Source organism: Sturnus vulgaris, chromosome 5 (genome assembly GCF_052056855.1).
Source record: "Sturnus vulgaris isolate bStuVul1 chromosome 5, bStuVul1.hap1, whole genome shotgun sequence".
NCBI classification, from domain to species: Eukaryota; Metazoa; Chordata; class Aves; order Passeriformes; family Sturnidae; genus Sturnus; species Sturnus vulgaris.
In genome coordinates, this window is record NC_142247.1 from 7,914,003 (window position 1) to 8,150,677 (window position 236,675).

At 42.2% G+C, this 236,675-nt stretch overlaps 11 protein-coding genes across 21 annotated transcripts; 5 read left to right on the plus strand and 6 right to left on the minus strand.

The window, feature by feature from the left end:
* Window positions 1-4,235: 4,235 nt before the first annotated feature.
* On the plus strand, window positions 4,236-13,265 carry GABARAPL1 (GABA type A receptor associated protein like 1). Its single transcript, XM_014881525.2, has 4 exons — window positions 4,236-4,472; window positions 8,108-8,186; window positions 9,172-9,290; window positions 10,601-13,265. Exons 1-4 carry the CDS (start codon window positions 4,383-4,385, stop codon window positions 10,664-10,666), a joined length of 354 nt encoding a protein of 117 aa, XP_014737011.1. The 5' UTR covers window positions 4,236-4,382; the 3' UTR covers window positions 10,667-13,265.
* Window positions 13,266-27,570: 14,305 nt separating this feature from the next.
* On the minus strand, window positions 27,571-38,536 carry STYK1 (STY kinase 1). The gene is made up of 10 exons (XM_088164784.1): window positions 38,446-38,536; window positions 34,754-34,858; window positions 33,778-33,921; window positions 32,661-32,909; window positions 32,231-32,412; window positions 30,389-30,472; window positions 29,932-30,140; window positions 29,668-29,708; window positions 29,288-29,384; window positions 27,571-28,890 (listed from the first exon to the last, which is right to left on the minus strand). Exons 2-10 carry the CDS (start codon window positions 34,818-34,820, stop codon window positions 28,686-28,688), a joined length of 1,278 nt encoding a protein of 425 aa, XP_088020910.1. The 5' UTR covers window positions 34,821-34,858; window positions 38,446-38,536; the 3' UTR covers window positions 27,571-28,685.
* Window positions 38,537-46,704: 8,168 nt separating this feature from the next.
* SYCE3 (synaptonemal complex central element protein 3) lies at window positions 46,705-49,018 on the plus strand. Its single transcript, XM_014881580.2, has 3 exons — window positions 46,705-46,811; window positions 47,648-47,756; window positions 48,713-49,018. Exons 2-3 carry the CDS (start codon window positions 47,648-47,650, stop codon window positions 48,880-48,882), a joined length of 279 nt encoding a protein of 92 aa, XP_014737066.1. The 5' UTR covers window positions 46,705-46,811; the 3' UTR covers window positions 48,883-49,018.
* Window positions 49,019-53,556: 4,538 nt separating this feature from the next.
* On the minus strand, window positions 53,557-70,303 carry YBX3 (Y-box binding protein 3). The gene is made up of 9 exons (XM_014879030.2): window positions 70,013-70,303; window positions 66,364-66,427; window positions 64,630-64,663; window positions 59,792-59,881; window positions 59,044-59,166; window positions 57,751-57,842; window positions 55,583-55,754; window positions 54,483-54,583; window positions 53,557-54,080 (listed from the first exon to the last, which is right to left on the minus strand). Exons 1-8 carry the CDS (start codon window positions 70,227-70,229, stop codon window positions 54,518-54,520), a joined length of 858 nt encoding a protein of 285 aa, XP_014734516.2. The 5' UTR covers window positions 70,230-70,303; the 3' UTR covers window positions 53,557-54,080; window positions 54,483-54,517.
* A 1,033-nt stretch (window positions 70,304-71,336) lies between these two features.
* Window positions 71,337-82,719, plus strand: LOC148223538 (DNA repair protein RAD51 homolog 1-like). The gene is made up of 7 exons (XM_088164786.1): window positions 71,337-72,553; window positions 72,889-72,988; window positions 74,210-74,309; window positions 76,572-76,876; window positions 76,971-79,518; window positions 80,081-80,172; window positions 80,833-82,719. Exons 5-7 carry the CDS (start codon window positions 79,245-79,247, stop codon window positions 80,950-80,952), a joined length of 486 nt encoding a protein of 161 aa, XP_088020912.1. The 5' UTR covers window positions 71,337-72,553; window positions 72,889-72,988; window positions 74,210-74,309; window positions 76,572-76,876; window positions 76,971-79,244; the 3' UTR covers window positions 80,953-82,719.
* Window positions 82,720-101,185: 18,466 nt separating this feature from the next.
* Window positions 101,186-154,327, minus strand: PACSIN2 (protein kinase C and casein kinase substrate in neurons 2). Of its 8 annotated transcripts, none has more exons than XM_014881203.2 (11): window positions 154,203-154,327; window positions 126,793-126,903; window positions 115,776-115,932; window positions 114,814-115,049; window positions 113,974-114,129; window positions 112,763-112,938; window positions 110,115-110,235; window positions 107,928-108,052; window positions 107,132-107,245; window positions 105,997-106,193; window positions 101,186-103,012 (listed from the first exon to the last, which is right to left on the minus strand). In XM_014881203.2, exons 2-11 carry the CDS (start codon window positions 126,850-126,852, stop codon window positions 102,900-102,902), a joined length of 1,455 nt encoding a protein of 484 aa, XP_014736689.2. In that variant the 5' UTR covers window positions 126,853-126,903; window positions 154,203-154,327; the 3' UTR covers window positions 101,186-102,899. The 8 variants fall into 8 exon arrangements, with proteins under 8 accessions (XP_014736689.2, XP_014736679.2, XP_088020913.1 ...); XM_014881193.2 differs by having other exon boundaries at window positions 107,132-107,248; XM_088164787.1 differs by lacking the exon at window positions 154,203-154,327 and adding an exon at window positions 153,691-153,856 and having other exon boundaries at window positions 107,132-107,248.
* Window positions 154,328-163,040: 8,713 nt separating this feature from the next.
* Window positions 163,041-179,607, minus strand: TTLL1 (TTL family tubulin polyglutamylase complex subunit L1). 2 transcript variants are annotated; one of them, XM_014881167.2, is made up of 10 exons: window positions 179,537-179,607; window positions 176,191-176,323; window positions 174,778-174,986; window positions 173,427-173,607; window positions 172,252-172,386; window positions 171,975-172,083; window positions 168,880-169,023; window positions 167,054-167,140; window positions 165,770-165,933; window positions 163,041-164,233 (listed from the first exon to the last, which is right to left on the minus strand). In XM_014881167.2, the coding sequence occupies exons 2-10, from the start codon at window positions 176,301-176,303 to the stop codon at window positions 164,104-164,106; spliced, it is 1,272 nt and encodes a 423-aa protein (XP_014736653.1). In that variant the 5' UTR covers window positions 176,304-176,323; window positions 179,537-179,607; the 3' UTR covers window positions 163,041-164,103. The 2 variants fall into 2 exon arrangements, with proteins under 2 accessions (XP_014736653.1, XP_088020918.1); XM_088164792.1 differs by lacking the exon at window positions 179,537-179,607 and adding an exon at window positions 177,452-177,825.
* A 1,229-nt stretch (window positions 179,608-180,836) lies between these two features.
* LOC148223539 (uncharacterized) lies at window positions 180,837-195,347 on the plus strand. 2 transcript variants are annotated; one of them, XM_088164794.1, is made up of 5 exons: window positions 180,837-180,955; window positions 191,772-191,908; window positions 193,118-193,219; window positions 194,212-194,323; window positions 194,828-195,347. In XM_088164794.1, exons 1-5 carry the CDS (start codon window positions 180,914-180,916, stop codon window positions 194,921-194,923), a joined length of 489 nt encoding a protein of 162 aa, XP_088020920.1. In that variant the 5' UTR covers window positions 180,837-180,913; the 3' UTR covers window positions 194,924-195,347. The 2 variants fall into 2 exon arrangements, with proteins under 2 accessions (XP_088020920.1, XP_088020921.1); XM_088164795.1 differs by lacking the exon at window positions 180,837-180,955 and adding an exon at window positions 183,661-183,782.
* A 3,269-nt stretch (window positions 195,348-198,616) lies between these two features.
* Window positions 198,617-201,172, minus strand: MCAT (malonyl-CoA-acyl carrier protein transacylase). Its single transcript, XM_014878957.2, has 4 exons — window positions 200,642-201,172; window positions 200,438-200,525; window positions 199,968-200,185; window positions 198,617-199,701 (listed from the first exon to the last, which is right to left on the minus strand). The coding sequence occupies exons 1-4, from the start codon at window positions 201,083-201,085 to the stop codon at window positions 199,279-199,281; spliced, it is 1,173 nt and encodes a 390-aa protein (XP_014734443.2). The 5' UTR covers window positions 201,086-201,172; the 3' UTR covers window positions 198,617-199,278.
* Window positions 201,173-201,280: 108 nt separating this feature from the next.
* Window positions 201,281-210,822, plus strand: TSPO (translocator protein). Of its 2 annotated transcripts, XM_088164793.1 has the most exons (5): window positions 201,350-201,389; window positions 206,878-206,927; window positions 207,208-207,408; window positions 209,096-209,234; window positions 210,095-210,822. In XM_088164793.1, the coding sequence occupies exons 3-5, from the start codon at window positions 207,221-207,223 to the stop codon at window positions 210,269-210,271; spliced, it is 504 nt and encodes a 167-aa protein (XP_088020919.1). In that variant the 5' UTR covers window positions 201,350-201,389; window positions 206,878-206,927; window positions 207,208-207,220; the 3' UTR covers window positions 210,272-210,822. The 2 variants fall into 2 exon arrangements, with proteins under 2 accessions (XP_014736623.2, XP_088020919.1); XM_014881137.2 differs by lacking the exon at window positions 206,878-206,927 and having other exon boundaries at window positions 201,281-201,389.
* A 1,035-nt stretch (window positions 210,823-211,857) lies between these two features.
* On the minus strand, window positions 211,858-236,458 carry TTLL12 (tubulin tyrosine ligase like 12). Its single transcript, XM_014881111.2, has 14 exons — window positions 236,197-236,458; window positions 229,890-230,065; window positions 227,734-227,932; window positions 226,429-226,588; window positions 225,735-225,868; window positions 224,175-224,251; window positions 220,030-220,146; window positions 219,710-219,904; window positions 218,048-218,159; window positions 216,548-216,699; window positions 216,390-216,471; window positions 215,871-215,939; window positions 214,247-214,385; window positions 211,858-212,373 (listed from the first exon to the last, which is right to left on the minus strand). Exons 1-14 carry the CDS (start codon window positions 236,314-236,316, stop codon window positions 212,222-212,224), a joined length of 1,884 nt encoding a protein of 627 aa, XP_014736597.2. The 5' UTR covers window positions 236,317-236,458; the 3' UTR covers window positions 211,858-212,221.
* Window positions 236,459-236,675: the final 217 nt, after the last annotated feature.

The following is a 236,675-nucleotide window of genomic DNA, read 5'->3' on the forward strand; positions in this document are numbered from 1 at the left end:
TTCCTTAGGACACAAGCCAAAGGGGAACCCTTTGGGATCCCTTCTCTTGGGAGCTATGAAGATAGCCCCACTCCCATCTTTACCATCTTAGGAAAAAAACCTTTAAACACCTTTAAAACCTTTTACAAGCTTTCTATAGCTCTTACAATCTTTAACAACCCTTCCCAAAACCCAAGCTGGTGAACATTTGAAAAACCTCTGAGCCTCACATTGCAAACTTTCTATTAGTACAACTTATGGGCAGGAAAAATACCTTCAAATAAAGTACCTTTAGTAATATTGTATTCTTTTTCCCAGAAAGGGCAGAGTGGTCTATGCACCAGACCAGGAAATGGGAAGATCTCCCCGAAAATATTCAGGTGTGCACTGGAGTGCTGACAATTCCTCTGGTCCACTGAGTTGGCACCTCTTTGTGCCATCTGGGGTACCATAAACTGCCACCAAAAGATGAGAAATAAATTCTTTAACCAGTTTGTTAGGGTAGAAGGTCAACATTACTTTATTCATTGTTAGGGTACGTGGGGATAGCTCCACAGAACATGCCAGTTATCAAATAATTTAACTATTTATACATTTGAGCAAACAAAGAAATTAGTGTTCATTGGTTTACAAGCTACAAAGTTCTCTTCATAAATCAGTATTCTATCACCTATTGTTATTTATTTATTTATTCTAATGATAATTAATCCACATTCTTAGCGTTTTTATTCTTTATTTCTTTTTCCCAGATAGAGAGAATCTCAGTAATTGTCTTTATTGGTTTTTCCTTCATCACCAGTTTCTGTGTCTTTGTGGTTTATAAATTCTGCATTCTTTGTGTCCAGGTCTCAACAACAAATTTCTCTCTCTGGTGTAAGAGCACTGAAGTACGTCCCTAAATTTGTCATTTGTTTTTCTAACACATGGGCATCATCCATAGCTTGCCTGTCTTCTGTTATCCATTTCATGGATTAAAATCTCCTTAGAGCAATTTCTCTCCCCACACCGCTGCACAGGCTCCTTTTAAAAGAATTATTAACTTGTTTGGTAACAGTGCCGCCTTTAGGTTCCTCTAAAACACGGAGTACTTGAGAAAAACCGGTTTTCAGAAACATCCCACTGTTGTTGTTACCCCTTTGTTTTCACAGGAACAGTGATGCCCCTCCCCAACACTGGCTGGAACAAAGGGATCTCAAATTCTGCTTTGCAAGTCTGGGGTGTTGTCCTTTACTGCTGCTTTCGATCACGCAGCAATTGTGATTGTGTTCCTTAATCTCCTCATGACATCATTTGTGTGCCTTTAAGCAACTTTAGCTGAACCTGGGCCATACAAGAAATAGGGTAAGAAAGAGCAGCTTTTTTTTTTGTAAAAAAAATTAAGAAATTGTAGAAAATAGAGCAGCGAGACAGCAGCCGCAGCATGGACAATACAGAGTGCTTTCCTAGAGGAAAGGAAAACATTTAGACAATTAGGCATTGTTTACTGGGAGTGACTAACCCTGTGCCCTCATCCAAGACCAATGTGCCCATACTGGCTCTGAAGGAACTGCAGATCCAGTGCCAAGAGAAACTGGTGACCAGTCACGAGGGATAGAGGAGGGACACCAGGCAAGGACTGTGCCATGGATGGCAGCGAGCAGATCAGAATCACAAGTGCCTTCAGGTATGCCATCTGTGGTTTAACCACCATTCAGAGCACAAAATTTCTGACAAAAGAGACTTTGATATGCAGAGTCCACACTAAAGATTTTTTTTTTTATTTATAAGTCTGTACAGGCATAAATTACCTAAGGGGAGGCAATAATGAAAGAAATATCCAAGGGAGTCCAGAGTTATAAGAAGGAAGACTGTATAGTATGGCACAGGCTGCAAATTCTGCCCCCAGATTCTGTGTAAATATTTTTGTCTCCTGCTCCTATGGCCGCAGCATTGGCAACGCTTGGGAAATCCCCTGCAGAATGTACCCACATGACCTGTAGACACAGCAGTACAGTACGTGCTCAGAGCTGTTCTGACACTCTAGATTAAGAAAAAAATATACTGTTTTGACAGTCTGTGAAGGACCACTTTGTGCTGGCAGTCCAGGGTAGGAAAATTAGCCAACACCATTTTCAGTTCCTCCCTCTGGCAAACAAATCCAGAACGTGGGGTTTGTCACATGCCCATGGGCTGACATTTTAACATCCCTAAGTCAGATGTTTAGGTGTTTGTCACTGCTTCTGCATGTATCATCTTCCTGCCTGCTTTGCCAGTGACGTTATTGTTATTATTGAAGCTGAAGGAGAGAGCTGGGAATTCAGTGCCTGACAAAGTTGGGGAAGCAGGAGTGAGTTTTGGGGCCGTACATCCAGGGCTGCACCATCAGGGCAGGGAGAGAGTTCAGTCGGGGGATTTGCTGAGCAGAAGTCACCTAGCAATCCGCTCACAGGGCCATGTCTTTGCACCAGAAGAGGAAAAATCCTGGCACTTCTCTCGTTTGTCATGAGAAATTAAAACCAGGTGTTACCTTAGCTGCCTTGGGAGCAGTCCTGGGGATAAAAACAGCAATTTACAGGGCAAGAGGAGTTTGAGATCAGTCTGTTTAAATTGCCAAAATATGTTGATGGCTTAGGTGAAACAGGCTAGAAAACTTCCTCTCTTTTATCCTTGAGGAAGAGGCATCACCACAGACCTTCAGTATACCTCAGCAACTGCTGTGCTGCTGGCAGTTAGGAAGCAAGGAGACCAAACACAGGCTTTATATAAAGGTTTAATGCCATGAAACCAGAATTCTCCTTGGAAAAATCCCTGGGGTTCTTTCAATCCAAGCTATTTGCTATGGGACTGCAAAAGATAATGCCTGCCTTCTGACTCACCCCTCTGAGCTCCTCTGACAGTACCTGGCAACTATGGGAGAATGTTTACATGTCCTGGGACAGACAGAAACGTGTTGATGGTGCTTCCTGTGCAAACATTACACACACGAACTGGTGAAGGCTGGGATATGCTGGCTGGTGGTGACATTCCCACTGTGGGCTGCTTTATCCTTAGGAGATTTGGGCATGTACCTGCTGGAACAGACCATTAGCAGGAGGTCACACTACCCCATATTATATAAAAGTCTTCAGTACAAAAAAAGTACCAGTAATAAAAGCTCAGAAAGTAAAGGACCTGCCAGGCTTTTGCAGACACACTTCAGGTAACCAAAAGTAGGTGTCGTGATTCAGGTGAGAAAAATCACACCCCAACACACCTTTTCCTGCCCCTGTTCATCCTCAGTCAAGACACGGGGTTGAATTAGGAAATCTGGGTCTTTTCACCTCTGCCTTTGGTGTGGCCATGGAGAATCACATTATGCATCTGGCCCTTCCACTCATATTCTACTACAACTGAAACACCTGTACAGATAAAAGATCAGCCTTGACAAAATTCTGCTTCCTCTGGGCCAAGCATGCAAAGAAAAAATAATTTAAAACAATCCAATTAATTGTCTCTAGGGTAGCAGCAATTGATTTTTGTCCTGATTTGAGCATGCTGAGCCATTCATTAATATCTGCTCTTCTGCTGATCAGTGAATAATTGTAAGTCGATCTATTCCTAGGGGGAAAGAAACTCGGATACTGTATGTGCCAGTTGAGTAACTGGGCCAAAACTGGCTTGCTGTTTTGGCTTGTTTGCACTCTGTTACCTTTAGCTGTCTGCTCTTTGCAGCGTGCATCTGCTGTGACACATCACATGGCACTGAGATGCTACAAACAAGGCAACAATCCAACAGCCACGGGGACGGCCCGAGAACAAACAATATTTTATTTTTATTTTGGTGTTCCATCTCGCAGCAGCGGAGAGCACAGCTCCCGTTCATTTGGACAAGTGGGGCTGTCAGAGACTCAGGTGTCACCCGGGGAGCCCCGGGCCGTGTCCCCACAGGGCGGTGGGCACGGTGTTTAGAACCCCTGAGTCATGCTGCAGAGGCCGGGCGGCCTTTAAAATTTAAAAAAAAAATTAAAAAATAAAATAAAAAATAATAATTTTAAAAATGTTTTAAAATATTTGTTGTTTACGTATTGCCGGGCAATAAATCAATGCACGAACAGAACGCCCCTCCTTGTACTCCCACCTCTCCCCGTGACGTCAAAGCGTGGCTCGACTCGGGGGGGCGCCTCCGCGTGACGTCACGCCACGGCTCGGCGGCGGAGGGCGCCTGTCCGTGACGTCACACCGGGCGGCGCCTGTCCGTGACGTCAGAGCGGCGCTGTGTGGGGGCGGCTCCCCGTGAGGCGGGAGCGGCCGGAGCTCGGCGGGCGGAGCTCTGTGGGCAGGGCCGGCCGGGGAGGGCGGAGCTCTGTGGGCAGGGCCGGCCGGGGCGGAGGCAGCCGCAGTAGCCGCAGCAGCAGCCGCCGCGAGCGGAGGGATAGCTCGGCGCTATGAAGTTCCAGTACAAGGAAGACCACCCGTTCGAGTACAGGAAAAAAGAAGGGGAGAAGATCCGGAAGAAATATCCCGACAGAGTCCCCGTGAGTGCGCGCTGCCAGGGCGGCCATGGCTGCGGGCCCGGGCTCGGCCGCCTTTGTTTTCCGTGCTGGCCGTCGGCTGCTGCTCGCCTTGTTTTGAAGGCGAAAGGAATGAGTTTAGTACAGACGATCGTGATCTCGCTGATCTGATTTAAATCCCCGGCTGCTTTTCTCCTTAGTGCAAAGCTGGGGCTGTTTATGATGCGGGAAGGGCTGCAGTGTGGGTGGGTGGCTGCGGGGTGGAATTCACCTTTTTCCCTGGGATCCGCAGTAACTCCACAGTGGGAACGCTGCTGATCTTTTCCTGGCATGCGTGGGGGTGAGTGAGGAAGGAGCTCACCCTTGTTTCTGTGAAAATGGAGATCGGTGAGCGGGTTAACCGGGTATTCTTCATACTAAACATAGTCTGCATCCGGGTCATCTCATAGGGCCCTGCTATTTTTATTTTACTTCAGCTTGGCTTGTCTTTTCGATATAGCCTTGCTCTTTTCCTTTGCATGAGCAGAAAAATTATACTTCTCGATCCTTTTGCCCTCCTGTTTAATCATCCTGTGGAGAAAATGTCACTTGGAATGCAAGGTCATCTAGCTAAATTTTGCTTCCTCATTCTTAGGCCCCTTTGGAGTGCCTGTGGGAAACTTCTGGCTTCATAATTCCGAATAATTATTGAGACCAAAAAAAAAAAAAGAAGTGACAAATCTAATTAAGTGTAGAGTGTTTTTTCCTTTTTAATAAACATTTTGCAAGTTGTTTTTTTTTTTCCATCCCCACTGGAGAGGTGTGCCCTAGATTTACTGCACAAATGTACTGCATTTGAAAAAACTGGTACTCCCTCTGTAAAACTAATGACAAAGGGGAACAGTTATACCCCATGTTTTCCCTGCAGGCTAGCTGCATTTTTTATCTGAGGAATGACCCTCAAATGGACTTGAAAAAGTTTTTGCAAGTCAGTATTCGGATGCTTTTGTTCTCTCTTTTTGGTAGGCCTGGCATAGCATAGGTTGAGCATTCAGCAGGTCAGCTTGAAGTGTATGAGGTTGGGTATTCGTGATGAGGGCTCTGTAGGCCTGGCGTGAGACAAGGTGTAAATTGAGGATTAACATGGCAGATTGCACAGTGGGTCATGACAAATGTGTCAGGAAGAACCCTGTGGGGAGCCCAGGACGAGGCCCAGTCTGGCAGGAGGTAAAGGAGGTCAAGACAGGGAGGGCATCAGCAGAACTTTGTAAAGAAAACCAGGACCAGAATAACAAGGTGTGCTGGAGTTAAGGATAATTGGAAATGATTCATGGCAAGGCCCAGATATGAATTATTAGGGATAGCCTCTTGTCAGAGCTGCATACAAAGAAATGAATGCAGCACTCTGTTCTTCACTTCTGTGTCTGCCCTTCCTGACAGCAGGATCCTTGAAGATGTCATCCTTTTGGCTGCCTACGCTGCAGTGCCGTGATACATCTCAGCATTCTGATGAGACTTTATTGCCCTGCATTATCACAACAACAACACAAACATAGATAGTCTGTATTCTGCCCTTTGGATTTTCCTGGTAGGTTTTTTAATGTATGTGAATGGTTTAGTGCTTCAGAAGAGATAACCTGCATTATCCAGCAAACTGACTGCAGTTGCCAGTCAGATCAGTAGAGCACTTCCATTCCTTCCCTGCATCTTTGCAGGAGGGAGATGTCTCTTAAGATCTCTTAAATCAGTGGTGATCTGATTTAAATCTTTCCTAGGGACTTAGAAACCCCAACACTCACCTCATTCTTACAGGTATGGCTTCTTTTCCTTATTATCTAATGACCAATCTGCAATCCCCCCCTGCCTCCCCCAGGTCTGGGTAGTCACAGCAAGCAGCTTGGTTTGTCAGTAGTTTTTTTAATTGGGGGCAAGAACTAAAGGTTTTTTCCCCCTGCAATTTATTGTGTTTAATACTGCCTTGTTTGGCCGTGCTGGTAAAAAACGTGAAAAGTGCTGTTGCTCTTCAGCCTGCACCTGTTCAGTGAGATTGTGGTACTGTCCTTCCCTCACAGCATTTACCAACTGTATCTTGTACAGAAATGCATGTCCTACCTCCAACAGCCTGAAGGAGCTTGAGTGCCTAGTACTTCTAACTTAGGGACTTGAAAATCTTGAAGTAGCTCAGGCAACCATGTTTCTATTTTAAAATCAAACCTGGAAATTACGGGGAGTTTGGCTGTGTTGGCCACATTGCAATGGAGCATGGGGAAAAGATGTCGTAGTTGGTACCTCTCTGGTGTGAGATATTTTGCAGACACTCACTTGGCTCTAGAAAGATTCAGGTTAGCATAGCACCATGTCCAGGCTAAATACACCAAGCTCATGATAACATTTTGTTCTTGCATGGTGTCTCGCTGGTGAGGCAACATCATTTTGCTTCCAAACAAAGCTTAGTCCACAGCAGTTCAACTTGCTCTCTTACACAACAGCTGTATTTGCTGATTTGGGTTACCAAAGAGTTATGGGAGCATGGAACCCTTAGAAATTAGTCCCACAGTGTCTCAGGTGGAGTATTTACAATTATGGGGTCTAAGGAAATTTAAAAGTTTAGGAAGTTCAGAAAATCCAGCTTTAGATTTAGTTTCAGTGGTCAGAATGTCTTCTACAGAACAGCAAACCACATAGATTGAAATGTGATGTATCTTTTACCAGTTCAAAAATACATATCACAAAAAAGCCTGCATTTTTTTTCTGCACAAACACAGTAGTTCCAAAGGTTTCAATGGAAAAGGAGATCAGGTCACTTTGGAATACTTCCTGCCTCTGAGGTAAATATTTTGCCTAACTCTGCTAACAAAAGTTACATTTTAGCAGAAGACCTCTTGGTCTGTTTGATCTAAAAGCTGCTGAGCTTTGTATTTTTCTGTGTTAAAATATAAGGAAATTAGTATTGTGTGTCAGAGGTCTCTGTGGGTCCAGTTGCCCAGACAGTAGGCTGGTATTAATTCTTTGTTGTATGTTTATGTGATTAAGGAAATGTCCATAGCTATGTGAAATATGGATAATAAATTTAAAGGATATTAATTTCAGAGTAGACCATAACTCCTGAAGAACTGGAGATTTAAAAAAAATATCCCTAGTGAGCTGTAGTTTCTCTGTAATTCTTTTCTTCATTTTAGAGCACTTGGTATTGGTGAAAGTAGAAATTAGGATGTGGGACTACTGGGAGTAGGGCCGATTTTGTGCAAGGCAGTTTGGAACTGTAACCTGGAAAGAGTTTAACTTACTTGTGTTCATGTATTAGCCTCCTGACAGCTTCTTCACACAAAATTAACCTGAATTGAGAACATCAAGGTGTCCTATTTTTTTTTTTTTCTCAGCCATTATGGTTTATTTTTATGTCTGGACTCTTTTTTTTCACTCACCACGCTTACTGCTACAGCCCTGGGCTCCCATCACAGCTATTGGGAGCGATTTTAAGTTGTCTTCTGTTCTTCTGCTTAAAGTCATCTCACCTGTGAGTTCTTTAATGTTGTGTATTTGTTACAGATTAAATACCTAAAGGCCTGGTAGCACAATCAAAGGATAATATCCTTATTCGCTGATGCTTTTTGAACCATTCTGGTTTATGATACTCATCATCTGTTTCTTGCTTTCTCTCTCTCTCTCTCCCTTTCCAGGTAATAGTGGAAAAAGCACCCAAAGCCAGAGTACCTGACTTAGACAAAAGAAAGTATCTCGTGCCTTCTGACCTCACAGGTAACAATGTCTACCTCCTTTCTTCCTGATTTTCAGTGAGAAGGTCTCAGGAGTGCTTTTTACTTTGTGATCAGCACAAAGAAAATATCCAGACAGGCTCAACATCTCGTTTATCTTCTGTCCTTGTTATATTTATACTTTATAGCCTGGATTACAACATGCAGAATTCCCTGAGATTTTTTTGAGGTATCTCAATAGCTCAGCTAGCATGTCACAGCTGAGTTCTAACCACGATGACAGTGACTAAATTGTGTATCATGGGCAGTGTCATCATCACCAGTCAATGATGACCTAGCTGCAGAGTTGCCAGAGGCTGTACTCTTGTTGCAGGAAGAGACAGGTTCTTGCAATAGTTCCACCCTTTTCCACCCCTGTGGCTGTAGTCATAGCTGCAAAGTTCTTTTTCTGAATGGTCATGGTAATCTTGAGTGTGATTGCATCTGTTTTTATTTAAGAACGTGAATGACTTAAAGGAGCAGCATTTCTTCTTCATGCAGTATTTACTGGACTGTGAAAAACTTTCTTGTGCAATGTAGTTCAAGTAAATAATAAGAATTTCTTTTTCAGGAATGGTATAACCATTTACACCAAGGCTAAATTCTCTAAGGTGTCTTTGATCTGTAGGATTTAAAGGTTAAGCTAGTTAAAAGTCTTCCCACCAATCCCCTCAGTAAAGCATTTCATACCATAATATGTAGAGTGTGGATTTGGACAGGACGTGGCATGAGGTGTGTACTTGAGAAACTGCCAGCTCTGAGTGGATTGGCTGCTCATGTGGTTACAGTCATGAAATTACTGCTTTCTTCTATTGCTTTTTTCCCCTGCATTGTTCATTTTCCCCTACTTTTTATATACAGCATGTGACTTCCACCACTAAAAGAAAGCAGCCATGGTTAGGGATAAAATACAAAAATAAACACCAACAACACAAAAAACTCACTCCAACATTCCTTCTGCATCTAAGGCATTCTTTGTTCCTCCTCAGTTGGCCAGTTCTACTTCTTAATCCGAAAGCGGATCCACCTGAGGCCAGAAGATGCTTTGTTTTTCTTTGTCAATAACACCATCCCTCCCACCAGTGCAACCATGGGCCAGCTGTATGAGGTAAGCCTGGCCCTTTTCTCTTGCCTTTTGTTGGCAAGAACAATGTCCAGAAGTGTCAGTGGTTTCAACTTGGTCACAGATGCCTCAACATGGGGACCACCTTTCCCTGAGCTGTATTCCATTACCTGATCTGGGGAGTTCCATCCCCCAGTTAGGAGCCTGGGGAGCCTTATCAATTCAACTAGTTGTTTGCTAGCTGAAAGGACTGTGGCAAATAGTTGCCCCAGCAGTGATAAATTGGTCCTACTACTTTAACAAAGTATTGAAATAAACCACTTCGTTTTCACAGGCTGGGGAGGGTGGAGAACGTAGGTTTTGGTGTGTATACAAGAGATTTCCTTTTAGCCATTAAAAGTAAGTAAAAAAAAAAACAGTGAAAAGGCCAGTATCACTGGGCATCCATCTGTCTAAAAGTATTTTCTTAAGGAGCACTAATTCTTTGTCTAGAATTACTTTTTTGTCACATGTACCATGTAAGTGAGGATTATGTAGGATGCTGTGAGCATTGCTGCCCGCTATTTCTATTCAGCAGTGTTATTTGATCAACCTTAAAGGCGTATTGGATGGCCATATTTCTCAGTTCTGTAGTCATTATATCATGGGTGGTTTACAGCCTGGATTGATTTCTCCTTGATTTCTCCTTCTGCTGGGTGTTTTAATGAAAGAGCTCTGGCGTGGTGCTGTGAGCCTTGTTTGGCCTGTCATTTTTTGACAATAACTGGACACTTCATCAGTCTGTGTACTGATGAAGATAATAAAAGACAACATAGGCAGGGTGCTTTCCAATGTAGAAGGAAAGTGTCTGACCATCCAGAGCTGAGGTCAGATCTCTGTTGCTGGCACTTGGCAGAAATTCTGTCAGTGTAATCATCTCAGCTCTACTGCCCTTACGTAAAACAGGACTTAGAAATACAGCCACTTATCAAAGTGTTCTGAATAAAAATACCATCTAGAGGTGATTTTTCACTTGTTAAATCCTTCCAAGTCTCTCTCTTGATCTTGGGACCATACCACTGCTGAGATACTGGTGAACAGTCAGAGATGTTTCTGTTGCATGCTTGCAATACAGCCTGGCTGTGGATTTTCAAGTAAATTCCCTGTGTACAGAAATGTGTCCTGCCTGTATGTAGAAGCAGAGCTGTGGCCAGAGTTCTCTTTGGTCTTGGGAAGCAAAGCCTTTGATGTAAACGGAGAGGAGCAGTGAAAGAGAAGTTACCTGTTCATGTTACAATGGACTCTGGGCTGGGCTTTCTCACATGCAGTGAGTTTCCAGCTTTGGCTCCTCACTCTGTCCCTTTGTCCCCTGGCAGGATAACCACGAGGAGGACTATTTTCTCTATGTGGCCTACAGCGATGAGAGCGTCTATGGCAAGTGAGCAGCAGCCCCCCAGGCATGCAGGCTGGATGGACTGATGGAATGGATTGGTGGGGAGGGGATTGCTGGAGAGGCAGGAGGAGGATGCATGAGAAGAGAAAAAGAGAACTGGAAGTGAACCACATGCACAATGTCATCAGCTTCCACCCATTAATTGTAACCATTATTTTTTAAAGTGAGGGGAGTCGGGGTAGGGGGACAGGGTGAACTTGAAGACTAATGAGAAGTTCCACACTGGGGGGTGGGGAAACTCCACTGTTCACAATTCTTCTCTTGCCACAGCTGGAAGTAGTTAGTGCTGGAGGCTGCTAGACAAGCCAGCATAGTGAAGCTCCAGGAGAGTGACTGGGCAGGATGGCCATTTTCATGTAACCCTTTCATTGGATGAAGAAGGCATGCCATGTATTGTACACTGACCTTGTCCTGTCTTGTCCATGGCTCCCATTCCATGAGCTGTGAAACACTTCACTCTGCCCACACAAGGCTGTCCCGTGCTGACAGTCCTCACTCCAGCTGCTACCTGTGAATTGTTCCAAGATGATTGTGTTTCCCATCATTTCCATCAGTATTAGAAGGGCTGGTAGCTCTGTCCATCAGTATTAGAAGGGCTAATTCTAAGGCTGGGAACTCCTCAGCTGTGACACATGAAGGTTGGGGAAAGGAAGGAAAGATTCTTCAATATTTTTTTCCCTTTGTTGCTTTAATTTAAACTGCTGGACAGAAAAAATGACCCTTTTGTTCTTGTCAGTGTAGTCAACTGATAAACTCGTAAGCACAGGGTTAGAAAGGACCTCAAGAGCCCACGCCAGGTCTGAGACAGGACTGAGTATCCCAAACATGTCCACCATGGCTGCTCATCAAACTTGGTCTTACTGAACTTCACTGAGGAAGATCCTGGAGGCTGCTGAGATTGTCTTTCAGTTCCTAGCTAGCCTACAAGTGAGACTGCTTTTCCTGATACCTAACTTTAGTCACCCTTGCTGTGCATTAAGGCAACTAACTACTAGTGGTCTTGTTTTTGGTGAACACAGAAAATTATCTATCAGTGTTGTCCTTGTACCAGTCTTCTGCAAATTTGAAGATGGCAGAATTCCTATAGGTTTAGCCTTCCCTTCCATGTCTCATCCCTGTATAGCCCTTGCACCACGTGCACAAACGTAGGAAATCAGTCACTGCCACGTGTGCTTTGCTGGCTTTTTGTGATTGGGTAACAGTGCCTCTCTATGCCACAGGAGAGGTTCTTTTAGACTTGAAGGGAAAAGGGAATAGATTATCTGTAGTTTTTTTTTCTTACTTTGTTTTAAGCCAGTGTTGTTCTTAGAAGGGTGTCAGATGGGTGCAGTCCTGTGCAAGCCTTATGCTGTCGTGCCAAAGCAGTTTCTTCCCAGTGGCATGAACAGCAGATTTTCCCATTACTGCCGTAACTATGATGAAGGAATAGGTCTTGGAGTGTGAGCTGACTTTCAGGAAAATTCTGGGGTCTTATCTAAAAATCAGAGAACTAGGCCTGAAGTACTGTAAACATTCCTACATTTAAGAGAGGGACCAAGAGGAAGGACAAGAAAAGAAGGATGGAGAATACAGGTGAATTCCAAATTAAGTTAAAGGCATTTGCTCAGTTTACTTATCTGTAAAGTTAGATCACCATTCCCTGTGTTCCTCAGGAATGAGAAATCAAGATGAGTGTTTCTCTGAGTGTGGGGAGCAGGAAATCAGGTTTCAGCCTTCTCTGACTGTTGTTATGTGGAGGTGCATGAGGCAGGAGAGCTGATGGGAGTGTCAGGTGGGAGTTACTGGCAGAACTGTGTGAAGGTCAGGGAGGGCAGCGTGGCAGGGCAGGAGGGTTACTGCCTGTGTGGGGTGGGAAGTACCATAAAAATGGGAGAGAAGGGAGGAACCACAAAGGATGCAGACAGAAAATGAGGGAGCAAATGATGAAGTTGTTGGCGTAATATCCCCAGTATTATATCCTGAACTTCAGGTTTGCTGTTCCATCCTGTGTTCATCTGGAATAAATGTGTTTGGATGAGTTGTACCTACTGCCAACTTAAATCTAACTTCAGTTTCTGCCTGCACTGCTCAGTCCTCTCTTTTAGACTCACTCTCCTTCAACTACCAGGCTTTCATCACATCCTTTGGGTGCAAATCTGCATCAGTCTCTTGTTTTAGGAAGCTCTGGATGTTCTGAAGCAGAGAACAGACCCAGGAGGCTTTCTAGGATAAAAGAGAAGACACAGGCAGATGGTGTGCATCACTGCTGCTGTCCCACTTGTTCATGCCAAGCACGTGGTTAAGCACACTCAGGGGAGAAAGAATTGGCATCTGGGGTGCTTGGTTTTGTGTTCAGTCCTCCCCTCCCGCTGCTGGGTTTATAAATGACACGTGGGACTAATCACAACTGTTTGTTACATGTAGAGTTTAAGATTTGATTTAGTTCTTTTACAGTTCTTTCAACTGAATTGTGGCATTTTTGTTTTTGTGCTAGTATTGTACAAGGTAATGATGGTAATTTTTTTGTGTTGGTTAGCTGCTGGTTCTTGTAAAATAAAGTTCAGACTAGAGCTTAATCAACTTACCAATAAAGATGCATTTGAAAATCACAGATTGGTCCAAAATGAGTGGCTAGCATTTCTTCACAATGTTGTCTTGTAAATAAAGGGACAACTTTGTCAGGACTTCTGCTAGTGCTTTTTCCCACAACTCCAGATTTACTCTGTCCTGTTGACCAGGACAAGTCCCATCTCTCCTATTTTTAGTGATACTGTCATATACACATCTAGCTGTGTCTTGCCATGTCACCAATGGGAATTTAATTAGACCTGGATGATGTAAGAAAGTCTTAAGATGCATAATGAACACACTGATGCATTTTCTGCCATTTTAAGGCCCTGAACAATGATGGGTCCTGGGGGCGTCACCAGCCCTGCCTGTCCCTGCCAGGCACCTTGGGCCACCTGTCTCGATGGGCCAGAACTATAGGCACCTGTGCTGGCACTTCGTCAGCCCCTCAGGACTGTGGCCATCTATGCTGGCACTGCTGCAGCAGGGCTGGCCTGCAGCTGCCTTCAGCCTTGTGCTGCCATGAGCCTGCTGTGGCCTTGCCCTCAGCCCTGCTCAGCCATGAGCCCTCTGAGGCCCTGCCCTCAGCCCTGCTCAGCCATGAGCCCTCTGAGGCCCTGCCCTCAGCCCTGCTCAGCCATGAGCCCTCTGAGGCCCTGCCCTCAGCCCTGCCTTTGCTGGGCCCTGGCCTGCCGGTGAGACTCCTGCCTCATCACCTATAGATGGGGCTTGTCACCACCTCTGGCTGTGCCAGCCACGTCCCTCACAGAGCCACTTGTCCTTCATGTGTCACCACAGGCCAGGCTAAGGTGGAACTTGCCATGGGAAGAAGTGGGAGAGGCCCAAGGGGTCCGCCATGCCACAAAGCCTCTAAAGGTAGGAGAGCAAAGATAAGGAAATCTGGGATTCCTTGAAAAGGAAGCCTGCAGTAGTGACAAAGGAGGCTGCTTTTCCATGTGGATATTTCCATGTGTGCTGAGGGGGAAGGAGTCCTGCTGGGAGCTGGCTAAACCAGCAGGTGCCATTTGTTGAGCACCATGACTCCAAGCCAGGCTCTGGCAGGGTGTGAAGAGGAAAGGGATGCATGCTGTCATCTGGAGAAGCAGTGACAGGCATGCCACTTCCTGCCTCTCCCTCCCTCCTTCCATGTCACCTGTGGTTTGTGTGGGTCCCTCTGGCTGAGGGGGCAGGAAGGGGCCATGGTGATGCTCCAGAGAGACTGGACTGTTGGCTCCTGAGCACTGAGCAGGGGAGTTGCTTGGAGTGATAAAGTCAAGAATTACACCACTGAAATTCACAGGAATAAAACTTGCTGTGCTTAATAGGACCCTTTCTTCTTGCTGCACAGAGGGGAAGCACTGTGAGAGCTTCTGTTGCTGCTACCGAGAGAGAAGCAGTAATTCATGCTGCATTGGAGCCTGCCCATAGCAGCAATTTCTTTGCTCATATCCACCACTGTGACTGAAACAAGCTGTCCCTGTATGGCACAAGGGTGCTGTGACTACAGCCAGATGGGCATACATGGGCAGCTAAAAGCATACACTATTAGTTGAAATAATTTGAATTTCAGTTGCAAATACACTGAAGATTTTTCTGTGTGGTTTTGGTATTGTCTGTTGGCTCAAGTAGAAAAGTGGTGTAAAGTATATATGAGTAGTCATCTCCCACTCCCCCTCTCACCCCTTTCCTAGGATAATGGTGCCACAGGGATTTTTGTACCTGCCATGCTGCTTTGCATGTTTGTATCAGGGCCATTGCTGAGAGGCACTAACACAAAATATGAATGTAATTTACCTGGTCCAGATGTGGAATATTAGCTTGTGCTCCAAGGCTGTTTTATTTATAACCTTTGTTCTGTGGGTTATAGAAATGGTATTAAAGCAAGGCCTAGGGGAAATGATGAGCTCAGCTGTTTTAGAGAGGTTAAATAATTAATTCTCTGCCTTGGTCACTGTCACTGCACCTGGGATCCTTTCTCCAGTCATCACGATGCTTTCCTTTGAAGAAAACATTTTCCTGGAGCAGAGACTACCCAAGTTAAGAGATCACTTAACTTGGGGCCTTACAACATCACTATGAAGGACATATATGGACTAATATAAAAAGTCCCAAATCATGCTAAACATTGATGTTTTCTCTTCTATAAAACAGTCATGTCTGAGATGAAAGGAACACTGATTAAAACAGAAATGAGACTACCAGAGGGAGAAAGCCCAGCTCATTGTTGTCACTCAGTCTCAGATGAATGCCTCCCCAGGGTGAAGCACAGAGTGACTGGAGAGCTCATTGCTGGCATGGCACTTGCAGGACTGACCCAAGCAGAGAACAGCTGACCATGAACAAGCCAATCTTAGGATCTGTTTGTGTTTCTAGAAGCTTGCAGGCATCCCAAAGCACAGCTCAGGCCTGGATATAGATGTGTTACAGGAATTGGTTAATCTACTGAAAAAGCTGGATCTTGCAGCACCTTTCTGTAAAGGAAGGATCTGATTCTCCCTGATTTTGCTCTCTGGCCAATGCCATCTGTGTGCTGTATTTTTCTTTGGGAATTAAAAGATTGTTAATAAATGCCAAAAAATAGTGATACATGGTAGCAGGGGAAGAACAAGTCCTAACTTTCAAGTGAGGACATTACTAGAACTGCATTAAGATTTAATGTACTGAATTATAAGAACGAAAAACTGATCTGATTCATTTGCTCGTTTTGGCTTTTTGTCACAGCCCTCTCTTTGTCACTTGAGCTGCCTCCTGCAGTGTCCACATGGCACTCAGGAGCCTAGAGAGCTTTCAGGAGGTATCAGTGCTTGTGCCTCACCATCCTTGAGCCAATGGATAGAACCTTTTCAGGCTAATAAAACCTTGGGTTTGCTAGCTTGCTACTTGATCCCTTAACAATTTTCCATGTAGCAGCAAACCTTCAGGTCAGTGAATGTAAATCCCTACATTAATAAATCCCTACTGTTTGCAGAGGATATAACTCTCTGCTGTTTACTAGGGCAAAAGCATTTCCATTCAGTGTTCCCAGCACATGTGGAAAGTGTCACAGCTGCCACCAAATCTGCAGACTGTTTCTTGCTGCTGAAAATCTGGCTTTGCTCTCCCAGATATGATCCCTCTGCTAGTGCTCAGCATTATGGATGCTGTTCCCAAGGGACTGATGGAGCACAGGGGGTGAAAAGAGGGTGGCAACTGCCTGCAGAACTTGAGAGTGTTTCCTAATATGTCAGGGAGATCAGGAGTTCATGGTGTATACACTGCACAAAGGGAGTTCTCCTTGGAGTAAACCCTTGATCTTTTCTTTGCCTCTTGTATCCTGCAGCATCCTATTCCTCCAGTAGCACCTGCCCTTTTCCTAGCAAGATTAGCAGGAACAGAAAGCTTTCCTTACCCTTTGATGTCCAGCCACCTTCTCTCTCAGAGATGACAGAAGGCTGAGATGTTCCCTCATGCAGCAGCCATCCCCTATCTCCATCACCTGGGGTTCAAAGACATTTTGCAGCCAGTGAGCAGGGCTGAAAATGCCTCATCCCATATCATTCCCACAGTGAATACACACCTGTGAACACACCACCTTGCCCACACACCCAGAAGTGTGGCTATTTACTGTACATCACACCATGCTCATCCCAAAGATGAACACAAACACATCCACCTTTTCTGCCACACCTCCCACCACAGAGTGGAAATGAATAGTGAAACACAGGGTGGAAAAAATGCATGGAGTAATACACAGTCCTGGGCTTCAGGTGATTACAGAAAAACTTGCAAGTGTAAAAGGAGAGAAAAAAGAACCTGTAGCACTCAGAAAAGTCTACACCCACTGAAGTGCCTCTCATCTGTGGAGTGCAAAGGATGCCAAGAAAGCATTGTGTCATAGGAGACCCTGAAAGAAGGAAGCCCACTACACACAGCCATATTTCACAGGTGAAGAACCTTGAAATCCCCCTCTTTCTCTACACTTTGCAACTGAAGGTGAAAATTAGAGTCTGAAAAAGCAGGACCCCTCTGACTAGGACTGGATTGTGTTGAAATGAAAAGAGGGAGGCAAAGCTGGTGTATTTTCAGTTTGTGAAGTGCAGATGGAGGTAGTAGCATGGTGGAACAAGATGTGGGAGGGGAGTGAGGACAGATGAGTGAAGAGACTGCAGGATATAGATGAACCTGGCAGAATTGTGTGGGAGGCCCAGCACTAAAGTGACATATTGATTTCCAAGGCAGGAGTGAAAAGGACTTAAACGAGTGCCAGAGGTATTGCAGAAAAAACTCCTCCAGATAAGGTGTGTGGTTGCTCCAACAGGAATTCAGGCTGCAGGTACAGGACATCCTAAATGCTTTTGCCTGGCATCACACAGAAAACTCATGGCAAGGCAAGGGAGGGAACAGCTCACACAGGGATGACCCTTCTTTTTCTTTAGAGATGTTCTGGGCCCAAGAGCAAAATGAGCATATAATTGAAGGAGTGGTATCATTATGCAGATATGCTGGCAATCGAATAAAGTATTTAGGAAAGAAAAAGTAGAAAACAATGGGTAAAACAAGCCTTTTGGAATGAGAGCCAAGAAAAGGCAGGAGTGAAGCTGCAATTCACTGTGTAAAAATGTATATAATGATGATGGAGAAGGTGGTAATAAAGTTTAGAATCTGAAATAAGTATTGCTTCACTTTCCAGTGGTTGTTCAGATGTAACATTGGAATATTTCAGATCTCACTCAGTGCATGCTTTCCAAGGAGCATATAGCAGAAAATGAGCAGTGACAGTTCTGATCATATTTCATTAGTTTGCATGCTATTACTTCACACTTACATACTAAGTTCTATATGCCAGTCTCAGTTCTTTCAGAAATGATCAATCTGGACTCTCAGTGGCCCCATGGGGTAGCTCTTACTGTCTCCAGCCTGCTGCTGGGAAATGGAGGTGCAGGCATGTGGACTGGCTTGCCTCAAGGCCATACAAAGAAACAGAGTCAGAAAAAAAAAAGCCTTGTCTCCCTGATCTCTACAACTTCTGATAACAAACTTCTGCTCTTTACACAGCACAATTTGAAATGTGGATTCTGTACATTCATAGATCTTTCCTTAATGAAAGAACCCCCTCATTAGCTCTAGGAACACAGCGTTGTAGCATTTTGATGTTCTGCCATTTGTGGACTGGAAAAGCTCTGATTTCTTTGCCAGAACCAGCAACAATGAGGTAGTTCCTCCTCTTGACATACTGCCAAGGAAACACTGCTGAATTGTCTTTCAGCAACAGCTCTCTGCAAAGCTCATTGATACATTTATCTGTGCCTTCTTTCTCTGGAACAAAATTGAAATGCAGGCCTGGAAAAAAAAAAAAAGGCGCATTTTCTTCTTGTCATTTGAATTTTGATGGATTTTTGGCAACTTAAAAGTATTTAGTATCTGGTCTCCTATTTTACTATGAACATGTTTCATAAACTTTGCAAATTTTGACAGTTCCAGAAGGCAGAATGAAGTGGGTATTTGGGCCAATTTCTGAGCTCTTCAAAAATCACAAAGCTGCTAAGGCAGATTCATATTTCAGCATCTTCTTTTATTATAATATTCTTATATTTTTCCAGAAAGCAGAAAACACACACAAGTAGGGCATCCCATGTAGAAGGAACTGTAATTTGACACGGTGCACTCACACTTCTCTTGACTCAGGTTTTTTAGGCCAGTTGCTACCACAGCGTGGATATTTTCTCTGCTTTCTGCAGTTGGTGTTGGGTTGTCCAAACCTCAGAATTACAAAAATCTCCTCTGTAAAGAATTCTTGGTCAGATCCTGCTCCCCAGGGAGGATCTGAATCTGCCACCTGGTCTAGCAGAATATGCTTGAATAAAATAATAAAGAAACAATTCTAAAAGGAAAGTAAGCCGTGCTGGGCAATTCAGAGTGAGGTAGCAACAAGAAAACACCACCACTCAGTGACTTAAAATCTAAGCTTTGCTTGTTGAGGGAGATGATTTAGTGGGTGGCTGGCAATTTCTAGCTGTGAAACACACACAAATAATCCAACTGAAACTCCATTTGTGTCTGTGAGTGATACCAGGGGCAACAAGTCTGTGTGGAGCAGGGTTTCTGTAGCAAGCTGCCAGGCTGCCATGTGCAGGAGCTGCCTCACAGCTATTTCCAGGTAACTTTGATATGGATGTGAAGAGCCCAGGACCTCAGCCTGTCAAAGCCAGTCAGAAGATCCCCAACAGAGAATGTGACACCCCTGCTCAAACAGATTTAAGAAAGAGCAACACCCAGAGCAGGGACACACCTGAGGGACTGTGGTTTGTAGAAAACCCATATCCAGAGCAGAGGAAAATGAGCCAAATGCATGGGCTGGCAGAGAGAAACCACTGCATTGCAACCTCAGCCTCCTGAACTGCCCATCACATCCTTGAAGGGACTGGGACAGATTGAGTGTAATGCATGCCAAAAACAGGGTAAGTTGGGACCAAGAGGGTGGTAGTGGTGTTAGACTGAAATTGAGTTGGGAGGAAGAGGGGAAAAAAAGGTGTTTACCTAAATACTTGTTTAATTGCTTAGTTTTTCTTTTTTTTTTTTTTTTTTCTCAAAGGAGTCAGTAATCAAAAATTTGCTCTAGTTGGTGATAAATTAAATTAAATTTTCCAAGTCAAGACTGCTTTGGCCATGACAGGTGCCCTTACTCCACCTGGTAAAACTGTCCAAGAGCAACCTGATGGCACAGCTTGTACATGTACCCATTCCAACTCAAGTTTAGCCTTCTGTGTGATGGGGTTCCTGCCCTCATCAGCAATTGTTTTACTGCCTAATGAAGGTGGCCAGAAAGTCACCAATTTCTTCATTTTCAGGTCAGGCTGCTTTAGATTTCTCCACATGTTAATTAATGGCCATTTCTGGTGTCACTAATACGTTACAGTGATGTAAGGTTGTTATGAGTTCCTCTGTGTTTCTTTCTGGTCTGTACCTGAATTATTTGGAACAGCAAGGATATAGTTCAGAGCCTTGGCTGAGCTTTCCCCCAACAGCTGTTTGTGCTTTCCTTGTTTTCCCTAGGACCTACTAGATTCAGGTCTCATTTTGTCTGAGTGATAGTTCTGGGCAAGTTGCATCACATGTCAAGCTTAACTTCCATTTCCAAAGGATCTCAAAGAAATCTACAGAGTTTGATACCAAAATGATCATCCTGCTTATAGAAAGGCAGATGTTTCTTTGAGCTGCAGAAAACAATCACAGATCAGCTACCTACAGGGTAGAAAAAGCATTAAAACATCAGGGCTCTGAAGCAGGAGGGTGGGGATACTGTCTGCTGGAACTGGATCAGTATTTGCAGAAATCCTGAAGATAACTCACTCATAAGCATAGTTTGAAAATTACATTGTTTCCAAATGGCACAGTTTTGATTGGAAAAATGAAAAATGTAAGCCATGTGTAATGTGGGAGTTTTGAAAGCAGTAAAAATAAAAGACTAACTTACATAAGGAAAGAGCAGAGAAAATTTATATAGGGTGGCTACAATTTGGGGATAGTGTGTTTTCTGTGGAGTTTTGTACTCATCTTAAAAAGTATAGAAAAAGAGATGGGTTGAACTAGTCTGAGTGTGAGACAGAAAACCTCCAGTTACTCTGGTTTTCCACTTTCAACAACTATCATTAGCTTTTTCTATTAAGAACTCGTGTCTTAGTGAAAGGACTCAAATAACCACTGCTTACATAAGATATTCATTTGTCTGCCTGGTGGGGTGTAGGAGCTGTGAATCTCCCAAGTGTGGAACAGAGATTAAAATGTCATCAGAAGGGACAGATTCAATAATGTTAGTGCAGGACTCAAGACCACAATATTTAGTAGGATTCACTGCTAGGAAATATAGACAAAAACTTCTCAATCCTGTCAATAATGTGAAAGTAATTACAGTGTAAAGGAGAATAACCATATCCTTCCAGCTGGATAACAATGACAAAATAACTAATACACTTCTCTGGAGCAAGAAATACCAAGAGCCTTTAAAGGTTAGGAAAGAGCATGAAAAGAGCCTTAAGAATTTACACTAGAAGAAAAATAATAGCTGCTTGTTTCTGCTTTCACTGGCATTGCAGAAAAGCTTCAGTTTGGGTTCGATCAGAGCATGCTCTGCATCTAAAATCTGAGACAAGATTCTCCTCTAGGCTGCATTCCTGGCACTGAGGTTGGTGGAGCTGCACTGTAACATCTTGCCCAGTCTGTAAGCACCATCTTAAAATCTCTCTCCTTCTCTGGCATCAAAACAAGTAATTGGATAAAATCAGGTTTCCTTTAAGCAATTTTTTTTTCCCCTGGAGAATGTAACACTAATCAAATGCATTTCATCAAAATACTTGGGAATTTGAAAGAAAAAACAAACAACAAACAGAACAACAAAATTAATTAGCAGGTTTGACTCACCTACATGCTTTATTTGATGTCAACTGTCAACTGACATCAAGATTCCCGTCCAGAAGTAATGAAAGAAAAATTAAAAAGGAATTTAAATTACTTGAAAATATCAACATGCACGTCTGCAGGAACATTACATTTAATTGGAAGTTTATTTCAAACACATTACTTGCTGCTAGATAATTACTGTTGCAAAGCACATTTTAAAGGTTCAAAGTGCTAAGAACTGCCAGATTTGGCAGCATCTGCTCCTGTAGGAAGTTGATAAGACAGGTTTTTTTTACACACATGATATTTTCTTCTGCTTTCCAAACTAGCTGCATAAAATAGTGCCTATTCTTAGAAGGTCTCAGCTGAAAATCAGCTAAAGTTACACCCAAAACCACAATAGTGGAATTAAGGGATATTTCACCCCTCTAACACCCAAAATGCTGGCAATACAGGAGAAGTCAGATCACAGTGAAAAATTCCCTTCTTCCTCCGTGATTAATATTACTAAACAAAATAGACTAGAGATACAAATTCTTTTAACAGTGCTGATTATATAAACTTGTTTTTTCTCCATTTTTTTTCCCTGACACTGTGTATACAGCAGAACTGCTTTCAAATTTTATAAAATACCATAAGAAAAAGCTTAGTCATTTAACACCCTGAAGGCAGCATAGAACAGAAAGCTAACAGGGTTTTCACCAAGACAAAAAGCAAGGCAGATATATTTATCCTTTTTTTTTTTTTTATGAGCAGCTCTGCAGTGTACAGTGCCTTTAAAAGAAAGATGTGTTATAATATTAATTTTTTCTTAAAATGTGTACACACTGGTTTTATTCCATAGTCCAAATAATTTCCCACATCTCCAGTGCTGTCAGTATAGTTTATAAATCAAACAGTTGATTATGGAAAAGTCACAAACTTGCAGAAGTAACACAATCTTATTTCTTTCATGCCTCAGACTCTATAGGTAGAATGGGACAAAAATTCCATGTGCAGAGAAAAGAACTTGTATATTCATGAGGAGTAATCATACATATTAAACAGGAGAGTGCTCCTCAGAGGCTGAAACAACACCCCAGGTGAGAGGAATTTAAAAGCCAAGGATCCTGCCTGGTTTGCTTTCCATTCTGCTAGGAAGAAATACAGAAAACAACTGAATTTACTGAAGTATTTGGAGTACCTCTCCTGTTTTTCTCACATGCTCTGTTGGGTTTTGTAATTCAAAGTGAATAGCTCTTATAGAAAACTAATGAACACAAACAAGTAACTTTTCAAATTGCTTCTGAACAGGTAACAATTTTAAAATAACTAAGGTATGATGAGAATTAAACATTCTTTAAGATACCTATGAAGAATATAGGAAAATAATAAGCTACTATTGCATAACTTTAATTAGCCTTGCATTTTTTTAATACCAAAGGGGTGCTAAAGACGAGATTTTCAGAAATATTCTTTAGGCAACAACTGTTTTGTCATCTCAAGCCTCCTGGGTGTTACACTAGCATCTCAATTTTATTGGTAAAAAACAGCTTTATTTCTGTAACAAACATTCTTCCTCCAGCTAATTGTAATAACTTATTTTGTGACTGCTTAGGGCAATGAACCTAACAACATAATCATCAGTATTTCAAGAAATACTGTCATCAAATACCACCAGATTGTCCCTAAAAAGTCACAGTTGTCCTGTCATGTAGTCAAGGTGTTGTTGCACAGCACAGGACATTGTGTGATTGTGGCCTACTTGTCACAAAAATTGGAACTATATTTATCTGTCTGCTGAATCCCATGGGAAGAAGTGCTGGATGAGGGGTCTGGCAGGACTTCTTTAGGGAGAGAGCTGTTCTGGAGGAAACTTTGAGCAGGGGGCAAACAGATCACTCAGGGCTGGTGCAGGGTACCTGAGCCATGGCCAAGGTGGGCCTTAGGACAACGGGACTGGAAGATTAAAGGCTGCACTCATTTGGCTACAGAAAAAAGTAAATTTGTCAGTCCTTAATCCCTTGGGGTAGGAAACTGTTCCCTGGCTGTGGCTGCACTGCTTCTGCTGCAGTGTTATTGCAAAGTATTTCACCCCCTGCTCTCCTGACTCTGGTCCTGCCACTAGCTTCCTTTTGTCTTTTTATAAATCAATGAATGCACTAAGCAATAATACTGGGGAGGCAAACAAAAAAAGTGCCTACTGAAGAAATTGTTAGAAGCAATTCACGTTTTATTTTCAGCTCAGCAAGGTAGCAGGTTCACTCCTTCGCTGCTATTTACACAGCAATGTAACACTAGAAGCTGTGCTCCAGTTTTCTCCAGGTACAAACATAAACCCCAGAAGATTTTAGGTTATAAAGGTCCTGTGGACATCATCTGATCACTTGCAAAAACAGGTCAACTTCAAACTCCGGGCTAGATTTCAGCTTTGGTGCATGTTACCAGTGTCACAAAAGAGGGAAATGAACTTAGAGCTTGTGTGAGCTCACAGATTGCAAGCTCACCTCTCCCTAGGATTTCAAAACAGCAGTGACAATGCTCAAGTACCTCTGAAAATGACTGAGAGACTCAGAGAAATCTCTCCTCCCCCTTCTCTACCACTTTGAAGACTGTCTGTCACAAGGTGAATGTGAACATCACCAGCGTGATCCTGAATGGAGCCAGGAGCAGACTCAGACCTCCTGTGGCAGCTGCATTCATTCCTTGCAGTGTGGCAGGTGACACAGGAGCAAGGAGCACAGTTCCTCCTAGAGAAACTTCACAGGAATCAGGCCTTAGCACAGCTCTCCAAGGAATACTTCCTAAGACAAGGCCCACAGAGGTCACTGAGCAGATTTCTCACAGACCCATGGGGCAGGGACTTGACAGCTGGAAGCGTGGATGGCCCCATTCAGCAGAACAGCACAGTTCTGTACAGGGCTGGTGGACTCGACCCTGTGGGAGACAGAGCACATAAACAAGGCAACATTAGAGAAGGATCCCTTTGGCAGGGAGAAGAACATCTCACAGCCTGGGGAGGAAGAGACCTGCTGCAGTTAGACTTTGTGAGCTGATGTCAGGGAGGATCCATCACAGAACACAAGAGGTCTGGCAGGGGGACTTGTGATACCTGGAGTTCAATGTGAGACTTGCAGTTCGCCAGTCTCACACTGGGCTCTCCATTTCCCATCACTAAAGAGCAAAATGTTCTGTTCCACAAGGGAATTTTTGCTGTTCTACTAAAGACATTTGGGACAGAAAGTATAAAGTATCCCAGTTAAAGTATCCAGTTAAAATCATCTGTATGGGTATGTGAAAGGTGGAAGCCTCTGCTTCCTTAAGATTTTCCAATCAAGGACTCATTCAGTGCAAAAAAGCATAATGAGAACAAAATGATGGGACAGAAATCCACAGACACAAACATTCAAGAAATAGCAGACAAAACTGCAAAGACCAAAAGTCTTCAGCTACTAATTGATGGGCTATCAAAAACCTCCAGAAACAGCTTTGGACAGAGGCACCCTGGGCTTTGTAATGGATAAGAAAGGTGGGGTGAAAGGAGCAGGAGGATTTGAGTACATTCAAGCCCTCATCAAAAATGCAGTTCTGTGAACACAGAAAAGCAAGAGTACTGCAGCACTTCTCTTCTGTGTGGCTGAATGGGAATCCTTTGCAACATGCCCACTGTAGCACTAAGATTTTGGAGTTCAAAGACTCTTAAAAAGCTCATATTGCTCATATGTGGTTTCAGAAAATTCCAGGCATGGTGAAGCCAAATCACACCAGGAGTATTTAGTATCTCTGCCTCCTGTCTGTTGTCACTTTTTGGACCACTTTTTTCACTCTCTGCCTACTCTGGACAGAATTTCCTCATCCTTAGGAGATCTAATTCAGTCTTTCACTGAAAAGGTGATCAGATGCCTGAAGAAGACAGATAGAACAGATAAACCTTTATGTACAATGAAAGATAAGCTAAATTTGGGAAGAATAGAGAAACAATCCACCAGAAACAAATTATGCAGATGGCCCTGTCATCTTTGAGAAAATTAAATATAATAATTAAAAGTCAACATTTTTGATGGGAACAAAATATTCTAATTAAACAATTAAAACAAAGTCTATCACAAAAACCTGAAAAGCCATAATTCTCCACAAAACAATTGTGAAAAATTTCCACCAAGCCTTCAGTGGGTTCACTAAGGAGAAATCCATGCATGAGTCTACATTGATCCTAAAATGGAGACTGCTATGTAGAAAAGATTTAGATTCAACCACTTCCAAACCAACATAAGTTAACCAGAGGAAAACAAATCAGTGAAAGAATGTTTACATTCTTAGAATGAATAAGGCAAATTTATTGAAGGAAAATTAAATTATGTCTTATCATACAGCAGGAAATTGCCTTTCTGTGGGCAAATTCATAAGCAGGGCATAGATTTGCTTGCAGGGGAAACTGAAGTAGATCTTTTGTTAGAGGCTGTGAGGTGCTCAATGTCTGAAATACCATGGGTTTCCTTGATCAGAGCTTTCACAATGGAAATAAAATATGAGCATTTGTGTAGAGCAGAGCATTGCTTTCTGTGCTCTGAGCACAGTGCTGCATTTGATACCTTTAGCTCTCTGTTTAACAAGGCTCCCTGTGCATTATTGTCAGGTCTGCAGCAGCACTGGGGATGCTTTCACAGCTTTGGGATTGTATTACCTGCCACACACCCACCTTTCACAGGCAGGACCTTTTTGAATACCCGACTCTTGAGTGGGAGGTTTGAACCAATCAAATGCTTTTTAAAATGAATAGTTTATTCACCATGTGAATTTGACCTAATTTACCAGGTAGTTTTGAACCTGTTTTCAAGTAAGGGAGAGAGAAAAGGATGTTATTATTTTACCATTTGGAAAAGAAGGTATCTCAGATTTACACCAACTGGTTTGTGAAAATCCAGGTGGCAATTAGCCAACACCATAGGAAAAGTCAGAGAACTGACTGCTCCCTCTTGAATGGACTTTGCAATGTCCCAGTGTATAGTGGTGACACATGTGCTGTATGAACTCATATGACATTTATTTATGGAAGGGAACATCATTTCCTACCAAGCCTAAGTGACACAGAAAAAACAACTATTTCATTTGTGTCTTTTTGCATTAAAAATAGAAAACTTCTTACCCTTGTCTTTGGAAGAAGACCAAGTTTTGATGGAAACCAGAATGAAAAGAGCCATGCTAAGTGGGGGCATGCTGAGTGAACACTGAATCCACTCTTCACACAGAATGGTAAAATTATTCCTTTAATGTGCAATTCCTTTAATGCTCAAAGTGCCAAAATAGTAAGAGGAAAAAAACCCTAAGATACTGTCAGCTTTAGAAACCATGAACAGAAATGAGGAAATTTGTTTCACAGTTTGATTCTGCTTCTTTTTAAATGAAAGCAAGACAGCAACAACTTCCACTGCCTCTAATTTTTTACAAAGTCTGCATGTCCATTAAAATTAAAATCAATGATCAAATAAACTTTGGAATACTCACCTGACTTGCACAGAAAGCACACTCTCCACAAAGATGTATGACATTTGTGTAACAGCTTCTACATCCACAGACATGAAGGGTTTTGCTTGGTTTTGTTGTTGTTGGGCAAGGAGGTGTGGGGATTGATTGTTTGTGGGTTTGTGTGTTTGAATACAGTGCCCATGCTCCCGTGGGAAGCCAGAATATAAAGCACTGGAGAAATCCCATATGTTTATTGAATACCACCCCAGCATGACCCCCACAACATCTCCTCTTTCAAATACCCAACGGATGCATTTTCCTGGGACAGAAGAGATGGGAAAAAATTTCCAGAAACCTCATGGTAGGTTGACTCCAGCTGAATGGGAGGTGCCCATCCAGCCACTCTTGTAATTTCCTCTTCTTAACTGGACAGGGGAGAGTAAATATAACAAAAAGCCCCCAAGTCAAGATAAGGACAGCGAGAGATCATTCACCAGTTACTGTTATGGGCAAAACAGACTCAACTTGGGAAAAATTAGTTTATTGCTAATAAAATTAAGAAGTATAATGAGAAAAAAACCCAAATCTTGAAACAACTTCCTCCACCCCTCCCTTCTTCCCAGGCTCAGCTTCACTCCCAATTTCTCTACCTCTTTTCATCCAGCAGGGAGAATGGGGGTTGTGGTCAGTTCATCTCACATTGCCTCTGCTGCTCCTTCCTCCTCAGGGGGAGGACTCCTCACACTCTTCCCCTGCTCCAGCGTGGGGTCCCTCCAAAGGAGACTAGGTGCTTCAGGAATTTCTCCAACATGAGTTCTTCCCGAGGGTTGTTTCTCATTAAGTGCTCAAGCATGAGTCCCTTTCCATGAGGTGCAGTCCTTCTCCAATGAGGGCTCCTCAGATTCTGCCAGGACCCTGCTCCAGCACAGGCCTCCCTTGGAGTCACAGCCTCCTTCAGACATCCCCCTGCTCTGGCATGGGCCCCTCCAGGGGCTGCAGGTGGATCTCTGCACCCCCTTGCCCTTCAGGGGCTGCAGGGGCTCAGCTGCCTCTCTGTGGGCTGCACCACAGGATCTCAGGGCAATCCCAGCTCTGGAGCCTGGAGCAGCTCCTGCCCCTCCTTCTGCCCTGCCCAGGGTGTCTGCAGAGCTGTTCCTCTCACATTCACACTCCTCTTTTTCACCTGCTGTTGTGCAGTGTCTTTTACACTTTCTTAAATATGTAATCACAGAGGTGCTACCAGTGCTGAAGGGCTCAGCCTTGACCAGCAACAGCTCCATTGTGGAGCTGGGGGAAGCTTCTGGCATCTTCTCAGAAAAGTCACTTCTGCAGTCCACCCCATCACCAAAACCTTGCCACACAAACCTAACACTCCTTTAACTCAAGTTTCTCATTACGTTTTCTACAGCTTCCTAAACACACTTTACTCCCAAATGACCACTGGCAGAATGCTACCAACAGGTTGATTTAACAATAATGATAACAGTTTCTTGTGTCTGGCATGGAGGAGAGATTTTATAGATGTTTGAAGAACAAAGGAATCCCTTCCAACATAGGCATCTCATTCCGAGTTTGCAAAATATTTAGAAAGGGAGAACTCTGAGACTTCTTTCTCCTTTACCAAAATATGAAAGGACCCTTCAGAGGATCGTGTATTCCCTCACCAAGCTGTGCACATCAATACCAGCAACATCAGCATAGAGTTCAGGCACCACTGGCTCAGGCACCTGCAGCACTGTGTACCCATTGCTGGTCTTCATAGCTGTTTTCAGGGAGCACAGGAGGTGTGCTGGAGAAGGCCGGTGAGCTGCACTCCACTGCCAGCAGGACTTCATGATGCAGTACCTGGAAATGATGAAATTATGTCTTCATACAAAGAAATGTACCTTCCCTGTGGATACTTTGTTCATTTCAGAGAATATCCTACAACTTAGAGGAGAAAAAAAAAAACATTGCCAGCAGTGCTGCACCTTGCAAGGAAGCAGTGGAACAGCAAAATGCAAGGGCACTTGAGGAGACAGAAACAAGTGTCATTTTCAAGAGAAGGAGAGAAAGGTTTTGGCCACAGAGGTTTTATGCAGCAGAACCCAGTAAGGAGATGTGGCAGACACATCTCAGCTATCAGGGTACTCTCAGTATAGTCTAGACTTAGAAATCTTGTGTAAAATCTAATTTTCTATGTCTCATTTCCATTTAGCTCTGCCAACATCATGTTCAATTGTCCATAAAGCAAGTGGCTTACATGGCTTGCTGGCAGCTTGAGGGCTGCTTCATAATGTTCTGTTTCTGCAGGTATGATAAGATGTCAGAAGGTGGCACCTCAGGATATGGTGGAGCACCTGGAAGGGCAAAAGGAGCAATGGTAGAAAATTCGATGGCAATGGTTGCAGAGAGCAGCTTCTGTGCAAGACCGCCTTCCTTCCCTGCCAAGATCTCTTTTTTTTCCTACCACAATTCACAATAACAGAAGATCTAAAAGGAATTGATGAGACTTTTGCCAATTGGAAAAAAACAGAGTGCTTATTTAAATGGCACAACTTTACAGTCTAAAATTCAAGATTTTGGGTCTTGTTAATTTGCTGCTTCCTTATGTATTTTTTAATTAGCATTACATTTTCTTACCTAATGTAATCATTTCATACAGTAGAATTCCAAAAGACCATCTGCAAGAAAAGAAAACAAAGTGATGTTGTTTTCTGGCTTAAACACATAAAAACAACCAGGCATGGCCTGTAGACAGGAGAAAGTATAAGCTGTAAAAGCAGAGCATTATGCTGAAACTAGATCTGCCTTCCTGTGAACTTCAGGACATGAAATGATACATAAAGGAGTGAAAGAGTCTGACAGATAGACAGGTGAACTTCTAGCCCCATCATGAAGCCATACATGTCTGCCTTGATGGTGGGGGGCTTGCTCAGGAGCCTCTCTGGTGCCTGCCACTTGACGGGCACTTTCCCTGTGACTGAGCTGGCACCGTGGGTGTGAGCTTCATAGGCCAGCCCCAAACCACAGAGCTTAGCAGTGAAGTTGTGATGAAGAAGGACATTCCTGGCAGCAATGTCACCATGGAACAAGTTCTTTTCTTCCAGATAAGCCTGGGAAATTGGAAAAGAAAGAAAACAGGGTGATTTCAAAAGGAAATTTAATTGATACAAATTTTCACTGAGTTTATGCTTGTCTTTAACACTCTGGAGTAGCAACACGTGCTCACCAACATAATGGAAGTATATTTTAACAAAGCCTTTATTCTCAGTGCTTAGGCCAAGAAGACTTAAGCCACCATGCAAACTTGTGTTGCAATCAAGCAAGAAGGAAAAAACGCAGCCAACATGAGCAGACTTACCAGAGCTGCTGCAACCTGCTGTCCAACCTCATATACCTGCCTCTCAGTGAGGTCATAGGGGACACCATCCATTGCCATCACATCCTAGAGACAAAATAAGAGACCTTGGTTCAAACAAATGCCACAGCAGTAGGATAGTGGGGAATGTTTCCTTCTAATCTATTTAATCTTATGCTTCTCCTTCTCACAATCGCCCATAAATTGACTGAAATGTCAGAGGATGTGGATGGGTGATGTTGATGGTGTGTTGAGTAAGACAAGTACACCAGAGACAACTGGTGGGCAAACTGACATGTGGGGAAAAAATTCATAGGTTAGACAGAAATTGTCAGCATGACAGTGAAGAATGACAATCCACACAGGTGAATGAAAGGTATATTACAAATTAGAATGATGAATAGAAAAGCACATTTCTAACATATGAATTAGGTACCTGATATGAGAATAACAGTCCATCTCTCCTACCACCCTGCCTGTATCAGTAAGAGAGAGATGAGAGAGAGAATAAGGTAAGCACACAATATTCTTCCTGTGCCATTTTACAGCCCAAAGATACATTCTATTTAAAAACTTCCTGAGCTGGTTATGGTTTCAACATGTTCAGTAACCTCTGAAAGGTGACCTTCCATAATTGACCTCATATGAACTGTCAGTATCCACAGCAGTCAGTGGCAAGACATTGCATTAGTCAACTCCTCACTTCATGAAGAACCAGCTCCATTTGTTTTGAACATGACACACACTAGCTTTATTTGCTGCCACCTGGACCTTCTGCTGAACAGGACAGGAAGCAATCCTTCTGTATTTAGAGTTTCAGATGTAGATTGATGGATTTACATGGTAACAGCAGAGTTTTGTTTCCATGCCTTTTATAACAACAAGTCACAGAATCACAGAATATGCTGAGTTGGAAGGGACCCATAAGGACCATTGAGTCCAACTCCTGGCCCTGCATAGGACATCCCAACAATCCCATTCTGTCCCTGACAGTGTTGTCCAAGCACTCCTGGAGCTCAGACAGCCTTGGAGCTGTGACTCTTCCCTGGGGAGCCTGTTCAGTGCCCCACCACCCTCTGAGGAAAGAATATTTTCCTGCTATCCAATCTAAACCTCCTCTGATATTTGGCTCTTTTTTATCTTGAGTTAACATTTTCAATGCACTGCATATATTCATACAATCAGACCTCATCCCATCAGATTTTACCCCTCATCAGCAATGGGCAGATATGATGTCATCATTCATATATGTGAAACTTCTTCCTGTGCATTATTTCATTTTTAACTATGTTGAATTTCATTTGTTCTTTTTATTAACAAGTCTCTCAATCTGGCAAGATCCTTCTGCAATTCTTTTGGGTCAGCCCTTGCCTTTATTGGCTGGAATCATCAGCAAATATCATCACGTCACTGTCATCCCATTTTTAAGTTATTAATACATGCAATGAACTGCACCATGTCCTAGATAGCTGACCTCCCTTCAGTGCAAGTACCAGCCTTTCATTCTTATATTCTATTTCCTGTCTTTTACCAATTAGTTATCATCCCGTGACCTTCCCCCTGTGTTGTAACTGCTCTGCTTTCTTAAAAGCATTTGGAATGAGATGTGATTTAAAACTTTAGAAATTCAGGTAGCTGTATGAATTCATTCTAATTCCAGTGTTTGAAATGCCCTTCAATGATCTGCAAAGTAGGACCTGTACAGAACTTCTTTGGGGCATGGAAATATTTTTGATTGATATAGAGGGATGCATGGAGAGATTAAAAAATCACTTATGATTTATGGATAGATATTGTTCCTACAGAATTTAAGAAGCTATTCTGTCATCACTTCTTGTGACTCACTTTCCGACATGTCCACAGAAATGTCAGCAGGTCACCAAGAGACACATCTTCCATGATCATATAAAGTGGGAGCTGGTCTACACAACATCCAACCAGTTTAACCAGGTTCTCATGATGGCCAAGATTTTCATGGAATTTAATCCTTCCCAAGAAGTCCTTTATTTTCTGGGGACTAGCCGGGTCTGAAAGAATAAAAGAAAACAAATCAAAAACAAAACAACAACAAATGAAGCAGCAAAGAATAGGTTGACAGCTAAAATCAACATGGTCAGCAATCTTTAATCCTACCAAGACATTCCTACAAGAACATCTCAGACTTACTATACTGAACATAGCTTGTTCTTGCCCAATACTGATGGCAACACTCTGTCCAGCACCATACCTGGGATACAGAGACTGTACCAAACTGGATCCTGACCACGGGCCTTACCTTGCAAGGCTTTCAACACCACAGTCTTAGTCTTCTCAGAGCTCCCAGCTTCCAACTGTGCTCTGTAGATACTCCCATAGGCACCAAGTTTGATCAGCTCCAAGGTGTCTGGTAAGAGTTTCTCTCGTGGTATCTCTAATTCTTTCAGAGTCAAGGATGCAGAATTTAGCAGGCTCTCCACAGACCTCTCACTCAGCTGGATGAAGTGGTTCTCTGTTGAGCAGGGTTCCTGCTGATTGTTCGTCATCACTTACAAAAGCAAATAGATATGATGCATAAAACCAGACAGATGAACTCTTGTAATAGGTAGCAATGCTCATCCTTCCATGCTTTTTTATTTTTGCTCCACAGTGTTTTGGAAATCAGGGCAAGTAAGGAACTGCTATTGTATCCTACTTATCCTGGCCCTTAAAGAGGAGAAAGAATCTCCCACTCTATCTGATGAAAAGACAGAACATCTAAAAATTTCTCCCATATTTAACTACATAACCTTTACAGGTAAGACACATTTGGACTTCATTCCCATGTGCTCAAGCAATGAACATTTTCATTTATTACAAGTTCTCAACTATTTCTCCTAATATAGGCTCAAGAGGCTGTTTCCCTCTACCCAAAATTAGTTCAGAACTGTATTTTCCTTTCCACACAGCCACACGTGTACCAACAAACTTTTCCCTACCCCCTCACCAGTCCCTGTTCTTCTTCACATTGTCTCCATAAGAAGAGGGAGACAGCAGCTTGAAATTAAATTTCTTAAATGACAGTATAGAAAAGGGATTGACTAGGTGTAATCTACATCAAAATTACTATAATTCATAACATAAATACACTTTGCAGCCCTTGTGATGTTACAAAATTTATGGGCACGTTAAACAGCCTACATGGAATGATGCTTTAAATTTTATCAAATCCATCTACACTACAGCTTCCACTACTGCTGCTGCAAAATGGAGTAAATCAGGGTTCCAAATTTTCCTAATGTTTACTGGATTGCTGATTAACACTCAGGATCCTCATATATGGTTATGCCTGACAGCTCAAGCGATGGGGAAATGGAATTGGCTTCTGGCCACTGAAACCAATACTCTTTCCTCTGGTTGAAAAGCATTTTTTTTACCTTGGGTTCCAGCTGGTGCTGATTGCTCCTGCTTTGCTCGCAGCCCGCGGCAGTGGAGCCAAAGGATCACAGTGAGCACAATGACAAAAATTCCCACCAGGAGAGCTGGGACAACGATCACTTCCGTTTGATATTCACGCACAACTGTCAGCAGAGAAAGAAAACAGAAAACAAATAAGCAGAACACTGGTTCTGTATAAACATGTAGCAACAATCCATTTCAGTAACTTTCAACCCCAAAAGAGTGTTCCATCCCCTGGAATAGCTGAACACTGTTAGTGCTGCCATCTTATTTTTCAAAGGTGCTGAGTACCTAAACTGCATGAAATCACTAAGACTGCCACACTTATTTAGATGGATTAATATGAAGGCCAGGAACTATAGCCATTTGAAGTACCATCCACCAGTGAAAAAGAAACAGCACTGGCAGCAGGACAGCAGGGAGATGGGATGGGCTGGATATTGCTATGTCATCACATGCAATTACAGCTCCAGCTCCTTCCAGTAAAATTACACAGAGCATTTTAAAGGAAACTGGGTGTGGTCATCTTTGGAATCTGACTGGAAGACATTAGCAAGGCTTGTGAAGGTAACTATCTTTCTCATGTCCCCAGATCTGGAGGTGGTCCAGACCATTTTCTCAGTTCCCAAAGATGGCAAAAAGTCATGAAATCAAAATCCCACAAAACTGGTCCTTTGGGAAGCTGCAGGGAATCTTTCATGACTACTGTACACGTCATTCAAAGTAGGAATTCTCTAAAATGGCTGAAATTATGTGAGATTAATCCTGCCACAGAGGCTTCATCCCCATAAACATTTCTCCCCTGAAACAAAATGCAAAGAAAACTCCATCAAATCTTTCTGCATGGGCTGGGATGCAGGTGAAGTAGGAGAAAGGGCTTGGCACACTTTTTAGTGAAGCTGGCCTTCCTGCCCAGCATGTGAAACTTTTAATAAAGGAATGTGTGAATCTTACCACATAGCTTGTCATTGCTATTGCACTCCAGCAGCATCCGTGAGAATCTTTTCACATCCCCTGCCATGTTCAGTTACAAGCAAGCAGGTCTCCAAGCCCCACTTCCTGCACAGACATAAAGAATAATAACAAAATTTATTAGGAGAAAGGATGATGACAAAGCAACGAGTGAAGTGAATAGGGAGCTTTCTACCCCTTACAATCAGTGGCTGCATGAAGCAGCACTGGGATTTGAAGGCTTAGAGAATGACACAGGCCATCCACTATCACATCCTATGGATCTGGTCACATCACATCTGTGGATGATGCACTGCATGACCAGACAGAATTTAGGGTTAAGCTTGTTCTACAGTCACAAGCAAATGAGGACCCCTGGGCCTAAAGGCTGGAATATGTACAAAAATCCATAGATATGAACTTAATTATATTTAAAGAATATCTAATACACTCCTAGCTAACACATTTTTTAGATGCTAGAATGGCTCAGCATTTTATCTTCTGGTCCATTACAAGTGAACAGATCAGTAGCATGCATAGAAAATGTCATTCTTGACTACAGTCCTTGCCACAACTCCTACTGCAGCTGTACAAAGACAAGGAGAAACAAGAGTTGTCATTAGGGCTCTCTGGTACCAACTTCTGAGCACTGCCAAGTCTGTAGGTATTCTGAAGCACAATATCTGCAACTCTTCTGCATTTGTAGCTGAAAATCCAGAGCCTGTACAAGCATGCACCTTGTTTAGTCACTGCTTCTTATAAACTTTGCTAAAATTTAAGACTTAACAGCTTTGCAAACAGTATCATCTAGAACATTTTATAGGAATTGTGACTTTTATCTTGTAAGCACCTACTTTTCAGCTATGAGTTTTAGGCAATTAACCTCAGTGGCAAATATAGGGCATTGATTTTATGGAATTTGGTGACAAAACATTTAAAAGTTTGTTCTCATGCTTAAAATTAATGAGTGAAATTATTCTTTACCAGTTGCACAATAGAGGCAGCAAAGAGAGGAAAATGGAATATATCTGTGCTTTAAGGTATCCCAAAAAGTCTGTTTCCTTTTTTTATTTAATTTCATTCTTAATGTGCTAGCAGATTTACCTGGTTCCAAGGTGTGGCTACACCAGGAATCCACTCAAAGGAGTAATAACACAGCAATAATATCAAACTTTTCGGGTACACTCTGAAAGCAAGCACACTAAAACAACTCACCTCAGCTCTAACACACACACACACCCACACACACACACACCCACCCACACACACACACCCACACATATACACAGGACCAGTCCTGGCTTCTGCCCTTCTGAAGTACACACAGATTTCAGGACCATTAGCCAGCAATTATATTGTATAATCTAAGTCATGAACAGTCCAAGCTCCATCTTAAAACTTGCTTATGGCTTTGTACAGGTGCTTACTAGAAACACACACTGACATTTAGATACCACGCATGCACAGGCACACAAAAGCACACACACCTCAGTTTGTGCTTACAGAGAGAGCAGCAAAGATCCATGGAAAAAGCTCTGACACAGCAGCCACGTCTACACTGGTCCCTGTCTGTAAAAACAATTCCTTTCTACTCTTTATGCACCTCCCAGCAGCGGTGCCAGTGACTGGCAGTCATGTTTTCCAACCACACTCAGGGCAGAACCATGGGATCCAGGAATGAAAACACTGGCAGTCATTGGCACTTTATTTGCCCTGGCATTCCCATGTGCTGTGGTTGCTTATGGAGGTGTTATGACTGGAAAAGCTTGATTACAGAAGCCCACTCCCACTCTATGTTTCTATCCTCTCGCAATACTCAGCAATCAGAAAAAGAAGTTTCGCTCAGTAAGGTAATTTTGAAGTGCCTTTCAGAGCTACTTTTCAGGCCAAGACCAAATAAATTCCCATACTAGGCTGTTTCTGCAACTTACTTGTCTAACAGTAACATCATTGCAGTTCTTACATTCCTGTCCTCACAGGAATGGTAACTTAGAAATCCACAGAACTCACGTTACACATTTAATATTTTTTGCAATGGGAGACACATGAAAGTGCTGTGGAACAGGTTCATGTGCATACTCAATACAGAGCAAGACTACTGACAGTGCTCAACTACGTATTTTATTAGATGAAGACATTTTTCCAGTACCAAGACAGGATAAAAGAAACAAAAATATCCTAAAAGGTTCAAAATCTGTACCTCACTGGCATCCTCATTTTCTTTGCCTGTGTGTTAACACTGTACCAAGATCAGTGCTATCTAGATCATGTGCACACATACACTGTGTTACTTCAATTTAGAATTTGCATTAGAGAATTTGTGCAATTTCAACTAAATGTCAGCTTATTTATTCCACTAGATTTTTAAATATACTTTTACACAGACTGAATTCCATTCACTGGAATTCACAGAACCATAAAGGTTGGAAAAGACCCTTAAATCATCAAGTTCAATGGTCAGCCCAGCATTATCACCATGTTCTCCACTAAACTATGTCCTTATGTACAACATCCACAGGTTTTTTGTACATTTCCGGGGATGGTGACTCCATTAACTTCACTGGGCAGCCTATCCCAATGCTTAATGACTCTTGGCAAAGAAATTTTCCCTCATCTAATATAAACATCCCCTGGCCCAGCTTGAGGCTGTTTCCTCTCATCCTGTCCCTGTTCCCTGAGAGCAGAACCTGACCCCCCCAGCTGTCCCCTCCTGTCAGGGAGTTGTGCAGAGCCAGAAGGTTCCCCCTGAGCCTCCTTTTCTCCAGGCTGAGCCCCTTTCCCAGCTCCCTCAGCCCCTCCTGCTGCTCCAGCCCCTTCCCCAGCTCCATTCCCTTCCCTGGACACGCTCCAGCCCCTCGGTGTCTTTCTTGTGCTGAGGTTCCCAGCAGTGCCCCAGGATCTGAGGGGTGGCCCCAGCAGTGCCAGCACAGGGGACAGTCCCTGCCCTGGCCCTGCTGCCACCCCATGGCTGGCACAGCCCAGGTGCCATTGGCCTCTTGTCCCCCTGGGCACACCTGGGCTCATGTCCAGCCGCTGTCCCCAGCACCCCCAGGGCCTTTCCCAGCTTTCCAGCCCCTGTGCCCCAGCCTGGAGCTGCAGGGCTCGCTGTGACCCAAGAGCAGGACCCAGGACCTGGCCTTGTTGAACCCCACACAACTGGCTTAAGCCCATGGATCCAGCCTGTCCAGATCCCTCTGCACAGCCTTCTGACCCTCAACCTGAGCCCAAATCCTGATGTCAAAGCTAAATATACAATGAAGATCATGGTACCTAAAAATAGCAGAAGCAGCTGCTCTTAGACAATGGGAAATACAAGGCAAAACCTAAGCAGAAGTTAAACTACAGTCACCAGCACCTGCAAACTGCTCCTGGCAGACTACTTGGTGCACTGCACATGGCACAGCAGTTCCACAGCCTGGCAGCAGTGACAGGTTATTAGCCCCCATCCTAAACCAACACCGCTCCTCTGTGCACATCTACCAACAGGATGAACACCTGGGGAAAGGTGGCATTTTGTTTCCAGCCCTGTTTGCTTGCCAAGCTGTTTTGCTGCCCTGGCAATTTAGACAAAGCACAGAGGGCAACAGAGGGACAGGAAAAAGCAGCTAGAAGGTGACAGCTGTGGGAGCTGCTTAAACCAGTTCAAGAAGCCAAATACTGAACGTGAATGTAGCTGAGCTGAATTAAGTACTCACCAATGCCAAAAGAAAGGATTATCTCCTCTCTCTGCTGCCTTCTCATTGCTTGTTTTGCTCTCAGTTGTGCAACTGATCACATGGTAAACTGATTCAAACCACTAACCTAGCAGGAAAAATCTACTGCTCTTTTGCCATGGTGATTTCCTGCCATTTTAGTGGTCGGTATTAGTCAGGGGTGAATGGCTAATCCGTCTAAAGCTGCACTGTGAAACCACTCCCTGTGTCAGCACAGATCCACAAGCACTGTCTGCCAGCAGTAGCCTTATTGTGATTTTTCCAGTACCCTGTCATTCATTCTCACGTGGATACTGTCCCCTTAGCAATAGCAGAAGCATTCACGTGGCAATGTGGTAAACTGAACCAAGAAGGTGATTTGCCCTAAAATAATCAATCCTCTCTGACATTTTATGGCCTTAAAGTTCTCATCAAGCTCATATTATGTTATTTAAAGTGCCAGGACTAAGACTTAAGAAGCCTGAGAGACAAACGCTGTGGTGAAGACTGAAAAGAAAGAGAAATAACATGCCCATGAAATATATGGGAACAGACAGCTTGAATACTGCCCACACAGAAGCTGCCTGCTGCTTGCTCCTTCCATGTTAAGGAGAGTAAGTCCATTTTCACAGAAAATACACAGTTTTGCCTCTGAATATGTCTAATTTGTGAGCTACCAACAGTTTGCATCATCAGTGTAAATCCTTGTGTAATGATTAACTAAATGTCTAAAGAAACAGCTGACTAATTAAATACGACAAAAATAAAGGCTAAGATTCATCAGGATCTTCATTAGACCCTTTAAAAAGTGCTATGAGCTGATGTGGACTTCATGCAGTTATTTCTCCAGACATCCTGGCCCACATTAACTGCACACCACTTTATTATAAAAATATTCTTACACTTGTTTTTCATGCACCAATTGTGAGGACCAGCTGTAATATGACTACAGGCACACAAAGAACAGCTGAGTAATTCAGTAACTTCAGTCCAGCACACTGCCTGACTGATAAAAGACAAATCCTTAAGCATTTTTTTATGTCTTCCACTTAATTTCTTGCAGTGGCAGAACCTTGCCCTCCAGCTTTTCCAGTTACCATTTCACTGCTGCTTTTATTATTTCCCTCCTCTTTTATGTGACCTTTGAACATGGTCAACAGTCAAGGCTTTGGCAATTGCTCTGCACAAGCGCACTGTGCCGGCTGTGCAGCAGGAAGGGAGAGGAGCTACAGGGAATTGCAGGAACCAAAACAGCAGCAAACCACCAGGTGTGGGCAGTTGTGGACATTGAATATGAGAGAAGATGGAGAAATAAAGCACCATTGTAAAGCAAACCGTGAAAAAGAGATTTTTTTTTCCCCCTGCCATATCCACCGTTTACTAAAAGCAGCGTCCAAAACAAATAAAAAACGAGCCTGACAGGTTTCAGCCATGCATTTGTTAGACTACATATTCTGTCTCTTCTGCCTGCAGAAGTGCAGCGACCATTTCCAAAAGCCTGGCAGACCATGACATCTTTGCAAGGTTTCCCTGACCTGTGGAGTCATTTCATTTCTTTCTCCAAGGCACCTGTGGGTTACCAAGCAGCATCTTCAACTATGCAGAACGGGAAATTCTGACCAGCCACTCCAGAGTCACTTCTGTCCTTGTGAACAAGGATTTAAAATAATATCCTGTGGCTTGCTGTAGCACTGTCTCAGCAATAAAGATTTAGTAGTATAACTCACTTTTGAAACAGCTGGGAGCTACAACACCCTGTAAGAAAACAAAGTGTTTCAAAAATCACATACAGAGACACAAGATTTTCTCTTGGTCCACAATTAGAAGCAATACTTGAATATCAAACCTAGGCTAGCTGCTACAGAAGCATATGAAGGCAGTGGAAGAAAATAAGGCTGACCACTTTTGAAGAGTTAGACCGTAGAGAAAACAGCAAATAATGAGATCCATGCTGCTATTTGAGCAGGTGGTAACATAGAGGAAACTTGGCTCCTTTTCAATATAGCAGAAAAACCAGGCAAAGTTAACAGACACTACTGCACTGAGAAATGAGCCAGGAGTGCTGCTGTGCTTTTATGCTAAAAATGTTAGTTCTAACTGGCACCATTTCAATGGAGATACGCAACTTCTCACAGTGCTAGGTTTTGCTTACACTCAGATCATCTACAAAAATTAATTTATTTGTGCTGCATAAGGAAATTTAGGTACAGAAGTGTGAAATAGTACAGAAGCTGAAAACAGATTAAGACAAAAATATCTTTTCCAATGCAGACATGGCCTACTGCAGCTCCTGGAAAATCAACATATATCTTGAACACTCTGACTGAATTAAGGCCACCAAAAGTAGTTCCTCACAGGTAATCTGTAAAATAAGTTAAAATTATAAAAAAAACTCTGAGGAATACATTAAGCTGAAGCCCTTAATGAACAGGCTATTAAAAGTCTAGAGGCCAGACTTTCAACAGCACACTCTCACCTATGCCTTCCTTTTATGAAATCAAAATCATATCCTACTTTTGAAAACATTCCCTGCTAACTGAGCTCTGATTTTGCTGGTAGTTGCCTGTATTAAGCCTGTATCAAACCCCAGCACAAATACAGAAATTCTGAAAAACTGACAGCAAAAGCTATGACAGCACATGAGAAGAATGAAGGATTTTTGTTTCAAAGGACCACATGTACCATATAGCTCTTGTTGTGAAAAACCTACTGTGTGATAAAAATACTGCATGACATCACATTGTTGCTTAATGGTTTAAGAAATCCAACACAAACTTGCTTTCATAAATTCACAGCCACCTGAAGCTGTGTAGACAACTTTAGTTTCAGTTTCCCACGTTCTGGATGTTTCTTGGATTTAATACAGATTTTGTTTGTAATTTAATCAGTAGCCCATGCACACACAGGTAAACAGGAAAATCTGCACCACTTTGGTGCCTCACAATCAAGCAACAGTGATGGAAGTAAAATGGTAATTAGTTCTGAATTCAGCCCTAGGCATGTATTACTTACCTAAAGACTGGACGTATTAATACACAAATGCCTAGCATCACCCTTTTTCAGTGAACTGAGACTAATTTTATACGAAACTTAATTACTTTGTTAATTTATTCCTCTTTAAAAAATGCCTGTGAGGTATTTCATTCAAGTAAGCCAGAATGTAGACGATATCCCTCTTTTATTTTTTCCTCAAACTCCGATACCATTATGATCACAGAAATGTCTGTAAGTACCTTCACTACAAGCAGTAAGAACATACATGCACTCATACACAGACGTATAGTACAGCTACCTTCTAATTCAGGTCACATTAATGTTAATAAAAGTCTTTTAAGAGATAAATATTCATGGGCTGATCTTTCAGAAGTGCTTTCTCTCACTTACCTGAATGACACCACTTGCCTTGCCCTGTGGCTGTCTTTTCCTGAAGCTCTCCTGCTGCCGGTTCCCAGTTTGTGAGGCCACTCCCAGTAACGCTGATGATTACCTTGATTGTAATTTTTTATGACTAAGTTCCTTCTCACTGATTTTTCTACTCCAGTCCCGCCCAGCTTCGGTTCTTTGCTTCTCTAGGTCTCCTCAGCTGTCTCCCTAGGGATGTCCAACACACAGGTGACAGGAAGGCACACACTTGCAGAACGGGTCTGCCTGGCTTGCACACAGCAGCTGCTCATGGGCTGACTACAGAGACAGGCACAGCGAAGAGCCCTCGGGCAGCCACCTGAGTGGGGTTTGAAGGGCAGAACAATACAGATCAAGAGGAACAGGTTATGTAATAAACAGAATTCATGCACTTCTGGTTACAGGTTCATGCTTAGAAAGAATAGGCTCTTAGAGCAGAAAATCTGTACAAAACCCCCAGGACTCCAGAGGCTGAAAAAGCGTTCCACTGGGAACGCGGTCTGCAAATGAAGAAAGAGATTAAAGATTAATAATATCAAAACATGCAACAGCAGGCAGCAGAAACACTGGGCTTTTCACACTCTGCTTTGCCCCTTGGTGTCCCTCCTGCTTGGGCTGTCCTGCATTCTGACAGAACTTTGGAAAGTTTGGCTTCCCCTTCTCCTTTCCTCACACCACTCTTAGCTCCCCAGTCACACTAGACAATATTCCTGAACTCCCCTGTGATGTTTTCCTGCCATGATGCCCTTGGGATCTCCACTGTGCTCTGCTGGTGTCCTCAGCAGCCATGGGGTGTAATCTTCATTGCACCTCAGCATTTTACTTCTGGGGACTTTGTCCCCAACCAATCCATGTGCACAAGTCTCATCTGTTGGCCTGTCCTCCCCTATCACTAATAAATCTTATGTTGAGGGTTTTAGATTCTTCAATCCTGGTTATATGAGTCTACACAAAATTACTTGCTTACCTACTTCATAGGATTGAGAGACAGTTGCATTTCAAGAGTAAATAACATGAGACCTACTTCTTGTTGAAAGACAACTTCATTTCACAGTCAGCAACTCGATGCAGGTGGCTTGGGGAAGATGCCACATATGACATGATCTCTGCCAACTGTTTTAGCCAAACTCACTCCTGTTAACAGTTTGTCACGGCATATAACTGTGTTGTTGTGGGGAAAATTTTAGTTGTGGCACAATCAATACTTATAGGTATCAAAAGACAATAGATAATTTAAGAGAAACTTCTCCTTAGCATTATTCTTCCAGCTGGCATTTACCCATGTGTGCAAAATGGTGAAAACCAGGAATGATTTTTTCATTGCTTGATCTCTCTACAGACACTGGCAGGAGTGGGGAAAATAGTATCAGCGAAATAGTCCTGTGATATGGATTTTTATCCCCTGAGAAACCAGGAAAGGCATCTTCTAGACTGAAAATGTCCTAAATTAGAAAGATCACTACGGCTGCAGAATGTTGGCTTAGACTCCGGTTTCAGCTTTCCTCTCTCTCATTCTGGTATTAACTTGCATTTACTCTCTGCAGTGTTTTCTCCATGAAGGAGCAGGGGATCTGTCTTATACCTCGTTCTCCATTAAACAGTAGGTAAAATGCAAATAACAGTTCCTTATTTAAATGAGTTCATTACCGAAATGAGTTACATTCCAGAGGTACCTTCCTCAAGGGCACCTGGAGGAAAACCAATTCAGATTCCTGTTTAAAAATATGACAACTGAAAATCTTCCTCCTCCTTTCAGTTTCTACACCTCCCTGCTGTGGAAGAGAGTGTGAAAGGCAAAGGGTTAAATATTCAGGGTAAGCACATGCAAAAGCAGCAATGGCTGCAGCTTTTAATTTCCCCCACCAGCGTCTCTGTTGTGCTCCCAGTCTGACTGGTTGGATAAGATATTTTAATGGTTCAGAGTTCAGCATATATAATCCTTCTCATTCATCAACAAGCCTTTCCTGCTGTTTAGTGGAGTGACAGAAGTCATCTATTGTCCTGTGAAAAACAGACTTTTCCTGCTATGTCTTGTATTGTATGTGCATCCACAAAGAAAACATTGCCTGTTTAACATCCTCTATACTTCTCTGCTTTTTCCTTATGATTAAGCACACTGAGAGGCAGCAGAGTGGCAGTTTTATTAACATAACCATCCTCTATATCCAAGACAGATGTAGCCCACCTAGAAACCATCCTAACCACACACAGCTGCTGCACCATAGGCTCAGGATGGGTTCTGGGACTAAGCACTAAACTTCTTGACTTATTTTCACATTCTAATATAAGACTTAAAAGTGTGGCTTATAGCTGATAGACTGCAACTGTTCTTTTGGTCAGCTTAAGCCCACAGAGGTGGGCTTAAAAACTCAGTAAAAACTCAGAAGATAAGGGGCTAATGTGTAAGTCTCAAACAACAACAGCCAGATGGCTGCAGAGCCAACCAAGGATTGTTGGTAACAACACTGTGAGAAAGAACAAGATGTGGCTGGGGAAGGGGCCATGCGGAGGAAGGGCAGCACTTTGTTGGCACAAACACCCTTGATGTACTTTCTGCAGATAAGCACAACAGGGCACAGTACAGGGATGATCTAAAAGTGAAGAAAAACCTCCCATCAGTGAAATGAGTGGTGATCACAAGAGATGAGCAAGTCTGCTGCATAATGAGAATATTAATATACCAAATAATTTAAAAACAGGGCTAAGTCTGTGTTTGTGTGGATGAAAAAGGAAAACAAGAGACAGCCCAAACCATTCAAGGTTTGGATATTGATCTGGAATGGGACATGACTTGGAGCACAGATAATTCAGAAACAGGATTTGATTCTCACCCTGCTATAAACCAGGTAATTCCTATCTATTAACTCTTGACAAACTTTGAGTCTTGTTGCTCTTTCTCCAGAAAAATTCTAACCTGATTCTGCCTAGTCCTGCAAACACCTTCTCCAGGTTTTTTTTTTTCCAACGATGCAAAGATCATAGAATCACACAACACTTAGGGAAAGGGACATTCAAAGACTATACAGTTCCAACCCCCCTGTGGTGGGCAGAGACACTTTCCACTAGTCCATACAGCCTGACCCTGAACACTTCCAGGGACGGGCATCCACAACTTTCTCAAGGCAACCTGTTCCAACTTCCCACCACCCTCGTTGGCAAGTATCTTTTCCTTATATCCAATATAAACCTATTCTGTTTAGCTGTGAACCTGCTGCTCGTTGCGCTGTCACTGTCGGCCCCGGTCTGACGTTTCCCTGCACCCCGCAGGGAGGGAAAAGCAGCAAAATCACCTCCCAGCTTTCAGACTTAGGGGCTAAGAATTGTACCTTGTGCGTTACTTTCAGGAAAGCTCCTTAAACCACCACGGGCCATCAGCTGCGGCCGCTCCCGCCACCACTCCGCTTCCTGCGGCTCGCCGTGCCCGGGGGCGGTGCGGGGCAGGGCTGGCGGAGGAGGGCGGGCCGTGGACAGGTGAGGGCGGTCCGTGGGCAGGTGGGGCCGTGGGCAGGTGGGGCCGTGGGCAGGGAAGGTGTGACCGCCTCTGCTCCCGCCCCCGGGCACGGGCACCGCGCCGGGCAGGGGCCGAAGGGATGCGGCTCGGTCCTGTTTAACATCTATCCTTCTCTGTTTTCTCCTTATGATTAAGCACACTGAAAGGCAGCAGATTGGCAGTTTTATTAACGTAACCATTCCTTTTATCTGCAGGACAGCTGTAGCACAAGTAGAAACCACTCAAACCGCACACACGCTTCGGCTGGATGGACGGGCAGAGTCCAGTAAGATGAAGTTCAATAAGTCCAAGTGCTGAGTCCTGCGTTTGGCCACAATAACCCCCTGTAACTTTATAGACTGGGGACAGTGTGGTTGGACAGTGCCAGCAGTGTGCCCTGGTGGCCAAGAAGGCCAATGGTCCCTGGCCTGTATCAGGAATAGTGTGGCCAGCAGGAGCAGGGAGGTCATTCTTCCCCTGTACTCACTAATCGTGAGGTCACACCTTGAGTGCTGTGTCCAGTTCTGTCCCCTCAGTTTAGGAAGGACATTGAGGACCTGGAGCGTGTCCAGAGGAGGCAACGAGGCTGGTGAAGGGCTTGGAACACAAACCCTGTGAGGAATGGCTGAGGGAGCTGGGGTTGTTCAGCCTGGAGAAAAGGAGACTCGGGGGTGACCTTGTCACTGTCTTCAACTCCCTGAAAGGTGGCTGTGCTCAGGTGGGGTTGGTCTCTTTCTCCAGGCAGCACTGACAGAACGAGAGGACACAGTCTTAAGCTGCACCAATGGAAATTTAGGTTGGATATTACGAAAAAGTTTTTTATGGCAAGAGTGATCAGGAATGATCTGCCCGGGGAGGTGGTGGAGTCACCATCCCCGGATGTGTTTAAAGAAAGATTGGTTGTGGCATTCGGTGCCATGGTTTAGCTGAGGTGTTAGGGCACGGGTTGGACTCCATGACCTTGAAAGTCTCTTCCAACAGGGTTATTCCGTGATTCTGTCTGTGATGCCGCACAGAGCCGGCCGCAGCGGCGCTGGAAGCGACAGGCAGGCGGGACACGGAGCCGGGACACGGAGCGGGGACACGGAGCCGGGACACGGAGCGGGGACACGGAGCCGGGACACGGTGCAGGACACAGCCACGAGCCGCTCTCAAGGCCGGCGAATTCCCCCAAGCGCTTGTTTTCGTGAAACACAGAATTAACCGAGGACGCGAGCGCGGGGAAGGAGCGGGCGCGAGGGGCGGGCGCTGTTTGGTGTCCCGTCACCGCCCGCTCGGCCCGTGAGGGCGGCGGCGGCGGCCGCGGGGACGCGGCCCTGGCGGCGGCCGGAGGGTGCCCGTGCCGCCCGTGCCGCCCGTGCCGTGGGACGGCCCCGGGACTGGGGCTCCGCAAGGGCTCCGGGGCGAGGGGCCTGCCCGGTTAACCTCAGTTTTACCTCGGTGTATGAAGAGACACTTGGAACGCCCAGCGTCTTAGGTTTGGCACCGGTTTAAAATGCTGTAGTCATTACAAAGCACTCGTAGCGTTCCTTCCCCACATAGCGGCAATAAAACCCGGAACACAGATACCCACTGAGAAATGATAGAATAAAAACTATACAGTGTGATACATAAAGTCACTACTCTGAGGCTCTTGCGTCTCTTGCTTCACAGTTCCCTCCCATCCATTGATGTTTTTCAGAAAAAGAAATTAAAGGTGTCACATTTTCCGCGAACACTGAGGTTCTGAAAGTCTATTTTTGCCCCAAGCATTTTTACATCCTAGAATTTCACTCCCTACAACTAAGCAGATTTAGGGAATCATAATCACTCATCTGCCTCTGTGGTAGCAGAACTTCGTGTTTGTATTTAACATTGCTGGAGCTGTAATTGTGAAATAAATACTGGTTACAAATGGGGATTTTACAACTACCTTTGAAAATAAGGAATTGCCCTGGGTCAGAGTATTTGGGAGAGAAATTGAAAGACAACTGTAGCAGGGTAATAGAGTTTGCTAGTGAAGGGTTTGACACAATGATCTTTGATTACTGATACCAAAAATCTTTATTTTGCACAAACACAGCATATTTGAGCTAATTCGTTCTACATAATTCCAAAATGGATCACAAATAATATGCAGCATACAGGCGATGACCAGTAACTTTAAGGTCAGATTCTTGCTGAATTCACGTGTAAATCTAAAAAGTATCTGCTTTTTTTTTCTTTCTTTTTTTTTTTTTCTTTTTTTCTCATTGCAATGTGACTTTGTCTCAACTGTGAAAATCAACTCACTTTAGAGTAAAATAAAGTAGGAAATTCCTGGTTTCCTTATAGATGGCTGAATCAGAATCTCAGGAAGGAAACTATGATAACAGAAGAAAGAATGAGGAGAACTTGAGAAAGGACATGAAACGATTTCTGGAGCAAATGGAAAGACTAACAGGTACGGGCCTTATTAAGAATTATATGGATTTTTGTACTAAAGATACTGAAGATTTTTTATATTTATTCTTGTAATTTCTGTGTGATAGAAATGTAATTAAAACGATTACCATCAACTAATGCCCTCGTGTTCTTAATTGTGAAAAAGCATGCAAATAATTTAGGTGGTTCAGATGGCTCAGAATTAAAAATCAATAGATAATAGATGCTTAGTTCAGAGTGTTGGTTAAAAACAGAAATACTACTAAGGTGTTTAATGTACAATCATTAAAATACAATATATAAAATGAGACTTAATTCTGAAAAATGGATACCTATCACCTCTCAGGTCAGTGTACTATTGTGAATTCTTGGTAAAATAAAAGGAAAAGTATGTAAGTGTACATAAGTACATAAATTTAGTGCATAAGTGCCAAAACTATTTGCTCAGCTTTATCAGATACTCATTATTTCAAAATCCATTTCATTATTTAAGTTACTCATTATTTCAAGATCAATTTCATTACTTAAGTTGTCTAATAAATAATATTTCATCTAATTTCGTCTAATAAAAATATTTCATCTCTTTGTTGCAGTCTCCTTGATCTTACTCTTCATTACCTAACACAAACTGTAACTGGTCTGGAGGGAGGATTCCTTATATAATATTCATATATTTTAAAACAGTCCCTTGACCCTTTCCATTTGGTTACCTGTTTTGTTGTCATGTTTAGGTGAAATGTCCATCCCTGTTTTGTAATTTACATCAGTGTACTTTAAACTGTTTTGAGACATTTATAAAGAAGTAATCCCGAACAGTCTATTTAATCTTGAGTATTACTGTAGGCAGTTTCCATTTTATTTTCCAGCCTTCTCTGAGATCTGAACCGATAATTCATTATATTAATTTAATTTATTTATTAAATCAGCCATTGCTTTTTCCTGACCAGAAAGTAATAATTCCTGTTGTGTTTGCAGTGCGTGCAGCCTGCACAGTCTACAACTGTGCAACCATCAAGGCCAACCCAGACCTGCTCAGCACCAGGAAGCACTTAGAAGAAGCTTTCCTAATGTGCAGAGAGCAGATAGAGAAGAAATGGCAAGAGGTGCTAATGGAATCCAGAGGTGAAGGGCAAAAAAAGGAATAAATTGAACTTGTTCATGCTGGCAGAATAACAGCCCTTGGAAAATCACTTAGGTCCTTTCTTCTCCTAGCTGTGGAGGTTTCACAGGAATGTGGGAAATGGATTGGCTTTTCTCTTGCTAGAACTACTTATTTGTGAATGTTCGTGGAAGTATTTTAATGAGATTACACATATAGCTTTTATAGATGAGGGTAAAAGGCAACAATGCATGTATTTGCATAATGCCTATCAGTAATCCCTGTAGTGTTTGCACACACAATGGACACACCCTCTCTCCTTTTCCTGGAAGATCATACTCACTGTATGGTCAATATAACTGGAATTCTTTGAGATCTGAAGAAATTGGAGGGATGGGGAACAGGGCTGCTGTAGAAAACCATCACTGTGGCATTGCACTAGCCCATAGCTTTCAAAGAAAACTGAAGAATTGCTTATTTACCCAAATGAAACACAGGTGAAATTCTAGATTTGCAGATAGACTGAGTTGGTTTTATTTAGGATTATCATCTAGATGTTCAGTTACATAGTTTTATTATTTAGACAGATCATCTATAGTGGTTTCATCTTCTTCCATTAGATTTTTAACCATTGCTTTGAACTGGTTTCCCCAGAAAGATTGTTCCTCTCAAACTCTCTGAAAGGAGCATGAAATAAATTTTTTTACCATTATAGACTGCAGTGTGTGTGGTGGCATTGCTGCAGAAACTAAACTAACCACGTTACAAAACATGCTTCTCTCCATCTGTTCTTACTGTGCAATATTAGAAAAGGACAGAAAAATTGCTTTTTTAGTCAGGATATGGATTAAGAGCAGCACCTCATGACTTGTGGTTATACATAAATGAGTAGTTTACCAGAGATAGAAGTCAGTGCAATAAGTTTTAAGGATCTTCCCTTTTATTAAAATCAGTCTCTTAACTAGAAATTAAGTACCATGTAGCAAGTGAGAGCACCTCCATCTCCTCTGAAGAGGTATTTAATAATTTAAATCACATCTAAATGACCACTGCAAGTTTGCCAATTTTTAGGCTATGTATTTCTTTGAGAGTGGTTGATCTAAATTCAGACAGAGTGTTTATCCACTGAAGTAAAGAATATGTAGGCAATGGCACCAAGTAGTTCTAGAGGTACAAATAGTTAAGAACAAACTTGGAACTCTATACTTGACTTTCCCGTGGGAGATCTTCACTTCTCCCCAAGATTTTCTTGCCAGGTATGTGATGATTATGAGAGGAAAGTTAGGGATAGGCAGCAGTGCTTGTTCCTAGAAAAACTACACAGCAAGATATTTATACTTTTATTTTGCTATTTTCCCCCCTTTATTATTATTCACCATCTACCCTATTTCAGCTCCCCTAGAGCCTGCAGCAGAGCCCAGATAGCCCACATTGCAACACCTTTATTTCTTGTCACAGGGGTGTCCATGAATTTCCAGAAAAATTAAGTGGAGTAACAGCCCCATCTAGTGCTCACATAACTGTACCAGTAAACGGGATTGTGGACATCTCTTTAACTCCCCAGCACCCATTTTCTGTGATGAGAAGTGGCAGCAGTTGTGTGGGGTGTAACACTGCAATGCTTTTACCATCCATGGTACAGCAAAATTTACTGCTCTTAGTTATGCACTGCACCTGTTGGCAAGTCAAGAGGTTGATGTTCGAGAGTAACCTACCCAAGAGCCATCAAGTGGAGCCATAAATATTCTCAATACTCTGTTTTAAAGTTGCCATTGACGATTTCTTACCAAGAAACAGATGAGACTTACACAGAGTCTCCTGTATAATTCTGGTGGCTAAAACTCTGCCCTTCTCTCCAGTGTGAAACAATTGAAAAGGGACTGAAATGGGAACATTTCACACTCAGGTATCTTGACCTCGTCAGAATACATCCTAGAGCTCTGTTTAGAATATTTGTTTCATTTACTACTGCTGCCCTCCAGTTCTTTATTAGAGCCCCAATTCAGGTTATCTCAGAAAGGCTCAAGAATCTATATAAGCTGTTTTACCTTTTAGCATATTTTCAAAATTTCAGTCCAGATTCTTGCAGCGGTTTTTCCTGAAACTCAATCTGTAACACCTCTATTTATACCTACTTTTGAAATAATGTCTTTTCTGAACAAGAACTGTATCACATAGGCACTACTGGCATGAAAGTGGCAGTGTATAATTGATTAATTCTAAGGACCTTTGTGGTCCTACTCAAGTCACCATTTACAAGTCAAAACTTACAGCCAAACATTGCAGAATAATGTATTTTGACATAAGTCAGGAAATACAATGAAGCTGAGTCTTTTCTGTCATATTTTAAAATACTGTAAGATATTAATTAGTAATCTCATGAGCTGGTGGTATTGAGTCATCAAGATCCATTTTCTGCTCAGTGCATCATTGTCCTGCTCTAGGACTCAAATTTCAATTATAGCTGCCTTGCTCCACTATTGCAAACAGCACAAAATAGAAAGTTCAAGCTAACACTTATTTGACAGGGCCTCCAAAATGTTCTCATCCCCTTTACACCTGAGAAAGGATCTCACTGCCACTTGGCTCATGCAGATACTTTTCCCTACAACTCTGAGCTTTCAGAGCATGGACTTTCTACAGAATTACAGTAGTGCTGAAGGCTCATTGGTTCTCCAGAAAGCCAAACCAGCAGAACACAGAATGATGTCTAAGGCCATGGCTTTGAACTCAGGATCTGCAGAGACTCTAAAAAAGCCACAACAAATAACAGTCAGACATTGACAGCTGATTCCACAGCCCTTACAACAAACTGTGTAGCCCAAAGTTTTTTTTCCAACAGAAAATGCTTCACTTCCAAGGCAGTTGTTTCACCTGTGTAGTTCTCCCATGGCAACAACGCTGTCCAAGACAGAAGACTGCAGCAGACCTATCTCTCCAGACTGTGAATCCCTTGTATTGTGATTATGTTCAAATGAAACAATGTATAAAGACCTACAAAAACTGTCTTCTTCCTTTCTTTATCTTCCTCAAAAGTTCACAAGACACAGGGAATGTTTTTGCAGGACATTAGCTACTCTGCAAATCCAAAATCCATGGAGCTTAACATCTTTTTAAGAAACCAAACCAACATAACACAAACTAAGCTCTCATCTGAAATTCTGCTTGAGGCAAATAACCCATATTCTTATTTACAGTTACACAAGCACGAGCTGCCAGGAGAAACTACCCTTATTATTGAGCACCAAGTTCATATTTTCTACTGGCAAATTCAGCTAACAAGAACTGAATTTGTGGCTGAGTAAGTGGTCTAGTAAAGGAACAATTATGCACAGCCCAAGACATCTAAAATGTAATTTTAGTAAGTTCTTTAAACTCTGCTAGAGTTAAGCTTGTATTTTCATAACCAGGGAACTGAGGGATGAAGTAGGTTATGTCAGTTACTGGCTTCTGTTTTATGCAAACATTCTTACTAGAAGAAGGACAGAAATAACAAATTGAAGTCAGCGCTAGGACATTACTTGCATCTCTACCTCATTTTCTCTGTTCATAAAAAAATAGATGGCTAGGTAGGTACTTTTGTTAACCTGATTCAATCTGACCTATATTTTTGCAGAGATTAAGAAAACTCTCTTTAGCCTGTCCAATCTCTCAAGGAAAAAATACCTACTGAATGCAGTTCAAGTAGTTTTTATGACAAATTCTGCAGTAACATTTCAGTATTTATGAATATCTTGCACCTGCTTGTTATAATGACATTATCAACCTCTCCCCAGCTTGCCTGCACATTTAGTTAGGAACAAAACTTAAGCCTAAAAATATTTATCCTGCTTAAGAATTCTTAAAGGTACCATTATTTACATTTTCCTCACCTTATTGCACTTTGTTAAAAGAGACATTTCTTCATCTTCCAAGTAAAGATTTCTTCCTCAACCAAGCCTATGGCTTTCACTTCACAACTCATTAAGACGTTCCTAATCCCTCACAATTCAATCAGCTGTAAGCAGTGTAACTCAGGCACCACTAAGCCTTTTCCTACCCTCCTTCTCCCCAAGGCAAAGGCAACAGGGTGCAAGGGCCCTTCCTCCCCTTCCCAGAAGGTGGAAGCAAAGGGCTTTTGAGTGCAATTATGCCCTGCACTCTCTCCTTAATTCCTGAAGAGTAACAGGAATATTTGTTTGAGAAACAAATACACTTATCTAAGGTTTGGTTAACAGCAACTGCAAGAGAGGAATGTGAGAAACTCTGTACTAGACAATGAAGGACACAAGATATGCACCCATATTCAACAGCTGGAAGCAGACTGATAACACCCGGGAGACAGCCAAGTTTTAGGGAGAAACATTAAAAAAAACCTCTGATATTATAAGAGAGCTCAGTACTTTGCTCATTAACACGAGATGGCATAGATACAGAGATTTTACTGGTTTGAAATAAGAAAGAGTCCCCCAAACTACCTACCACAAGACAGCACAGGAAAACCCAACCATTAAACATCATTAGAGCCAGAGGAACAGAGCAACACTCTAAGTTATGGCTCCGTTTTGTGACTTCTTTGCAGAAGTTGTTTTGTATTAAAGTATATTCACCTAATCATGCTCAGTTATCATCCAGCAATATGCACCCAAGAGGCAGCTCTTTCACATATAAATGCTGAAGCAAAAAGATTAAAATAATGAATTATTTTAACAACAAACATGAAAAAACACACTAAAGCAGATTTTTTGGTAGTTGAAATCACTTTTATTTGTGAGGAACGTCACCCATGCTGCACAGTTTCAAATAGATCTTAACAAGGAAAGCGGAAGTTTGTCCTCCCCACGTCCTGCAGTGAACAGGACTGGCACAGAAAAAAAACTCACACTTGGGAGGTTTAGCACCAGCATCCAATAAAAAAAAGCATTTTATTTCAATTTTAGTTCTTTGGTTGGTTTTTTTTCCCTTTTCAGTTTGATACCAAAAGAAAATTTGAAAAAAAATCAATACTAGCAAAACAGTGAAATTCTAGGGAAAAAAACCCCAAAAACCAAAAAGCCCCACAGTTGCTCTTGAAACTAGGGAGGTTGTTCTTTCTGAATCTCGCTCTCTTCATGCATCTATCTTGTAGGCGTTCCCTGGATCTCAGCTGCTGGTAAATTTTCTTTTACATTTTGGTATTTCAAATCTTTGCTTTCGTCATCACTGTTGACAATTTATTGCTTGTGTGTTTCTTTGGTGTTACTTTTGAGCTGTACTTTAGGACACCTGTTGAGGAGCCAAATGTTACAAAAAATGCAGTTTAAATTTCACTTTCTCAATTAATAGATGAGATTTCAAATGAAAAGAGTTATAAGCACAACTGGCTTATCCTATCCATAATCAGGATCTTCCTAAGATATAACAACTCATCAGCAGATGCTATTACTGTACAGACCAGAGAGCTTCCTGGAAAAAAAAGAAATCAATTATAAAGCAAAACTTACTTTATTTGTGACAAATACAGAAGCAGAGGGGAGAAAGAAGAGAAAAGAAGCACCTTGGTTTTGCATCTACAGCACTCTCAGAACTTAGGACAAATGTCAAGCCATACATAAGGGGATGTGGCCAGAATCCTAGAAGCACACACTCTACCTCCACATGAAAACAGGAACTGTCCATATTCCTTACCTGAGCGATGGTAGAAGTGCCTGGGGAGCCGGACATTACTCAGCACCACTCTGCTCTGTCACTGGAGCAGGATTTTCAGCAGGTGTTTCAGTTGCCTTTGTCTGAGACACAACAAACTCTTATTATAGGCAAAGGCTGACCTTTACACCCTTCCTCTCAAGCATAATGCCAGTTTTAAAACGATCAAGAAAAATTAATCTCCAAAAAATTAAACTTGAGTGTATTTCCTGTTATTGAGTATTACACAGCAGATTTTGTCAAGGGAACACCTGAAGTAGACACTGAATGAGAAAATCTTCCCTCATTAAAGTAGAACCTGTGTTTGCAAACAGTTTGCTGAAATTATCTGGGTCAAACAGTTTAAGAAATGGATCTAGCGCTTTCAAATCCATCTCTCATGGTATTTACAGAACTGAAGTTTGTGGAAGGAGGAAAACACAACTGTTTCCACTTCAAAAATAGTTGTTACAGTCTGACCTCAATTAAGAACTATCCAGAAGCAACCCCTATCCACTGCTGGTTCCTTTAAGATAAGGTGCTTATTCTCTAAGAGGGTCAGAAGAAGCAGGCAAAGAAATCAGCACATCAGATTTGGCCCTCAGACTTACCTAGCACATTAATACATTTATTGAAAACTCACACAGGGCAGAGGGTCTTGGGCATGCACCCCTTTAAAACCTCTGCTACATACAGTCATAAAATGGTTTAGGTTGGAAGGGGACCTTGAAGATCCTCATTCCATCTCTCCTGCCATAAGCAGGGACACTTTCCACTAACCCAGGTTGCTCAGAGCACCATCCAGCCTGGTCTTTGTCACTTCCAGGGATGGGGCAGCCACAGCTTCTGTGGGTAACCTGTGCCAGTGCCTCACCATCCTCACAGGGGAAAATTTTTTCCTCATATCCAATCTAAACCTCCTCTCTTTCAATTTTAACTCGTTCTCCCTTGTCCTGTCACTCCAGGCCCTTGCAACAGTCTTGCTTCATCTTTCCCTTCAGGTACTGGAAGGCCACAATGAGGTCACTCCCCAAAGCCTTCTCTTCTCCAGGCTGAATCATCCCAATTCCTGCAGCCTTTCCTCCCAGCAGAGGTGTCCGTACCTCTTTGCCCTCCTGTGCCGGGGCGCTGGCTGGGCGTGGCCGGCGCCGGTAGTTGTAGGGGCGCCGGTAGCCGCGGCGCAGCGGCTGCTGGCCCATGGCACTGGCCTCGTGATGGTTCTCTTTGTTTTCAGCTTCTCCAGTCGCCGGGGCAGGGCGTGGACGAGGGGGTCCTCTGAGAGGGGCAGAAAGAGGTGTTAAATACTAAAGAAGCCCAAGAAAGCTTAAACCACAGAAATTTTCACCCAGCAAAACTTCCCATAACCAAGTATGATCCTCAACAGTTTTGAGTGTTAGCAAACCATCCCTTTGGGGTTTGGCTGGCACATGGTTGGAAAGGAAAGACAAGGAAAGTGGTGTCTCTTCACTGCTGAAACTACATCACCATATTCTGCTGTCTGTCCCGCAATGGAGATGCAGTTAACCCCTTTGAATTGCTGGCTAGCAGAAGAAACAAGGCAGCAGTGGCTACACACACTGATCGTGCTGAGTCACTTTTGGCATGGCTACATCCCAGCCCAGTCCTATTACTAATTAATGGTGCAGTCCTTGTAATCCTCCTCACTTCTACCTGCAAACCATTCCTGAATCTTTGTTCTCTCTGCCTCATGTTGCCCCTCTTAACCAATTAGGAAAAGCACCTATCACAGGTGAGCTGTGATATATAGCTAAGCTATCAAGTCCATGTTCTTGATGTTTATACTAGAAATAAGGTGTATACAATGTTTATAAACTGTCAAAACACAGCCAAAATCCAGTTTCGCTAACCCACAGCTACCTAGTAAAAAAAAAAAAACCAAACAAACAATTTAGCTTTTCTAAAGGAACCTAACAAAAACGCCAGTGTTACTGGATTTAGTGCCTGTAAACAATACCTACTAACGCAAACAAAAGCATTGTGCACTGATAGGATATATCATTCCTCTCATTGGAAAATTGCATCAGAAAATCCCAAGTTTCCATTAGTCATGGACAAGTTACTCAGCCTGTGATTCAACCACATGACATGCAAAAGCCTCTGGACTTGCTATGGTGCTATCTCTGACTACCCAAAACTAATGAAGACTTTCAGGAATTAAATTTATTCAGCTTGGATGTCAACAAGCAGCAAGTATCATTAGTATCCCATTTCCCACAGTCCTAGATAAAAGAGCCAAATTGAATATTTATAAACAGAAAAGCTCAAAGTAGAGGTGGAAGGCTTGTGGTTTTAGATCCAGATTCCAAAAAGATGGATCCATTATGTATGGAACAGCAGGTCATTACAATTAAGAACAATCTTGCTATTCCTATCAAATTCAGCTTCTTGCTGCTCTTGCACTGTTATTTACCTCTTACTTTTTGTTTTTGAACAGACATGCATATGATAACATCACTTTCATAGTTCTCTAAATTCAATTATGGAATTTTACTTCATAAGCTACTTGGTAAACAGGGACAATATGATGAGGGGCAATTGAGTGAATGGCAGACAAACTAGCTCCTTGAGGACCTTTAAAGGTCATTTGTCCAACACCCTTCAACTAGATCAGGTTGCTCAGAGCCCCATTCAACCTGACCTTGTAAGGGGCATCTACCAGCTCTGTGGGCAACCTGTTTCAGTTCTACCACACTCATAGTAAAAAAGGTCTTCCTTCTATTTATTTTAAATCTCTCTTCATTTAAAACCATTACCCCTCATACTAACAAAACAGGCCCTGCTAAAAAGTTTATCCCCATCTTTCTTATAAGCCCCATTCAAGTATTGGGGCAGTCCCCCACCTCAGCCTGCTGGCCAGGCTGCTTCTGCTGCAGCCCAGGACACGGGTGGCTTTCTGGGCTGCGACTCCACATTTACCAGCTCACACACAGTTTTCACCCACCAGCACCATCCCAGATTGAGGATTTGGGTTATTAATTGTCCAGGAAAGTATGATTGTTCAGCTGGAAGGACGTGGACACTGCAACTCACTTCAATATGCTGCTCAGTTCTGAGAAGTAATGGGACACCAAGAATTCTTTGCCCTTTCTGGGCCATTATGATTCTGAACATAAAAGCATGTGGAACAAATTTCTCTAAGTAATTAGCATGCTTCTCACTGTCCCTGCCATTTGCATAAGTGTCCCCACACATGGAAGCCTGTGTAGACCACAAAAGCATCTGAATAACTGAGCAGAGGAACTGTACAGACCTGCGGTAGCGGGGACGGTAGGTAGGATTCCTGTGCACTTGCTGAAGTTGTCCTCCTTCTGTGACCCCATCCTTCATGTCTCCCTCACCACCCTGTGACCAAAATAAAACACAAGTGTTGTATTTGACAGGCAGTATATTAACCATAAATAAATCTGCATGCAAGATCAAAAACAATATATCAGTACAGAAACCCCAGCATACTGGGTAAAAAGAAGCAGCAGATTCTCAAAAGGCTTAAATTTGGGTAAACTTAAGATGAGGACAAAACAAGAGCCATCAGTGCTGCCCCTGCTCCTCACAGACTAAGAAGCTGTTCTTAGAAACACTCTCTGATGCATATTAAGTGCATTTCATTACACGAAATGCACTGTAAGGGGAATGCATTATGGGGAGGCAGCTATTGATCAGGACAATTCTGAATTTGGAAAGCTAACAAAGATATCACACAAACTTGCCACAGACCACATTCTACACAAAGCCCCATTCCACAGGGAACCCCCACAAACACATGCAGAAATTTTAAGATAGAAAAACTCTATTACCTCACATCAAATACTCTTTCTACACAGTCTTTTCTATTTTTCAGAGATGCAGTGGTTATCCTTCCCCTTTAGTTGTTAATTGATAAAGCTGCATGTTGTTTTGGGTGGTGCTTTTTCTGGTTCGATTTTTGTTTGTGGTTTGTGTTTTAAATGCCAGCCATCAGTAATGCCTGTTTTATAAAATGTTACATGACTTATAGTTCCTTGTTGTATTATTCTTCCCTTTAAAAGAAGGAATTCAATGAGATATCTAGAAACAGAAGTGCATCTTCTGCATCTGATCCAGTAGGAAGCAAAAGCTGTAGCCTCCTGACAGCCCTTAATAATCTACCATAAGTTTGACAGGTATCCTTCCCATTCTGCACAGCCATTTTAATCACCGTGACAATACACCATTAAAAACCCCACAGTCATCTGTGATGTTCTCTCATGTATAAAACTGACCAGGATAACTAAATATTCAAAGGAACTAGGATAGACAGTAGGAGCAGGTAGCATTTGACAGCAGTTGAGGTATAACTGAGAGACTCAGAACTCAAAAAAAATAATGCTTCTCAGTTTACAACAGCTTTATAATACTTAACCACTTTGCAATACCAATCTGTTCTGCTTTTGTCAAGATGCCTTGTACACCATAACTTGGAAGTTTATTAGACCTATGTTGCACGGTCAGAAGTGCCTCAGACAGGTGAGAAACAGCCCTGCTAGTATTGTGTGTGGCAGCAGCAATCCAGGGAAATTGCACTCACACTCCGAGGTGGGCCCCGGCGTCGGCCAAAGTAGCCCCGGCGATAGCGGCGCCGGTCTGCAGCGTAGCGGCTGCCTTCCACGGGGACTCCATTTGGACCTGTGACATTAGCTGCTTCTGCACCCTAAAAGGACAAAAGAAAGGCTGCCAGGGTGGTGTGAGAAAAGAACCACCAGCTACAGGGAGAAGATGAAACAGGAAAGAGGCTTTTTTGCATAAATTCCAAGCTATAGTGATTCCTTTCTCCCACACAGGGCAAAAAGGAGGTTTTTTATTCCCATCCCCTTAATCAAGAGATATTATCATGAGTTAAAATACTCAACTCATATCCAATGGGCTGAGTTCAGAGGAGGAAGCAAGAAGGAACCGAGACAAAAATAACCCTCAAAAAATGTTCAATTTCCTTATGCTTCTACTTTCCCGAAAGTTCTTAGAGTTAAGCTACCAGACTCCAAGAAAAATTGTTCAGGGCAATATAGGCCTCAGTTAATTACTGGGCAGGCTGTAGGTTTCAAATGTTCTCTCAAGTAACAATTGCAGATTCTAGAAGCACTAGGATGCAGTTTCCTAGTAGCTTGGATACATATCTAGAAATATGCCTTTAATGAAGCCTTTAAAAAACAGATTTCCCCCAGAAAAGCTGTATGAATGCCACCAATCCAGTGATTAACACATCAGACAGACACAGCTGAAGTTGTGTGTGTGATGTTATCTGTTGGACCACAGCCTGAGGTTCCATGATCTCTCACCTTCTCTCCCTCGACCACATCAAATTCTACAGTCTCTCCATCGCCAACGCTGCGCAGGTACTTCCGTGGATTGTTTTTCTTTATCGCTGTCTTGAAAGGAAGATGCATAAAAATACCTTCTTTTATGTTACTTATTTTACACATTTATACCCCCACAGATGAGGGAAGGGCAGTATTTCTCTGCCTTCCAACTCTACACACCAGGGCAATCACCACACTAAGGTATTTCAAATACACAGATGTCTCTTACTTCACAGGCCCACCAATACTCAGTTCAAGGTCTCCTCTTTTCTCACTATTTGAGTTTATAAATCAGCTGCTGCCCCAGGATCTGCTCTGTCCAGCACACTGAATAGGGAAATTATTACAAATCTCTGCATGAACAGAGTTTGCACTCAAGTGTTTGATCTCCCCCAAGCTGTACCAAGGCAGCTCTAGCAGCAAGTGTGACCCCTGCCTTCAGTCATTAGGAGAGCTGTAGACCATCTAAAGAGAACTCAAGATGGAGAGCATTTCTATAGAAGCATTAACTACCTGGTATCATGGCAAGTCATAGTAACTAGAAAAGAATTACTGTAACTCTGGTGTAACAAATTAGCATTTTATCTAAGCACTGTAAATGAGACCCCCCAAATATTAGGTGAGTCTGTGCGAACATAGTAACAGTACAGAACAGAAAAATGCAATCTTAGCCATCTACTGAACAGAAATCCCAAAGTACTACAATAACAGTTATGACTAAATACTACTACTGTTATATAAAAATAACATGGATTTATATCAAAGCCAGTTGTACACCTCCTAAGACTCACAGGAAACACTCAAGCCTCCTGGAGCGATTTTCAGTCTGTCAGCTACAAACACCTTGCTTGTACTCTGTGGAGTATTTCTAGCACTTCACAAAAAATTGTTAGCAACACAAGCCTATGGTCTTTTCATTAGACAAGGCTTTACAAACTGGAAATGCCAGGGGAGAAAAGACCAAGACATGCATTGTACAAGCTAATCCAGTAGCTATTTTCTTACTGAAAGATTATCATCTTGCATTGAGTTATTTAAGACCAATTCACATTAAATTTCCTGATGTGAGAACTTTTAGTTAGCAAGAAGGAGAGAGGTGCAGAGAGAAACACAGGGCATAAATCCAGCTTAAGAAATGGGATGTAGGGCAGACACAGAAGAGCCAGTTGTCCTATCTGTCTGCAGTTCAAGAAAAACTGCAGAATGACCATCAGTGGAGCTGTTACCTTTGCATAGCAACAATATTTAGTCAACAACAGCCCCAAAATATTTCCAACTGAAGGAAAAATTTATTCAGTTTAAAGTTCATCTTGACTAGTCTAGGAAACCTATTTTCCTTGCTGCTGAATACAATCTCCTTTGTGTTTCAGGCAACAGACCAGCACGTCCTTCTAGCCATACCTTTCCCTATATCCTGCAGCATCCCTGAATGGCCTACAGAACGATGCAAGAGTGCACATACTTATTACTATCAAAGCAAAAACATCCCAAGAGGTTTGGAGTTTTTAAAACAGAAACAGGATGAGCTGTTCAAGTCAATTCCTTTGGGAATTACTTATTATCTCAAACAACTGTTTGCTTTCTGTTGACCTTTTAGTGTAACTGTCCCATTTCTAAAAATCAGATACAAGTGTTTGCTTTTCCATAAATGTTGTATACTAGAAGTAAAACCCTTAATCTGCAGCAAAGTTAATGATTTAGTACTATTTGTACTGAAACAACTGACTAAAACTTCTAAGACTTGTGCTTTGCATGTGACAGAGATGTCAATAAGCTGTATTTCAAACTCCTTCCCCTTCCCTGTAAGTGCAGAAGAAGGACTAACAAGTTTCTTTTCAGCAGAAGGTACACTTGAGATTGATGAAGCTCCTCAAATATCCTTCAAAAAGCATAATGGAAGATAAAAGCAACAGTATTCCACATGTTCTGTCCCCAGCTTTATGGGCAGAAACTTCAAGGATCCAGATCTGAAATTGTCAACAGGAGGTTGCAGTAGGCTGGAACTTGTTTTACAAAGGCAATCAGAACAACCTCGAGTAAATCCTAGAAATCCAAGCAAAAACTATACAGCTTTACTACTTCAGCTGCAGATAAACATCACTGAAATAAGCCTCTAACAAGCCTAAACTCTAAGCCTGATGAAAAGACTTTTACTCTGTATCCAGAGGGGAAAGAGCACTATTCTCCCTGTTACTGTTTACCAGCATCCTGCAGGCTCCAGCTTCTCTGATTCAGAAGACAGATGTTTCATATTAACAGAACACTCAACAACAAAACCTTTCCTTTCCCAGGGGGAACACCGATGAACAGGGAGCCAGAAGAGCCTCCAGAGCTAGTTCAGGTTCTTGTTTGGAAGAGTTCTTTCCATATGCTCATACCACCACATCATCAGCATATCCAGCATTGTCCCAGTAACAGCCAAAATTTGTTACACAGATTCCTGGTGCAGGTACTTCAGGCTGTGCATGATCAACACAATCCAGTGAAGTGAAGAGAAAGAGAGATTAACTCCTCCTCTCAGCTTGTTGATTTAAACTGTACCTAATTAATTGTAACTGCTCTGGCTGCCGACACTTTTCCTGTTGTTAAATTGCAAGACACACTGCAGCCCACGAGGCAGATGGATCCCTTCTGCTCACAGCACCTGTAGCTGACTGACACAGTGCCCTGGACAGCACCTTGCACCAACCAATCAGACAGGGACGCAAGGTGAAGAACTACCCTTCCCAAAAACACTGCCTGGGGCCCCTGCAAGACAAAGGGTTAACTCAAAGCAAGCCATGCATGCCCTAAAAAGAAAAGCATTTTAATCTGTACTAGTTATAAATAGCATCCAATAGCCAGACACCAGGCACTAACCCCCATTTCAATCATGAGGTCGGCCCGTTCCCTCCCCGTGCGGATGCACGCAGGGGAGGCAGGGAGAAGCTGTATCTATTCAACTAGGTCAGCCTTATTCTGAAGGGATTAGGAGTGTAATCCAGCCCCTCCCAGCACGAGGGAGGGGCAGAGCAGGCACTATCAGCGCAGAGGGAGCTTGAAGCAGGATGTTTGCTCACAGCATGGATTTGCTTCCCTCGTTGGCCCCATCAGGAGCTCTGGCCAGAAGTCCCAGGCTCTGGGAACGAGCACATCCATGTAGAGGATAAGGAACATCCAACTGCTGCCAAGTTAGAGCAGCACTAGAAGCATCTACTCTGCCATGCTCAGCCTGCCAAGAGGGTTAATCCGATGCAGGCCTGCACATGATGTGGTATTCCTGAAACAAAGCCAGTTTTGCTCACCCCAAAAGGACTTCAGCCACAGGAGATGGGAAGTGCCCACCCCTCTCCACACACACACACAGTAGTTCACATTTAGGGGAATAATCTTCTCTAGAGGTGTAGGAGACAAAACGGCACAGATTACACTAGCTTTCTGTTTGGGTCTCAGCTGGCAGCCTTCCTAAGCAGAACAGCACTGATCCATGTTATCTGTCATCAGCACAACAGCCATTTTCCAGGATATTGTCTCACAAGTATCAAGGAAACCTTATTTGTCTTTAAGGCAGCACTGCCTATCCAGAGCATCTTTTCTCTTCCAGAATTGTTCCCACTCTCCTCAGGACACAGTGCCATCAGACCACAGATGTGTCACCATGCCCACAGCACAGGCTGCTAAGGAAGGAAAATCACCATCAGAAATCAGTATATGCATTGACAGTTCTTGCTCTCAAGCCCACCAGCTGAACCAGGAACTTGTACTGTGCACACTTCTCAACATCACTTTCTCTCACAACAGGCACTAGATTTATCCCCTTCCAGCTTCAGCCAGGTTCAGATAAGGGGTGTACACCCTATGACCCAGACAAACAGTTACCACTGTTACCACAGTTACCACTATTTAGTCATCAAGACAAGAACTAAACTAACTCTCAGTGTTGACTCATCAGCTAAGGATATATGCACATATCCTCATCTACAGTGACCAGCTCTGGGAACAAACTTCCTGGTTTCATTTGATAGAAATACTGTCACTTACACCTCAGAGAAAGTTCATGCTTTCAAAGATCACATGAGCCTGCAGACATTTTATATGGGACAAACTCTAGGGACAAGATTGCAGTTTCTGGTGAATGATGCAAAACCAGATCTAAGCCAACTAATCAGATGACATCAGCATGGAGACAGCATCCTCTGTCTTGCCATTATTTGCCTGCAACCTGAGAGTCACAGTATAAACTTAGAACAGCCTCCTGACAGCTCAAGGAAAGTTAACCAATAACAAGCCACTGGGCAAGCTCTCTCTGCTTGGGCACATTTGGCACACAGCCTTCCTCCTCTTCTGCCTAAGAGCAGCTGCCTCATGCAGAAACAGCTGATGGCAACCCATGCTGGTCAGGAGCCAGACTAGATCGCTTTCTCTTCAATACCAGGGAGGGCAGACAGAACAGACCTGCAAGGAAAGAGGGTGGGAAAAAACAATAGACGCAAGGAGCATGAGGAAACAGGGGGAAGGAGAGCAGCAAGGTATTCACAGAGGAGTCATCTCACCAAGGGGAAACAACCAGACAAAAACCACACCAAAAAAAAACCACCTTTAGTGTTCAAATTAGAGCAGACAAAAAAGGTTAAGAAGGGTTAAAATACCTAGCCCTTCATAGAGAAGGAAAACAACCTAGTATTTCTCCCTGAAATTTTCAATATCCACATTCACTCAAGTTATCTGCAGAAAATATTCTAAGGAGAAGCCAGGACAAGGGTGGGTAGCTGTTGCAGGAAGCTGCATTAGAAACCTATCATAGTACACATCTCTAAGCAGAATTATTGCTGTCTTACCTGATGAACAAACACATCTTCTTTGGTATCATTTCTGTGAAAAGAAAGTGGGAAGTCATAAGAGTTTAGACTAAATAGACTTAACTAGAAGTCCCTGGCTTTTCAAGTGAAGCCCTCCTCTCAGCCTGTAGCACATGCTCTGAATTCCATACATTCTGTCTAAGCCTATGCTACCAAAACCCTGCTCTGAACTTCTATAGTCATTTTGCTTGAGAACAGAAAGGACTCCTGGGCCTTCAAAAGCATGAGAGGATGAGGGAGGTTCTCTGTAATCTCCTGGCAAACATTCTGTGTTTTCTTTTTATGCAGAGCAGAGTTGATGACTGGACTGCTTGTTTTTTACTACTCTAACTCCCCAAAAACACTTCCAGAGGGACTGCAACCTGAGCTGTTACCCCAGAGGTCAAACAAGACTACCAGCAGGACTGGCCACAGCTGTTAAGAGGGATCTCCTTTCAGTGAAACTCAAAGCAACTAAGCACAAGAGGTGTTAGGAGAGTCCACAGGAGGCAGCCTCGGACATGAATGTGAGGTTTTCTGGATTAGGCCAGACAGGTTTCCACATGTAAAACACAAAGATAAGTCTGAGACCTTGAATGTGTGTTCCCATACAATAAAAGAGCCTAAGCCCTGCCATCTGTTCACTCAATTCCTTCACAGTAAACAGAACAGGTGGGTGAAAGAGTTTGTGAAGATAATGCATAATCCAAATTTGTTGTCCTGGATTGAAGCAACATTAGACTTCACATTAGGTAGAAAGCTAACAAGTTATTACCCCACAACCAGCTGAAGGCTCTTACATCAACTACTATTACAGATTTTAAGAGGACTTCCTAATTAAAACTTTTCTTCTAAGCTTATATAACACTGGATAATAACCATCAGAGACTGAGATTAACACCACACCACCACTGGCTTCAGATCCATGAACATGGGGTCTTCTACCCCTTTCTGCACTGTCCAATTCACCCAAATCTACCTGATGTATAAAAACTCAGGGACTTGCAAAGTGAAATAACTTGCCAGGTATGTTTTTTGGAAGACAAGTGTTCAGCATCCAGTAGTTTCATCCCTCAAAAAAAGCACACAGGACATTTAAGTCCCTCAACTCCAAAGATATCTCGGCCTTAAAAGCCACATTTTCCTCCAGCAAATTGGAAGCATGGATCTTCTGCACCTAAGGTTGCAGTGTGATCAATCTCACCTCCAGCTGTTTGGTTCTCAATGCTTTCATAGGTTTGTGCCCAGAGAAGAGGGAAAAATCCAAAAGATACAAAGAGAATTCCTATGCAACTCAGGCCTGGCATATTTTCAGTGAGATACTTTTAGAGAATCTCAATGAGTATCCACAGGAGGTATTCTGACCAAGCAGTTAACACCTGAAGTTTACCAAAAAGTATTTCCCCTCACTCTCCTACCTTTCTCAGGCCTTCAAAAAAAGCCAGGCAGTCGCTGAAGAACATGCAGCTCATTAAGAGTGTAGTAGAAGTAAATATGAGAAACAGGTAACAGACCAAATCTGTAGTGAGTTTGACCCTTTCTGTTGTCTCCCCATAAACACAGCCTTTGACTGGGGGCTGAGGTGTTTAAGAAAGTTTGCTGAGTGCCTGGCCTAAGCTATCAACTGCATTAACTTGTAGTCAGGTCCTGAGGTCTCTGTTGCAATTAGTAACACCTAGCCTATCGTGTACTACTAGTCTTAGCATAAATACAACTATCAGAATTTAAACATACCTGTTGATAAAGCCATATCCATTTCTGACATTGAACCACTTCACTGTGCCAAGAACTTTGGTGGCTGGAAAGAAAATTAAAGAAGTTACTCTAAAATATAAGAAAGTACAATAATGTTATATAAATACTTCAAAAATAGCATATGAAATTGCAACCAGACTTATTCTGTTCCCTTAACACTCCAAGTGTGCTTTCATCTCCTAGTTCATTCTAATGCAGTAACAAGACACAGTTCAGCTGTTCTTCAGCCAAGGGTTGACCACACAGCACAAAACCTAGCTCTGTTTTCACAATTGACCATCCATCCCTTTTTTTCTTATCCCAGAAATGGGCAGCAAAGCTGAAAATCCCATTGTTCATCAGGTCTCTTTAGGTTAGTAGCTGGATATGAAACATAGCTGAAGGAACCTGTTTAGAATGCCTCTCACTTACAGTTACCCTTCTTTCTTCCTTGGAAACCAGAACTGCCCAAAGAAGAAGTATCAAGTACTGTGCAACCCTCTCAAGTGGAAAGGCAGTACATCCTTATTCTGGAAAAGCTCCTTCTTGTATTGCCAGCATCACGCTAACCAAGTAAGACCCCACATTACTTTTTTTTTTTTTTTTCAGTACTCCTATTGCTAAGATGATCTGATTGCTTCCTTACAAAGTGATTCAATTTTACATTCCATGACTTTCAGGATCAAGGCAAGCTCCTCAACAGTAAAACAGCATCTACTTAGAAGCCACACTGCAGTGCCTTATAGGACCTGGCAAAACCTGTTTCTCCAACTTATAGGAATGTGTAGGAGGAACTGTGAGTCGAGGCAGTTCAACCCCTCCTTACCTCACAGCAACTGGATGGACACCACAAACTTGTACTTTTCAAACTTCTAGTAAAAGGAGAGTTTTAGCCTCTATAATTTAAGAGTTGTTACTTGTTAACGCAGCTTGATTACAACTACCTAGCAACCTGTGGCAGTACTTACTTGAAAAGGGTCTCATCACCTACAGATGACTGTTTGCTAAAAACCTCACATACATGTTTTGGAGGTGGCAGGAACCCAAGAGGCAATTAAAAGGAAAACAGATGAGAGAATGTCCAGTTTAGAAGTCCAAGCCACTCTGCTAGAGGCAAGAACACACTGTAAATTGGTACCTTCGTCTACTCTACACCTGTATTCTTTTCTAAATATTCACAGGGAGATGAGAGACCTAGCCAGACCTTGGGTCTCATGGAGTCTTGCCATTTTCATACATCCCTCAAGTAAGAGCATCTGACAACAGCAGTGCACTGTAGCACTGCTGCTGTTATTACTGTCAATAACAGGCACTTTCTCATTGCCCTTTTAGAAGGGAAGTTTTTGGTGTCCATTAATACACTTTTTAGTAGAAAATGTTCTCATTTAGAGGCAGTGAAGTCTTAGTATGACTGAGATTTAACCGAGAAAAAAAGGACTCTGCCTAATACAACATACATTCCCAAGAATTCTTGTTTACTGGAACAGGAAAACATTGCTTCAGTGCCCAACACTGGTCCAGTAAACAGTGTTCAGCACCAGTATTTATAGCTGTGCTTTTAGTTTCATAGGGACATCACCACATACGGACACTTCCTGCTACCACAATGGCATTGGCTACAGGAGCTCCCTGCACTGACACAAGTCAACAGGAGGGGACGGGGGAACACAGAAAGAGTGCCAAAAGTACCTGCAGGTTTCAGCCTGTTCTGAGAAACAGTGCCAGTACCACTGCCTCCCTCAACATCATCCTTTCCCTCCCCTGCAAAACAGCTCTGGAATCTGCTAGCCTACTTGAACCAGATTAGGAAGAAGCCTAGGAAGTATGACAAAAACCCTCAGAGGGGTTAAGAGGCTGAGGAAGGAGAGGCAGTCAAAACTCATTCTGAGGGCAGTTGGCTGTTGCTAAGTGGAGGAGTACACACACTGTTTAAAAACAACATTGTTCCAGGAGGGAGACTCCAGTATATTCCCCCTAACACAGTGTGCTAGAGACATTCCCTGCAGATGTTTACAGTCTCCCCTAAGTATCACTGCAGGCCAAAACTCAGGCAACAGCATGACACTGAACATCCATGGCACAGTCACCGGTAAGCCTGAGCAGGGAAGTCTGGCCAGGAGGAAGACAAGTCCAGTGGAAAACACAATAACCAGTTAAACTGATGACTCACAGAAGGCAGTAGATGCGCTGACGTACATCCCACCAGCAAGTGGAAGCCCACATATTTCTACAAGATGCTGTTCTCTGATGCTATCAGAGGAAACAATCATCAGCCACTCCCACCCATGACAAAATAGCCTTTCAAAAAGGAGAGCCAAAGCTTCCTGTGACCAGGAGAAAAGAGAAAGCAGAGTAACCTTCACCCATATTCCTAGAAGTCAGACATTTGGATGCCCCAAGCAAGAACAAGACTTTGCTTCTAATGGGATCTCTGTAAAAGAAGGCTTAAGTGAACATAACTACATGGGTGACCATTAACGGCAAGGCACGATGGAAAGAAGGACTTGAATGTAAGTCCATTTCCAATTAGCATTTTACAGTGATCAATTTTCTCAACATTCCTAATAAAAAGCTTGCCTAGCAATAAGGCCACTTTGCAAAACCATCACCACGGTGGTTTTCATTTTCCTGCTAGTTCAGGAAAAGGACTTCTACCTTCACTTCCCCCTATCCTTTCTCTCCAAGCAATAGGAAAAGATGAACAAGGTAAAAACGTTACCAGGAATGGAACAAGCCACATTAAGGCAAGAAGTAGCCAGATATACCAGCAGATATGGATGCGCTGATTCCTGTGTACTAATTACTGACAAATGAGGTAACGGGGAAAAAAAAAGAAACACACAAGCTGTGCCTTCAATCTCTGTTTTGACAGAATTCTTCCTAACTCCAGAGAAATCCTTTAGCTGGCTTCTCTCTCTTGCAGCAAGACCTTAATCTTCCCCTTCAGAAGAGAAGGTCCTGTGTATCCTTAAGGAAATTTGGGACTCTACACTGTAAGTCAGCTTCAACTTTGCCTTCACCAAACCCTCGGAAGTTACACAGTTAGAAACAATACACCCCTATCGGCAGTAGCCTACAGATTGAAGTCCTGTCCTTTTCAACAGGTTGATCCTATTAAATCACAATGAAAAAGAGTCACACTTGCTATGCACTGGGCTTGAGCAGACAAGGCAACATGACATTTCGTTTGCATTTTTGATAATAAAGTAGAAACTAAATCCCACCCCTCAAAACAAACCCCACTAAACCTGGAAGCGCTACTAAGGCAGTATTCTTTATGCACAGAAAAGTTGTGACAGGACTTTAAGATTAAGGAGACGCACACATGGTTTCCAGCAGCCCTTCCCGACGGAGATGCCGCCGGCAGGTACCGGGAAGCGGCTGATCCCGGCTGTGCCGCGCTCGCTGTCCCGCACGCTCGGGGCCGATGAGGCTCTCCCGGGCTCCCGCCCAGCTCCCGAGCGCGTCACGGCCGGCGCCGCGCGGCTCCCCCGGCCCGCGCGGGCGGAGGAGGAGGCGGCCCGGCCTGACTCACCGCGGGGGGGGGAGGGGGGGGCAGCACGCCGGCCCGGGCTAAGGGCGGCGGCGGGCGGACCCCCTGCCCCGCTGCAGGTGCGCCGCGAAGTTGGGAGCGGGGCCCGCTACTCACCCAGCACTTTCTTCGCCGACTCGGCCGCCGAGGTTGTGGTGGTGGTGGCGGCGGCACCGGGAGCCGCCTCAGCAACAGCCGCACCCGGCGCGGCGGCGCTCTTGGGAGCGGCGTCCGGGGCGGCGGGCGCAGGCGGCGCGGCAGCGGCAGCCGCGGCCGGGACGGGCGGCGCGGCGGGCGCGGGGTTGGCGGCGCTGGTCTCCGGCGCCTCGCTCATGGTGGCGGGCTGAGGTGTTGGGTGCTCGGCCGCGCTCGGTCTTACTACCCCCAAAATGGCCCCGCCGAAGTTTTAACACAGTCAGCGGGGGCCGGCGCGGCACGCGCGCCGCCTCATTAGCATTTAAAGGGGCCGCGCCGACAGCCAGCGGGCGGTGTCGGGTGTGCGTCCCGTGTCGGCACGGCACGGCACGGCACGGCACGGCACGGCACGGCACGGCACGGCACGGCACGGCACGGCACGGCACGGCACGGCACGGCACGGCACGGCACGGCACGGCACGGCACGGCGGAGAGAATCTACACTCTACAACTCATCGCACGCAATCTGCAACTTCTTCGTGAGGGGAGGAGGCTCTGATCTCCTCCTGGGACAGGACCCAGGGAACGGCTGGAGCTGTCAGGGAAGGGTTAGGGTGGATATCAGCAGAAGGTTCTTCCTCCAGAGGTAGTGGGGCACTGAACAGGCTTCCCAGGGCATGGTCGCAGCCCCAAGGCTGCCAGAGCTCCAGGAGCGTTTGGACAGTGCTGTCAGGCACAAGATGGGAGTGTTGGGAACAGTCTTGCACAGAGCCAGGAATTGGACTTGATGATCCTTGTGAGTCCCTTCCAACTCAGGGCATATCCCATGATAGGGGAACACGGCATTGCACGGCGTGAGTGGACGCTCTCCGGCCGCTTGTCCGTGCCTGTCAGTGCGGACACACACGGCCACAGACAGGTCTGTGTCTGTGTCTGTCTGTGTGTCCGTGTGTCTGTGTGCGCGGCCCCGCGCGGTCCCTGAGGGGCGGTGCACGGGCGCGGCGCTGGAGGGAGATTGCGCGGGGGCGCGCAGGGATCCTCCTGAGGGTGTTTGGGGTCCGGGTGTTCTGTGCGAGGTAAGAACGCGGTGCTGAGGGGCTGTGGGGCGCTGAGGGGGTGCGGGTGTCGCTGAGGGGATGCAGAGTGTCGTGAGGGATGCAGGTGTCGCTGAGGGATTCAGGAGTCGCTGCTGAGGGATGCAGGTGTCGCTGAGGGTCTGCGGGTGTCACTGAGGGATGCAGGTGTCGCTGAGGGGCTGCGGATGTCGCTGAGGGAGTGCGGGTGTCGCTGAGGGGGTGCGGGTGTCGCTGAGGGGCTGTGGGGCGCTGAGGGAGTGCGGTGTGTGTGCATTGGTCACTCCTATTTCTTCCCACTTTTCTCCCGTCGGCACTTTCATTCCCGCGGAATGAAAGTCCTCCAGTTCCCAACCCCCAAGGCATTTAGTTTTCACCCCTGCTGTCTCGCTGCTGCCTCATTTCGCTGCCACTGCCCGATATCTTTCTCAGCTCCTTGCCTGTGTCTTCTTCCTTTTCCCTGTCCTTCTGCCAATTTTTGTGCAGCCTCCACGAGTGTAGTTTTGGTGATGTTTCTACTCTTTTGCATTTGGCACACACCAGCACCCCATCTTTATTCCACATTCTCCCCATATCACTTTCTGCTTATATCCATCATTTTCTCCCAGACGGATGCCTGAACTGGAGCATCCGGGACAGGTCCTTCTCCACTTTTTCCACAGGCAAGGAAAAAAGTGTTTCTACACGCACAAAGTTTTGCCTTACTTCTCTGTATACCTGAACACTCAAGGGCACGGTCCTGGTTGTTTTTTCCCTTTATCCGCCCTCCTGATCTCCACTTTTCAACAATTCCTTGGCAGTTCTTACAGCTAAAGTGAAGGTCTTTGGAGAGCATCCTTTGCTGAACATCCCTGAGACAGCAAAGCCAGCTGCTATTACAGTTCTCCTCACTGCATCCCACTGTACACATAAGAAACAATATATATTATTTTATCCCATAGCTTTTAATCCTAAATGCTATGTTCATTACATTACTTTAAGAATATATCACTCTGTTTCCTTTTTCATTTTTCAGGGTACCTGAAAATTTCTAAGAGGGTGCTCATTGGAATTAATGTCAAGTGGATAGCTTAATTATGTTATGGCAAATATATGATCAAGACACTGGCATGCACTTGATACGTCAAATTTATTTTCAGTTAGAAAGTCATTCTTCAGTTAGAAGTTGTTAGTTGTTAGTTAATTTTTCCTTCCAAAAGTTAATTTTAGAGTTTACTGAAAAACCCATTCAACCAGAAAACTACAGTATACAAGCTGTGAAATGTACTGTGACAGAAAATTGCAATTTTCCCCTGGGTTTTTTCTTTTATTTTAATATGGGGGGAAAAAAGTATTATAGCGTAATCTCATTTTTCCTTTTCTTGCTGCCAATTTAGAATATATTTCCTCTGTTCCAGTATTCAAAGTCGTTTCACGAATTATATTGGAAGAAATTAATCAACCAACTCAGGTAACAAAAACTTTTGCATCGGGAAAGTATTTGCTGCCTCTCTACATTCTCTGAATACTTCCCATAAACTTGATGTAAATAGATCTTAGAACAATACAGAATCACAGATTGATTGAGACTGGCTTGTCCTTCAAGCCAATCCAGGAAATCCAAGATTAGTTACTCCATACATATTTCTTAATTAGATGATCACAAATCCCTCTCTCACAGGATGCTGCCTTTTTCCTTTTAAGCAAATGAGCTGTTTTGCAATAGTCCCTTTCATCCTCCTCACTTGATGTGCAATTATTCAACATATTATGTCGCCCTCAGTCTGGATTCTCTTCTTTCTCCAGGATCCTGTGGGGATTGAACCAAGCCCAGTGAATTTGGAGTGCTGAGAACTGGCAAAAGCATCCCATATGACTTCTGGATCCTACAGATGGAGTTTCTTTGGTAATTTATGGATATGAATAACTTTTTGTGTTTATAAGGTGGGTCTCAGGGTCTGCTGAGTAATCTGAAGGGAAAAACAGAATTTCTGAAAGTTTTACATGGTAGGGGATATGCAAGGTGCCTGCAGGTCTGGAGCAGGACACACTAATCCCACAAGGTAATGCTAAGACAAATTGAACTCCCAGATTTTGTAATTAGAAAACGTGGTGTTCATCAAAACAAAAACATTTTGCAGATACAAATCGATTTCTGTAATTGTATTTCTTGGGGAAGAAAAAAAGATAGATACCACCTTTCAATAAAGAAGAAAGGTTCTATTTCAACAATTGCAAAAATTAACATTTCAACACAGCATTTCCAAATAATTTCATGTACTGAAATTATTTCACCTAATACAAAAATTATGCTGAATATTTTTTTCTTTACAGTAAACAGTAAAGTATGTAATATAAATTACATTTTATATTGTCAAGAGCTACTTCTCAAGAAACATACTTAATATTGGAATGGAGGCAGTTTTACAAAATCTGCTGAGCTGTTTTAAGGATTGGGGTTTTTTGAAGACTTTCATTACGGGGGAAAACCCCAAATCTGACACTGACTTTCATAGGAAGTATTGTGAATTCTTTAATATAAAAGGAATCAAAATTGTTTGTAGATTAAATATCTGCAGGGTCCAGCAGTCAAATGCAAAATCTACCGACCAGATGCTTCAGAGTAAGACATAAGAGGCAGGTAAAGGACATACTTCCCTTTAAAGGTGGGAGGTGATCTGGGAAAAGGTAACAAAGTTACTGTCACTGTTCCTTGGTTTCCAAGTTGATCTGCAAGCACCTCCCAGCCCACTCTGAGAAACACCAAGGTGAGCCTGGGAAATAAAATGTCTAGTGGACAATTTATGAGAGAATTCTGCAAACTGAGATCACACTAGTCAAGAATTGTAGGCAAAATAAATTAACAAAATACTTCAAAATTTGGATATGTTAAGTGGGTATAAAGTGCTCTACATACATCTACTCCTTTGTGGGGAATGTAGAACAATCCATCCTAAAATAACCCAGAGCTTGGCATTAACCTGGGAATTGTTGGATTGAATTCACTCTGCCACACAGAGGATGTGTTTCAGACTTGAAGTACTCAAGAATTATTGTTCATAAGCAATTTTGGATCCTTCCAAATGGAAGGATTTAAAGGATTAACACGAGGATTTGTGTGTTGCAGGAAAAACTTCTGAGCAAATAAATGTTGAGTACCTGTCTGGCTGTGATACATGAAAAACCTGGTTCCAAAGAGTTGGAAGACATGAAACTGGAAAAAAAAGGTGATCATGATCCTGTTCCCTGCCTGCTCCTTTGTCCCTGCTCCTGCCGAGGCTCCTGGTGTCATCTGAGGGGTTACGGTGACATAAGGCAAATGCACAGTAGGTGGTGTTGTTCTAGCAGAGTGTAAGGTATGGCTGCAAGGACCTGATCAAAACAAGAATTAGCTCTCCAGAGCACTGAACTGTGTGGTGAGAGTCACACTGGCTTGCTCACGGATATTTTTTTATTTCCCATTTTAAACAGACTGGTTGCCAGCCAGCTGCTGGCTCTGTGAGGAGGCAAAGGAACGGGATGAGTGTGTTTGCAAAGGGCTTTGCAAGTGGTAATTTATGGGATAGTCACAAACAAGTGTATTCCAGGGTACCTAAATTTCACCTCAGAAATCCCTTCCTCAGCCGCTCACGCTGACCGCAAAGCAAATCTTTACCAATAACTCGTACAGCACAGAGAGCACACACACTGCTGCACTGAACAGGGTTTGCCTGCACTACCAAATAAAAACTGAGACTGGCAGAACCCATCACCTCCCTACTTGGTCAGGGCACACAAGGATGAACTGCGAGCAGCTGCCAGAGATCTGCAGGGAGCCTTGGTCTGAGGTGGGGATCAAACCCCAGGCAGAGGCTTGGCCTGAGCAGCTCAGCTCAGAACTGCACACGCTGCCTTCAGCCCTCCAGCATCTCTTGGAAATGGCCTTTCCCTTGGATTTCATGGTTATTTCAGAAGCCATTGCCTGGCTTTGCAATCTTTTCCAAAGGTACAGCCTGTGTGTCACTATGGGAGGTACGATGCAGGAAGGAGCAGGGGCAGAACGGCAACCGGGGCCGGGTCGGCATCGCAGTGGGGTCGGCTTCAGGCCGCCGAGTGGTACCACACCAAAGATGGCGGCCCGGCCGGAAGTGGCTTCTGCCAGCACCCAAGATGGCGGCGAAGGGAAGAGGTCATGTGGTGCCTTCCAGCCAGAAGCTGCAGTGGCTGGAGTGAGGAGCAGTGGAAGTGGCTGTTTATTGCCGCTTTCCCCTCAGTTTCCTGGAGCTCCCGGTCACCACACGTCACCTTTGCTTTTCCAAGGGTTTTCTTGCTGAAGAGTTTCTAAATGTGGCCGTGGGCTTTGCTGCAGCTGGATGTTATTTCAGTTTCAGGAGGTGTCTCCTTGTCTGGTTTATGATTCACCAGTCCCAGTGCCAGGTTAACTGCAGCAGAAGCTGTCAAATGAAGCTCAGGGCCTGGACTGGGATTCCCCAGGCCCCTGCCAAGCACAGGGGTCGTGTCTTCGTGTTGATTCTCCAATCCCGTTTGCTCAGGCCTTATTCTGAACTGCTTAGCCATAAATGCCATTGCAGGAAGAGCAGAAAATCCCACAACTCCTGTGGATCAGTTGTGTGCACTGACTTTGTGCTGCAGCCTGAGCCTTGGGGCTTGAATTAACTCCAGGCAGCCAGGATTGTTCCCAAATGCCATCCCTTGACTTGACAGGGTTGTGTTCCTCCAAGCCCAGCTGGAGTGGTGCTGTGTGCTCCTCTTGCCTTTACCTGCTGTGAGCAGCTTTGTGTTACAGCTCAGTGAAGTACAGTTCAGTTTTTATTGCGTGGGATTTTTGTGTGTGATAAAAGTCCCTGTCAATTACTCTCAACTGCTTCCCCTCTGGAATGGCTGCACCCCTGGACTGTGACTAACTCAGCTCTTCTCCTGCAGCAGTTCTCTGCTGCTCTCAGGAGAGGATGGAGCTGAGGCCCTGAACTAAAAGGATCCATCAAAGCCAGGGCAGTGCTCACAACCTGGATCTGTCTCTGTTTTCAGAGTTCCCATGACTGAGGAACAGAAACAAGGAAAACAGGCACTGTTTCTTTGCTCTCTCCATCTCTCTCCTCACAGCTTCCCCCACATGCTCCATTTGCCAAGGCCCTGTGTCTATGGGCAGCTGCCACCCCCTTCTATACAAGTAAAGGGCGAAGAGCATCCAAGTGCAGAGGGGTCTTTAGGAAGTGCCAATCCCTGACTGCATCTCCCTGCACTCACTGTAGTTCTGCCTGGAGAGACCTCCATGGCCTGGGTTTTTTCTAGGAAAGTGATCTTATTAAATTTGTCAAAAATTGATGTTCATAGACACTCAATTTCTGATGGGAAACACCATTTTACTTTTGCCTTTTCCAAGTTTTTTCCAGGTGCTGCAGAGGATGAGCATCTGTGTGCTCAGACAGTGAGCTAGGAGTCTGTGACTTCCACAGTGGATTTAATTTTCTTTTTCTCCTCTCTTTTAGGACGGAAAAAATCACCTAAGTAGCCCCAGCAATGCTGAAAGTTTTGGTGTTTGAGCAGCCAAACCCAACAGCTCCTGACCCTGCCCATGCTGTGGGGTCAGTCAGAAGAACACAGGATTCCTCTTCTCCTCTCTGCTGGGTTTAACTCCCTAGGGTTCACTGAGGCTGTGAATTGCATCCAGAGCATTTTGAGGCTCCTGGTGCTCGGTGCTGTGGTGTTTGGTGTGCAGAAAGCATCCCAGGCTGTCTGACTCGGGTCTGGATGTGCATTTCCACAGTCCCTCAGACTGGGAAAAGGCCTAGAGGTTGGTGGGAAGGGCTTCCTCCCAGGTCTGAGCATCCTCAAAACATCTCAGGGATGTTTTTTAAATGTTTGTTGTCTTTTGTTTCCCCGCCCAGGCTAAACTGGATAAAAGATGAAGAGTGGCAAGCGGGAGTGCCATGTCTGGATCCACCCTTGGATTCCAGGTCCTCCTGGTGGGTCTGTGCTGCCCAAAGTACAGAGGAAGGAAACGTTGGAGTTCCTGTTTGTTCACCTGCTGAGAGTGTGAAATTCCCGGGAAGCTGTGCTTGCTGTAGGACTGGAGAGAGAAACAGTGGCAGCTGTTTGCTCTGTGCTTGTTTCCCACCTTGGCTTCGGTTTCTTGGCACTCCAGGTAATCTCACACTGCCTTTGCTTTTCCAAGTGCTTTGCTGAAGGGTTTCTGAATGTGACAGTGAGCTTTTCTGTACCACCCATTTATATGGAGGATCTGTTTCAGGAAGTGTCTCAGCGTCTGGATGGATTCAAAAGTCCCCATGCCAGGTTAATTGCAGTGAAAAAAGGGAAAAGAAGCCCAGATCCTGGACTGGGATTCCTCAGGCCCCTGTCAAGCACAAGGGTCGTTGCTTGGTGTTGATTCTCCAGTCCCGTCTGCTCAGGCCTTTTTCTGAACTGCTCAGCAATAAATGCCATTGCAGGAAGAGCAGAAAATCCCACAACTCCTGTGGATCACTTGTGTGCACTGACTTTGTGCTAAAGCCTAAATGTTAGGTTTGAATTAATGCAAAGTTTCTAGGATTGTGTGTTTGGAGTTGCTGGTTTGGGGATGGCCAGGTCTGGGTTTGGATTTGTGGGCACCGAGCACTCCTTGTGTCACCTGTCGGTCTGGATTGGTGGGAATTGTTGGAGGAAAGAGAAGAGAATTGAAATGCACAGATCCATTCCTGGAGAAATGATCAGGGTGGGAGAAAAGAGGGTGTGGAACTGCTGGGAGCTCCTGGAACAAGGGAAAGGATCCAAGGATTGGAAGCAAAAGCTGTGGAACAAAGCCTGAAAGGGGGCAGGGAAAAGAGGGAGAGAATCCCTGCTCCAGGAATCCAGCAGGGGCCAGGAGAGGATCATTTTCCATCCCCCAGCTCTTGGTGAAATCCTAATAATGAAGGTCAAAGGAAAAGATTCATTTGTTGTTATGTTTGGAATGAAAGGTGCTATTCCAGAAGGGAATATTCACCTGTTAAAATTCTGTTGGATAAAGGAAAAGAGGGAAGAAGCAGCTGGGGAATGAACAGGTGTATTTTTGGTGGATACAGGGGAAGATGTTGGAAGGAGCTCTTAGGTAAAATACACATCATGAGTACCACCAGGAAAAGCCCCAGCTGCCCATATTTCCAAACTGTGACATTCCAGAGGGGTAACCAGTGGTTAGCACATCCACTTCTATATTCCTTGGATGCCCAGTGCCTTGTTGGGAAGAGATAATATTAGGAAATTAATAAATCCAGGGATGTAATTAATGATAAAAAAGCTCTGAAGGCCCAGGTTTTGATATTCACAGTAAGGCTTTATTGCTTGAGTGGAAAGATTCTGATTTTCTGGGGTTCCTGTGTTTACTTCAAGCTGATTTTCCTCCTGAGACCTGAGAATGAGATTGATCAGTTTCAGTGGCCCAAATAGGAAATGCACAACTCCAAAGCTGGGGATTCTGGATCTGCCTTAGTTTGGCCTGGAAAGAGAAAGGAAACACAGTTGAACTCTACTCCTCCATGTCTCACCAAGAGGTTCAAAGCCCCTTTGGTTTTCTGGGAGCCCTCGATGAACTCGGCCTCGCTCGGGTCAGCATTCCCAGTGCCTGGAGAAGGGCAGGGAAGGACACGCTGTGAGAGCATCCCCTTTGGGAAGGTTCCATCTGCCTGCCCTGCAGCAGGCACAGCACAAATGGGTGTTGAGACCAGAGCTGCTGAAAGTGAGGGGTTCCGGGAAAGGCAAACTCCCTCTGTGTGCCAGAGGCTCCGTGAGCTCTGCCTGAGGTGCCCCCGGAGCGGCTCCTCCCGAGCTGCTGTGCCTGGATCCGAGGCTGTGCCAGGGCATCGATCCCTCCCTGCTGGGGTGGGAGCTGAGGTGTCCCCCTGCCTTCATCCCCTGTGCCCCCCTGTGCTCCCCGTTTGTTTCTGCTGCTGCACTGCCCCTGCTGGCCCTTCCTGCCGGTTCTGCCTCCCTTTCTTCCTTTGGCTGAGCTCTGGGAATGCCTCTGCAGCCCTCTGGAGCTGGGTGAGGAGCAATGGGATGTCAAACAGGGGTGCAGTTCAGGATTTGCTGTGAGGACAGAAACCCGAGGGACCGAGGTGAAAGCAAGCCTGGGCTGGGCACAGCTGGGAGCCCAAATCCCAGAGCCTGCTGCATTTCCCAGGAGGATGCACAGGAGTGGGCAATCCAGGTGTGAGCTGAATGCATCCCTCTGCAAGCACAGAGCTGCTGGGTCTGGCTGTGCACTGTCCTTTCCTATGGGACAAGTGACCCCTACTCATGGACAGCTGGAAAATAACCCAGGTGGGGTGGGGAGGAGCAGAGCTGGAATCAGCCAAACTGTTCCCTTGGGCTTCACCACAGCCACAGAATTCCACCAGCAATGGCCAGAGATCATCCAGATCACCACTGGCTCCAAAGAGCTGGACAAGCTGCTTCAAGGTCAGCATTTTATTATTTCTCTTTCCTGCTTAATCTCAGTTATTGGGGTGGGGTTTTTCCCATGAGTTTGATCTTTGCATGGAACCACGTAAGACAAGTCTTGGTTGGATGAAAGACCTCTAGGGCTGCTCTTGAATAACTGCTTTTATTTTAAAAGCTGCAGAAATAGTCTTTAACCCATGTAGTCATGATGCAAGACTTGTCCATTTTTGGATGTTTCTGGTTTATTTAAATCTGTGATGTGTTTAGGGAAAACAAAACCAGGCATCATCATCTCCCCATTCCTCTGGTGATCCAAAAATGAAAACAAATAATTTCATTTTTTAAGCATATTCAGAAACACACCTGGACTTCTTATCCACGGCATGAACAAATCTCAGGATGACAAGAAGTTTTCTGTCTTAGTTTTGAAACTTTCAGCCAAATTCGATGTTTAACTGAGTCTCTATACATGTAATATTTTATATGTGGGATAGATACATATATAGATACCTCTTTGTATGTTTGTGACATATGACCTTTTAATTTTTATTAATAATTATTATTGTCATTTTCCCTCCAGGAGAAATAGAGACAGGATCCATAACGGAGTTATTCGGGGAATTCCATACTGGGAAGAAGCAGCTGTGTCCCAGCCTGGCAGTCACTGGTCAGGTGGGTTGTTCACCTCATTGCAGCCCAATATTCAGACACTACAGCCTTGGGCTATTTGCTCATTTGGGCACCTCTCTTGACTTTTTAAGTGTTTATTACTGTCTAGAGGTTGCTATTCCATAAAATATAGTGGCTTGGACTTAATTTGATCATTTAGTTGACTCCCTAAAATTCCCAGCTCAAAGTTGAGCACCTTCCATCTTGTGTAGAATCATGGAATCCTGGAGTGGTTTGGGTGGGAAGGGAACTTAAAGCCCATCCAGTTCCATGGGCAGGGACCTTCCATTATCCCAAGGTGCTCCCCTTGGCCTTGGACACTTCCAGGGATCCAGGGCAGCCACAGCTTCCCTGGGCACCCTGTGCCAGGGCCTCAGCACGCTCACAGGGAAGAACTTGTTCCAAATATCCCACCTGTCCCTGCCCTGTTCGAATGGAAGCCATTCCCCCTTGTCCTGGCACTCCAGGGTGACAGCTACTGCAAAGGGAGGAGTCAGAGATGGGGACCAAGAATCTTCCCTCTTGTTTTTCCCAGGTAAGTGGGAATTTAATCACAATAATTTGGGGTATTATTTGTTGTATGAGCTCAGTGAGGGTATGTGGCCATATTTGCTGTATTTATGGATACTTTATTCCCTGTTCATTCCTTTCCTTCTCCTTTAGCTCCCCATAGACCACGGGGGCAGCGAGGGAAAAGCCACATCCATGGGCACAGAGGGGACCTTCCATCCAGAGCAGCTCCTGGCCATGGCTGAAACGTCAGTGAGTGGAAGAGAGGAGTAGATGGACTCACAGCTCAGCTGGAAAATGTTTTCCACAGGTCCTGGAGGTTGATCTGGCAGGTATTCCCATTGGAAAGCTGTGGTGTTGCCGTTCCTCTCCCCATAGCTCTCGTGTCATTGTCCCTCAGCACGAGATGATTTCCCTCTCCTGCTACTGGAAGGGACTGGGAGCTTCCCAAGCAGCTGGGGACAGGACTGGCTGCATCCTGTCAGCTCTTCTTGAAGGGAATTTGATCTAATCTTGCTGGCTTCTTCCACAGCAAGGACTGCTCCTGTGCTCCCTGTCTCCAGGGAATATTTGGCAGCCATGCAAAGGAGAGGAAGTGCAATGGTGCTTGCAGCAGGCACAGGTGTGTCTGTGCTGGCTGTGTACAGGTGTCCTTGGAATCATGGAATCCTTCAGGTTGGAGGAGCCCTCTGAGATCACGGTGCCCAGTTGTTCCCTGGCGCTGCCAAGGCCACCACTGTCCCATGTCCCCAAGTGCCACATCCACACAGCTTTAAATCCCTCCAGGGATGGGGCTCCACCACTGCCCTGGGCAGCTGTGCCAGGGCTGGACAGCCTTTCCTCTCAGAGACTTCCCAATATCCAGCCTAAACCTCCCCGGGATCATGTGAGGCCGTTTCCTCTTATCCATTTCAAATGGTTCCAATCATTCCTTTCTCTTTTCATCACCATGGGTTGCATTTTCTCCCTCTGTTTTTGTTTCTGCCGGGAATGTGAGTTTTTCTTCCAGTCTTTCGACAGTTTCTGGAGCTCCAGGAGCTCCAAGGTTCATCCCTTTCTCCCCGTGATTTTGCAGGAATGGCCTCTGCCAGGTCTTTAACAGCGACTGCCAGGCCCAGCTGCTAGATCAGGCTAAAGACTGAAAATTCTTTTTCTTGCCCTGCATCCCCAGGGATGCTCTGTGTCCCTGTGTCTCCTTTCCTGTGGCACCTCAGGGATGCTCCCGGGGCAGCGGGTGGAGGAAGCTGTGGCTGTCAGTGGGAACTCGGGACAGCCGAGCACGGCCGGAGCTCTTGGGAAGAGAGAGATCTCCCAAATCTCCCTCGGGGCTGCAGCACAGCTGAGCCCCGGGAGCTTCCTGGGCAGCGTTCCCATGGGACCACACCCCTCGCGTTTCCCTGGATCCCACCCTGGGCGCGGTGCAGCGGAATCTCGGTGGCCACAGTTGGTAACTCGGTGAATTGGAAGCAAAGCTGAAGGGTCTGTCCATGGAGAGAAGGGTGATTTATAAAGCAAAGCAGAGTGGTATTCCACACCAGGGATTTGGGATTTGGCATGGTCCCAATCCATAATCTTTCTGTTCATTTTCTTTTGGATGCTGCGGCCTGCTGTCCTGGGGGAGCTGCTCCTTTTTCCATTTCCATCTAATTTTCTCTATTTCATTAATTCTCTGTGGAAATCTGCTTTTAATGAAAAGGCCCAGGAGGATGTTGATGACATCCCAGGTTCCCGGGATTCAGAGGTGTGTGCTCAGACCAAGGATTGTTCTGGCTGGCAGAAGCTGCACCAATCTCCCAGGAAGGTCAGTCTGGATTTGTCTTTTCTCCTAATTCTCCCAGTTCTCAGTTTGGGGGTGCAGTGCAGCTCTGCCCTGTGTATCTCCTAGAAGAGTTTTGGGGTTAAAAATATTCTTCTATAATCTGCAATATTTCTCTAGAACTGGATTAAAAATAATCAGATTGTATCAGTGTTGTTTGGATTGGTTCATCTGCATTGGTTAATTAAATCACTGAGAAGGGGTTTGAGCAGCCCTTGGTTGGAGCTGGCAGCTCTTCCTTATTGTCTCTTCATTCTCTGAATTTCTTGGAATTATTTCTTAAGCAGTTACTGCAATCAAGATACACAATGAGGAGAACAGCATTGCTGTCCTGCTGGATTGGGAAATCCAAGGGCAGTTCCTTGGAGAGACTGAGGGGATGGGGAGCTGAGCCTCAGGCTGGGTTTTAGCAGTGGGAATTCAGTGAGGAGGGGAGAGAGGAGATGCCCCAAAACTGGTTACAGCCAACTCTGCTGGGTTTGGGTGCCCCTACCCCAAAAAAGGCTCCTGGTTAAAGGGGGGACTTGAGGAACCAGCGGGATGTTCTGGGGGGGCTGTGCTGGCATCCCCAAACCCTGGGCAGGGATGGTGAGCAGTGCCAGAAACACAGGAACACTATGAATGGAGGGGCTGTCACCTCCAAATTCCAGCCAGAAATGCTGGGCACTGCCAGCTCTTTGGGACGCTCCCCGATCTAGAGAGTTTTCCCATTATTTTCTGTCGTGCTTAACACTTGGCACTTCATTAGAGACCCACAAGCCAAAAATCCCACGGGAACAACTGGAATCACAGCCGATCACACAGAAGCCAGACCAGGACTGGAAATGAGCTGTTCCACAGATTTATTTTTCCCAATGTATTTTTAATTTAAAGCAGATCACTGCCCGTGCCCCGACCCCCCACCCCGACACCATATCCTTTATTTTTGGGGTTTCTCCATGACAATTACCTGCCTGTGCTGGATAAAATATTCAAAACTAATTCCGCCGGCTCTGCGGGGACCGGCGGGGTCTGGGGGGTCCCGGAGCCCCGGCGGGTCCGCAGCCAGAGCGGCAGCACTGGGCTCGGCCCCAGCGCCCGTCCCGGAGCGGCTCCTCCCGCCCGCGCCGAGCCCGGTCCTCATCCCAGAGCCAATCCCGCCCCGCTCCTCCGGCCCCGGGACCCCGGCGGACACGGGCAGGACCCGGACCCGGACCCGAACCCCCGGTCCCAGGGCCGGTCCCAGCCCCGGTTCGGCCCAGCTGTGACGGCCGGGGCCGCGAGCGACGGCACCGGCCCCATCCCGGGCAGGGCGGGGCGGGGCTCAGGGGGAGCCCGCGGTGGAGCCGGGGCTCCGTGAGGCGGGGCCCGGGCCCGGCTCAGGTGTGCGGGGCGGGGCCGAGGTGATTTTAATACCCGGCAATCGCCTCGTCCGTCATTTGCTCACTCAGAGCACGGTGCGGGCAGGAGCTCCTGTGCTGGCTCCGCAGGTGAAGCGCGGGGTCTTCGGTCTCCCCTCCTGTCCCCTCTTCTACCTCTCCTTCCTTCTCCCGGTATTCTCCTTCTTTCTCCACCTTTCCCCCCCTTCCCTCTCGCCCCGAATCCCTTCCCTCCAAACATCCCCTACTCCTTTCTCTCCTGTCGTTACCCCGCTACTCCCTTCTGTTCCCCCTCTCTCGTCCCCCCACCTGGACTTTACCTTCCGTTCCCTCCGCACCCCGACCCTTCCTCACCCCCATCTCTCCTCTCTCCATCCCCCGCTCTCCTCCTCTCCCCCCGCAGCCGCGGGGCTCGGGGTGCCGGAGAATAAAGCCCAGAGGGCCGGAGCCCGGCGCCCCCTGCCCTCGTTGGAGTCCCCACACGGGGCCGGACCCGCTCGGCGGGACCCCCCCATTCCGGTCCAACACACGGCCCGACAGCGCCGGGGCTCCGGCTTTCCTCACATCACACTGGGAGTCCCGGGGGTCAGGGAGGGGAGGGGGTGAGGGTGGACCCCTCATCAGGAGGGGTCCGGGGTATGGGAGGGAAGGACCCCCTCCTAAGGAGGAGTGGGAGGGATAGGGTAGGACTGGGGTGTGTAGGGGGAGAAGGAGTAGGGGTGGGGGAGAAGAGGAAGGGAGGGGAGAAAGAACAGGTATAGAGGAAAAGAAATACAAAGAAAAGGAAAAGAAATATAGAGAAAGAGAGATATAGAGCCCGGCCCAGCCACAGCATACCGCTCTGAGCGCCGAGAGGCAAATGGCTCCAAAGGCAATTCCCGGGACTTAAATCCCCTGGGCCCCGCCCCCGCAGCCGCACCTGTGCCGGCCTCGCCCATAAATGCCGGCGGATCCGCGGCCGCTTTGCTCTGTGTGATGGATTCTTATTCTAGGCTGCGGCAGGACCGGCATTCGGAGCGCTGTACAGAGCCCAAGGCGCTGAGGTGAGGCCGGTACCGGGGTTCGGGCTCAGGAATTCGGGTTCGGGTCTTGCCGGCGTCTGGTGGAGGTCCTGGGTGGAGCCGCTTCTCTCTCGGTGGATGGGATGGGGGATTTGGGCTGGGATGGGGTCCGGGATGGCTGTTGGCCGGAGGAGCCGCTCCGGGACGGGGGCTGGGGTCGAGCCCGGAGTTGCTGCTCCTCCTTCGGCTTCGGCCGGCGCGGGGCTGGGGCTCTGCTGGGGCTCCGGTCACGGTCCCGCTGCAGCCGCGGGGAGCTGGGGCTGTGCCGGTACCGGGCGGAGGGCGGCGGTTCCCGGAGCAGGCGCTGGATCGCGGCTGGAAGCGGGCGGGGCGCGGGGACCGCCCGTGCCGGCCCCGGGAGCCCCCGACGCCGCCGCTCCCTCAGCGCCGCTCGCCCCCCTGGGGCGCCCCCTGGCGGACACCGTGCGGCGGTGCGAGCGCAGCGCCCCCTGCTGGGCAGGGCCGGCCCCGCCCGGGACCCCCGAGGGCACCGAACCGAGCCCCGGGCCCAGCACCGCTCTCCTCTCCCTCCCCGCGCCCCCGGGGTCCCCCCCGCTGCGCCCCTGCGGGAGGAGCCGCTCTGGCACTGCCGCTTCTCCTCCGTCTGTGCTCGGTTCGGGACCGGGACTAGGACCCGCTCCAGCCGTTCATCCGGTACCTGCCGGGTGAGACCTGATGCTCTTCCTCCTCTTCCCCACTTTCTCTGTGGCTCGCACTCTCCAGTGGAAAAAGGCGTGGGTTTAAAAAGCCAGTGAAAACTGTTTACTCTTTCTTTTCAGGGTATACAATATTCTCAGTTAGAAAAAAACACAGGGATCATCAAATTAAATGGTGGTAAGTGATTGGCCCATGTGGGGACTGAATTCAGAATCTTGGCTTTCTCAGCACCTTTCTCCAAGCGCCTGAGCCAATCCCAGGGTCATGAGGAAGGTCCTGCCTGGGGTGGGAACAGCTGCTGCCAGCAAGGGAATTCTTATGCTAATGCAGCTCCTTCTTTTCTGCTAATGTTTTGTACACCAGTACCTGGCATGACCGCACAAAACTCTTCTCATAACTCTGGTTTCCCACCCTTTTCAGGATTTACACAACAGCAGTAAAGATGCTCATTCCATGTCCTTTTCTAGAAGAAATGTGCAGGATAAGGCCTGAGGGTTCACTCCACCCATGGCCAAAGCTCTTCTGGAGAGTGTTAGGGCTGGTCCAGCCTGCAGAGGGGCGTTTGCTGCAGGTGAGTGTTCACAGCCCAAAATCACAGCAGGAGCTGAGGCTGGGGCTGCCTTTCAGGCCCAGAGCTGCACGGAGCCCTCAGTGACTGCCACTCGCTGCCAGGAACGTTCCTTGGTGTTTCCTCAGTGTGTCCCAGCTGGCTGGGAATGCGGGGCAGGAGGAGGCTGGAGCCCCAGAAAGGGAACCAGCACCTCTTGTCCTCGGTGTTTGCAGGGGAGGAGCTGTGCCTGCAGTGTCCTGCCCGTGGCACACAGCGTGCCAAGCACACATCCCGGGGATGGGCACTGGGATTCCTGGGCAGTGCTGGCATGGATGTGGATAAAGGGCTGCCCACAGCTCCTGGGCCAGGGGCTGCCCTGAACAGGTGATGCTTCAGCCTGGACAGACCCCACTGACACCCCAAGATTACCCCAAGGAACAGCTGGCAGTACCTGGGAATGTCAGCAGCGTGGGTTTGCAGAGGGGCTCAGACAGCAATTCCTGGTGCTGACCTCCCAGAGCTCCTGCACACTCCCAGGTATGTCCCACCCACCCCAAATCCCTTCCCTTCCAGCCTGGAGACAACATCCATCAGCACTGTTAAAGCCAAGGGAATCTTCCCTCATATAGAAACTAAACCCCAAGCAATAGCCCTCAGAGATGCCTTAAAATGAAAGGTTAGAGTTGGACGTTTTGTTTGGATCAAGTTCAGAGTTTTCAGGGAGCCAGCTGGAACTACAGAACTGATGGAAAGCTTTCACAGATAGGTCCCACTGAAGGTGTGCTGAAAGCAGGGATGTGCATCCCTTTCCTCAGGGAAAAGAACTTGCAGAGGCCACTCCTGAGGCTCTGAAATGAACTCAGCTTCTGCAGGGAGAGATGTCCTCCCCTGGGCACAGCCGGGAGCCTGTCCAGCCACCTCCTTCTCCTGATTAAAATATCAACTGAAACCTGAGCTGGAGGGGAGGGAAATGACAGAGGTCCCTGGAATTCAGCCGAAGTGTCCCCCAGGGACATCGGTAGGGCTGGGGGATGAGGGTTATAAATGGCAAATTCTATGGAATATAAACCTGTCCTTGTCCCAGTCCCACTGAGCTTCCCTGGAACCTCTGCTGGTTCCTGACACAGCTGGTGTTCAGTGGCAGCTCTGCATGGGAATATCCAGACTCCATGAGGCACTGCCAGGTTATTCCAGCAGGAATTCAGCAGGGAATTTGGGGTTGTGGGTATAATTCATCTGAACAAGCAAAGCTGATGCTGAACCCCAAATCTGGGCACCACACAGAGAACAATCTTTGTGCTGCCGTGTCAGCTAAAACCCCTGGGCTGAGAAATTGCAGCAAATGTATGGAATGATCTAAATCCCAGCCAGCATCCCCCAGAAGGCCAATCCAAGTGCCAGGGTGGGAGCTCGTGTCCTTCCCCTGTTGCTGGAGGGAAAATTCGGCTGCGGGCTGGTCCCGGCTGGGCGGGAGCTGAGAGCAGGAGGGCGGGAGGGCGGATCGGCTGCCCGGGAAGCGCCGGGGATGAGGCTGCTGGAATCTCATCTGAACCGACTCCAGGCATTCTTTACCTGCAGGAGCCAAAGCAGATCCCTCCTGGCCAGGCTGGTGGGCAGCAGCTGGATCCACTCTGGGGGAAAGCAGCCTGCCTCTGCCAGGAGCTCTGACTCTGCTTTTCCTGCCAGCTCCTGAGCAGTGCCAGGGCCACTGTGAGGGAGTTCAGATAAACCCCAAGGCCCACAGAGTGAATAATCCCAGCAGAGAAATTGTCATTAAAAAATTAAAGTTCTGTTAAAAATGCTATGGCATCACTGTAATGAGATTCCCAGGAGCCTTCTTAGTGCTCTTGGTTCCATTTTTATGTATTTTTAGTCCCTCAATGGGCAGCCTGTAGAATTTATTCTGGAACTTGGACGTTTAGCAGGGTTGGCTTTGGATTGACCTTGACCTCTGGTTCCACTTTGTGCAAACACAACTTGGGCCAAGGTGGGTGAACTGATCCCCTCAGCTTTTCCCTCCAAAATATCCCCTACTTATTTCCCTGCAGATGAACTCGGGTTTTGCCCCAAACTGTTCTCTCCTCACCTCCACTTTCCCTCACGGTGTCCATTCTGTTCCCACAGGTGCCCTGGTGACACAGGGAGGTCCCTGTGCCCACAGAGCCTTTCTGCTGCTCCTCTGCTCCCTCCCTCTGCCCTGGTCCCACACAGTGGGGCATGAACGGGGAAAAGTTTCAGAAAACTTTTCTGCAATTAATTAATAACTATTTCCAATTCCCCAGTGAGAAGAACACAAACTCACAGCCAGTAAGACCTGGCAGTTCCCTGCAGTGAGAGCTCAGCAAATGTCCACAGAGGCAAGTCCAGCATCTGAAAGAAAGAAGAAGAAAAAGGTGATTTATTCTGTTTTAAAGCTATTTCAAGTTCTCAAACCCAAACCAACATTTGCTCTTGATTTTGGTTGGGTGAATCATGAGTGGTAGCCACGGGTCATGTAATTCATGCTGATGTGAGTGATGCTTCCTGGGGGAAATCAGCTGATTTCAAAGTTCATTTCCTGCCTCATGCCTGATCTGTACAGGAGAAAACCTCTTCCATGAAGGGATTTTGCTCCATCTAGTCCCATTTTCCCAGTCTGTTCTATGTGGATATTGCCAGGCTGGGGCAGCACAGGCAGAAGCAGCTCTCAGCACTCTCTGCTCCAAACACAGCTCTGGGCTCCTTTGTCAACTGCCTCTGCCATGAGGTTTTCTCCAGGAGAAATCAAGGAATTGCTCATGGCAGGGTGGGGATTAAGTTATCACAAAGAGAAGCAAAGGATAAATATTCCTGTAAGAGCCCTTGGGATCTGCTGGGCTGAATTGGGAAGGGGACATTGATTCCCTGCAGTGCAAATACACAACAACCTCACACACAAAGACTGTCAGGGGGGTCTGACAGCACCACTCTGACAAACCTCCCTGTCCTTCTCCCTTTCAGGGACTTTTGCAATGAACCTCTGAAGCTGACAAGCCCAAAAGCTCTGTCTGGCTGCTCTGGAACAAAAGGATCCTCCCAGGGATGAGGCACATTCCCAGCAAACACTCCCAGCACGGCACAGGGGCACCTCTGGAGCTGGTGTGTGGGGCTGGCAGGGACAGCAGCAAATTCCCCCAGTCTGGTGGCACAAAAGAGAGACAAAGGCCAGCAATGCCCATGGGAGGTGCAGGTTTAATTCTGCTCCCTGCACTGCCACAGCAGGAAATCTCCAGGGGGCATAGAAACTCCCAGGATGCACAAAATGCAGCATCTGTCACCTTGATCCTGCTTAAACTCAGCCTGTGGGGCCAAACCCCTCCAGATAAACGCTGACCTGGCCTGGATCAGTCTCAGATACTGCCCCAGTTCTCATCTCCAGCTGCTCCCAGGGCTGCCCCACATTCCTGACAAGGTGCCAAAGGGGACAGGGCTCTCTCTGTGTCCCAGGCTCTGGGGACTGCAGGGACTCACTTGTGAGTTATTCCATGCTTTGCCATTGGCCTTTGGACAGAGGAGGGGAAGGATCTGTTCCACGTGGGTGTCATCCAACAGGGAATAGCCCCTGTGCCATCCCCAGCCTGGGCTGAGCAAGCTGCCTCACCTTCACTCATTCTGGTTTCTGGCTCCAGTCCAGTCTGAGTTTTCCCCTATTTTCCATGTCTAGAGACAGGAAGTTTTCCTGTCAGGGTGTAAGACCTGAAACTGCACACTGATCTGGGGAGCTGTGCCTGGGATTGCAGCAGGCAATTAATTGTTTTACAAACAGAAGCTATTCCAGGGAGCAGCACTGACAAGGTTGGGAGCTGCTGCTTCACCACACGGTGTCAGCAAAAGAGAGAAAAAACAAAATGTGTGTCCAAAAACAAGGATAAAATTATTCCTCCTGCTTTTCGTGGGATCAGAGCTTATTCTGCCCTGGAATGACAAAGAACTTTCCCCTCAGACCCCCAGAGACCCCTTGAGAAGCCAAAGTGCAGCAGGGGAGGAGGGAAGGAAAGGCACCTCTGCCTCACCTGCTGGGGACAGCACGGGTCCAGCTGCTCCTGGGGACTGGGAATGTGTCTGGAGCCAAAAGCACCTTCCCAGGCTGGAGAGAATTTCCTGAAGCACCACTTCTGGGAAACAAAGGGTTATGGAAGAAACGGAGTGGGAATTTACAGTAACAATCATAATGGTATTGGGAAAGAGCAACAGGAACAACAATAATTCCAAGGAAGGGGATGCTGAGCTTTGAATGGGGTTTGAGTGAGGCAGCATCTCCTGGGAGCTCTAAAGCACAGCTCTAGTCTGGGATTACAGGAGCAGGGCAAACTCCCACTGTCCAGTCCCTGGATTTGCCTCCTGCCAGCACTCAGCACCTCGGGCATGTTTGGCTGCAAGTGCTCCAGTGCTGCTGTGTAGGAATCTCTGCTTTGGGACCATCGGGATAAACTCAGGCGCTCTCTTTATTTTGGTCTTAAAGTTTGCAGTTTATTTCGTAGGGCGTGGGTGTATATATAAGGCACTGCTAGGAACTGCAGCCACAGCTCAGAGCAGGGCAGAGAGAGGGATAGAGTGAGAGGAAAAGAAGAAGCTGAAGAGAACTTAAGAGAGTAAGAACGAAGAGAGTAAGAGCATAAGAGAGAGATTATCCCATTTACAATACATTAAATCTTCTTCTATGTTGAATATTCTAATTCCCACTAACCAATCTAATACAAGATACAAATTCTCTAACATTTGCATGCAACCTATAGGAATCACCATATTACCATGTTTTACTGGTTTTTTTGTCTCTAAATTTTATCTGGGACCCTTCCTGCCATGCCTAGGGAGGATGTCTGTTTGCTTCTTGGTATTTGCAGCATCTAACATTATCTAAACAAAGGGGCCTTCAGGCATTCAGTTGCTTTCAGCCACACAGTCGAAAATTGCTATCATTTCTATTTCGCTTATATTTTCCATATTCTCAGTCTTTTGCTAGGCACTCGTATTTATAAGGTTTTCCTAATTCATCCTTCCCAATAGTGCTGCCTCGAGGGATTGGGGAAATGGGCATGAAACGCCTTCCCCCAGGGCTGGCTCTGAGCTCTGCCTGGGGAAAGCATTTGGCACCCCTGGCATTTCAATGACATCAGTTTCCATAATTTTGGAGATACACTGAATAAACCCAGGGCACATAAAAAAACCTTTGTCCATAAGGACAGCCCCAAGGAATACACAATTATTCCTATGCCTGGTCAAACAAACCAGCAGCCAGTTTTACAGGAGAGACTCCAGACTCTGGTCTCCCTCCCTGGCTATAAAACACTCTGGAGTTCATATAAGTTTGTCAGGATTTGGATACTTCATTTAAATTCCATTCATACTAAGGAATTGGAAGTGTCCTAAAGGCAGCTCCTGTCATACTTGAATTTTAAGCTCTCTACCACTGATAAATTTCGATGTCCTTTTGTTAGGAACACTCCACCTCTGCTTCTTTAGGTGTCTCCATGTGGGAGATAAATGTGGACAAAAGTTTGGAATACTGCTTCCAAGTCAAGTTCCCTGCTAGGAAATGACTCCAGCTCTCTGGTACCTCAGGCTGTTTTACCACAGCCTGGCCCTTCAGGGCTGCAGACTCTGAGCTACACAACTTGGGAGCTGGCAAGTAAGAGCAGCTGAGGTCTCATCCCAGCTGGACACAAAAACAGGGATTGGGGCTGCATTTGATTTGCTTCAATCCCTGTTGTTCAGAGATTCCATCAGGGATAACCTTTTCACAAATCTCTTTTAAGGCACATTAGAACCTGAGTAAGAAAATGAATTCCTTTGTTCCATTGGCCTCACACCCCAAATTCCACCAGCACAGACAAGTCCCTCTCCCTGGAAGGCAACGTCTCCTACCTGGCCCTGTGCCTTCCCCAGCCTTTGGTGGCCTCTGTCTCCATCCTCCCACAGCTCCTCATCTTCCTCCTCATCACTCCTGGCTTCCTCATCCTGTGGAGCAAACACAGGGACAGTCACCAGCCTGCTCATCCCAAACCTGGGCAGCAGGGATGGGCTGGTGGGACCCTCTGGATGGTCACCCCTCTGCTGGGCACCATCCCTGCTCCGTGGTGCATTCCCCTCACATGGGTGACATCTGCTCCCAAATGGATTGTTGGCACAATCAGGTAGGTTTAGTCGTACTGGATCTGTAACACAAGAATCTGTAACACAGAGTTACTCTCACACAGAACACCCGGTTGCAGGGACATGTTCCCATTTTTCTTGCCCAGGTTCCATGATTAAGACAGTGTTGTCTTTCCCTGGAGCTATGACTTCAGCTGGTTTGGGAAGGCCATTTGGCCTTTGGCTCTAAACTCTTCATCTCCACCAACAGGAGTGACTTGAGGTGGACCTCCTCTTTTTACAATTGTTTTTAAAACTAGCAATATCAATAACTGTGCTACCCTGCCATGGGGTTGAATAATCACATCTTGTTCACTATTGTTCTGTGTGGAAAAGTGTAAAAGGAGTGTGAACTTGTCTCTGACAGCATAAATAATACCCTCAGAGAAGGGTGTTTGTTGCTGAGGAGTGTCCTCTACCCATGAATGTCGTAGAAAGTGAATTTTCTGTAAGTGTTATACCAGGATTAAGGATGCTCTGATATATCTCTATGGCACTGGGTTCTCCTCTTGCTTCCTGTGGTGATTAGAGACCAGAGTTAAGAAATTTCTCCTCTGCCCTTGAGTATGCCATCAAGTTTTTTTCTTTCTTGTCCTTGGCAAATATCATGAAGGAGATATGTGTCAAAGCAGACTTGGACACTGTGATTCTCTTCTTCAATCTGAAGCCTGCCCTTCTGAAAAGAGCTTTCTCCTTTTCCCCTGAGCCTGTTCCCAACCAGCTGTAGTGTAGCACATCCTACAGGGAAAATGGGTGGGGAGATATATAGGCCAGAGTCAGTTCAAGGATTTGCAGCAAGTCATTAAAGATGTTTTATAAGTTGGAAGTGACAAAAAGAAGGGAATTGTCTGAGCCAGTGCTCAGCTCCAGTGCTTTCCTTAGGAAAGGATGTCCTGGAATTAAAAAAAATATAATCCTGGCCCATGTGGTACCTAGCCACAGGGAGGTCACAACTCTGCTGACAGCTAAGTGGTTCAACACTTGTTTATGTTGCAGCAAATGGAAGAGCTGGACTTGAAGCTTTCTCTCCTTTCCTGTTCTGAGAGCAGTAGCAGGTGTGTTTACCCAGAAGCTGTGTCTAAGAGGAGAGAAGAAGAAATTTGTCAGGGCCCAACCAAAATACAGATCCTTCTAATGCTGTCCCCCTCTATCAACAGCAGAATCAAAGCATTGACCTTTTCTGAATTATATTTGTCTGACTCAATGCCCATCTGATCATTCACGGGACACTGATTGTTATAATATTACCAGCAGTTTCCTGGAGCCATGAAACAGCCAAACAGCCAATACCTGCAGGATGTTATGCCCTGACAGCACATTCAGAGAGAAACAAACTGCAGAATACTCTTGTCCAAGCAAACAGATGCTTTCCTTCCCCTGAGAGAGCTTTGAGGTGCTTCTTGGAGCCATTTTGCTTGTCCTGGATGCAGGTAAGGCCACAAAAATGTAACTGACTCTCCAGATGTATTTTGGCACCTTTTATACAGACCTGTTTAAAATGAAACACTGGGAGAGTTCTGGGGGGTTGTTTTACAAACAAAAACTTTTCTTCAAAATAAATTAGAAAAAAAAATCCCAAAATTACTTGTTTTCAAAATGCTGAAATGCAATACTTAAGGGCTGACTTTTCAGAATTGTCTTCTCATTTTTTTTATCCATTATTTCTTCCTGAGCTTGCCATTCCACAAGTGTTATGTTTCTCATTTACTTCATCCCCAAAGCCCTTTCTGAGGGTCCCTTGTCGAAACTTGTAACTTTTAATTGAATGGAGTACATCGAAGTACTCCAGGGCCAAAGAAGAAACCATTCAGTCAGAGCCAGCAGATGGCAGTAAAAGATGTAGAAGAAGGAAAAAAATCAAACCTGTAATTGGGAAACAGCAGGTGGGTTCTCCTTTCACTGCAGAGACTTCCCCAAATAATATACATTAAGAGTCTAAATATATCCTGTTGGTTCTTTTCCTCTCCTTTTCATAACCATCACCACTTGAGAGCCTCAGAAAAAATTGCATGGGAAGGTCAACAAGTCCCACTCCCTGCTTAGAGCAGGGGTAATTTCAAACTTCTATAAAATCATTCCGATTTTCTTTCAGGGCTGAGAAATCTGGTAAAACCCTGTAACTGGGGCAACCAAAAAGCCCTTGAATGGCAAGGAAAGTCTCAGTCATGGCAGCTCTTTAAGCCATTCACTGACAACCATCATTCACACAGTTCTGTGCCCATCACAGGCTCAGTAAAAATCTAATATCTGCTGCCCAAATCATGTCTGACCTGCACTTTGCATTGTGCTTGTTTAAAACATAAATTGCAGTGTGTAAAGCAGGAATGCACTGGGGTACCCAGGCAGGTATTTAATACCAGCAGTGTCTTGTTTCCTGTCACCAGGTTCTGTTTGCTCTCTGCTGGGGAGGTGCTTTGTTTCCCAGGTGCTTTCTGAAGTTTGGGGATCAGGAGGGCTCTGGAGGAGGGTTGAAAGTGAATACCAGGCTAAGGTGTGGATTACAGGAGATTCTTATGGGGCTGGGCTATGAGGTTTGCATTTGAATTGGATTTGCCTGAGGTTAACTGACAGTGCTGGAGCCAGAGCTGTGGCTGAATGGCAAATCCTGCCCTTAAAGTTGTGTAAGTGCCTGGACAGCTGCAGGGAAATATCAAAGCCATCGGGTTTTGGTCTTCATTTATATATATTTATGTTTGTGGAATGTACAAACAGAGCCATCCAAGCCTTCTCTGCAGGCAAAGTCGGTTTTGTGGTCCCACCATAAGTGCAAGGGCCTTATTGACTCATTCCTGACTCGGGAAGTGGAATGAGGAGGACAAGGAGCAGAGATGGAATGGAAAGATGGAAGAGAGAACCCAGCAGGGCTTCCTTATCTTGCTGTCCCTGAGAAGGATGGCATCTGCTTCCCACTGGCACAATCCTCCAGGAAGCAGCTCCCAAAACCTCCCTCAAGTACAGAGCAGCAAACCTGGACTTGCCATGCTGCAGCTGGGGCAGGGGCCTTTGTGGTTGCTGCTCATGTGCACACAGGGAATGTCTTGTTAGCATCTGAATATCGTAAATGCTTCATTTTCTTGTGTGCTTTAGTGAATAATAACAATTTTAAAAAGCATATTTCCTTATGAGCATTTTAGTGTTTGTCTACTCTAAAGGATGTGGCTGGTGGGGTGGAAAGGAAAAGAAAAAAACAAACCAAACCCAAACCCAGCCAAAAATAAAGCACCCTCAGTCACTGGGAGGCATTTTCAGAATTGTACTAGTGTGTTCTGTGACCAAATATCCCACCTCATCTCAGAGTCCACAAAGCTCAGCTACAGTTAAAGCAGAGTCGTGCCTGATGCCAACAGCTTGGGGCAGTGCCTGCTCTCAGGGAGGGTGGGTGGCAGTGCCACAGAGCACTCAGCACTGTGCAGGACAGGACTATAACCTGCTCTCCCAGATTACTCTGAGGCAAATAATCTCTCAGGGCTTTTCCTACTACATGCAAAAGATAAACAACCAAAAATTATGAACTCTATCAAAAAGGTTACAAGCTCATCTCATCATTCAGGAATCAACATTATCACTAAGTTAGGCAGGGAATTTTTTAACATGTCAAAGGAGAGGGGACAGTTGGTACTAAATCCAATTGGCAGAATAATTTCATTCAGCAATTTAGATACCACATAACCACTTAAGATTGCAGTACATAACTAAAATTGTATCTTTACTAAAATTTTAAAGTAATAAATAGACAATTTAAATCAAAAATTGGATGGAATCTGTAACTGAGGCAAGGTAATCACAGTTCTTCAAAGTGTCATTTGGGGAACTTACCATCAACTTAAATGCACATGGTATATTTACTTAGATGTGTCTTACCTGTAAAGATGTTTAACAAGTCAAAAGAAATATTATCTGGAGTTGGTGATGTGAGCTATATTGTCTATAAAATGAATAATAGAGAATTAATTAATTAATGGGGGAGTTGTGAGATCAAAGCTGCTGATGTTTCTGACTCTCCTTCCTCTCTCTCTCTTTGCAGATCAACAAGGCTTCCCTGCAGTGTTGGGGAGTTCTGTCCCACTGACGCCCTAAGAGTGGCAGCACACATTGTGCTGATGTGGCTTTGTTGATATCAGCACTGAACTCCTACGTGGCATCTGCTGTGACTACAGGGAGAGACAGGTCTGCTTGAGTGACACAGGTACCAATCTACCTCAGAGAGCCTTGTCTGGGGATGAGTTCAGCACAGGGGAACTGTCTCAGGCACTCCATCCTCAGGCTTTCCACTCTCACCAGGTGTGGGCAGTACTCTCTTCTGATACCAATTACAGAGAAAGCATCACAGTGGCCTTACAGAGCTACCTGGTCTCTTAGACACAGTGCCAGTGAATTTCAGGAGCTTGCAAAATATCTCCTCTGATAGGCCCTTTCCTTGGTACACCTTCTATCCCATTGCAAGCACAAGTTTTGGCTTGCCCTCCCTTCCCCTCCCCAGACTGTGTCATTCAGCTTCTAAATAATCAACTCCAAAGCTTTTCCCCCAGCCTCCAGTCTGCACCACCTTCTGTGCCTTAAATCCAGCAGATTCCAGGTCTCTCCCAGCAGCTCAGAAGCCACAGTTCTTACCAGACTCTGGGGAAGTTGTTTGGGGTGGTGACACCCATCACTGCCAGTCCTGGCCTGAGGCAGCCACAGAGGAGCACAGACCCAGCACTGGGACAGGGATCTCTGCTGGAGCGTGTGCCGAGTGCTGTCCCCACACTGGGCACTCAGCGTGGCAACCCACAGGTGTGCCCTGACCCTGGAGCTCCTGGCTTATCCACAGGAGTCAGGCAATAGTTAATCCTGGCAAGGATTTAAAAAAATTAACAAAAATCAAAACCAAGATCAACTAATCAAACAAACGGAAAAAAAAAAAAAAAACCACAAAAGAAAAAAAGAGTGGTACAATCTTGCTATTTAACTGGGACTTTTAACATCAGAAAAACATCCTGAGACCCCAAAAATGCATCTCTGGGAGTCACAGGCAAGTAACACCACAGGGGGGCTGGTTCCTCTGTCTTTGCTGACCTTCTGTCTCAGGAAGTGGTACCTCTCTGTCCCAAGCTGGGATATCAAAAAGCTGCTGCTGTTCAAAGCCACGTTGTGCAGGCAGCCCACAGGTCTCCATCCAGGCAGCAGAGGGGAATGAGCCCATGGCAGTGCTCAGAAATACACAGCACCTCTGTCCTAAGGCCACACTTTGCAATTCTCTCTGTGGCTGTGCATGATGGACAGATTCCTGCTGCAGACTGCAAGCTCAGCTGATTGCTAGGAGGTGAGTTCTGGACAAGATGGGAATAAAAGCATTTCTGTCTGTGAACTGGAAGGAGGTCAGCAGGTCCTGCAATCACAGAGTAGCCTCTAGGTTGTGGAAGACAGGTAATATAGAGAATGGAGAACATGAAGGAAGGATGAGCTGGTCCATCTCCAGCAAGGAAAAGGCAGTATTTAAAATTCACGGGCTGCTCTGCACACTGAGTAAATAGAAAAAAAGCCCAAAGTAAACCCAAACCACCGAAACACAAAAAACCTCCCAAACCAGACAATTTACCCTCAAGGGTGGCTGTGGATTAGGCCCTGAGTGTTCTCTGCTTTGGTGAACGATGCAGGACCAGTAGCAGACTGGTAGCACTCAGTAGCAGACCAGCACTGAGAGCAACACTGACTCCCCTGGCCTGACACTGTTTATGTCCCAAACTCTCAGCAGAGTTCCATCCTGACAAAATCTATCCAGAGCCCACAGATTCCTTCCCTGGTACCACTATCCATGGTGTGTTGTGCTGTCATTTTCTTTGTCATGAGAATGCACAGGAGTTTGTCCAAGAAATTTTGGAAATACTCCCCATATCCTATTCTCCTCCTAATGGTAATTGCCTAGGCCCAAGGCAGAATAAAGCCGTCAGAATAAACTGAAAACTGATGAACTTTTCCAGGGAATAGAGGTGGGCGTCTCATTATTCAGGAAGTTGGTGATTTGAGTGGAGTGCAGAAAGAGGAAAGGCACAGAGAGAGAACAGCAGCAGTGGTGAGACAGTGGCCCTCGCGTGCTTCTTTGCCAATTGAACCCCAGTGTGGCAATACCACATCTTGCTGGTGGTTTCCAAGAATGGCCAGAACATGTATTTCTATTCCCAGAGCATAAGGAACTCCTAAAGAATTGCTTCCATGCCAGCTGGCCTGACAAATAGGTATGTGGAAGAACACTGTTATATGTGTGTGCTCAGAAACAAACACGTGGGAAGTGTAGCCTGGCCTGCATTAGGAGCCCTCTAATCATGTGCAAAGGAGAGCAATTCCCTGCCAGAGTATGATGTTGGGGGTTGCTGGTTTGCAAATCAAAAACCAAGGGTTCTTAATTCACACTAACCCAGAACACAGCTCCAATTTGATATGAAGAGAAGATGGTTTCATGATGAGGACAATCAGATATTGGAGCAGTTTGCTCACAGCAGCTGTGGGAACTCTGGCCTGGGAGATTGTCAGCAACATTCAGCAACCTGTTCCAAGTTCAGTGTTGAGCCAGAGATGGGACTGAAGACATTTGGAGACCTTTCCTCCCTGATTGATCCTGTGCTAATTCCTCATTTTATGCACAGCCATTCTGAAATGGAGGGATTCTTCTTGTATTATTTGGATACACATTTTTTGGGCACAAGGATTGCTCTGTGAGCTGATGAAGCACAGGCAAAGTGACTTTCTCCTACTCTCACCTATCCAACTGCCACAGCAAGTCTTGGGCTCCTGCAGCTGGCCAGACAGCCCTGCCAGGGCACATAAATACAAGGGAGAAGCATTTGGGATTATCTCCTGAGAACAGTCTGTTCTTTGGCTGATTTGATAACCAGAATTTGGTACTTGCATTTGCACCTGCCTGGAGTTGTGTAGTATTACAGCTTTGGTGGACATTTCTTTTTCAAAGCTCCAAGAAATTTGCTGTCATTTCCAATACTCAAAGCTTTTAGTTCAGTGCTGTTCACCAGTTATTATCAAGCCTCCTTCCTTATTTGGTTTCTCTCCTCATGGTGCTGCTGAGAAATGGTGGAATATGGGTACAATCCCAGGTCATGCCAGCTACATCCTCACTGCTTTTCAGTGCCAAAGAGTCCCTTAGGTAAGGACAAATTCTGCTTGATGCCCTTTGGAAAGCTTGGTCACATTAAGCAAAGTTTGTCTCTGCTCACAGCTATGCTGTAAATACATTGCCCAAAGTTCATCAGGTTTCAGGCCAGCCTTCTGCAAATGGTAACCTCAAAGGCACAGCATGGTCACAGATATATCATTGAAATATAAATAATTCGTACAGAAAAAGCCTTCTCTTGAAGAGAAAAATCAAGCATTCAAATGCTTCTCCCAGGACATGGATGTGAAGTTTAGGATCAACATTAAAAACCAGTTGATGAAACCAGTTCAATTTTTTTATTTAGTACTAATGCAGTGTTTGTCCTGGTAATATCATGAGGCATAACTACTTCAAACAGGTGAGGTTTCATGGAGCTCTCCACTCTTGGAAGTGTCTACATCCTAACACCATTGCCCAGTGCAAAGCCAAGCTCTTGCTATATACTGGGATTTACAAGCAGCAGCACTCAGTTGTGTGAGGATGCTGTTTGCACCAGCAGTGCAGGGGACTTGCAAAGCTCCAGCTGCATGTAGCATCCCACTGCACATCCACCTGCATGTGCCACAATGTTTTATCTCTGCCAGGGCAGTCAATTTCAGTGTTTTCTGCATATGGATTCTAGGTGTCTGTCACCACAGTACTTCAAAATTGATCTGGTGTTTTAATCTTGCAGGCTTGGAGATTTCATGTGTTAAGATGATCTAGCTGGAGTAACCAGTGACAGGATGTTCAAAGAGGTCTTGTTAATGTCTCTCATAAAAGCTGAAATGAACTGCTATGAAATCAATGAACATTTAATCAGTTACTGACTACAGTAATAAAAAGTGGGAGGATACCTGTGTGTCCTCCAGAGGGATTCCTGTTTGGACATGTAGATTTATTAAAACCTTAAGTAGAAGAGTGGCAGTTGATTATTTATCAACTTACTTATGATCACAGAAGTGTAAAGCAGCTGCAGAAGTACCTTACAGAGTTCTGATTGATCTCCTTGCCCTCAGGGACAGCTCCCTGCCCACCAGGACCCCCCAGGCCCTTCTCCTCAGAGCTGCTCTCCAGCAGGTGACCCCCAGCCTGTCCTGGGGTCTGGGGTTACTCTTCCCCAGGTGCAGGACCCTGTATTTCCCTTTTCTGGATTTCAGACAGCTCCTCTGCCCATCTCTGCACCCTGCTGAGCTCCTTGGGAAGGACTGGCTGCTCCTCCCAGCTCTGTGTCACCACTGACCCTTAAACAACTCATACTGAGGGGCACCACTGGTGACAGACCCCCAGCCAGACCCTGTGCCAGTGTTTATGACCCCCTGCAATCTGCTGTTCAGCAGGTGTTGATGGGGGAGATAAAACCTTCAGCCAGCTGTCACAAACAGCACTACATTAATCACTGCCAGTCAACAAGAAAACTCAAGGGCAGAAAATACTCAGATACTATATTTAAAAAGAAGTAAAAAGCTTAGCTGCTCACCCACACTATCTGAGACTTGACAACAGCACAGAAAGCAGCATCACAGTAAACTCTGCATGCCATAAAAGACAGTTTCCTCTTCTTCCATGAAGATTTTGCTGGAATGTTTTGCCAAGAATTCCTGTGCATGGCATCTTCCTTTTTTTGTTAATGGCACAATGCCACCCATGTCACACTCCTGTTTGTGGCTCTTTTACACAATGCAGGTTTTGTCACCATGATTTGCAATGAAACGCATGGATTATTTATTTCATATACATATGTTTCAAATACTTTGAAATAGTCATTGAAAAGGTGCATTCTGTGTATTTATGAGATTACCAGCTTTTATTGTTTTCTAAAATATTTTACAATACAGAGACCCAAACCAGTAATTCCTGACAATTTCAGCAACTGTCCTGTGGATGAACAAATATGTTGGTAAGTTTTTGTTGACAGACATATACATACATCCACTTTCTAAGCTTGCACATTTGGATTCACTGAAAATGATGACTAAATATATCTATAAGCTCAAAAAGCAAATGATAAAGTCCAAGATTACCAACAGTGTTTCATAGTTACCTTGAAAAAGATTTGTTAACTTCATTACAGTGTAGCTTCCTAACATGGCATATCTACTTACCTGATACTTAGTTTTAACACAGATCTGCTGTAGTTTTACAACCCAGTTTTCAATGTCACAAATGCATATTTGACACGATTACAGCTGGCCAAGTTGTAACTGCAAACAAATGTAGATTTTACAGTGTTCTGCTACAATAACCCATGTTTGGACTAAAGCTAGTTTATATTTTGACTCATTAATTTATCCACAAATACTGATTTTGAGTATATTAGTGTATTTACTGTACTTCTGAAAAATCTAATCACAGAATACTTTTTCTATGGTACAGTAATGAATATGGCAGGAAAGCAGATTTAAATATACCTATAATTTAAACTCTTAAAATAGTCTAAATCTTATTGACACCAAAAGGCTTGATAACTAATAGCCATGCTCTTCATATTTTGGAATATCAAATTATATGTACATATACACAACATAGATAGGCTCTTAATAAAAGCATTTAGTCTATTTTACAGTCTTCTCTGTTCAAGATAATCAGCCTTCACAGATCTAACATTTCAAATCACCCAAAAATCATTAGCAGTTAAAAGGAGATTTTTTTTTTTCCTGCAAATATGTGCTGGAAATAGCCACTCTTCTGGGGCTTATGCATAATTTATATTTCTTTTGAATGCCACTTAAGATCTAGATGGAGAACTCTTAGTTCAAGTGTCAACCCACATAAAGAACATTTGTAATAAATCCCAACCCATGACACCTGCAGATATTTCTGCTACAAATAACCTTCTGTAACAGATATTTATTAAATACAGTATTTTGTTTTACAACTCCATTTACAACTTCAAGCCATGCTGACAACACAGAAAGATTACTACAACATGGAAAGAGCTTTCATTCAGTCAGGTGGTGACTAAATCTATATCATAATTTAAGTATTAATTGATAAAGCATACAAAAAGGTGCTTAACTACATAGCATTTAAATAAAAAAATACTGCATCTTTCAGACATTGATAAGAACAAATAAAAAATTAACTATAATAATCTTCAAAATTCAAGTTGCAAGTTACTGAAGGTCACTTAAAATAACTGATTAAACACAAGTGAGCATAAGCCACATACCTGGGGTAGGATGAGGCATAAGCATAGAAAATGCAAAAATGCTTAGGATCCACAAATACAGACCATGTGGAAAGAAAAAGTTTAAAAAGTATTTTTTCCTATCATACTATTTTTTTCAACCTATCTCTTTTCCTTTGCATTGTGTACAAGTTGTGAAAACAATGTCAAGCTTTTGTCATTCATTCAGCCTTATTTCAGTATCAAGCTCTCACCTTTTCATTAAAATATATACACTCTATACATCCATTCAGTTTCTTCTCACTTCACCTAAATACACTGTACAGGCCTACAGAGCTCTTGTGACACTTCTGTTTATTATTTTGTCCTTTGTCACTGGATTGGTTCCACATAGTTTGCTGGGTATAAACCAACTTGTCCATTGTCCAGGCGTCCTTTGCACCAGCCCTGCTCATCCTCATTCTCCATTTTGGTTAATTCATCCCCTGAAGAAAAGAAGGAACATTTTCCCCAACTTAGTGCAAGTCAAACAAATCTTTCATTAGGCTTATGGTCTTGAGGTTTTATGGGAAACATGGAAGAAAATGCTACACAGATGGAGCAACTCAGAATTTGCTTGCTAACTTCCAGACTGTCCATTCAGACATTTATAAACTGTAAGATAACTTCATTTTGACTACAACACACATGTGATATTCCACATCCTCAGGGCATACTTTGACTTTTGAGAGCCTGCAGACTCCAAGATGCTCCATAGGAGCAGAGGAAGCTCCACCTCAGCCAGGCAAAAAAGGCTACATTGAGTAACAATTACCTCCTCCCTTGCAATTTATTTGTGTCAAATGCTTTACCTAGATAGAAGTGATTTGTGTTTTATCTTAGCAGTAGGAAATAGATGATGAAGATATTAATCACTTATTACAGTCCCAAATAGTAGAGAATCTTGGTGTCATGTAAGAGAATATAAACTAGCCTAAGGACTATTAAATTCTTTGGTAGAAATGGACAAGCCTCATATTAGATCTTCTCAAGACACTTATCTTTATAGCTCTTCTCTTAGATAAAAAGGTCAAAGCTTTATCTCTTCCAATTTTAAAGTTTATCAGAAAACCAATACCCATTATGAACAAATGTTTGGCACTTCAGACTCTACTTGGTTTATGGAGACATATTACAATTTTTCCACTTTTTCTAATGCTGCAGACTGAGAGTGTACAATTTCAAACCTTCCATGAAATGTGTGTTAATAAAGAGTAAAAACAATGACTACCATAAACTCACATTTCAATGACAGTATGCCCTAACAAATGCATTTGTATCAAAGCTTGGGCTTGTAAACTCAGTGATCCTGGAGGTCTAAGAAAATATTAACACTTCAAAGTGTCATCTGCACAGCAGTTACAATGAAACCACTGCGATGATAAAAGCAGAACACACAATAATACATTCTGACAATATTGCAGGGACAGCATTTCCTGTCCTATTCTCAGCCACAGAGGGCCACAGGAGGGCGAGACAGACACACTGTAAATAATTATGTCCCATCCTCTTACATGCTTATAAAGCCTCTCATAAGATATGAATAACTTGCTCTTTGGAAGCCTCCCACAGCTGTTTGCCAAGAGAAAAAGAAATCAAAAAGCACCACATGTAAAGGTACTCGACTGAAAAACTGAGTTTCATGTATTAAAGTACATTTAATGGACACTGTCCAGAGTATGTATTCTGTAACAAGTATTTAGAAGCATTCTGTAGGTAAATTCTGTGAATACCCAAGGAAATCCCATCTGAGAATATCCATGTACATTTGAACAAATCCTTCAAATGCATTAATCCTCTGTTGACAGCTGCTTAGGAGTGTAGGGATATCTACAGAGGAACAGAGGATTGAGTACATTTTAAATTGGCTCCCATCTATCAAGTGAGTTCTTTTCCTTAGTTTTTTTCTATGTTCAGTGTAAAGCTAGTCACACTAACACTTCTGCTTAAAAATTAAGTACCCATTCTATAATTTAGCATCTGTAAGAGGATTCATGGTCTAGCACCTCATCCCTTTCCTACAATTCTATCAATCCCATAATTTGGTGTTGTAACATTCTTGAATGTTCTTCCTTCAAAGTACTGAACTCTTTTTAAGTGCACTCTGCACATATCTCACAGTTCATACCTCCTCTTCTTTATCTGTACAGACCTCCCACACTGAGAGCCACTTGGTTGAATGGTTTAATGCAAGTGACACAGCTGGTACTCCAGCACAGAACACCTAACTTTGTATTTAACCATTACATCTGTGTATATAAACACTGCATAATTCTGCCAAGGAAAGATTCATTACTGTAAACCCTTGCTGCTTCACAGGAACCATAGATATATTTCAAGAGGATTAGCATGCTTCCATCGCCTGCTGAGAAAAAAGGAGCAGTTAAAAATCTATAGAATGAAAAGTAACTTTTGGCTTGTGTGCATTCCACAGAAAGTACCAGATGTTTTGTTACTACTGTACTTCTGTCAGGGCACAATCAGCAAGGTTCATGGACAAGTAACCCATTCCTCCACTCTGGAAGCCTACAACACTTGTCTACAAAGAAGAAAAATCAGATGTTCAGTGGTTTCACTAATAAATAAGGAAGGAGGTGAGTTAGAGGCAGAGCACCACCACCTGAGCTGGGGGGTGTTTTGGTTCAGAAAGCACAAACTGCATTTAGGATATGACTTGGGGACACACTGTTCTGAGCACCACCCTTCTCCATCAGCAGAACAGACATCCTGCAGTTCCCTGATTAGCTACAACATGGACTGGTTTCCTAATTTTCAGCCCTAACATCCACCTAAGAACCACAGCAGGTGGTATAGATACAGCACACTTCTCACTAACCCCAGCTGAAAGGGAGGCAGAACCAAAAGCTTTCTGGAGTTTCTTTTCAACACTTAAATCCTGTTTTTCTCTTACAATTAATCTGGTTGTTACAGGAGATGGGAATGAACAACAAGCAAATAGGAAAAGAGAAACTCAGAGTGTCTATCGCTCTCATTTGCACAAAGTGAAATTCTGTTTGCTTTTCCTAAACTACTCCTTCAATCTTGTTCTGGAATTCCTGGTTGGAAAAGATTTCCTGCAATTGTGGGCTGCAGACAGAAAAAACCACAGCAGCTGTTACTGTCACCAAGGAAGAAAAGGGAGAGAGAGACTTTTCAGTTCTACAGGTCATTTTGTTTCACTTAAGATGGTAAGAAAGGAACATCTCAGAGACAACCCAACAAATTCCAAAGAGCTAGGAGTCAGTGCTGCCAAACAGGGGATACCAAAATGCATTATTAGGAGGGATGATGATTAAATAGGATCCTGCATGTGGAGCTATACATCCAGAGAAACAGGTGACTTCAGAAAATAAAAGCTAAAGAGAAAAAAAAAAATCCCCAGCCTTTCTCCTTTTTGACAAATATTTTAAAGTAAACGTTACAAACTTACCAGCTTTAAAGCTGAGCTCATCCTGCTCCTGGCCCTCGTAGTCATAGAGTGCACGTACTCTCACCTCCATGGCAGGAGGGGTGTCTTCATCAAAGGGATTGGTGTCTCCATTCGCATCGGTGGAAGAGAAGGGGTTGTTGGACTCTTCATCAGACCAATCTGTAGGGTAGCTTTGGTTTTTCTCATAGCTGCTAACACTGAAAATCAATTTTGAAATTACTCTTTCCTGCTTTTAAAATACTATACTAGAAATACTACTAAGATACCCCTAAATATGCTTAAACTCCACTCGAAGGCCTGGTTTTGAAACTTTCTTTCTGCTATCTTGTCATCTATCTTTAACTGATAATACCTCACTAAAAATAAAAACATCCTTGCAATGCATCTACAAACTTAGAAAAAGCAAAGCCAATACATATCAATCTCCCCACAAACACAAAAAACTTCTCTATCAAGAAATTCACATAATCCATGGGATTATTTACTCTGGAAAGGCAAAAGGGATGCCACAGTTGATGAGAGGAATTATCTGGTTTAGGTAAAACATTTAAATTGCTTTGCACAACCTTCCTCCCAAACCTCTATGCAATCTCCACAACAGCTTCCAATACTTTTTCTATATTGCAATCCACCATTAAAAAACTTCATTATACAGCAACAGCTCAATCATTTAAAGGGAAGTTCACTGTTCAGCATGCACATGCCAGTTAAGAGTGGAATATCCCTAGAGTGTACACTGAAGCAACAGGCAGCTGCTCGAGAAGGTCCTAAACAAAAAAAGAAAGCATCTTAAAAGCAGATTTATTTAGTGAGAAGACACAGAGCAGTAAAGCTCCAGAAACAGTTTCACTAGAAAAACACAGTTCTAACATTTCATAGAACTGGGAAAGGAAGGAAAAAAAGCAACAACAGTTCTGTTAGCAACTGCCAATAACCACAGTAGTTTGAAGCCAAAGATCAAGCAACAGATATGGCATCTGTTAAAAAAGACAAGTTAGGTTACAGTGTTGCTTACACAACTGCTTAAAAACACTTCATGCACTGACCAGTGTAGTATTATAGAAACCGAAAATAGAAAACCCTGGATAGAGAAAGTGCGAACGTGGAAACAATTAAAAAACAACTTTTCACCAACTTTTTGATCTTATTGTCCTCCTTTTCACTGACAGTACTCCCAGTATCTTCTTCATCTTCAAAGGGATTGTAACTTGATTGTACTGACTGCACTGTGTTACTCTGGACACTAACACTGCTAATTTGGAAAAGAAAAAGCATTATGGTGATCCTATCTGTATAAGGGAACATTGTCACTGGTGTCCCACTAAGCAGTTTCTTAGCAGACCCCTCCTTCAGCCAAAAACATTTAAATACACAACTAAACAAAAACAAAACATCTATCAAATGCAGCTTAAGGCTCAAGAAAGCTTGGAAAGTCTCACATATGGAGTATTCCTCGACATTTAGAATATCCTTTGTGGACCACAATTTCTTTTTTCCTACTGCCTGCAATAAAAGGCAATGCAATTTTTCTGGCCAGCTTAATTCCTTTTTAAAGCAGTTGATGTTAACAGTTTCGTATTACTTGTATTTTGTATCACGTCCAGAATTCTGACGTGACTAAATGTTTTGCAAACTAAGATCTCTAAGTATTATTGTCATTTCTAGAGATGGGAAGGTAGGAAGAGACCACCAGATCAGGTACAGAAAGATCATTTTCTCATGAAGCTTGGTTTCTTTCAGCTCCCAATGGAAAGAGAGCTATAAAATAAAGAATAATTCCCAAATTAATTTCTGAAGTGCAGAGGCATCATTAAAAGTGCTGGCAGATAATTATCATTTGATTTAACAGTGACTTTTTGATCCTGGAGAGCTTAGTGTATTTGAAGGCAACAATCTTTTCCAGTGAGTGTTTTTAGGCATAAAGAAGCTACCTGCTATGTTTGTTAGGTTGTGAAACTTGGTCTCCCGTCTGATTAATACCAGTCAGGGTCACTCCATCAGAAGCTTTCTTCTTTTCTCTTCTACTGAGAGTACGGTTCAGGTCTGCAGACCACTCCTACCAATGAATGCAAAAATGTGATTGAGAAATTCAATTGAACAAATAATCATCACATTTAATTTTCAAACTGAGTTATGGAACATACATCTATAGATACAACACTACCAATAATTACTAAAGATGAGTCGCTCTGAACGTTTCATTTACAAGTCTCATCTATTTCCCACTCCAGCAATGCAAACAGGTATCTGTGCTACTCATAAAATCCCAAAGTTACCTGTACTTCCCTGTTTAGTATACTGAGCCCCTTGAAAAGACTTAAAATACCAGACATCTGGCACACAACTGGAGAGATCAGAAGAGCTGGCCAGTACAGGTATTTAAAAGATGTACTGTGAGGGCTCACAGTTTCAAACAATGCCAAGACATCTGGCTTTAGAAGGTAATGCTAACATTCAATTAAACAAGGTATTGTTAGACAGGGCTTACTTTTCCCTCTCAGATGACATACAAAGAAGAAGCTAATTTAAATCTAAGATTTAAGCCCTTCAGGTACTTCACTCTAGATTTAGTGAAATTCATTATCCTAAAAAGCCATCTGTAGGAGTTAAGGTTCAAACCAACACAAATATTGACAAGACTAATGATGCCACTTGTAGACCCTCCTTGATGTTTTGAACCATTTAAGAGGCAGATGAACCCAACTCCTGCATCAAGTCAAAGTCAAGCTTTGATATCCTGTTATACTATATACACTATACTGATACAAAGCAGGAATCAACAGAAAACAAACTGGATGCAAGTAAATCCCCTATGCTGAGACATACTTCCTCTCAGAAGTCTTAAAGGTAAAAAAAAAGCAAGGAGAGAGTTTGCTATACAAAATATGGCATTTGAGTTAAGTATTTTTGTCAGGAAATAGAAGCTTCAGAGTTGCTATTATTCCTATGCAGCACAGTCAGTCCAGTGCTTTCTGCACAGTTCTTCAAATACCTCATTATTTTAACTTTGTAAAATACATATTGGATTTCTGAGTTACCACAGTTTAAAGACCACTGACCTATGATATCTGCAGTTTACAATGCAATGTCATAGTCATTTGATCATGACTTTTTTACTTACGTCATCCTTGTAGCATGTAAACGAGAAAAAACTTGATTAGGATAACAGTAACAGCAGCATTGCATTTGTTAATTATAATGTTTAAGAAAAAGGATAGTAACTTCCTCACACAGAAGTAACTGTACTTCAGTGTTTCAGGCAAAGAAATTCTACAGTACTGTGATGAATTTTCTTCCTCAAACCTCTAATCTAAAGTTACTCAGCATTTTAAAAACAAGTGCTATTTTCCTTTATGGTTAATAAGAACAGTGAAACACTCCAGAGTTTATGCTCCCAGTCCATTAATTTAGTACCTAGAACTTATTTCAACTAAATCCATGATTCTGGTCCAACTCCTTCCACTTTCAGCCATCATACACAAGTAGTATGATCTGCACTGACACATTTTTGTACTTATTTCTTGTAGGCTATGTTAACAGAGCACTACTTAGAAAAACTCCTTCCTTTTGAAAATGGCATCCAGCAATAAAATGACCAGCTGGGTAAAGGCAACTTTTTTTAATATAGCAGTATTGAATTTTAAATACCAGTTTTCAGATTTTGAACTGTTTGGTTCAGACTTTTTCAGAGTCTTTGCAGCATAGACTACAATTATCTGCTATCAGAAAAGAGATTCAAATTGAAGTTGGACACCAAAGGGGAGAAGTAAAACATAAAGGATAACATATGCAGGTGTCAGAGATGTATCAACTAAATGGCTAACAATTTCACTAATGACTTAAGCTTAAAAAAAGTGACTGTAGTTTTGTAGTTTTTGTAGTTTTATGGTTTACCCATTTTCTCTTTAAACAGATGCTCAATATAATCACCTCCAAAAGTTGTGGGATGAGAAAAGCCCAATGAAAATTGAGATAAGAAAAGTACTATGACTTGTAAAACAAAAAGATTAAGTGCTAGAAACGTGAAGTTAAGAATTACACCAGAAAGAAATATTACAAAAAACAAAGAGAAAAAAAAAAGACAAAACTAATCTGGGGTTTAAGTATTGTGACCTTACCTCAAACTGAGGCCAATTCATTGACATCCCTGGACCCTGATTAGCTCTAAACCACCGCAAGTCTTCCACAGCATCTGCTGTTTTGATATTCTGCTCCAGCTCACGGTAGATATTTTTGTAACTGCAAAACAAATTGGTCTTTTAATTTAGTATAACATTTAGAATCATGGCAAATCCCTAGATGGTTTTTAAAAAAATATTTTAAAGCTCACAGTAGTATGATAAAAAGTTATAGCAAGATAAGCTTTTAAAAATTGACAGACCTGTTAACTGCCTGTAAAAAGGGAAGAGTAGCCCAACAATAAACTTGCTGAAAGTTCACCACACCATAAAATCCTTGTTTACCAGATTTTAAAACTATGACTCTTGTGTAATTTAACTGTCATTAAAAAATATATATACATACAACTGTATTTAAACTACTGAACTGCATTATTGAAGTTTCTTGAATTTCAAAGCTTATCTACAAGACAGTAGAAACTCGTTTTGTGCTATGTCCATAGGACTCTGTGAAAACTTCTGTTTTAATCCAGTGAGAATTGTAAGCAATTATAAAAATAAAACCCTCCAAACTTCAAGCAGAGGTAAATGAGTTAAACATTCTCCTATGCAGGTATAACATCTGCCAACTGCTTTTACTGGTTTGGGTACTCTCTGTTTTTACTAACTGTACTATTTATATCAAACACTGAAAAAGAACCTTACTACTACTTCTTACTCTAGCTGTTTTTCATTAACAAAATAGAAGTCATGTTGCAAGATACAGCTCTAATCCCCTGATCCCAGACCATGGTCCCAGACAATACATTTATATCCAAGCCACCAATATGGTGCAATATGGAACTCAGAGTATTTAAAATTCTCAACACAACAGTCACAAGGATTAAAATACGACACAGAACTGCTATTATATTATTATATATATATATATAGTTAAGATGCTATTATACTCAAGGTAGAGAATTTGTGAAAATCCTTCCAGATCAAATTGCATGAAATTTATAATTAGAATTCGTTAGTCATTAGAATTCATTAGTGCTACATTGTCAAGGAGTTAAAACTTTCTGAAACTACACTTTCACATTTCTCAATTTCTACATAATACTTGATTGCTTTAACATATACACAGTTGGGTTTTTTTCTACACCAGCAGTCATTTCTATGTATTCATCAAAGCAATAAAGAGGCATGTATTTTGAAAAAGACAATACATCATTAGTAGCCATCAGTTAAATTAGCAATGAACTTTAGGTCTACATCTGTAGAAAACATGGCAGGCCATTTTCTGGACTGTGCTCTTTAGTATCAGTGAAGTTAAAAGTCAAATTTTCTTTTCAAGACTAACTATACATTTTTTATCTCTGTCCTAAAAAGAGGCAAAGATAAGGAAACAGATAACTGTAATAGATAACTGCAGCTGTAACTGCTTTTCCCCTTGTTTCACCCTAATAGTTCTGTTCTTTATTTGATACTTATTATGACCACTCCCGGAATTCTAAGTATCTTAAAAGGAAATCATTGCCTCTCCACTCAGTCATTTTATGTGGTCTTCCCCCAACCTTGTCTATTAGGTCAACTATTTCTCATTTATTTCTGTTTTGTAGTTTCCTTTAACCTGATGAAAACTGAATCAAATGGGCAGCAATTCTACAATCTATCTACTCTGAGAGTAAAAGAACCTCTATCTCCCACAGCAGTTCCATAAGAATTTGAAGCAACCCAAAATGGTAATGCTGTCAAAATAAGTGACTTTGCCCTTATCTATTGCTTGCTCTGTTTTTGTTCTTGCCTCTGTATCACCCCCTTTCCTCAATGCCAGCATTAACATTTGTGTGACAGCATAGCAAAGCAGTTTGGGACACTGCTCAGATTAAAACCAAATTCAATTCTTCCTTTTCTCCTTGTACTTAAAGTACTAACCAGAGTGCATGTGACCTCTGCTGTTAGAAGTGGGATGTAAAATACCACCATGGTTACAGCACTCACTGCAATCATTCTGTGTCTGGAGCTCCCTAGCCAAAGTTGAGCTTTCTTGGAATACAGTGAGGGCTCAGGCAGAAAGAATAAAATACAAGACATGCTTGATACGTATGACAGCATAAAGAGCAGACTTTGAAATTAAGATGGACAAGAGTTCAGCACTGGTTAACTTATGGATCTTGATTTTATCCCCAGATTAAGGTAATTTCATTACTGAGCTCTAATATTTTAACAACAAATGTATTGACTACAAATTTCATGCTGTCCTGCACTAATAAATTCTAATTTGTTCTCCAAAAAACATGCAGGACACATAATACACCAAAACCCTCTTTTCCCAACCTTTGATCCAGCATTTTTTGATTCTGAGTGCTGAATCCTTTCTAATTGGAACATATTTGATTATAAAATACCACAAGAATGAAGGTTTGTTGGTTCTGGCAAATGTTAGAGATAGGTGCTAATCTTATTTTAGACAAAACAAAAAATTAATCTCTTTCACTTATACTTTCAAACTGAAGCAACACATTAGAAAGAAATCAGAACTTTGAACTCTGATCTACTTGAAACATTTATTACTTTTTACCCGGAAAAGTAATTTTAAGCTTAAAAAAGTAATTTTTAAGGAAAATAATATTAAGCATTGATTTGAAGTCTTATAGCTTTACCTTGCAACGTTGGACAAGTCAAGGTGTTTCTGAACTTCCAGTAACACTTCTCGGAAGAAACGCAATCGTTTTTCCTCAAACTGCTGGCACTGCTCAAATACCTGCTCCATGTTCTCCATATACTGAGGAGTAGCATTATCTAATTCTTTCAGTGATTTTTCATACTTTTCTTTTGTCTAAGAGTACAAAACCAAACTGTTAGCACCGTATTTTATTACTTCCCTACAATACAGGTTTATCAATGCAGTAATGGCTGAGGTTTAGACCAGGGGTTGCCAAGCTGCAATCTCTTTTCATGACCACTGTACCCACCTTAGGGCACAATGAGAGTCACCCAAGAAAACTGCAGAAACAGTTACAATAAACCTCCAAGCCTCTTCCCTGACTTTTTCACAGAAACCATGACAAATGTTAATGTAGCACTAAAGATAAAAACCAAAGGAGCTACAGAGTAAATCAGAGCAGGAAGTCTTTCAAGTTGCTGAAGGTATTTTAAGATCTTTTAAAGTGCTGTCTTCTCTCCTTCAGTAATTTACATAGTGCACTGTGAGTTATGACCAAAACCCCAAACACTGTGTACATCCTTGTGAACATAAATTGCATATACTGTGAGCTCAGCTAACAGATACAACCTCAGACTCTGCACTCATTTACAGAAGTAGTCCACAGGCAGGAATTAAAAGATCCCAACTGATGGAACATAACATTCCAGATCCCAGAACAGCATTCTCAAAGGAAAAAGACATCCTTGAGGAATCATACATTAAAAAAGCCTCTCAGTAGCAACCCACTGAAGAGATAAAGCAAACTGTGCAACAGAACAGCAGTTATTCAAGTGGATTTTATCAGCTTCATTTTTAAAAAAATGCATTCTGCAGTCAAGAATGACGACATAGTTAGTTGTCAGCAAGTTTTAGGCATCTATCTCTCAGATTCTCAAGTCCTCACTAGTAAATAAGAAGAACTCTGCCCTAGAAGTTTGCTGGGTTACTGTGCTTAGTTCCCTGCTGAAAGTACTTCTATGAAATAGAGGCCATACATTACTCATCTTCAGAGAAGAAAAATTTCGCAAGAGTAAATTCTTGGGAGAAAACTAAAACTTTGGTACAGGATTGCAACTGGCTATGTGAACTGGTGTTGTTCACAGCACATTCAGGAGGAAAAAAGCTTTAAAATGCACAAGCTATAGGTTGGAAAAACCACCAGTATACCTTTAGTACATCTTGTTTGCTTCTCTCCACTTTGTCTTGTAATTTCTTGAGTTGTTCAGGATTTAGTGCTGGGTCAGCTTTGCTGTTTGTTTCTCTGGATATAGCCAGTTTCTCCTCTTTGCAGGCAGCATGGTAAGCTTTCTTTGCAGCTTCCACCTACAAAGGAGATTTGATTATGTGCATCTTGAACAGCCTATAGCAACCATAAAATCTTAGCCATAAAAACATGTTGCAATGAAGAAATGGTCAGGTTTTGTTTCAGGATGATTTCTTTTTTTGGGGGGGGGCGGGGAGGGGTTGGAAATAGTTTTCATTTATGCCAAAGAATGAACAACACATAAGAATCAACCTAAGGAAATTATTAGAACATTCTTTCACCATACAAGAAATGTCACTCACACAGCTTAGAGAAGTATTGAACAGACTCAACAAAAGGGTTACAGAAAGTCCCCAACTAAACACTTTTCCCTCATTCCCATGCTCACCTGCTCCCCCTTCTTCTACCAAACTTTTATTTAAGAATTGTTATATGAAGGGGGGAAAAAAACCACAAACACATTTTCCCTCATTTATTTGAGCAATTCGTAACTTTCAATTGCATGAAATCAGCTACTGTTAAAATGATAGCTTAAATTCCACTTTTTCCAGATTTTCACTGAACTCACCAAGATTAGGAGAGACCAAGAGAAAAATATTTATTTTCAGAAGAGGACAGAAAGCAAGAGATCTTTAAGAGAAAGGAGGGTCCAGCAGAAAGAGTAGGGAGTTTACTCCCTTATAGAGATTTGAAACATTAGTATATTATAACACAGGATATCTAAACATAATCTACTGCTGTACCTCTTTCAGCTTTTTTGCCCAGGGTTTCTGAGCTTTCCTAAATCCATCTTCTGCTTCTTTGGTTTCCTTAAATCCTCCCATCATTTGCTTATGAAAGGCTTCCTTCTGCCAGTTCTTGATTTTTTCAAAATCTTCATTCATCAGTGAACCTTTTACTTCTAGATGTAGTTCACTCACTTTTTCAGCTTCTGACATAAAAGCACACCAAGCCCTTTCTACTGTTCCATACTGTGGGCCTAAACACAACAAAAAGTGTCATTCTCAGTAACCATCACCCACATGGAACTTATATTCCCAAGAAACTACCTGAAACTATTGACTTATATTGACTTGTAAACAGCAATGTTGATGCAAACCTACAAAAGGGAACAAGTTCTTTTCATGTAAATTTAGAGAATTACAAACTTTTAAGCCAGAAAAAATAATATTCATTTAGTCTGGAGTCCTTACCCCTGTACCACAATTCTCAATATTCCACATGTGAGCTCCCCTTTGAACTGCCTTCAGTTTCTCAATGTACTTTTTGAAGGGTGAATAACCGTGGAAGGACAAACTATTGCAGAATATATTAAATAGCATCAGCTTAGCCTTCCATTAGAGCAGTTTCTAGGTCTTTAATTACTAGTCTCTCCCCCACAGTCACATTGTTATTCAGAATCCCTTTTCAAACTGTACTGGTAATTATCTAGAAACAGACAGTTCTCTAGAGCATGACTCCATACTGGAGGCAAGATTCTTCATCTTCAGCAAGAAACAAGCAAACGTGCAAAACAGCAGAGCTTTGCTTGGTTGGGTTTTCATCAAAAAAAGCTTGGTCATTTGTCATATTACTGAGCCTCTTGCAAAGACTCCATTATAGGCTAAAACATACAGTATTTCTACTTCATACTTACCAAAACAAAGATATACAGAAACATTTTTTTCCATTTGAGAAAGTTGTCAGAGTTCAAACTCAGCATTACCTTTCTCCACAAGTTGCTTCCACCTTTTAGCCCATTCAGTGAGCTGCTGAGCATAGCCCTTCTCTATCCGTGCCCGCTCATGAATACAATTCATAAGATCATTGCAAAGTCTGTGGCCATCATCAATTCGTTTTACTGTCCTCTTGTAATTCCCAACCTACCAAGAGACAAACACTTAATTTCTGCTTGAGAGCTCTTAAAACAAGACAAATCTCTAAATAACAAAAATGCTGTAAACCAAGAGTAAGATAATACAGTAGGAAATAATGAATTATGGGATCAGGGTCATTCACCTTAAATCTTAAATCAATGAATCATAAAACCTAATTGCAACAATATAACAAAGGCTACAAGTTCCCCTGAAAAAAAAGTTTGTTAATTTAAAAGTGAAAGCTTTATTATATTTTATTAAGTCTGCAATGTAATTATGAGCTGTCACCACAATTGTTCTGCATTATTATTTCTTGGTAATATTCTAAATAGTGGAGAAAATTAAGAGAAATAATAGAGTATTTACTTCCCTCTTCAATGTTTATTATCAAGTACCCAATACCTTAAATTTATGCTGTGTTTAATCTTTCAGGATTAACAGAACTGCAGAGACATGCAAAGAAGAATTGCAACATCTCTATCAACCATAATAATACTTTTTAAGAATGAAGTCACTGCTGACAAACCAGATAGCAATTATTTCCAAAGGATACTCTAGAATTTAATGTGTAAAGATACTGACAGAACAACATGGAGTTACCATACTTAGAATTGTAAATACTAAAGAAAAAAACCCACAGTTGCTCAACGTACAAGCTACAATAAAATGAGGATATGGAGCAAAATGCACACTATATAATGAACATCCATTATATAATTAACACTCCCCTTTCACTCTTGTGCACACACCAACATGGAATAACAAATCTCAATGTCTGAAAGGAAGAAAAGGCTTATTACACTGCTCCACAGTAACATTTCCACCGAATTCAAGGTCACTCAGGTTGGCCCTTATAAACATTAAACAAGACCTAAGAACTCTGTTAAGAGAACTTGCACAGCCTATTAAACATCACAGCCAGTTTCTTATCTGCCCTGACCACCTGACTGAAAAACAAAGATTAGCAGCAAGGCATGAGATTAAATATTCAAATACTCAAAGAGCATTAGTCATTCTTACATTTGAATCATATCTGCTTCACATCTGACCTAGAGGAAAACATCCAACTTTTAGGTTCACATTTATTCAGATTTTTGTCAGCAGATGTACATGCAAGCCATTTGCTTGAGAAAAATGGTATACAGGGAAATACTCTTAAAAAGGGGGGAAAAAATCCCTATATTAACTACTGGAGGAATAAATAACTATACCGATAAATATAGACATATGCTAGGCCTTGTCATTAAATCTGGGAAAAAAATAAAATTAAAACCATCAATGACAAAAACATTTCTCTTACTGGCTTCAAAGAATTCATTTGAGCATGTTTTTTGGTTTGGACTAGATTCACTTCAACAGATCAAAGGAATTTAGTTAGCATCTAAGTAAGGCATTAGTTAGCAGTCACTGATTTGTCTAAATCATGTAAACAAATGCATAAACACACCCCCTGCAGATTTAAACAAAAGCCACAATGTAACCGATGATAAGAAGCTACCAGAGAGAGTCAATGCATCCATGCCAACTGATTGCATCTATTACCAAGAAAGCATGAAAAATAACCTTCTATTTTCAGGAGAAATGGAAATGGAGAAGTAGGCAGTTATACATATGTAATCAAAGTGTTAAGGGAATTAAATTCCTCCAAGAATATCTACAGTCTTTGTAATGGAAGACAAATCATTCATCTGCTCAGAATTACTCCAGCTGTAGGTTCACAGTTGAGCAGACTTTCAAAACAGGTTATGGTAGCTTGGCACAACTACTGAAGCCTTATATTAGCATCAATTTGTGTCTCCAGTTATGTGCCCGGGGATTTATGTCCACAGCACAAACACTTCCTTTCATACATTTTCACTATTAAATTAGCATTTTAAATGCTAATATTGAACGAGAGCTGGCTGCCTTGTGGTATGATTAATCTCTTCATTCTGAGCAAACTCCAACCTCATGCTAATATCCAGCAGTTGCCAAATTTCAGGCAGGTATTCAGACGACTGAACTGAGCTTACCTGTGATGGTCCATTCACTGTTACCACAAAAGGGCACCTTTAAAGAGCTGCGTGCACACCACAGATAATTCACCCCCACTGCCTCCTCCTCCTCACAGGACTGAAGGAACTCAGCATCACAGTTTAGAATCAGTATAAACAGGAACCACCAGGCCTACAATGCTAGAAAATAACCTGGTATTGCAAAGCCTTTTACACTGAAATTTGCCCTATGAGGAATGCTAGAATTTTGGAAATAGAGCATTTTTCCTGTGTTCCATGACAGAGAACATAAGTTATATAACTTGGGATGTAACATTTTGGAAACCCAGTGGTTTCTTTCAAAATTGCATTTTAAGTTAGGGACACTGCAATGACACATTTTAGAGATGTGGAATGTGCACCCTGTCACTGCAGGACACAAGATTTGAGACATAAGGTCCTTAAGCCAAATATAGGGAAAAGAATTTCAGTTTTTATGTGGTCAAGGAACTACTAGATTAACTGTAGATAGATTAAAACAATAAATGAAAAACTTAGCAACACACTCAAGACACTGTGAACGCTGAAAAACATGTTACACATTGTTTATTCAAAACTTTTTTCTCCAGTTTCTGAGGTAAATGGCAAACATTCTGCAAGACCTCCCCCTTTCCCCTTCACAAGAAATAATCGAGCAAATTAAAAATGAAGAATTCTTTTATTTGTAGCAACTGACCAGGAACAACACAAGCAAAAAAATCCTGTGCATCTTTGTTTCAGTCAGAGCCATTTTACATAATGATTGGCAATTTTCAGATTTCTCAATTAGTTCTGTACAGTACATGAACATACATGATTTTGCTAGTTAAAATTATTTCCTGATTATTCTGAGCATTAGGCTATTTCCTGTTAAGCAGACAACTAAGACATGAACGAAGTTAAGACATGAAGTTTAAATTTTCATGTCCTACAAATAAAATATTTGTTTCAGAAAAGTAAATTGTAAGATTACAAACTTTCTCACCATTTAAAGAAGAAAAATAGATATTTAAAAACTATATCCCACTTTCATTTTATCATCAACACTACATCCGTCTGAGAGTTTATTATATGACATCAAATTCAGTTTCTGTTTACCCTTAGTTGTCAGAAACACTTCAAAAGGAAATAACCAAGTTTATTTCTTAAAAATATCACCACAATGGTCACTTTTTTTGATGCAATCAGTTAATTCTGGGAAAATTGTGATTCATACTTTTGTGTCACTCTCCTTACCTGTTCTAATTTGAACTAATCGTCAGTTTTTCCACTGCAAAAAACACTGATCTTTCTTACTAATAAACTTCAGTTGATTCTATTTTGTCCCATTTCTCTCTACAGGCATTAGAGATGCCTTCAGGTCTCCAGCTAGCTTAACCAAGACTGCGTTCCTTTTGATTTTATAACTTCTTCTCAGGCATGAGCACAGAAATGTCACTTCAAATCCTCTGCCAAACCTAAGATTTAGGGAATCTGTAACATCCCTAAAAACCACAGAGGCACCCTCTGATGAGGCACTGATCATCCTATAGCTGGCAGTGCAGGCAGCTTTCCTTACACCAAGGGAGCCAAGCAATGTCACTGATAGGATCTTTAGTGGGGATATCTGAAGAGTTTACAACCTCATTATTCTACAATTTCACAGCACTAAACACAAAGAATCTTAAATTATGTAGGCTCCTTTCCCTCAACTGTTAAGACTTTTTTTATTCTTATTTTATTGAGCAGCACAAAAGCCTAGAGCACTAAACACACTTTGCAAGTTTTTCTGATACACTGAGAGAAAAAAGAAGAATATTTTCATTTGTTAGCAGCCCAGAAGGTGGCAAACGTTCAGCTATTGCTAAACTCCTGTTAGGTAATTTCAGCACACCATGATAAACATTATACCACAAATACTTCGGGAGTTTCAAATGCCTGAAGATAGATTTGATGTCAACTCTTTTCCAAGCTTGCAGAGCTTATTCATAGCAAGTCAGCCTTTATGAAATGGAACCATTCAAAAGAAAGTCAACAAGGGTATTTTTAGGGGCAAATACTCCTAGGCATGACATAGAATAATAAGCTTTAAAGGTTCATAGTCAAACCCACACATACCAACGGCCAACATGGGGACACACTATTTCCAGCATTCCATTTAACCATGAGAAAAATTTCTTTCCAGCTACGTCAAACGGGAAGTTTCCAAACTTTTCAACCAGCATTAACATCTACAACCACTGTGTGGTTTTTATAAATAGGAAAAATGATCTTGGTGCATAATTAGCACATACAGTCCAAGTACTTATGAGTACTAGCTCTGAGTAAGTTTAAGTTTATGCATATAAATTCACCCCTGGTTACAAGAAAAATCCTGAGGAAGCTCTTAAACACACAAAATCTTAAGCCAAACACACCAGTAAAGCAAACACTGGGAATATAAATGAAAAATATTCCATTGCTCAAAGTTAGGAGGAGTTTTAAAAAATGACTATGTGACAGGAATCTACTATTGCAGAGTCCAAATATTTTTTATCCAGAGTGTTACATTTGTACCTTGCTTTGGTTGGTTGGTGTTTTTATTTGGGGTAGGGGTTTTTCAGTGGCTTGTTTTGTTGTTTTTTTTTTAATATGGTTAGGAGGGGGCAGGGGACAATGGTAACACAAACAGAGGCCAAATTTGATTCATCCATACTACACAGGGGATCAACTTCTACTGTGTGAGGTCTTATATTGCTAATGATTCTCAGCAAATCCTTCAGAATGCAACAAAAGCCCTGTGTTCAGAACTTCAAAATGCACACCAGGTCCTGTCCTCCAAGGGAATCACTCACAGGGCTGAACTAATCCCAGCTGCAGGTTTAGCAGCTGTTCAGAGTGACTTTTTCTGTTTGGGTAAGTAGGTGTTTGAACCACCCCTGCAATAAATGGGCTCCATATTGCTGATGTTAGCAGAAAGGGAGATAAGGAAGCACACCTAGGGGATGAGGAGCACACAGTCTCTGAGGGACTTAGAGCTCATTTAAAATTGCCTCCACAAGCAGGGTAGCTGCTCCTTTTGATGTCTTACCTTGCAAGATATGCATACACTTCCACTTTGATCTCCAGGAACACTCACTCACTGGCTTTCTTACCTTCACAGGTATGTAACTGAACAAGAGCATTGGTCTCATCTTGCCCAAGGCATTTTTCTTTTAATATATCCCTGATAGTGATTACCAAGCATAAGGCTGGAACTTAATAAACAGAAAGCAAACTTTATGATGCATTTTGTTAATTATTAATATAACAAATTCCTTCATGAGCATTCCAAAACTACTCCAAGCAGGACAAGGCCAATAGGTCTCATGCCCACTTCTCATGTTTAACTAAAGCAACACAGTGTTGGAAGTAACCAGTTTTGCCACAGTCTGTTTCTGGATGCAGAAAGTGCCCTAAATGATTATGATGCATTTACAGCAATCATGCAAATGCTTAGACTCCATATGATAGATAAGAAAGAAACAGAAAGGCTTTCAAACTGTATGTTTTCCACTTTCCCTTGGAAAAGCTGCTGCCACCCTGCTTCAGGCTATCAGCAACAACCTTTGATTACCCAAGGCACATCATCCTTGTCAGCTAAATAACACAGAGGAAGGAATTTCTTCCTGGAGCATATCAACAAGATTCCTCAGTCTCTAGGATTTCTGCACCCAGAGAGTTATGAGCTTAACCAGACACATCAAGGCACATTGAGGCTTGACAGAAAAATAAATTAGGAGAGTGAAACTTCAATTTCTTACGTAATTTAAGACACTGCAACAACTGAAACTTTGATGAAATCTTCCACTGTTATTGTGGGAATTACCCTTCAGAAAGTGTTTTCTCAATATATTGCAGTTCTTTGTTCTCTAAGCAACCTATATTAAAACATGTACGAAATTCTCTGACTCCTAAAGTACTTTTATTGACTAAACACCCGAAGAAATTAGAGGAAAGGAAAAAGACTTGTTCTATTGAAAAGGATTAGTCATCCTGATAGAAGACAAAATGCCTTATAGTAATATCTTGGGTTTACCAAATATTAAAAAAGCCCTTCAATTTCGTTATGAAAGCTGCTGCTATTTCTTTGGCACACTTAACAAACATGTATAATATTGAAAGCCTGGTTTTTTTCAGTCATATCAGCTGTTCTGATACAAGATACTACTTCTGCCTAAGCCTTGACCTACCCACATTTTTTGACTCCCAGATCTACAGTAAGCCATCACCATGAACACAAGTCCAAACAGCAACTTCTCCAATTCCCTTTCAACAAGACAGCAATTTCCCAACCATAAATCAGAGCCTGATAAGGTATCTGTGTTGTAATAAAAAATACTAACCTTTAGAGGAAACAAGTTACTATTCGTATTGTATTTCCAGCATTGAGCTTAACTCTCAGTGCTGGAGCTGGAAATTTCCATGAACAGTATTGAAATAGCAACTGAATTAAAAAAAAAACTTAACAGATGAAGTAATCTGCATTGAACTGCTCCATGGACAGTCTGAGCATATGCAACCAGACAAGGTTAGAGCAGCAAATCTACTACCAGGCAACTACAGACTCTAGATACACATTTTTTAGTAAGAAACCATAGCAAAGGCAGTGACAGCTCCAAAAGAAACCAAAGCCTTCTAGAGTCAGAAAACTGATAGAAAACAAAGTGTTTAATGTCCTAAAGACAATGAAATTTCTGTCAACAGCAATGGAAAAAGCTTTGAAATTCACTTAACATTTTATAAGGTACAGTTCTCATCAGCTCATCAGAACAACCAACTTTCAACAACTAAAAGTATTTTAGTTTCAATAGGCATACAGTGAGCAAAAAACAGCTTTCACAGCCAGTTTTTCAGCTAGGTCCTGCAGCCAGCCACCTCACTCTTTCCTAAACGCCTTTAAGAAAAAGATGGGCTTTGCAGCACAGTTCAAAAGTAATTAAATTTGAGCTATTTTGGAGTGCAAGGGAACAAACGCTAAAGCTCACCCTGCCAAAATGTCACTTCTATGCCACATACAAGCTCAAATACATTCACTGCTTTCAGCTGGGGCAATAAAACATACCAAGGTGGCTTTTAACAAACTGCAAGCTGACCCTAAAACCAAAGCAAAAACTTACTTTGTCAAAAATCTTGAAAAGATTTTACTCTTTAACAAGAGTATAAATGTCAGAATCCATAGTAACAAAAAAACTTCCAAATTGATTAGGAGTTCTTCCTGTGACCTGAGGCATCAAGCACTCAGCTGGCATTCCAGAGGCACCACATCTTTTCTAATCAAATCAAATTAAACACATTGATCTAAGCTGTTTAACCCTTTTGAGAAAGATTAAGACTAGAATTCAAAGTTGCAGTCTTCAGAAACATAATAATCATACAGACATTAGACTAAATAGCAGTCAAATTTAGTTTGGATAGATGACTCCAAACCAGAAGTATAATGGAATGGTTTGAATTGGAAGGGATCTTAAAGATCATCTCCGTCCAACCCCCTGCCATGGGCAGGGACACCTTCCACTATCCCAGATTGCTCAGAGCCCCATCCAGCCTGGCCTTGGACACTGCCAGGGATGGGGCAGCCACAGCTTCTCTGGGAAACCTGTGCCAGGGCCTCAGCACCCTCACAGGGAACAATTTCTTCCCAATATCCAATATATCCCTGCTCTGTGTCAGTGTGAAGCCATTGCCCCTTGTCCTGTCACTGCAGGCCCTTGTCAAGAGTCTCTCTCCATCTTTCCTGTGGCTCCCTTCAGGCACTGGAAGGCCACAGTGAGGTCACCCCAAAGCCTTCTCCTCTCCAGGCTGAACAATCCCAATTCCCTGAGCCTTTCCTCCCAGCAGAGCTGCTCCATCCCTCTGATCCCTTGGTGTCCCTGCTCTGTCGTGGCTCCAGCAGCTCCCTGTCCTTGCTGTGCTGGCCCAGGGCTGGGTGCAGCCCTGCAGGGGGGTCTCAGCAGAGCGGGGCAGAGGGGCAGAATCCCCCCTCCCCTGCTGCCCTGGGGCTCTGGGTGCAGCCCAGCACAGGGGGGTTCTGGGCTGGGGCAGGGCCAGCTCTCACCCACAGCACCCCCAAGCCCTTCTGCCAGGGCTGCTCCCTCTGCTCATCCCCAGCCTGGATCCATCCCACACAGGGATGTGCCCAACACAGGGGCAGCACCAGCACCTGGTCTGGTTAAACCTCATCAGATTCCCATGGGCCACTGCTCAACTTTGTCCAGGTCCCTTTGGATTGTCACTGCACCCTCAGTGTGTTGCCATCAGCAAAGCTGCTGAGGGTGCCCTCCATCCCTCTCTGCCATCAATGAAAATATAAACTAACACTGGTCCCAGTACAGACCCCTGAGGGACACCACTTGTAACTGGCATCCATTGGGATTCTGAGCCATTGACTGCTTCCCTCTGGATGCAACGACCCAAGTAATTCATTTTCCATCCAGCAATCCACCCAGAGAATCCACATCTCCCCAGTCTGGAGAGAAGGATGTTGTGTGGGACCATGTCAAAGGCTCTACAGCAATCCGCAAAAACAACACCTGTACTTTCCCCTTGTTCACTGATGGAGGTACTCCACTGGAAAAGGCCACAAGATTTGTCATTCCTGATTTGTCCTTAATTGTCTCAAATCACCTCCCTGTCCTCCTTGTGCCTTATCAGAGCTTCTAAGAGAATCTGTCCTATGACCTTCCCAAGTACAGAGGTGAGTTTGACAGTCAGTAATTCCCAGGGTCCTCCTTCCTACCCCTTTAAAAGACAGGTACAATGTTTCACTCTTTCCCATCACCTGGAATTTCACCTGATTGCCATGGCTTTCCAAGTATCATTTTAACAACAAAGAATAATCTTTGTGGTTATATATCAAAAAAGAGAAAGTATAGAAAACCCTATAAGGAAACCAACTGATTGCTGTACAGAAGTGTAACATTTCCTTATCCAAGGATAAAGAAAGGTATGCTCATGCATTATACATTAGTCTACTCACATTGCTTATGAAACAGACTGCAGTCCTGACCTTTGGGAAAGAATACACAGACAATTCCAAGGAAACAGACTTAAGTAGTGGTGTTTACAAAATGATGTAAAATAAGTTACCAATAGCACAAACACTAATAAGCATAAAATACATTTAAACAGACTTTCATGAAGGCCCCCACTTAAGGTAATTGCCATTTCTGATCATCCTTTATTGGATTGAATTCTCTGAGCTCAAATTTGTCCAAACATAATCATCCTAGTTTACAGAAAATTTCATTCTTATTCATTCAGCTTTCATGCTTCTAGTCATGATTATTTGATGGAAGACAACAGCTTGGTACAGAACAGCCAGCCAGAAATCAGATTCTGCTGCCAAGTATACAATGCCCAACACACATCAACACATCCCTTTTGGTCCAGAATTCTTTTTTTCCTGACTGCCTCCTTATTTTATTTTGAAACACTTCTAGCAAGGAAGCCTGCTCAGGAAGTTGCCTCAGCACAAAACAAACCACACAGTAAAACTGAGCCCTCTGAAGATCAGGTAGCCCACTCCCCTGCTCAAAGCACGTGTGATAGCTCAGGATCACAGCCAGTTGAGAGACACCTCCAAGAGCAGTAGTTCCAGGGTCCTCCTTCCTACCCCTTTTAAAGACAGGTACAATGTTTCACTCTTTCCTATCACCTGGAATTTCACCTGATTGCTATGGCTTTTCCAAGTACCGTTTTAACAACAAAGAACAATCTTTGTGGTTATACATCAAACGGTCCCACAGCCTGTCTGCAGTCATCCTGCAGAGTTCCCCTACAACAAAAAGGGTCAAGGCTTAGAGTACAGTGCTTTTAAAAGAACTCCTTTATAAATAAGACAGGCATATTTAACATAATAGTAAATAAGTCTCCTCAAAAACCTGTACTTATCTGCTCAGCCAGAACCTCACTAGCATTAGGTCTTTTAGAAAACACTGAAAAAACATGGGAGATCTGCATCAAAATGCAATATGCTGTCACCACAAACAGCACAGTTTAGTAGTCTAGAAAAGCTTACATTTCAAAGGAAGTACAGTATCAGGTCACCAAAATCAAGCTGTCAAACACAGGTCTCTGGTAAATTCAGACAGGTTCCCCCGAGGCATTTTCATGTTTGCTGTAGGTCAAACTCAAAAGAGCTCCCTCTCAAATGGTAGGAGTTTGTCCTACTGAATACAGCTAATTTGGACAGTGTACTTACCTCCAAATGTGTCAGTATTGACACTGCCAAACCTTTCTTTTTGCTTGAAGGAAAAGACTTGTTTTTGTACAAGTATTTCTTCTTTATGAAGTTTCCTTTCTTTAAAGCTTAAATTATCACAGCATCTGAAAGTCTCTGTCAGATTGGGGCAGCACAAAGTACTGATATTACAAAGTGCTTTCTATTATCTTTCTGTATGTATGCTTTTACACTGAGATGAGAATAACTTGTCTCAAAAATATTTATACTTATATCCAGATACAAATGGGAGACAGGCAGTACATCCACACAGTATTTTACTTTTGCAATTTATGTACATTTACAGCAGCTTGGAACAGTTACCTCAGATTTAACATTGATCATTTTAAAAGCTACTCACACATGGCCTTCCTTGACAATAAAAACTGACAAAGGTTCAATTCTGAATTCCATGCCCTACCCAAATGGATGATCCTCAAGTTCATTAAAGCCCTGGACAGAAATAGGTCAAAATCCAAAAGGTAATTTCTGCCCTGAAGGCTGTTTCTGCAGATCACAATAACCAACGTGTCTTGTATTGCAGCTCTCTCCACAATTTACAGTCCACAAAAATCAGATTTTCTACAGTATGAATAAAAGATAAAATCAAAATATTGAATAAAACATTTGGATTACCTCCCAGAAGCTATCACTAGAAACTTCTACTCCAACGGAATCATCATATGAGCCAGACATTGCTATGTATGAAGAGCTTGTAAGTATTCAGAGCTTAAACACCTTCAGAATCTGTAAAAACAGAAAAAAACCCACATTTATGAGCATTATTAATGAAGTGGAGTTATGAACTTATGAAAAAAAATTATGTTAAGCAACTTCATTCAATATTTTGCTATCTAGAGATGCCAGAGGGCATTTTGGAACAGAAAACTTCTACCACACAGTTTGCGGCTCTTATCATGACATAGGTTGTCCAGAAAACACTCAATGCATCTGATCATATCACATTTCACTAGACTCTTGAGTTTATTTAATGGTAAAGTTTCCTATCACAACCAAAAGAAAAGATTGAGCAGCAAGATGCTTACTCATTAACTATTCCACTTTCAAAGCATTCCTAAGAGACAAGCAGCTGACCTTTGCTTTTGCAACAATAACCTGCACTGATTCCTATTCCTTTTCCACTGGAAATCTGTGTTATGCAATGAAACCCACTGGAAATATTGAAGGCCAAAATTTGTTGATTTAAAGAAAAATAAATGTCTTCTTGTCATTGTTCTATTTCAGCAAAACAAACAAACAGAAAACCCATCAGATCTGAATTCTGAGTTTTATTAGAAATAAGTAATTAACAACTCAGGCATTTTCACTTTTATAGACAAAGCTGGAAGGAAGAAAAATATAATCTCTCCTCATCAAAGCAGGTAACTTTATGAATCACTGGTATGAAAAAGGTTACGGTTACCCTAAGCTAACATGCAAGATTAACATCAAAAACATTACTGAGACAAAAATCCAGGCACTTGCATCCATAAATGTAGCTTGTGGGCTGGAGACCAAGAGGTAGGAGAGAAAGGAAACAGCTGCCTCCCAAAACACACACACACACAAATCCCTGTCCAATCTCTGCAGATACTTCACCAAGTTCTCCTGTTTGGATTTCTCCTGCCAAGTTTATCTCTAACTACTACCAAGGATACATACAGGTAAACAGATTTTACCACCCCTTGTGGGATGAATACTTTTACAGTAGACTGTAAGTTGAAGCTCCCTTTCATTTTTTTGCCTTGTCAATTCTGCTTCCCTTAAAGTACCATGGCCCCTTCAAAACAGGGCAGAAAACATCTCCAAACCTGACCTTGCTGCCCAGTGGTTATGACAAACTGCTGAGAGACATGGCATTGAAAGCCACCCAGGCAAGCAGAATTCAACACTAAATTAGCATTTCTGGGATACACTGAAAATAGCAGTGCCATAAGGGTAGACACTTGCTCATAACAAAACCCAGCTACTGAAACAAAACAGTTCTTTGGGCAGTTGCAGCACAAACACAAAGTTACTCTGGCTGGGAGGACAAGATGTTTCTCCTTATCAGCTTCTCATCCAATTCATTTACGTAATGCAATTCACAAAAAGCTTACATAACCTTAACACTGAATATGAAACTAAAAATCACAACAGGAACATCAATTGTTAGAATTTTATTTTTAAAAGACAGCCAAAATATAAGAAGGGTTCTGCAAAATGGCAAATTAGAAAGGAAAATCACATAGAGGTAAATTATTTTTACATGTTAGTGTAACAACCTTCATATTATAAGTAATTTAAAAAAAACCCTCAGCTTTTCCACCTGTGCTTTTACTGAGCCAAGAGGGAAAAATTAAACATTATTCAACTGTCAGTTTCTCTAGCAGCATCTTTACATGGAATGTGTTCTTTCCAGATAAATTTTGTCCCTTGCAATTTTTACAATACATTAAGGTAAGCAAAGATCATATTTTAAGTATTTGCATTTTTTCATGTCCTTTTTTAGACAGCTGTAAGCAGCATAAGGAGGAAACCAAAGTGCAGTAAGCTTGCAACTAACTGGACCAATTCATAAGACTAGTTTAAAATTAAACAGCCAAGCATGCCATGCAGAACAAGGGAGGAATGAGGTTCCAAAGGTCGTCAGGAAGGGTTAGGGCAGATTTTCTCCACTACACCAACATCTTTCCACTGCAGTGCTCACTGCCATTTGGAAGAGATCTGGCAGACAGTTGTAGAGTTCAGCATCTTGGAAAAAGAAATCCTGAAGTATAAACTTAAAGGAAAGTTTCAGCCTATCCTATCCAGTCATCCATCCCACTCTCCCAAACCATACTAGCAGTATTTTCCCCCTCCAATTACAGATAAAAAAAGACAATGAAAGTGCTGAAGTAATAATAAAGTGTCCACTTACCTTTAACAAAATAGCTTAAACTATACCATTCCTGCAAATTTACTCTGCTAAGTTACATGGAAAGACTGAAAAAGCTCAAACACAGGAACATTTTCTTAAATGAATGAACAGGTTGTGGTGACTGGGTTTTTTAAAAAAAACCCTTTCATTCCTCCTCAACTAGAACTACATAGTACATGGAGTTATCCTTTTTTTCCATAGAAGCATGAAAACGATCAGCACTCAGAAAACACTGATGGAATTAAGGTTTGAATACGCCAAATACTATGCTGTGAGAAAGTATGAGCAAGCGTATTTAGGGAAATATTGTGAAGTCATAGCAACAACTGGTACAGAAAAACACTATTTTTACAGCCCTACTTAAAAATAAACTGTATACTGAGATAGGAACATTAAGTGGTATGAGTCATGCTACCCTCACAAAACAGAATTATTACAGAAGCCAGGCCTTTAGCACATTTTTTGTCAGGGTTTGGTCCTCCCATCCTCCAAGTGAATTTCCAGAGGTTTCACAAGTAAAGTTCATTGCACTTTCTTTTTTTTTTTTTTTTTGCAAAGTCTTCCATTTCACTATAAAAGTAAACTTACAAACAACTCCAGCCGTCAGGTAAAATCTAGAACATTTAGATGGGTACAACAAGAAAAATGAGCTCTGCACAGATTTTCCACAAGTGATCACCTGCATCCCACAAAGCTGGATTGCAGCAGAACCAATAACTCCATAGGAAAGCACAGAGCCCACATCCACTTCCTATATTCTCACAACAGTTTGGCTTCATCCACTCTTTTGCTTCTCATTCCACAACTCCAGATCCATCTCTTTAGTGCCTGTCCCCCAACTGCTAAGCACACAGCAGCACAGTACTGCAGTCACCAAAAAAAGCAGCCCAGAGAAAACCTTACCAGTTCAGAGCCCTTGCTGCCTTTTATCACAAGCACACTTTAGCCACGAGAGCTTATATAGGCTAAAAATAAACCACAGAGAACTGCAGAAAGTAACTCCATCCTAAACAGCACATACTGTAATAGCTACGGAAATGATGCAAACACACAAGGCTCCAGGTTCTTGGCCCTGGCTTTTAAGCAATTCTTGTAAATTAGGATACATTGATCTTTGACACAAGGAAATGGACCATAATAAATAAATGTGGCTTTTTTTTTTTTTTTTTAAAGCTTCCTCTTAAGGAACATTCTAGCCATGCTTTATGCTAAAGACCTTGAATTTCTTCCTCACTGCTCCTGCCCCACTGTGTGAAAAGAAGTGCTATAAACATCCTGAGGGCTTAACACAAGGATTTTAGAAAATATTAACTAATAGTGAGCAAGCAGACCTTCAAACCAGCTGAACACAAGATGCTGCCTCTGCTCTCAAGAAGTTGGCTTTGATATTACTTTGAAAGCAATTTGCAAAATTCCTTGCTTTGTTCATGTTGAAACACTTGGTTTTTTTTTTTTCCTGTGCAGACTATTAAGGAGCTAAAATAATCCAGTGAATCCCAAAATTTCTCTTAAGGGATTTTTCAACATGAAGATGGAGAAAAGCTTTTAAAGAAATCCTTGAGTTAAACCCCCTTTGGCTTTTAATAACAAATAACTTTGATGAACTCTTACTGTGAAAAAGGTAGGGTTGTTTAAAGTGAGATTTTAACATTCTGATTTCTTTTGGAAGATTATGTTCATTTTGAAGATATATTTCACTATACTCAAAAAGATGGCATTAAAAAAAAATCTAATTACATTCCCACATACAATGGGCTGCTTTAAAGCATGGCAATTACTAAATTGTAGCCCTAGGTGACAAAGTGATCCACAACAGAGAAAACACCTCAGAATCACAGAGTAACAGAACCTTCCAAGCATGATCAGCTCAGGTTATTCAGGGCTTTTACACAGACGGATCTTGAAAACTGCCAGGGATGGAGATGGAACAACCATTCCACTCATTAACGATCCTCAAGGTGAGATACAGAAGAAAAAAATTAATCCATATTTAGAAAACCAAATGGTGTTGCCATGCATTGTCTCCAAGGACTCCAAGATGCAAGCTGAGACAGAGACAGTCTATCAGCCTCTGGAAGAGAGAAGCACCTGGTCACATTACCTTTTAAACTTATTTTTGGAATGACACCATTTGTCACCATGGATCTGACTCGTCAAGATTCCAAGTTTCATGACTAAGACGAGTGAATTACTGATGTATAGACATGACTCAACCTCAATTAGCTGTTCCTAAGAATTTTCAGCTATAATTTTTTTCCTTATTATCCACTGAAGTCTCAGGTTTTGTTCCACACAGAATAGGAAGGAAACAAGACTTCCTTGTATAGAAATAAATACAATCTATGCTTTAAGTGTGAACTACTGCGGTTTGCTACCAAGTCTACCTGCCATGAATATGCTCAATCTCATATTCTCTGGTTAAATAAAGTAATTTAGACATGACTTTCTTTTCTATTTTGTCCAAAGAACTTTGTCTATAAGAGTTTCCAGTTTCTTCAGGCTTGCAATCTGTTTACTGTTGACATAGAAAAAAGTGACATAACTTCTTTAGCAATATTGTGAAATCATGTAACAAAAGCTGTTAAGAATCACAGCTACTGACACTGCAAAGTCCACAAATTAATATGAAAGTAAATACAGGAAAAAAGAATGCTTTGGTTTACACATTCAAGTGACATCAAAGAATTCCAAACCCTGAGTGCAGGGAAGAAATGCATCAAGCCATAATTAATGACTGCTATTCAATGCTGTGAGGTCTTCTAATTGCAATCAGTGGACATGACTGCATTTTATTAACAGAAGTTAGGCCTTAGATTTTTAAAGGTAGAGTCTCAAAGTGATGACTTGGACCTAGTTCTTCAATCTCTAAAATAGGGAGAATAGCACCCTCCTCCACAGGGATTTAAGATAATCCCTTAGTCTCCATCAAGAAAACAACTAGAGCAACAAACACCAGAGAAAAGTCCGTAAAAGGAAATTGAATTGCTATTTCTTGGGGAATTCAGCCTCTATGTTATAGTTGGCAGAGCCATGCACCAAATGATTTTTGGAAAGAAGTTGACAGCAACCTATTTGGTGAACCGTGAGCACTGAAGGAAGGAATCTAGGAAATGCATGCTGTTACAGACTCTGAAAGCTCATTTCCTACCAGGCACACTCCTCTGAGACTGAGAGCAATGTTTATTCCCAAATTTTCTAGTATGGATAAACGAATAGTTTGCTACCTAGACATTTTTCAGTTAGCAAATAACATAAAATGACATTAAATAACAAAAAGCTATCAGTTCACAGTAGTCATTCATAATAACCCTGGGTAACAAGAGACTCTTTGCACTTCTGTCAGTTAAGGAAACCCTCCGAGTTCAAGGTGCTTGGTCCACAACAACCTCCTTGGTACTGGATCATATTTGCCCATGCCCACATTTGTTAAATGCTGAATGTGAAACCACTGAAAGCAGCACTCATTCACTGCCCTAAATATACAAGCCACGAACACACATTCAAGCCATAGCTTCAGCATACATCAGAAGACCAATAAAGAGATTAAACTTCTATGATAATTACCACATGTGAAAAATCCCACACAACTCCAGTGAGGAGACAGTCTCTAAAATTAAACTCTTCGGGCACATTAACACTGTGTGATACAATCTTACAGTGGATACACTTCACAAATGCATAATAAAAGGAATAAGAATAGCTCTTTTGGCCATTACTGATTTTTTTTATTAAATAAATGAAACTTAAAATTACTGATCAAACAATCTGAATAACACACAGCATAGAAGTATACCTGAAACATAAGGCAACCCAATATTCTCAAAAAGACTCTTAGCCTGCCCATTTTGTTTCATCCATGTAAAATAATACCTTGCTCTCACACTCCAAAGAAGACTGGCAGAGCCCTGGAGTTAGCAGCTCTTATCTCCTGTCCTCCTTCCCCATAATTAATGGCCAGACATGCTGGTTAGACATGTTGCTGTTACACAGGCTGATTTTTTGCACATTCATGACCTAACCATCCCTACCAGCTCCCACACGCTGCCAGCACAGCCTCCCTCTGCATTTTTCCAACTAACCAGGAGATACCTGAAATAGCAACACTGACTTTGGGGCAAAATTATTGTTTATTCTCAGCTTGACAAGCTAATGCATGTAGGTGGATTATTTAAATTGTGCAAGTTTTGTTCTAACCAGGGAAGCTGTTAATCGCCTTCAGAGCCTTTGCAGAGGTTTCTATTTAAATAGACACTGACCACAAAAATCATTAACACTGCAAAATAATGCTTTAAATGGCAGAGATATACCAGCCAAGATGCAAAGTTGATGAAGTGATGTGAGGAATTTTAAACTATTTCCATCTATTTAAAACAAACCTTAATGTTTTCAGACTATACTTTTCTTTAATCTGAAGGTATGAGGGAAAAATCCACATTCATGTTTTCTACACTGCAAGGAAAAATGTGCATAAAATTTGGCTTTGAGTAAATTTTGCCAGAAAACCATCTGAGAACTCAGCATTATTTGTCCATTAAAATAACATTAAAAATAGTCTTCAATTTTTCAAATCAGAGGTTTTCTACTGTTTAGGATCTAGTCATTAAAATGATAAAATGCAGGAAGAACTTTAATTTAATTACAAGTGTTTACCCTTTCTGAATGTTCACTTTTGTAATTCCTGTGACATCACACACTAATTCATATGTCCTGTCAAAGTCTCACAAAATGAAATTAACCATAATATCCTTCCTAAATAAATAAAATTGAGATAAATATGCTTTTAGGTTTAGGTTCAAAAAAAGCATGAAGGGGGCAAAAGACCACATATTTTCAACTTGTAAATTACAATATGTAAGCATTTAGTTAGCAAGAAATCTTTTAAGTGTCCAGATACTTTAAAAATAAATAATTGACCCTTTACCTAGTGGAATTAGATGGCTTGTTACATACACTCATTATGAAAACTTATTTTCGTAAAAAGTCAAGGGAAATATCTAAAGCATATCCACTTAATATTTAGTTTAGTAGAATTTTACAACAGTGCAAAAACAAGGACAGTGCAGAGGAGTGATATTGATGGATTCTCCAGGAGAGAAACCATGAAACAGCCTTTAGAGCTGCATTGACAAAACAGTTGTAGAGAGAAGTGACATGTATACAACTGCTCTAAAATGGCATACAAATGGCATATAATGAAGAAGCAAAATAGAACATTATAAGAAGCCCTGCCTCAGACATCAAAACTAACTTATGTGATCACCCAGCTAAACACTGCTGTACTTCAAAACAGAAACTCCACAAAAGGACACCAATAAAAAGCAATACAAAAACCATTCCAGAAACAGATGTGTGTTGTGGACAGCAGGCAGTATGAGCCCAGAACCATCAGCCCAAACATGATAAAACACCCTCCCTTACATTCAATCAAACATTGCAAAATATCACACTCAGCCACAAATATTTTTGTACCAGCTGTGACACAGTAGACTACATTTTGGTAGGAAAAAGCAACTATGACAGTTGTTTGGAAAGTCATTCCACATTCTGTTTATGAGCTATTAACCTGAAAAGGTGTGTCTTAACTCACTTGTATTTGTTCCAGCTAAGGAGCTGGGCAGCATAACTGCACAGATAATCACAGCACCTGCACAGCACTGCCTGACCTCCATTTCCACAAACACAATTCTCTCATCAGCGTGTACTTTAGCACTTCCTGTGGGCTGATGAAAACCTTGTAGCTCGAGATAATGTCTTTTTTTCCCCCCCTCCACTGCAGCACTCAACACAGGGCTTTCAGTCATAATATGATTCTGTATAACTGCAAAGATGAATATTTGGTGTACTATAACCTTTAGGAAAAACCATGGGTAGCCCATTATAAAGGAAGGTCTTTTTAATCACACAACTGGCTTCAGTGGAGGAAAGTGCTTTGAAACATTTCAGTGAAACACGTAGGCACCCTTTGCAGATGCGTCACTTAGGAAACAGATGTGTTGTTTCAGTGTTTCATAGTCAAAAGCTGTACTTTTCCATCTCAGGAAATACAGGGCTGTAATATTAATTAATGAAATACTGACGTGCATTGAATAGAAATAGATTTAAACCCTTAAATGAAGGTGAAACAGGGCAGCCTTCCTGAACCTGAAGGTTGCACTGAGGATCTACTGTTATTTACTTCAGGAGAGAACCAATTTAGATACCTCACTTGAACCAGCTTCAGCCTGGTCTTTAACAGACTTGTTTCCAAAGCCTAAATCACTGTTGGAAACTAAATCTGTGTATTAACAACATGCCAGAATACCCCATCTTCTGCTTATCTTAGACAGATACAGATGACTATGCTTGGCAAAATTAGGAAGGCTGACTGGGGCAGTGGAAGCTGCATTGTTGAGCCCAGGAAAATCTATGCACTCTTGCACTAGTGAATTTCTCTGTCACTTTTTAGAGTTATAAATAAAAATAAAAGCAGAAGTGATGATTTCCTTACCGTGGATAAGGTACAAAGAATAACAGACCTTCCTATAGAGCCTCGGAAGGACACTGCTGAAAGTAAAAGAGAAGACCTCCAGACACAGTAAAATAACAGACTACAATGTGCTTGTGTTATACTTGATATTAACAGCACAGAGACATCAGATTTCCACACAAAACTCCTTAGAGCTGAATGGATTGCTCTCTAGTAAGCAAACACAGCAATTTTCTAGGTCAGATCCTCAACACAAGTAGCCTATAAAACCAGAAATTATTTGCTAGTATAGCTTTTGCTCAAAGCTAGCAAAGAGCTGTACCCCAGGACTTGTACCCTAAAGCAGAAATTAAATGACCACTTCCATAATTGCTGGCTTAGATCAAAGCTGTGAAAAGGCTCTAAACAGTAGTTTCCATAATTACCAATTCTTTCTGCAGGCATTATCTCCTCACTGCCATAGCCCTGCTGACAAAAAGCAGGTCAAATCATCATGCAACATTCCCCAACTATCAAAATACATTAAAGGGTAGTTCAGTATTTGGGGAAAACATTATCAATGTAAAAAATGCTAAGGAAAATAGCCTTACAACTTAAAAGCAACATTTTCAGCTGTGACAGTCATCAGATTATGCACCATTTCATCAGTTTCATTTCTGGAACTGACACAAAACGTACAGACCTCTGCAGAATACAATTCATAAATGCAGAAAGAAAACAACCACAGGCACATTTAACTTCAACTATCCTTCTTTACAGTAAGTTAAATAAGTAATTACTCATTTAGGAACAATAAAAGATCTGTTCAAGTGTTTCAAAATCAATGCTATTCTGTAACACTGTACAAAAGAGCATGTGACTGTATTTCATATTTAAGTAAATAAGATTAATTCAGATTTTAAAACAAACTGAATGCAGCTTTTAAAGAACTATTAGGAGAATTTAAATTGCTTGCTTGTGTTAAAGTTGGAGAGAAGGTGACTCCATACTTAGCTTCATTAAGATGGTCACTGAAAAAAGAAATTCTTGAATTCTATTTAAACGATTTTCAGATCAGTGAATCTGAGGTAAACTTTAGCCAGGACTTCTCATGTTTCTAGGAAATTAAATTTTCTGGTCCTGAAATGGTAATTACTGCAATAAGGTCAGAAGACCTCTACTTACAACTTAGTAATCTATATAACACGAGTTGCTGACTTAGCAGAATTAAACATTCCCTAAAAACATGCTTTTTTTTTTTTTTTGTAATAAATATAATGAATTGGCTCGTTACCATGTACTAAACTCATTGGTCTAAGCTACCTGGAAGTATTATACTTAAATATTAGGATCAGAGATCATATTTTATGGCCTTCCCTGTACACATAATTTGACAAACAAAGACAGAAGTGTGTGTGGGGTTGTTGGGTTGTCTGGGGGTTTTTTAAACACACAGAGTACAGTTACATCAACTTTAACCCTAATGCAACTGAAAAATCAAGAGTTTGCAGTGTGCAAAACAAGGTTTTACTTTAAATGAGGCATATGAGATCCAGGCTAGGCAAGAGAGAAGGTGAAAGTTTTTCTTTGGTTTGCAAAGGTTTCACTAATCTTATTAAGGGTTTAGAAAAGAAAGCACAGCAGAGCAGCCAGTCTTCCCCACGATTTTCAGTGATCTGGATACATGTTATGTGACCTCATACAGCTCTCAAACACACAAATCACTCAAATGTCGAATCCCTAAACATAAAAATGGGAAATGAATGCTTAAATTTGCCCAACTAATCTCAAAAATAGTAATCTTTTCTACCCTGCTGCCGTTTTTCAGGAAAAGGAAAAATTTTATGCCATTTTAAATTAATGCTTGACCAAAGTACAAGTAGGTCAGTCATCTACTCTGCAACCTAAATTGGACTGAAGTTCAAGGAAAAGTGGGACAAGAGGCCCCATGAGCTGACAGTTCTTGCACTCACCATCACCACTGTGTTTTTGCAGTTAACAAAGCTGTGCCATCACTGACTGTGGAGCACTGAAACAGCAGCATGTAACCTTCATATGGGGAACAATCAGAAGACAGAAAAAAGAAAGGTAGATAACCCCAACCAAGTTGAATTTAATGCTCCCTCAAGGCAGAGTCTAAAAAATCCTGATGTTGAAAAACCAGACAAGACTAATATCAAGTAAGACCAAAGTTGATCATATTATTGAAATAGTCTTAGTAGAAGCAGGAATTACACAACTGCCTTTTCTGTCATATATGCTGCTAACTTCAGCATTTTAAATTGTTACACAAGGATTCTCAATCAATTGCTACTAAAGGTACAATAATACACCTTTTTTCTTTTTGAATTTAACTCATGTCAGTAACCCCTACACTCACAAAATAGCAGTATGATAGTTGTAACAGCTGAGAAAACAGGCAAAAATAGCTTCAGAATACAGTGATCAAATTTCTTAAGCTATTTAGTTTATTACAAATCATTCTACACACGATCATCAAACTGCTTAATGTTGAGACTCCAGAAAGTCTGGAGTCATTATATTCAAATGCAACATCATCTTTTAAGCGAAAATAGAATTTAGTTGGTATTTTTGCATGATGCATAATAACACGAAGTAATCTCAATGGGACAAAGTCAGTATCAAGTAATAAAATCATTCTGGAATTACCACATCCAACCTGCACACCCTCAAAAGGAACAGCTTGAGCTGGATTTCTAACATGGACTTTGTGCATGAATCATATATATAATGGTCTATATGCACACAAACATATAAACCCATATATAAACTAGAGTATTAGCCCAGAGCTATGTTTAACACACTGATATTTTCAGCCATTTTATAAATGGCAATACCAGAGTTCACCTCCAAGGGATTTTACTACTTAGCAAGTGATCTCGTGCTTCTAAGTTCAGCTTGAATGTGTCACTAGATTCCATCCCACAAACCTTGGGAGACAAATGTGTCTGAGCTGACAGCTGGGATATCCCCCACTCCAGTCCAAGGCCAGGGTGGGGTGACAATGAACACAGACACAAGTGCACCATGACACTGCAGGCAGGGCTCTGTGTCCCTGCTCACAACAATATCCCAGCCAGTGCTCTACAATAGTTTGTGCTTACTGAAATGAGTCACCTGTCTACATATGACTGCCATTATAAAGCCATATTTCCATATGGATCGTCAGTTAAGAGGCTGAGCAGCAAAGGAATAAAAAAAAAGGATTACATGGTTCAACAGCTGAAACAGCTGCAAGATGAAAGCTTCAATAATATAGAAATACCTTCCAAGTTTAATTGAAAACAAGATTTCTATTTCCCCAAGAATAAGAAAACCAAATTATTTGCTTACTCAATGAATAATAGATTTCATATTAAACGATCGTTATCATATGGTAGAATAAAATAAATGTATAAGACTTTGAAATACTGCAGAAAAAAATTTAGACGACGAAGAAAACGTGTCAGAAATTGCATCTAGAAAGATACTATTTAAAATATTTTACAAGCAACACATGATACTTTTCATAATCACACCCTTTAGCGTCACAATTCTAGTCAAGGGCATTTCAGCTGAGAACACGTGTGAAACTTAAGTACAGACATTTGTCACTTCTGGTTCTGGAGGCTTAAAGCCTTAATACAAACATTATGAGAAAAAATAGGCCCACCTCTAGAAAATTTCCTAAACCCACATAGCTAATGCTACCTCAAGTAACAAACAGTACCTTTGGTCATTTCAAGCTTTCTGGAGAAGTGAGAAGTTTCTCTAATCCATGAAGAGAATCCCTCCAGTAACTGCAGCCATGAGCTCATTAACACTTGTTCCTAATAAAGCAGCTCAACAGCTGAAGAGTCAGGGTCACAAGGACCCTTCACACACACAATCATGGCTCAGACCACAGCTGCTTCAAAGTTGTTTTGTCCTTACTCCTAAAGCTTAAGGGTACAGAGCACATCAAAGAACAATTGTAAAAAATATTTTGAAAATATACTTTGGAGTATCTACTAAGGTTATCTCAGAACAGGCAATGTCATGTTTAAGACAGATGTGTAATTTAAAAAGAGAAGACTAAAAGCACAAAAGAGATGGTGAGTCTAGATATAAGGGTTTTTCTGTCATTAAGTATTATTAACCTGTGGTACAATATCTGAAGGGTACACACACAAATACTCCTGTAGTGATTTCTTTCTTTCCTTTTGTGTTTAACTTTAAATTCATTTTATACTGAAAAAATCTGTGCAATTGTCCATACTTGAAAGATAAAAGAGCTGCTTCACAGAGGCAAAATATCTAGTTGACGCATCAGCCATCCAAAATTAGAAAAACAGATAATATACTGAAAAAACAGCTATATTTTACATCTAAAAAAAATCATTAGTAAAGAATGTGCTATTAAGAGCTTAATAAACTTGATTCATTAGAGAATATACATGTATTCTCTACCCTGTGATTTATGAAACTGAAAATTAATGTCCAACTCTTGGCACCTTCCAACAAACTGCCTACCTTTTCCCCTTATAAGAGCTGCAAAGAATTTGAATATCCAGTATATTTCATGGGAAAACACTTTATTATCTACTTTATATTTGTCATACTAAATTAAAAACCTGTAGCCACCATTCCAGCTGAAAATGCCAATTTCAAAGCAAGGAAGGCTAATGTTTATCGATCCTGTCATGGACCACTGACACTCGAGCATTGGAAATCCTGCTCATTTGAGTCTGACAATTGATCATCTACTTAACTGTGACAGAGGACAGTCTAGCAGACTTTGTTTTCATCAGGAAAAAAATCCATTATTTTTCAGCTGCACAGAAGATAAATGTTAGATCTGTTTGCATTTTTAATGCCAGATTTTAATTGGGAAGTCGACACAATAACTGATTAAATTGGGAAAAGATGAGGATTATGGTGAAGGTCACAGGATCCTGGAAACAAGTCCTGGCAGCAGATGAGGCTGGACTACTCAATATCTGTTCAAAGAGTGTTCAACAGCCACACTTTGCTACAGTGATCAGCTCCCATAAGAAATAATTCAGCTGAGTATTTGACAAGTTATAATGATCACAGAGCTGTGCAACAGCCTGAACTCTCTTGTCCAGTCTTTCATGGGAAAGGGAGCCTTGCTGAGATTATCCAGCACCCTGTCCAGTCACAGCTTCAAAGTGTTCAGGGGTGAAGACTCTACAATCAATTATCTACCAATTCGCAAGACATCACTCAACTTCTCAAAGACAAAAGCTAGAGTGTCATTCTCATGGCGAGTTACATTTCATTTGCTTCTTTACCTTCTGCACACACACAACTGTAATCCATTTTTCTTTTTTTCTTATGCTGAAGTACAGGGCTACATAGTTGAATCTTGCAGCCAAAGCCATTCACCAATCCCTTAACAAGGAATTCGAATATGTGAAGAAAAATTGCATGGTACTGGTGCAGCACAAAAAGTTCACACTATACTTAATTCATGTAATGACATAGATTTTTCACTATGGTCCATTATGTATTACATAAATTGCAGATACTAAAGTAATTAAGCTTGATAAAACACTAATTTGGTACACACATACTCAACAACTAGTCTCTGTCGTGGCCATGGTACTTCCTGGTGTAACTATCTGTTCCTTATCATATGAACATATTTTTCTTGTAACATCCACTGGCATGAGATAAAGCTCTAAAACCAAACTATTTCAGACTTGCATTTCTACCACTGACACCTAAAACTTCTTTCAAAGGAAGGCAGCTATTCTTGCAGAATATTTGTGAGTCTATTCTTATTGATACACAAAATGAACAGTTTTAATGACACCAAACCAGTCTAGCCAACATTTTGTTAGAACTAACATCCACCTAAAGCTCAGCTTTAAGAACTTTTTCTAAAAGAAGATATAGTAGCCACACAAATCTTCTGTTGGTCTTCACTCTGAGGCTCTCAGTAATGAAGCCTGATACCAAATGGAAAAACTTAGAACTGCTGCATAACTGTTATGCAACATCAGAAGAGTCCTAAAGGTTTTTCAAAGTTCTCTCTGGGTGCTTGTATGAGAATATGTGAACTACATCCCTAGAGCGTTCACCAAATAAAAAAGTTTCTAAAGATAGCCTTTTCAACCAAAAATAGTGCAGCAACAAAGAAAGCCATTTGAACACGTTTAGTTCTGGTTTAGCTGGCTCACAGGTGTGACTAAGTCCTAGCAAAATTAGACTTAAAATTACTTTTACTAACTCCCCCATGATTCCAACTGACAATCCAAATGCATCACCACTTCCATTTTCTTGGAAAGGTGAATGTCAATGGAAGACAGCACCAACATAGGTTAAAAAAAGTTCCTCTTAATGTCACTGATGCAAAGTAATCAGAACACAATGATACAGAAAGGGTTCTTTTAGTTATGTGAAAAACTTCTGGCTCAAGGGATCCAATGTATGCAAGTACAAAGCCAGCACTTTTGCCTATAACATAAGGCACTGAAAACTTATCAAAATTTTGAAAACCTCTAAATTCATATTTTACAGTCCTCTAGTTAGGGCATTTCAACAGTAATATTTCAGAATATATTCGACGACTTCAGAATTTGGAGGAAAGTTATTTCTGATAACCAGTAATTCTGTATCAAGTTCTGAATTCTTGACAAAACCAGGAGAAATAAAATAAGAAATCGATAAACAAATTTTCAAATACCTAACTTCTTGCTTGACTATTTAAGTTTCAGCAGTCTAGCTTTAGACAAAACTCCAAGCTGATGCATTTTCATTTTATGTATTTGACATCCATATGCCAAATCCCTATTTGTACTTGTCTTTCACCTGAGATTATTCCCCCCCTCCCCTTAGGGCAGAAAAACAACTGGAAACAAGATATAAATGTCTTTTTAAGCTTATTCAGTTGGACTTCCAGCAACCCTTTCAGTATCCACAGCTACATAAATTGTAATGTCAAAGCCTAGGTGCAATATGCTATTCTTTGCACATTCCAAAAATTCTCATGAGCTGCTTCAGCTGCCTAACTAGAGAAAGTAGCTCAAGTTTAATTCATTCTGGGAAGCAGTGTGGAGATTCCTGGAGGATTGCAACAAAAGTTGACAAAGCAATTTAACAAGAGCTGTGAGTTCCACATTACTTATTTCTCCCCATTTGCAGGGTTGAACACTGCACAAATTAATTGCTATTGCATTACAAAGAGTGTTTCACAAGATTTTCATAAAAGCTTTTTTTTTCTGAAATGAGATTACATAACTTTGTTCTCTAATTATTCACTGCGATAAAAAAATGGAAGGATTCATGTGATCTTGGCAAATTCAAAACATATTTTGAGAAGCGTGTTTATAAAAACCTTCAGCTTTAAAGAGCCAATTTGTACAACAGATTTTGATAGTATTTTCCTACCTAATAAATTGCATTCCATGGAGTATGCTAGATAAATTAGATGTTTTACACGACCCTGAAAATAAAAAAAAAACCCAAACGCACTACACACTTCAAAACTGAAATACTAACATCGTTCACAACTCAGACAAATCATGTCAAAAAACATACTGGGATAGCAATATTCACTCAGAAAATGTAGTATTTTATCCATTTGTATGAAATAATCCATATGTGAAATAAATACTGCAAGTGCAAAAAATAAAACACATAAAGCAAATGAAGTACCTTTAGATAAACTTCGAAACCTGTTCAATTTTCTCCTGCTGTGCAATAAGATACCTTTGCATCTTATAAAAAATTCTAAAATGATTACTGTAAAACTAGTAATTTTGTTCAGCAACACATTAATTACATGCTAAATTTGGCACTTCTTTTCCTTAATTACAAAGTGTTTCTGCAATGCCTAACAACAAGTAGAAACAAAGGTGCTTCCTATTCTTCCTCTTCTGCAAGAAAGGGGAGGAGGGATAAAGGGGAGATCTCCAATCACAGTTTTAGTTTCTGTACAGGGCTAGTAAAAAACCCCAGCTAAGTGGATCTCTGTAGAAAGAGAAGCAACATCACATTTTATCAGACTAATCAAAGTCTAAAGCATGGAAACTATAGGTTATCTTGCACAGCCCAAAATAAATTCAGAGTCACTGTATGGCATTTGTTTCATCCATTCGTGTTTATCAGTTATGGAACTCTTTGGGACTGACCTGAAAACGATTAACATTGTACAGCACAGATTTTACTCAAGACACCACATAGCACACGATTTACATTCTACCAGAAACTATGGAATAGCCTGTGCTAAACCAAGAGATAAAACACAGTCATTTGATATAGACTAAACACGTGTTGCTCTCTGATATAGGGATGCAACGAGCCAAAGCAGAATCAGCTGCTTATGCACTACTTTGGACAAAGAATTTCTTAGCCAAATTCAAACTAATGTTAAGATCAAATTTCATTTCAAATAAACCTGAAGGTTCACATACAGATGATTTTAAACTATGTGGATTGTCCTTTAATCTCCTCCAATTTGTGTGTATCAGCATAAATAATAAATTTGGTCTTAGCTCAATGAACAGACAAGACATTCATGATATCCCAGGCACCTTTCCCAGTACAGACAGCAATTAAACAAAGAAAATCACAGAATGTTCTGCAATACTGTTCTAAGATGTTCTCTGCTAGTCAATCGAAGCACCTGCCTAAAGAAAAATAAATCTGGTGGAATAGTAGTTCACTCAGAATAGCCAAGAAAGCAGATTAGACACTATCACAGAACAAAAGTAACAGGAATCCAACTAAATCTACTCCTCGAATTCCAATAATTCTAAAAGACCCTCAAACCAAACCAACTAATCAACCAAAAAAACCCCAAAACCCACAAAACCTAAAAAACCCAAACAAAAAACCACAAAAAACAAATGAACAAAAAAAATCCTCACAAAACCAAAAAGCATAAAAAACAAACACCCAAAACCACAAACCTAAAGAGGTTTCAATAAGGTAGGGAAGCAGTTTTTCAGTCTAGGAAATTATAGCAATGGCATGGGGTTTTTGTACACCTGGACTTTAACCCGGGAGAAAGAAAAAAAAGGAAAGATGATACTAACATTATATAACTGCACTTGATTCTTTCTACAAAATTGCATCAGTTTTGGAAATTAAATATTAAATTAAAATTCAAAGCTACTTCTTCAAAACTTGGTTTAACAATAATGTGCTAACAGATTAATCTAAATCATCTGCTAGGAGTTTCAAAACAATTATTAAGCATTCACTTTTTTTCTATTAAAAATGTATTTCATTACATAAGAATAAAATACCAGCATGAAACCCTAGAAACACCTACATTATTTACAAGTGAATATTCTAAAGGTAAAAAGGCAAAGACTTTTGGTTCTTTTCTAGTTGGTACTTGTTCAACTTTAAAAAGTATTTCAATTGTCTTCTGCTACTCCCACTCCAAAATATTTTAAGCAAAAAAATCAAGAAAACACCCAAAAGTTTACTTTTAAATTGATGAATTTAATATAATTTAATGCTTATTTTCTATTCGCCCATGCATTTAAAATTGGTAAAAATCAAGAAACAAGTTCAAGTATATCTGCAATTCCCTTAACCATTGGCAGTGTAAGGGTAGGGTCTGGGTGAAGAAGTGTCACATCTTTCTTGGCTGCATTTCTGCAGCTCAGGTAGCACAGCTTCAGCTGCCAGGGCAAATGGAAATGTTGCATTTATATCCTTTCCTTTCCTTTATTACACCTGACCATCTTTGGCATGCATCTGATTATAAAAGCACTTATACAGAAACTTTTTTACATTCAACATTCACTTTACAGGCATTATTCATTCACTACATAGCTCAATAAGTGCCTGATCACTTTGTTATGGCATAAATTCATTCCACTGACAGTGACTGGTACTGTTTGAGCCACATCCCCAGTCATCCCTCCTGACCCATCCCTATGCATCAATTCTGTTTGAGAAGTCAGGTGCTAAGCTTTATCCAGCTGAAAATGACTCTGCAAAAACAGAAAATTTTCTTGCTGGACCAGAGAACCAACCCTAGACACAGCATATCCAGATAAACACAACCACCAAGGAGCACACAGCAAGAACAAATAGCTGAGCACCCTGATTTCCTGTTTTAGTCACAACACAGACTATGATTGGCTTTGAAGTAACTTATCACTGCGAGTAGAAGCAGCAACAAACTTTGGAGCCAGTTTAACAAGCTACAAGAGCTTATGCTAACACAAAGAACAGGCAAATACACAGATCACACACAAGACACCCTTCAGAAAAAGGCTGGTACTCCGAAAGAAAGGCAAAAAGGTTTTTTCATTGCTTATGTGTAAGCAGTAGGCATACAAGTAAGAGATGATGTTTTTGCCTTTGGGAACATAAATCAAGCCCATTTAATAACACTGAAACACAGCTGAAGAGTTTGTATGTGGTTATGTAGGAAGAGAGGACTGGTCAAGAGGAGTGGTGACACTTCTGCAGTATGTCATTAGCCATTTGAAATACCAGCAACTTTAAAGAAGACTAAACACTCCACAGAGATTCTGCCCCACACGAGCACTAAGGGGTATCTGCCAGAGGCCACCAATGCACACTAACACAGCACACACAGCTCCTTCTGACACGAGCTGCTGTGGCAAGGACAATGCCACATTACTGGGGGGCCCTTTGGTCCCAACCATGTATGTTCCATGTTTCACCTTCCCAACTCCAAAATCTGTATGGGATTTATAGGTGATAGTGTCCTAAATCAAACAGCACATTTCATTCACCACAAAGGGACTCCATACATCCATAACTCAAAAGAAAAGGATGACAGAACTAGAAATCACTACCTGTTCTGAGAAGCTCAGCTTTGGCAATCTGATAAAATATTACTTCAATATTATTTCAGTATTACTTTTTCACATGAGAATAATGGATAATCACACAAGACTTCTCTTAACAGCTGTCCCCAAAGCTGCATTAGAAGAAGAAAACCACATTATCTACAGGAACACCTCTATGTGAAGTGGAAAAGTGAGGAAGTTCACAGTAACAAATATAAGAAAAGCTAGAAATGACAGAAGACAGCAGAATGAACACAGAAATAGTTGAATTGGTAGACTGCAAATATATTTAAAGCTCCTTTATTATCCTTACTTTAACAATCTTTGCAACAATGCTATCACTCTAATGTAGTAACAGAGGCAGAAGATGAATGTTGACAAATAATCTTATTTGCGTAATATGATTATTAGCCTTCAAACTAGAAATTAAAAGGACTTAGCACCCCAAACTATCTTTTGTTCATGAATTTCAAAATATAATTCTATTTTTTGATGATGCTCTAAGGGATACTCTAGCAGGCTCAGCACAAAGAAACACGTTGGCAATGCCCAGGCACTCCCTCCTTCATGCTCCTGAAGGGAGCCTTACCCCCCATCCTGGAAAATTACCTGAGGTGGTGCAGAATAACCTCCAGGTCCTGGCCATGCCCCTCCTGCCTACTCCATAAATTAACCTGTGATGGCCAGAACCAGGACAAGTCAATTAAAATAGAGCAAGTGAGATTCCATCTGAGCATACCAAGTTGATAATTACTATTGCTATTTTTTAGTATTACTATTACATAATACAAAGAAAGATGCTATATGTCCAGATTCTTAGCAGGACTTTCTTTTTATGAGGACACCATCCTGAGTGATGGTGACTATGCTGAGGATCTACGTTTCAACACAGCATTGAACTTGCCTTCACAAGGTATTCTGATTAAGATACAGAATAATATAATCTCAGTCTGATGTTACATGTATTTTAAGGCCTGAAAAAACAGTCAAGAAATATTACAAAGCTGGATGTGTTTACCAAGTTCCTGCTAAGCCATTTACCATTATTATTGGTGACCTGTGAACAGATCAGGAATCATGACTGATCTACTACCCAGACAAATTTTAAAAAAGCCTGAGGAAATATAAAATAAGACCAAAATCAGTGCTGATAAACCTATCTGGACTGTTTGCTGAAATGAGCACAACCTAAAGATCCTAATTTGGAATTCACATTGGACTGTACCAAGACAAAGTTTCATATCCCTATCTCACAAATATGAACTAATATTTTAAGCATCGAGTTTGAGGAATTCTGAAATAGAGCAGAACACTCAGATGAACATGCTTAATGAATTGTAGGATATAAATAAAGTGCTGTTAGGTAGGCAGCTGGAAGTATATATTATCTGACTATACATCAGAGAGATTACTCTGTTAGAGGCAGCAGGACTAATTAGCTAACTAGATACCTAACAGAGTTGTGGTAGACTCTACATCCATTTTAATCTAAATGGGAATTTTTTTTTGTGGGTGTATCAAATTCCAACAGGAATTCATTCACACAAGTTCTATGCATGGTCTTTTTCAGAAAAGATCAGATGATTACTAATGGTTCTTTCCTGGATTAAAATCTATTAAACATTCTTTTGCATTTCTTCTGCATACTATTAGCAACTGGATAATCAACTTAATTACGTATTTTAAGAGCACCAGCAATTAAAATCTGTATAATCAAATGATAATATCTTAAAACGTCTATAGAATGCTAATGGATGATCCACATACCAAAACTCATTAAAGGCATCACCAACACACGCTCCTGAGGTTACAGCCAGATTTGCAGCCCGTGGAGGACCCCAGAGTGGAGCCCTGAAAGCCCAAGGGGGACTGTGAGCCCACCATGGGAAGCCCAGGCTGGAGCAGGCTCCTGGCAGGACCTGTGAGCCTGGGGGGGACCCACATTGGAGCTGTTCCTGAAGGACTGACCCCCGGAAAGGGCCCACAGCAGAGCAGTTTGTGAAGAACTGCAGCCTGAGAGAAGGACTCATGTTGGAGAAGTTTGTGGAGAGCTGTCTCCTGTGGGAGAGACCCCACTCTGGAGCAGAGAAAGACTACGAGGAGCAAAGAGCAGCTGAGATAAAAGTGTGAAGAACTGACTGCAATCCCCATTCCTTGTCACCCTGTGCCTGGCAGAAAAATCAGGAGTGAAGCTGAGCCTGCGGAAAAGGGAAGGGTTGGCTGAAGGTGTTTTAAGATTTGAGGTTATTTTTCACTACCCTACTCCGATTTGACTTGCAGTAAATTAAATTAATTTCCCTGAATCGAGTATGTTTTGCCCATGATCATAACTGGGGTGTGATCTCACTCTGTCCTTACCTCACCTTGAGAGTCTCTTGTTATAGTTTTTCTGCCCTGTCCAGTTGAGGAGAGTGAGAGAGTTGCTTGGTGGGCAGCTGGCATCCAACTATGGTCATCTTACCATGGACCATCAATGACACAGTAACAGAAAAAAACTTCTTTTCACTTAACTTTCCATTTAGAACTCTGCTTGCTTAAGACAGCATGGAAGTGTGCTTTGGGAAGTGGCACTATCAATCAGAACTTATTGGTTGATCATACTTTATCCATATGTGCTGGTTGTTACTACTTTCAGTTGTACCAGCTTTCAAAAACTACAAAAACCTCAGCTCTCAGTGCCCTACTAATCAGTGACAAGGCAACACTCCCAGGTGTGGGTGTAACAGTTTCTAAGAATTTAATTGCCCAAAAGAGGAAAAGCTAACCACTCAATTTATTTCTTTCTGTCTGTGTCTGAATGACACTAGACTGACAGCATTCTTTATATGAAGCTCTCTAACACACAAAAACTAAAGAAAAGTTGTGTAAAGGAATTAGTTACCCAGTTTCACCTATATAAAACAGCATGTTCACATTTTGGAATGGAACTGTAACCTCACTCAACACATCAAGAAAACTTAGGAATCATTTCCTTCAAATTAATTCCCTCTAGACCTTAAAGCAAACTGCTCAGCAGCTCCTACAAGTTAAACACAATTATATGTTGACCAGATATCAGATTACTTTGAGTGTTTAGATTATTTCAGATAACTGAAAAATTAGTTTTGAAGCTTTTATCTCTAACTATTAAGGAACAAAGAGAACCTGAAGACTTTGAAAAAAATGTTTTTAAGAATATTATTCAAGGACTTTGAAAGTAAACATTCCTACAAGTTCATGTTGCATACATGTGGTTCCATTAAATACAGAGAGTTCATTTAACAGATCTGTACCTGTTTATTATCCATTTATCATTTCTCCTAAAAAGAAAACAGCATTGTTCACTCAGTAGGGAGGTAGGTATCTGTCAAATTGCCAAGAAAGCCTCAATTAGGGAGAGGATGAGAGGTGTAAGTCAAACCCAAACCATGTCCCGTTTGTCCTATGACTCACTGCAGATTATTTATTGAAATCTGTACTTCACATTACTCCTTTTAAAAAGGGCATTGAACATATTCACCCTGCATCTTTTATTTAACCAGTTAAGTCAGAAATTACGAAAAAACCCAGCTCATTATATTCTTTGTCATATTATTTTAAAGTTAATCAAGTATGGCTGTGCATCTGCCATGAAGAATTAAAAAAAAAAAAATTAAAAATCTCATTTCGATATTCAGCTAGTATTACTATGCCAGCTAAGAAGTTCTGTGCAAGTTGGTTTTGTAACCCAAAACCCTGTGAGAGACCAGGCACAAAACTCTGTTAGGCTTTTCAGAGCCCAGTCAACATACACATTTTGTTGTTACAATCACCAGGTAGCAACAGATTCACCTGGTATGTGGGACAGATTAATGTACAATCATACATGAATGTCAGATTTATGAGCCCTGTTTGTGCTACTCATGCACAAAGACACAATAAAGTAAGCAGAAAGAACATCACACTTCTGCAACAAGGACTTCAGGATGAACAGTCCAGTAAACCAAGGTCAGCCAGTTTTATTAGTAGCAAATTACTTATTACTTTATATCAAAAGCTAAGAGCTTTCAAGAACAGCAGGATTCTGTGATACATTAATCACAACAGGCATAAGCAGATACTTAGAACACACTTTCACATTCACAGTGTCACTTAAAGTCTGAGTGGTGCCCATTTTCACGGCATATACTATGTTACATTTACAAGTTTATATCAAAAGATGACATAAAATCCAGCCCTTTTGGATTCAGTAAAAGCCTGTCAAAGAAATATTTAACAATACCATACAGACTTCTCATTCTCACCATTTCTGCTGTTTATACTCGAGTCCCATTTTGTCATTCACTGCTCTAGGGTATGTGATAAAAGGCAAAGAAAGTTGTTCTAAATGTTTGGTCCATAGATGCCTTGGAATTAGTTCTTAAAGCAGAGTCCTACACAAGCAAAAAGGGTTAATAATATGCACTGGCCCGCAGCCAAATAGTTTTAGATACAGGTTTCCAATACTATCAAAATATTTACAATATCTTGTGTAAGTCAGAACAGTCTTTAAATATTTGCATAATCTAAAAATCTGAACCAAACCACCTTACTTAAAGCCTGAGAGACATTTTCTTTTTTGCCTTGGAGCTCATAACTGCACAGTATTACAAATAGCCATGTTAGTTCTACCCCTATTTACCCATTAGGGCTGGGAACCTCCTCAAATATTGACACATCCTGTCCACTAAGATCCACAGGACTCTAAGCAAGTGCACCAGTGGCTCAAGCAGAATCCCTCACACTCCATGGAGCACTCATCAAGGCAGATTCTAGACCAACACCATTAGAGAAATTGGGATTATTCCCCTCCCCTAAGCAAGGCACCTTAAAGGGTAACACATAAAGGAACAACATTCAAGTCTTGTGACAAATTGGACTATGCAGACTGTGAACCAACCCCAGAATGCAATAGCTGTTTTACTGTCAACTCCAGGTTACTCTTCTCAACCCCAGTGAGCCAATCTGTCATGTAACATTCATATTAAACACAGCATTCTATTCAATCACAGAATACTTAGTTTGGTATATCTCAGCACAATTACATCACTCTTATTTCATACTTATTCCTTTTCATCTCCTGGGAATAATTCATCGTTACATTAAGTCATAAATCAGTAACTGGGTTTTTAGCTGAAAGGAACAGTGTCACCTCTTGAAATTCTGGGGATTATGACAGAGTTTGAATTAAATCCCATGTTACAAAGAAGTTGTTAATCTCACAGACTAGTCTTAAATTCAAGCATTAGACACTCCATTCCAGGTCTCAGGCAACAAGAAAGTCATTAAATCACAGTAGTTTTTAAAAAACAGAGACTCTAAGAGCCAAAAAGGCACTCATGTCTTAGTTGATAAGGATATTTTAAAAAATAAAACAAACCAAGCCAAACCAAAACCCACTTTCAATCTGCATTTACTCTACTCCTGGCTTAATGTAAAAGAAGATGCAGTTTTTCCAGGAACTGCTGCACTAAGAAAACCAGGCACCAGCTCAGAAACAGAAAGCTACCTTTTAGCTTCATATTACAACACAGATTTGTACAAGCACAGGCAACTTTTGACTGGCAGCATTGCTAAGCATTTCATCCAATTCCTGTAATAAGCATGGAATTTTCTTGGCCTGCATTCATAGGCTACCCATTAACCCACAGTCACCTTCAGGCTCACACAATCAGGGAAGCACAGAAATGACATATGGACATCTTTAAGCACGTAGCTCACTCAGGTCTAGAGCAGGAAAAGGTACCTATATGCTCCAGACAGACCACGAGAACAAAACTTCTCATTCCTGACACTAAATCAACCAAATGTGCCACCCGGTAAAAACAAGAGGTTCACTGATTTCAGACCAACACTCACGTGGCTTGTCACAAGAAAGCAGACATCCACCCACTAGAAAGATATATCATCTAGGTATTTTCTGAAGGCACTGCTTAAAAACATTTACAGACCACAATGACCTAGACCACAATCAAAAAGCCACTTTATTACGATGGCATTTAAAAGGCATGGAAAAAAAATAATTAAAAAATTGATCCAGATTTGTAAACTACTTCCCAACTCCAAAGGGAGTTTGGAGCTCTTGAGCACAGAACAGTCACAGCAAGGTGGCACCTGCACACCTCCCCTGCTCACCACACTGAAGCTGTGGTGTACAGAGATCAGAGATCCCTAAAATGATGTCACACTGTGCTCAACAGACATGCCCCTTATGCTAATACATGCTCCTCTTTAAGCTGATTCAGTCATAATTGGCAGACTATAACTACTATCTTTAAAGGCAAATTGCAAGTTTGACAAAATATAATTTCAGGCAGGTACAAGTATAAAACAGCCAGCATATGAGCACTGGGTGTTAATAACCTTAATAGCAAAGAATGCAATTAACAACTTTTGACCATCTGAAACACAGCTGGCAAACTCTTACAGTTACTGCTCACCTTTTAGCATAAAAGAAATAAAAGCCATAAGGTCATGTGTGCCCACCCTGCCCATGAAAGCAATGAAGTGGTGCCGGTCTCATCACAGACATATGAGAATGATCCTTTTCTTGCACTAAAACCAGAATGAAAACTCAGTTGCTTACATAATGCAGCCTTCACTATGGCTCTTGTAACAATGCACTACTATTGTTTTAACTTTTAAAAGCAGGGGAAAGGTTTTTGCCTTTAAAGAAGAGCTGAACAGATGTTGGCATTAAATCCAAGTTAGCAGAAGGGAATCTCTCACCTAATTCCCAATAGCAAGAGAGAACAGTCTCGTGGCAGTCTTTTAAGCAGGAGATCGTGGAGCACAACAGAAACAAAAGTGCCTAGCACATCCAGGGCTCGTTTTTTTACCCGTCTGTGCCAAATGATCAAACGTACACAAACAGGTACAGGAAACATGAGCAGTGGTGTACTAGTTTTAAGTTATCCCGGCTAATCTACGATTTTAATCAAGTAATCCAAGCGTTTAAAACTGCAAGATTGCATTTATTTTCAAGCTGTTCAGTTTACAAAGGACAGCATATGGCACTTGCGTCTTTCTGGCTTCTTCAGTGCTCAGGCAAAAGGATGACGGCTCAGAAGACTGAATCTATCAGCTTGTGAGTCACTCCAAGCAGAGACAGCTGAGAAAGAGATACAGCGAGCCAGGCTGACACTGTACACATCCTGCTCTTCCCTAGCCAGGTAGCTTCAGTGTGCATAAAGAGAGTCTGTCTCTCACACAGACGTTTCACTCTGGGACATGAAGAAATTCTTTCCACAGGCCAAAAAAGGGAAAGTCAAGATAGAAGGAGGCAACGGCAAGACCAAGAAGCTTGACTGAGCTGGGTCATTACGAGTACTCAGGAGGCCCTGAGCTGTGTAAAACCTCACTCTCCCCCGTAGAAACATCTCCTCCCACCAAACCAGCATCGTTACCTGCCATCACCTGGGGCACTGGGATTTCAAAGCCGGGAGGAAAAATCCAGCTGCTCAAGTTGAGGACTCCATCCTCGCCTTCTTTTCCTCCCCAAACCAAAGCCGCCACGACCACGGAGTGGGTCACTAAACTTCCCCGAGCAGGGAGCTCTCCCCTCCTACAGGAACCGAGCCAGTGTCGTCATCCCTCGCAAGCCCCAGCCCTGCCCTTCCCCGCCTGGCGCCGTGCAAGGAGAGCTTCACCTTCCCCGCGCCCGCCGCAGCGGCAGCCCCGGAGCGGCGTGGGGTGGGCGGCCCGCAGCCAGCGGGGACCCCGGGGGTCGCCCCCCGGCCCGGACCGCTCGGCCCGACCCCAGCACGGGCAGAGCCGCCGGCCCGGCCGCGGCACCAGCGGCTCCCCCGCCCGGACCCACCGCCCGCCATTGCCCAACGGCTCCGACGGGGATCCCAACCCGGCCCCCAGCTCGAGCCCCTCCCGAAGGCAGGGCGCTGGGGCGCGGAGCCGCCCTTACCTGCAGCGCCGGGACCTGCCCGTCGCCCGTGCCCGGCGGGGGTGACGAGACGGCGAGAGCGCGGCGGAACCGACCAGAGTCCTGCGCTCCGCTCCGCTCGGCGCCACCGCCACCGCCCCCGCCCGCCCCCTGGCGCCCGCTCACCCGCCTCCCATTGGCCGAGAGCACGGGCAAGCTCCAGCTCCGCCGCCGCCTATTGGCTCTCCGCGGCTGCCAATCAACGCCGCTTCCTCGTCGGGTCCGGCGAGGGGCGGTGCGCGCGCCCGCGGCCGGCGCGCGCTCCCCGGCGGCCGTCGGGGACTGCCGGAGCCACGCGCGCGGCACCGCCCCCCGGACCCAGACCCGGCCCCGATCCGGGACCCGGCCCCGACCCGGGCTCACCCCGGGGGACCCCGACCGCCCCTGGCCCCGGATCACCGCGGGGTCTCCGACCGCCCCCGACCCCGGCTCACCCCGGGGGCAGCAGCTGCCCGGCCCGGCCGGCTGCAGTGTCAGCCAGGTGTAGGAAACCGTGACAGGAGCACCGCGGGACGTGGCAGGGCGCGGCGGGAATAACGCTGCGTCCGTGTCTCGTTTCCACTGCGGGGCACCGTGAATAAGCAGATGTCGTTTCCCGAAGCGAAGTGTGAGCGAGTTGACAGATCTCGGGAAGTGTCGGGGACTTTTCCGCGCCCGGCAGCGGTGCGGGCGCTGATCCCGGCACTGCGGCACCGGGAGCGCCCACTCGGGACCGGACCGGGCCGGGCTCGCAGCTGCCCCGGGCACGGGCTCAAGGACAGGGCCACCTCTGACACGGCACTGCTGGTTTGGTTACGCCGCTCTCCGCGGAGCTACGCGGCTCTCGCCCAGTATCAGAACTGTTACTGCGCCTATCTTTCGGATTTATTTGTTTTAGACACAGAACTATTTCAAGTTCCAAGCAGCGGCCACCACGGTGCCCTTCTTTCGTCCCTTCAGCCTTTGCCTTCTCTGCCGCTAGTTTCTGCATTTCCCTCCCATCTGCCCTTCTCATCACTGCTGTGCCTCCAGCGCTGTCCCCGGGGACAGCCTGGTTTGAGGACAGCAAGAGCTCTGGCTCACTGGGTAGGGCTGCAAAACAGTCCTAAGAGTATTTTCCTCTTGGCAGTGTTTCTTATGCGAGTCGGCATATAATCAGATGGACGCCAAGTCTTCCTGTACTCTTTCACTCAGTCTGTGACTCATTAACTGAAGTTTTAAGTTCGCTTAGATTAGTTCAGTAGGATTGTAAGACCATAGCGCTGGGATAAAATTTATCTTCTGGATGTCCTTGACAAACGGATTTGAATTAATTGCTATTAACATTACTGTGAAATCTGGTCAGGTTGCTAAACTTCCTAAGACTGAACATGATTTCTCTCTTTCTTCACTCTCCTGTGTTGAAAGTTAACAGTTCACGTTTGAGAGGAGGAATCTTGTAATTTATTGTTTCTTACACTTCTGATCAGAGCTGCACTTTCGTTTTCTACAGTCTCATTAATGTGAGACCAAGCTTTCTTTAAAGCACACTACAAGAGACAGCTACAATCATAAACACAGCTCTTTCTGTAAGGAATTAAGCTTCCGTTTTGCCTAGAGCATTGTCAAAGCTGGGAATTCTCCATGCCAGAACACTTAGACTTTCTTCAATCTAACATCAAAACAGTCATTCATCTCTTTGTTTGCTCAAATAATGCTCAAACTTGTTCAAAGATGGAAGAAACAGAACAGGAATTCAGCGTAAATCATAACAGTCCCCAGTAGAAGAGTTCATACTGCAATGAAAGGGAATTCTAGCTTGGCAGAGGACAGAACCTGCAGCCTGGGGTGGACTGACACAGAAAATCCCCAACTATTCCACACAGAGTTCCTTGAATGCCACCACCTTGTGCCCCAAAATCCCTCCACTGTGCACAAACCCAGTGCTGATTGCATCTGTGCCACTCCCTGTGAAAAACAGGGCCCGTGTTTTTATCTTAGGCCAGTTTGGGGACAATTACTGTGAAAGGAGTAAGAAATGTATCTTCAATATCTGAGTCTGGTGGCACAAACTATCAGAGTCTTTTGACAATGAAGAAAATAATCTTCAGATCAGCTATTCCCATGCACTGACTTTGGTAGGCTGATATACTGCTTACACATTGTATATATATATATTTATATATATAACATATAATTATATATATATTACATTATAATATCTACATGGAAACAGTATACTATTTATTACTCTATTTACATATATTTTTACTGTATTTCCATATATACACTTACTATACTTTTTATATATATAATACCCACCCCCCCACATATAGGTATAATAAATTTAGCTGTTGTGTCATAGTGGAAAGGCAGTGTGTTATTTTGGGAGTCATCTTCATATGGAATTTGAACTGGTTCTGGCTTCCAAGGGAACGGAGATTGATCAGAAATGAGGAATTTACGCAACATTTTTGTACAAACTATTGGATTCAGATTTTAGTACAACCTGAGAAATAACAATTGTCTTTTCCAATCTTTCATTTAAACATCTTTATAATTCAACTAGCATCTTTATAACTGCAATGAAACATATTTATAAATGCTATGAAATCATAACTTCGAAGAGAAGAAAAGCAGAACTGTTAGCTGGAAAAAATAAAGCTTACCAAAAGGCAATTTTTATGAACATCTTAATATTTGGAGGTTTCTCAATATGCCACTTTAGGGAATAATATTTTCGAACTGCTGAATATTCTTTTCTGCTTGCAAGATGTTTTCTATCCTTTTGACACTTAAATGAAAAATGCCTGGACACCTTTGGAAGCCAGTAAGACAGTAACTGTTATAAGAGTTTTGAAAATACATTTTTAACTGCTAAGTTTTTACCCCATTCCAAACGTAGCATTAGAAACAATTTGGAAGCAACATTATGAGAGTCACCTTAGTGTACTTTTGGAATCGACTCTACTGCTCTTCCTGTGAAGAAAGCAGAATTTTCTGCACTGGGGTTAATACACATGCAGGTACAGTAATTTGACTGCATTACTTATAGTAACATACTTTAATGTCTGTATAAATAGATACAGGGCTTGAGGCTACATGCACCAAATAAATACATATAGGCACTCAGAGAACTGCTTGGGGAAATACACCTCAGTGGTTAATAAAGTACTATTGCTTTCAACTTATCAAGTGGAAATTAACTTTATGTATATTCAGAGATTAAGTCTTTCTTGTAGTGAATTAAGAGAGATTAGTGGTCTAATTATATCTATCATCAGTGATGCAAGATCTCAGCAAGATGACACTATTATGGTGCCATAAATAATTTACTTATGTAGAGAATTACACTTTACCATATTAATCAGTTTGATTTTAGTACTTAGATATTTTTTCCCAAGTATTAAGAAGTAATTGTTCTCTGCACATTTTCATTTATATTAAAGATGTGACATCCAGTGAAAGATTACCTTAATCTTTTTCCTTAGAAGAACAGCTGACAGTCTATCCAGCCCCACTGGTGAGCATCTGATTCAGACTGTTAGGAACAGGACAGGAAGTTAATGGAGAAAAAAAATCCTCTCATTTTAGATAAGTATCCCACGGTTATTTTTACTTTAAACACAATCTATTTTTAAATATGCTTCTTGTTTCTTCTGCTGTCCTCAGAAATTCCATGTGTCCTTTTAGGCACTAGTACTTTCCCTGTAAAGAAATTCTGTCTCTTGCCTTCACTCAGAACAAATTTTGTGTTTCTTGACTGCTGCCATAGCATTTCAGAATTCTCTTCAAACTCCTTCTCTCTTGCTAAGAAACACCATGTGTTATAATCTTTATTTACACTTTAAATGTAAATTTAAATTCTGAACCATATTTTGATTGCAAATGTAATGCCATTAGTGACTATATATGTTAATCAATGACAAGGAATTTCAGATTATTAAATTTAATTCCACTCAAATCAATCAATTTCACTGTTTCACTGCCCAACTTTCACTGGGAAAGAACCTTTCAAATAAAAGCCATTTTCTTGTCTGAAATATTTTTTGTTGTCTCCTTGTTTTTCACAAGTGTTTTTAATTACTGTTTCATACTGTCCAAACTTTTCTATTTTACAACAGTTGTCTATGACTACCTCAGATGTGAATGATTCATTTTTAACAGGTACAAAATTGCACAATAATTAAGGCACAGAAGACTTTCTGTCAATAGCAAAGATATCTATGTGATCATCATAACTGGAAGAGTTCAAGTATGGAAAGCTTGCCTAGACTTTGATGGCAACTTAAAAAAGGTGGAAAAAACAGAGTCTAGCCCACACAACTTCCTACAATTCAGTATAAAACAACCAATTTTTCCAAGATACCCATTTATGTTCCTATTTCCTCTTAATAATTGAATTTTTAACAGAATTGTGGCTAAAGACAGCTTTTCTCAGCTATCCACATTTGTTTTCTGCACAGAAATAGGAATAAAGTTTCTGTTTGTTTTGTTGGGTTTTTTTTAAGAAGCCCTGCAGGTCAGCATAAATGAATACTTCTGCACCACAGGGCACAGAGTCCTTCCCACTAATCCAAGGGCTGGAGTGAACTCTTGTCATAAAGCAGGCATGGAATGTCAGCTCCCTTCTGTAATTTCCATCCAAGTCAACTGAACAGCAACTGCTTGAGCAACAGCACCAGTTTACAGTGACACAGTAAAGTCCTTCCTTTACCACAGATAAATGAGCTCTGCCTGACATGTTCTGCTGATGAAATGCAGGACTATATATCTTCTCTGAAATATCTATTGTTTTGCAGAGTTTATAGCAGGAAGTGAATCAGGAGACAGAGACATTTTAGGCAAAAGTCCTATTGTAAAGCCAACAGTAATGAAGTAGCTTTAGGAATAATACTGTTTCTTTTATACTAATTAAGTTCCTCAAGCCATGTACAGAAGCTATTCTCTGGGAATCTTATTAATTCCTTCCATGTCAAAGAATTAATAGGGAGAAAGGTTAGTGCCCAGGAAGCAAGCCCCCCTATTCAACTCTAACAATAAGCTCCTTCTACACTGATGCCATTATAACAATTCCTGTAGCTGTTTAGTGCTTGTCCATTTAATTCTTCATACAATACTGTCCTTATGCCAGGGAGCACTGGAGCATATGAAGAACAGTATTTTAGGACTGAGACACACATTTATATCAGCTCTGCCTGGTAAGTTATTATACTAGTCAAAGTCAGAACTTTTGAGAACTGTTATTTCCGATTTATTTTGTTCCCCTGAAAGCCAAACAGTTTCTTGGTGAGATACATTTGGAGGATGACTGGCCCAAGGCCACAGTTAGTTACTCAGAACTAAGAGCTTGTCTGCTCACAGTCACTCAGATTTAAGCCCTCTCAGTCAGAGTTGAAACAGGCTTTAACCTTTTGGAGAATCAGACTCCAGCAAAAAGAGCTACCTTACCTTTGAATGAGAGCACCCACATGAGGTTTATCATCTTTTATTATACATGTCAGCATCACTCCTGTAGTGAATTCCCCTTAACTCCTGCAGCAGACAGCTGCCTTAAGTGCGGAACACATCTCCCTCATCACCTCAGTTCCAGCTCTTAGCAGAGTGTGCCCCAAGCTCTCATCAGCCTGGGCACCACTGGGTACCATTAGTTCTATCCTATTACAGCAAGAGATTTAGTCAAATATGCAGAAGTGAAAAGGTGAAGATTTTATCTCTGAGGAAGCAAATAAAGTTTTCCTTTTCAGTTTCTCTTCCTCCTAACTTGATTTTCATCTTTACCTTTCAAGACCAGGCACAAACCAGCATCTCACAGCATAATATCCACATATCACCCTCTTCCTTCTCCCAGAGAACTATTAGCTATAACTGCTTTTGTTTCCTTGGCACCCTCCAAGTCTGCAGAAAAGCTGCTTTAAGCACATTCATTCCAGCTAACACAGAATCTTTCCTTAAATCCCTTCAGAGAATTTTTCAACGAGTCTTAAAAACAGACATTACGTAGCAACAGAGCTTCCTAATTTTGAGTTTCTCAAGAACATTTCACTGACGTACACAAGGCTTCAAGTTCTGCATAGAAAATGAAGAATTGCTGCTCACTTAGATTTTTTTCCTGGGGTTTGTGTTGTGGTTTTAAGCCCAGATGGAGATGAAACACCACCCAGCCGCTTGCTTAGCTTCCTCTGTTCCCCTTCCCACACTGGTGGAGTGTGGAGAAGAACTGAAGTAGAACTTGTATGTTGAGGTAAGAATAGTTTAATAATTGGAAGTAAAATAAAATGCAGTAATAGTGGGTAGTAGTAGTAGTAGTAGTAATAATAATAATAGGGGAAAAAAAAAGTGATGCACAATACAACTGCCCACCACTTGCAGACCCCCTCTCCAAACCCAAATCATCCCTGTTGTGTAACTCCCCCAGTTGAGAGACTGGCCATGACATTCCATGCTGTGAAATATCCTGGCCAGTTCAGGTCACCTGCCCCAGTTGTGCTCCTTCGCTCTTCCTTTTGGGCACTTCCTCACTGGCAGAGCATGAGACAAGACAAAAAAAATAGTCCTGGACTTAGGATAAACACAACTTACTAAAAAACCAAAACATCAGTGAATTATCAACACCATTCTTATTCCAAATCCAAAACACAGCACTGCAACAGGTACTGAGAAGAAATTAATTCTGTCCCAGTTGAAACCACGACAGTTTAATACTGATAGTCAGAAAACCAATTTCAGTATATTAGAATTCCATGCTATTTCAGTTTTGCTCCTTAAAACTTCCTTTACATACATAGGTTTTTCAGATGTTAGAAGTGAAAATGTAATTAGGCCTTCAAACTTCAACCTCTGCAAAAAGCCTGTCAAGAAAAGGAAATGAGGAGAAAGCAGTCTGATGTATATAATCACTAGACTATTGTGTTTAAAAAGAAAATGGAATGAGATCAGGAAGAGAGGGTCACTGCATTTGCAGGGTCTTTGAATTCTTGCTCTTTAAAGAGAACACTGCATGACTAAATTAATGTTTGGGTCAGCAAGATAAATTACTAGTAATACATTGGTTGGAGATAGAACTAAAATGTGGTATCAACATTTGAAATCTTAATTCTATTTCTGATATTATTTGCTTTGTAGTCAAAGATTCCTGTTAGGCTTTTATTTTCCTTTTTTCCCCGAGTTAGTAATATTTCAATGCTTTTATTTTGAGGTAGTACTGATAATTTACTAGATATTTTACAAAGATATTTCATCCTCAAGGGTTTGAAATATGCTTTCCCAATACTACACTGGGCCAGAGAGAAGGATTTGCATGTTTAGAACTGATAGGTCTGCTACAAGAACATCTTCCATACAAAATAGTTCTTTACAAATATTTTAATTTACTTAATGTATCTGCTATACACTGGGACAGAAATCTTTGAAACCAACAGCAAGATTTCCAGTCCTGACTTTTGAAATATTGAATACTGAGGATGCAATCTTAAATAAGCTGACCCTTTCCAAGCCAGCAGAAACCCTCTGAACAATTAAATAAGAATATTCAGCATTAGTAATATTACAGATTACCATTACTATTTTGTGTTGTTTGTCTATATTCTGGAGGCTCTGCTTCAACTCACAGCCTACCTGTAATAACAACACTGCCAACACAGAGTACCACCAACAAACTAGTTTGGAAAACCAAGATTATTTAGATGCTATTATCAGTATTGGATCATTGTGAAATTACACCTACAAGTATCCCCTGGATTCAGTCTCCATAGCTTTCCACAGCAATTAAATCCTAAAAACCTAGACCTGGTTTTGTTGTCATTTTAAGCCTTCCCAGAAAGGAGTGCTACTGTTGCAATACAAGAATACCACAACATATCCTCTGCCCCAGCCACTACAGAAATTGATTAAGCAAGCAGTGAGAGAAAGCTTCATTTTCCTTCTATCACAGTATCCTTGTCATGTTACCTGTCAGAAATACAATCATACTACAAAATACTATTTACTACAGGCCCACAGTCCCTAGGGCTGTTACTACTTCCCACTTTATCCCTAACAGGCAGTTGGGGGTAAAACCGGAAATATCTGCCCACTAAATATCATGTAATTAAAACAACACTACTGATGATCAACACATCTGACTACACCTCTACTTAAGAGCAGCTTGCTTGTCAAGGCTCAAATATATAAGCAAGACTTACAGTTAGAAAGTGAGAAAAACCAAATCAACCCTCCACCACCACCACCACCAATTCACCCCCCATAAAAAAACCCAAACAGAAAACCCCAACATATGAGACCTGGAATTTAGGTGAGCTTTACCATCCTGCAGGGATCATCTTGCCTTTGCCTTATTTACTTCAAGAGTCAACTAGAGTATGCTTTTGTAGAGGCCAGTGAAAAGATTCAAGTCTGATGGAGAGAGAATCAGTTATTTTAGGGGAATATACAAGATTAATGAAGATTATGCTTGGAATGACTCAGTCTACACATTTCATTCTTTACTGCCAGGATAAACCCCAGATTCTGTGTAAGGGTATTGGTATAAGCCCAGCCCTCCTCTGCCCTCCCTCCCCAACACAAGCTGCTCTTGCTAGACTGTATTCAACTGTCCCAGAGACCATGATTTGCTGCCCTCTTCTAGAAGGACCTTCCAAAACAGGTGAAGTGGTGCAGTTGCAGGGAATCTGGTTTAGGTGTTCAAGAAACTAAAAACTTTTGGGAGAGTTAAGTTAAACGTTACAAAAAAAAAAATTAAAAAAAATAAAAAAACAAAGTAAGGAAGGAGGGAGAATGATAATAAAAACAACCAATGCATGTTACCATTTACAAATAACCACCCAATATGTGGTGGAAAGTCAAGGTGGAAGCAACAGCCCATCACAGACCCCACTAGTTTATTTATATGCTTTGCTGTTCGAAGACTGAAATACCCATTTTTATCTTTTGCTCCTTAGTTTTGGTAGTTAAGTTTTGCATCTTAGTTTTGGTAGCTAATCATCACAACTGTTCTTATCACAGCAACCAGAAACAGCTTGCCATGTGCAACAATATTTTTGTTAAATAAAATATACAAAAATACAGATATTTGACTTATATACATGCATAAATACAAGGGGAGATTCTGGTGCAAATAAATATTTATCATCAACTTCTAGCAATGAATTTTATCACAGTATCTGGTTGTCCTGTCTGTCTTCCACAGGCACGCACTATCTCAAAATAAAAATTAATGGCTAGTGAAACACTCCATCAATATACCATTGAAACACTCCCTCAGTCCATAAAACTTCCTAAAGACTTCCCATAAAACTTCTTTAAAGAGTTAGCAGCTCAGAATACTTAAAGGAAACAAAAACCCCCAACCCTCAGTATATAAAGACTTGCTTTTCAATTTGTTAATACTGGTTATAAATCAATAGCTGCATTAACTGGCAATAGCCTCATGTACATGTACTGCTGATTTTTTCTAGCTGCCCTTCTTTTACTACAAGAATCTGAACCACCACTGGGAAAATATTAATACTTACCACCATCATCCTTTTATAGAATCCACAGCTCATTTATTATAGACAGGAAGGGATAGGCTACTAGAGGAAATAAATACTAACGTAAACAGCAAGGAGTTTCTTTCAGAATACACATTTTGAGTTGCCATCTTTATAAATAAAGTTCTTGATCATTACTGAGCATTAGCTTATACAAATTATATAAACATAATCGTATATACACACACACTCCATATGTATTGTTGTAATAATTACCAGGTCAGTATATGTCTAGTACAGTTCCTGGGTTTCGAGTGTTTGTTTCACTTTTCAAAGGCTGTTTTGTCTCTGTTAGTATTTCCTACATGCAATGTAGCAAAACACAGGAATCTGTTCCAAAACTTCAAGCTATTCTTGATGTCTTCCTACCAAGAGTGCAGCTGTTTTTTCTGTCATCACTTCCAGGTGGTCAGGACAGGCTTTCCTGAATCTCTTGCCCGGCTTCCTTTGGCCCCCGTGGACTGCCCAGGACGGCCCCGCAGGTCGCGATCGGTGCCATCGCTCTGCGCCATCTCTTCGTCGTATCTGGAGGGGAGAAAAACCCTTCAGTGCCTTGTGCTGCTACACAAACAGCAGTGGGTCCTGTACATTCCACTTGTACATTCTATTCTGCTTACTAGCTAGAACTGGAGTTTGATACAAGCTGTTCTACACACAGCTTCATGCAGGCATAGCATGACATGCAGCTATGATTCTGTGAATCTATAATTTTACAATACAGATAATCTAAAATATCTTCAGCCCCCGTTTGAAAGGAACAAGTCATCTGGCAGCTTTAGTTAAACTCCTGAGTTTGTGAAATTTCGTGCTTGTGAAACTCCCCATGTACTTCTGCAGGCCTGTGGTAAAGCAGAACATCAGACTGCTGCCAGTTCAAGCAACTCCTGAGCTATTGCTTCAAAGAGAGGATTGTTAGCTGCAGTGTTAAAACTCCCCTATTGCATCACAGACAGAGAAGGGAAAGAATGAGGTGAACTAAACATCCATGTGATCAAAAAAATGCAAAAAAATGCATTTGGTGACTTCAGTATTTGGTAACACTTAACCACAGTGATGAGTGGTTCTGTAAATATCTAAATCCATTATAGCCTCAGAGAACCTCAGCATATACTGACATTTCAGCTGTGAAGCAAATTCCAAGCAGACTTTGGTTATAGATAGGTAATTGTAATTAACAAAAGATAGTACTAAAAATATTTGTAGAAAAATCATAACATATACTTAGTGATACTGTTTTATAAATATTCATAGCTACCATGTGTATAACATTCATTAAATCTTAAATCCTAATTCAGACCACTTATATTTAACTGTTTTCACTAGTATAGGGAAAAAGTATTTAAGATGAGTATGAACTAGTGGATCAGCTATGTACATAAAGTGCATTACTGACATACTGAGCAATTGCACCACTAGTGCTAGAGAACCTATCCACACATTTTCTCAAAAAAGATGAGAAACTGTGTCAGCAATATGGTATTCAAATCCGTGTTCTTCTTCATAAAACCAATCAATCCTAGACAAATCTTGCAGACACTCCAATATAAAAATCTCCGTTTCTTTCATTTCTCTTCTTATAATACAGATCAAGGAATTAAAAAAATGCCTGGCAATTTTATTATTTATTATTACATTCATGAATTACAGGACTCAATAGGCATTATTTCTAGGAACTGAGAGAAAATTTGCATCAAATAACTTTTAAACCAGAACCAACTCTTTTAAGTGTTTAAGTACCATGTATATATCAGCCACCATACAATTAAAGTTCTGCACATGTAGAAGATTCTCTTTGCTTCTGTCCCTCAGTTCTAGCTTCTGGAAGCTCAGAAGGTGTAAGAAGGGGCTTTTCAGACATTCCCTCTGGACACGAGGCAAGAGAACTCTACTTTAATGCATCCCCACCTCCAATGCAGCTCCAAAGAAACAAAGTGGTACTTTGTGCCCATTTTTCATATCAGAGTGAAGTTCACCGCGTCTTTTTGCTCTACACATTACACATAAAAAAAGTGAGGTGACAGAAAAACATTAGCCTTTATATGAAACATTGATAAAACTTACAAGACTTCATAATTGCCTAGAACCTCTTTTGGTGGAGATTTATTCCATTTGCAGTCAGGAATTTCCCCGTTAGGCACAGCAATGTTAAGTGTATCATTAATAAGATTATACTTCAAGATGCGATCATTGGCGGTGCTGGAAGTAAGAGAAGGGGAAGCATTAACCTACAAAAGGAGAAAAAAAATAACCAGTCAGTATCAGAGGTTTTTTTTGGAGTGTTCTCCAAACAGCATGTGTGATGTCTGTGTGTGCCATAGGGGAAATTGAGCCATGGTGGCTCAAAGCACATCTTTCAGTTCCTCAGGCACTGGAAGGAATTCCCCACTGGGCATTTTTCTTTTTACTTAGACAGGAAAGTACCACTCTGTTAAGTGTCTGCAGTGTCAGCCTGAAGATTTCTGTTGAGATGAGATTCACCAGGGTAAATCAGACAAGACAGAATTTTTGTTTCATTTTCTGTTTACATGGTTACAAACCCCATACATCTGAGTACTTAAAATTTGCCCAGTTTACATGAACCGCTGTCAGACACAGAAATCTGTAGCTCTCTTCTGGGTAAACAACTTTTCTCTAAGTTCTTATCTGAGTTCTCCTCTGTTACACTGTGAGCTGAAAAGTGCTCTATTCAAAGCACTACATTGTATCTTGCTCTAATTAAATCTGATTCATTTAACAAATCTTTGTTCTACATTTATTTTGGAGAAGTAGCATCAGAACAATAAACAGATAATTTTTTTTAATGAAGTTCGCTTTGAATTAGATTGAGAAGGAAGAGAGATGGATAAAATGTATATTAACATACAGATCTAAAGTTAATACACCAAAGAGAAATTTATGTAAAAAATAAATTAACTTTCCAAATATCCTAATTATCCTTTGTATGCCCGTTTTGTTTCCTCTCAATCTCTATTAAGGCATGACAGCATTTAAAAATTATATTTGATATTATGCTCCATCAAGTCAATGCCCATTTTCCAGGTACTCATCCAGTCTTTAGCAAGGCTGCTAACATTCAGACTGCCTCTCAAATGCAGTTGTATGCATGCACTGGATTTAGAAACCAAAACAGAAAGCCACAAACAAATAGAAACAACAAAAAAAGAGGAAAGAAAAGCACATGCTAGGTCATCACATGACCTATTTCACTTTCCAATATTTTTCTTAATCCACTTACCTGATAAACAAAAAGTATAGTTTAAAAAGAGTAAAGACCACGTTGAAATATACTTAATTTTATTCTGTGAAATGAGAAAGCAGTTCTTCCTGTATTTTATAAGACTTTACCTCAATTAGCCAGGGTTTAAGTCTGTCATCAATGATAATGTCATATCCATAACACTCAAAGCAGTGTTTATCATTATTCATCACAGGCTGGGGAAATAGAAAATACAGTAATGTGTATTAATTTCTACTCTTCAGTAAGTAACCCAATTACACACTTTCTTTGCTAGAAATCACATGTGATGACATTATGAATCTTTTATAACACTTTTCAGTGCTGTAACTCAAATATAGGCTTGCTAACAAGTAGGTTCAGCATTGCCTCTTTTTTGAGGCTGTATGTAAATATTTCAGTACTAATGATTGCATTGATGCCAAATATTAAGTTATGTTAATTTCCCATTATGTCTCCATATTGAAAGTAAGTGTTCTCATACTTTCCAAAAGTAATAACTATATTTAAAGCTTGCATCAGGAGAAAACAGAAAGTTTGAAAATTTACAGCTTCATATAATTGTAAATTCTTTAAACTTTAGAAAAGCAATTCAAAGACATTTCTTTTATTCTGCTGTTGTAACTATGCAGAGATTTTAGGTCAAACAATTGCAAAATACATTTTAAAATTATAGTTACTCAATGTAACTATAACCCCAACGCCAAGAGAGACCAAGAATCAAGTTGTGCTTTGATGCACATCCTCTAGAGAACCAGGAGCTTTCCAGCATCTACTATACATTTGCAGTATGCATGGTATAATACTTTCTTCTATGTGAATCTCATTAGATATTTTAGAGAAAACTTTGTGAAGGTTTCTAAGATGTTTCCCCATGACTAATAATGAAGCTTTTCATTTCTTCAGGGACCAAAAGGGGGAAGGAGGAACAAGAATCTAATTACACGTGCCATTGTCAGAAGGACAGAGGAACGACAAATTTCATTCTACATCATTCTCACTACTTTTCCTCTTCTAAGGTTATGCAAACATTTGATTATATCCCTTTTCTTCTCCCAAGTAGCTTCAGATATGATTGCACAGCAGAAGCCAGGGTAAGCCATGCTTCCCCAGCTCCCACTGATCCTAGCTGCACGACCTTGTCCCTGTTTCTTGTGCTGATTTTGGTGTTCATCTGCTCCTTCCGTGACTCAGCTTATTCCCCTGGCAGAACACCAAGCCATCAATAAAGCAAGGTAGTAATTGTCAGTGCACAAGTGAGCTGATTCAGCTCTAAACGGTGCCAGGATCAACCCAGGAGAGATGACAAGACAATGTACTTGGGACCAGGAGAGAGTCCTTGGCAAGAATGAGCTCCTCAGTTATCCCCACTGTCTCCCAGAGTGATACTTGCCCTGTAATGTGATCATAGAATATTACCTACACACTAGAAAGTCACTCAAGCAGAGACTGCTGTTGCTTTTTTTAAAATAAATTAATGTTAACTCTGTGGCTTGTGTATAAAAGTGGTGAAAGTATGTTATGCAACTCTGACGAACTAATAGCCTTAGGTTTCCTTTGATAAATTGTCCTCCAGAGATCTTTTTTTTTCTTTGACACATTTGTTATTGCTGGAATGACGTCACACATTCTGGCAGAACTTCATACTGTTCACAAGGGCAGTAACAAGTCATATTAAATAGCTCACAAATCCCTCAAGGAAAGAGGGAATTCACTCCTCCAAATATCCACAGACAGCTCAACCCACTCACCCAACCAAGATTCAGTTCCTTCATCTCAAGTGATATCAAGAAATCAAGAGATAAGAGAGCTGCAGAAATCAGCATCAACACCATCACTCAAAGAGCAGAAAATAGATGTAGGGGTTTGAATGGCAAGCTCACATCCATGGCTCTGGGAAGCCTGCAGCTGGAATGCAATTGGTGGCTGCACTCACCGCAACAGCCTTCAGAGACTGCACAATTATCCAGTGAATTTCATCAAATAATTTGTTGGTGACTTCCTTTCCTCGGGTGCTCTCCAGATACAGGCGTAAGTTACTCACTGTCCACTTGCCTCCATGGATATGGTTGTAATCATCCTGAAGAGTTAAGGAGTTCACTTAGTCTAAGATTTTGAAGTTGTTCAACAGGTTTTTTTCATCCCAACAAAAAGTCCCCTTATACTTACAAGTACTGCTGTAAAAACAAACCTGCCTAATTGCTCTTGCAGGTTTATAAAGACCTCAGCTTTGAACTGCCCTCTACATAAACAACTGCTTTTATTATAGCTCTAATATGCTTGTATCACACATTGCAAATCAAGTAATAAATCTTTCTTGGAGAAAAAAACAATGGGTACTTTGACAGTTTTACAGTAAAGTATGACTTATGATTTGGAAATAGAAGTTTTAAAATGTGAAAGGAAAGAACTGAATGTTTTGCTCCTCTGGGGATAAGGAAAAAACATTTAATGGGCAACAGCAGAATTTCACTGTAGGTAGCTGTTGTAAAATGCAGCCCTTGAAAGTGTTTGTCTGTGTTTATTTATATAAAGTACAACTTGTCTGTTCTCTGGTATCTTCTTAATGGTGCTACTGATAACAGTTACATTCAAGAACATAGTGAAATGACACCTGAATTGTTTTTAAAAGTTAAAATTTTCAAGTAATTCAGTACAAAACCCCACAAAGTGTTACTGAAACTGAACTGGGGAAAAAGGAGGTTCCCTTATGTTGTCTTTTCAGAGGCTATCAAGGCTCTGCATTATTTCTCTTTAAATGGAAAGACAAGAGCAAAGCAAGGGTTGCTCATAGTGATGGAAAGGCACATGTTCAGCCCTCAAGGAATTCTCAGGACAAATGCTTTGTCCCTTTATAAAGTGTTCTCCTCAGAGCATTTCTGAGAATTAATGATTGTATGCCTGCTAAATTACAAAACATAGAATGCATAGAGCAGAAAAAGGTTCTCAGAAGAACAAATTCTGTTGTCCTCTAGGACAAGGTCAGAGAAGCATCTATCTTATTATTAGGCTTTCTCCTACAGCTCCCCCCTTAGTAAATTTTGAAAACTGGACTGGACAAATAAAGACCTGAAACATGGTTCTCAGGATTTGCTTCATTGAAAAAATGTCTTGAGACCAGATTCCAACAAGGGAACAGAGATCAAAGTTTCAGCCCTCTTTGCCCTTCAGAACAAGTACTCAAATCAAAATAGATTGCACCTGGGTAGAGCTTTACAGAGTCACAGTTATTTAATTAAAGACATTGAAACGAAGTGACAATAATTATGTATAAGAATTATTGTTGTTCTGTTTGTATTACACGTGCATTTTCCAGCACCTGACCACAATTTTTACCAATTACTGGCAGCCCAAATTAGGTACAGTTTTAGAAGACTATATAGTCTAAATGCCTCCGAAGTTACAGGCACATTTAAAACAGAATAGGATGGGTAGCACAGCTTTACATTAAACTTCTCTTGTGCCCTTCTGCAAGACTGAACAGATATCAGTGATTTACAATTTATAAAAAGCTTTTCAAATATTCTAGTAATAATTCCACATTCTTAGGCTGCTACTTCTATAACCATTTCTGTTGTCCTTTATTCTAAGGGACCTTACCACCACAGTCACTCCTTTTATTTGGGGAAAATCTTGAAGGCCATTCTTTAAGTGGTAGAGAAGATGGAAAGGTGCATAATAACAAGGCAGGCAATGCACCATGTGCCTCACACCTTAACTGCTATGGCAACAGCACCAGGATTTTTTTCTCTAAGTTGTATGGGACCTGCTTTCACCATAGGTAATTCTCAGTGTGCCCTGTCAAACCCAAACATGTTTGAAGCACTTCACAAATCAGCACCTGAGCAATAAAATGTCTATAGTACTGAAAAATGGCATATTTGACCACTTACCCTGGTTTAGAACTACCAACATTAGCATTCACATTGTTGTTACAGTAATATCCAGACAAAAGCAGCTCTGCTATGGGGCACATCTTATGGAACAATAGCAGAGAAGGCACATTAAGCAAGGTTTCAATTTAAGATACATTGCATGTATCTTGTGTATGAGTGCACATGTATACCTACATTAATATAACCAGGAGCATGTGTCTGTGTGTGTGTCCATACATATTATTTTCCATACCATTCAAACAGAGCTTCTGGCATTAGGAAGTGCAACAATAGAGTTTTAATGACTGTACCCGAGGCATGTAAATTTGTAAATCACAGACATCCGCTAAAAGCACCGAAGGGACAATCATTATCAAGTCATTGCCTGAAGGAACAAGGCTTGGGAAGTGACACTTGATAGCTTCTATGTCACCCCTGCCCCACTAACCTTCCCTCCTCACTGCTGAATTTCAGCCTACTTTGACATAAGGAAGGGCTGTGAAAGCTCTCATGTTTCCACATGAATATCAATGGAAAATTACGGGGCAGAACTGTCCTGCAGACAGAGCTCCAGCTTTGTCCATGCAAGAGGAAGCCACCAGGTGGCCAGGCAGCATTCATTTATCTCAAGTCTGCAACTGCACATTCCCTTTGTTTCCCACAGAAGGAAGGCAGGGGGCAGGAGTTTGGGGGAACATTGGAAGAAGCTGGAAAGTCCTGTGATGAATAAGTGCTAGAAAGAAAAAACTGAATTAACTGCCAGAGAGAGAGAGGGAATAGGGAATGAGGAAGGAGATATTAAGCCACTATTATAAAGTATATATCCACATGATCCAAGCTCATTAATTTCATTCTTCAATGCCAAAGTGAACATATTGGCTTTTAAATGAAAGGAGACCTCTGCTCTCAACTACTATGAGTCAATACTGAAAATATCACACTCTATTAGAGTTCCAACTCATTATCCTGACTTCTAATTTGTAGTTTTCTAAAATTTCTAAATTCTAAAATATAATTATTTGTGAGTGCAAGGTGAAGTATTTCAATTGCAAGATGATGAAGAGTATGACAAAACCTTTTGATTCCAAATTTTTTGGGACAATTTAAGAAAATCAGTCTTGCTACAAAAGAGCATCTAAGAAGTCAGCACACTTACCCCATGTTTTTGAATGGCAACGTTTGTAAGATGTACAAACATGTTATCCAGTTCACTTGTACTTGGTGTGTATTTCACTGTGCAAAACCGGCAAAATCCAAGCTTGTACCTTAAACGCAAAAAGTGATTAAAATGTGTTAAATCCCTGTAAGAAGTAAGGAAGTGAGCATCCTAGGATACCATTTACAGGTTATGCTTCTTTGTGCAACATGCACAACATTCTTTTGACTACACTGGACATTATCTCTAAACAAAATACAAAGACATGCATCCTTACATGTAACATCTCAGTGGACGGTAGGTAGACACTAAAACATAGAGACGAAGATCAAATTTCTTTCCACCAATTAGTAAGGGATTGTTGATGTAGAGGGAAATTACATAGGCTTCTTTGGAAGACTGAGACACAAACCTGAAAAACACAAACCATGTCTCACAATATGGTATTTGCAACAATAAAATCGCTGAAGTCTTTTACTTCTGTAAATTTTGAGTTGACTGAAATCTTGCCTCTTTTGCCAAGGCAATATATTAAGTTGTGGTGGTTAATAATACACACTTGGCATCAGGACTTATATACCAAAAACAAAGCTGAAAATACTGTTCAGACGACCAAAATCAATTACTCATTTAAACTCCCACAGCAGCTGACCAAGCCATTCAGAATGCAGCTCTACAATCCAGCCATTTCCCTTGAAGAGAATTTAGAGCTTGGCAAGGTCCAGACAAGCAAAAAGAATGTAGTGCACTACCTTCATTATTCAAAGTCTGGTACTACTGGAATATTTGCATTTCTGCTTGGTGTGCAATTGCAAACCACTGTGAAAAGTTAATATAACTTTCAGATTGTGACACTCTTCAGATTCCAAATCAAACGGGGAAAAATACTCAAATGATATTCAGTCAGTCACTTGATCACAGGAAAAAACAGTCATGTGATCAAAACTAGTCAGAAAAAAACATAAAATTGCTAACCTATTTCATCCATTTGGAATGAGATCATGAACATGATGTGTATTATTTTGTGTTGTAAAAGGAAAATACATTTATTTCATAGAAATGCATTCTTCCTTTGTACTAATTTAAAAAGTTATTTAATATATATTAAACAATTATTGAAATTGCTGAGGGGAAGATTTTTCTCTTGCTTCCTGTTATTTAATTCTGAGAAGCAGAACAATTTCTTTCTGTGCAAGTTTTTCCTCAAAAACATTGAAGGCAATTTTATAAAGAATTTAACAGTTCCATGTACCTCCTCATACCAAAACAAGTTGTATAACCTGTTGAATGAGGAAACCAGATAACAACTGATATTAAATGTACACCTAACCATAAAATGACAAAGCAATAATAATAAAGGAATATTTTTCCCATGCATCAGACAATCAGCATGATGATGTAGTTCACCTAATTACAGAAAGTACAATAAAAGGTTAGGTTTTAAGAACTTACGAAGATGTTTTGCTGTCTCGAGACCATTTTTTTATTTGAGAGAGTTTATTGATTAGAAATATTCCTTTTCCTTGAGCTTTGCCACAAGGTTTCATAATCCATGTGCTGGAGGGATTCTTTCTGAATTCTTCAACGAAGAGATTATAATCGGCAGGAAGCATAAAAGTCACAGGAACAAAATCTGAATTAAGGGGGAAAAAGGGTGCACGATTAAAGACACTCTATCTGATAAGGCTATTGACACATAAGGACTGAAAAAGAAAAGGTCTGTATTTTCAGTTTTCCCGTCTGGCAAGATCCATCTTCGTTAAGACTCATGTTGCTTTTTATCTCATTTATATTCTAGTTTTTACTTAAAAAATTGCAAAATGCTGCAGAATGCTAACTTCATAGTAATAGGTTGTAATTAATGTGAATAGATTTTCTTCTCCCATTTATATGCTGTGCAATTAGAGTATTAGATACCATTCCAACTAAACAATTAAAATGTTGCGATTTCCTGTATCAACTTTCACCATTCTTTATCATGCTTTGTGCAGGCAAAAATCTCCTTTGGCTGTGTAGTTTTTATTTACATGTAACTCCCATTATTCTTATTATATCTTATTCTGAACTCCTATTATTCTTCTTTGCTCCCACACTCAGTTTTACCATGATTACTAAAACCTAAAGAAAAACAATTTTCACTTTTTGCTATTAAATTATCTTCACTTCCATCCTTAAAGAACTGCCTTCTTACGCGAATGAAGTGTTTTCATTTCATTTTTCCATGATGTAATTCAACTTCACATATCCCACTCTGTTTCATTTCAATGCTTTCTGACTTCCAAACCAACTCTGCTTTCCTCATTCCTGATCTATTCTTGGTTAGTTTTGGGTTCCTTGGGTATTTTTTTCCCTGGTTTGCTTTTTATTTTATTTTCTAGCAGTCATTATTAGCTCTCCAACTTCTCCCAAATTTCCCCTCTGAAGTGTTTGTTCATTCAGTTCTGTCTAGAGCCTTTCTGCAAAGTTTTAGTTTTTGCTCCACTCTAAGATTTTCACATAATGGTTTTTCACTTTTGAGTTAAAGAAACTGCAACCCCCTCACATATGAAGTAGCAGAGCCCTTTGGTTTCACCACTAACCTAATTCCAAAGTATCTTAAACCCACAATTTTCCCTCTCCAAAATAATTTTTGAGGAAACCCCAAATGAATCAAACCCAAAAGAGGAATAGAGCACTTCAAGGTAGCCACTTTAATGTCATAACACTCCAGAGGTTCAGTGCTTCATGCACAAAAAAGCTGCTTTGATTCCAGTTATTAACTCCCTAAGAAAAAAGCTGAATGCTGATAATAAGAACAGCATACCCAAATAAATGTATTTCCCATTTTCATCCTTTTCTGCAAGAGGACTTCCTTCTTTCTCAAGTTCTTTTCTGTATCTCTTGATATTCTTTACCATCAAATCTTTTCTGGTCAGCTCATAGTGGTTTGGGAAATGATTGACAATTTGGTCATCAGAGAGGCGGTAACCGGTTTCCACACTGAACACATTTCTGATTGTTTGGACGCTCATCCTGAAACCAAAGACAGACACCAAATGATTTCTCTCAAGAAACACACCTCAGGATGACAAATTAGAGATCTTTTCCTTCCAATTTCTTCATCTTTTCTCTCTCTCGTTTCTCTTTGTATTTAATACTTTGCTGCAGTGGCAATCCAACATAACCTGAAGTTCTATTAACAAAGCAAATGGAATCCTGCTGAAGGTTAATCAGTCCCTCTGCTACTACTGAAATCGGTGCAGGAAGTGAGGACAGAAAGATGACAAATGGGTCCTACTCGACTCTGGCTTGTTGATAGTCAGGTCAATCCCCAACAGGGCCCAAAAATGACTGAAGTGCACCCAAATGCTACAGAATCCTCTTCCTAAATCTGTTACATCACACACTTGAAGCTCACCCTTCCTCTTCAAAAAAGCCACAAATCCAACCTCCTACTGATTGCCTTGTACTTGGATTACAAAGGAATTCAAACATAAGACTTGAAAACTGGTTAAAAGATCTTGCTAAAAGCAAGATGTTTAGTTACATACCAGATGAAAGTGCTGCAGTGACAGAGTCATCAAGTCAATTATCAACTGCGTTTTTCACAGAAGATAAGAGTAGGGACACAGATGCAAAGAATTTTTCATATTAGATGTCTCAATGTGAAAATTTAAGAATATTTCCTGAATGCCACTAATCTGCTACATTATCATTTCAGGAAGAAAAATAAACTAACCCAAAACAACACAACCAGTCACACAGCAATTTCCATGAGTGTCTCCCCACTCTCCCAACTGCATTCCAAAAGCATGACCAGATTACTAGATTCCTGCCCATTTAGATTCCTGTCCATTTAAATAAGTGGTTCACAAAGGGTACATTTGGCAGCACAAACTGCCATTCTGATGTATTTGAAAGGAATATCATAAATTGTTTGGTTTATTGAAAGAGTAGTTTCTGCCAGTTAATAGATTACTGCATTCTAGGACAGCATTTCATGGTCTTACATTAGGCAAACACCAAATGAGAATATTATTTACTCTCCTCCTTTTACCACAGTCTTGATCTAATTTCTCATTCACTCACAGTACTGAAATGTTGAATAATTAGCCTGAACAAAAATAATTATAATGAAGAGAAGGAAAGTACAGTTTATTACAGAAGTCTGGTCTCAGATAACAGGGAAAGCCTCCATTACATTGATAAAAGAAACTGATAATTGTAGCATACTTACCAATAAAAATTCCAGTCTTCATTTTCTGCCACCTGAATCCATCCTCTTTTTTCAAAGTTGTTTATTAAAACAGATTTTTCTATGTCAGTTACCCACTTCACTTTTCCTGCCATTATCCTAAAGTAGAAGCAACCTGTTTGTACAGAAAAGTTTAAAGTTTAAAACAGGGGAGGATACAGGGAAGTAAAAGCAAAAGAAAGGTGGCACCTAGAAAATGCTTTCACCCAAGTATATTGGTTTAAAACCTAAGGAAAATAACATTCAGGCTCAGACTGAAACCCTGCATTACTCAGCTGGACAACTGCACACAAGAACACTAGTTACAGGAAGAGTTTTCACACTCCCCACCTTTTAGAAATAGGCATGCAACCTTCTCTTAAATATACTACTGACAAAACCCCCCTATTCTACACTGGGTAATGTTTAAAGAACCAGTACAGATACTGTATTGTTTCTAACTTATGAACATATATTTTTGCTTTGTTTTGAAGCAGAAAAGTTCATCTGGTTCACGTGGTGCCTATAGAATAAAAACCCTTGATTCCAAGAGAAATCCTTTACATGCTCTATCAATCAAGATTTGCAGGACCTCAGGGGAGGGAACTAAAGCCACTGACCTTGCAACTGATATCATTAAACTCTTACAGGAGGATTTCCCCAAACGTCAGGTTGTTATGAGAGTGCTTACAAACTGCATTTCAGCTCCTGACACCAGATGTCACTTTCTACATTAGATCTCTCCCAGGTCAGCCTTTTGTTGGGATCACTGGACCATTCTGGCACAAAGGGACCTGAGCAAGTGCCTTGGTCCAGCCTCCTGCTCAGTGCAGGGATACCTACGAGGTCTGGACTGTTTGCTCAAGCTTTACCCATTTATATTTTGAAAAGCCCCAAAGACACAGACAGCACAGCTTCTCTGGGCATCCCATCCCATCCCATCCCATCCCATCCCATCCCATCCCATCCCATCCCATCCCATCCCATCCCATCCCATCCCATCCCATCCCTAATATAGGAGTGGTGGTAGGGGTGGTTCTCCCTATATTTTTATTATTTTCCCTACATTTGCTATTATTACTTACATTACTTTGCCAAAACCCACTGTGCAAAGGAGTGGGGAAGAGCTGGGTTATCACACATCCACAAGCAACACCATCTACTGCCCCTTCTACATACAATTTTCAATTGAAAAGTAAATTAAAACAGAAAATCACCTTTACTAAATGTAGCAATATAATTAATGAATGATAATTAAACTTACTGTTAATGCAATTTCTGCAAGTAACATGTTGGACTGGAATTCAAGGGGAAGCCTTCATTTTCCAGGACTAGATATGGAGATGTACATTTGCCACCAAGCTCGAGCCCCTATTGTTTCTTTCTGTGAGGTATAACCCATATAATCCCACATGGACTATTTATCCTGTCAAATCCTACAAGGTCAAAATGTTTACTAATACACTTCAATTTTAGAATGTTTAAGACACATATTTTTATTCATGTTGGTAAAGCAATCTGAAATCAAGCTCAGACAGAAAAGAATATACAAAGGCTCAGGGTCTGTCTTCTTGTGTATGCTTTCATACAACCCCTAGTTCTACAAGGTCATGGTCTTTCTCTGGGCCTTCCAGATATTACCAGAACAAAAGTAAATGAAATAATTAATTTATTTGTGTTGAAGTTTGGATGACTCACCATCAATGACTCACTAATATCACACATCACCTTGTCGTGGTTTTAAAAGTTCAAGGATTAGTCTGCTTGCAATACGATTGTCCCTTCAAAAGGAAATGCATTAAAGGCTACAATGGTATCAACCAACCACAACGTAAACTTTTTAAAAGGCTTTAAACCAACGTTCTTCACATCTCCAAGCTATCCCAAGAGATTCACCAAAATTCAAACCTAACATTATACCTGTTTCTCTGACTTCTTGATCAATTCACACACAGGAAGGTGAGCTAAAATTAAGCCAGAGCTAAACACTGGAGACAGTTTCTACCACAATCAAAAGAAAAACTCCAAGAGCGCAGTTCTTTTCCTGTTTTAGGGACTTGGTGTCTCAGAGATCCCTCCTGCTACAGAAGGATTGAAAGGATAGTTATACAACTGCAGACTAAAAATTCCTCCTTGGTTTCTGCAGAATTTGATCAACCTCAGATGATATTTAAGTGGCCTGTAAACAAAATTTTCCAGTTTTGCATAAACTGATTGCTGAAACCCACAAACAAGAATGCACAAAAATTAGTATTATTTTAATACTATGTAATTTTCTAGAGGAATCGTCTAACCTGCAAATAGGTATTCTAGATAACCCATACACATTCAAACTTCTGGTCAGCTGAACTCCTTAGCTTCACAAAAAATCAAAAAAAAGCTGCATAACACAGCCATAGCCTGCATATTTGTAGTAAGTCAAATCTTCCATAAAACGCCAGAGCTCCTACTCAAGAATCAGCAGGTATGTGACAGAGGCACAGCAGGTCTGCCACTTCTCCAAAACTTTCCTGCCCAGACTGCTCCCACGGGCAGCAAGGAGACCCGGCAGCAGCCAAACCCCCAGGTGAGACCCCTTGCCCTGGTACAAACTGATGAACTGAGATCCTAAAGCAGCCTGGTTGGCATCCCCGCTGCTGTAAGAAGACAATGGTGCTGATGGTAGAATTTTCACACCACAAAACAGGGTGAGGCTGTGCCTCCAGCACCCGACCCAGCAACCTCTATCTTCTTTTAACAGTACAATATGTAACTGTGCTTCATTATTAAGTTTACTACTGGAAAATCCAGTTCGGCTGTGCCACCAGAGGAGGCCAGGAGGGCCTGCTGTGAGATTCCCGGAGTGTTAGGGAAGGGAAGGAGGGAAGGAGCCCAAGAGTGAAAGAGACACACGGCTGTGTGTGTGGGGGGGAGAGGTGCTATGGAGGGGTGTGTATTTCTGTGTGTGGGATGTGTATGTGTGGGGTGTGTGTGGGGGGGGATGTGCGTGGGAGGTGTTTCTGTGCAGGGATGTGTCCGTGGGGATATATGTGTGTGATGTATGTGCGTGATGTATGTGCGTGATGTATGTGTGTGATGTATGTGCGTGATGTATGTGCGTGATGTATGTGTGTGATGTATGTGCGTGATGTATGTGCGTGATGTATGTGTGTGATGTATGTGTGTGGTGTATGTGTGTGGTGTCTGTGCACAGGGAAGGAGTGGGGGTGTGTGGGCTGTGTATGAGGGGGTGTATGTGGGACAGCTATGGGGCTGTGGAGGAAGGGAACGGGATTGGGACTGTGGGTGTGTGGAGGAGATGTCGGGGAGGGGACGGACACCCACGACCCGCCCCACAGCCCGCGCTCACCTGCCGGCGGCAGCGCGGCCGCCGCTCCCCTCAGCCCCGGCCGTCCCCGCCGGACGCCGCCATGGCCCCGCCCGTTCCGGCCGCCGCCCCGGGGCGGGGCTGCCGGGGCCGCCGCCGGCCATGTTGTGTGAGGGGCGGGATGGAGACCATGGCGGTGCCGGGGCTGGCGCTCCCCCGAGGGACAGGAACCTGCTGCAAGCCCGACGGGAAAGCCCCGAACCCCGCCCAGCCACCTCAGCCTCGTCCCTGCTGTCTGGGGACGTTTTTGGTCTGAAGCGTCTGCGGCCTGGGCCTGCCCCCTGGTCGGGAAACAAGTCGCTAACAAACATCAGTCCATGACTAAATGGGCGTTTGTGAAAGGCCATCGCGTGATAAAACCTTCCTGCATGTTAGCAGAATATAAAACCCCCAGGGACACTCAGTGCCAAAGTCAGTGTTTGAGCCCATCAGGTGCTAAAATGTTCATCAGCTACAGGAATAGCTCCTTTTGTATGGATACTGTTCAGAGGAAGCAGGCAACTTTTCACCCAAAAATTTCATCACGGAACCCCAGACTGGTTTGGGTTGGAAGAGACCTTAAAGCCCATCCCATTCCACTCCCTGCAGGGGCAGGGACACCTTCCACTATCCCAGGTTGCTCAGAGCCCCATCCAGCCTGGCCTGGGACACTGCCAGGGATGGGGCAGCCACAGCTTCTCTGGGAAACCTGTGCTGATGACAACAACAACGTGGTCAACAATTGTGATTCACAGTGAGAGCTGAGTGAGAAAAATAGGACATAAGAAGTTATGGTTTTAGTTCCTGTGCAGAGAAGCCCGATTTACGCATAGGAAAGTCCTTCCATAAAGAGATAATTAAGACACCGGCCACATATTAAGGTCACCGACATTCTGTGATAGGCTTGATGCAAAACAATCAATAAAACAATAAAAAGATACTACATAGTGTACCCCGGAGATGTGAAGAGTCTCCGAGGGACACTGTAAGACAAATTACATCTAATACGTACTTTGTCTCTGTATGACAAATTATTCATTAAAAAATAGATACATTATGACAGCTGAAACAAGCAGTTTGCAGTATGTTGGAGTACAGCAAATTCCTAAGAGTTTTAATTCCCCAAATAATCTGAGTACAATAAATATGCATTATGATTTGCTGGGTGATGGTACAGTAATAGGCTGTTTCAAGGATGCGACTGCACGGAAAGAGTTAATTTAATAATTCATATAACTGGAGCTATTAAATATTCCCTAGTTTAGCTATGAAAGCAGCTGCAAAATGCAGCGTCACGTGTGTGGCCACGTGCAGTGGAAATTTCCTAGCACAACAATACCTCTGGCAGCAGAAGAGAGCAGCCTTCACAGCCTTCTTTCGATGGAGAGGGTATGTCTGCCGTGGCAGCTGACAGCAAGAAAAGTGAGCCTGAATCCTCATGCTTGTCAATCCTTTTTTGTTCCGGCATCCATCATACCACATACAGAAGAAAGCTGAAAGGAAGTTCACTTTTTAAATGTATTAAATATTTCATTAAGGACAGAAACAGTTGGTTTGGTTTTGGGGTTTTTTGGTTTGGTTTTGGGGGTTTTTTTTCTTGTTTTTTGGGGTTTTTTAGTTTTTTAAGTTAAGCGTCTTTTAGTTTAATTCAGCAGTTCTTAATTAATGCTAGAGTTCCATAGTATAAAAAGATGTTGTTTTGCTGTCTCTCTGAAATTTACATTGACCATATTACATCACAGCTAATAATAGATGCTATAGTTTTCAATATTAAGGTATCTCCACTTTTAACATTATTGTTAAAAAAGGGGAAGTGGGGTGTAATTTGAGAGCAGCTCGGTGATGCCTACTATTATTGTATCAGGAAATGCAGTGGCAGCCCTGGTGTGCTATCTTTGTGACAAATTACTCTTATGATGACATTTGAGTATTTTATTTTAAGCTTGAGGCTACTCACAAGGTTACCTGTATGTGCAAAATTCAGCCTGGTTTCAGGAGAGGAACTATAATTGATTTGAAGTGGTAAATACAAGAATTGAAATATGAGAACCAGTGAATAGAAGAAAGCCACGACAGAAAGCAGATATTGCAGAGGTTAGCTTACCTTTTATTATATTGTACCTTCGAGGCAATTTTCTTCCAGCATGTACAAATGTAAACACAGCACAGTCCTTGGCATGAGTTGGAAGATAAGCTTTGCCATGTTCATTTTACAGATGAGTAAACCTCTTGTACAGAGCTTTAAGGTGAGACAAGGGGGGTTGTACTGCACAGTGCTGAAAGAAGTAGTTTGCATAAGACACACACACACAAACAGGCAAACACTTTCATACATTTAGAAACTTTGCCATGAAAATCTTAAAGACATCCCAGCTCCAGGTGGAGTGCTGTAGCTATGCTGCTGTTCTGCTTCTCCTGGTGTTTACCTTCACTCAGAGAGATGAAATCATACTATAAATAGAGGGCAAAGTCCACTCTCAAACATTACCTGGTGAAGTCTCCTGTTTGACATGACAATAAAATGTGGAGCAATAGGTGGTTTGGTTCTTTAGAGCCCTTCGCAGTACACTGTGCTCTCTAGTGTGATACTGACTGAATCACAACACTGCTATCACCAGCACAAAAGAAAAACACCCAAAGTCCCATGACCTCACTAAACCTTTTGGACAAGGTGTCAGTAGGTTTCAGCAGATCTCTCTTTAACCCCTCAGTAACTCTGCATTGGCTGTGCTGCCAGGGCTTCTTCTGCTCTCTGCTTCACACTCTTTTTCCTCAGGTACCTTAGAGACAGTTGGGGATGCTATTTTTGTTGCTAAACTGAACTAAGAGGAAAGCCTGCTCCTCCCTGTTTTTAAGTGAACACCACCATCACATTTCCAAACCAAAGCCCAGCGCAGGCTCCAGCATGCTCAGTATGCTTAAAAAACCACATGGGCCCACTGAGAGCAAGGACAGCCATTTGGAACAGGGCTCCTTCTGCAAAAGGGGTCGGCAGGGCCTGCTCACGCCACTTGGCATCTCCCGCCGGTGTGGGCGCAACGCTCACGCATGATGTGGTGGCCGGGGTGCTGTGGTGACCAAAGTGCTGTGGTGACCAAAGTGCCATGGTGGCCAGGGTGCTGTGGTGGCCAGGGTGCCATGGTGGCCAAAGTGTAATGAACGAGGGCAGAGCTTTTAGCTGAAAGCCACCCGGTCGTATGAAACAGAGTAACAACTTTCTTGTAAAAAGAGACACTCGTTTATTAAAAGCAGCTGTAGAAAACGGAGGACCCGAGATAAGCCCGAGTCCCCTCGCAGCAAGCCGGAAAAACGATACAAATGTGTCGAACCCCCAACACACCGGGCACTCCTTCGGAAACTCCTCTGGAGAGCAACAAGCAGGACCCTGACAGCCCCTTTTATATCCCCCTTGGGTCCAGGATTGGTGGGATTTGGATCCCAGTGATAATTGGTCCGTTTTGGGGGCTTTTATTGGTCCTTATCACGGTTCATTCCTGTCCAATCATTCTTTCGGGGCATCGAGTGATTGGACCGCTCCTTCCGCCAATCTCGTCTTGTGGCGCTGATGTCACTGCGCTGGCCTCACTCTCAAGGTGTTACCACGCCCCTCAGGAACAACCCCCACGCCATCCTGGACCCCTTTAAACTTTTAACAAACATTAATTTAACTTATTGTAACATTTTAACTAACTTCAAACACAATAAACTATTCATAAAGCCGCAACAGGGCAACAATGAATTTAGAAAATTAACAACCTTAACTTGCAACAAACGAACCAATTTTTACCCATAGCAAAAGTGCCATGGTGGCCAGGGTGCTGTGGTGACAGGAGTGCTGAGGTGGCCAGGGTGCCGTGGTGACCGCGGTGCCACGATGGCCAGGGTGCCGTGGTCACCAAGTGCCGTGGTGGCCACGCAGAGGTCCATCGCTCCAGGGCCGCTGTCCCACCGAGGGGTGATCCACGCCCGGGGCCATCCGCCCCACCGGCTCCCCCCGAGGCGCCGCCAGCCTCGCGGCGCCGGTAGCGCCCGGGCGGGCGGGCGCCCGGGCGGGCGGAGGTGCCGGCTGTGCCGGCGGTTCCGGCGGTGTCCCTGGCGGGGCGGGGCGGCGCGGCCGGGCCGGGGCGGGGCGCGGGCGGACAAAAGGGGCAGTCGGGCGGGATCGCCGCCGTGAGTGGCCGGCGCGGGGGGCGCGGGGAGCCCCCTTTGCTGACGCGCGTCCGCGACGCGGCGGGGACTCCGGGCCCAGGTGAGCGGCGGGGTCCCGGCGAGAACGCGGGGGGAGCGGGGGGAACCCGGCCGGGCTCTCCGGGCAGACCCAGGCTGCGCTCCCGGGGAGCTGCGGAGTGCCGAGGGTTGCTGGCGGTGCCGGGACCCGCCGCCTCACCTGCGCGCCCGGCCCCGCCAAGTGTCGCAGGACGTTTCACGGGCAGCACCTCCGCCGGGGCTGGCGCCGAACATCTTCGGCTTCGGGAGGTGGGATCGATGTCCTGTAACAACGCAGCGGGCGGGGGTGAACGCCGTGCCCGCGGGCGGGGAGCGTCCGGCACCGGCTGCTCAGCCCCGGCAGGGATCTGCGCCCTTCCGAAGGATGCTGCGAGCACCCGTGCGCTTTGTACTCAACTACGGTGTTCTAAGCAAATGAGGAGCGGAGTGCGGGTGCTTTCACTCTTCGCAAAGCAGGAAATAAGCCCTCAAAAAAAGTCCAAGATATGTAGCAAAATATGCCGGAGTTAAACATATAAAAAAATCCCGGAATAAATCGTTTACTGTATCTACGTACGTTTAAAACGATGCTGTTGATAACAGGAATGATCTGCAACAGCAGAGATGGATACAGAAATATGTACGGCAGCGTATACTCAGTAATGTTTAAGTCATTTCACAAGGAGTGATTTCATCAGCGTGGTGAGTTCTGTGATTAAACAGATTTCGAAGTGTTTAAGTGGAAAGCATTAGCCTGAGATTTCTTCTCAAGGCCATAGCAGAAAGACAGACACGTGTATAACAGGAAGACAGAGAAGACTCCATTGTCATTTTCTGTCGCAGGTACATGGACAAAGTTATTTTGAATTAAAGTATTGTGGGCACATTTTTTTTTTCATTTAGTGCATGTCAGCTGAATGAGAGTTAGCACTGAGTATAATGAAGAAGAAAATCAGAATTTATGCAAGGTGTTTCATGTCTTCGATGTAAAAGTATCATCTCTGTAGAGACACAGTCTTTCTGAAAGAAGAAGTTTAACAAAATTGCCTACTTCTCCTGTTTGGTAGGTGTCTGGTAGTTCTTTTTAATGATTTCTGTATCAATAGGCCATTGATCATAAGACCATTTAGATCAGACTAAAAGAAATTTAATGGATTCAGCTTCTGCAGGGTAACAGCCTGCTGGGCAAAGCAAGAGCTGGTGGGAGTAGAATAGGAACTGTGAGCTTGACCCAATACAGGAAATCTAAGTAAAACTGCAAACAGCGTGGCATTTTCATTCTCTATACTGATGTTCAGAACAAGCATCAATACTGAGATAAATTTGAGTTCTTTGACTCACAGTCACACGGTTCTTGCATATCAAGTTTCTCTCACGTTCCCAATGTGGCAGCAGTAACTGGGATTTCAAAGGCACCTGTAGAAGATGCTACCAAAGGTCATAGAAAATTGTGAGTTTTCTGACCACATATCCAAAAAAGTGTCCCTAAATGGGACAGGCTGGAGGTGCAGGGTGATAGTGTGGCTGCTGTGCTGTGCAGTGCTAAGGGGACCAGGTGAGAGGAAATGCAACCCATAGCTCTCCCAGGTGTGCCAGCTTTTAAATATTAGGAATTATCAGGTTTAAATTAAAAATGTTATTTGGTCCATTGAAGCTCAGCATCTGCCTCAGTGTTTTTATAGATTATGACCTTGGTGACCAGCATCCTTGAATTCTGCATTTAATATCAAGGCATGAATCCCATAATCCCCCTGCTGAGGATGCCAGCAGGTTCCCTGCAGGTACTTTACCCTCCAAGTGGATGGGGTGGTTGAATAAGGTCTCTTAAGTACATAAGATTTTAATTTTTAATTTGATAGAACACATCTTAAAATTAAGGATTCAGATTTTACTATGCAGCTGTATTAATAATCGTGAGCTTTGCATAAACTTATTGAACACCAATAACACCTTTTACAATCTATATCATTTATTTTAGGAGCTTTCAAAAATACAAAAATCTAAGACACAAAAAATTGGAATAAATGTGAACTAAGAAACATTTTTCCATTCATAGATTATTGAACCATATATATTGCCATACTTACCTCCAACAACTTGGCCATGCAATTCAAGAATCAACTTTAAGCAAGTTCTTATTTATTATATAAGAATCTTGATCTTTTGGTGAGAGAGAGAAGTACAAAGGGCAGAAGATGTTTTGAAAAGGAAATGTAAATGTTAGAGCAGAATCTGACCCAATCTAAACCTTGTTATAAACAAGTAAAGCAAAGGCAATATCCCTGAGACAGGTGGTGCTGTCCCAAAAAAAAACCCCAAAAAACCCAGAACAGAGCCTGGTAGAATGTGTGTGTGGGTTTGGGTTTTCTTAGAAATAGTTTCACTGTGGTATCAGTATATTCTTCGCTTCAATGTTCTTAGTTCTTCTCATGACACCTCTTGGGAGCTGAATGGGTTTGTTTTGATAAAGGCAGACACCCCTTGTTTTTTTTTTCAGTTTAGAAGCCATTGAAGTAAGTTTGTGAGCACTGAAGGAATCAGTAGACTCTTTAAGGAAAATTATACTTTTTAGGCTTATCAAATGATGGCTTTTTAATGCAGACAAAACTGTGCCATCTACTTTTTAAGGCGGAAATCTCTTGTTCTCTACAGTCAGTTTTCTGTCACAGTAAGGACTGGTGCTCGGAAATGCTGATGATACATAAAAATCCTGAGATTCTTCAAGTCTTGACTCAATCTGTACATGCTCTTTGCTGTAAAAGATTTCCTCCATTTGAAGTCTGCTGTACGCATTTCTTTTGCTACTGAGGTTACAGAACTTGCTTAAGGAGCACATTTTTTATGTTTAAATATAATCAAATGCTTAATTCCTATTATGTTCTGAGGTAAGAAAACCTCTGTTACATTCCCAGTGGAGGTGTGTTATCATACTAACTTACTGAGCATAAAAGCAGAAATGAAGTAAAATGTAAGAAGTACAGCATGTATTTTTTAGATTTACCAAGTGTCCCTTAATAGCTGTTTGAGGCAATATTAAGAAGTGTTTTGTGTAAACAGTGTCCAAGGTCATTGATGTTAAGCTGACTGAGAACATGGTAGGAGACAAATAATTAATTTATCTTTGCTCCTTGACCTGATACTGCTTTAAGAGTTCATCTAGCACCTGGGTTAACTAACCTGCACAAAATGAGTAATGGTGACTTAACCTCTCATCTTTCAAAGGGAAACTCAGGTTGCTGATGGTTACCCTGCAGCATTTTGCCATGAGCTGTGCTGGTTCCAAAGGCAGGGGTCTCCTGGTGCCCACGGGCTGTGTGCTGCCCATGGCTCACAGCATCTGACCTGCAAGGGAAGAGGGCCAGAAGGCAACTGCTGCTCATTGACAGAGGTCGTAGGAGAGCCTAAAGAAAACCAAACAAAAAAATGCCTGAGATTTTAAAGTGTGTATTCCTGCATGCCGAATATTCCTGTTTCTCTGAAACCTTAACTAGCTCTTGATCTTCAGTCACTATGTCAAAGACTTGTCCTTGTAAAATAGCACAGAGATTTGTGCTTGCAGCAGTGAGGGTGCTGTCATGTTTTGAAAGAGGTGGCCATGGATTGAAGATATATATGCAAACAACCAAGCCTCTATTTGTTTTTCATTTAAATTTAGTTTGCATGGGCACCTGGTAGAATCTGAAGCAGTTTGAGATAGGCTTTGATACCATGGGGGTAAAGGACGAGGGTCCTGTCTGTCAATCCATATTTATGTAGGCAGGTGCTGGGAATTTTGAGCCTGAACACTGGATTAGATGATCAGTAGTGGTTTTCTGTTTCATAATCAGTTTTAAAACATAGTAAATAATATATTGTTATTATTTATAGCTTTACTGTGTCACATCTGCATAAAATATATAAGATTATATGCGTAAGACATAAAGTGCACATAAATTGCATTGATAAGTTGTAAAATACATAAGGATGATATATAAACTATAATTAATGCATTCGGTGCATCATACTAAAGAATCATTGTGCCTGTCTTAAAATCTGTTAACACAGCAAATCTAATTGAACTGACTAGAAGTAAATTTCAGATCTTTTTGTTTTCCCCAACTCATCTGCTGGCTTGCCTGGTTTAGCAGTGTTCCTTTTTCAAGAAGATTTTTCTGTTCTCTTTTGCTAGATTAAAAAACATCCTCACAAATAAAACCAACCTGATTATGCAAAGTAAAGACATTGTCAACATAGTCTTTCTACTGAAGATGCTTCATTATTCAGTCAGTCTTGTGTTCTTAAATTGCCATCATTTCCATCATATAATTAGGCATTTGGAGAACTGTTTTTTAAAATTTGGATCTAGGCCTCTTTTCATCAGAACATTAAGTATGTATTTGACTTGAAATATATTATTTATTCTGCTGAAGGCATTTCACCATTGAAACTAAGCTTTAAGCATGCTCAGTCAGAGCTTTACAGGGAAGCTTGAGCTTTTTTGATCTGGTTGCTTGTTTGGAAATGCTCTCTGTTGCTGGCGTGGGGTCATGCCAATACCTCCTCAGAGGTGTTGTGAGGTGGTCACTCTTTGAATCACAAGCAATTACTCACAAACATGTACAGCATCTTTGGTTTCTGTAAATCAAAATCAGTTTGCCTTTTCTTCCTGTATAAATGAGAGAAAGAAGGGAAGGATGAGATGGATGGTAGAAGATTAACACATCGTGCTGTGGAGTGTGATACATGTTCCTCTTGATCAGCTCTGCACAGATCCAAACCTGAGGAACACAACAGGTCCATATTAAAGTAGCTTTTGTGTACATTTCTATGTTACACCTATACACCCAGATTTTTAAAATGATGACAGAAATCAGTAAATGGCCTCAAGACAGGTAATTCTCAAGCAGAGAATTGCTAAGCTTTGCTCTGAATCTAAATGAGACCTGTCCTGTACACCTTCATGTCAGTGACCCTCCCAGACTACCTTTGCCTCAGTACTGCCCATCCTGTAAAATACATTTGACCACCCCTCCTTGCTGGATGGGTCTTGCATTGAGACAGCTTGGTGGGCAAAGCTGAGCTGTGGAGAGCATGACCCAACAACTCTTTTTTAGCCTGTGGGAGGAAGGTATTATCATGCTAACAGGTGTGAGATAGCATATGCTGCACTTTGGGCTTTTGTTGTGGTATTGTATGGTTTGTTTACATGTCTGAGTTCTGTACTGTGTTGACTTATTACAGGTCTTTTTCAGGACACAGTTTTCAGCTCACACAGATATAGACATTTCCGTTGTGTGGCCCTGTGAATGTGAAACTAGCATCAAGTCTAGAAATGAAGAAAAAAGAGAAAAAGAAAATACCTTTTTTTAGTATTTTTCCCCCTCACTATGTCGTTGTGAAAGCTGAAAATAGTAATACATGTGCAGGAGACAGCTGACCTTTTATGCTTGGTCTTACTACATTTTATCCACTATAGCACTTGTTTTACTAGATAACTTTTAACAACTTACTGAACTGTGAAGAAACACAATTAATACATTTCCATTGGTACCCACAGGCTACAGGAGTACACCACTACATCCCTAGATGTTTACTTTGTACGTGTGAGCCAAACAGTTGGGTTGGTAAACCTCCAAAAGTCCAGCACTGCGTGCTTTGACTGTTTCTCTATGCAGCCTACTGAGATTAACTGCATCCAGAGAACTGACACTTTAAATGTACAAGGGAGGACTTCAGCATCCCTGGGATCCTCCAGACCCTGCTCTGCCATTCTCAGTTTCCCATTCATGGATCTACAGGATGCCTTGGAGCTCCTGCCCAAGCTCTGGTGGAGTTCTCAAACCAGGAGCTGCCCTGGGTCACCCAGTCCGTACTGCAGTAGTGTCACATTGGACCTTGCACCAAAAAAGGGACAGGGATGCACTTGTGGGAACATGATCAGCCCTTGGCCACCACTACACCCAGTAACCCACTGGTCTAGATGTTGCCCTGGGAAATGGAAGATCCATTCAAGTATCTGCTCCAGTGAATATGGATTGATTTAATGTGATACAGCTTCACTCCAGTGTGTGTGTATGAAGCCTTGGCACCTGATTCAGAGCTACAAAGTCCTTGGCGTGACTAGGTATCTGGAAATCAGGTATGGTGCTGGAATGCACAAAGTTCCTCTATGGACATCACCCTTTTTTTCCTGATTTTTTTTCGGATGGAAGAGGGAGACACACATAAAGGAAACATTTGAAATGGAACAGGGCATCTTTCAAAGCAAATATGGCACCTAAAACTACTGTCTCTTTTTAAAAAAAAATATTATCTGAATTAAAAGAGCTTTTTCACTCACCTGTAACATACATTCAGATGGGTGCTCCCTTGGAAGGAAGGCTGTGAAATTTCCCCTTAGAAAAGGGGTTGGGTCACACAACTCCCCTCAAAGCTGGTGCAATAAAACTCAGAAGACCTGATCCCAGCTTCTCTTTGTCATTGCTAAACTACACAGCTTTTCAGGACTCTGGATACATTTAAAATCCTAGATTCTAGACATCTTTGTAAGTAAAGCAAAAATGCTAAAAATAGAAGAAAAAAATCCAGAAGATGAAACAAACTGTATAAAACACATAATATCTGCCAGCTGACACTAGTCTGTAACAGGCTTTTTTTCCAGCCACAATAAACACCACTAAGAGGATCCTACACTTCTGTAAACCAAGTATATTTTCATTTATTAATATCATATTTTTATGAGTTTGCTTATGCAGTCATGTATACACATTAGTTATGAATAATTTTGCTTTGTGGAAAATGCAAACTTCATCTAAATATTGAAAGAAGAGCACAAAGGCCCTAATGTCACCCCAAGTGTAAAATTTAAAGTTTTTACAAGACTGCAGCAATGTAGCAAAGGAAATTCATACCAAGCAGCATTATGACAGTCCCTTTTGCTTGGTTTAGTTTAATTTCTGAGAATATTCTGAGTTTTTTTTCATTTGACCTGCTGAGAGTGTGTTTTAAATGAGAAAGAAATCCAGCCTGCAGAACTTCCCTTTGTTGCTCTCCAGGATCACTGCATCAACAAAAAGGATCCGTTTTTTAATGATGGAGCCAGGAAGCAAAGAAAGAGTAAAAAACGCTGGCCATAACCAGTGCCAGATAAAACCAGAGCACCTCCAGAAGGTTATAATTACATTCCTCATCAGGCAGAGCCTTCCACTGCAGCAAATGTCCAAGGACATGTGTAGTTTGGAATAATCCCCATCCACAGCTCTGATGTTGTTTCCCTTGATAAACCAAATTAAACAATCCTAATGACTACAAAAACATCAGCTCTGCTCTCCAAACACTGCTCTCTGTGTTACACAAATGCTTGCAATATTAGACACAAGCCACATGTGCTGAAACCTGTTAAATATTGCCATTGATTTTGTGGTACTGGTTGTGAATAACTTTCCCACTGTACAAGCAGGCAGCTCCACTGGTTTTACTGGTTCCTACTGTCTGCTCCTCCATGTCAAAATATACTAATGGGTTTAAATCTTTCTTATATTCTATTTCTATGGTGAGTTGCTTATAATTTCCGTGGTGGTAGCCTCCAGCTGAAGAAGATGTGTAAACTTGGACCTGAATTTGACTTAGGAAAACCTGTTCAAGTTTGTTTTAGGTATTTTGCTGCCTGGGGATCTCCATGGGTTAGAATGATTTAATGCCAGGCCGGTTGTTGCAACAGTGTAGGAAAGCATCTTAGTACTAAGTGAAACTACTGAGAAACTATATTTGTCTACACCAGTTATATTTGTCAAGATTTTCCAATTTCTGGGTTGTTTTGAGCCAATATAAAGTAGCAGCCATCTAAATGCTGCAAGTTTGAATTGCTGGACATCTGCTGGGTCACTGAAACTTTCCTATGACTACTCTTAAAATAGTTCTCTTAGAAACACTCGTGTTCTGACTGGAGAAGTAAAAAGAGTAATTTGAAGAGGACTTTAAACAATTTCCATCTAAACTGAAAAGACCTTGCACAACATGAAGCCCTGAGGTTGTCTTTCGTGACTTGTTGCAGAGTAAGATGTCTCACATCACGAGAGCCCCCAGGCACTTTGTCCTCTCCAGCTACCCCAATGGAGCACCAGAAGAGGAGACCTACAGTAACCTCCAAACAATTCCAGACACCACAGAGCAGATGGAGTTTGATATCAGGTATCACACTACATTAATACTCCTTCTGTCCTCCCCAAGTACAAAGTGCCAGACTTTCCAGAAAACCGCTAAGCCAAGTAATCATAGTACACAGTACTGGAAATGGAATAGATGCAAGTGTAGATAACCTGTAGTGCTTAACACTGACTGTGCAAGATTATGCTGCATTAAATGTCTGTAGGTTTTTATCTTGCACAGAGGCACAGATATGGCTCGTTATTAGAGACCCACCTGTTACAGTAAGCAGCTGAAGAAGCCATTTCTACATAATTCTCCAGGCGCCACTTACAACAAACTAGTAGTGCTGCCCTGGGTTTTTCTTAATCCCATACATACATTTTTTCCAGTACAAGAGTCAGGGGCTGCCTTTCTCTCCCATCTGTGAAAATTCCTTTCTGTGGTTTTTCTGACTTTTTTTGTTGGTGGACTGACCAAACCAAGCCCAAGGGTTTTTCTCAGCAGACTCTAGAATTAAGCTCTTAAGCCTACTTGCTATTCAGCAGATCTCATAAATACATCTCAGTAGAAATGCAAATTAAAATAAAAATGTATATTCATAGTATTTGTCTACCAGAACAAAAACGTGTCTGAGACAAGCTAAATCTCATTGGCAGTTTTCGTCAGGAAAGCATAACCAGTTTTTAGCATCAACATGTGCCACAGATGTTGTTCCAGTTTCTGTACATCCCAGGACCTCCCTAAAAGCCTTAAGGTTTTGGTCAGTTTGTACCTGAGCACCACCCAGTAGCTGGAGACCCACACTGCACAGTGGAACTCATTGGAGTAAATGTGTTGGATGACAAAGCCAACATTTTTATAAGATGAAACATTTTGAAAGGTTTGAAGTGAAGGCAGTTTCAATATTTTGACTTGGGAGGGAAGGGAGTGGGAAAATCAAAAACCCCAAGCCAGAATCCCATTGTCTTGTATAAGGAAATGAAACACCCAAAAAATCGTGTTTTTTCAAAAGTGCCAAATATACAGCTTCTTATGAAAACATCACAACACTTCATGTATGGGCATAAAATACTTAATCAATAAACCCATAAATAACAAGAAACAAACCAACCTCCGGTAACATTTCACTTTTACATGCCTAGTTTAGCCCAGCTGTTGGGGGAATAACAGTACCTGACATTTGCAGAATGCTTTTAAAGAATTGCTGTTGCAGGGTTCTCCTCTAACGTGCACATCCTGACTGCCTTGCAGCTCAGCCACTCAGGTTGGCCATCAGCTGGCCCTGATCGGGGATGAATTTAACAGGAGGTACCACAGGACATTAGAAGAAACACTGCTTCACCTGGCACGAGTGTAAGTTACCTTATTGGCAGATCCTTTAAAAAGTCATGTTAGACAAACAAGAATGTTTCTGTATACAAAATTAAAAAAAATTATTGCTACTACTGCTGCCTCATACAGAACATAGAAAAGCAAAGCAGCTTGTTTTACAGGGAAAAGATTTGTAATAATGTAAAGTGCAAATTGTTTCCACAGACTAGAGCCATTTAAAGTCAAAAGATTTAAATAGTGTCTTGCTGTTTCAAATTCCTCAGAGGCACAGTAACTTTAGACACAATTTTAAGCACAACTGAGTGATAAGAAACCTGCAGCCCAGTGTGGGATTAACATGTTACTGCATGTGCAATAATTTACCCATGCACATACTAGAAAACATGGCTGGACTAGTTTGAACTGCCTTTTATCTGCTGTGAGCTGAAGGGTTGTCCTGCATAGTTATTAACTGACATGCAGCAGTGTCCTAACATGAGATACTCAGCTGTGTCTGAAACCCCAGGTACTCTACCTTATTTTCTCCTTGCTTCTGGGAGAGGATGGTCACTCATTGCAGACCTACCAGAATGCAGTTCAATTACAGCTGTGTAACATAACATAGAAATATATCTGTATATAACATATATATATACACCTTCTACCTCAGCAAAGCTGGATTCACACTCCAGAGAGAGCCTGTGGCATTGCTGTGTCAGTCTCGTATTGCTGTGCTGATTCATCAGACATAAACATCTCTCACTGGGTTATGCTCTTCTAAGTTTGAAACAACCACAAAAACTGTCACAGAATCACTTAATTCTGAAACTAAATTATCTTTAGATTTCAAAGCTCTTCTTCCTAAATATTTAGAGAAATATACATGTACACATATACTTTTATGAAGGAATATACTAAAGGTTTTTGTTAAGGTTTTGTTTTGGTTGGTTTTTGTTTCCTAAATGTTAGTATTTTATTTGCCACTTTTTAGAATACATTTTTTATCCTCATGCTTTCTTTGTTTAAATCATCAGGGTTGCTATCAGTGTTTTCCAGACATGGAATGTTATTAAAAGTGTTACAAGGAGCTTTGGAGGTGTTGTGAGCAGTAACTGGACAAAGTGGATCACTGGCTATGGAGACTGGGTATGCTCTCTCCCTTTTCTCCCACTTTTTTGTTGGCAAGTAGGCAACAGGAACACCTGACTCCCCTGTAATGTCAGTGAGTGAAGCACATAATGTGGCTTCACGCTGGGGTCTATCCCTTAGTTTGTTGGTGCCCCCTCAGTGCCTGTTTTTTTCTCTGTAGACTGAAATTTCTCATGTAAAGACAGAGGATGCTGCCCAAATCTCACACAACTCACGGGGTTCTGTTCAGAGGGGAGGCACCTGCCACTATCAAATGCTGGAAGGGTCTCCCTGGGGAGATGAGCAGAGCTGCTGCCAGTCATACTTACCCAGAGAAGACAGGAGGATTCTTTAGTGGTTGGAGAGTCCTCAGTAAAATTCACCCTCCTCTGCATTTCTGCTGCAGAACTGGACCGTGCTCTTGGGCCCACACTGACCTCCCACGTGGGCCCTCTTTTAGTTTCCTTGCACCTTCTTTTTGCTGCTTGTTATTTCTAATTACCTTCCCCTTTCTTCCCACAGACTTGCAGGCTTCCTGTCAGGTGTCTCTGCCAGAAGCTGGTGCCTGCAGCCTTGCTTGTTGCTGCCTTTTGGTGGGCCATGAATTATGGACTGTAGAATTACAACAGGAGGTCATTGCTGGACACTGACCGACATTGCTGACACCCCAGTGGTGGCAGCTGGTTTGTTTTTCAAATTTACACTGATAAAAATCTCTTTAATATTTAAAACCTAGGCTAGTGCTGGGTCACTGCTGTTTCATATCTTTTTTAAAGAAAAACTTGTAAAATAAGGAGGTTGTTGCTGGATAACTGCCTGACTTGCTAGTTTTGAAATGTGACTCCAGGTGATTAGAAAGTCTTTTTTGTGTTTATTTTAATGCAATATAAAGTGTCTGTTTCCTATAAATGAGTTTGTTAGAGATTCTGGATGTGACGAAAACTGAAGGCATGCTGGCCATCCTTTAAATTTTAACACTGTAAAAGCAATAGCAAAGATTAAAACCATGATACTTTTTTAAAATTAAATTGTTGCTTCAAAACTTTTGCAGTGTTGTCTGCTTTATTTCCCAAGAGTCTGCTATCACACATTAATGGCAGTATCTTCTGCCCCTTTTCAAAGTAAAAGTAGGAGCTGCCCAGAACAAAGAATTGGATGGATTCTGAGAAGAGATTTTCTCGGAGGATGTGTGTCTTTTTGCAAGGCACGGGCTTGGAGGCAATAAAGCTTGAGGGGAACATGAGCACAACTTACAGAATGGAGATGGTGGAGGTGTCACCCTCCTGGACTCCACAGGTGGCCATTAGGGCACAGCTGAGTTGTTCGTCTCTCAACATCTCCCATTTGTGCCTGGTTATTCTCTCTGTGTATCTGCATCTTCTCTTTGCTGTTGAAGCTGTTTTTCAGTGTCCAGCATTAGACTCTCTCAGTGAGAGAAAACAAAAGTGCATCTCTGTGGTTTGGGTATTCCCCTCAGCAAGGGGATGCCTGCTTCTTGCCCAGACAAGCAGCTCCTACCCTTAGTGTATTTTTAAAACAGGAAACTACAATATTCAATGGATTGTGATCTAAGCACTCATCAGAGAAGTTGGAGTTTCAAGTTCCAATCTCTGCTTTAAATCAAACAAGTGAAGTCTTGTCTTTTGCCTCTTTAGTGAAGATAAATGCCAAATCAAGCCAAATTAAAGCATGTTGAGGAACATGTTTACTCTCTTAATTGAATGCTGCCTAAACCCCATTATGATTCTAACTGCCCTTCTCAAAAAATGTTTCTGGAAAAAAGAAAAATGAAGCTCCACTAGACTATTTCATTTGACTGTTTCATGCAAAAGATGTTGAAATATCTTTGAATTAATGACTTGAAATGCTGAGCAAAAGGAAAGCAGGTAAAGAAGGAATGTAAAGGGTGATGGCTCCAGCATACCCCAGAAATTCAAACAGCAGCATATATTCCAGTGTCACATTTTTTCAAAATGCTCTCAAGCTGATGTGCCCTGTGTGTGTGTGAGGTAGCCAAGTTTTTTCTAGAAAAGCACATTTAGCACACCTGGAACTGTAGTTACACACAGGCAGAAATTGGCCCACATAGCCAAAATAACAGACTAAAGTTTTATCAGTGAATTTACTGCTCTGTTTAGCTCCATAATAGCAGCGTGATAGAAAAATATGTAAAGTTATGATTTAGTAAAGGGTAAAATTTAACATCTAAAGGGTCTAATAAACAAACTATTAATGTGTAATAAAGTACTAGTATGAAAAAATTGACTCTTCCCAGCTGAATCAATTTAATACTACCAAATAATTATTTCTAGGTAAATAACCTTTATGCACAGGGGAGTAATGATGAACATGACACTCTTCACTGCCTATTTCATCCAAGAGCTGTGTGGAGTGACTGCTTTTTCCCACTCTTGCAATTTATAATGTAAGGCTTTGAATCACAAGAGAGGGGAATTTCATCACCCAGCATATATGGAGCAAAACACAGTCTCAAGGAATACAAAATTCAATCCCAGCAAAGAAATAAATGAAACACAAAGCAAACGGCACCCAAAGCCACAACAATCAGCACTAGCTGGAGTGCCAGGGAGCAGTCAGTGCCAGGCTCCCCTTTCACCTATGGAACACAGTTAGTTAATCCTCTAGTCACAGCCCCACAGTGACTCAGGAGACTCAACATTAATTCTTGCTTTTTCACTGCCCACTTCCTCATGTGACAGCATTTACAGCACTTGATTTTCCACATCCTGTTTCTGCTTGTTCATAGGTGAAGGAGCCACGCTGGTTTCTCACCTCTCAAACATTCAGTTTCCAGAAGACAGGGGATAGAGGAGGAAACACATTAAAGAAATGCTCTGAGATCCAGGATTTGTAATTACTTGGGCACTCTCTGCACAGCACACACAAGGTGAGGCTGTGCTGATGGGCACCACACGAAACCAAGCCCTGAACACTCCCCATACAGAGGTACAAAGACATCCATCACACTTTCTCTGCTCCTAGAAATTGCAACATCAGCACAAGAGCATGATTCCGTCTGGCTTCTGGTTTTGGAGACACAAAGTTCACTGAGGAGCAGCTTCAGCTCAACCACTGCACAGAAGAAAAGCAAACACCTGACAGTGGTGATGGGTCCTTTTCCCCACTAATTAAACAAGACCCAGTAGATTGCAATGCTCTTAGGATACAGATTTCCCTTCAGCATCCTGCAGCTGACAAGAGTGCAAACGTTATCTAATGGTTTGCAAACGAGATTTCTAGCATGGATTTCCCAAAGAGCTTTAATTCCAAGCAAAGTGTACAACAAAGTGAAATGAGGAGGGGGCAAAAGAAGGAAAAAAATTGTGGCAAGAACACTACAAATAGAAAACAGGTCTCCAACATTTCCTCAGAAAGGTTAAATAATTAAAGTCCAGAAATTTTAAAGCACTAAAATTAGTGCCACCAACATACCATGCTCAGTTTCAACTATCATAAAAGCTGGTTTTAAAGTCATAAATGTTGCATTTGGTCTTACAAGGTGTGGTCAGAAACTTCTAACACAGGACAATCCAGTGTTTAATTATATAAATAGGATTTAGTTTCAATATTCTAACCAATAATTCTAACTGAAGACTTCAGTATGCATTTGTGAATCATTAACACCTTACCTGTAACATAGGAACCTTCACTGAAATAATTTTCTTTACAGTTATTCCAACCCTTAATCATCAGCCTCTAGCAGTCGAATGGTGAAGCTGAAAAACTCTTCAGTATTTTACTAATTGTTAATGTTTACACATGCTAAAAGTGGAATTTGTACTGTAAGGGCAGGCACAGCTGCCAGCTGCAGTCCACAAAAGAACTGTTTAATAATACAGCCCACTTAGCAATGAGAATAAGGGACAGTGTTTTTAATTCACTCTCCCTGTCATAAATGTGAAATTGCAGAATGATTGGTACTGTAATTGGAAGTTCTCCTGCATTTCCATAATACATTATTGAAGATACTGTCAGTCATTTGATTTAAGTAATATATCCAAATTTTTTCTATATATCTGTTAAATGCAGCACTAAAATACCAAAATAAAAAATACAAACTGGGAAATGGGAATCTCTTTACTGGAGGGTTTGGGACAACCTGCTGCTCTCCAGCTCATCATTTCCTGCTGCCAGGAAATGTACATAATATTTTTATTAAACTTTTTTTCCCCAATGAACATTTCTTGTGTAACTCAGCACAACCAATGTGGCATCGGACAAGTGGAAGGAAAGTTACTTCCATCCACATGTGGACAGAGCCAATAATGATGCACCCCAAAGCATTAAAAATGGCAAGAAAAGCTTCATAGTTTATTTGTAGTTTAACCTTAAGAAAATAATTTTTTCTTGTAACATCATCTGCCTCACTCAGATGCTACCTGAATGTAGCCACCTGAAATGTGGACACAAAGTAAGAGAACTTTACATAGATGAACACCCCACAAGTCAGTTGAGTATGAAAACAGAACATCAACATGCTGAAAGCTGTCCCAACAAATGGCTCCTCTAAATGCACTCTCCAGCCCAGAGCACAGCCCTACACAACTTGGAGCCAACAACCCCTGCATTCCTGCAGAAGGTGCCTGCACCAGACAGCCAAGGCTACCAACTGGAACCTGAATCCACACCCAAAAACTCCCCCAGAAAACAACCAAACAAAAAAAACAAACAAAAAAAACTCAAGAGGGAAAGTTGCTTGCAGGATTGAGGCCAAACAATGCTACTTGGCCTGTTTGTCAACAGCTTTGCAGTCCTGACACAGATAGAAGAGCCAAACTTTGCTCTCCCCTTTCCACACCTGAAGAACTTTAAAAAAAATGTTCATAGCAATCACACACATAGTGCTCTTTACATCATGAGAAGCCATGAATGTTTAAGACTTCCTCTTTTGGGAGCACAAGGTTTCAAATCAGAAAAAAAACGAGTTGTGTGGATTTTTCTCAAAAGGTTATTTAAGTCTCCGCTGCTTCCTCATCTTCCAGAGCATCTACATGTTTATATTGTTTCCAGGCCTTTAAATTACATTGTTTGAGAATGGCTCCTAGTTGATTCCCGGGCCCCACTTCGTATGTGTAAGGAAATTCTGTTCCTTGCTTTCTTTCGTACACTGAGTGCATGGTCTGCTCCCACAGAACAGGTGACACCACCTGCTTCACTAGCAGCTTCTGAATATGCTTTGAATGCATGTACTTTTTGCCATCAACATTGGAATACACACAGAACAGCGGTTTCTGAATTTCAATCGATTTTAGGACTTCAGCCAGTGGCTCTATTGCTGGTTCCATAAGTCTGGTATGAAAAGCCCCACTGACTGGAAGCATTTTTGTACGTTTAAAATAATATTTTCGGGCATTCTCCTGCAAAAACTCCAAAGCCTATAAAAGAGAGAGAGAAGTGAGTCTTGCACAACAAAGGTTTTCTCAGTTACCCCACAAGAATCACCTCATCAGACTTACTGTGATAAAGGGATTCCTTTCCCTACCCAACAACAGAACACATGCCGGAAGAAAAACCCCACAGATCAAATACTTTTGTTTGGACTAACTAAGGCCGTAAGTTACACCCACACAGAAGTGCAAAGTAAAAGTTTTTAAAAAGTGAAATGCTCAGTTCTGAAGGAATAGTTACTCTGAAGCAATACCTGTAAGTGTCCTGCAATGACTCTGCTGTCTGGAAACAAATAGTTTGAAACTGTGCACACGGGGTTCTCTATACCCAGCGATTCACAGTGTTTACGGGCTTCCAGGCAGGCAAATTTGTAATTTGCCTCTCGCCGGCCGACAACCGAGAGCATTCCACTGGGGACAGCTTCCGACGCCTTTTGCATGGCTTCGGCGCGCACTTTCACCGCGTACAGCGCTACGGAGAGAAACAGAGATGCGGCGTAAATGTGAGCGCGGGCACCTGCGCGCAAGAAAGGGCAGTTGTTCACTCTCCGTGAAATGTCAATGCTTTTAATGCCGGATTACACACGTTAAAACGAACAGTGGGAGTAGAAAGTAAAATTTGTCCTCTAATTAAAAATAAAAAGCGAGAGGGACACAGTGAGAACACGCTTTGGAAACAGCACTGGGAGATCCTAGCAGGGAGTTCCGCACGTCCCCCAGGCACCTTCGGCGAAGTCCAGGGCTCCAGCGAAGACCAGCGCCGCGAACTCCCCCACGCTGTAGCCGGCGGCCGCCACGCAGCGCTCCACGACCTGCGGGGACACAGAGCCGAGCGGCGCCTCAGCCGCAGCGCGGGCAGGCCCGAGGCGCCGCCGCCCCGACCCCGGCCCGGCCCGGCCCGGCCCCCGCACCCGACGCGGCCGCTCACTTCAGGCTGCAGGTGGTTGAGCTTCTCCACGGCGGCCAGGGAGGCGACGAACACGGCGGGCTGGCAGTGCTGGGTGCGGTCCAGCGCGTCCCGCGGCCCCTCCAGGCAGAGGGAGAGCAGGTCGTAGCCCAGCACCTTCTCGGCCAGGCGGTACATGTCCCGCACGGCGGGGTACTGTTGCAGCCCGCGGCACATCCCCACGAACTGGCTGCCCTGCCCGGGGAAGAGCAGCACCGTGCCCTCCCGGGGGCACCGCCGCTCCCGCCTCGCCGCCGCCGCGCCCGGCTCCTCGGCCTCCACCGAGCTCTGCAGGAGGTCGCTCAGGCTCGCCGCCCGGTCCCCAGCGCCGGGGCGGGAGCTGCCCCACCGCCGCGCAGCGCCGCGGAGGCCGCCGTGCCCGCTGCAACCACCAAGCCGCCATAGCGCCGCGGCCCAGCCGCCCATGGCCGCCGCCCGGGAACGGGCGTTGCCACGGGAACGGGGCGGCCCCCGCCGGCAGCCGCAGCCGGGCCGGGCAGGGGGGACGGGAAGGGAGGGAGGGAGCGAGGGAGGGAACGAGGAACGAGGGAGGTCGGTCGGGCCTCCCGGCGCTCGCCGCCCTCAGCCCCGCGCGCCGCCCTGGGCCCGGCCCGCGCCAGGCGCCTCAGCCCGCCCCGGGGCGGGGGAGCCCGCGCGGCCCGGGGGCGGTGCTTGGCTGCCCGGCAGAGCAGGCGCGACCGGCGGCAGCAGCAGCGCGGCAGAGCAGGAGGTAACGCCGGCGCTGCCCGCGGCACGGCTCGGGGTGGGACGGGACGGGGAGCCCGAGGGGCGGTGCAGCCCCGCAGCGGGGCCCGGCTGCCTCGCCGGAGGGGCCGCCCGACCCCGCCCCAGCCCCCGCGCGGATCCCGGCGCTCCCGGAGCGCTGCCGCCGCCGGGACCCCGCCGCACCCCGGGCGCCCTCGGCTCCCCCGCGGGTCGCGGAGAGGGTTGAGGGGGGCGATCCCGCTCCCTGCTGCCGGTGACAGCCCCGTGCCGGCCAGCCAGGATCCGCGGTGCCGGATGGAGGCGGGCGGGGCGGCTCCGCGCCGCCGCTCACGGTCGGAGACGACTTGGGTGCCGGAGTTAAGCACGGAAAGTGCTTAAAAAAAAAAAACAACACACCAATCTGGAAAGCTTATTCTTAATTTTTATCCGGCACAAGAGCTTGTCAGTGGTGCACAGCTGTGCGCGCACAGCAGAAAGGCAGAATCGGTCCTCTGGTCTCGCAGGGACCGGCGGCCCTGCCGCACACACGCGGCACATTCGCTCTCCGCTCTTGGGAGAAGTTTTCCCGCTGCTATTTAACTAAAGGTATCTTCCTCAAGTCGCCGAAGAATATTTCTTTAAGGATGAAAGAAAGGGCTTTGGTTTCAATTCTGAGTTTTTGAGTGATGCTTATAAATCAGCCCCAAATGCACAGTGATATAATTTGAGCGTTCAACGGTAAGATTGTTTTTTAAAAAGCGAAAGTTGCCGTGCCGGAGTTGCAATTGTGTAACGACTTTGCTTCAAGTAAGGTTATGAAACAGTATCAAGCATTGAGTCAGAGCAGCTCAGCGAAATGAGACTGTGTAAGTACAGCTTGGGAGAAGGAAAATGTGTCACAATAGCAAGAAATTATGTTGACTTTTTATTTGGGCCCGTTCCAAAGGATCACGGCAAGAAGGTTTTTCTCAATTTTCTATTCTCTGTTCTATTTTGTAAGATGATTGCTTCCATCTGTGTCAGCCTCCAGGTAAAATACCGGGAAGGGAGCTGCTCAAGTTAACTGAAATTTATGGGCAGTAACAAAAGAGATATATGACATATGTGTGACCATATCCCAGCCTGTGGCTGCCTCTACGTGTAACATAAGTATAGATGAGAAGAGATTGAGCAGTAAATGGCAAATTCTCCCAGCAGAGATCTTGCTTCAGTGTGCATTTCAGTTCCCTGTATGTGAATAAATCATAATTTATTTGCACAGCTTGTGCTCTGCCACTTGGAAAGAAGTGTAACCTGGGCAGTGAGATTTTTTGTTTCCATCTGTACACCTTGCATTATATCTTCAATAAATACCGTATTTTAAAAAATTCTAAATACATATTTATAAATGTACATTATACTTATTATTTATATTCTATTTATATTCTATAACATTTATTGTTTGAAGTGTCTCTGTTACTTGAGATTACAGCAAAGATAAACCTGCTTTCTTTTTTTGGTGGTAGCTGTATTCTTTGTCATAGACTGTGATATAAATTTGATTTTAGTGTTGCAGCTTCCCAGGAATTAAAACCACAACACACATAAATAGTTTATCAATATAAATTAAGTATGTTATCTTTAATTTTTCAGACAGCTATCTTAGGAAGAAGCCTTTTTCCTGGGGAAAATTTGCATGCTGCCTCTCAGACCTAGGCAGAGCCTTATTTGCCCTTAAAAAAAAGTATGGTAGGGGATGAGAGGGAGAATAGGTGTCTTGGGGACCCCCTTCCATGGTATGGTCCCAGCTTTGTCAGTCCATCTCCAAACACTGGGTACTGGGAACCCCAGAGCTGCCAGGGCGATTTAGCCCTGCTGGGAGATTTTCCTTTGTGTTTTTAATGCGATTTTTAAGGCCCATGTGATTGGGTAGCCAGCCCCAAGCTGCACAAGAATGGAACTAATCAGAAGTTTTATCAGCACAGGGGTATAAGAAAGTGGGATGAAAGCAGTTCTTTCCTATCTTCCTTCTTCCTTGCTGACAGAGCGCCCCAAGGAGAGAAAGGCACCTGTCTTTCAGAGACCTCTGCAAGGCAAAGAAGTGGTTTAGTTCATTTTTCATCAGGTTGAATCAACCCAGCTGCTCCGTCATGATATATCTAATCCCACCTACAGAGCACCCCATGCCTTTTTTCAGAAAGCTTCTGTTAGTTTTTTCTTCATGTTATGTCACCAAAGAAAAACAACAGAGAGAAGCTCATTCGGCAGCAAGTTTAACTATTGGAGTTTTTTTCCCCCTTTATTTTCCTTTTACTTTCTGTAGCTGGAACCAACTTTGGGTAAGTCAGATGTTTTGAATACCTAGAATAATTATTCTAACATGTATGCAAAGCAAAGTGGCCTAGTGCAGCCCATACTGCACTGCTGAAACTGCCTGAAGTCTCAGCACGGCTAAACAGAAAGGAGGCAGTATGATGAAGAATATGTTACAGGGCAGAGATAAGAAGTGGAAAAGAAGCAAACAAGTTAAGTGTGTGTGAGAAGAAAATATTTCCAACCTTGATGGTTCTTAGTGGCAGATATCTGCTGGGTACGCTGCAGATATCCTTCACAGACATCCAGCATTCTTCAGTATGAAAATGAGGGTGCAAGAATATTGTGAAACTCACCCTGGAGCTGGGATATGATTGGGAAAGTAGTTATTATTTCTAGGTTGAGTAATGCTGCTCCAGCCAGTGGGGCTGTGTTAGCAAGTCTGTGGTGTGTAAGTTCTCACCAATTCATTTCAGATCATCAGCTGTACACTGAAAGGAAGGCAGGGTTGATGAAGCTCTGTGCTTACATTACTTTTAGAAAATGTACAGGGTGTTCTGTAAACATTGCACAGCTCTTGTACTGCACAGGTAAACAAAGAGTGCAGCACTGGCCAATGCACAGACTCTCCAGTGCATCCTTGCCTTTTACTCATTGTTTTGCTAAAGACCTACATCAGGTAGCCAGAGACAGACAGATGTGGCCTCTTCCATGCTGTTTTCTGAGTTACCTTTGCTTTTTATGGAAAGTTGATACTAGTATTTAATTTCTTGGGAATGAAAACACAGAGCTGATGCACAGCTGTGGTCCTGCTGCCTGCACATCTTGTTGTATGGTTTCATCCCTCCTTCTCCTTTTAAGACAGAGTATTGTGCCATGCTTGGGAAATCCTGAGAGACACTACTGGAAAACACAGCACATCATTAATTAGTAGTAATAGTAGTTAAAAGACTGAGAGACCAACATTCAATTACAGCCAGTATGTTCAATCTCTTCATTTCTATTTCCTTCCCTTTGCTGTGCATGAGTGGCTTCACTTCTCTCATTTCTTTGCTTTGTGCCTTCCCTGTTTCTTTTTGCCTGTCTGGTTTTCTTTCTCTTAAGAATTGTTTCAGGGTTCTTCCTCCAACATGCATGGGTACATCATTTATTCACTAATGACTGCCACAGAGCAGTATTGTTTCAATTTTATAGTATTTAGCACTTCTAGCTTACAGAACACTTTCAGACTTTCCCTGGGAGGAAGCTGACAGAAACCCTGACAAAGTCCAGTTGCTGAACACTGCAAGGAAAGAACCCTTATATTGTTAACATCCAAATAAAGCATAAAACCCTTTGGGTTCTTGTGTATCACTTTTGAAAAATAGTATTTGGCAGCCACGATGGAATTGGATGTATCACAGCATGTATAGAGAGCTAAGCCTGGCCTCCCTGTGGGCAAAGCAAAAGGGTTAAAAATCAGTGACATCTTACTAACTTTCAATTTCTAACTTAACCTTTGGGAATTACTTATCTGAAGGCAGCCAGAGAGAATCATTGTGCTCGGAGCTCTTGTTCCCATCACACCTTGTTGCTCCTGCACATGGCAATTACTTCACATCTCAGTAAAAGCAGAGCCTTTCAAGCTGTCAGTGGAGATGACAGATTGTGCACATGGCAGTTGACAGCCTGCTTCCTTGGGAAATAACAGCACAGATCTAAGTGCAGGAGAACAGGAGAACTCCTCTGCTCCACTTAAGATGCTTCCTCATAAGTAGAATCCACTAGGTAGAAGTATGGGAGCAATGAGCCCTGCAGATTTTCCCTCCCTCCCTTGTCCAGCCTCCACCCAAGACCTAATTGATCCTATCACAGCAGAGTACCTCATTGTCCTCCCCTTTCTTCTTCTTCCCAGCCTCAGTTCTGAATTCTTCCCTGCTTTTTCTTTCACCTATTCAGTCTTTTATCCTGTTTTTGACCTTGACTTGTATCTCTGATGGCTTTGTCTGCTGCCTTTTTTGTGTATACTTCTATTCATTGCCAACTTCCTCCAAGCCCACAGCCCAGGCCTACCTGCCCTTTCTTGTTTACCCCTCTCAACCTTTCTCATCCTGTGTGCCTTACCAGTCCCTCTATGCTCACTTTGCCTTCAAAACTCTGCTCTGCTTCTATGACCAGGATTTCTCTCGATCCCATGCAAACTGCACTGTGGTCCCAGCCACTGAAATCTCACATTAAATCAGTGTGAGCAGAGCCCTGAGTGCAGGGACAAAAACCACAGTGCAAGAACTCCCATGCGGCCCAAGCTTACCCTGATCTCCAAACAAATTCACTGGGTCAGAGCTGTGACAATGCAACCTCATCTGTGCCATTTCCTATCAGTTAAAGCACATCTGTCACAAGTAGGATTTCCTCTTCTCCAGTCCCTGCCTCCTCGTCCCAGCAGTCACGACTATAGCAACAGAAGCTTTGAAATCCAGGGAGAGACAACAGCCAAGACAGTATCAATATGGCACTTTTGTCTGACAGGAGTCTGAAATACTTATTGATCTAAAACTTTATTTTCTCTCCTGGGCCTTCTGCAGTTGCTCTTTCCCCACTGCTGCATTATCTCATAATCTCTCTCCTGCATAACAGATGAGCAGGAATTGGGTATATTTACATACTGTATATTTGAAAAAATATCTTTCAGTTCTGCCCTTTTTTAAATTGTAGCTCTAATGTTTACATTTCAGTAAACTAAGCACAGCTCTTCTGTAGCATTTGGCTTTTGGCCAGAAAATCTGCAATGCTTTTTCCTCCTTTCTTACTTCCTTCTTTTCCTGCTGCCTGTACCCAAAGTAAGCAGCGTTGCCTAGCAGAGTAAGGCATTACTTATCCCTACTTCTGTAGGCAAATTTAATGGGCTTGGCAGCTATAATTGCTACAACTGATTGAATGCTTCATGAAGGAGACAGAGGTGTCTCCATGCATCCAATCGCCTTCCTTGTTTAGCAAAACATCGTTTAAGTACTTACCTTCTCATTGTCCTCCCTGGTGTTTGTTTTCCAAGACAGCTTCTCAAGTGTCTGCTACTCATTCACATCCCTCTGGCTCCCACTGAGCATCCTGCAGACAATCTCACATCATTTTGCTTGAAATACTTTCCCAGGAAAGCACATGCTCTTTTCTTCCCTGGCTCTGTCACTTCATTGAGAGAATGCAGAAATACACACTTCTTACTGCATTTATTTATTTTCCAGGTGCAGTTCATATAATATCAAACTGCTTTATTCCTCTGTCATACTTACAGGTGAGGATAAGTCTATAGGTAAAATTCAATAATCTTCATGCACTCAGCTGAGAGGGAAGTAAAGGCCCCACTTCCCACCAGCTACTCGCTCCCCAGGGACAGATTCCTTTACAGGTGTGTTGATACAAGATCCATTAATTTCACCTGCAGTCTCTCTCAGTGACAATGCCAGGCTGTGGATCAGATCTGACATGCTTATTTTTAAAATCTGTTAAAAATGGAAACTTCTGCAGTTACATTTTAAAAGTTCTCTGCCAATCAGTGTTTGGTTTTGTTTCAGGTTCACTGTCTCAATGGAAGTGCTACCAGCCTGGGCCCCAGCAGTAGGTTTCACACTCCTGCCGCATGCAGGAGGATTTTTAGGAAGCAATATAACCAAAAGGGAAATCCCAACATGGTATGAAACTCTGCAGAAGCCATCCTGGTGTCCACCTAACTGGGTGTTTGCTCCTGTTTGGGGAACTCTCTATACAGCTATGGGGTATGTTTTTCACATTGTATTAAGGCACTGACCTGATCTCAAAGTTGCATTTGGTACAATGCTGAACCAGAGGATTATGACTGTACTCCTGTGGCTGTATGTTTGTAGGAAACTGTGTCAAGCTGCCTCTTTAACAGGTAAAAACATGTTTTGGGAGTTGTGTGTGGGTTTGATAGGACGTTTTGTATGCAGAAGCATCCACATCAAAAGCAGGAGCTCAAAAAGTTGCCATTAATTTGCTTTCCTCATTCATTCTGAGGGGAAAACCTGCCAAGCTGGAAACAGTAAAGCAAGGCAGCACTCTAATTTCTTCTAAGTATGTTCCTTCGGTAGTTTTAAGAAAATTTAAAGAAAGGGGTTGGGGAAATTAGGATAGAACTGTTCTAACAGAGCTCAATAATGCAATGGATGAAACTGAATGCTAGATTGGAACTCCCATGTTCTCTCATTTTGGTTTCATTTTCTTTCCAGAAAAGCTTTGTAATTCTTATAGCCTCATGTCCTGTCCCTCTCCGCCAGTATTCTCATTTCTTTCTCATCATACAGAGTGTACTTTTTACCTTATTGAAGTGGAATACTTCTGTATTTGAAGAGTTGAATGAGATCATTACTGACCTGTGAATAAAAACCATGCCTTTTATCAAGGAGGAAAGAGCTGGATGGCTTTCCCAACTTCCTTCAAGTTGACTGCACAATCTGTAACCCTTTGTCTGGATTCCTCACCATGAATCTGGGTAGTGATGCAGGTTAAATACCTTAAAAAAGTCCAGACTGTGACTGCTTATCAGTTTTGGTAATAGCACAATCAGTGTACCTAAGGTAGATGGTCTTGGTTATATATTATACATCCAGCCCAGTGAAAATATCATTCTTAGTACCAGCCTTCTCTAATCCATCATGCACACACATTCCTTGAATGACAAAGACATTTAATTCCTCCAAAATCTCTTAAATATATGGAAAGCAAGAAATAACTAAAAGCAATATTTAATAAGGTTACTTACCTTTCTTGACAGAGCTTCCTTAGATTTGTACATCATAATCTTGGTGTGAAGTTCAAGTTAGATGTATGAAGAAGTGCAAGTCCACGCTGTGCTCTGGAAATCACTTAGAAAACTGAAGTTTCTAACACTTACCCTGCCCAAACTTTATTTTCATTATTCTCTGAAATCAAACTGCCAAAACAGCAAAGCTGCATTGTTCAGTTCCTGTGAAAGTAATAGAAGTGACTAAAGGAGTCCTCCTGCTCCCCATACTCAACTCTGCTTTGGGAACCCACTCAATGCCATCCCTTTAATCCACTTCAGAAGTAGGTTTTCATTTGTTATTTAAAAATCTTTAAAATACCACATCCCAGTACTAAAAACGAAGTTTCTTCACTATTTGCATCCTAGACTGGTTTCCATTTCAACATGGCATTTTTTTTAAAGACTGAAATGCAGTAGGTTATCTGCTTCTATGCACTTAAAAGTGAGAATTCTGGCATGATTGGAATTTTTCTCTCTTTGTGTTGTTATCCAGAGCAGCTGATCAAGCCTGTGCTGTCAGTTACTTTGCCAAGTAGGGTCTGGATACCTAAATCTTCCAAATTAATCTAGACCCTGGCACTGAAGTTATTCCATTGATTGAGGATGTGTGGTAACTTTGAACAGTGTAGTGAGTAACACTTGCTCTTTGCTTTCTGCAGATACGGCTCCTACCTGGTGTGGAAGGAACTGGGGGGCTTCAATGAAAAGTCAGTGGTTCCTCTGGGTCTGTATGCAGGGAACCTGGCATTAAACTGGACATGGACTCCAATATTTTTTGGAGCTCACAAAATGGGATGGGTAAGTGAAACACTAAGTTTCCAAACCAAAGGATTATTACTCTCATTTACAAGGTATTAGCATGAAAGGTTAGTGTCATAATCTTTTCTCCCTGAAAATGGGCCTGAATACAAAATACGGCTTGCAGGACTTCTCAAAAATTATCTTTAATGCATGCCAGCAGCCACCTGAGAAAATTAACAAATCTAGACCATCCTTAAATTGATAGATTTCAAGCAGCTTTCTGCCAGCCTTTGGTAAGAGCTTTGTGTGACTAGAAAACACAAACATTTATGCCTTATTGCAATTCCTAGGTCTCTCTGGCAAACAGCAGTGATAAGCAGCTTATTACGACATTTTTCAGGTGATCAACACCCCTTTTAGAAAAGACTCATTTTCTGCAGCTCTCTGAAAAGAAACAGCTCAGTTGTTCTCAAAAATAAGAACTAGTAATAAAAAACAGAAAATATTTGCCTGGTCCTCTAGCTGTACATGGAATTCTGTAACAGGGAAAGACTGTGCAATCCATCACAGATTCATTCACACTTCATCTCTTCAGGTGACATGAACAAACTGGACAGGTTCGCTCGCTCCAAGTCACTCTGGGAAGTGTTTCACTGCCCACTAAAGAGGGTATGGGGAGAGAGACTTCATTCTCCCTCTCTGCTCCCAACCGTAATGCCCTTTGTTGTACTTGTATTATTTTATGACTCGAAGTGGTTTGTAACTCAGCAGAAATCTATTGTCTTTGTCTGCTGGCTGGTCTTTTGACAAGGATTTAACTCACAGAGGGACAGAACAGGTACCAGAGCTAGGTGGAAAGAGTGACACACAGGAAATAAAACGAGTAAAAACAACACTAACCACCTTCTGTGTTTCAGGGGTTGGTGACTCTCCTGCTTACAACTGGTACAGCAACAGCTACCACTGCTTCCTGGTATAACATCAACAAAACAGCAGCTTATCTGATGGTTCCTTATTTAGCTTGGCTAAGCTTTGCTTCTGCACTCAATTATCAGATCTGGAAAGACAATCGCAACAAGAAAAAACCTGAATAAGCAGTTTTCAGCCAAAATAATTTTTTTTCCACAATAACTTTTTATATAAAAAGTTATGGCCTTATTTTTAGCTGAGCTACTTCTACCATTACTTTGGTAATTACAAATTGACAAAACAAATACAACTTTATTAGGCAAGCCACAAAGGGTTGTATGGCTGACTGGGTTTTATAGCAAACTAAGTCTTGATTAAAAAGTGTTAAGTACCATATTACTATTATATGTTACATGACAACAGCATGTTACCAGAAGAAAGCAGGAACTCAAACTTCCTTATGTTCAGAGGAAGAAATCCAGCCACACTAACACAGTTTCCAGAAAGGTGTTCCTAAGAGTGACAGACATGACTGTGGCCTGAATCTTTCATATTTACCACTAGGCACAATGCTTTTGTGCTATGATGTGTTCCGCTACAGCCACCAGATATTTGTCTTCTGGCCACTGTACTCTGGAAACATTTAAGACAAGCTCTTTTTAACAATTTGTGCCTCACCACTTTGAAGAACTGTACATGCATTCAGCTAAATGCATTAAACGACATGTAAACTTCATAACCTCGGTTCCTTGCTGGTATCATTTTGTTTTGAGCAGAAAAACACTGAAGGTAGCAGGATGCTACAGCCTCAAAGACAGCCCCTTCATCTCTTCTCACCTTTGCAATGGCCAAACCAGGAAACTCAGAGACCTGTAAAGAAACTGTGAGAGTCACACTTCTTTAGTAAAATTTAAGGAGCCCAAGCCAGTTTGGCTTCCCTTGAGCAGGAGGCCAGCACAGTGTGAGCATCACTTCTGGCTGTGCAACCCCACTCTCCCTTCTGCCCCACCTGCACAGCAATTGGATTTTCCTGTTTATTTCTCCAGCCTATGCTCCAGTCAGTGGAACAAAGCAGGTTCCTGCAGACCAGCCTGAAATAGCCTCAAATATTCCTTTATGTTCCTGATTGTGATGGATAATGCACTACATGTGTGCAAAGTCTGAAGCAAGGTTTAGAACATTTACACAATTTTATAACTGTACTTTCCTCTCAAGCCCATCCCAATTGCTGCAAACTAGCTTAAATAATTACTACCCGTACAATATATATGTCATGACAGCAGATTTTTTTGCAGCTTGCACATAAAATTGCTAAATTTCAGCCAAGTGATTCTGATTTGAGGAAAGATTAGGAATGATTAATTTCAAATGGGCACCCCACTGCCAAATAGCTCTCTCTTAGGCCCTAAACTTTGAAGTCCAAAGATTGCTTGGGCTTCTAGCAAGAGTTTCCAAAATTCCTTACATTCCTTTAGGCTTCTGCATTCCTGTGCTGCTCCAGACATTGCCTCCTGCTTACTTCCTCAAAAACCTGGTTTCTTTAAGGGGCAGGCTGACAGCCAGCAGTACAAGGTTCCTAAATACTGTGGGGCTTGTTTCTCTCTTCTTAAATAAGAAAAATGGGAAGAGCCACAAAATCTTTAATCTCATTAACCTCACAGTTCATTGCACTGAAATACCCTATTACTATTATAGTATTATTCTCACCCACCAGAACATTTTAGATCTTTGTATTGGAGGGGTAGATAAGAAAGGGACATACAAACCCCAGTATGATTCAGTAAATTATAGTTTTAATGTTGACACAAGGAACTTGTGCAATGTTTCCCAGCAAGCAAGCAATCAATCAGGCTACCTGAAAAACAAGTCCTACTCTGAGGTCTCCAATATTCAACAAACAAGACACTTTGTCAACACACACTAATGATTTACAGAAAGAACAAAGCAAGACAAGGACAATGCAGACAAATGGATTATCCATACAGTATATAGTATATGCATATACTTCTGATACAGTTTTTTCCCCCTGGTGATCAGCATAGGAAAACAGTTGCATCAACAGCTCATAGAACTGAAATATAAATCTTGCTGTTAAACATATCTGAGAAGGAAATTGATGGAGTCATCTCCTGTGGTTAGACAATGCGTGTCACGTGGCAGTTGTCTGTTTCATCCAGAAACAGGGTGCTGAAGACATCATTAAAAAAGGTAGGGTGGTATTGGCAGGCTCTGTCACAGTCAGGATTAAAGTTCACCTCCAAGATCTGAGGCTGCATAATTCTTTTCCCTGTCAAGGCAAACAAACATTGCTGCTTAATACAAGCTCTATAGAGATCCCAAATCACTACTTGTCTTTAATCCAGAAATTATAGGAAATGATTGGGAAAAGCATCTTTTGTGACCCAAACTGCCAAGCCAGTAGGGTATTTTTGTTTCAGTGAGTTGGTTTTTATTCCTGTCCTGGAGGGACAGGAGTATGTTCTACCATCATCATCTAAAGGACAATTATTCAACAGATTCTGCAACCACTGTGCTATTCAGTGCCTCCTCTGGAATGAGAATTTGCAACCACTCAATACAATCTCCCTGAATCAGCTGTTCTGCTTGCCAGTCTCAAACATCTTCAAGAAAACTCTGCTTCTTCTTTCACATTTCAGTACAAACCTTGCTTTCTTAAACCTTCTAGGTATTTAGCAGTCCTGTTCCTTTAACTGCAGCCACTCCCATCTGTCACTTCACGCTACTTCTGAAGGAAGTCAGGAAATTTAAGTTTCTCTTAAAACTTGATCAGTTCTGGATCAAATGCATTCTGTGCAGAGAAAACCAAAGGAAAACACCTCTGGTGTTGAGATTAAGTGAGGGAACAACCTTCTGATGGGTAAGTAAATCCTACTCTGCTTTGCACAGAGCAATGAATCTCTTTGCCCACAGCTTTACAGCATTGATACTGGCACCACCTCTCACCTTCAAAAGGTCAGGGACCTGTGCAGCTCATGCTCAGCCAGACATGTAGTGAGGTTGGTTCTTTTACTACAGTAGTTTTCCTCAAGTTAGTAATGTTTGTGAGCTGCTTTGCTTCTCACATTCAGGACACCTCTGGGACAGGTGAAAGAGTGGATCCACCAGTGTACTTGTAGCAAACCACGTTCAACCCCCTGCCCTACCTCATCTAAGCAGCAAAGGCTCCATTTTATACCTCCTGATTTTCAATAATTTCCCTCCATGAAAGCAACTCAATCTTTACAGAATCAGTCTCTCAGGCAGCAGTGGCCATGGGGCACTCACCCAAAACACATCTAATTGCTCTGCAGGCACACCTGGGCACAGGCAATCAACTTCTATGTCCCAGAGAACCCAATACCACAAGAAGAGAGTATGCTCAGCTCTGTTCAATACTCCCTTGCAGTTCTCTTTGTTGTTGGTGCCTCTGCTACTTTTTTAACTCAACAAGAAACACATATCTGGGTTAGGCACGTTTACAGAACATTTCTGAGCCTCCTAGTGAGATAACAAATTATTCAGTCTGTCTGGCAGATTTTGCTACAGGCCTCCTCCACAGCTGCCTGAAGGATAGGCTTCAGGTAGTCAGCCATGCTGTGGCACTAACATGAAGCAGCCTCACTCACACGTTCTTGCAGAGACTTGGTAACATATATGTCAGCCCTGAGGACATCAATAGCACTGCAATGGTGAATGTGGTCCCTTCCCTGCCCTAATAAGGCACTGTGTAGTAGTAGTAGTAATAATAATAATAATAAATTATATTATTATTACCAAACCTGGAAGCCACAGACAATTAGATGTCTCCAAGGTTTTCATAGAGAGCTGGATATTTCAGACATTTGTTTGGGGTTTTTGTGTGTGTGGTGGTTTGATTGGATTCTTTTGGTTTCCCCCCACCCCTCTGCTGTGTTTTTCTCTAAACAGAGAACACCAGCAGCAGGGAAGCAAGGATGCAGCCCAGCAGTTGGCAGCTGCCCCATCACTCCTGTTAAGCACAGCAGATGCCACACCCACAGATTTGCAGCTTCAGGTGTCAGTGGGAGGCTGAGAGCGCACAGCTCACACCTCTTGAGAAACAGTACAACTTAGAAGAAATAGACTTCTGAAAAGGTCTACAAACATAAACAATTCAGCATTCAAATAAAGGAGCTTCTCACCATCTCTGCTGGTGTCCCACTTAAGCATCAAGTCAATGGCATATATTGCTCTTGATGATGGATAATCGCAGATGCCAAGAGGGGCAGGTTTAGATGAAGCAACTTGGAACAATTCAGCAAATGCCTTAAAAATACTTGCCTAGTAACAGAAAAAGGATTCTGAATGAAGAATGAGGTTCCATAAAAGCAACACACGTTTCTAATCACTTCATTCATGCAGTGTTTTAAAGGGTTTCTATCAATTGCACTACAGAAAATCTGCACAGTATCGGCTTCAAAATGTGCATTTAGACCTAATGCTAACACACAAACACACCTGGCAATATACATATACTTTTCTGAGGAGCCAATGAATACCATGGAAATCCTGAAAATAGTGCATTTAACATTAGAATTAATCTCCTTCACAGGCATTATACCAAGTATTGCACTTATGTGTAGAGGAAGGGAAAAAGAAAATCTAGGAGAGTTTGTGAAGGCCAGCAGTACAACTGTGAAGTTCTGGCTTTTTTCCCTGCCTAGTCAGTTGTATTCTAGTTTTGTTTTGTTCTGTTCTGCCACGAAAAATCTTCTGCCCATTTATGCCCCTAAGAAGGGTGGGAGAGACATGGAGATTTTAAGAATGTACTACATAGATATTTTGAAAAACAGTCAGACAGCTAATCTGAAAGTGAAATAAACCAGGAAGAACACACAGATGTGAGTTTTAGCATTGAATTTATGCTGCAGTGAACCATTCCCTCTATCTTCTGTATACTGTACTACTCTGGGTAACCTACAGGATGTATTTTGACAAGTCTCTTTTCACCCCTTGTAGTCTCTTCCAGGCTATTTAAAACCCTGTCATATTCTGAGTATCATTAATTGAATAAAGGGGTCTAGTTAAAACAAATGTGAATTAATTTATGGAAATCAAGTCAGAGTTGGATAATTTATGCACTTTTGAATAAATATGCACACATAAAGTCTCAGCTCAGCTATCATTCACTCTGTTTCTTTCAGCTCCTAATAAATATGGAAGACTGAAAGAATTCAGTTTTGTGCATGTTTCTGAAACAGCTCTTCACATTCAGCTTTTTCTTTCAAGCACGAATAACAGGAAAAATTAAAATCAGTGAGAGGGTCCTCATCTGCCTTCCTGCATGTTTTATGGAACTGTAGTATATGGAGCTTCCTTTTACAGTCAAAAGCTGCCCTGGAATTAGAGAACCATCTGTGTTCTTGTGAAAAGTCATCTGTGCAAGGCACAGGACAGGGCTCTAGCAAGGCTGCTAACACAGAGAAGCTAGGGCAGCAGCAGGAAACTCTGCACTTGAGAGTAGCCAGGACTGGCTGTATTGCTAAGTCCAACATAAAGAATTACCATAGTGTGATCATGAAGTAAAATTCTCAAGTAATAAAATACAATTCTCTAACAAGCAAGTATTTGAGGGAAAATTACAAAAAGTTCTGAAGTAAAAGTTAAGATATGATCTCCTTTGTGAAGCTGATATATACGAAATAAGTCTTCTGAGAAAAAAAATCCCAACAACCCAACACTTTTGGAAAAGCTGGTTTGCTGAGTAAAAAAACAACCCAAACAGATCATGAATATTTACACGAGAAAGATGAATTGCTGACTTACTTGTACGGTTGTCCAAGGATATTCAGGATATTGTTTTTCAAACAGAGGAATAAAGTCTTCGCAGTGCACCTGAAACAGTTTAGTAACATCAAAGACTGTCTTGGTCAGGAATGACAAGAGAATGGAACATCAAATATATTTGCCATTCATACAAATGCAAGTAGAGAACTAGGGAATTAAGACAGCTCCTGAAAACCTTCCTTGTTTCAGGATTTCTTGTTATAAAAGATGACACTAAGGCTTTGACAACGACAAGCTGTCGTTTTTTATAATTCTTTTATTGCCTCTACCAGTGTGGATTCTATTCAGAATGTAGGTTTGTATTACCTTAGATAACCCACCGATGACTAGGGGAAAGAAGGTAAAGAATCTAGAAAAGTATTTTCTTAGGACTTCAGGTACTTTGAACTCCCTGTTGAAGTGGATGTGAAATAGACTATTTGCTAACAGCCACAAAGCAGGCACCAGAAGATTTTCTACCAACAGTAAGGTGAGCGATGTTTTGGGCTGTTTGCTTACCTGTTTCAATGTCACACCAGGAGCATAATTCATGACGGTGAAATGCTTCTCATAGTCATCCAAGTCATCAAGCGAAAACGCCCTAAGGAACAGAACACCAACTCAGTTTCCAAGGTACCGAATTCCAGCAGGCGCACACTGCGAGGGGAGGCGGGCACCTGTTGGAAAAGCGCAGCCAGAACACGTCGTAGCTGTAGAGCCGCAGGGGCCGGGCGGAGCGCAGCAGCACCACGTAGCGCACGTCGAACTTGACCAGCCCCACGTCCTCACGCTCAAACAGCACCGGGTCCTCGATGTACTTGCACACCACCTACAGCAGAGCACGTGTGTTAGTGCCTCGCTTCTTTCTTCTGCTGCCTTCACTCAGAGTCAGGATTGAAGCATGAGAGATGGATTTTCGTGTTTGGACTCAGCTGTTTATTAATTCTTATCTATAGTACAGAGTTCTGCAGCACTTCTAGCTAACAAGCTAAAAGAGAGAAAATGTCAGTCGATCTAGCTAGTTACAAGATCTTTTAAAGGCGAACTATCCAATTAAAAGCTAACATCTATATTAGTTATACTTTTGATCCAATAACCAAACACTTGTGACCTGCACTGTGGGATTTTCTATCCAACCAAAAACTAAAAATCAAGAAGAGGGAACAAGAAAGAAGAAGAAACAATACCTAAGAACCTCCATCTTGTCCCATATTTATTACTATATTCCAAAACCCAAAATTCTAAACCCTTCACCATGTGATATTACACACTTCTACCCAAACTACACACCAGTGATTCCAACTCCATCACTCAAACTTGGAAGCCCTATCCAAGGCCTGAAGCCTTAAAAGCAGTGCCCTTTTGAGGGTCAGTGTCAGAAAGCACAGAAAGTTCAAAACTCCCAGGTTTCAGGGTTTCAACACACGTGTAACACAGCTCAGGTGAAATGCAAGTGTCACTGCACCTTGGTGACTTAGGGTACCCCTGCCTGCTTTTCAGCTTTTCCTCAGAAAGGTGCACAAATAGACAATGTTACTTTTTGTCACACTCTGACTACAGGTGTGGAAACAAGGAGGCCAGGATATTCTCATTTTGAAAAATCACATATTTCTAACTCTGGTGACCTTGTTGTTTTGCAACAATTGTGAAGCAATTCCGTGTGCATTTCTGTACCCCAGAAAACACATGCAGTCCACACATCAACAAATGACGCTGAAGGCAGCTCCAGTGCTCACACACTGGATGCTGCAGGCTCCCTGTAAAAAGCTCTGTGATTTGCTCTTGTTGGCAAAGGTGGTTCTTTGTGCCACTGAGCAGAGCAATAACAATCAACCATGGGACAGAAACAATAATTTCCCAAATTGATGACCAATGCTAACCATAGCCAATGTGTTTGTCTGCCAGCCTGAGAATTGGCTTTACAGCAGCCTCACGCTGGAGTATCCCTTTTTGTCAGGGCAAGTTTTATTTTTTTAAATAAGACAACATCAGGCTCCGAGTTAATCACTGCAACAACTGGAGTTGACCAATTTGCAACTAAATCTATTCAGAACTGTATGCTTATGGCCAGCATATGAATTTTGAAGAAAATAAATTTCCTTTGTATTTTCAGACCTCCTTCTACGAAGCAGTTCAGCTCTGCCTTTTAAATCCCATCCAAAGCCTTGCTCTCTCACCTTTGGGCTGCTTTCCCTGTGTCTGATGATACTGTTCAGGTTGTTGGTGATGTGAGTATCCAGGCTTCTGGCCAGGTTCCATGGTTTGCATATCCAGTGATTGTCTTCTCCTCTGGGAGAGAAAGAGAGCAACACCTGTAAGTATCCACCTCATTCATCTGGCTGAACATCCACTTGGCTTGATCCATGTCTTCTCCTGAAAAAATACTTTATAAACCTGTGGGTTACAGTACAAGAATTAAGACTTTTGCTGACAGCTGGGAAGAGGCGGTCTTAGGAATAAGAGAGAGAAAAGGCAATGGTACCTTTCACAAGTTTGGTTTTTTTTTTTTTTTCAGTTAGGGCCTAGCATGATCTCATTGTTTATCTCCTTCTATTGCATCTGACTCCATCAAAAGGGGAAAACAACCCATCAACAGGACAGCATCACCATGAACATGCACAGGTCACGGTGGGAAATTGTTCTGCCAGAAGCCTGAGAACTTTCTGGTGAGGTATTGTGCAATTTTCCAAGTTGGTTCCCTACTGACACCTCCAAATCATTCCTATTAAATGCTACCAGAACTCATCTCTTTGGGAAGAAACCACACAGTGTCTCAACAGTTCACACTACAGGAAACTAAAAACACACTACTATATTCTCGCTTTTTAGCACTCAAGACACCTCCGGGGCAAAATTCTTTGAGACATCCTTCAGGAAGTCCAGCAATATGCTGGTCTCTCCATCTGTCTTTCCAAGTTAGGGCAAGGTGATGCTTGATGTCCTTTCCTCAACCTATTAAAGCATCATGAAGCAGGCTGAAGTAGCATTACCTTCTGTTTAGTTTGAAAATTCCTACCACCTCCTTCCCATTCCCTACATACATACTGCATTCACTGTCAGTCCTTGATGCTGAGGAGGAATAAAACCACCACACACTAGGGACACATGGCAGGTGTGCTCTCTCCTGGTCAATGCCAGTCCTTAACAGACTATGTATAGCAAATCATGGCCAAATGAAACACCTGACAGGTGTCACCATAATAAGCAAGCATCACCAAAGCAGCAACCTTTTAACCAGAATACTCCATGCCAGACAGAAGAGGTTATACAGCAGTAGCTAATGCTCTCTTCCTCTCTTACAAGAAGAAAAATCATAGTTTCCATCTACTTCAAGGCAGCTGCAGCAGCAGAAATGTGGATTTAAAACCCTAAAACTCCACAACTGTTTAACTGTTTAATACTAAAACTAAATTTTACTTTCATAACCTTACAGAACCCAAATACTTTAAACATTTTCCACGCTGGCTTAAGTGTAAGAACAACTGCTACTGTCCCCTGGAAAAAAATCCCACACTTGTTGCAAACACATTTTGAGGCTCTGTATATCTGTTAAGCACAAGAGGCAAGATCCTGACCAGGCAAAGAGCAATGGGCTTCAACTCTGCATTTACAGCACAGCAAAGTTTCTGCGTTTCAAACAGCATTGCTTAACTACTCTTACCTAAAATTAAAACCTAAAAGGCCCCCACCTTTCAGGTAAAATTCACTTGAACATAAATGCAGCAAGAGCTAACTCATGGTGGTGCAACAGCTGCCAAGACCAAAATGTGGGCTCCTGGTCTTTGAGGAAAGTGAGATCAAGACAAGACAAAACCTAAGGAAGAGAAAACACAAGTCACCTTCTTTCACGTTGCTGGAAGTAGCTGATGAACTGAGGCAATTCTGTCTGGAGGTTAAAAGTCCGAGGCAACCACCTGGGCCCATCAGGTCCTCCAGCTCGTCTAGCAATGGATGCCAGGCAGTCTTTGACAGTCAGGAGGTTCTCACACGGGAACTGATTCACCATTACCTCAGGCCTCTCCTCACTTAGCTTCCTACAAAGCAAACAAGTGCTTGGTGAAGGGGGAAGGCTGGGGAGGCCTTTGGGAACATAATTTTTATAGCAAAGAAATTTTAAAAAGTATTATCAGGGGAATAATGAACTCTTTAATTAATTAACCTATAATCTTTGAAGTGTGAGAAGTTGTAGAGGATGTCTGCTTCTCCCTCGTTGTCTGTGAATACAAAACGGGGATGTGTCAGGTTGTTGAGGACTTGCTGAATGTCTGTGAAAACCCTGGAAGAAACAAGCACATGAAGAAAAATGTCAGTTTAGTTTCTGATATTGATCAACTCATGCTTGAATAGGAAAAAAACTTTTAAATTTGACTTTCTACAACGATTATGTTTTTCCTGTACACACTCTCTGTGACAATCTCTTGATACACAGAAACAAAGTGAAATGGGATATATTAAAAAATTGTGAGAGATTACCTAAAAATTATCTGTTTTGAGATAAATTATCTGTTTTGAGATAGAAAGCTCAAAGGTAATTTAGCTCTGACAGCTTCATAAAAATAACAGTTCAGAAGAGGATGACTGAACCCCTGACAGAAGCAGTAACATGAATTCACTATTCTAGATGAAAAGTCCCAAAGTGAGAGTGGCCTTGTGAATACCTTCACTCCTGAAAGCTCTAAAAATTAACCTGCTGTCATCCACATGAAAGAAAGTCACAGGAAATCTTGTCAGCTTAGTTCTGTAGCTTCAGAAGATTATTTTTGTTTGTTCAGAACTTCAAATAACCCAAACAAATGAAAGTAGGTACATTAGGTATATGCTGGGAATACACACAGTTTGATACAAATTCCCTCTCAACCCCATTTAAAATCACATAAAACTCCAATCCAACCCTGATAGACATTTCAGAATGTAACCAAGAACGAGGCAAGTTGTTGTGTATCTTAGGAAATCTCCCTCTCAAATAAAACCAGTGACCTGGATGCTAAAACAGATAAAAATAATGGTTATTTTGATGACTTTACAACTTAAAGTGAGGCCACTTAATTCACAGTGCAGCATGTTGACTCAAAAAGCTAGACTGTTTTTTTACATCATTCTCATGGTAAGAGAACATTTAAACAGAATAAAAAAGCACTCATTTTTCCATGAGAAACTAATGTATTCTTCCTCCTCTCCAGATCTATTCTTATCAGTTGCGGAACTTTCCTCTCCTCCTCTACTATTAACCAACTGGAAAATATATTCCCCTGAGAGACACTTCTCTAAAAAGATGAACTGCAGAAACACCCCAGTCACAGGGGGAAATAAATTCTTTAAAAAGCAAGGTATTTAAGATGCTTTGCACGTGTGAGATATTGTAACAGTTAAACTATTTATGCTGAAGCCTATAACTGACTGAGACAACTTCACCGTGGATAAAGGGAATCAGTCTGTTGAAAGAAGCCACCAGTCTTTCCTCTCTTTTGCAACAGAACAAAATTAGTATTTCCACAGAGCCCCACTAGCATTTCTTCCTGCAATTTGTGGCTTCTCATTGTAAGTCTGCACAGTGGGGGAAAGTGTAATACCAAATCTGATGTAATGGATCCACTACAAGTTCTGCCAAACCCACAAGCTCCCCTAACACCCGCTGGTTTGGAGCAACTTTAGTCCTAGCTGGAGCAAAAGGAAATCAAAATGGTCACCTGAAGATAAAAGGCCAATTATATAATGCTGTAAAAGTCCTGAAGCATCTAAAATCCCCACACAAATAGAGAACACATGCAGCACAAGAACTACTAAAACTGAAGTTGCTCAGAAAATCCTAAATTGGTTCCTTAGCCTACAAGTCACCATCCTACAAAGATCCAGTGCTGGAGCACTCAGGATTATGCATTTGAAGACTTGCTTAAAATGCAGCACAAAAGAAATAAGGGAGCTCAATCTAGCTTTATTAAGTGCAGGAACATCACTGTAATAAGATGAAGGAGGTTAAGATTAGAGAGGAAATAAGGCTATTTAATTTGTTCTATGGTAATAATACTTTAATGATATACTGAAAATACCACAAAAAGATACACACAGGTAAGAAATGCATCAAGTCCCATTCTGGCTTTGGCAGAGGGCAGAACATCAAAACTGCAATCCTGTAATATCAGCCAAGCTACTTTGGACCTTCCAGTTCAGTATCAGGGACACACTGAACTAAAGAAGCCAACTAACAATACCTCCTAAATGATGTTTTTTTTTCCCCTTGTCTCACTAAAGCCCTGGTAGGGATGCTATGAAGTCTGGGATTAAAGATAACATTCAGTGAAATTATGCAAGTAAGATAAATATGTTTAGATGTTACTTAATTTACTCAAAATATCTAAAGCTAAGAAGCAGTTATGAGAATCAACTCCCACAGCACAGAGCTGACATGACCAACCAAAACTAAGAGTTGTCTCATAACAGCTCTTTGGACATCTTAAAACAGTAACTGATTTAGCTGAAGAGAAACATGAAAGAGAAGATCAAAACAAAGATGATCAAGCCCAACATAAACTAGAAAGACTTTCCCTAATAAATCAATCTTTGAAGCATTTAGTTCTTTGATTCTTTTTTTCCATTCAGCAATCAGCACAGCTGGGTAGAACAATCTCCCTAGGGCATCAGTTACTATGCTACAGGACCTAATTAAACCTATAATTTTGCTTTATCAAACTACTTGTACTCACTCCCCTGCTTTTCAGGATTCAGGTTATACATTTATTTCATCTTCCACTCTCTGAACTCTGCTTGGATACAAGATGACTAAGAATTTGTTCCAGGTTCTAAACCTTGCAACCTCGTGCCTTGAATTTCTTCTGAATCCCCTAAAACAGCAGCAACCCACAAAGCAGAGCACAAACATTATTAACAGGCTACATCCATCTACCCAGCTCCACGTGCTCCCATCTGTTTGCCCAGGGTGACAGCTGTTAAACCTTTAAAGGAGGCCAAGAGCACTGGAAGGCTGCAGCTCCCACTCAGTCATCTGGACTCTTGAGATGCTGCTCTACTTGTGGAAGAACTTTAGTAGACAAAATTCAGAGCACAAGAAGGATCTTACAGCCTTCTGTCTAGATATGAACAGGATAAAGGAAAAGAGAGGGAAACCCTTAGGAGTACATTGATCTGGTGTGGATTAAATTCATTAGAAGAAGAGCAGGAAGAATTTGATGTGTGTCCCCTCCTTCCTTGCCTAATACAAATGCCATTCATTTGAAATGTGAGATACAAACTAAAGAGGTAAGCAGTGAAAAATATATCAGTGTTTCCCAATATCCTTAGTATTGCTTTCTGCCTCTATTAAAAAGCACTGCCTTTGATTCCTGTATCTGAGTACATCAGATGAAAAATACCAACTTTTGCTTATGCTCACAGTCATGTAACCAGAGATTTCAACTACAAATGGAATCTTGACTATCACTGGGCAAGTTAACAAATGCCTCTCCACAAGAAGTGACTTTGATTTCCAGTAGTTCTTCTCAAGTAAAGTTCGAGGGAGTAACAAATCAACACAAGAAGCTGGTGTGTGAGTACACCTACCAAATACAATTTAGTGGAACTTTACCATTTAAGCAAAATGTTTCAAGCAAGATCTGTGATCCCAGTATCAGACTACAAACACCCTGGAGTGCAACTCACAGCACATGCTAAGCCATGGTTTGTTTTTCTGGACCAGTAACAAGGCAGCCTGGCCATGTAGCACCACTGTTATTGCTCCAAAAAATCCCTTATCTTTGTAACGTTTTTCCAGCCTTCTTCTGAAATGGTTTCACAGCATACAGTCCATTTTTGTAGCCAACATGTGTCAAATTTAAAACAACCCAAGTTTTTATAGGATTTGGTAATGCCATCTGAACAAGGAGAATAGTCTGTTACATTCACACAGCACAGAGCAGCACAGGTACCCCGGATGGGGATAAATGCTATAATGCAGAAGATAAATCTTTGGTCTTTCTTATACACCTTAGTCATACTTAGTGAAAACAACACTGTAACTTACTGTTAAAACATGATGCAACTTTTCTTTCAACCAGAAGGTGGTACTTATTTAAAAACAAACAAACAAATTAACTAAATTTATTCTTTAGAAATTCTGTGACAATTCATGCAGTCTGAAGAATAAATCCAACAGGAGCAACTAATAAGTCAGAATCTTAGGCATGTGGCTCCATATAAACCCACCCCTAACTTGCCTCTGTTGCTCAAAGATGGAAAAGGCTGATCAGCCCGAACAACTGCAATTACTGCACATAATCCTGGTAAGAACACATTTTGTTTATGGATACGTACTTGAAAACTTTGTCTTTGGCATAAACTGGTGGACTTATCGCTACAGGAAGTTTTTCCTTGTTTTCTGCTAAAATGGCCTAGGAAATAGAAAAACACAAAAAGTTAATTCTAGGCAGAATGGAAGAGTTCATTGCATGTCTTACTCCATTCTCTTTGGTGCAAGTAAACTTCAGCAAAGTTCCACTTTGACAATAGTATTATGTTGTGTAATATGCTGTTCAGAAAAAAAAGATCAGTACAAGGGCAGAGGCAGAAGGAAATCCTATTAGTAAAAAGGAACAAGAAATAAGGCTTTGAGACCAGGGAACATCAACACTGTTGGAAGACCCTGAGAAACTCTTGCCTCTAAACATTAATAAACATCTCAAATCACAGCCAACCCTATATAGTAGAAGACAAAGTTGTTGCATTTCCAACAAAATGGAAGAGTGATCATTTAGTTGTGATGCTTTGTTACACGTTACTAAAAAAATTATAGGAGGTTGGAAGCCAGTTCTGCTCCTGTGAAGATGAGCAAAATGTTTTTTGCAGTCGTCAGCAGTAACCATGCCTCTCTCCAGCCTGTACAGCCCCCCTCTGACTGATAAAGGGAAATACACCCTTGGATCATTGCTGATTCCCTGCCAAAGGAAGCAGCGCCCAGAAACTCTAGGATAGAAGTGTTGATGCAAAGTACACCTCTTCCAAAAATGCAAAATCCCAACCAACCAATCTGCCTTAGGTTACACGACATAGCTATTATGAGAGTACAACTTTATTTAGCAGAAGCAGGTTAACTTCATTTCTGACTAGATATTGTTAATAACAAGATGGATAGAGCATTTTCTGCCTCTCAGCCATCCTAAAGAAACAGACAGTTGAGGTAGAGATTCATCTTTAGAAGCTGTATTTTGAATGCCATTAGCAGTCAGTACAGCATCCTCATAGGTATCAGTTCCCTCATTTTTCTGCAAAGTGAATCTTGGACAGACATTATTCACGAAAAGGAGATTCCAAACATTAATTTCACATCCTGAAAATATCCCAAACCTTTATTAGAAAGGAAACAAACTGAATGAGTACTTTATAAGGGTGTCATAAAAAAAAATCCCTGCTCCAATATTTAATGGTTCTAAACCACAATATAACCCAGTACTAAGTCTGAAAAACATAACTTTTCCTAAGATAGTAAAACAAATCTTTCTGTAATTCAAGACTGAACAGCAATGCTACAATAACAAATCAAATCAATAAGACTATTAGATAATGCATCAAATATCTAACTGGAAGATGGATGCCTCAATATGAAGTACCTTGTAGTACGCTTATAAAAAAGCTATGCAATGCAGCAAAAAAATATTAGAAATCATTTACGTGGCTCCAGTATTTAAACAGTTAGATATCACATAGAAGTCATTTCTTGTTTTACCATGCTTTGAATTGTTTTTTTTTTAGTTTAATTGCTGTCTTCTGAATCAGTCTTTAATTTTAAAAAGCAGCAAAATCGGAATTCTTACAATGCTTTTTTAGACACTGCCTCTTAACAGAGATAAGACATGGAATTAACTTGTAAAATCATACCTGGTAATGCTCATCTGGTGGCTCTGGAGTAAAACAGCTGACATCCAACACTTCAGTAGGCACCCAAGGTAACAAAACACACTTCCGGATCAGGCGATCTGTCTCCCCGTGAGCGTAATCACGAGTGACTTCATCTGCCACAAAACCAGGAGAACCTTTAGGAACTGCCTTTCATTTCCCACTGAAAATCTTCAAATGACAGCTGTACAGTCAATACCAGCATAAATGTCGTTATTTAAATGAAAAATTAGAGATAATTAAAGAAATGCAGTAACAAGAGTATCATTTAGGATGCTTATCTTCTCCACATGGTGGAGGCACAGGGTGGCCTCTCATTAAGATTACAGGAATAAATCATTGGCCTGGTGTTTCCCAACTTTCAGAGTCTTTCTGACTCAAAGCTACAAACACAGACTTTAAGAAATTTTTTTAAACCCCTCAGATGACTGAATTTGCAGTTTCACTAAGGCAGTGATGCAAGACTTAAGTTCTCTGTCAACAAAACAATAGCAATATTTTGGGACTGGTAAAAGGTCTTTATCCTAAAATACGGAAATACCGGAGAAACTTTTATATTTGACAGTGTTGCAAGAGTGCAGCCATTTTGGTTTTGAAACATTTGTTCTTCTGTGAAATGCTCAATGATTAATTGAAAACATTAAAGAAAACCTCAACTCCTCACACACACACTTACCACCAGTTTCAAGATCTCTCAAAGGCCAGAGAATCGTGTAAGCAATTTGCTGAGGCATATAAAACAGAGGTGCTGCTGCAAAACTCGGCTGGTCTGAATGCTGAATGCGTGATCCAAATTCATCCATGATGTACCAGACAGGAACCTTCTCCTCTGCAGTCTGTATGAATAAACAAAGGGAGACATCTCACACACATGGACTGCAGGAAAAGCTCTGTGAGACAGAGGCACTGGCACCTCCCCTACTCCTCAGATTCTTGCTTTAGCCTCCTCTTTCTTGTGCTACTGCTATTGCTTACCAGACTCCCTTTCCCTGAACCAAACCAGCTGCTTAAGACAGCTAAACCAGCAGAAGGGTGCTTGGTAGGATCAGCTTCTCTCAGAATGAATTAGCTAAAAAGCATTTGAAGTTTGAGAGTGAAGGAGAGCTAAACTGTTGCCTGCAACAGCTGGCTACCAGGGTTGAGGCTTCATCATCAAAGTGCCCCTTCCTGCAATACCTGCCATGAAAAAATCCTGAAAGTGCTTGGTAGCACTACTGTAGTATTTTTACAGAGGCAGGAATAGAGCAGAGAGACTAGACTTAAGATATTCAAGCAGCCCAATTCCAGAAAAGGCATCAGCAGAGAAGTTTAACTGCAGGTTGAATTAACTGTCTTTTCAAGTGGTAACACAGATAATTCCATTTGACTCACAAGCTATTCATGACGAACTGAGAAACAGAAATAGGATAGAAAGACTCAGAGATACTGTTCAGACTTCCCTTTCATTTAAGGAAAAAGTTGCAATGAATCCCCTTCTCAGGGATTTTTCAGACCTGATTCCACTGTGAGTTAAATGTGAGCTTAATTGATAAAGATGACCAGTCCAGAGAACAATCTCAAGACTCTGAGCTAATAGGGGCATCTGATCATGCTCTTGTTGCTTAGGGTTAGCCCTGCCCATTCTGCATAGGGCTGAGGCCAAAGAATTCATCTTTCTCCTCTTTAATTCAAAAGACTCAAAGAAACTTTGGAGCTCCACTGCAAACCCCAGAATAGGGTTTTCACCTGCACCCTGAGGGTTGCATTCCCTCAAAAATGGCATGTGTGCACTTGAAGATGTTTGAAGGCTTAAGACATGCTGGAACAGTGCTGAAGGACTTCAGAGGGCAGGGTGACCAAATCTGGGGTGGTCTTACCCACACCCCCTAAAAGCAGCATTTGCTCTCCTTCCAAATAGATTCATGCCTGTAAGGATCTTTGTTAATATTCACGTACTGGAACATCTTCACCCCAAAATTTTTAGTATCCTTTAGAGTCTTACCCCTTGAGAGAGCTGGTAGGTCTGGTTGTATTTCCACATTTCTTGCAGCACCTGCTCGATGCTGCCCTCGTCCGGGACCTCTCCGTGGAAGGGGACGCCCATGAGGTTGGCCATCCTGTGCAGCAGCCCGGGCACTCGGCGCAGCTGCTGCCGGGCGTGCTCCGCGCGGTACGTCCAGGCGTGGTCGATGAGGAACACGCTGCGGGAGAGTTTGGGTGGAGTTACAGCCCGGGCTCCTCTCACACACACACACAGCCACATGCTCGGAATAACAGCTGCGTTTCCCTGGAGATGGCGTGACAGCTAATCTGCTCTAAGTCACAAAGTCACTCCCAGAGCACACACTGTGGCATTGCAGGGCAGCAGTAAATTCCCAGCAGTAATTTACACTCTGGTTTTGCTCCAGAAAGCTTATGGTGCATTAGAGAGCTTTTCCATGAAAATGAGGAGCAAATAAAGAACAGGCACTCGGTTTGTGAGCTTATCCCCTTTAAAAGCCAAGAACACAAATGCCTTCCCTTTTAATCACCATTAACTCTGCTGCATCAATCTGATATTCTTGCCTGAAGCAGGAAAACAATACACTATTTTGAAAAATTACTTGAGGACCTTGTTAGCCATGAGGTCTGTGACATCTACCGTCATCTGCAAAGCCAGGTGAAGTCTGATCATCAGAAGCCTGTATATGCTATTAAAAGAAAATTAGCAAAAAGTTTTGATTTTCTCTATATGGTTTGTTTTTTTTTTCTTTGGGTGGGGTGTGTCACCAAGCTATTTTTAGGAAAAATGCATTGTTGAAAAAAATTACAATTTAACCCAAAATAAAACCATACATATCTGGCATAACTTCCCTTGACAAGTTTAACCCTCGTTTAAGCTGCATGACTTTTAGAATAAAAACAGTTTTTCAAACAGAAGGGTTCTTCGTATTTTGGTTATATCATTTGAACCAATATAGAGAAAAATCTGAATTTTACTTGCAAGCAAAATCCCCAAACCACACAGAAAACCCTCCACAACATCCATATTTCAGAAAGCAAAAAACATGTCAGCTGTCACACAGGGCAAGCATGGCTGAACAATTATTGTATCCCAGATTCCACACACATGAAACCTCACTTAATTTTAAAATTAAAGGCTCCAGAGAATGCTAAGGTCAAGCTCTTTGAAAACGTTAGCAAACAGGTGTGTTGGTGTTCTGCTCCCATATTCACACACCTGAATGCTACAAGGAAGCCCAAGATTATCACAGGAGCTGGTTTTGAACTTGATAATTTAAGTGCATTCTCAGATTTGGAAAGGTGATTGCTTAGGTTAAGGCAGGGATGTAAAGGCACATATGATTCTTTGTTTTCCTCATCAAGCCCAATTAAAATTTTTAGATTTTCCATGTTTACCTAAGATCTAAAAAGTATGAAAGGCCTCACAGAAGTTTTACAGAAATGAGCAGAATTCCATTTAGATCTCCAGCAGAGATGACTTAATCTCACTGTTTTTTATTAATGTATAGCAAATACCCTGTTCTGTTTGAAACCTGTAAGAACACAAAAAGCAGTACTATAATATAGTTATTTCTTACACAACTTCATTCTGATTTTAATGATGCCTCCTAGTCTTATATTCATGGCAGATGAGCTGATTTGTAAGCAAGAGAACAGTAATTTGATATATTCAATTCTACATTCAATGCACACGACCACACTCTTGAATTTTTATTTTATTTTATTACGGAAGGAAATGTAATAGCCCACAGAATATTACCGTGAGTACCTTCTTGGCATGAGATTTGTGGAGATCACAAGTATTTCTTTAGTGTTTTTTTTCCACAGGCACACAGTCTTGCAGATACAAAGCTTCATTTCTGCAGAAATAATTTCAAGGTTGCCTTTTCCCTATTTTCTCCCTGAGTTTACTACAACCAATTGCTAAGTACCTTCCTGCATGATTTAGAAAGGAACCACATTAATATATCTGTGCTCCCAGTAGCCTTTGCAAGGTGTGCTTCAGAGCATGCATCTTTCCTCAAACATGTGTCTTAGAGCTGGAAAAGAGGATTTCTGAATAGAATCAAACAAGTCTCAAAGCACACTGCCACTATAATTGTAGGGTTTCCCATTACTCAAAGACCGAATGCTATTTTCAAAATCACAACTCACCTATCAGGATTGGAGGCTTGAAGTCCATTCTCATTCGTTACAATAACTTTGAAACAAGGTTCATTTCCAGGATTTGGTTTCTTTTTAAATTGTTCTTCCATTTCTTCATCAACTTCTTCCTCCTCATCCACCTCTTCTACTTGCATGATTCCAAAGTAGTCGCCAGCATCAAATACCTGAGATAGAAAGTGCACAAAATATCATGTAACTGGATAAGGCAGTACCCTGATATGCACAATGCAACACCTGCAGACATTTCTTCCCTGTAATCTGATAAAAATTGGCATTTTTAACTTAAGAGATGAATGAACAACAGTATTTATTCTTTCACATTTTAACAGAGCTGTTTGTTTGGGAAGTTTCTTTAGTTAACGAAGCTTTGTTGGTTTCTTTAGCACCAGCAGGTCTGCTAATGATTGTCTATCAGTTTAACATCTCATTAAGAATTTTAGAAGCTGAAAACATAATACTTTTGCTCAACCTTTGCTAAAATCAGTAATTTAAGACCTGCAAAACCGAGTATTAACCAGGCTCCACAGCCACACTAAAGCACAATAAGGTCCCTGAAGAAAAAGAGCTTTTCCCAATTGAGTTCTGAACCAGTTAAGAAATCTCAGCCTGTTTCCCTCTGTCTTCTTTGCCTACAAAAGAAACTATCAGTGCTCACTCACCTCCAAGCAAATTGGGAAGAGTCCTTATACTGCTACATATAAAGTTTAGTTTTATACACTTATCTCTACCAAGGTGCTGAAAGGGGTTTGTTTACATTCTTGCCTATTCTGGATGCAACAACTTCATCTAGAACATAGAGAAATGAGGGCAGCCACCACACAAGGCTCCCTTGCCAAACAGTGGGCTTGCAAATCTGGCAGAACCAGGACCCTGCTGACAACTTCCATCATTTCAAAATGAACATGCTTTTACAAAGACAAAAATAGGTAATGCCTCAAAAGACTGTTGAAAATTTTCAGAGAGAATTATTTTACTAGAATCACTTGCACACTACCTAATAAACCAGGCATGGGCAGACAAATCTTTTGCCACACTCTAATATGACTAAAAAGTAGCAGGGAGGGAGAAAGGTGAGCTCTGGAGTTAGTGGTTCAACATTCCAAAACTGCAATGGTTCAACACACAGCCTGCAATGCCACATTATTAAAAATCATTACTTCTATATACTGACAACTTCTTAGCTGTAAAATACCAGTGGCAGTAACAAGCTTTCATTTGTTCAGGTGAGTGTTTCTATAGGACAATTATTTTTGCTAAGCCTCAACAGGAGGGTGAGGAAGTGAATTCCGCATTTGTGAAGAAAGGCCACCTAGACAAAGCAGACAGCTGCTCAAGAGGGACGAAGTCAGAAGGGGAACAGCAGCTACTTCCCATCTTAAGCCACAGATCCAAGTGGAGACGTATCTGAAAGTCTCTTCTGAGGAACAGGGGATGGTGGAAGGCAAGGAGAGGGGCCATGGTGGATTAAAAATCATAGAATGTCTTGGGTTAGAAGGGACCTTAAAAGATCATCTTGGTTCCAACCCTGCTGCTATGGGCAGGGATACCTTCCAGATGCTAACAATAGCTGGCAGCTATTAGCTGTTATTAGCTAATAGCTTCTTAGCTAAATGCTAAGGAGATGCTAACAGTATGTTGGCTAATACACACACATGCATTTTCTTAGGGTAAAGAAAATTACTTGGCAAACAAACTTACTAGAGATTAAAAACATACCTATTTAAAAAAAGTAAAAATCAGAAACTTCGTTTCTTTCATTTCAGCAGGTATCAAAATAGCAGTTCCAATTTATTTCTAATTTCCCAATTGCTAGAAAGATAAAATTACTCAGCAGTAAGCAGTATCATAACCTCTTGTTGTTCTAATAGTAGCCTCCAATGCTTTTTTACGTCTATGCACAGTTTGAAAATTTGTAGGCATTGAAATTCATGTAGCTGCAGGCAGGTTCCAGCAAAAGGAAGAGCCCTTCCCTGTGCTCACAATTAATTTTTGTCAGGTTGGCTCCCAGCTGGGTGAGCTCCCTGGTCTGGTTCAGGGCTAATGCTAATCCCAGCCCATGGCAGCGAGCAAAAGCAGCGTGCCAGGAAACATGTTCCACTCTTCCCTGAAGTGACACTTCAGTGCTCCTGCTGCTGGATCAAGGGCTCTCCCCAACAACCTCATTAGTGACTGGGAGTCATTAGAAAATGAAAAATGCAAGTGTGACTCAGGGGAGCCACTTGATACGTGCTGCAGTGTGGCACTGTGTGTGTTTTCCACACTTGGCTTTTGTCTTAAGGAGATTGTGAGAGAGGGACAGGAGGCGAGCCAGCGGCTGACTCGCTCTGGACAGGCTCCACCCGTTAACCAAACACCCACAATGAATATCAAGTTCTTCCACAACACTAAGGGGAAGCTGTTTGGTTTATATTTTATTTTTTTTTAATTTAATATCATCTCAAGATTGCAAAAAATGAAAGGATTCCAAATGCCCTAAGCCAAAGTTTTGTTCTCTCCCTCTGACAAATCATCAGATGCATGAGGCTGTAGCAGTAGCATGTAGCAAAAAAATCTCCACTTTTAATACTTTTACAGAATTATGCTTAATGAAAATTTTCTCCTAGAGGATTTATAACCTTGTAAAAGTGAATTATGTGAATTCCTCACCCAAAGTAAATCGCACTTCTCGCATCAGCAGCTCAACATCAGCTTAATCTGTGGCTTTTTGTGAGGGTTTTGTTGGTGCTTAAACTCATAATTGATAATACAAGCACTTCAGTAGTTCACTGACGGGTCTGGCAGAAGCACCACGTTGTCAGTGTGGATACACTGATAGTTTTGTGTCTTCTCTCTTCCTCCCTCCCTTTGAGCCAGCCTGAACCTATTAACACAGCAGCTCCATTAAGGGAATCTTAAGTAAGCTCCTTAAGCAAAAATCAGCCGGATAAAATCACACCACCAATCTGAAAAGTAATCTCTGGCTTGAAGCAGAACAGGGAGAGCTCACATTAAGCATTCCACCAGAGCAACCAATAACCTCTAGACAGCAAAAGGGTACCAACACATTCCAGTGGCACAACTGCTCGCAAGCAAGACATGTTTAGGCAAAATCCCTCCCTCTTCATGCTCAGGTGCAGTTACAGCAAACCAGAGAACCTGATACCAAAGCAGGCACACGTCGTGGCAATTACCATACAGGCATCTCCAGCAAATTGTTTTAAGGAACACTGCAAACTGCTTTGAAGACCACAGGTAACCTCTGAGGAACAAGCTGCCCTCCACTGCTCTGGAAAATAAAGTCTAGGAGTATTGTCACGCTGCATTCCTTCTAGCAATTAATTAAAAGCCTCCATTTCTAACTGAGATGAAATTCTAAGCAGTCTTTAGCCAGCAACATCTGAGGGCTACAAGACTCTTCCTGCAACACAGAGAAGCCTGCAAAGTAATTTCGTGTATGGCTGAAATAGAAAAAAAAAAAAAGATTATGAATAAAATTAGATGCAGGCACTACATTTTCCAGGCTTATAAACGTACTATACACAGTTTATCCAACAGCATAAGAAACAACCACTACGCTAGAAACAGAATTTTAGCATTTATAGTCAATGATTACACATGCATGTAATTTATTGTTCAAGTTTCTGCCAGAAACACAAAAAAAAATTTTCTCCCAACAGACGCTGAATGCTAAATGCAAAACAAATAAATAAAGGCAGGCTTTCCAATCTAGCAGTTATACCATGTTTGGAATGAGCAATCCAATTACATAATGCTCTCAGAAGGGAACCTGCTCCAGCAGATCCCAAGGTAAATAAAAAAAAAACCCAAACCCTCCACTTCTCACAGGCTTTGGTGTACACAGTGGAGGGAGGGTGCACTCACTCTATGTTGAAACATGTGAGAGTGTTGGAAAACAACTGCTGGGGCTGGGTTCTAGAGGTAATGATGCAAGAGATATTTTTATCTGTACTACGTATAGAAATTCTTCAAGTTATATGCTAGAAAGTTTTAATCTTTGCAGCAGGCTAAGACAAATGAAAAATTCCTCCCATTTTACACATGTAACAAGGAAACTCATCCTATGCTCTATGTTGCACTGAGTTTTTGCTCCCTGAGTTATATTTTATTACCTAGATTCCCAAAACCATTTCACCCCTTCCCCTCACCTCCTTTTCTTTCTTTACTGCTGCTCCTCCAGCCATTCTGCATGGTCCAGTTCTAAGTAAGGTCCTGTAGCTCTGTCTCTACCTCCTCAAGAGGTTATCCCAGTCCACAGCACTCCTCACAGTAACTTTACCTGGACATCCCAATCTTCTCTATATCCTTTTGCCCTTCTTCTGGACAAAAACCAGAAGCTGCAGCAGTAGAAAGGAGCACTCACAGCAGCTTTATCTTCCAAAGCTCACTGAAATAATTAAGTCTCTTTTTCCACACACACTGGGATATTTAGTACCGAAGAGCCTGCTCAGCCACCACTGCACCAAGTAAAATGAAGCAGAAGGAGCAGCCTGCTGCCTTAGGCAGGAGGAAGAAAGCAAATGCCCATTCTTCACCTCAGCACCACAGGGTCTCTTTTCACTCCGTTGTCTTACCTTCTCAGTGCTGTTCCATCCTCTTCCAGGACATCCCTTCTCATACCCTCCTGCCTAAGCAGAGCAGCAGATATTCTTGCTCCGAGTCCCTTGCATAAATAGTTACTGAGGGGGGGTATAATTCCACAAGGAATTTGTGACTGGGCATATGCTTGAGATAATGTAGATTTATCTTCTCCATAATAAACACATATTCCTGTTATTAACAGTACCATACAACAGACTGAAAGCAGCAGGAACATATTCAGACCCTTCCTGACTATAAACACTCCTATCATGACTTAAAATGCTTTTCTCCTGTCCCTACTTTGAAGCTGAGATGGGGAAAAGAAGCACTCAGGTGATTATATATTATTTTACCTGTACATGGGTGTTAAACTGCAGTTTTCTCACCTTCCCTACCATCCTACACTACCTGTTCAAACTTCTCTCTCATTTCTTCACTGCTTATCCTGCCTTCCAGCAAACCACCACTAGCTGCCTTCTCCCCTTATCAGATCTCTTTCTCTCCTCAGGACTAGAAGTTCACCTCATTCATATTTTCTTCTCCAGGTCGACTCCTCCAGACTCCCTCCAGCACTCTCAACTCTCCAGACAAATGGTTTCGGGTTGCGTCTCTTTCCTGCCTCAGTTCCTTGCTCCTTTACTCCCACAAATCAAAGACAGCTTTCCTCATCACTGAGGCTGGGCTGCAGATGTGCAAACCGAAAAAAAAAATTCTAAACACAACCCGTGTCTTTACAATCTGTTGAAAATCACTCCTTTTCTTGACTTTGTTTCTCTTCCCTTTCTCACCACAAAGTTCCAGGAAGCAAGCAGATGGTTGCTACAAAGGTGGAAAGGGATACTCCACCCTGGAGTGTGCCTGTGCCTCCACACTCCCTTTAGTTCAGGGCCAGGGGGTCAGCTTCACCTGAGAAAAACTGCCCAAGCCAGGGAACTCATGCACACCTGAGATGAGCTGGCTGAGCTCCGCACAGTTATAAATGACTGACGGCAGGGCAGATCTGTGTGGAAGTGAACTGGAATAAAAAAATTAAAAATCAGGCAAAAGCCAATCCAAACCATAATGGATTAAGATATTACAACATCCTGAGTCTAACACTATTACCGTTGCGGTTTTTTTAATTTCTCTTTGGCATAAAAAGCTGAAGGGTTTTTTTTTTCCCTGCATTTGGCTAGGACAGAGTTAATTTTTTTCTTAGTAGCTATGGTTTCTTTAGGTTCATCACCTCTCTCCAGTACTGTATCTCTAGTTACCAGAATTTCCAAACGCTTCCAAACTTCACGCCGACGACAAAAAGACGAAAGCAGATATGCACAACACACCTGGTGTTTTTTACAGCCCCCGAGCTGCAGTCCCGGTAACACAACCCGCACCGTGCCTTTCCTACTGTCCCCTGCTTAGCAACACTTTATCTTCACCCAAGGCTGGAGGGGCTGCCCTCAGCACGGCTCCCACTTCCCACGGCCTCCTCTCGCCCCCGGCTCGGGGCTTCCCCCTCACAGCCGCTCTCCCCGGCTCGGGGCTTCCCCCTCACAGCCGCCGTCCCCCGGGTTCGGGTCTGCCCCTCACAGCCGCCGTCCCCCGGGTTCGGGGCTGTCCCTCACAGCCGCTCTCCCCGGCTCGGGGCTGCTCCCTCACAGCCGCCGTCTCCCGGGTTCGGGGCTGTCCCTCAGCGCCGCTCTCCAGTGCGGAGCCGCCCCCGGCTCCGTTCACCCACCTCGCCGCGCAGTTTGCGGCTCAGGCTCTCCCAGTACTGCGTGGGGACCCGCGATGCGCGGAGCGCGGCCCCGTGCAGGGCCACGAAGGCCGCCAGATCCTCCTCGCCGTCTCCCGCCATGGCCGGGCCGGAACGCGCCGGGCGGGGCTGAGGGCGGGCGGGGAGGCGGGAGCGGCGCTCGGGGCGTTCCCGGAGCTTTCCCGGAGCCGGAGGGGGTTTGGTCCTGTAATAGGGCGAGGGTCTGGGGCAGCCGAGCGCTGGGCCTGTTCCACACACGGCCAAGGAGAAGGGGCCTGAGGAGGATTCAGTCTGCTGAACAGATGCGGGTTCTGCTTGTCTTTTGTTCTTCTGCCCTTGAGCATTAATAAAATTCACAGCACTCGTGGCGCAGTGCTGGCCACAAGATTTATTTTCTCCGTATTTTAGGGACTCTTCTGGAAAGCCCCAGCCGTAGCCCTGAAGTGGGTTACGGGTGCGGT

Bases quoted from the DNA above. Each gene is read 5' to 3' on its own strand.
- TSPO (XM_014881137.2), top strand. From the start codon at position 207,221: ATGGAAGTGCTACCAGCCTGGGCCCCAGCAGTAGGTTTCACACTCCTG. The intron at 207,409-209,095 runs GTATGTTTTTCA...TGCTTTCTGCAG, and splicing joins ACTCTCTATACAGCTATGGG to ATACGGCTCCTACCTGGTGT. The intron at 209,235-210,094 runs GTAAGTGAAACA...TCTGTGTTTCAG, and splicing joins GAGCTCACAAAATGGGATGG to GGGTTGGTGACTCTCCTGCT.
- TTLL12 (XM_014881111.2), bottom strand. From the start codon at position 236,316: ATGGCGGGAGACGGCGAGGAGGATCTGGCGGCCTTCGTGGCCCTGCAC. The intron at 225,869-226,428 runs GTAAGTGTGTGT...GTTTTGTGGCAG, and splicing joins GAGAGATCTTGAAACTGGTG to ATGAAGTCACTCGTGATTAC. The intron at 214,386-215,870 runs GTAAGTCAGCAA...TTCTGTTACTAG, and splicing joins ATCCTTGGACAACCGTACAA to GCAAGTATTTTTAAGGCATT.
- TTLL1 (XM_014881167.2), bottom strand. From the start codon at position 176,303: ATGGCAGGAAAAGTGAAGTGGGTAACTGACATAGAAAAATCTGTTTTA. The intron at 172,084-172,251 runs GTAAGGATGCAT...TTTGCGTTTAAG, and splicing joins CGTCCACTGAGATGTTACAT to GTACAAGCTTGGATTTTGCC. The intron at 165,934-167,053 runs GTAAAGTCTTAT...CTCCTTTTGTAG, and splicing joins TTAAACCCTGGCTAATTGAG to GTTAATGCTTCCCCTTCTCT.
- GABARAPL1 (XM_014881525.2), top strand. From the start codon at position 4,383: ATGAAGTTCCAGTACAAGGAAGACCACCCGTTCGAGTACAGGAAAAAA. The intron at 4,473-8,107 runs GTGAGTGCGCGC...CTCCCTTTCCAG, and splicing joins AATATCCCGACAGAGTCCCC to GTAATAGTGGAAAAAGCACC. The intron at 8,187-9,171 runs GTAACAATGTCT...GTTCCTCCTCAG, and splicing joins CGTGCCTTCTGACCTCACAG to TTGGCCAGTTCTACTTCTTA.
- YBX3 (XM_014879030.2), bottom strand. From the start codon at position 70,229: ATGAGCGAGGCGCCGGAGACCAGCGCCGCCAACCCCGCGCCCGCCGCG. The intron at 66,428-70,012 runs GTGAGTAGCGGG...TTTTCTTTCCAG, and splicing joins GTCGGCGAAGAAAGTGCTGG to CCACCAAAGTTCTTGGCACA. The intron at 57,843-59,043 runs GTGAGTGCAATT...TTTTGGTCACAG, and splicing joins GCCGGGGCCCACCTCGGAGT to GGTGGTGAGGGAGACATGAA.
- PACSIN2 (XM_014881193.2), bottom strand. From the start codon at position 126,852: ATGTCTGGCTCATATGATGATTCCGTTGGAGTAGAAGTTTCTAGTGAT. The intron at 115,933-126,792 runs GTAATCCAAATG...GTCTCTTGGTAG, and splicing joins CTAGTGATAGCTTCTGGGAG to GTTGGGAATTACAAGAGGAC. The intron at 108,053-110,114 runs GTAAGGTCACAA...ATTCATTGGTAG, and splicing joins TGAATTGGCCTCAGTTTGAG to GAGTGGTCTGCAGACCTGAA.
- SYCE3 (XM_014881580.2), top strand. From the start codon at position 47,648: ATGGCTGAATCAGAATCTCAGGAAGGAAACTATGATAACAGAAGAAAG. The intron at 47,757-48,712 runs GTACGGGCCTTA...TTGTGTTTGCAG, and splicing joins GCAAATGGAAAGACTAACAG to TGCGTGCAGCCTGCACAGTC.
- MCAT (XM_014878957.2), bottom strand. From the start codon at position 201,085: ATGGGCGGCTGGGCCGCGGCGCTATGGCGGCTTGGTGGTTGCAGCGGG. The intron at 200,186-200,437 runs GTGCCTGGGGGA...TTCTCTCCGTAG, and splicing joins AGCCCTGGACTTCGCCGAAG to CGCTGTACGCGGTGAAAGTG. The intron at 199,702-199,967 runs GTATTGCTTCAG...TCTCTTTTATAG, and splicing joins TCATTGCAGGACACTTACAG to GCTTTGGAGTTTTTGCAGGA.
- STYK1 (XM_088164784.1), bottom strand. From the start codon at position 34,820: ATGGCAGGGGATGTGAAAAGATTCTCACGGATGCTGCTGGAGTGCAAT. The intron at 32,413-32,660 runs GTAAGGCCCGTG...TTATTCTTTCAG, and splicing joins GGTGTTGAAAGCCTTGCAAG to ACCCGGCTAGTCCCCAGAAA. The intron at 30,473-32,230 runs GTGAGTCACAAG...TTTTGTCTCTAG, and splicing joins TTCTGTGGACATGTCGGAAA to GATGTGATGGCAATGGATGG.
- LOC148223538 (XM_088164786.1), top strand. From the start codon at position 79,245: ATGCACAGGAGTGGGCAATCCAGGTGTGAGCTGAATGCATCCCTCTGC. The intron at 79,519-80,080 runs GTCAGCATTTTA...TTTTCCCTCCAG, and splicing joins GCTGGACAAGCTGCTTCAAG to GAGAAATAGAGACAGGATCC. The intron at 80,173-80,832 runs GTGGGTTGTTCA...CTTCTCCTTTAG, and splicing joins GCCTGGCAGTCACTGGTCAG to CTCCCCATAGACCACGGGGG.
- LOC148223539 (XM_088164794.1), top strand. From the start codon at position 180,914: ATGGAGAGGGTATGTCTGCCGTGGCAGCTGACAGCAAGAAAA. The intron at 191,909-193,117 runs GTATCACACTAC...ACTGCCTTGCAG, and splicing joins CAGATGGAGTTTGATATCAG to CTCAGCCACTCAGGTTGGCC. The intron at 193,220-194,211 runs GTAAGTTACCTT...TTAAATCATCAG, and splicing joins CTGCTTCACCTGGCACGAGT to GGTTGCTATCAGTGTTTTCC.